Source organism: Malus domestica, chromosome 11 (genome assembly GCF_042453785.1).
Source record: "Malus domestica chromosome 11, GDT2T_hap1".
Lineage (NCBI taxonomy): Eukaryota > Viridiplantae > Streptophyta > Magnoliopsida > Rosales > Rosaceae > Malus > Malus domestica.
This window is the reverse complement of record NC_091671.1, coordinates 4,164,936-4,398,471: the sequence shown is the minus strand read 5'-3', so window position 1 is coordinate 4,398,471 and position 233,536 is coordinate 4,164,936. Positions and strand designations below refer to the sequence as shown.

Here is a 233,536-nt window from a genome sequence, read left to right as displayed (position 1 = left end):
CTACAAAATTTCCTAGATCAACAGCGTTTTTCTAATCGATGTACCCGCAAAACTCGATTTGCTTCAATGTAGTGCCCACCGCTTGCAAGCCCTTCTTCACATGTTCTTATAAATGCAGTGGATTGGTGGTTTGATTTGATAGGGGTTTGATTTGAGAGGAAAAGCGTCTTTCAACAGGATTCTTATAAGGGAAATTTTATTTAAACCCATCTAACCTATTTTTACACCCAATTTACTCTTTTCACCAATTTGATTTTTAACTAAACTATTATTATCTCTTTAAACCCAAATTTAATACCTAATATACCCCTATAAACCTAATTCAGTATGTAGATTTATTTTTACACCCATTCAATTTTTTAGTCAGATGTAAGATTGAAATCGAAGAAGAAGACTAAGAAGGAGAAGGAGCTGCTGCTCCATTTATAGGGACAAGGCTCACCTAGATCCCGAGATGTAACCCTCAAAGTTAGTAAAACTAAAGATGGCAATGGATATTTTGTAATCCAATAATTGCTTAGTGCAGAGATTTTCCAATGCAGGAAACAATGTTGGCAACTTTGAGCCAATAAATCATTAGCTTATAAAATGTTTTAGTCCTTGGGAAATCGAAAAATAAACCCCCAAAAGAATCAACAAGACTGCAGAATCAAGGTTCAAGATTTTTCTCAAAAAAAATCCCTTCACATCAGTGGCAATTCAATGGGAAAGTCCAGACTTCCTCAACTCGAAAAATCTTCCATAAAGCAAAAAATTATAAGCTCATGAAGGACTCACCACCCAACCAACATGCCTGAAAGATATACACATGCGGAACCAGAAACCTTAAAGACATCGTTCAATTTGACAAGTTCTAAACTTTAAAAAATTGAAATCGACCGAACAAAAAATTCATAAATTGAGTCATACCTTGGTTAGAGAATTCAAACTTCAAAATCACCATCCATCAATAGAAAATTTTATTTTTCTCTATGAGAGCTATTAGGGTTTTAGCATAATGAACGTATGATAAACAAAGAATGATCGTAGGGTTTAATTATAGTGTTTGGGTTTATTGATAAATTTGAGTTTTATTATTAATTTCATTTTGTACTTAATAATAATTATGCAATAGAGTAAAATAGATAATTAACATTCAAAATTTTAAGTTGAAGGTAAAAAGAGGTTGCATAGGTTGAAATAAAATTTCCCTTCTTATAAATGCAGTGGATTGGTGGTTTCCTTTTTATCGCTCTGTTTCTATCGAAATTTGGGGATGTTTGGGCGTTGCCCTTGTATTTTCTTTCTTGCTGTTTGGCTCCTGGTTCAGGATTCAGGGAGGGTTATATGGATATCACAATCTTCTGTTTGGCTCCCTTCATCTTCCCTGTTTGCAATACTAATCTGTACAGTTGGTTAAGCTGGTTTCTGATGAGGTTTTTTTTATTACAAACCTATGAAAAAAAGTCTATGAATGTCGCCAAGTGAATAGTTATTTTTTATAAGGTTGGGATTTAAAACAAAGCAAATAAAAACAAACCGATATTGACCCTTGGAGTGCGATGGTTTCTTCCTCAAATTTAGATAAAGACGTCTTTTGTGTTTGAATCAAAGAAAATTAGATACATCGTGAATAAATTAGGTTTAAATTGATTCTTAAACCCTTAGTTTATTATGAACTGCATCCCATGTTTCTATTATTTGAAGAAAAAACTAAATAAATCAACAATAAAATTGGATATAAATCAACGTGAATAACTGATGTGTGCTGGTATCAAAACATTGGTCTTCACTCTCTTTTTTTGTTTGAAAAACGGGGTTAAAAGAAAGAGTCCAAACAAACTTACTCAATAATGAATCTAGACCGGGACATCTCAAGGTAATTCTCATAAATAAAACTAATTGAACAAGAACGAAGAGTATCAAAATAAAAATTACCTAAATCTAAATCAAGATTATAGGTTGCTAAACTGTCTGCCACAAAGTTCTTCTCTCTGTAGACATGTCGAAGTTTGTATTGCCAAGATCTTGAAAGCAATTCTCGACAAGCCAAAAAACAAGGAGACCTTGCAACACCAAATAAAATGTGACTGGAGAGTCTAATTCCATTAGTAATTTATCAATTCGTATTCTCCATGCCAATGGTAAGCCTTCACTCTTTGCTTGGTGAATTTTAACGCCCAGTTGATGAAACAAAAATGGCCGATTAATATTGTCGATGGACAAATAAACTATGATTTCTTGCATTTTGTATCTGTTTGGATTCAAAGATGGAGCAGCATTTTAAAAGAGAAAATTAAACATGAGTATGATTGAGCAAACAAAAAAGAGAGAGACACTTGGGAATTTCACTGAAAATTTGTAATATTTATCAAGATTAACGTAATAGTTTAGGAAAATAAAAAATTTGACAGGGGGGCACTTGTATAGGGCTTCCACAAAAAGGAGTGATTGCGCTCCGGCTCGGCTCGGGAGAGGTTATGAAAGGGACGAATTCGTGGGTAGATAAAATGTTATCTGTGAATGCGTCGTTGATGGAAATTTTTTTCCGTAGGTTTGATTTCTTAAGTAATCTCGTCCGAATCCGATTCCCGCAACAGGGAAGTGTTCATCAACTGTGCATATGGCAATTTTCAACCTTCATCGATTCGTCTGTTTCAACCTTAGAGATAAAGGTAAAATTTGTCCAGACGAACAAAGAAACAAAATTACATTCACTGGCTATGAAGACTCGTAAAGATGTATAGCACTGCCCTATAAATAAAGCCAAATAAAGATATATTTCCGACAAAAAAGAAGGGCCACGGCCGGATTGTTTCAGTCCTCATCACCTCTACCCTCCAAGTCCCACGCCGCTGCAACGGATGAAAGGCTGCCTTCATTACACAGGAGTTTATCAGTCTCCGCAGTATCTTGTGCACGTAAAGAAGAACCAAGACCGGCCTGTGGCTCGCACATTCTGTTTGTGAGGCCACTTTCCTTCGTGCTGTTCTTTACTGGTTGTTGAGCAACGGCGTCAGCAAGTCTCAACAAGGTCAATCCTGAAACCTGCACATAATTGTGTTTGGGCTCACAATTCAGATCAATTTGTCCAGCGCATGAACTTTCTGCCACGTCAGCTTGAATTCTCTTCTCGCAGCTGCTTCCATTCTCCGATGAGTGATTCATATGCAACTCAATCTCTGTTGACATGCCATTCATTTCTGATTCGTCCTTGTGGTCATTATTATCCCTGTGGGCATTCTCCATTTCACGTTCTGATTTGCGTTTCCTCTTGTTCATCATCAGGGTTTTGAAGCGCCGTTTTACTGTCATGCATACGTTGCATGTGCATGTTGGCTTGTGCTTGCCCTTCCCGCTTGGGGGTTGAATACATACTATGCAAGTGCAACCTGGGCGATGGCGCGGATGTCTGGTTGTGGCTCCAACTGATTGTTCATCAGCGTAATCCACACTATCTCCCAGAATGGCAGCACTAGCACTAGCCAGGGCATCCAAGCCAGAAGGTTCGTGTTCCTGGGCTTCATTATGGTTCACTACGATTCTTCGCTTCTTTAAATCTGAGTGAAAAACAGAAAAACAAAAATTTATCAATGCCTAATTTGACAGATGTGGTTGGGAACGATACGTGCATGCATGTTTGATAAATGTATTATATAAAAGAGAAGGGACACAAAGGTTCAAGTTATACCTTTGCTTGGTCTTAGAAGATTATCCAATTCCTCTTGGCTCACCTCCTCTGGTGCAGAACATGAGCACCTGCGAAGATATAAAATAAACACAATCAATCTTGCCTCTCAGTGATCTCATGGAAGAAGATTAAAGATTTAAGTTGCACCTGTTTATATCCCAAGAATTTTCAAAGCACGTCCACTTTGGAGGAAGAAGAACGTCAACAGGCAACCTCCGCCACTTGGAACAATCATCACACCGAGCCCATTGTTCCTGTCTCCTGGATATAAGTTCCAGATTTCACAATGCAAGGACAAAGTTAGTCAGTTTACAGTAGAGGGCCTACTTATCAGGCGCATGCTTATGTGCCAAATAGTTTCAATCACTACATTTTAATAGTGGTTTTTTTTTATTTCAAGAAGCTTGAAGATGCTCTTTCAGGTGGCTAGGTATAAATTAAATACAGCCCTCTTTCTTGATATGATAAAAGTAACATAACACGTTATATCTCAGAAGTACTTACTCAGATTCGGCAATGAATAGAGATCTCTTCCCAAAAACTGGGGGCTCCTGGAAGAAATGAACAACATTGATCAGTCAACTCACCAAAGAACACAATGGAGTTTGTAACTTTTAACGGATTGAATCTGTCAAAGAATCTTAACACACATGACTTCATATAGCAAGAGGGACACTGACTATGACATACTTACATCATACTCTTCGAATTCATGATCTTCTATAGTGACAATGCTTGGTTTGACACTCAGGGGTGGACGAAGCAAGTCCTGTGCTTCTTCCCATGTCAGTCTCAGCTCCAGAACATCTTCACTATGCAAGAGCAACCTCTTACTTTTAGGCCCAATATTTCGGGCCCTCTTCTTGTCAGAATTCGACACAGGCTTCTGCTGCAGATCCTCACTTGTAAAGTGACTATGGTTCTCATTACTATGCAAACTTGTATCCCCATCAGCCAAATGCAAATGTCCTGATAGAGCATTTAGGTCTTTGCTTCCTGTACTCATTTGATAAATACTAGAGTGACCACTTCCTGTTACCAGATTCTCAACAACGCTAGGACAGGAAGTTTCCCCAGGAGTTCCATTGGGAAGGAAAGATGTTTGGGATTCCTAATTATTTAACATTTGTGTAGAAATGTCAGATTCCATCAGAACAAAAGAACACAAACACAGTATGAAAGTAAGAGGGTGAAGAATTTCAAGAAAAATGAAATTATGACACTTGACCTGCACATCTAAACATCTTGATGCCTTACGAAACCCAATTACAAGTCTGCCTCCGGGGTCTATCCGACTGAATGTCACTGCAACAAAAAGAATCACATCCAAATCTAGACTTCAGCTGTCTTTTTCTATGACGAAAGGAATGAGAAAGCTAATGAAATAACTGGAAAGATGAAAATATGTGGACTTTTTATCTTTCCTCTAAGCCAGAATATAGATAAGCATACCAGTATCACCAGCTTGAAGTTCCATAGACTGTATGCAAGGCGTTACTCCTTCTAAAACATACATCCTGCTATTATTATTTGGCCAAAATCTGAACTGAAACGTCCATTCATTACCCTTGACATCTTGAATCCTTATAGGAAGGCCTTCTGATTGAGAAATAGGAGGAAAGTATGCCTGCATTCACTTCCAGTTCATACAAATGTGGCAAAGGGGAAAGAACACATACACAAACATGGGGAAATGTAAGGAAAGCAAACGAAAAAAAATTAATCCCCACCTAAACTTCCCGAAACTAATAAATAACATAATCTTGAATTCATAAAATGCCTTCAAAGAAATTAACTTGTTAATTTTTACCTCAGCACATGCTTTTGGGAGAACCAGACGACCAATTCGACCTGCATCACTGGCACTCAATACCTTCTCGAACAGTGGCACAATAGTAGAATTCAAACTGAAAAACATTTAAGGAAAATACTACATTCAAATTGACAGATAATCATAGCATATATTTACTAACTAAGAAATGTTCTGCACCAAATAGAAATATAAAAGCAATTAAGGATACTCTCCAGCTAATTTCTGCAGCTCTTGGTCAGTAATCCTTGGCCAGTATCGAGGAAGTAACTGACTCTTCCCTCGCCCTTCAGCAGGTGGCCTTGCAACACGCACATTATGGATAGGAGGGGGAGGTCTCAAGGGTCTGGGAAAAATAGGCCGAATTTTTTGCCCCTGTTGGAAGGAAGAAGACATCTTGCTCTGATCTCTTCTCTCCAAAATTCCCCCAGTAAAGGGTTGAGCAAAGTTTGGAGTAGCAGATGGGCCTCCCAAAGTCATACTCAAAGACGGCTCAGAGGACGACTTATTCATATCTTTGACCTCTATCATTATTCTACCATTGTCTGGTTTGGCAAATGTTAATGATCCAAAAGATGGCCTAGTGATACTAGAAAATCCTGGGCCAACTTCCCCCCTTGGATAAGTAACTTCTTCTCGTTTGGTTTGCACAGGAGATACATTTATTTCACCTCTCTGAGATTGAGACGAAAGGTTGGATTCATTAGCTTCCATGACTTGGCACAATTGCAAAAGTTCTCCCTCATTAGCAGTATCACTTAATGCTCCATTCTGAGGAACAGTTGATTGGTGATCACCGAAATCACTTATTTTCAATCCACCAAATCCATTTAAAACATCACCATCCTGAATCTGCACATAAGAAAATAAGAATCCATGAAATTCCTATAGGTCATCTTTGTGTGTATGTGAGCTAGAGTGAGAAATGGAGACGGATACATTGTGACAGATAAAGACCAATTGCTTACGTATACATTGATTACCGATAGAGGATATCTAAAAATACTATTGGGAACCTGTGAGCACTTCACAGTATGTCAACCATAATATTTTTCCATCTACTTGAATAGGTTTGCCATTGAGCAAGTGAAAACAGACGAATCAATGTTATGAATTTACGTAAGTATGAAATAAGATACATATATGTACGTATATAATCTATGTTCTAAAGAATGAAGTTAACTATCAACCATGGAAGCAGATGGGAGAGTTTAATGCAAACAAAGGATACGGTGGAGATAAAGATAGTGACTTATAATGGGTATATAATAACCAAAAACCTAATTGTTCATACCACGTGAGGTTGAGAAGCACAGCCAATGCACCCTATACCTCCAAAATCCAGGCACTCATACAATGTCTCTGAGACTATGCATCCACAGTGGAGAGGCTGCACAAAATTGAATAATTTTCTAAAGTAAAGTCAGAGAGAGTAACGGAGTGGTGTGAAGAGAGCTTGAATACTATTTTTTTACATGACCAAACTGCAAGCTAACCTTGTGGCACAAATTGCAGTCCCTCCAACCAGTTTCCCCAGAATGGAATGTATTGCAGTAAACTGAATTCTCATACTCAACTCTGGAGTACACGCAATGCCATGACCAAGCAACGGAAATATATTTAAACCAACAGGGGAAATATGTAAGTATTTATAAGAATACAAAAAAAAAAAGAACCAACCATAATGATATGGCATGTTTACAACATAAAGTGTCAGATATTGGGAGCAAACAAACAAACTAAAAGAGGATAATTCTTTCCACGATACTAACGTCTGATATCAAGTGACTTCTGAAAGACTAATATCCAGTTCAAAAGAGAGTGAAGTCATCTGTTCCCGTTAAGCTTTCAATCCGCATAAAACGATAAAATACAATTGCAAGTAATATAAAATGCAAAATATTGGAACATTTGAAACAACAGCAACTGATAGGAAAACATAAGCACTCCTGCCTACTACATTAAGATGAATATGGCTATAGTTAGGTTCTACAAAGGTTAGCTGATATAATTTCGGCTCCAATTACTTGGGAATAAATAATTTCACAATTTTCTTATTCATACATAAATTAGCCGGACCACAAGGATAGCAAAAACTCAGCACACTATCAAAGATACTCTTTAAGGCAATAAAAAGGTAAACAATTTTCTTGTTCTTGCAATTTCTCCTTTACATCAAATAAATTAAAAGCTACTAGCTTTTTAGTATTTCTAGTAAGGATTTTAATTATAACCCGATTATATGTTGATCGTCGACAATTCCGCTCATTCCTTCATGGCCGACGATAAAAATAGAAGCAGTTCATGAACAATGCAATAAGTCCTAACCCACAATACACATAAAATCCCACGTAAAGAACCACAACCCATATTCCCATAATGCCCTCGCAACACCCTACTACCAACAACTGAACAGCTGAAAGATCAAAACTTTGCTAAGCAAAAATTAAAAAGAGGGAAAAAATTTACCCGCACTTGTAGCAGAGATGGGCAAAACCACCGGATCGCAAAGGCCAACCTGTCTTCCATTCGTGCGTATTGGCCATCCTACACGAAGGATTCATGCAAATCTTGGACTCCATCGCCCCAAATTCAAGCTCTCCAAACCCTTAAATCAAACAAAACAGAGCAATCAAACCCAAATCCCTAAAGCTCTTTCGATCAAAAGATAGAAATTTAAACAGAAACCCCAGCATTAAACACAATCATACACAACATTTGAGATTTGGGCAACTATTAAACAAAAACGTAATTAAAAAAAAATAGCAAAGAACAAACCTTGTTTTACCCAAATCGAAACCCAAATCTCGAAAACGACTAGTCATCCAAGAACAGAGCAGAAACCCACTCTGGAAACCAACCAGCCACGGCGGAGGCTGCGGCGGCGAGCTCGATACAGTGAGCTGATGAAGAAGAAACGAGTCAAAACTCAGTCAGCCGGGTTTTACCGTTCACGAACGTAATTAGTGGGGAGTGGGGTTTTTGGGGGTCTGTGTGGGTAAGACCAGGAGAGAAAACGTGCATTTAAGAGAGAGAGAGAGGGAGGGAAGAGGGAGGGAGAGAGAGAGAGAGAGAGTGCATGCAAAGCAACAGATGCACAAAATGCATGCACGACACTTGAAGACACGCCGCTTAACACAAGTCGTCTCCTTTTGTACTCCATGTATAGAAATTTGTATTTAGAGAGAGAAAGTGAGGAGAGAGAAAGGGAGGAGTGAGAGTATTCCTATTAGGACAGTGATGTGATACGATGACCCGACGGTTTCGTTATGGGCTTTTTGGTTGGAAAATGATTATCTCTTATTTTATTCTCATCTTTTTCCCTATTCTTCTTTTACATATTATTTTTTGTTTTATTATCTTTATATAAAAATTAATATAAAATATTAACGTGGTTAAATCATAATCGTTCAAATAGAAATGGATGAAAAGAGAGAGATTAAGAAAGGAAAGAATCTTCCTCCTTTTTGGTTTGGGTGAGCTCTGACCTGTCTATTGGATTTCTTGGTGTTCTTTTTTTTTTCTTTTTTTTACCAAAAAAAGGGGAAGACTATTATCTGCCTATATGTAATAGGCTTTTCAAAAAAAAATAGTCCTCGATTATGTATGTGTCCGTAATTTTGACTATTTTAGTTTAGTAATATTTTTTTTATTTATAAGCAAGATGGAAGAAAGGAAATTGGACGGCAAGTGCCCAAATTCACGCACGCCACATGAGGAACACGCTACAACCCACCATCAATGATGCAAAGTGCAACCCCACCCATGTAGGTGTGCCGCCCACGGCCAAGAAAACAGAGACCAACGGCTCTTTTGGTTAACCAAATGCTCAAATTCAAATGGACTGTTGGTTATCCACATTGGTAATTACTTAATTAGTACATGTATGAGGGCATTCTTCCATTCATTATGGTGCTATATATCTTTCAGTATCCTTTTAGATCGCATATACTTATTTTGTATAACTATGATTAATTAGACAAACCAAAAAATCCTGATGAGCTGGACTGGATTATCATCAATCTCTAAGAGTTGATCTCAAAAGATTAGAATTAACATATCAAAGAAAAACTTAAATAAAGAAGAGGATCAAATAATATTAGAATCAAAATTTTTGGAGATCAGAGGAATGTTTCCAGCTAGTACCCAATAATATCAAATCATATATGTTCATATATGATCATATATATTTGTTTGGGCCCAAAATAACAGTTTGGGCCGAGGGAGGTATCACTTTCGGCCCGGGAAGACGTACGGCGAGAAAGTCATGGGGGCGTTCAGCTCATGGGCTTCTAGGCCTAGATCGGTTAAATCAGAGTGCAAGTCGAGTCCTAATACAATAGGGACCCTCGACGAGACCAGTAAAACTAGAAGGCGAATCCGGCTCAGTTAAGGACTAGATTCGTAGTCCTAGCAGAGATAGGACTGATTGAGGTAACGTTAATCCGGAGAAGGAAACCTAGTTCGAATAGGATTAGAACTCGGGCTCGGTGTTCTGCTACTATAAATACAAGACATTCAGCAATGGAAAAAGCCCACAAAATCAATACAAAATTGCCCTGCGCAAACTCTCACAACTTGAGATCTTTTTCTTTTCCTTTTTCGCTGACACATCTTCCGTTGGCATCAACAGCACTGTGGAAGCAACCGGTGATATCTTAAGTCGGCATAGACAGCTCTGTCACCGTAGAGTCGGTCGATCTCGCAGTATCTTCCGTTGGCATCAACAGCACTGCGGCGAGAACGGTCGATTACCTATCCAAGTCTCGGTCGAGAAGGGTTTTCGAATCCTTGTTGGTCGAGGTCATCTCATTAGCCTTCTCGGCGAGGTGAGGTGTCACAGTTATTACATTCGGCACATTGCAAGCCGAATTCGGTTCGTGAACTTTGTAAGAAATAGCAGCCTTGTCTTCAGGCTCGAGAACCCAAGAGGCCGAGACGTGTTCCTTTCTCGGCCGCAATCGCAAGACGCAGAAGTCAGTAGCGCGACCCAACGCAGCATCATCAAATTTACTCCTCGGCCGAGCCTCGGCCGACGAGTTGGCACGCCCCGCAATCACCGAAGGACGTAGTTAGCTTAGAATATACTCGGCCTGCGCGCCACGTAGGCTTTGTAATTTCTAGGGTCAACATTTTGGCACGCCCAGTGGGACCCAGTGCTAAACTACGAAGTTCATGCCAATTGAAACACGATCGGTAAAAAAGAAAACAGCTATGGGAAAGTCGACAGCCGATTTACCGAGTCAGAGCATAGGACAGAGTGTGCCACAGGCGCAGAATCCCCTTAGCGTTGGTACACCTGAGTCCACGAGCGCGACTCGCCGAGAGAGAGAACTTAATCTCGGCGGTCAACTCCGTGGTTTAGAGATCCCAAACAGAAACACATGCGTTCTCAATGAAGGGATAATAGAGGAATGTGATGAGGATGGTGGTGAAGGAACAGACCCACCAACGAGGTCGTTCCTCCGAAAGCGACTGGACGAGCAGTCTCGGTCAGTCGAGCAGACGTTCAGTCGAGGCATTGACAAGCTGCAGGACGCGATACTCAGTGCCAATGATCGGCAAACCAAACTGCTCGAAATGCTGGTTAGCCAAGTTGGTGGCAGCAGGCCTTTCGATCTTCGCCAAACTTGCTTACCAGAAAACAACCCGGCACCGATTGTACCGGCCGGGCCTATTCTTGCCCCGCTCAAAACAATTAACTTGGAGAAGGGATGAGGGTCGAACAGTAGGTCAGACGGGACCGACCAAAGGGTCGAAGCAGCATCTGTTGATATGACCGAAGTTCAGCGGATGATCGACTCGGCTATGAAGAAAGGGCCGAAGTTTCCCAAGTTTATTCATCCGTACCCAGCTTACGTGGAGACGTTTGGATACCCGAAGGGCTTCAAGATCCCAGATTTTAGTCTTTTTGCTGGTGAATCGTCCCTGTCTTCGTTGGAGCACGTGGCTCGTTTCACCGCGCAATGTGGAGATGTGAATAGTGATTTCCACAAGTTACGGCTGTTCAATTTTTCATTGACCGGCTCGGCATTTGCCTGGTACATCAATCTCCCGCCTAATTCCGTCCAAAACTGGGAGGAGTTGGTCGAGAAGTTCCACGAGCAATTTTATCGGCCGGGGATGGAGATGTCAGTTTCTTCATTAGCACGGATGGCTCAAGCGTCTGATGAGTCACCAATGGATTATCTTACTAGGTTTAAATCGGCTAGGAATTGGTGCCGAGTGCCCTTACCCGAAGTCGAATTTGTCAGGCTTGCTTTGAATGGTCTTGACGTCGAATACAAAAAGAAATTCTTGGGGGCAAATTTTCGGGATATGTACGAATTGGCCCAACATGTCGAGCAGTACGATTATTTGCTCCGCGAGGAAAAGACTTCGAAGACTCCAACTCGGGGAACGATTTACAAGAACCCTACTGTCAATTATGCATCAACCGAGGATGAATGTGTTAGTGTGGATGCGGCTGAGATAGTAATAGATAAACCATACATTTGCAAGGCATTAACTCAGGTTGATTCTAGAGAAGCCAAAAGTCGCTCGGCCACTGAAGGAACATCGAAACCGTCAAAGGTTTATACTTTTGATATTACCAAGGCTGACGCAATTTTTGACCAACTGTTATCAGCAAGAATCATTAAGCTTCGGCCTGGTCATAACATTCCCAAGGCCGAGGAGCTTAAAGGAAAGGTGTATTGCAAATACCACAATTCGAGCAAACACACGACAAACAATTGCGTCGTATTTCGTGATAACGTCCAAAGCTGGATTGATAATGGCAAACTGAAGTTCCCCGAGAAGAGGATGAGTGTTGATACTGATCCGTTCCCCACGGCAACAGTAAATATGGTCGACGCGTACCTACCCAAGGACAAAGGGAAAGGCAAGGCTGAAGTGGTTGAGACACAACGCCCGCAGAATCAGAATGTTCGGCCACGGTTCATGGCCGATTCGCGTTCAAATAAACCATCTGCGGCCTTAACGGGGCCCGCTATTGTCAAATCTTTGACGGAGTATAGCGCCGATGAAGATAGTGGGACAGCGGTTCTGTGCAGGAAATGTAAAGCGAAGGTCGACAGTGAACCAGAAGAGAAACCTTCTTCGCAACCCGTGGCCGTAACTCGGCAAAAGATAGCCAATGAAGACCAACATCATGGGGTTTTTGGGAGGCTCGGTCCTAAAGTACGGATGGAAGAGACACCCCCGGTCAGGCGGCGCCTCGATTTTGATGCTTCATTTTATGACGATGATTACTATAAGCGTAATTCTAGCAGTTCAGGATCATCACGGAGTCAAAAGACCTTCAAGCCTCCTGAGCCTAGAGATCAACGTTGGTATACGTACCATTCTTCGAAGGGCGTCTATACCGCGTTGTCCAAATCTCAGAAACGCCGGCATCAACGGATGGATTGCATGGCTCGCCGACAAGCAGCCCAAGAAACTTCGGCCCCTAAGTGGCGACCGAAGGATACAGTTGCCACTAATGAAAATCGACCACCTCCACCAATTATGACAGAGTTGGCTCAGGGGAAACGGCTGGTCGATCAAGACGTCGAGACCATGTTTGAAGAAGCTGATAAGCGGATCAAACTTCTCATTCGACCAGGGGAAATGAAGGCACGTGTTGAACATTTCAGGCAAAAGGCCGAAAGCAAACTATCCCCGATAGCTATACAAGAGCCTTTGGTCAAAATTCGACGGAATTTGCACCCCCCGTTCCATGGGGAGTCTTTGGAATATATGCGAGAATTTCATAAGGAACATTCGGCCAACGATTTGTATGGTTTGCCGAAGGCATGTCAGGACACCATTGATCTTGTCTTGGCTTGTCCGGATGCTGAGCGGATCATCCAGAAGACCTCAGATCCAGGATTGAAAGCAAGGTTCCAGCACATACGAGAAGCTCGTGTCTTTGGATTTGAAGTTGACCCGTATACCGATATCGATGTCGCTGACCTTCCTTTCTCGCTAGAGGACCTTCAGTATTTACGGTATCACTTTGAAGTATTTTCGGCAGTTTCTCTCTTCGGCCTTACGACCGATGAAATCGCCCGTATTGCCCGTCTTGATGCTTATCTCGACACTAGGGATGCTCGGCTACACTACCAGGAGCAGGTTTAGGACTTGACCCCAAGCTCATTGTCAATCTCGACCTTACCTGAGGCGGTCATGCGGAGCCAACAAGTGGCCGAAGCAGCTCCGCCGGGTGACATTGTTGAAGGGACGGAAGAATCTCGTTGTCCGACTCTGACGACAACCAAGTCTGTAGTCGCTAACCAACCGAACGAGGAGGGTCTCGACCAGATGGGCCCGTCCGTCCTGGATAATATGGAAATTAGTATGGTTCATGTATTACCTGCCGATTTTCAATCAAGCACGGCTCAACCAAATTTCCTCGATGGAGATGTGGTTGTCGAGGAACCTGGCCATGTTGATTTTATATCGATTGCTGAAGGCGAGTCAACAGCAAGAGATGATAGCCTAAAGGCCGCTTTGGCCGAATTGTTCCCTCGTTTATCATCGGCCAAGCTTCACCATTTAAAGCCATTGTATGTAACGGCACACATCGAGGGATATCCGGTTTCTAAGGTTTTTGTCGATTGTGGAGCTACTGTCAATATCATGCCCCTGAACATCATGAAGGCCTTACGCCGTTCCAATGACGAACTTATTCCGTCAGGGATCACAATGAGCAGTTTTGTCGGCGACAAGTCCCACACCAAAGGTGTGCTTCCGTTAACTGTGAATATTGCCGGTCGTACCCATATGACCGCCTTTTTTGTGGTTGATTCCAAAACCGAGTATAATGCACTGCTCGGCCGAGATTGGATTCATCAAACCAGCTGTATTCCTTCCTCATTGTACCAAGTGCTTGTCTTTTGGGACGGCAAATCGGTCACTGTTCATCCGGCCGATAGCCAGCCCTTCGAAGCCAACATGATTCAAGCACGGTATTATGACGATCACGTCGGCTATATTACGTTGCAAGGCTTCAATGAAGAAGGACGGCCGACTCGGATTTCCGTTCAGAAAGCTATCGAGGTTGGCGCCGAGACTGTCCAGCAGGATTCGGCGAGACTCGGATTAGCTAACTTTCTCCCCGAAACCGATGTTTGACGCCGATCGGGAAGCACGTAGGGCCGCGGTTTCATCTACTATGGAACGACTGCTGGCCCATTGGTATACGATATCCAAACAACCAAATTCGGGTGTCAACCTCGTCGAGTTCCTTGCTGAGGGAGATAATGGGCCTGTATTATCTTTTGATAAAATTCGAGCCGCCCCGGTCGAGCTCGAAGATCATCGGCCCCTTGTTAAGGACCCTTTGGAAGAGATTAATGTTGGGACGGCCGATGACCCACGACTTTTGTTTATTAGTGCGTTACTTCCTCAACAAATGAAGGACGAGTTGCGGGCCTTGCTTACAGAATTCAAAGATTGTTTTGCTTGGAGTTATCATGAAATGCCCGGCTTAGATCGTGCTTTGGTCGAGCATGAATTACGTATTAAGCCCGGATTCAAGCCTTTCCGTCAGCCACCTCGTCGATTCTCGACCGAAGTACAACTCAGTGTTAAGGACGAATTAGTTCGGCTTTTGAAAGCCGGGTTCATTCGGACAGCTCGATATGTCGAATGGTTGGCGAATATTGTTCATGTATTAAAGAAAAGTGGTGCACTGCGCATCTGTACCGATTTTCGCAATCTGAATCTGGCAACGCCCAAAGATGAGTATACAATGCCGATTTCAGATCTGTTAATCGATGCCGCGGCGAATCATGCGATCTTATCTTTTATGGATGGACATGCCGGATATAACCAAATATTTATTGCCGAAGCCGATGTGCACAAAACTGCTTTCCGGTGCCCGGGGGCACTCGGCACTTACGAATGGGTTGTCATGCCATTCGGCCTCAAGAATGCCGGCGCCACGTACCAACGGGCGATGAACACCATCTTCCATGATTTAATTGGCACCATCGTCGAAGTTTATATCGACGATGTTGTCGTCAAATCTAAACGCCGACAGACACATCTGGACGATCTCCGACAGGCTTTTCTCCGTATGCGTCAGCACAACCTCAAGATGAATCCTGCCAAGTGTGCCTTCGGTGTATCGGCCGGGAATTTTCTTGGTTTCCTCGTACATCATCGTGGGATTGAAGTCGATGAGAACAAGGCACGCGCAATCATCACCGCCCCACCCCCAACAACGAAGAAACAATTACAGTCCTTACTCGGCCAGATCAATTTTTTACGCCGATTTATTGCTAATTCGGCAGGTAAAATGAAAGCCTCTTCCACACTTTTGAAGCTCAAGGACTCCGATAAGTTCATGTGGAATGAGGAGCATCAGGCGGCGTTCACGCAGATCAAGGTTTCCCTTACAAACCCACCTGTCCTGGTCCCTCCTCAGCGCGGTAAGCCTCTCAAGCTGTACATTTCGGCGGCCGCCGAGTCCATCGGTTGCCTCCTCGCGCAAGACAATGATGCCGGCCGGGAACAGGCTATCTTCTACCTCAGCCGTAATCTGAGTCCTCCGGAGATCAATTATTCCGCCGTTGAGAAGCTCTGTCTCGCCGTGTTCTTCGCTGCATCCAAGCTTCGGCATTACATGCTCCCGTCGGTCACCCAAGTCATTGCCCAGACCGACGTTATCCGGTACATGCTTACCCGGCCAATTGTGAAGGGCCGAATTGGGAAATGGACGATGGCGTTGTCCGAGTTTAGTTTGCAATACGTGCCGCAAAAAGCTGTGAAGGGACAGGCGTTGGCCGATTTCCTTGCCCAGCACCCTTCGCCTTACGATTTCGGGGGTGCTGATGTTGAGATTGGCATGGTGGTGACCCGCGACAACTATTGGACGATGTATTTCGATGGTTCCAGTACTTCGTCCTCGGCCGGTGCAGGCATCGTCATTCAGTCTCCTCACAACGATCGTTGGTATTTTTCGCTCAAATTGGATTTTGACTGTACCAATAATCAGGCCGAGTACGAGGCTCTGGTCATTGGTCTAGGCCTCCTTCTTGACCTACATGCCACTCGTGTCCTCGTCCTCGGGGATTCTGAACTAGTAATTAACCAAATTAATGGGTCTTTTCGCTGCATGAGTTGTACTCTGGCGCCTTACCACATGATCGCCAGCTATTTGGCCGAGTCCTTTGACGGCATTACATTCGAGCATATTTCTCGGGTTCATAATACCGACGCAGACGAGTTGGCTCAAATCGCCTCCGGTGCACAACTCCTGGGGGGCAAGCTAGGCCGGGAGATACCAATATTACAACAATTATACCCGGCCTTGGTTGATCAGCAAATCCTCCGTCGAGACAATGTGATACGCACCAGGGTCATGTCCTTGCCTTCGTTGTTGGATCGGCAGGACCAGGACTCTATAGAAATTTGCGCGGCCGAGGCAGTACCAGATGATTGGAGAAAGCCCATTATGCAGTACCTTGACAATCCTAACGGAAAACACAGTCGCAGGACACGGGCTCACGCCACGAACTATGTCACGTACCAGAGCGAGTTGTACCGAAAGGGCGAAGATGGTTTGTTATTGCTATGCCTCGGCCCTCAAGAGAGTGCTCGAGCGATCGCAGAGGTTCATGAAGGGGTATGCGGAGCTCACCAGTCTGGACGAAAAATGCGATGGCTACTCCGACGACACGGTTATTTTTGGCCGAGAATACTGAAAGATTGTATCGAGTTTGCACGAGGATGCGTGCAGTGCCAAATCCATGGGCCTATACAAAGGGTCCCGGCCGAATCGCTACATTCGGTCATTAAGCCGTGGCCGTTTAGAGGATGGGCCATGGACGTAATCGGCAAAATCACGCCGACTTCTGGAGCTGCTAAGCATGCATGGATAATAGTCGCAACTGATTACTTTACTAAGTGGGTCGAAGCAAAATCATATGCCGAATTAACGTCTAAAGAAGTTTGCGATTTCATGGAGGAACACATTGTGACCCGGTTCGGTGTGCCAGAAACGATCATAACCGACAATGGAACAATCTTCACAGCCGAAAGGTTTAAGGAATACACGGCCAATTTGAAAATTCGGCTGGAACAGTCCACACCGTATTATCCACAGGCGAATGGGCAGGCCGAGGCAAGTAATAAAGTGTTGATTGGCATCCTCGAAAAAATAATAAAAGAGAGGCATGGCATGTGGCATTTGAAGTTGAACGAGGCATTATGGGCATACCGAACGTCGTCCCGATCGGCGACTGCAACAACCCCGTACGCATTGACTTACGGACACGATGCGGTGCTACCAGTCGAGTTGAGCATAAATTCGTTGCGATTAATTGAACAAAGTAGTTTGTTTAGCGCCGAATATAATCAGTCCATGAGACAGGAACTAGAAGATTTGGAAGAAGCGCGACTTGACGCTTATAACTTACTGGTGGCACAGAAACAGATTGCCGAGCGAGCCTATAACCAAAAGGTACGACAGAAAACGTTCGGCGAGGGTGAATTGGTGTGGCAAACGGTGTTGCCCGTAGGAATAAAAGATCCAAGGTTCGGCAAGTGGTCGCCGAATTGGGAAGGGCCGTTCATTGTGCATAAGGTATACGGTAAAGGGGCGTATCATCTTAAAGACCGGACTGGAGTAGTTCACAAATTACCAATTAATGGGAAGTTCTTGAAGAAATACTATCCGGTCACATGGGAAATGCGTGAATAAAAAGTTTGTTGTAGGAAAAGTCATTCCATTAAAATTGACAGGTATTACAAAAATGAGTAGGTCTAATACATTCAAGGAGACGAGGGAAGAAGAGTGCTGAGCAGAGCTTTCAATTCCAACCACCGCACGTCGGCCATGATGATTTCGGCTTGCCGATTCTTTTTGTCTAGCCTCAGGCGCTCGACCCGTTTTTTGGCCGCCGCATACTCAGTTAGGTGATCATTCCCGCCTGACTCGAAGTCCCTCGCAAGTTCAGAAGCAATGACCGACCGGCATTTTGCTAGTTCGGCCATCTGACGGTCGAGCTCGGCTAACGCTTCTCCTTTTGCCCGTAGATCGTCAATCTTCGGACGGAGGGTGTCTTGAACGGCCGTGGCGGCTTGCAGGTCCTGTTCGGCCTTCAGAGCAGTCTGGAAGATGCCAAATGTCTCCCGAACGCGCTCCAAAGCAGACGATGCCCGAACAATGGCATCTCCGCTTAGGCGACCGTCGGCCCCAAGGTCGTTCAGACACACGCCGAGCAGATCAAGACCGTTGCGCTCAAGTACTTGCGATGAAGAGAGCGACAGGACTTCTCGCAACTGGGTTAGGGCGCTTGGATCGGCAGCCTCAGTTGGAGCGGCCGAAGGGCCGGACTCTGCAGTCGTACTGGAGAGGAGAGCTTTGAATTCAACCTCCCATGAAGCCTGCACGAATAAACAAGGTTAAGCTTAAAGGAAGTCATGACAAGAATAGCAAGAAGGTGTCGTTTTTTAACCTGCTGAGAGGAGACCTCGGCCATGTCCCCAGGGTCGTTGCTCGAACCTAAAGAACTCAATGGCCGAGCCCAGTGTCTCAGATTGCTTCTCACTTCACGAGGCCGATGGAGGTTATCTACGTTTGATGGCCACTGAGGCGGCCAGGAAATATAGATAACGCCCTTCGGCGCATAGAATTAACGGTGAAAAGAATGTACAGGCACCTGACATTTAGTTTTTCCTTGTTTAGAATTCTAAAGCAGAAAAGCAATCAGGAGGAAAATTGAAGGTACTTACAAAAGCCGAGGTAACCTCTTGTGGAGGGATGTGGAAGCCGTGGTCTTGAGGATGGATCGGCGATTCCGCCGTGGCCTCGGGTTCCTCGAGCAGGCGTTTGCCACGGTCGGCTGCCGATGGGCCGACTGGCGCAGCTGCTTCAGTGGAGGCAGGGACGTCCTGGTCTTGAGAAGGAACGAGAGGTTCGGCCGCCGGGGTCGGTTCCTCGACCGTGCGCTTGCCACGATTAGCCTAGGAGGGGCCGGGTTAAACCGCCATCTCGGATACTGGAGGAGTTCGTTGACGAGTAGGAGGACGACGCGCCAGCGGGACCTCGTCGCTCCCCTCACTCTCTTCCAGCACGAAGACCGTGGGCTTTGGATTCTTGGGAGAGGTTTCCTCGGTCGTAGGAACCGCCTGGTGTGAGACAGGTGCCTTCTCGACAGAGGGAGGTACGACTGATTCGCCGGCCACAGAAGCAGACCGCGCTGGGACCGTCTCTATGGCCGAAGCCGGCTGTTTCTTGACCCCAGAATGGCCGGCGGCGGGAGAAGGGGAAGCACTGGGAGTCGTCGTGTGGCTGGAAATAACGTGGATCTCCCGTGCACCTTTCTTCGCCAGTTGCTTGACCCGCTTGGCAGGCGGGGAAGGCTCGATAGCCGGCCCGGCCTCTTGGCGAGGCCGTTTGATCAGCCCGGCCCTACCAGCAGGTTTGTCCTTTTTGGCCACGACCGATTTTTTCCCGGCCATAGCAGCGGCAACTACCTCTGTCTTTCTCAAAGGCCGACTACCTAAAAGTATAAAGACAATTCAGTAAGGCGTACAATAGGCAAGGTTGAAGAAAAAGGGGGAATTGAACAACTACCTTGAGAGTGGGGGGCCGGGGCTTTCTTAGGTCGGTTACCGAAGAGCCTGCTTAGTACATCCTCGACCGGCGCACCGAAGAACTCTTGAGTGTAATTTTCCCACCACTCACCGAAGGTGTCAGTGCAATGGGTTTCTGGGGTGGCCGGTCGTAGGCGAAATCTTTGGCAGTACTCTTGAAACTCCTTCGCGGCAGTCCTGCACTCGTTCTCTGAAGAGCGAGGCTCGCGTCCGCGGCTCAATACTGTGCGGGAAGAGAGAAGGGGGACGGGACAGCCCTGAAGATAGCCGAGCTGACGGGCAAGGAAGTTCGGATGGTACACTTCCCACCCCGACCGTTTCCCGTCGCAGCCGAGAGGAAGGTCGCGAGCAAGCACGAACGACCCCCAGGTTCGGCGAAGAGCAGCGTCCTCCTCTGCCGCCCACGTCGAGGTAGGCAGTCTGATGGAGGGGGGGTAATCGCGACGACGACAAATCAGGAATTCGTCGCTTGAGAGATCGTCAAGGGCAAAGAGGTACCTAAATACCTCTTCGGCCTGATGAGGAGGCGTTGGTCGGGAGGCTAGCTGAGGACCAAGAGCCTCTGTTGCTGAGAAATCAGCTATAGCCGGCCGAAGGGAGGCGAAGTACACCTGCAACCAGAGCTGGAAGACCCAGAGAGGGCCATTCTGGTGGGGGTCCACCGTGTGGAGAGTCGCCTCGGCCAGGCAACGGAAGAGGTGGGCAAGAATATTAGAACTCAGCGCCAGGACGTGACCACTGGCCAGGGCTTCGGCCACTGGCATATTCTCGACCAAACATTTGTTTGATTTGGTACAACAAATGTATTTGTTGTACCAGTAGAAGAGGAAGGCTTCATGCTCTCCCTCTCGCAGGTCCTCTTCCCCTCGACCGGCGAAGTGAAGGTAGAGGGTGTTGTAGTTGAGAAAGTTCTTGTGGAGCTTCTGTATTTCATCCCTCGACGGGATGTGACCGTCACTATTCAGGGTCTCGAAGGCTCGACGGTCGAAGAGCGTCTTCAGATCGATATTCGACGGGTGCCCGGAGAGGGTCGCGTCGATAGGGATCCCGGTGGCCGAGGTCCCCAAAATGGCGGTGATGTCCAGGATGGTGGGACCAATGGGACCAAGGGGAAGGACCATTGTGTTGGTGGCTGAGCACCAGAAGCATAGAGCGGCTAGGAGCAGCTCCTTGTCAGGGACAATGTCCATCGACGAAAGGAGGATGGCGTCGTAGATACCCAGGATTTTCCATTTTTCGCCGAAGAGCCGTTCCATTCGGACAACCCAGGTCGCCCAGGTGGTGGTCGTCGAGGGCCAGGAGCCTTGGGGCTTTGCCGCCTCCCATCTCGACCATTCAAACCCTTGGAGCAAGGGTGTAAGGCAGTGTTCCTGGAGAAGACCAGTGATGGTCGGCGGGATTGTTGCCTTGAAGAGAGGACCCAGGATTTGGTGGACGGTGCTCATGTCGTTCTCGAACCGTATATTCTTGATCGAGCTCCGATCAAGGATCTTCTGATGCTGGTCGCATTCCCGGGAAAGCTTGGAGATGAAGGAGGCCATTGTAAAAGCACAGCGTAAGGAGGTTTTCTGGGTTGGGGATTTGAGGACGAAAACTTGGAATGGAGGAATGCACTTGAGAGCAAGGGTAGGGGATTTCAGGAAGTTTGAGAACGTAAAGTACAAATGAGGAAATTTCGGTATTTATAGAGTAATGGGAGGAAGAGCAATCGTTCGAAATTCAAAACAAAGGGCAAAATCGACCGGAGGAATCGTTGATCATGATGAGCATTTGGGGAATGCGGTTGAGAAGACCGACGGTTTTAGGTTTTGGGGGCGCACGATCGCGTGTGACGGCAAAGTTAATGACGAAAGACGGTTCGACGCCTGCACGATGACAGGAGGGCTCACGGACTGATGAAATGGCTCGCGGATTGAGATAGTGGTCATAATGGCGAGACGGTTCGGGCAGGCGCACGCTTCAGACGTCATTATCGGGGATTGGCCATGTTAGGGGATGCCACGTGGCGAGTGGTTTAGCAGGATCAAGATCGTGCGATCATGTTCAATAAATGCGCCTTGGAACTCGGGTATTGGGATCCTGAGTGGTAGATTCGCTTCTTCAAGGCCGAAACTCGGCCGAAGGTTTCAGGCCGAGGACCTCAAAAGCGAGGGGGCAATGTTTGGGCCCAAAATAACAGTTTGGGCCGAGGGAGGTATCACTTTCGGCCCGGGAAGACGTACGGCGAGAAAGTCATGGGGGCGTTCAGCTCATGGGCTTCTAGGCCTAGATCGGTTAAATCAGAGTGCAAGTCGAGTTCTAATACAATAGGGACCCTCGACGAGACCAGTAAAACTAGAAGGCGAATCCGGCTCAGTTAAGGACTAGATTCGTAGTCCTAGCAGAGATAGGACTGATTGAGGTAACGTTAATCCGGAGAAGGAAACCTAGTTCGAATAGGATTAGAACTCGGGCTCGGTGTTCTGCTACTATAAATACAAGACATTCAGCAATGGAAAAAGCCCACAAAATCAATACAAAATTGCCATGCGCAAACTCTCACAACTTGAGATCTTTTTCTTTTCCTTTTTCGCTGACACATCTTCCGTTGGCATCAACAGCACTGTGGAAGCAACCGGTGATATCTTAAGTCGGCATAGACAGCTCTGTCACCGTAGAGTCGGTCGATCTCGCAGTATCTTCCGTTGGCATCAACAGCACTGCGGCGAGAACGGTCGATTACCTATCCAAGTCTCGGTCGAGAAGGGTTTTTGAATCCTTGTTGGTCGAGGTCATCTCATTAGCCTTCTCGGCGAGGTGAGGTGTCACAGTTATTACATTCGGCACATTGCAAGCCGAATTCGGTTCGTGAACTTTGTAAGAAATAGCAGCCTTGTCTTCAGGCTCGAGAACCCAAGAGGCCGAGACGTGTTCCTTTCTCGGCCGCAATCGCAAGACGCAGAAGTCAGTAGCGCGACCCAACGCAGCATCATCAAATTTACTCCTCGGCCGAGCCTCGGCCGACGAGTTGGCACGCCCCGCAATCACCGAAGGACGTAGTTAGCTTAGAATATACTCGGCCTGCGCGCCACGTAGGCTTTGTAATTTCTAGGGTCAACAATATCACAAACACCTAAAAAGATGACGAGATATCTGTGACCAAATTGATTTTTTCATGATTTTATATGCCTTCTCTGGTTATATATAGATTCCGATCAGGCTCAATAGGTTTCGTGGCTTTTGCTTCTGCTGCTGCTGCTTCTTCTTCTTCTGTGCCACGGCATCAATGGGGTTGGGGTGGAAAGACGATGAAAAGCCACATGTTTTGGCTGTCGATGATAGTTTGGTGGACCGCAAAATCATTGAAAAATTGCTCACCAACTCTGCATGCAAAGGTACTGCTACTTTAAAAGTTACTTGGTCGTTGTTGTTGGGTCATGGTGGTCACTAGAAGGAGAAGAAATTACGTGGAATAGGTCTACCATTTTTCTGGTATCTCGATTCAATAATGTTATGTATAAGTTTATCTCTATTGTCATTGTATTATTAAACTGAAACGTTTAAATAGTGGTAAACCTATTTCATGTAAGTTCTTCTCCATTACGTGATTGGTTAATGAGTCATAGCTTTGTTTTTTAAGGAAAATAAGAAAAAAGAGCCTTACACAACCAAATTAGTACCACTAAATACTCTTAACTACTTAAGTTACGAGTTCGTTGCAATATAGTTTTAGTTATATAAGCTTTTTTTTCTTTCTTTTTTTGCTACAATGAAGGAACCCTAATCTATCTTAATCTTGACTCATTATTGGTATTTTAAGATCAACTAGGAACTCTATGATTTGATATTACTATATGCCATATAGTTTTTCAGAAGATTTTTTTGTTCATTAAGTTGAATGTGTAGTTGTGGGAGGTAATAATATGTGGTTCTCCTTTTGTATATGGCAGTGACTACTTCAGAAAACGCACATGGTGCATTGGAGCTGTTGGGGCTTGCTGATGGACAACAAAACTTCGGCAACATTGTAAGTGGTTTAGTTCTTGAATCGCACCATACAAAGTGATATTCTAAATTACTCTAATTTATCGAGAGAAAATTCAAGAGGGCGACCAAAGTACCGCTTGTTTTTTTTATTTGACTCTGAGATTCAATGCATGTGTCTTGCAGGTTTCGAATGTTAACATGATCATCACTGATTACTCTATGCCGGGAATGACCGGTTATGAGCTTCTGAAAAAAATTAAGGTAATTAATTATGTGACTATTTTATGCTGAAATGTATAGTGCATAATTGAAAAGCCATTTCAATGAATTTTTTTTTTAAATATACAGATGATATTTTACTTTTAAACTAAATTAAATTGGGAGTAAAATTCAAACTCGAGTGCATAAGATCTGGTAAACAGGTCATGCTTGTCGTGTTCGTGTCATACCCGTTATCTTTACGGATCATATCCAAGGAAGAAAATATCGGTAATATCGGAAATATCGGTAGTCCGAAAACACGGAAATATCGATGGAAATATCGGGATAATATCGATATCGATAAAAATTACATGGAAACCACGGAAATTGTAAGAAAAACTTGGAAATTTTTAATGAAACTTTGTAGGATGTTTATTTAGTCAATTATCTATTAGTTTATCACAAAAAATTGGAAGGAAATGCATTGCATGATGGATTTAACTGATTTAAGTTGATTATATAGCGAGCTGACAAACATTGTGAGTGTAGAAAATATGTAGTAATTAATGAAAGAAGTTTAAACACACCATAATCATTTATATATAATTAATTAGTACAATATTTGGAGGTTTTATTTAGGATATTAAAAAAAAAAAGGGAAGTTAATAAAATGATGAAGAATAATGTGCCGAATTTGACAATTTAAATTTCTTACACATAAGCATGCGTCTAGGCGTTGAAGTTCCAAATTATAGTATATCAATTAACGATTGAAAATCAATACATTAAATAAGATTAAACTTTAATTTGGATGCCGATTATGTTTTTTCAACTTGATATAAAGTAAAAGTATTGAATTTTGGAAGCTAGGAGTGTGTCAATTGAATTTTGGCTGACTTGCAAGGTATCAATCTCTTCGTCTCTTCGAGGGCTACAACTTTCCTTTTTGTTTCACTCAATTTCGTTGCGTATTGAAAAAGTTATACTCATTTGAATCTTACCCAGTTTCCGGCGACCTCAGTAGATTTCGAGGCAATTTCCGGCCAAACCACAACGAGTCAGACGTCGTGTGAGGTACCATTCTCTTCGTCTCTTCGAGGGCTACAACTTTCCTTTTTGTTTTACTCAATTTCGTTGCGTATTGAAAAAGTTATACTCATTTGAATCTTACCCAGTTTCCGACGACCTCAGCGACCTCAGTGACTTTCGAGGAATTTTCCGGCCAAACCACTACGATTCAGACATTGTGTGAGGTACCATTCTCTTCGTCTCTTCGAGGGCTACAACTTTTCTTTTTGTTTCACTCAATTTCGTTGCGTATTGAAAAAGTTATACTCATTTGAATCTTACCCAGTTTCCGACGACCTCAGCCACCTCAGTGACTTTCGAGGCATTTTCCGGCCAAACCACTACGATTCAGACATAGTGTGAGGTACCATTCTCTTCGTCTCTTCGAGGGCTACAACTTTCGTTTTTGTCTTGCTTGATTTCGTTGAGTTTTGACAAAGTTATGGCCGTTTAAAGTGGGTGTAAAATTTCGGCCGAAATTTTGATTTTTTCCCCATTGGGCGAGTCCCACATCGCCCATGCAAGGAAGTGAGCAATGAATTTTTCCTATAAAACTCACACTCCCCTGGTGAGATAACCAAAACTTGTTTGGCCTTTGGGCCATGATCAAGTTAATTATGTGTTGAGTTTTTTCAACATATTTAAGTATTTTTTTAATAAAATATCGCGATATTATCGATAATTTTGAAAATATTGCGATATTATCGATAATATCGTGATATTTTAACGAAAATAGATTGGATAGTTAAAAAATTTCGGAACCTCAAAATAACGATAATATCGGCGATATTTTGCAGATATTATCGATTTTTTCCTCCTTGATCATATCATGTCAAACCCGTTATCTATTCAAACTCGAGTGTATAAGACCTGGTAAACAGGTCATGTTTGTCGAGTTTCTAACAGATAACCCGATAACAACCCGACTTGTTAACGGGTCGAGCCGAAACCTATTATTTTTTTGTCGATTCATATTGGGTTAATGCGATGTGCAAAAAATTGTCAAAGCCTAAGCGGGAGCACATCTACCTTCTAATTATGGCTTTAACTAGAAAATTTATCTAACCCAGCCAATCTCCCTCTTTAAACAGGATTCGCCAACCGTGAAGGAGATACCAGTAGTTGTTGTATCATCTGAGGACATACCTACTCGAATCGAGAAGTAAAAATCTTCCCCTAGAAATCTCAATGTATTTATTTATTTTCTAATTTTGAGGAAATGTATAGCAGTTTACTGATCCCTCAATTTTCTTGACCTGAATAGGTGCCTTGAGGAAGGAGCCGAAGAGTTCTTTCTGAAGCCTCTCCGGCAATCGGACGTCATAAAATTGCAATGCCGTTTGAAGGAATTCGGAAACCCTAGCGATGAAGGGGAAGATGACCTCTATAAGGACATTTAATATACAAGAACAGAATCCCAAAAGGCTAACATTTATACCTATCAACACTTCAGTCCTGTTTGATTCGTCAAACACTTAGATACACAATGTAACCGTTGTTAATTTCTTTGAATCATATTACGATCCGGGGTTTTTTGCCTTCTGCTCCGTTTTGCTACTGTAAAACGTAAATCTACTAGACCGGTATGATATGCATTACACATCCGAAAATGATGTTTACAACGAAAATGTACCGTGCAGTTTGATTCAACAGAATCCTCGCGTCAAAGGGAAGTCAGCCGCGGCTGCCATGTCGCAAACATGTTATATCTTCTTTATGCCGTTGTGTGCAGCTGCCTCCTTCAGTACCTTCTGCACACAAAGAAACTGAACATAGCTCTGAAGCATCATCACCCGACAGGACGAGTCAACAAAATCACTTTGCTGTTTACTTTCTTTCTTCGTTTCCTGAGGCTCAGCCTCTTCCATTTCTGTAAAAAAACAAGCGAACGAAGCATATTAGTCTGCAACAAAATTGAGAAACAAAACGAAACAAACATTTGCTGAACCTTTGTTGGCAAGAAACTAAAGGGAAGTTCAAGACAGTTAAGAAGAAACATGTACCTCCGTTGCTTTTTAGACATGGGATAGGAATTTCGTTACCACAGTAATCCCTGTCAACAACGAAAACCTTTTAGTACAAACATAGAATAGGTTGTAAGACTCAAAGAGTTGGGGAACCAAACATATAAACTCGAGGGAGAGAAAATACTTCAATGTTTGTGTCACATACTCTTTCTTTTCTATTATGCTTCTATATTTCGCTGGAGAGTTCATAGATGACGATGTCTTCTCAGCCCGCTCAAGCAAGGTTGGTTTTACGCTTGCTGTTAGTCCCGAAGCTGCATCTTTTACTTCCTCACATTCACTGTCCTTGTTCCATCGTTGATTTTCTGTGAACAAATTGTTCAGAATACAATGTTCTTCCTCCAGCTTAGATTTTCGGCATGGCTGCGATTCAGCTTTTCCTCCCTCATCTTTGCTGACACTTTCCTGCGCTGATAAATCCAGAGATGGTGTCTCGCCATGAGAGTAAGGGAACTCTGGTTGTCTTGGTCCAAAACCAATCTTAGGGGTCATAGGAGAGTCATGAAATTCAAAGTTCCCAGAAATCAAACTGCCGGAAGGTGAACTTGCAACAGGTTCGCAGGGTTTAAAATGAGATATAGGATTGAGATGTAATTCTGGGACAGGACTTGCACTGAAAGGATCTCCAAACAAAATTTTAGAGCCTGCAGATGGGCAGTTTGTCTCTGACTTTTGATGGAAAGAACTGCAACCTGAATTATTGTCAACCGACAGATATCCTTCCTCAGGGAACCAATTGCTGTTTGGGGTAAACTTTTCCTGGAGAGGAGAGTTTGAGTGGTGGAATGGTTTGAACTTCGACGAATCTGGCATCTTCGTGCATTTTCCTGACCCATGTGCAATATCCTCTGGTTGAACAACATGCTTGCTTTTGATCCGTGTCTTTCCTGTAGAAGTTATATTCAAATGATATCCTGGGTCAGCGTATGCATTGTCGTATCTTCTCTTGCTCCAATTCCTGGTTGGCTTTGACAGTGAACTATCAATCGCATTGTCCCTCACTGACGTTAAAAAATGGAAAAGGGAGCAATTTATTATGAGTAAAGGTTATCATATTGGCAATAGCAGCAATTTATTATGAGTAAAGGTTATCATATCGCCACATATTTTCGATCAATAGATATACCTGCACTTGATGAGCAAGACTCTTCACTGTTGAAAGACACAGAAGGTTATGAAACATATGACTGTATGAGTCAGAGTAAGAGGTGGGGGAAGAAAATCAATGTGAAGCAAAAGAGTGCCGCTAATTACCTCAGCAAGCTCAAATTGTCCCTTTCATTTTCATTCATAAAGCAAGACCAATCGGGTTGCCTGGTTACACCACCAAAATCAAAATTCCTTCCTACTGCGTGGTGTCTGTCTAACATCACAAGCAGACACCCTTGAGTTTATGTCTACATTACGGATAGAAATTTAGCTCAGTCCGAAGGCGTACCTTGCTCCATTGGGAACCATAAAATCATGATACTTTTCTGATTTTTGGTGCTTGAAATATGAAGGTTCCTCTGATAAGAGAGAAGCGAGCAAAGCATCAGACAAAAATCCATAGATGAAAGCAAACAATTCCATTTCATATAAAGCTAATACATCACAGTTTTAGCACAACGTTTCCATGTAAGCTCTTTCATAACATGGTCTAAGAAATGGACAACTCACAGCTTAATCCTACCATGCAATGCCGATGGACCAATCAAAAACAATTTCAGGATGCAAAAGTTCTAGTATATAATATATAGGTAATGGCTTCTTGAACCCAAACAATTTGTATTTTTATATATGCACACAGCTACACATAGGCCAGTTAAGGGATTCTACACGCATAGTTCAATTAGGAGTTTCAGACAGAGAGCACCTAAGACGTCGAACTTGTGTGTGATGCCTGTAGCAGACCTGTACAGATGCCACAACTCTATCAAGAAGATATGATTTCTCAAAACAGGATAACTGAAGAAGTAGAAATTAATTAAGCACCTTATCGGTGAAAAGGGTCCTTCAAAAGCAAAATCTGACATCTTGTACTTTTCGTGCATCAAATTATCATCAGAAACACAGTTCATTTGACTTTGCCAGTTCTTCCATGATAAATCATGTTCCCATTCATTAAAAGTGTATTCCTCTGGGAAACAAGGCCGACCTGGTAGACAACTAATAAGTCATATCATCCTATATTTGAACCCTATCAGAAGGCCATTGGTCCAGCAGAATGAAGAGTACTAGTATAGTTAACCATCATAATGTAAATAACAGAAAGATCACAGATAACTGATTACATTTCTTTTCATGGACTCATTTACTTGCTACGGAAATGAAAACAAGCATATCTCAGAAAAAATTACTAGTATTTTTTTGTTGCGGTTACATGCTACTAGTAAAGTTCATATCATGTTGAATATAATATATGCACTGTTCTCATGACTCATTAGAAATCAAAAAATCAAAGATCATATTTCCAAAAGTAAAATTTCACCAGATTTTCATGCAAATTGAACCTAGAGATCTAGAATAAATAATTACATGGAGCAATGTTAGATAACCCATAGGGAATAGGTCAACAATGCATATCAGGCTAACGGAAATGATGCTATGTTAGATATTACATTCTCTTGCAATGTGTCAACTGTAATAAAGGGCACATTATCACTCAAGGAAGAAGTATTTACCATCCCATTTATCTTTTCTGAAATTTTCAGCATCGTCAAAGATTCTTCTGCATCCATAATAACTATCTAATCTACCACTGTGACCATCATCCTTTGATAGAGTTTGCTTTGAACTACTGAATGAATCCATTGGATCAGGAGAAAACTCTAAAGCACTGCTATATGGGGGAATATTGATATCTTGCATCATTGCATCCTGCATCAGAAGAAACTAATTTATACCCAAAGAAGAGAGCATAATCTAGCCCTTCCAAAAGAAAATTTTAAATGGGTCGTACAGGATAAAGATTCTAAACAAGGGTTCTTATATCAGAGAGATATAAAAGTGACTGCACAAATAAGTCACTTAAGAGTTAAAGTGCATGGAAAAGTTAAGATTACACGATAAGAATTCAATCAATAATGCCTCTCACCATTTCAATTTCAAAGTCATCCAGATGCTTACGACTGTTGAATGATTTTTGTCCCCTGGCAGGATTCAAGGGTGAAGAGCAATCATAGGAGAATGTTCTACAATCACAAAAATTTAAGCCATGTGCAGACAAAGTTAGAATCTTCTTTTAAATTTGGAGTCCCCACTTTTGACCAAAAATGTATAAGTTCCACTAATTACATGTCTTTTGGCATTTAAATATAACATTTCCATGAAATTGGTGAAAGCCATTCATGGAAAATAAGAAATATTTGACAAGTGTAGCATCCTAGATAGCAACAACCTTAGCTGACCGAACTACAGTTGGGATCGTTACCTTCCAGGCTGTCTTGGTGAATGGACTGGTGTTTCCATTCCCATTTTACCCAAACCTGACAAGTAAGGATGTGCAGTGAAAACACTTTATCAACATCAGGAGAAAAAAATAGCAGGCACTGTTTCTCATGGACCCAACAGCTTCATTAAGAAGGGATGGGAATTACACGATGTCAATTGTTTGACAAACAATTATTTTAGTATATTTTTTATTGTTTTTCAAGTAAAGAAGCACTACAACCTATGACACCTGCATCTTACTTCCAGAGAGTTGGGAATAACCTTATGAAGCAACTCTTCCAATTAAAATTCAAATTGAGCTTTTAGTCATAAGTATAAAGGAAAACTCAAAATTTGAGCAACACAATGGTGGACAGTAGTTCGTGTTGTATAAATGAATACGAAATAGAAGATATTACTTAAGGATCTGAATTAACAGAATTATACCTTCAACTGAAAATGCAACATGATCTTCATGTACTGGGCTTTCTTTTACGTAGTCATTCAACCCATCATCGCCAAGAAAATCAAGTACAGAACATTCTGAAACAGAAAGGAACAATTTATGAAGAAAAGCTTCAATACTCAGGGATTTATATAAAAACCAGAAATAACAAGGAAGTGGCTTTCAAGGCCCTATGGCAAGGTTCTACTGACAACCAACTTATAAACTGTTTTCGCTAGCTAAATCTGTAAGGACAGATACCAAAAGTTAGAAAGTAAGAAAGTTCAAAACTGACAAGGAAGTGGCTTTTATACTTACGCTGCTCAGTGCCTGCTCTCCAGGTGTCTGGTTTAGAATTAATTTCATTGAAGGACTTGTCATGATTATGCGGAGCACAAAGCTTAACCCTGTGATGCAAAATAATATATCAATTCTCCACTGGACAAAGATGCACTCTAGCAAAACAATCACACATGGAAGCAACTATGCACACCATTGTGATCACTATTATCAATTTACCAGCAACAAGACCACAATCTATATGTACAAAGTCAACTGACTGTTTATAGTGAAACTGAAACCACTTGAAATCAAAGTAGCTTGGATTTATTTATTCAGTTACAAGTAAAAATAAGGCTTTAAAATGAGTTTGGAGAGATATAGGTATGTATGGGTGTGATGATATTCCACAAAAAGTACACATATGCGTGCGCGCGCACACACACACACATCACTCACTTTTTCGGAGATGCAATCTCCACTTGAAGGCCTGATTCAGCTCCTGTATCATCATATAAAAATAATCCATTAAAACATAGTGTATCCATTAAAGAAGTACAGACGGAGAAAAGTTAAGATGGCAAAACAGGATGGAGGTACGGGATGGGGAAGAAAGGGCCCTAAAAGTTAAGAAAATAAAGTAGAAAGCATACTTGCTTTGTTAACTTCAACAGAGGTGAGAGGAGCAACCATCTTTGAAGGTACTTTTGGTGAATCCTTTGTGATATCACACTTCGGTCTTAAAGCCTTGACTTCAAGATCTTCCCTTCCTTATATGGTTGCAAAAGTGACAAACAGAGGGAAAGAGAGAAAATAGTTTACTTATTGAAAATAGTCACAATACCAAAGCTAAAGAGTAAAGCTCAATTAGTTTTAATTGCAGGGTCCTATCACAGACCATATAAAATCTGGGAGAAATGAAAAATGCTCCTACGGACTTCCCGAATTTTTAAGATATTAGGAACTTACGAATAGGGTAAGAAGATTTGTGTTCTTGAGCAGTTGTTGATAGGTTCAGCAAACTGAGAATATCCAAAGATCGATGTTCTTTGTGATGTTGTTCAGATATGTTTAGGCCATCTGCGTAACTCTCTAACCCAGTTGTTTGCCCCTGACGCTGTTGTTGTCGTCTTCTTTGTTCAAAGTACTGCTTTTGCCTTGACAATCCAAAGGATGGTCATAAGACTCAGAACATATCGATATGCTACATCTAACAGAATATAAACTTTAAGTCTTAAAAGTTAGAACCATATGCTCAACAGCATTATTCTTCTGGAAAAATTGCACCAAAATTTACATACAGTTCGATAGCAAAACGTTTTGTATAATAACCATTTAATTTTACATTTCAATTACTAATGTTACATCGGTGCTACAAAATCCTTATAGATGCAATATGTGAACTTTTGTTACTGATAAAAACAAGTCTTGTGTACCTCTGCTGTGTAGACTTCCTTGACTGAAGTTTCCCCGATTCAACCAAAGAGGTAACAAGCATGAAACAAATGCTAAAATGTCAGAACAAAATTTCAACCTCCCATTTTCGGAATCCAGGATATGCCGTGAAAGATTTAAAATTAGAACATGAATCCGAAATAATTTTAAATCACACTTACAGTCGTTACTTTCCGCCTCGATCCTCCCATCCATTGCAACATATTGAAAAAATCAATCTGAAAATTTCACTCCCAAGGGTTAAAATGGAACAGTAATTAGTATGTGAAGCATTATTTGAGGAAGACACACAAATGTCCCAACACATACAGAATAATGGAAATGGAAAACAAAAACCCTGAAAATTGAGCCAAACAACGATCAAAATGCACAAATTTTCTATGAAACGATCAAATTACTCAGAAATAAACATTGAATTCTTGAAATCGCAAACAGAATCTCAACTCGATCACAGACTAAGGTTGAATTCCTAAGAAGCACTTCCTAGTTAACCAAACTTAAACCCTAAGAGAGAGAGAGAGAGAGAGAGAGAGAGAGAGAGAGAGAGAGAGATGCACCGATTCACCTGAAAAACTCGGGATTGCTGGTTGCTGAGTGAGCGAGCACCGATTCGGTAATTTGGAGGTGCCGCTGCAAATTTGGAGGTTTTAATTGCTTTTTTGAAATTGAAAGAAAACGAAGGTGGTTTGGTGACGATGAATCGACGATTGTGATCGAAAGCAATCGGAGCCAACTGCAAACTTTGTTTCCGTTATTTTTGGCGCGTGTTTATCAATGAAAATATGAAATATGTACGGTCACGACGTCAAGTTGGGTTGTGGATCCAATCTCATCTGGGTTGGGCTCAGCACGAGTTGGGCCAACTTAAGCCCAACCTGATTTCTCCTTGTCTATATTCTTTCTTGGTGTTTATGTTGCTAGTTGCTACTCCCAACTTGAAACAATCATGCATATGCACTTTGCTATGGATCAATTATAACCAATTTCCTTTCTTCCTAATAAAAATTATTTTATCCACTAACGTTATCGCTCTAGCAAAAAAAATTATTGGCTCCAAAATACTTGTAGGATTTTGATATAATTTGAATATAATTAGTTACACATTCCACCAAATTTTGGAGATCAAACTAGTCCATAGAAGAATTAAGATTAACTTTGTGCTGGTTAAGAAAACCTCTATGTTGGGCAACCATATTGACGTGGGAGAATGAAATAAGCTACACAATAAGCCAACAATAATTCAGCATCAAACTCGCTAGGCCGTGAGATTAGTGATAATTCTATTTTTAATTATAAAAATTAAAAGAATGTTTTGTTATGTTTTGTTTATGCATATTACCTATTGAAAAATATAAAAAAAAACCGAATTAATTTTTTGTTTTGACAAACGACATTTATTGGGTTAAACATTTATATGTTAGGACGGAGGGGATTGATGGAGATTGAACCCGCACCAAAATACACAGACATAATTACTTTCTACCGGTACAGTAAAACACGATCCACAAAAATTTAATTATGCACTTTAAACTTCCATAAAGTTCAACTACTACCCCAATACTAAGCCCAACAAAATCGTTCCTACATTACTGAGCTTGGGCCCCAACCCCAAAATCTCCCCAGAGGCCAGAACACACCAAACCCAAGGGTAGTCCCGTTAATTAACAGAAACAACCGTGGCCCCATCGTAATTTGACACACCATCAACATCGCATAAATCCTAACAAAACAGATCCCAACCCAACCCTATAAATATGAGAACAAGAGAAGCACTCCATAACAGCGGAGCGCGGCTCCGAAAGCTTTCTCCCATATATTTTTTCCGACCCTTTTGTTTTGGTTTTTTGCATTCGAATTCTTTGGATTTTAGTTTCCATCATTCGTATCCTTTGAATTTTAATTTTTATCATTTGAATCCTTCGGTTTCAGTTGTACAATACATGAAATCGTGATTTTGTTTCGGTTTGTTGGGTGTTAATTAGGGTTTACAGATCCGTGGCTAATAGTTTATGGAATCCGTGCACAATAAGCCGATGCTCTGGAGTAAAAAGGAATGAAGGAAGCATGGTTATGTGCACGGAAATTGAATTGCGAAGGGTCCGCACGTCTGCTCTCTCTGACTCTCTGATTTGAGGGCCTGGTTACAACCTACATTTTTTCTTCCTTCGTCTTTTCTTCTCTTTTTCCTTGTTACCAATCTCGAATTTTTCTGCTTTTTTTAGCCCTTGAATCGAGTCATTGTTTAAAAAGTGCTTCTATGGAAAGCACTTGTATAAAAAATTTAGAAACAATGTCAAAAAAATTAATTAAAAACTGTACGGGGACGTGTTTTGTGAAGCAATTTTTTTTTTGTTTGTTCAAACATTATCGAAAAGTGCTTTTGATTGTACGTAGCATATATAATATCCAAAGTGTTAATTTATTTGTCGTATTTTTTGTTGAACATTGAAACATAGTAATTACTGTCACGTTAACTAATCCGTAATTAGAACAAGTAGAATTGAATTGACTAGAAATTGGATTGTTGAGGAGTTTGAATGAATTATATTTATGTTAAAATTGTTTATTAAACTTTTTTTGAAATCGGAGTTAGAATTGTACCTCTCACTAACTCAATCATGCTAAATGAATTATTTTTTAAAATTATATTTAATAAATTACATAACATGCAGTTAATGATTGAATTTTGGTATGGGATACAAAAATTCAAAACCGTGATCAAATAAATCATAATCAGTTTAGTACTTGGTCTGCACTCGGGGGGAGACGATCCTTAGGTTCTTAATCCACTGATGAACTCAAATCACTTATGTAAATATGTCAGGCATTAAGAATTTAGTGGAAAATCCCCCTAAACCATCACATGTCTACTCAATGGACAGCACCAATCATGATAAAATTAGGTTAAGTGTGTTTTAAGTCAAAGGTTGGGTTGAGCAAACCACATGGTCTATGGATTAAATTCAAGTACAGGGGAAAAGGTTGGTAGTGAAAAGAGAATCATAACGTGAAACGATGTAGAGGGGTTGGTGGCGAGAACGACCGGCTTAGTGGGCATTTCGTCTCCCGATGAAAACTTGTATCGATATGTGAGTTAGGTAAAGGGTCGGAATTGAATGACAGGTCCCTAACTTCAAACCCCCAAATTAGGAAAGGGATCATCTCCGCGAGAAATTTTTTGTGACGGGAATATAAATGGTACATCACGTATTTTAATAGAAGTGGTGGAAAATTTTATTTTTTAAGTTATTAACTTTTTAGCACACATATCCCACCATTTGTATAGTGACATGTACCATCCCCGTACCAATCACACTGAAAAATCTCTTACATCTCTTCCATCAAATCCACCTAATCAATGAATTTGGATTCTAATGCCCCAATTATATATATATATATATATATAGACACACACACATATTCTTGTGGGGCAAAGCTCATTATTCGAACATCAAGTATAATACTATCAACAAAAAACAAACTCATCAAAACTAAGATATAAATACTTAGGGCCTAATCGGATAAACAATATTCGTGGTGATAAGGTAATCGGAAGATAGCCCTCGTGGTAAAAAAATTAGGATTTAAACCCTCGTGGTAGAGTTTGTTAGCAAATTTAGTCTAAAATTAATTTTTCCGTTACTTGTCTGTTAAATACAGGGATAAAAATGTATTTTAACGTATACGCCTTCTTCTTCCTCCCTCTGCGTTTCATCTGTTTATATCTTAAAACAAGGGAGTTTTAACGAAAAGTCCACGGTACTGTTCACTTTAACGAAAAACCACATTTTTACACTAAAAAGTCAAACCTGGTATTATTCACTTTACCATTTATTTTGTCATTATTATTAAAACTTATAGTTTTCAACCCCTTTTCATTAGTTTTATTTTAAAACAACCCCTTACCCAGTGGCGGAGCCACCTTTAGACTAGGGTAGGCTCGAGCCTATCCTCAAATAATTTTTTTCCTGACAACCTCTACTAACATTAATTAATTTTATAATACCACTATCAACTTGAATTTGTAATTGTATTAGTTAGTCCAATTAACTTCAATCCAACACATACACAGCCTTCAATTTTTAACATTAGAGATTTGAAACTATAGTTATATACTAATATTAGTTGATCATATTCTCTATTTCTTGCCCATATACAATTTTTCCCTTTGCTTGCAGACTATTATTTTCGTTAATTTCACATTTCCCTCTATTATATCATCTATGAAATCAAGAAGAGAAAAATATTTCCTTTTTCCAAATTAGCACAAAAAACCTTTCAAATGCTCTCATGTCTTAATGTTTTTAGAAAAATGTTTTCTTGGTCGCTATGAGAAAATGAATGCATGGTCAGTCACCTTTGAATTTAATATCAAGAATGAAGAATACATGAATGTGCTTTTAATAATGTTTTAACTCTTGATATAGTTGCCCATTTATAATGAAGAATAAATGCATGGTTACTCACTTTTAAATTTGATACCAAGACGACCAAAAGAACAAGATAGTTTCTACATGTATTATGTCCATTTTGATCTAAAGTATGCCCCTCCTAACATGAATTTATGGCTCCGCCACTGCCCCTACCAGAAAACCACATAAAATAAACCATGATCATTAATCTCTCAGCTTCTCCACCCTCCTCTTCTTTCTTTCTCATCAAGTTATCCAATTCCAAATCACCCATCTCTGATTTTCCATCAAAACCCAAAACCTCTATCTCCTTCCATTTGCTGCTCATTTTCTTCACCAAACCTTGGTTTTCACTGCAAGGATCGATTTTTCATTGAAAATGGCAGGTGCCCACATGGGAAAAGGTTCAAGTTTAGGACTTGTGCGATTCCTGGGTTCAACTCTGGCAACTTTGAAAGTGCTCAGTCGGTTTTGGAGGCGGCTGCTGTGTTAACCCCCATAATTGTTGTCCATGAGAACGGTCACTTTGTTGCAGCTTATCTCCAAGGCATCCATGTAAGCAAATGGAATAAGATGGAGGTTTTGGGTGGTGGGTTTTGGGATTTGATGGAAAATCGGAGATGGGTGATTTGGAATTGGATACCTTGATGAGAGAAAGAATAGGAGGTTGGAGAAGTTGAGAGATTAATGATCATGGTTTATTTTCTGTGGTTTTTTTGTAGGGGTTGTTTTAAGATATAAACAGATGAAATGCAGAGGGAGGAAGAAGAAGAAGGCGTACACCTTAAAATACATTTTTATCCCTATACTTAACAGACAAGTAACGGACAAATCAATTTTGGACCAAATTTGCCAACGGACTCTCCCACAAGGGTTTAAATCCTAATTTTTTTACCACAAGAACTATCTTCCGATTACCTTATCACCACGAGGACTGTTTATCTGATTAGGCCAAATACTTATTAATAAAAAGAAATTTATTACTTGAACCTTCCATTAATTCGAAGTTCATAAATCTAAGTAAACAAAGAACAAGAACGAAAAAAGTTGATAAATTTACATTTTCACAACCCAAACATCATATTTCATAGAATCAAAATCTTACTCCCCAAGCATCAATCTACGCCCTCGGCTTCATCACAATGGTGGAGTGCTTCAGGATGTGCAGGCTGAATTGTCCACCTTTCTCCGAGGTGTCGAGCTTGGACTGTCCTGGCGGAGGCAGAAGCTCGAAGTTCTGGACTAAACGTCCAATTGTAATGCCCAGGATTGGCAGTGCCAAAATAATCCCAGGACAACTTCTCCTCCCAACACCAAACGGGAGATACCTGAAGTCGTTCCCGTTAGCCTCCACCTTCGACTCCTCCTCCAAAAACCTCTCGGGCCTAAACTCTTCTGGCTTCTTCCACAGGGCAGGGTTGTTTGCCAACCACCAAGCATTCACCAATATCTTGCTCTCCGCCGGAATATCAAACCCCCCGAGCTTGGCATCCTGGAGGTTCATGTGGGGGACAAGGAGCGGGATTGCCATGCGAAGTCGGAGAGTCTCCTTGACCACGGCTTGCAGGTAGGGAAGTTTAGGAACGTCGGGCTCTGTGATCTGAACTCCGCGGCCGAGGACTGTGTCGAGTTCATTCCTCAACTTCTTCTGGATTTCGGGGTGGTTCACTAGCTCGGCAATTCCCCACTCGATCGACCACAACGTGGTTTCAATAGCTGTTCAATACAGAAACGCAACATTAGCGGCCTAAAATTAAACAACCTTAACTGAATTTGTAAAGCTTATTGCAAAGAAATATTGTGAATATTCAAATACAATCACGTATTGTAACCTAAAATAATACCACGTCATCGTATTGTATTAGAACCATTGCGATCATGTTTGCATGTCGACGTCATGAGGTTGGTAAAAAGACGTGAATTGTATATAAAACGAAGTTATAAAAAGATACGAACAACCAATGTTTAGGCACAATCAAGTGGTTTAGCAATATTTAAATCAAAAGCAACATATTTGTTCACCAACACACCTACTGCTCAACCTAGATTTGAAGAGACTTTTCAGTGTGACAAAAATATGAGATGGTACATTACGTAGCATTCTATAAATAGTAGGATATATGTGTTAAAAAGTTAAGAACTTACAAACAAAACAAAAAATTACACCACTTATATAAAAACACGTAATATACTATCCATTTTCCATTCATAATAAAAAATTTCTCCTAGATTTGTCAATACCAACTGTTCAAGCAACAAAGACTTTTTATAATTTAATTTTCTTTTTGTGAAAGTGCTATACTTGCATGGTGATATATTATCGATGACACATACACAAGAATATACTTACACGAGGATATATTATCGATGACACATAAATATTTGACCTAAACAAGTATGCCAACTGGATCAAAATGGGGCAACCTAAGACGCCCACGTATCCAATAGAAACTTTGTGGAATATTACGTAAGCTAAAAACAATATTACGTAACATCATTGGGGCCTTTAGACCTTCCATCACATGTCAAGCACTGGCATACGTGGGAGCTAAAAAACCATATGATTATTTTTCATATTTTAGTGACTCCATCAAGAAAATAAATATTTAATTACCACAATATTAAAAAAAGATATATAGGTTGGGGATGAAAAGTTGGTTTGCAAATTAATGTACTCCCATAAATATGAATCACATAACCTTATCTAATTTGCCGGCCTCCAATTACGTAAAATAATTATTTATAGGATTTTTCATTTTTGCTCAGAGTTAAATTAATACTATGAGAAATCCAATAAAATAGGTTGACGGTGGGTGGCTAATCTTAGGATTAATTTTTATTAAATTTAAATATTATAATTCAAAATGATGAGTTATAAGTTATAACAATTCTAATGATCATTTTAATCCACGTTATATCAGTAAAAATGGATTGGAATTGAATCCCATCCGGATCCACTTTGTGGGATCCTAGAGATCCCCACATTTTAATCATTCCTCGTGTATCATACAGTCGGAAATCATTTGACATTTTTAATATAAAATTAAAAATAAATAATATTTGACGAAAACTGACTGCACAATATACGAACGATAATATCTGACGAAAACTGATCGCACGATGTATGATGAACGACTATGATGTAGAGATTCTTAGGATCCTCACAAAATAAATCTGAAGAGGATCCTTTTCCAAATAGATTTACTATGTTGTCATGTTAAGAATTAATATTATAAGGAGTGGGGTGGTCTACTCACCAGCAACGTTGATGTTCTCGACGATGTAGAGAACGTTGTCCTCGTTGATTTCTCCTTTCTGCTGCGCGTCGAGGATGTGATCGATGGCGCATTTCAACCCTTCGTTTGTTGTAGGCTTTGTGCTCGAAAGTTTCCTGCTCAAAAATACCAAGAAAAAAAAAACGAGTCAGCAATTTTCACACGCTCATTTTAATCGCCGTATCATTTCGTATTGCAATCACACAAAAGAGTATAAAAGACAAACTCGAGCGTGATGTACTATGAATAGGCAATTCATTCTCGATATATCATTTTCACCCGCTTAAGTCTTAACACATAATGACAAATGAATAAAAATTCTTTTAACTAAGCTCTCTGGAAGTCCGACAAGCCCTACATATATGTGAGACAGATATGTCAAGGTGTCAACGATAAAGATAATTTCATGTATCTAACATTCTCTTTAAAGGATTTTAACAAAAAGTTTTCGGTATTATTTATTTTAACGAAATAAAAAATCAATTTTGATACTATTTATTTTATTTTTATCGTAAAAACTTAAAATTTTCAAATATTTTTTATTAGTTTTCTTTCTTTTTATCTTTTAAAGAGAATATTTTTTTTAAGACGAATAACTAGTGGTAAATAACAGCTATTTACCCTTTTTGAGATCCAAATAGGAAAGTTGAGAATTGCATCCTAATAACGTTTACTAAAATTAAAGTAAAAAGTAAAATTAATTAAAATTAATAAATAAAATGAATTAACTTACTTCCTCTCGTCCACGAAATAGTCCTTAAACAGCTGAATCCTCTTCTCCTTCACTTCCTTGCAGATCTTCAAATACCCTCTCAAAAACGGCCTTAAGATCGGGATAAAATCGCCGTAGTTGTAATCGAAGCTCTGCGCCAATCGGCTCCTCTCCCCATTCAGCGCCTTGAGCTTCACGAACAGGGGATCCTCCTCGCTCTCGAATCGCCGGTCGAACATGATTCTGTACATGTTGTTGTACATCATCAGCTGCAGCCGCCTCCGCAGCACCATTCCGCTGGTCGCCGCCTCGGGGTGCTTTTTCACGTCCTCGACGACCGCCGCCGCCTCCGATTCCCATCCGTAGCGGTACTGCTGGACGACCTTGTTGGTGAAGAAGGGGACGGTCATGATACGCCGCATTTTCCGCCAGTGCTCGCCGTAGACGGTGAACACCATGTCCTGGCCTTCACCGGTGAAAATATCAAAGACGACGTTTCGGGTCCTCGACCCGAATTCGACTCCCTGGGTGTGGAGGACCTCCTTGGCCAGCTCCGGCGAGGAGACGACGACGAGGTTGCGCTGCCCCATGCGGAGGAGGAAGCAGTCGCCGAATTTCTTGGCCATGTCGGTGAGGTTGCGGTGGTTGAGGTCGTCACCGACCTGGAGCCAGTTTCCGAATACGGGTACGGGTATGGGACCCGGCGGGAGCTTGAATTTCTTGCCGCGGAGTTTCGAAATGGCGATGGCGACGATGACGGCGACGAAGAGACCCAGAAGGGTCTTTTCCAGGAGGAGGAGGTCCATTGCCTCTGTGGGTGTGTCAAGTGATTTAGTGGGTGGGCAGAGCAGAAATGCAGAGAGTTGTGTGGGAGAGTGAACTGACGTTTTGGGGGGCTTTGGGTTTGCGTTTTATAGAGGGACGGTTTCGCGGACGTTAGGTGGGTTGCGTGGTCATGTGTCTGTGGGGGGTGGTTGGAAGACGTAAAGGCGTGAATGCGGAGTGTAACGGCGTTAGTTTTGACGGAAATGGGGTTGGAGAGAAGTGTGCGGGCGTGCGGGGAGTAGGTAAAGGAGCGGGTAGGTGGAGGGAGTTGGGAGACGTTCAAATGTTTGTTCGGCTAGAAGTTTGATGTTCGTCCTTTTTCAACCAAATAAAAAGTTTGATGTCTTCACCTCTAAGTTTCAATTGTCGCCATTTAAATTTAACAGTTTGTGATTCATGGTCGAGACGTGAAAAGTATGCGTTAAATTGTATTTTTAAAAGACTAATCTATCTTTATGAGTGCAACATTTATAAGTGTTAATTTTGTGAAAAGTATAACGAAGTTAAGCTAGAATGACTTAATTGAGCTCTCTGGTAAACTATTGTCACTACTAGGCGGCTTGTCATCATCCCGATTAATGCCTAGGTGTTTAAAAATTAAGAAATGACGCCCCTAGACCGCCTAGACACTCGCCTAGTGCACTCAGACCCGCCTAGGTTGCGATTCACTTAGTAGAAAATAAATAACTTTCATTTTGCATTTTATTTATTCCAATAAATTGTAATAAACTTGTTAAATACTTAAATGAACACACATTATATGCTTGCTCCATATGTTTTCATTATGTTTCAATAGCTAATAATATATATGTTATTCTATTTTGTATTTTATGATGAAATTATATATATGTTAAGTATGAACATACACTTATTTATATGAAATATAATATATTTAATTAAATCTGCCTAGACCCCGCCTAACCGTTAGACTCCAACCAGCTGCCCGACTAGCACCTAGTTTCTTGTAGAACCTTGACTCTTGTGCATCCTAAATGAGTAATGGAGTTTCGTGCATTTTAATGTTTTCACCTATCATTACGTTATTGTTATGAGTACTAAGATCTTAAGACCATCTCCAACCCTGGGCTAAAAGCCAAATTACCCCCCCAAATTACCCCCCAAACACTCTCCAATCCATGCTAAAATTTTAGGCTAAATGCCAAATGCTATTTCTGGGCCAAATACCCCCCAGCTTTCCCCCCGGGCTAAATGCGAAATGTTTATCGGAATTTAAATTTTTTTAGATTAAAATGTTCATAAAATTAATTTACAATAATCTACATATTTATTTTTTAAAAAAAAAATTGATTTAAGAAAAAAATTTAGGCTAATTTCATTCTTTAATAATTCCGGGCTAAAATTTTAGGGTAGAAGGGTTGGAGCAGAAAAGATGTTTCTAGGCTAAAAGCTAAATTTTCCGGGCTAAAAAATTTGGCTTTTAGCCCAAGGGTTGGAGATGGTCTAAGGGAGGTCTCTACCAAAATTAGTCTTACCACTTTACACATATACTTAAATACTTCATTAATATCACAAATGTAGTTATTTTTCAACGCATGTCAACTGTAATGTGTCTGTGTCTGCTTGTAACGAGCTCTGTAGTTTCAAATTTTGTTTTGTAAGGAGTTTTGTGGAGCCCACGGAGCTATCTGTATGGACAAAACCACTAAGGTTTTGACACGTTAGATGGAGATGCCGAAGGATTGGTGAAATTTTCCAGAGGAATACAGTCCAGCACATTAAGTGTCACAATATAAATAGTTAAAAGTTTTTTTTTAAGTATCAAATCATTTGTATTATGACCTTTGATATATCGAATTGTGTTTCTAACACAATAAAAATTTTCTTGTTGGATTGGTTGTGATCGATTGAAAATTTGAAATGGTCCGTCTCCGTGTATGTTTCTGTTGTCTTGGTTGCTTTAGCATCGTATGGTAACGCTGCTGCGACCACCAGAATTAATTTTGATTCATTTTTCCTAAACTCTTATTTGTGATTAAATTTCCTTTTCTTTACACTCAAATATATATATATATGGAAATGTTACCCGTAGACCTGTCATTTTGAACCCGACCCGTTAATATTAGTATTTGGGTTGATGCTTAACGGGTCGGATCGTTAACGGGTGAACCCGTTAGCACCCGTTAGTTGATGATGTTTTAGTAATTTCAGTAAAGTCTTAACAACAAAAAATAAACTCTATGCAAATAATAATAATAATAATAATAATAATTGTTAACGGGTGAAACGGGTCGGGTTCGAATGACCTGTTAGCTTAACGGGTTGAGTTCGGGTGACCCGTTAACTTAACGGGTCGCATTGAACCTGACCCAAACAAACCCGACCCGTTTACAGATCTAGTTACCCCGGAAAAGATTTATAGTATTTATGGAAACATAAACAAGAAAAAATAAAAGCTTAGTGATAATATTTGGCCAAAGTTGGGAGTGGGTCGCACCTAGGGATGGGCAAATACCCATTGGTTATGGGTAACCGCAGTTATCCGCCAATTTAAATTAAACGGTTACGGTTATGAATAACCATTTAGATAAATAAACGGTTATGGGTATAACCGTTTACCCGTGAAATTTAAATGGGCGGTTATGGGTATTAACCACGGTTATAAACGGGTAACCGTTTACCCATTTATTTTATATATGTAAAACTAACACAAACCATGTTCTCGATCCAATAATACTTAGCACCCAATAAATTAGCAAGGAATTCATCGGTCATTCTCTCAATAACACTACTACATGAATGATGATTTTCATCATCAAGGAATTGGCCAAATTAATTTAAATTCCTTGCGGGTAACCGTGAAATTGACAGAAATGCTTTGACATAAATGTCTTAAACAATTTTTGTAACCCAATAATACTTAGCAAATATTATATTTACCTTCATTGGTAACAATTAAAAATATCGTCCGTAAACTATTATTTCAATTATTAGAATTGTATAAGAACTTAAAAAATTAAAATATGGAAATGTATGATGAATGTACCTATAACGGTGTTTAATTGTAAAAAAAAATATTATGACAATTTTTTTTTTAAATTTTCAAGTTGTTAAAAAACATGTAGACGGGTGAAAAAAGGGTAATGGTAAAAAAAAAGATAAACAGGTTAAAAAGGATAAATAAGTAAACGGGTATTAAACGGTTACGGTTAAATGGGTATGCGGTTATGGGTATGGTTAACCGTTTATAAACGGTTATGGGAATGGGTAACGTTTAGGCAATTACTCAACGGGTAAACGGTTATGCGGGTATGAGCATAAACGGTTATGGGTAAATTAACAGCGGTTACCCGCCCGCATAACCATTGCCCATCCCTAGTCGCACCAAAATATTGATTTTCTAAATAGTTTGAGAAGCAATTAGGTCAATTGTATGAGTTGTCCTTCGTCCAATGTTGAATTTTGCACATCCTTCTCGATAAAGTCTCAGTCCACCAAATTCTATGTTGGTTCTCACCTTTTTTTGAATCTTGGATGTATGAATGGTACACTAAAGTTAAAGATAATGACCAAAAAAATCCCAAAATCCAAGCTTCACTTTTAAGCAAGGTTCTAAAAAACGCTAGGCAGTAGTTAGGCAGTGGGCTGGGGCCTAATGCCTAAGTGGTTAGGCAGGGCCTAGGGGGACAATACGAATTTAAGTAAATTTATTATATATTGTATAAATAAGTGTTTATTTATACTTGAAAAACACATATAATTATATTAAAATGCATAAATTACAAAATAAAATGATATATAAATTATAAAGTATTAGAACATATTGAAAATATGTGGAAAAATCATATAATGAGTGTTCATCCAAGTATTCAACAAGTTTTTTACATTTTATTGAAAAATTAAAATGCAAAATGAAAGTTATCGGTTTTCTGTCTAAATCAGAGTTACAACTTAGGCTGGTTTAGACGGGCAAGGCGAGCGAGGTGGATGCCTAAGCCGGTCTAGGGGTACTTTCTTAATTTTCAAATGCTTAGAGACTAATCGGGGCGGTGACCAGCCGCCTAACGCCTAGGCAAAGCTAGGCAGAGATTTTTAGAACAATATTTTTAAGACACATAATTAGATCTTAAGCGATGGTTTGATGTAGTTTCGCTTATTGGGAATGACACTACTCTGCCCCAGTTTAAGTTCGTGGTTCTGTATTTGTGGTGGGTATATATTGGTGCTTGTGCTAGCGTCAGTGCTGTTGCTGTTTGCGGTAGCCTAGTAAGGAATTAATCTTTATGATTATTTGTGCAAAATATCACTAGATCGATGAAAACCCACGTGACAATCCTTATAATTGTTTTTGTTACTAATGAAAAATCGCCATCGCTTCTCGTAAAAAAAATACCAACATGCATTTGAAAGTTATTCCAAACAAATGATAAGCAGTTGAACAAGAAGCATGGCTAAAGTGACATTTTCCTCATTCACATTGCGGTTAACTTGATAGTTTCATAAATGGAGAGTCAAACACGTAAAAACTTATCACATACATGCTTTTTTTGCCAAATTTTAAAACGTGTGAAATTAAATTGATACATGTCCTAAACCATACATACAGGTGCAAAGCATGTTTTGCCAATAGAAATAAGAAGCATTATTACGGCAGTAAATTTTATCAAATCCATTCCAAACAAAGAAAATGCTTACATGCATTTTTCTCCACAATTCAATGCACAAAGAAAATCTGGTTTAACTTAGAAAAAAAATAATAGCATATATAGTATATTAAGTTGGTTTGCAACAATATATGGAAATTGATATTTACACTTTATATATATATATATATATATATATATATATATATATTTTTTTTTTTTTTTTAGTCAAAATAGTTATAGAGATTTGCATAACTTCTGACTTTGGTCCTTGAAATTTAAAATCGATAGAACATGTCACTGAATTTGTCCACCATTAATCATTTTGGTTATTCTGTAAAAATCTCCGTTAAATAATTGAAAAAAATGACAAAAAATACTCTCAATTTTTGTCAAATCATTTTGGTCAATTGTTTAGTAAATTGAGGGTATTTTTGTCATTTTGTTCCTTATTTAACAAAGAATTCTCACATAATGACTAAAATGATTGATAGTGAACAAACTCAGAGACCACTTTTATCGATTTCAAATATGAGGGACAATTTTTAACTAAAATGCCATTTAAAAAAATTATTATTATTAAGGGAGGGGGAATGGTTCGAAAGTATTACAATAATTTAAGAGATAGGGAGTTTCAAACCCCAAACATATGAATGAAAACCCAACATCTTATCTACTAGTATTAGACCACATGTACTTATCCACTACGATATTGGATTTCTACCCAACATCTCATCATCTTGTATTCGTCCCTCAAAAGAAAAAATTGCACGAAGAATAAACTACACTTTGATATGACACTCCAAGAAATTCATCATGCTAGTTATCTCTGAAACAACATTGGAGAAAAATTGTCCTTCGAGAAGTGCAAATAATTTTTTTTTTTCAAATATCAATAACAATTTCATGTGAATCATATGATACACCTCAATGAAATAAAAAATACAGTCATCACCGATGTGATGGCCCTTAAGAATTTGAAGGAGCAATTGATTGCTTAGACATATAGTTCATCTTTTTTTCTTTATAAAGTCGTATTGCTCACTCAAATGACGTTGGACTTTGTACATAAATCTATCTCAAATTCTCAAATATTAACTACTAGAATATGGGCACACATAAATTTTTTTTTTAATTTTTAATTAGAAATATGTTAGGATTACATGTAAGTGAGACTTTGAAAAAAAAAACAGCAAAATTTGATTGTGTGAAATTATATTTCTGCCCCATATTTCTTATTCATATTCTGTTTTAATTAGAGGGTTAAACTGATAATTTCATAGAGTTATAATTGATAATTAGTGTTTTATTAATTAGTAGAGATTATTTAAATAAAAAAAATCTCTTTCTCCACTATCTTTAGAAAACCCCAAGTCAACTTTAATAAGAGAAATGTTTATTTTTTCTCAATTGTAGGGCTCAACGGCCCATGTGCTTCTACTTCGTTCAACATGTTGTTTATCATTAGAATTAGACGACTATATGTAAGAGAGGCTTGTTAGGAGTATAAATCATAAATTGCAGATTAAAGATACTTCGCATAGACTTATAAGTAGTGTTTAAAATATTAATATCGTTGGAAATACGGATCAATATGCAAATTTATGGAAATATCGATATTGGTTGACTTTGATAGAAATGACAGAAAATTGCTCAAAAATGTGGAAATTTAAAATTAAAAATAATAATAATTAGAGAATGTCAAGTATTGGTTTAAACGAAATATAAAATTTTCTCCGATATTCAACCAATATGTCGAAAATATCAACAAAATATGTCGATATTAGCCAAAATTTACAAGTTTATCTGATATGGAGTGAACTTTAAACTTCACTTTCCGTTTCCATATCTTTTCACCGAAATATCGATTGTATTGAGGAAATTTCGAACATTTGTTGAGTCACTCCTTCATTCTCGGTTAGTTTTAAAATGAAGCCTCAACCGAAAAATATTCCGAACTTTCCCAACCAGGTCAAACGGAGCCTGCCCGTTTACATCAGCATTGCCGGAAAATCATACTCGGATGGAAGACTAGTACTAACTTATCGACACGAAATGTCTTATGGCACTCAGACACGCACAAGGCACAACCTACGACTTCAAATGGAAGTTTACGTTACAAAAACAGATAATATAATTTATTGGGGGAGAGTAAAAAAATAAATGTCAATGCATTTTCAGATCTTCTAGCATTCCTAGAATCTTTAGACGGCGTCGTATTAGGTTGCCGTTAATTTAGATTTAACGGTGCGTGGTCGTACCTTATGGTAATCATATTACCTTCCTAATTACATGCGCTGCCTACCACGCCATATCATCCAATACCTTACACGTTGTGCATGTGTATTGCTCTCTCACCTTACATCTTAGACTCGTCAACATTTCAACGTGAAATTTTTAATTGTGATGGGAATATGAGTGGTACATCACGTGTTTTTATGTAAATAGTGAGAAATTTTATTTTTTAAGATATTAACTTTTTAACACACATATCCCACCATTTAAATAATAACACGTGGTGTACTATCACGTATGCCGGTCACACTGAAAAATCTCTCTATTTCTACCTATATTTGTGATTTTACACACACACACACACACACAAGAACAACTTGTATGAGCAATAAATCATAATATTTTGGTCCTTAGTTGCATAAGCCAAGAGGACTAGTTTGGGCTAGTTTTCGGGTTGCTGTGTTTTTTTTTGTTTTTCAAAATTGCTTCTGTTGTGGTGTGAGAATAAATAGTTATGAAAACAAAAGGTAAGTGTTTGGTAAAAGATAGTGCCAAAAGTGCTTTTATCAATATGTAATTTTCATTTATTAGTATTGTTTACATGCTTCCAATGAAAGAAACGTTTTTTCTGAGAAAAAAGTGTAGAGCTGTTTCTGCTTTATATTGTTTTGGACCCATGATTGTGAATTATATCTTTTTTCATTTACCAAACACAAAATTAAGGCCTCAAGTTTGATAAAAAGCTGCTTTTAAAAATATTTAAGCAACCCCAAACCAAACCAGCTCTAATTAAACCATTAGGGTAATGTAGCATAATAATCACTTTATCATACGTTTTACGAGTAAGGTGAAAAAGGGAGACTTGCTCTTTCATAAAACAGTCTTGAGTAGGATGAGCATATGCAAGGACAAGAGATTTGTACAAAGCACTTTTCATAACGAAACTATTAAACGAAGAGGCATACTCTTAATAAAAGCGAAGTAGAATAAAACATAAACACACACACACCTTCTCGTAAAACACTTTCTAAGCGAGCAACACTTGATAAAGACATAGGCAGACACGATGAAGGCAAAATTTGTTTCAACGAAGTTCTTGTGTTTCTTTATTTCGATCCTTCTCACCAGCAAATCAAAATTTAATATGTAATTGGAATATTCTTATTGCGGCTTTAATAAGACATGCAAAGATATATTAAAAAAAAAAGCCTCATAAGAAAGTAAAAGTTATGCGACAGATTGAGTCTATAAGGACATAAATTAATAAATAATTTTAATCGTTGAAACTAAAGCAATCACTAATCAAATGAGGTTAGAAGGAAGAAGAAGATAGGTACAAATTTGTGAATTCGTGTTGAGGACAAGTTTGCAGGGCTTTCAGCTCATCTCACCTACTACAACCATTGAAAAGGATGTTCAACCAATGGCACGCACTTTCTCAAGCTACCTCCTCCCCAATGGATTTGGATCCTCTACTGAGCCCAAGATGAGGATCCTTCTGACCAAGAAATGTGGACCGTTGTATGAAAATCCAACGACTACAAATAAAAAAATTATTTTAAAATTATAATAATTATAGCTGTTGTATATTCATCAAATGACCCACATTTCTTAATCAAGAGGATTCGGGCTCAGGAGAGAGGATCCAAATCCCTCCCCAATCATTCTCTTTTTTTTTTTTTTTTCAATCATCAAAATCATCCACGTCATCTTTATGTCAGTTGCTACATCACTAGTTGTTATTATTATTATTATTTTATAAGAAATGTTAGGAAGACTCTTTTAGATGTAGGATTCTCCGTGTACTCACGGACTCAATTTCATGTTTTTGGCACAATATTTTATGAGATAATATCAGAGAGAACAATTTTTTAAACAAAATTTTTGTTTAAATCAAATGATATGGTTGTTGATGATTGAATTATTAATTAAGTATTGATTTTAACGTATTTATTTCCTATTGGTGACACATTTGTTGGTTTACAAATTTACTTTAAATTTTTTGTCTCCCTAGCATTATCTTTTTTTTATAATATTAGCATGAAAATTAACATTGATGTGTGAGGTGGCAGATAGTCCATCGAGAGTTTCGCTTTCAGATAGTCTCTTTTTCAATATTAAAAAGTTAAATAGAATAGCGACTAACATATGATGAGGTGTATGACGAACATATAACATGGTTTATGGTAATGAGCAAAAATGCACTTATTTTATTATAAAATTATTATTCTTTGTATCATTTCTCTAATAGAGATGAAACTCACATGATGAGCATAATGTTGCTTTTTTTTTTATTATCCATAGACAGTTTCACGGATTACAATCATATGTTAAATATAAAGCAATAAGAGCCCACAGAAATAAGAACGATTACAATGAGGTTGCCTCTCCCATAAAACTGTGGGAGCAGCAAAACTAATTAGGTTTGTCTCACATGGTGACATGCCATGTGAGCCGCACGGATATGCTTGTGAATACAAGTTTGGTTTCTAGCGATGGCATCTACAGTGGCTTATATGAGTTTGATTTATGTATATAGGATATAAAATAGAGAGTTTTAATGAAAAACTCGTGATACTGTTCACTCTAACGAAAAACTACATTTTTATACTAAAAAGTCAAACCTGATACTATTCACTTTACCTTTTATTTTGCCCTTATCGTTAAAACTCAAATTTTCAAATTATTTTTCATTAGTTTTCCTATTAAAATATAAGGAAAACTAATGAAAATGGCTTGAAAACTTTAAATTTTAATGATAAGGACAAAATAAAGGGTAAAGTGAATAGTATCAGGTTTGACTTTTTAGTGTAAAAATGTGGTTTTTCGCTAAAGTGAACAATACCGTGGGCTTTTCGTTAAAACTCCCTAAAATATAACACAATTTTTACACCATTGTCGGTTTGGGGGAGTTAAGTTCTATCTATTAATTGTGAGACTCATCTAATTCTACTTTTGTATTTGTTATTTCCGTTTCTCTTAATCAAACTCAATTCATAGGACCAAAAGATGTGAAATTGGAATCAAACTCTACTCCTTATCCTAATATAGTGGAAGACGTAATGTGCTTGATGTGATTCACATTTCAACCTCATAGAGACAGATGCTAATGAGCACATGAGCTATTGATGTGGCTGAGAGCTCTCACGCTACTTACTGATGGATGTGCTCATAAATAAGTTGTGCGAAAATGGGTCTTTGACCTCTAGGGTTTGCAAACCGACGATAAAATCAAATTCAATCATTCAAGTGGACTGATTGGTTGTCTGCTTGTAGGTTGGGCGATGAAAATCAGAGAGGAAAATCACTCGTTCTCTTGACCAAACAGTCTTAAAACCAAAGAGTCAAGTGAGAAAAAGGGAGACCTTGACTCCTAAAGCTTGATCCTCAAGGGCCACAAGTACAAGAAGGGGAGAAAGAAACCTAATTCCAATGTGGGTTGAGTCCGGCCCAAAATTATAAGAGGACCCAAACGAGGTTGTAATTCTGGCCCAGAAATATGGACTGAGATCTATGCCCACAAAGACCCAAAAGGGCCCACAACCCACAGGCCCATGCTAGCGAGAGAGTGAAAACATTTTCGTGGTATGATCCTTTCGATTGAGAAAGATTGGCCAAACACGCACCTCTCGTTTTTCATATACTCTCAACTCACTCCACTCACAGTCGTCGACGTCGTCGCCGTAAAATCAAACACTCTCTCCGATTTCCGAGAAAACTCTCCGCAAAACAATGTCGTACGTGCCTCCGCACCTGAGGTCGAGCTCACGAACCACCACAACCACCACCACCACCACCACCGCCAAACCCTCGTTCCGAACCCTAGACGATCAGAGCAAGCTCTCCTCCTCAAACTCTCACATCAACAACGATAAGTCGTCCGGTGGTGCTTCCTTCTCCAGCTTCTCGCACTCCAATGCCTCCTCCCGCGGGAGCTCCGGCGCTGTCTCCCAGGCCAGCAGAGCTCGCCCTGACTCCGTCGTCCCTCAATGGAAGCCCTCCGACCGCGTCCTCGGCATGAAGCCTGAAATGGTTCGACGCTCATCCAGTTATTTCCTTGCATTTTCTGAATTTTGTGCAATTTGCATTTGCTTAGGGTTCTTGCTACAGCTAATTTCACAATGTCAGTCAAATTTCTGTTTATTGACGTTATCAGTCTGTTTATATCGTCGTCATTAGCTGAAATTTACGGAATTACATGCCTGTAGATTGAAGAGGTTTGTTTGCGGCTTAATTTGGATGTTTCTGCTAGTCCCGACTCTGCTCCTGCTCCGGCACCGATTGAGTCTTTCACAGATATGGTGATTCGTCTTTGTGTTTTATCAATCAGATTTTTTACTTCTATTTTTGGATTAGCCTAGTTTGTATATCCATATGGATTAACGGACGTGTTGTTCCTCTACTCTCAGTGTTTGCACCCTAGCATCATGAAGGATATCGACAATCACGGATACACTACACCGACATCCATTCAGGCTCAAGCTATGCCGGTTGCCCTCAGTGGGAGGGACCTATTAGGTTGTGCTGAAACTGGCAGTGGAAAAACTGCTGCATTCGCCATTCCCATGATACAGGTCCGTGGTCCCGTTATTTAGTATTCTTATGTAGTCTGGACTATATGTGCATGCGAAGTAGTTTTTGGTTTAAGGCATGTTTTAATTTTCATTTTCGATGTACAGCATTGCTTGGCTCAACCTCCTGTTCAGCGCGGTGATGGACCACTAGCTCTGGTATTGGCTCCGACTAGAGAGCTTGCCCAACAAATTGAAAAAGAGGTGATCTAAGCTGCAAAAGATCACAATGAATTTATGACTATATGATTGTTAGTCTGGAATTTGTTCTTAGTACTTTTCTGTAAGTGCCAAGTTATATTGTGGTTTTACAGGTCAAAGCTTTTAGTGCATCTCTCGAGTCCTTCAGAACTGCAATTGTGGTCGGTGGAACCAACATATCTGAGCAGGTAATTGATTTGGGGGAATAACTGTACATTTTATTTCAATAATTGTTCTTGATCTTCTAGGTGTTGTGACTCTGGAAATTCGTTAGTGCTTGTCGTTATCTCTTAGTTTTGATAATGCCTAGGTGTGGGTTAGGGTTTGAATCAATGCTTCTAGTGTTATAGATTCTTATGAACATATGTTTCTCCCTGATGCCCCCCTCCACCCTCCTCCCCTCTGACCTGTGGTATGAAAAGAAAACACTTAACCTCATACCTCCCTTTAGTGCAATGTTTTTTTCAATTTTATGTCATTTTACGGAATATATATCTTATTAGTCTCCGCTAATACTTGTTTTGTTCTGTATTTCTACTGGATGGATTGACAGAGGTCTGAGCTACGAGCAGGAGTTGATGTAGTGGTTGCCACTCCTGGACGGTTTATAGATCATTTACAACAAAGGAACACTTCTCTCACTAGAATTTCTTTTGTTGTTCTAGATGAAGCTGATAGAATGCTTGACATGGGATTTGAACCGCAGATAAGAGAGGTATATTTTGTCTCAACTTTTGACATGAATGTGCCTTTTACTTTCTATTTATTTTTCCTTAAAAATGGAACAACTATCTGATTCCCTGTTTAATTCTGAAATGATATGTCACATATTTTGATGCCATTTTAGGTGATGCGGAACCTTTCTGAAAAGCATCAAACTTTGCTGTTCAGTGCAACTATGCCTGAAGAGATTGAAGAATTAGCTCAGGTAAGGTTTCCACTAGATTACCTTCTTGTACAAGTTTATATGAACATTATCATAGTTAATGTAACTAAGTAATTCTATTCATATTTTTTGTAACTAAATAAGGGAAAGGCCTTACTGTGGTTCTTTCATAGAATCAACCTTCTCATTTTACAATCTTATGTTTCTATGGCTTATTTTTCCTGTACGTTGGGTCTGAGAATCTTCTTTCTTTCCTGTGACATATAAGCCATTAGCTCTTGTTTTGGTGGTAACATCATGTATTTTCTTGCTCTGCAACAGGCAGATTGGTATACAGACCTATTTATTGCTTTGCTTACCAGATGGACATATTACTAACCAGACAATCTTGATTGTATGAATAGAAACATTATAACTTTAATGCAACGTAGTTTTATACCAAGTTTGAAATGAATTTGTAGTTTGTTATTTTCTAATATACCAAAACTAGTATTGGAATACCTTTAAGATCATTATGCTCGCTTGCTCTCTGGTTTAGTTAAGACTGTCATGCTCAATTTCAGTGAAAACTTATTCTAGCTTTTATTGTCTTCAGGAATACTTAACTAAACCAGTGCAAGTGAAGGTGGGAAAAGTGAGTAGCCCTACAGCAAACGTAACTCAGACTTTGGAGAAGGTTCCTGAGAGTGAGAAGGTTGGTTCACCCAGAATAAGCAATATTGGTTTCTCTGCATTTTTTTCATTGTGCAGTCTGTGATGTTGTCTTTCCTTTTTCTTTCTTTTTGGCGTGGGGATGAGGTTTCTAGGAATTTAGTGCTACACCTATGGTATGGAGAGTTGTTCTATGTATATTTGGCACTTCCCTGATTATTTCTGTGCGTAATGATGATCTTATCATCTTTGGCTAGCATATTTCACAGATCTTTTACTGGGAGAGTTCTTGGCCTCGTTTTAACTTGACAATTGTGCTTTGTCTGTGTAGACTGATCGGCTTTTGGCTTTGCTCGTAGAGGAGGCATCTCGGGTTGAAGGAACTGGCCATCCCTTTCCCTTAACTATTGTATTTGTTGAAAGGAAGGTAAATTATGCTTCATACGTTCTCGTTACTTGATTATGACTAACATCATTTCAAACTTATAATTAATGGTGATGGGTATAAATAATTGATGGACAAGTTCCTCTGTTGCTTGCATGTCTTCCAAATCTCTATATTGTGGACAGCAAAAGTCATATATGATATGGTTTAAAGGTCATCATCATGAATTTTGTATTGGTGAAAAGTTTGTGCAAATTCAATTTGAAGTCTTTCCTGTTCGTAGTGCAAGATGCTATGCCTTGCTTGCTAGATGGAAAAATTAATAATCTGGTGTGACTTAATGTTCTCTCATTACTAACTCTTTTTGAGGCTCTGCATTTTTAAACTTGTATGGCTCATTCATGAAATTTGACATGGAATTTGGGTGTGCATGTAGACGAGATGTGATGAAGTTGCTGAAGCTTTGGTAGCACAAGGGTTGCATGCAGTTGCTCTTCATGGTGGTCGTACTCAAACTGAAAGAGAGGCTGCTCTACGTGATTTTAGAAAAGGCACTACCAGTATTTTGGTACATGCACTGCCTTGTGCTCTATTATTTTCACATTTTCTTTATATCTGCTCATCTTTGTCTGATTCTGCTTGAATATAAGGCAGCTTTAACATTGCCAATCAGCGAGTATCTGATTGAGACCATTGTGTGTAGGTCGCGACTGATGTTGCATCTCGCGGTTTGGATGTCTCAGGAGTTGCACATGTTATCAATTTGGATCTTCCAAAGGTATAGCTGGTTGTGATGGAAGGCCCTTGGTTGATTTATATCTGGAATCCACTAACCCAACTTAGAAGCTTATCTGAAAATTGGCTATAATTTTAGGCAGCTCATATCGGAGTTTCATTTCCGCCATTGTCCTTAACTAATAGGGTGGTGACCTTTGGTTTTTGAATAATGTCAACTGGTGATCATAAGTCTTTTTGCTATCATGTGATAGCATCTCAATAGCCTGGTCTTTTCAGTTGCTATTAATTTTGTTGTGAAATAGCAAACCTGAAGCTTCAATTATGGCTACCTCAATATAGAGCATGGAAGATTATGTGCACCGGATTGGAAGAACGGGAAGAGCAGGATCAATGGGACAATCTACTTCCTTTTACACTGATCGTGATATGGTACCTTGCTCTCCACCTTCTCTTATTGCTTCTTCGCACTATCTCTTCCATTAGCAGAATATAACTCTTCATTCTCGATTATTGATGGCACACTGTAGTTCCTCGTGGCAAATATAAAGAAAGCAATATCAGATGCTGGATCTGGGAATGCTGTGGCTTTTGCAACTGGGAAGGTACTAATTCTGAGATATGCTATCAACGGACATTTCTATTGCTTTTGCATCGTACTAGTGCACAGAATTTCTTTCTCATTTCCAAATAATCTGGGTAGAAAGAAAAGAAAATTTTGTTTCGTGTGTTTATAAGCTTGACAATTTTTGCTATTGACTATCAGACTGCAAGAAGGAAAGAGAAAGAAGCAGCGGCTGCTCAAAAGCAAGCTAGGGTTGCCTTATCCAATAGCTCAACAGCGGGACCAGCATCAGTAAACATCGAGGATAAGTATCGGTTCATGTTTGCTGATTCGAACAATAAAAAAGAAGGTGCAGCAGATAGTGCTTGGGACGATTGATGAAGTCTACCTTCAGTGGGTTTTTAAATACAAGCGAAGATTCACTCTTGGGGCTTCAAGATTGACGTTGGTAAGTAGTTTGCGTGGAAGCTAAGAATAGAAGTGCCCGGACTCTCTCCCCCCTCCCTCGTTCCCTCAGTCTTCCCTCTTTGCCCATCCATACCTCGTGGCCTCGGTCAGCTGAAAACGTGCCTATGCTGCTTTACGCATGCTTGTCTTGCAACCTCGGTAAAGTGATAGAGGCGTGTTGCTTCTGACTTGAGGCTTGGACTACAAGGGTGTTGAACACGATTAGTTCCTTGTGCGTTGTTCGCGTTTCAGGTCTGTCGTTTACTTTGTTAGTGTACCCAGAATCTGTACTAAGGTTGAACGATTTGACGGATTTAGAGTCTGTAGGGTTGGCTCATAGGTTTTCCGTTGTATATCTTAAAAATGAAGTTTACTTGAGATGTTTGTATCGCAATGCAATATTTGAATGGATTATGGCTTCACTAAAGGCATATAGAATCTCACGGTTTCGGTCCCATATACGAAAAATATGGGTATAAGAATCGTTTCAGTAACACATGAAATTAGAAGAGTGCGAGTTTCTCCTTAAAATTTGTAATCAAATACCTCAAAATTAGAGATCGGATTAACTGAAGGGCTAGTTTATTCGATTTCCCTTCCTTAATTTCCCTAATTCTAAGTTCTCCAATGCCGGAAAAGTAACCTCATTGTCATTGATTAATACGTTAAGAAATGATGGTTAAATTGATAGTTAGATTGACCGAGAGGCCAATATAAAACATTTAGTAACTTGAGGGGTTCTTTTGTCAATTTAAAAAATAGTTGGATGCAACGTGTAATTAGCCTATTTTATAAATATTCTCTGCGACTTCAAACGCAGCGGCCTGTTCAAAGTCTCTTTTCTTTGCTGCGCGTCACCGTTGCTCCTCTCTTTGCGTTTGTTGTGAATTCAGATCCAAAAAATGGCAGGCGGACTCGCAGCACGTTTCTCGAAACTCTCGATTCCCCAATCCTCCGATGTAAAGGCCGCCGCCATGTGGGGCGTCGCCGCCGGCACCGGCGCTCTTTGGTTCGTCCAGGTCTGACCTCTCGCTTCCCACTTCAATTCCTCTCATCCCCAATTTATTTATTTATCAAATATAGCATATTTATTTATTCTTTTTCCCAGTAAATCCGTAGATTGAGCAACAATTTAGAAAATTTCAGAAACATTATGATTCTAATGGTTATTTATTTATTTATTTTAATTTTCAAAAAATTAACAGCCGTTTGATTGGATAAAGAAGACATTTTTCGAGAAGCCTGCTGAGACTGAAGGCCAATAAATTTCATGATGCTGCTGGATCTGGATCCGTCGTAACGCAATTTTCATCGTCGTTTTCAAGTTTCAATGAGCCAACCGATCAGAGGAGAGATTCTAATTTCCCATCTGTTTCAATAATTTGCTTGTTTTGGAATTTCCAAAGGACTTTTTTTTTAATTGAATATTCTCTTTAAGCTTTGGTTGTGGTTTTTGCTATATCTTGCATATGAGTTTCCAATTTTTGACGTCATATTATTCTACATTCTGCATATTGTTTAAGCGAGCTAGAATATAGTCAAAAATAAAAAATCAAGTGCGGTAGCGTTTTACGATTCATATAACCAACCTCGTCTAGGAGCTAAAATTTGATGGTGGTCGCTGTTGTAATCGTTTGGGACTGTTTATATACGGAGCACTTGTCGTAAACGTTTTTGCTACAAGTGCCTTTTCTTATGACATGTCGAAATTCTTACCAAAACTTCCAAGTCCTTAGTGAAAAAGCACTTGGTAATGCTCATTGAAGAACAGCTTTTAAGACCCAAAAGTTCTTTGAATTTTTTTTTTCTAGGCATAATCAAAGGTACGTTTTTAGTCATTTTAGAAATAATTTTAAACAAACATGATTAACGTCTTGTATGCATAGCTAAATAAGACGCCGAGGTTAAAACAAATTTTATCATGGTATTTGTGCTAGAAATCCTAAGGTCAAGGTTTTTTTTGGTTTTATGTTGAGTTTCGCATGTTGAGCTAGCAGAAAATCGAGAGCGACCAACGTGAGCATAAATTCTTGGTAGGGGTTGCCGGTGCCTCTCCTAAATGGGTCTGCATGCGAGTCCATAGAGTTTCACTCGTTTTGAGCGCACCACCATGTGGCAGTCGTTTCCAATACTTTCTCCTATGTGAAAGGCAGTTGGATGTGGCACTTTTTATCTAAGAATTTTTCCTGTGTAAGAGAAAAAAATGTAAGAGAACTGACATGATAACAACTTACTATATAGTCTTCCTCATGGGATTTTCCAAAAGATTTGGGTTCAAGAAGCATGTTATCCATTGATAAGAATTAATGAAGGGTTATTGTCAACAACAAGCGCCTGTAGCTCAGTGGATAGAGCGTCTGTTTCCTAAGCAGAAAGTCGAAGGTTCGACCCCTTCCTGGCGCGAATATTGTATCCTATTTTCTTTATTTTTTGTTGGGGTCAATTTGCAAAGTGTAAGCTAAAGAAATTCAACAGTTCAAATTTAATTTGATTAGTTAAGTATTAAATCTTGTTTTTGACAATATATTAAAATCTTTCGCTAATTTTTCTTGTGGATAAAACATTTGGTTGACGTATATGCTCATAAAAAGAGTCATCAACTTTACACGTAATGAAATTAATAAAATTGAGAAAGATATGGCACATATTGAAAGCCTAGGAGGCACAAAACCAAATGAAAGATCCAAAGTCCCGTCGGCCTTTTTTTTTCCCTAAATTTTAAAGAGCAAATGAATATGCAATCATGCGTCTAAAGTTTGCAAACACACTTTCAATTGTGCCAATTTCAACCCCAAAACCAAACACCAAACCAGAATTATCACACAAATTTTCTGCCCTCCACCATTTTTCAGGGAAAATTAGTGACTCAAATGGGTCCTTAAGCCGGGACCCCTCTGCATCTATATGTATACTACACTACACAAACCTCACATTCATTCAACCATGAGAGAGCATGGCCTATAGCTCATCACTCGGCTGGCCATTTCCGACCCGATACAAAAAACAGGCACTCAAAAAATTATGTACTATACAAACGATGACATCATGTTTTGTGTTTAGCTTAAGTTGCCAAAACTGGAACTCTCTTGTTCCCCATGCAAGCCTGTCTAAGCCTATGGTATTCGTTCCTGTAATGTTCAAGCGAGAAGCATAGCTGCCTTATAGCTTCTCTTTTTCCTTCTGCTCCTTCCATGATCACAATTCTTTGCCCCTGAATCTCCTCTTCGAGTTCCTTTTCTCTTTCTGTTAGCTCCTCCACCAGTTTACGCTCCCCTTCAGCCCCGTTGAGCAGTTCCTGATGTTCCGTCTGCATATGCTGCAAAGTCTTGTTTATCTCATTGATCCGATCGTCTCTTGAACTCACCTCTGCCTGTAGCGTTGTGGCTTTGGTGCTAAGCTCATATCTTTCTGTTTTCATTGCATCAAGGACCTTGTTTAAATTCTCCATTTGGTTGCTTCTCTCAAGGATGTCTGCCTTCAACTGCGCGATCTCGCCATTCAGTCTCTCCTCCATTTCTGCTTTTCCAGACTTCATCCGTCTGATTTCGTCTTCCAACAACCGAGCACGAGATTCCCAGTCTTTAATTTGCTCCTCTGAATGTGTCCGTTCTAATTGCAATCGAGATATTTCAGCCTTAACCTGTGCTTTCTCGGGGAAAATCTTCTCCTCGGCATCAGACACTGCTATTTTCAAATCCATGACTTCATTATCCCGGTCTGTTAAACTATTTTTCAACCTTGAAATTCGTTCCTGCAGCTTGGACACCTCTCGTTTCTCTGCGTTGAACTTCGTTTTCCACGAAGAAATATCCTTGTTAGCGGATACAAGCTGACCCTGCAAGCGTTGGATTTCCTCAGAGGCTTTATTACTCTCAAGTTGCTGTCTCAAACTTGCAATCTCTTTTTCTGAATGTTGAAGTCTATCTTTTGTGGCTCTAAGCTCTTTCGTCAATGCCTCAATCTTGCTACCTGGGTCTTGAAGTTCTCCCGACCCATCAACCCTTTCATGAATCTCCGGCGATTCATTTATCTCCCTGTCTCGCTCACCCTCATGTATCTTGGCCTCTTTCGGTTTTGATAATTCAAGTGCAAGCTTAAGACCATTATTATGTTGTGGAGACTCTGGTTCAAGTGCAACCTTTATACCATTATTATGCTGCGGAGACTCGTCCCTTTTGAGCTTGATGTTCAACCTGGCAATCTCTTCTTCCGACTCCCGCAATTTTTCATTTGTGGTTGTCAGCTCCTGCTCATATTCTGCAATTTTTGCAGGAAATTCATTGGAATGATCAGGTTTTGCACCCGTGAATGAACTGTCTACACTCTCTTCCTGTAGCATCCGGAGCTTCTCCTTCACTTCACGAAGCTCAATTTCCAATTCAATTATCTTTCTCGTCTGCCCATGATCAAGACCATTTGACAAGGGAGTTGAATAATTGTTGACTGAAGAATCATCAGATTCTGGCTCGGAATCGGTTAATGAAGATGATTCGTCTCCCTCTTTCTGGTAATTATCTGAGCCGTTTCCACCAGGGCCAAGGAAGAAATCAAAGCCAGCAGCACGAGGGCCAGATTTCCGACGACCTAGTCTTCCAGGTTGGAAATCAGGAGATGGCAATGCAGATGGCAGTTCTGAACCAATGTCAGAAAGGCATGAACTCTGGGATTGGAGATCTGAGGGTGCATTCTTCCGCAATTCTCCTATCACATGATCATAACGTTCAGCCAGGGACCGGTACAAGCGATAAAACTCTTCAACATGAGCAATCAATTCAGGCCTCTTTTGATAATACATTTCTGCCTTTTTTGCAAATGTATCACCATCCTCTTCAACCAGCTTCAACATCCGTTTGATGCTCCGATCCATCTCTGAGGAGAAAGATCGTTTTGTCATTTTCATGAGAGGCATTTTGGCGAAAAATCGATTATAGCAATCACCACTTTAGAACTTTGACAAAAAAAAAAATCAACTCTTTAGATACTTAAACATGCATAATTTGGAAAACCAACATCCTCCACTGGTTTGGGTAGTTGGGGTTGAATAACCCCTATACCATTAGACCAGGAGAAGTAACACTAAAATTATACAACCGTAGTCCGATTTACCCATTTTAACCTTGTCTTCATTTAGAATGTGCAACAAGAAATCTTTGATAACGTATAAGAAGAAGAAAGCATTAGCCCAAATTAGTAAAACGAATCTGACTTAACCTAGAATTCCTCGTAAATAAGTCAAAACCAAATATAATACCGATGCTCGATATATTCATCATTAGACATCTCTTTCCTATGCCTTTGTGGCATTGCATGTGACATTTTAAAAATAAATAAATAATTAAATACACATACAAAGTTACAAATAAGACCAAGAGAGGTGTTTGTTGCTCACCCTCGCGATTATCTGCAAGCCACTTAGAGTTCTTGGGACTGATGTGACTATCCCACCACCACGAATGAGACTTTCTTGATTCGAACCTCTTCATAGTCTTATTGGACTCAACCTGAAATATAAAAAACAAGATATCTTATGCCTGATCCGTGAAAGACCATCCGCTATTTAGATGCTTGACTCTACGATGCAAATATTTCATTCAACACTAAACCTTCGTAATGCTAACAATTTGTGCTCTAATCTAGGTTTTGCATATATCATATTAGTATAAAAGTCACACAATGACATTGCTAATAGTATGCTTTCCTACTACAATTTTAACATAATCATTTTTATTGGCATGTACAGTACCACTATCCCACCAACCATGTTTAAGTTGACAACACTCTTTCTATCCATAACATAATGCTGCAGCAGGGCTGATCAGTCATTCCGTCTTATGACACGATCAAATTTAACTCAAATTCATCTGGACAATGTGATCATGGCATACGCAGATGAATCGTTCAGTTCTCTAACTACAACAACATATCAGAAACTGCAGAATTAGCAAAGCTGGTGTTTGATGGAATTCTGAATTTCAGTTCTTACCAAGGAGTTGGCCATTTGCTAATGTTGTTGAAACTTCGAGTTGATACTTTCGCTACAATAACCTGTGTCCCAAGCCCACATACAGATTAGTTCACAACATCAGTATTTACATCTAATGTCAAAAAATCAAATCAGAAGTTACACACTTCACCTAAATTGACAAAGAGAGCTCTCATAATAGGATAATAGTATAGATAAAATTACCATAGATGTCATTTTTTCTTACTGAAAGATATTCTAAACCGCTCTAATCTACGGGAAGGGGAATTCGAACTTGAGTTGGTAAAGGTAGGCAAATGTCCGAAGAAAGGTAATGTTCCACAGTAAAACCAATTGGTTATACGAAAAGTAACCCAACCTCTTGTAAGCCATTGCAAGGTTTCTTTTTTTCACTAATGTAAGACTCTTTTACCTTCACATCGTCACAATGTCAACTGGCCTAACTCATGTATGCTGTCGTAGATGTCATTGACACACTTCATGAAAACAATGCCAGCAAAAGCTGGACTCCAAAGAGGGCAAAAACAAGCCGAGTTCAGTTGGGCCTACAGAACTGGAAACTGGGCCGAAACACTGTTTCATGGGCCCATAAACTGTCCTAATAAAACAAGAAAAGGAATAAAGTAAAAGAAAAGAAAATATCTGAATCCATGGGTGTTTGGTCGGAACGATGAGAAAAAAAAGAAACAAATAAAAAATCTGAATCTGAATCCGCGGGAAAGGAATGCATCTGTCGGAAACAAAGACTGTCCAGGCTCCAGCTAACTGCCCCACATCCCTCACCTTCCATTCCAACAGGGGTAAATTTGGTAGAAGGAGATTTAATAATTACTCAATTATATATTATATATAAACATCTTAATTTACCACCAAAGAAACAAGGAATTATAAATAAAAGATAAAAAATTCAGCAATTATTCTTGATTCTGAACTTGTAATCCAAATCAGAAGTGGCTGGAAATTGTATAGTTTGATTGTGAGTATGCATGTATGTATAAGAACTTCAAGAAACCGAGAAATTGTAAATTCTGATTTAAGCTAACGAGCTAATAAAACTAGCAGAATCACATAAAGCAGCCATCTTTATGACCAAAATCAAATACCCAGATGGAAAATTCATTAAAGTTCTCACCTTTGAGCTTTGTTCTTGCAGACTGAAGAGAACAGATCCCAGTGCTGGAAGGAAGAGAGAGAGAGAGAGAGAGAGAGAGAGAGAGAGAGAGGAGTGTTTGGGAAATGTGAAAATTTGGGTTTGAGGCTCCACTCCACAAAAGTTTCAAATGGGAAAGAGAGAGAACTTTTTTGTTCCCTTTTGATCTTGTTTGCTTCTTCTCCCAGCTCTCTCAAATGGAGCTGAGATTGCGAAAAGTTGCATGGAAAATGGAATGATTCAACAAAGTCAAGATCACTTTTTTTTTTTAATTTGAATATTTTGGCATTTTTGGACAAGAAAATCAAATAAACAATTATGGTGTCTCATCACTCTGTCAAATTGTCAATTGACCAAGTTCGAAGAGGCAAGGCACAAACATGTGACGTGTGACCCTTCTCAACGTCCTGCATCGCTGCTTTATATCTGCCGTCCGTTTCAAATTTTACATTTTTTTTAAGAATATTGCTATCCACACATTTTTTTTTTGGTACACATTCTTTTCAATTATAGGTGTTTGAATAAATAAGAAAGATTAAAGGATAAATTACATAGTAACCCCTCATGTTTGAGGTTTATTTGCAATCTTATACAATATCTTTAAAACATTTCACTTTCATACCTCAAGTACTATTTTATTTCAATTTCATACAACCGTTACATTTTCCATCAATGAATCTGTTAAATGCTGACGTGGCTGCTACATATATGCCATGTGGCTGCCAAATGTCTGCCACGTGGCAAATAAAATAATTTTTTAAATTTTTTTTTTAAACCTGAAAAAAAAAAAAAAAAAGAAGAAAGGGACCGAACCCAGAAGAAGAAGGAGGAAGAAGAAGAGAAGAAGAAAAAAAAAAAGTGGCAGAGAGGTTTTTTTTAAAAAAAATAAAAAATTATTTTATTTGCCACATGACAAACATTTGGCAGCCACGTGGCATATATGTGGCAGCCACGTCATCATTTAACAGATCCATGGATGGAAAATGTAACGGTTGTATGAAATTGAAATAAAATAGTACTTGAGGTATGAAAGTGAAATGTTTTAAAGATGTTGTATAAGATTGTAATAGACCTCAAACCTGAGGGGCTACTATGTAATTTACCCAAGATTAAATGATAAAATTAACAGGAAATATGTGACAAAATTAACAGGAAATATATAAAAGGTAAAAAGAAGTAATTAGATAGCACCATTCTTTTTAATTCTTTTGGTCAATAGTTTCAGTTTTTGTTTTATTTTTGTTGGTTATTATTTTCTAGTTGACATAGAATTATCAAAATTATATATGCCTCCTGTCTTTATTGAATTCTTCCACTTGACCTCACCGCCCAAAATTTTGATTTCTTCCAAATTTACATCAAGAATTAAATTTTTGGTCCAATTGATGTGGACTCATTTTCCATCCCCATCTTTACTTAAGGCATCGTGGGATTAATAATCAGCATAATAATTTAATTTTGAATTTGTTATTCGCTAGAGTCAAATTAAATATCTTTTACCTACAAAAATACATTATTTTGATTTTATTGTTAATACTCGTGTCATTTACTTGCTTCTATGATACTTTGTCATACTATTAACTATTAAAACATGATAAGTCATGTGTTATGAAATTCTTAGTCAGATGAGTGCCTTAACATGATTGAGGTATATATTACTAATTAACTTAATACACAAATGTTGAAACACGAAAAATAATCCGTTGACAGTGGCGTAGCCACATGGAGACCAAGATGGGTACGGGCCCATCCTGAAATATTTTTTAAATTATATACGCTATATGTTGGTTTTATAAAGAGCATGTAGCTCGTTAGTTGTTGGGGTTTTAATGTTCCTGCACGCCAGGGGTTTGAAACTTGCTGTTAATCTCCTTCATGTACTTTAATAAATTTTTTTTTTTGTGCAATGATATATTTTACACTAAAGCGAGGAGTAGTTCGGCTAAACCACACAATGGGGAACCTAATTTGGTTAAACCCTCTTTATAAAACAAGTTAATTTATGTTGAAAAAAAATCTCATATTGAGCTATGATTTTAAATTTTTGTTTGAAATTAATGTTAACTTTATAATTATCTCAGCACTAAATTTTTCGTACATGTTAAAGATGTACCACTTTTGTTTGATTAAAATTTTTCATGCCAATACAAAAAAGAAACCTTTAATTTTCTCTCATTAGTTATATTGCTATATCTTGTCTTATTTTTTTCATATGGATTAAGGCCCCTCCTAGTATGAGTTTCTGGCTCCGCCACTGTTTATTGGTATGTTAATTTAAGAAAATATAATTGTTAATCAAGTAGTAATCGTAATGTAGGTAAATCACCTCATGTATATTTTTCGGTCCTGTGGAAGGTCACATTTTTGTGTCATATTTGAGCACCACATGATATCACCTGATAGTAAAAAGAATTACTCGTATAGTAGTTGTATCCATCATATCATGTGGATATTCAAATAGAATATGAAATAAATCAAATAAATCAATGGTGTAAGTACAGAGTAACATATTGATGATTCAACTTCATAATCTTCATTTGAAGATCATTTTTACAAAAAAAGCATTTAAATCGGAGATCGGTTAGTCAACTGTATTAAATAAATCAATGGTTCATCATCAATATGTTACTTTGTACTTACACCATTGATATGTTCATCATCAGAATTTTCGTAATGGGACAAGATTGTTCTGCCACCTGAAAATAACGTATCTTCATCGTAGAATTTTTGTACTTGGAATAATTCAATTTCATAATCTTCATTTGAAGATCATTTTCAGGTGGCGGAACAACCTTGTCCCATTATGAGTATTATCCTATCCTTAGCATTACCATTTCTTACTCTATCCTCATCGATTACATGTAGCATGCAAAGGGGAAAAAAGGATAAGGTTAGATTGTGTCATCAGATTTTGTTTCTTTTGGAAATCAGAAAGAAAATGAGACATGATATGATCACTAACGAAACAATGGACAACAATTGTGTTAATAAACATTATCCATAAGTCAATCTCAACTCTCAAATATAGGATTTTTTTTGTTCCATAGCTACCTAGGTAACACAACCCACTTGGTCTCGTAGTTCCTGCTTAAGTTAATCACATGCAAAAATGAAACCACCCATTCATGAGTAGTTGATTTGATAAAAGTACCATCAATTAAAAAAAGGTCGTACCCAGTGCACAAGGCTCCCGCTTTACGCAGGGTCTGGGAGAGGTGAATGTCGGCTAGCCTTACCCCTATTTATGGAGAGGCTGCTCCCAAGTCTCGAACCCGAGACCTACCGCTTATGAGCGAAGGCACTTGCCATCGCACCAAGTGCGACCTCTAAAAGTACCATCAATTAAATGAGGTTTATTCAAAATGATTGTTGGTGGACAATTTCAAAGATTATTTTTATCGATTTTAAATTTTAGAAACCAAAATGAGAAGTTATATACCCATCTCAAAGACTACTTTGATTAAAAAGTCTGAAACAAATAAAAGCTCAGATATTTATACATGCACAAAGCCTTGAAACTTGAGAGAGATAAGAGGCCAGGGAAACAAAAACAAAATTTGAAGCTAATATGTCAGGGGGAAGATCAATAGTAAGGAGAGGACAAAGAGTGGAATATTACTAAACTACCCTCATCATCATCATCACGGTTCTAATCCATGGCATAAGGCATGGAGCTTGGTGCTGATACAAGATCTGGTGTCTCATGGAAGCTTCAGGCCACATACTCACATGTCTTGACCTCAAAGGTGCTGGTATTCATCAATCTGACCCTAATACCATCCTCACTTTCCAAAACTATAACCAGCCTCTCACTGACTTCTTGTCCGGGAAATGAAAAGCTGCGAATTATATGCATGAGTTTTGCTAGAGACAACTGTTACTCACTTCAGTCGGCTGTTAATGAGAGTGAGTCACACCGTCAAAAGCTGCCGAATTATATGCATGAGTTTTGCTAGAGACAACTATTACTCACTTCAGTCGGCTGTTAATGAGAGTGAGTCACACCGTCAAGCACACGCTTATCAACTACTAAAAGTTGACACGACGAAAGAGAAGCAATATAATGTTTGATAGTCTCACACGGTTAACACAATATGGCAACGTAATGTATTCATATTCTATTTCGAATCATCATATCCGTAATTTATATGGATTCATAAAAGATTTTATATCGTTTGTAAAAACGATGCATTCCTATATTCTAATATTCTTTGGCATTGAATTATGTTTTAGGACTCAACTGTAGCTTCAATGCTGATGAGGTCAGCACCTTATGGCGTTGAAAGGCGCTCGATTCGAAGGAAACGAGGACTGCTGATCGTGTTCCAGGAGTATACATCAAGAACATGGAGGACCACGTTCTAAAGCCTGAGCTGGAAGATGCCATGATCAAGAGATGGCCACCATCCCAAGTCTTTGTTCTCCATAGCGATCATATCCCCTTTTTCTCCACCCCCATTTTGCTCTTTGGTTTGTTGGTTAAAGCATCGACTTCCATCAAATGTGCTTAAAATTTTGAATTGCAAGTTTTCGCTTAATTTTTGTCACATCAGTTAAACCATTGGCCTTAATCAAATAAGGAAGTACATGAACTTTCAATTAGAATGAGACAGTTGAGATGGAAATTGACCAATTTTAATGACATGGATTGGATCGTAGTTGTAATCTTAGGGATCGATGAAAACAAAAATAAAAAAATTCAGGTTTGTTGGAGAATACAAGAATTCTGCATTTGGAAAATTGACAAAATAAAATACAATATATAATGAATGATTTCACTTCTAATTACATTGATGCCTTTTCTTATATAACTCTCACCTCAGTTGTGTTGTACGTAAAATTTGGGATATAGTATCAGTGCAAATAGTAGTGAGACAATAACTTTTCTTTCTGAAATATTAACAAAATATGTGAACACAAAGTAAAAGGAGAATATTACCCGTATCCTTCTAAAGCCCAACTATTAGACCACTTGTTATTATCATCTAGGAAATAAAGTGCCAAAATAGCTAGTTGTCTTATTTTGTCTTCTGAAATTTACACTTTGTTTTATTATCCTTGGTTAAATCAAACTAATCAATGTTGCTACATATATACTCAGCATATCCTGAAAGCGAAATGATCATATCACATCATTGTCTTGATCCTTTGGCCAAAACTTCATTTTTAGCTCCAATTCTAACACATAAATCAAGGGCTCGTTGATGTTATAAATGTTGCAGTAGTACAGAAATTCTCTTAGACTCAACGCAAATAATTATTTGGAAGAAGAAGAAGAAGAAGAAGCACGCAGTTTGCTAAGTGATGGAGATTGGTGGGAAAATTGGGTTGGTTTGGTTTTCTCTGGGGATTTTCCTTCTATTTCAAAATGCTCAGGCCTTTAGTATGTATTAATTCTCTTCTAGTTCATCGTTATTTTGCAAATGATCTGAAAAATAAAATTGTGAAAAAAGAGATATATATTTATAATTTATATTTGGATTGTAACTAAGTAGCATGCATGCAAAACGCAAACTCTGAATTATTTGTACTGATGAAATGTTTGGTTTAATTTTCAGATAAAACAGACCCTACAGACAATGTAAATCTAAGTCCATTCTATGCTTGGGAAAGTGCTTACTACTGCATGAACAGAACAGTAAGCTCACGTACACACAGACATGCATGTATTACATCTACGAAGTTTTATTAACATGCATATATACATAGACACACACATTCGAAGTTCTATTTATTGTTTATTTGATCAACAAAAATTTATGGTCAGTCATCCTTAAATGTGATAGCAATGGTAGAAATTTAAACAATTAAAGCACATCTACTTATGGTGACCGTAGTTTCCGTGTGACCAAAAGAGCATCTTGTGTTGTCTTCTTTGAAAAGACAGAGAGGAAAGTGAGAGAGGAGGGGAGGAGAGGGAAGAGGATTTGGAGGGTTGAGAATCTTATACTCTTTTCACCTAAATGAAGCAACCTAGAACAAAAAATTTGACCTGTTTGATGGGTGTTTTAATTAGGCACCTTCTCAATGTTCGGCAAAGGGGCAGCTGACATTCTCAGGAATAGTGGACGTGGCCGCAAATGAGTCCAGAGAATACTGCAGCTCAGGTTGCTCAGCACACGCCTTGGAGGTTCTTAAATGTATCTACCTCTGCAAAAGGGACTTCTGGTTTCATAACAATGCCACTGTGCATGTCCTCAACACAACCATCACTGAGGGATGTAAGAATAATAATTCAGGTATTCTTTTCTAGCTATATATCAACTTACACAAGATATATCAAGAGAGACAGAAACATTATCTTACCCGAATGTGAATTTGAACCATTAATCAAATTAATGTTGCCTTAATTAAATGTGTAGTTTCGATTCATAGTTTGACAATATAGTACTGTAAAAGAGAACATTATAATTGGGAACTGTTGAAAATGCAGCTATTTCGACAGTGGATTACAAAAGCAGTGGCATGAAGGTGTTCCAAAAGATGCACGTACCATTTGTTGCATCACTCTCAACCTTGGCCTTCATAGCGACGTCCAACATCATGTGAAGAGCTTTTCCTTGCATGCATGGACATGGAGACAGAGGCACGGCCATCTCAATAAGGATCAACAAACACTTAATTACTTCTGCAACTGTCTCAGAGACTTTTTTTGTTTCTACTTATTTCAATTCTTGTAATATAATCGCGATTAAAGATCAATAAACCCATAAAAGTTTATCTGTGTGACATTCAAATTTTATATATACTCTGTGTGACATTCAAATTTTATATATACACACACACACAGTGGCGGAGCAAGGAATCTTACCACAAGGGGTCGTAGTGTAAAAGTCCAAAAAAAAATTTAGGATGGAAAAACATGTTGAAAATGAAATCATAGTACTTTCATTCATAATTCATAATGGAAACAATATTACAAGCTATAATTGTCCACAACGAGGTTTCATATTTTGAAAACGAAGCATTATAGCTTCATTTTCAATACAAGCAAAAATATCTCTCTCAATATAAACAAGCAAGCTATCACTCAACCATTGATCTCCCATTTTGTTCCTAAGTGGACCCTTAACAATATTCATAACAAAAAAAATGCTCTCTCCACTGAAGCAGTTGCAACTGGTAAAACTAAAGACAATGTAATGAGTAGATATACATAATTGAATACTTGATGCATCCTTGTCTCCACCATTTTTTTTGCAAGATCACCAATCCCTTCCAATTGAGAGAAATCATTACTGGAACGCACATAATGAATATAAATCTCAAGTTGATCTTCAAGTGCCAAACGATCCTCATCCGAAAAGTCTTGAAGATAAAATTGAGCAAGACGAAGTAATTTTGGTTTATCAAAAGCTACAAATGAATCTTTCGGACTCAAACATGCCAAACAAATAAGCAACTCGGTATTTACCTCATTAAAGCGATCCTCTAACTCCGTAATTTGTTCATCAATGATATAAATAAAGAGCTCCACACGATAATGATGACGATTTGTCTTTATTGGAGCATTACGCCTTGACCTCCCTGGAAGTATAAATGCATCTTCCATGTTAAGAACATCAATATAATGTTTTTCACAAAAAGAAGATACTTCATCAACCAATGCATCGAACCCATTATTCCTCATCCAATGTAGCTTTTCCTTGCATGATTTCACTAAAGCCATTGCATTCACAATTTCTTGATCTTTCATTTGCAATGCTTGTGACAAATCATTTGTGAGTCCCAATATGACTTTCATCAAGAAAAGGTGAAACACAAACTCAAAAGTACGTATTTCTCTCATTAACTTATTTGCTTCACCCGCACTTTCATTGGGATTATCATCAATAACCATTTGAAGCACATGAACCACGGATGAAAACATGGAAATGATGCTAATCAAGGTACCATAGTGTGAGTTCCATCGTGTGTCACCGGCACGTTTGAGACTTGTTTCTAGATTTAAGCCTCGCCCCGTTATAAGACAATCATTTTCAAAAGCTATCACAAGCTCTTCTTGAAGTTGCCCTCTAAGTAAATCACGCCGCTTACAAGATGCTCCAACATGATTAACCACAATATTAGCCGTTGCAAAAAAAGAGGCAATCATAATATTAGCCGTTGCAAAAAAAGAGGCAAAGTCTATATTCTTCTTTGCTACGGCAACAAGAGCTAGTTGAAGTTGATGAGCAAAACAATGAACATAATATGCACAAGATTGTTCTCTCAATATCTTTGTTTTAAGGCCATTCAACTCACCTCTCATATTGCTAGCAGCATCATAACCTTGTCCTCGTAGCTTGGAAATGCTCAAACTGTTGTGAGAAAATAATGTGTCAATAACATCATTTAGTGAACTTGAAATAGTGTTGGTAACATGTTGGATACCCACAAATCTTTCAATTATATGCCCGTTGTCATCCACATAACGCAACACCCACATGAATTCACAATTTCTTTTTGAATGTAGGAGCTAGTAATTTGAGATTCCCCGGAGCATTTTCCATCACAACTTCTCTAACTTTATCATTATTATCTGCAAGGAATTGCAATAGCTCCAAGTAATTCCCCCTATTGCTTGAAGTGGCACTTTCATCATGGCCACGAAAAGGAAGACGTTGTCTCAATAAAAATTTAGTGCACTTGATTGATGCATTCAAGCATGTGCGATAAGCCTTACGAGCTTGGTCGGAGTGTTTGCTCACTGCCGTTTCAATATGTGTAGCTTGATTCATCAAATTTGTAGCAGCTTCTCTAGCTTTATTATGAACATTCCCAACCGGTCCAACATGCATCTTAAATCTTTCTCTCCCTTTCTTCCAAGTCTTAAATCCATCTCCAGTGAAAGCTTCACTACCCACTTGTGCAAAATTGGTTTTAAAGAGATAGCAATAGAGACAAAATGCCGCATCTTTAGATATACTATACTCCAACCAATCAAACTCATCAAACCATTTGGGAATGAAGCGTCGATTAAGTCCCGACATATTAGTTATTGGGAAATTATGACCTCTAGGTTGACAAGGTCCTTTTTGTAGATATGATCTTCGGACCTCATCTCTCATATTAACATCATAATCTATTATTCGAGTTCTCAATCCAAGATCCGCTTCAAGATTACCCAAAACACCATCTAACTGACTTTGTCTTGAACTTGGAGTTCTTGAACAACCAACAGTATTTGAACTATCAACATTATTCGAACTACCCGAACCCGATGATGACTTTCTCTTAAAAAAACTGTTCCATAATAATTCTACATATACAAAATATTCAAAATAAATACTCACAATATAAACAAACCATCAACATAATCAAAATAAATATGAATTGATTTCAATTAAATTAAATATCTCATCTTGCATTCTACATATACAAAATAATGAAAATAAAAACTCACAATATAAACAAACCATCAATATAATCAAAATAAATATGAATTGAATTTCAATTAAATTAAATATATTCTACATATACAAAATATTCAAAATAAATACTCACAATATAAACAAACCATCAACATACTCAAAATAAGTATGAATTGGATTTCAATTAAATTAAATATCTCATCTTGCATTCTACATATACAAAATAATGAAAATAAAAACTCACAATATAAACAAACCATCAATATAATCAAAATAAATATGAATTGAATTTCAATTAAATTAAATATATTCTACATATACAAAATATTCAAAATAAATACTCACAATATAAACAAACCACCAATATAATCAAAATAAATATGAATTAGGTTTCAATTAAATTAAATATATCATACATAGGGTTTAGAACTTACTTGAATTGTGAAATTTCACAATAACAATGAGCAAATACAAAGAGCAAAGCTGGTGGCACCACCACCACAGTGACGACGACGGCAACACAAAGGCACCTTAATGGCGGCAGCAAGGGAGGAGATGGAGTTGAGGGTTTGGGGGGGATTGAGTTTGGAACTTAGGGTTGGAGGAGGAGAAAACAAAAGAAATTTGGAGGTTTTGGAATGAATGGCTTCGGATCTGTGTGAAATAGGGCTGAAAATGACACGCTGGGCTTTTTTTTTTTGTTCAGACCTGGCCCAAAACGACGTTGTTTTGCCCAGGTTGTTTTAAAAAAAAAAACAGGCGCGCGCGCCTTTGTCTTCAACCAGCCCAGCTGAGGAGTTCTTTCAGACCCTTCGTCGAACACTTGGTGTGCAGCCAAGGGGTCACACCAGCAGCTCCAAGGGGTCTCTAAGGTTGTTTCCATGGCTTCCAAGGGGTCGTGCGACCCCATTGATCCTACTGTGGATCCGCCACTGCACACACACACATATCACTTGATGAGATACAGAAGAGGCAGAGAAGTTCAACATATTAGAAACATTTCACCAACCAGCTGCTTTTAGTTGAGTGTTACTTCATTTCGAAATTCAAAGTTTAAAGCTCCTCCTCCCAATTGATATGAAAAAAAAAAAAAAAAAAAACCAATGCAAATGAGAAGAAAGAGAACATTTTGCTTTGAAGGTATGGTATATGGACTTTTACACCCCGATATATATAAGTGACTTGTCCATCTCAAGAAAAGAAACCAATGAAGAGCTTATAAACACAGAAATTCTTATAACGAATAACTGAAAAATATTTGTATACAATAATTTGTATTGATTACTGTTTAGGTTATAATTTAAGTGGTCTATTCTTTACAAGAATATTCCTTAATTTGAATCAATCTTCAACCTAGAGATTTGATCCAATCTTGAATCGGGTTGAGGTTCCTTTCAATGACACTCAAGACTTAATTTTGAATGAAACTGGACCGCAAGTAGTGTCACGTGGTGGATGATTTACAGCTTCGGTGGTGGACAAATCATCATGTATGTTTGATGTGATTGTTGATTCTCCATAAGCTTGATAAAGAACACAAATGTGAGTATTTTAGTGTTTGTCTTGGTTAGAGAGATAAAATATTAGTTTAGAATTCTTGATTTGAATTCCGTAACTTATGTGATTGACTTTCTAATTTGATTTAATTTGAGCTAATGATTTAATTTAGCTCTTAATTAAATCATAATCATTGAATTAGGGAATTAAACCCTAATTGATATACTTCGACTATATTAGGGTAATTTGTCCCCTTTTGCTCTTAATTTGATTTGTTTTACGGAAGTTTTAAATGTTTACACGTGTCACTCTTGTTAACTCATCCAATTTTGACGAGTCACATACCATGTGTGCAATTTAGTAAGAACCTTGGCGTGTGCCACTAAGCCATAACGGGTCAAAATTTAATTTATTGGTGAACATTTATTTTATCAAAACCTTTACATGTTTACAAAGCCATAAGCAAACATAAGAGAACTAATTACATAACAAGGCATATAGAAAATTATTTATATATCTTTCCCCTTGCGATCCAATTAAAGTCTCCTTGCATGTAAGTTTCGTCCAGTTCCCTCTCAGCTCTTTCCCGTAAAAATGGATAATATTTTTTTGGGTAGTGTAGAATATAAAAATATAAGTAAATCAAATTATGAAAATCGATTATCGAGGATGCCTCAGATCGGTATTACTCTTTCATAGACGAGACAAAATCTTTGCCGATGTCGGCATAAATCTTCATAGGCCTCCTCAGCAAAAATATTTTTTTTATTTTTATTTTTTTTGAGAACCAGCAAAATCACCCACGAGAGAGTTTTAGTTCTTTAAGCTTAAAAGTATTAATTATTTGGGCTATTTTATGCTTTTCAATTTTCATAGCCTACCTAACAAATGAAAATTTTGAATCTTAGAGTTGTTTTCAGGGAAATAAGAGTTAATAAAGGTTAAATAAACTCATCACTTTAACTGATACTAAAATTTAATAGTAATAAATTTAAACTTCCATACCACAAATGTTTCTTTATTTTATTCATTTGAAAGTAGAAGCCTAAAATAGACTATATATTTCTTGCTTCAAATTATAACTTTTAGGTTTACTATTATATAACTTTATGTAGGCAACAAAACAAATTGGGAATTTGATTTCTTAATAATAATTTTAGCTTAGCCTACCCATTGAATAATTCGTGGCTCCTCCATTGAGCAAACTACATATTTAGTAGAACATGCTATGTAGAAAATACAAGTCTACTCCTAAATCATATTTAGAAAAGCCAAGTTTATCCTATTGTGTGTTTTGATTTTGTTAACTTATTATTAAAAGGAAGAAATTACAAATGAAAACTAATAAAAATGATTTTAAAACATTGAATTTTAACTAAAAATCATTTAATAACTTTATTTAATAATAAGGACAAGAGAAAGAAAAATAAATAAATTTAACGAGGAAGCCTCATATAGGTATTACTCTTTCATACACGAGACAAATCTCAGCCGATGTCGACATAAATCTTCATAGGCCTCCTCAGCAAAAATACTTTTTTTATTTTTTATTTTGAGAATCAGCAAAGTCATCGACAGAGCCAAGTATAAGGTTTCGGTGGACTGTAGCATAGTGAGAAATTCTTTAAGCTTAAAAATATTAATTATTGAGCTATTTATGATTTTTAATTGTCATACCCTACCTAAAAATGAAAATTTTGAATCTTAGAGCTGTTTTTAGGTAAAATACGAGTTAGTAAATGTTAAATAAACTCATCACTTTAAGTAATACTAAAATTTAATAGTAAGAAATTAAAATTTCCATACCACACACGATTCTTTATTTTATTCATTTGAAAGTTCTAAGGTTAAAAGCCTAAAAAACAAATTATAAATTTCTTGCTTCAAATTATGACTTTTAGGTTTACTATTATATAACTTTATGTAGGCAACAAAAAAAAAATTGAGAATTTGATTTCATAGTTATAATTTTAGCTTAGCCCACCACCAAATAATTCATGGCTCCGCCATTGAGCAAAATATATATTTAGTAGAACATTCTACGTAGAAAATACAAGCATACTCTCAAATCATATTTACAAAATCCAAGTTTATCATTTTCCCTTTTGATAGTTCAGAAGAGTGATTTACATTTTTACCCCTTTGGGATGTTTAATTTTATTAACTTATTACCATAAGGAAGAAATTATAAAGAAAAACTAATGAAAACGGCTTCAAAACTTTGAATTTTAATAAAAAAACATCTTATAACTCTATTTAATGATAAAGAGAAAAGTAAAAAAATAACCCCCTAATGAAGCGTGTGGAAAGCTACCCAACCTAGCAGAGAATGAACTTGTGCATTGCAACAACTGCAAACGTTGATCAGGCCTAGCCCAAGCCCAATGTTGGCAGGGCGACCATCAGGGGTCTAAAAAAATTTGGGACACTAAAATTATTAGGGTGGTATATTTTTATATATTTTCATAAGAGTGTAAATTTATAACATTTGGTTTAATAACAAAGAAATTTAACTAGATGTGGTGTGCTTTGTCATTTGAAAATAATGAAGAGGTCTTGGGTTCAAAACACTACATGTGCTTATTTACTTTCCAATTTTTACAATTTTTTTTTTCATAAGAGTATAAATTTATAAAATTTGGTTAAAGGATCAAGATGTTTAATTAGAAGCAATGATTTTTGTTGTTTAAAATTAACAAGATTTCCGAAGTTCGAAATGCTATATGCGTATTTATTCTTTTTAATTTTTACGAAAATTTGTTTGGTTGTTAATTTATTTTTAGTTATAGACTAGTAGCTATGTGGGTTGCTATTTTTAAATATTCGTTTGAATTCAAGTCTAATCTTCTACAAAAACTAATAAGTAGACCAAATCTTTAGAGCAAATTTGTAAATCATATGAAATGTCATCAAAAGGTTTAATTTAGTGCTCATTCATTACTTATACATATTAATTAAAGACTCAAAAGCATCATTATGTTTTGAGTCATATTGACAAGGTTAGTAAATAAGAAAAAACACATCACGATTTATACAAAAACACTTTAAAAGTTTAGATGAAAAACAAAACTCATCGTCTATCTACATGTAAGCTCGGAGTTTTTTGGTTTCCTTCTTTAGATACAAAATATATTAGTCTTTATGTATTTCTAAATTATTGAGTTTGAACTACTTTTCTAATTATAATTTTATTGATGTCTTACGTGTGAAAATAAATAATTTTCTTATATGAAGTTAGGGCATATTTTTGGGCGTCGTCCCGGACCTCAAATATCTCTGGACCAACCTTGACGTTGATCCCTTTAATTGAACACTAAACTCAAGTCGATCACTCTAATCTAATATAACAACACTGCTGAAGAATTGATCCTGAAGTTAAAAATCCTTTCAACTGAAAAATCTTGAAGATGCGCACAGCATAATCCTTCAACTGAAAAATCTTCAATTTCTCAAGGAGACCCCTTTTAGTTCTTCATAAAATGAAGGAAGACGAACATGCAGAACGATGGGATAATCGCACTAAACAATATACGGAAAATACCAGTTGCAGCAAGTTGTAGTAGTAGAGAAAGATATTTATAAAAAATTATATATAAAATCAATTGAATTAACAAAAATACATAAAAGATGAAAAACGTATGGAACATTGAAACGTTGAAACCAAAGGAGGCAGCTTAAGTTGAAGAAAGCTAAGAAAATTCAGAGATTCAGAGAAAATTTGATGAGAATCGAAGAAAATTAGAAGAAAAGGTGTCTGGAAAGTGATAAAGTGCTGAGAAAATTCAAGAAGATAAGAGAGATGAATAGTTGTTAGACTTTTGGGAGAGATACCATATTCAGTTTAAGAAATGTATTACTTGTGTTTAGTTTCAGAAATAATTAGTGTTCAATTTCATAAAGAGTGTTCAGTTTCAGAAATAGTGTAGTAGAAATAATGTGTTGATGGATGCACTAGTCCCCGCATGTCAGTTTTTATTACATTTTTCTATTTTATTTTTATTATATTCAACTTCTATCCATTTCATTAAAATTTAAGTCTTTTTTTTTATTAAAGTTTAAGTTGTTTTCATTAAACAAAGTAATATGATGACTCTAGTTAAAATAAATTTAGCGCAAACCCTTTTTAATAAAGCTCTCAAATTACAACTATTAAATAGAAAGCATAAAAATTATAACCACTTGATGGGTGCATGTTTTAATTATAAAAAATATTATTCTTACCATCCAATTGTACCATATCTTTAATAGAGATAGAATCCACATGCGTTGGTGGAGGCTACCTCAATTAGAGAGATAGTACAAATAGATAGTAAGTGTAGCATTACTCTTTAATTATTAATTAGGCACCTGCTCATTTGCTTTGGCAAAGGGCCAACTATGGAAGGAACAGTGGATACTGCAACTCAGGGTGCACAAAGACACGCCTTGGAAGTGCTTCGGTTGCATCTACCTCTGCAAATCGGACTTCTGGTTTGCTAACAAAGCCACTGCATCTCCTCAGCAACACCATCATTGATGGAAGTTACAGTAATATTTCAACAGGTATCTAGCGAAGCGATCAACATCGTCAAGATATATTGCGAGAGTGGTGAAATGTCCGTTCTCTTTTCAAACTGTGAATCCGGAAAAAACTAAGAATTACATACCATTTGTTAGGTAGGCTATGCAACTTTAATCACTTGGTGAGATACAAAAGAGGCACCCAACTTCAATAATATGGACATCCCTAGACCTGCCAGTGGATTGTGACCAAAAAAAGAAAGAAAAATGGCATGTCAATGAATTGAATTTTAATCTGCATCTGATGGAATTAATAGAATATGGACTGAGTATTCTAATTACGATATGAATTCGATAAGTTTGATTATAAATAAATTTTTATAAGAATATATTATACTTGTGCATAGCAATAAATTAAGTTTTTAATGCATTCGAAATGCACGCACGTTTTTTATTTATTTATTTATTATATATATATATATATATATAATATGAAAAGTTCAAATTAAAAAAAGGTGAATATAATAAAAATGAAGTTACCAATGATAATTAACCTTTTTTGTGTCTTGGATTATATATTAATGATCTAATCCGATGTGATTTGATGCTTATTGGATATGGATCGACAAGTCAAATCTAATGATCCTAGTACGTAATCCAATTATAACTAGATGCAAATATGGATTAAGAATAAACCGATTCGAATTTTACAGGTTACATCCCACTGACCAGCTCTTAATCAAGTCAGATCAGCAGTTTCTTGCGAACTAGATCGCTTCCTGCTTATAGTGGGATGCCGCCATCCCTCCTTCGCAAGTGATCCTTCGAGTTTAACCACCGTCCAGGTTAGAGAAATTCACGAAGCCGCCGCAGGGGCGTCCATGTACTTTCGAGTTCATGGAAAAAAAATGCCGTTTTAGTGGTAACGGGACGTTCATTTTTCTGCCGGACTTTTGTAATTTACAGAACAAATTGACCGCGACGCTCGACGGATACCGAATTGGCAGACGAACCTGACCAAAGATGAATTCATGTTTCCAGAATGGAGAACCAATTTTCCACTGTGCTCCCTAAATAAGAATGCCAAGAGCTCTTTGAGCACTCGTCTTGCAATCCTACTCCCTGTCCCGTCCCGTGCCGTCTAAATTTCGACATGGGAGTGACCGACTAAATTTCGAGAGAGATGGAGAAGAAAGAACAATGAGGGATTGGAGAAGATATATCGAAGTGATTGCTAAACAGCAAACAATTATCAGCAAAAGCTAAGTTTAGGAAGGTCACTAAGCACTAAGAAAATATATAAATATGAAACAGTGCTCGAAAATTCTCAACATCCGAATGTCACAGGAAAATTGTTAGTGTTGTAGATAGCAAACATGCAACTCGAAACTCAATAACAGCTAGTAAACGAGTCGACAACAGGCTAAATTTATGTCCCGGCGTTCCTTCGCCCAACACGAGCCATAAAACCAGCTTTAATTGGAGCAACTGATCGTCCAGAACCACACTGCAACAGAAAGAATTATCAAATAAATTATCAATTGAAAGCACGGCGATATATCTCCAGTTCAAGAATTGTAAAACTGGAACGATCAGTAGCATATCCCTATTTTATTAGGGTTGAAACTACGGGCGGATGAACTTAAACGCCATAGCTATATATTTTAAGAGTATAACGAAAACCCCCTGAAGAAGAAAAAAAATACTTCACCCGAAACCCCAAGGGTTTAGTTCCACCACCCCTTAATAAACATAACACTTTTCCGCGAGGCCTCAGAAATAATTTAGGTTACTCTATCATGACAAATAATCTGACAATGTAGGCAATTCTTAGATCATCATAGGCCTCTACAACAATATATTATGCAGCAGCATAAAAACACTGAAAACCTTCTTTATTTTCTTTTATGTTGTGGACGACCAACTTTGTATAAATTAGAATCCAGGGGGATGCCAGATTGTCGTAACCATTAACGTTAGAAAAGGCTATAGTAATATGATTGTTACCTTCTCGCATCTGAGAAAGAAGAGACGATTCTCCTTTGAAAGTATAGTGTCTGGACTTTTGCACCCGAGGCAAATGACATATTCATCTGAAAGAAAAGAAGTTGCATGAGTACAAATGAAAGAATAATTAAATGTGTGAACAAACAACCGAGCACATACAAAAAGAGACATAACAGCTAAGGATGCATGGGCGTATGCAGAACACTCTCCCATCAAACGACTCCAGATTAACAATTGTAATACAACAACAACAACAACAACAACAACAAAGCCTTTTCCCACGAAGTGGGGTCGGCTATATGAATCCTAGAACGCCATTGCGCTCGGTTTTGTGTCATGTCCTCCGTTAGATCCAAGTACTCTAAGTCTTTTCTTAGAGTCTCTTCCAAAGTTGTCCTAGGTCTTCCTCTACCCCTTCGGCCCTGAACCTCTGTCCCGTAGTCACATCTTCGAACCGGAGCGTCAGTCGGCCTTCTTTACACATGTTCAAAATCACCGGAGCCGATTTTCTCTCATATTTCCTACAATTTCGGCTACTCCTACTTTACCTCGGATATCCTCATTCCCAATCTTATCCTTTCTCGTGTGCCCACACATCCCACGAAGCATCCTCATCTCTGCTACACCCATTTTGTGTACGTGTTGATGCTTCACCACCCAACATTCTGTGCCATACAACATCGCTAGCCTTATTGCCGTCCTATAAAATTTTCCCTTGAGCTTCAGTGGCCTACGACGGTCACACAACACGCCGGATGCACTCTTTCCATCCAGCTCGTATTCTATGGTTGAGATCTCCATCTAATTCTCCGTTCTCTTGCAAGATAGATCCTAGGTAGCGAAAACGATCGCTTTTTGTGATCTTCGCTAGATTGCTCCGGTAATTAGTGTGGAAAGTATATAAATGGATAGAGATAGGAAAGCAAACACAAGATGTACGTGGTTCACCCAGATTGGCTACGTCCACGGAATAGAAGAGTTCTCATTAATTGTGAAGGGTTTACACAAGTACATAGGTTCAAGCTCTCATTTAGTGAGTACAAGTGAATGATTTAGTACAAATGACATTAGGAAATATTGTGGGAGAATGATCTCGTAATCACGAAACTTCTAAGTATCGGAGTGTGGTGTCGTCTTGACTTGCCTTATCTGTCTCATAGGTAGATGTGGCATCTTCTCTGGAAGTACTCTTCCTCCATCCAGGGGTGGTATCATTAACTGGTGGAGATGCACAAGGTAATGTATCAATTTCACTTGAAGCTTACTTGTAGTTTCAGGCTTGGTCAAGCGCGATACAAACCATGTAGTAGGAGTCCCCCAAGTCGCCGAGCTAGGGGGTCTGCTGAAAGAGGTGACAGACAAGGTAAGCAATCAGAGCTCCGACTGATTGTTCACCTTCTCCCCATCTTGCAGCAGCATGAAGGATAAAGAGAAGAAAAATGAGAAGAGATGATATGAGATACTTTTGCTTTTGAAGAAGTAACTTTCCACAGGCTTATTCTTGAACTGAGCTGGAGGGTTTTCTGGTTTCCTCCAGAGTATAAGGCCGACTGAAGAATTTGAGGGTCAAAACAAGTCCATCAAATCTAGAGTACGTTCCACCTTGCTGATATGGGATACTTTTGCTTTTGACAGAGTAATGAATGTATCGGCACGTGTGCTGTTACGCTTGTCTCCACATGCTTCCTTGTATCCTTCGCACTTGCCCTATCTGTTCCTCAAGCAGATGCGGAATCTTCCCTGGAAACATAAGATGTTGAAGATGAGTACTCGAGAGCAATGCCAGGTAAGTAATCAGGTAAGGGGTTCCAGGCAGTCAGTTCCTGGCTGGAAGCTTGATTCCAAGTGCTGACTGATTGCTCTCTTTCTCCTTGTCTTGCAGGTAAAAACAAGGCCAAAAGAAAAGACAGGGAAAAAGCATGATATGGGATACTCTTGCTTTTAACCCTGATGATATGAGATATTCTTGCTCTAGTATAGCTTGTTTGCAGAGGTATTATCGGGGGGAAAGAAAGCTGAATATTTCGAAAGGCTTCGTTGGGAGTGCCCTCTCAGATATGATGAAGGGTTGAGCATTTTTGCAGGTCTGCCTGTCCGTTGGGGATGGAGGTCGACATATATAGGAGTCTCCCTAACAACAAGTAGTAATGCTATTCCTTTACCCTGCTTGGTCATAGCACGGTAGTGGGAGCTGCCAGTTTCACATGTTTTAACTCTGTCAGAGCACTTTGAAAAAGTGGTCTGTGGTATCTGGCTCTCGAGATTCGGAGAACGATGCCTCTTCGATTTTTGAGAAAGCAATCATGCTGGGGGTATGACTCTCGAGATTCGGAGAGCAGTGTCTCTTCGATTTTTGAGGAAGTAATCATGTTGGGAGTCTGGTTCTCGAGATTCGGAGGGCGGTGCCTCTTCGATTTTGGAGCAAGCAATCTTGTTGGGAGTGTTGTCTCGAATGTGAGTAAAGGTTGGGCATGTTTGCTAGTCTACCTTGCCACGAAGCACAAAGGTTGACACACAGGGACTTTCCAATTATCCAGCAATGGTACTGTTCCTTTACCCTCTCTTCGATTTTGAGAAAGTAGTCATGTTGGGAGTTTGGCTCTCGAGATTCGGAGGACGGTGCCTCTTCGATTTTGGAGCAACCAATCTTATTGGGAGTGTTTTCTCGAATGTGAGTAAAGGTTGGGCATGTTTGCTAGTCTACCTTGCCACGAAGCACAGAGGTTGACACACAGGGACTTTCCAATTATCCAGCAGTGGTACTGTTCCTTTACAGTTGTGGGTAATAATATGGTAGCTAGACCTTCAAAATTTATGTGTCTAAACTTTTGTTAGTGCTGTTTCTTTGCTATTCTTTTACCTTTCTTGGTCAGAGCGATGTAGTGGGAGCTGCAAGCTTCACGTGCTCAACTTTGGCAGAGAACTTTGACAAAGTTATTTGTGGTACCCATGAGCTATTGTTGCGTGTGGGAAGTGGGTGATTGAACAGTAAGATTCATGTGCTTTCTACTTCACCAGAAGTCTTCGACAGAATGCCCATAATTTCTGCAAAGCTGAGTGTGCGTGTGACAGGTGCTGACAAGGCTAGAAAAGTAGGTGCCTCTTCGATTTCTGAGATCGGCCCTCGTGGTCTCTGAGCAGCCCAGCTTTTGAGAAAGCGAGCGCCTCTTCGATTGATTCGGAGAACGATGCCTCATCGATTTTTGAGAAAGCAATCATGCTGGGGGTCTGGCTCTCGAGATTCGGGGAGCAGTGTCTCTTCGATTTTTGAGAAAGTAATCATGTTGGGAGTCTGGCTCTCGAGATTCGGAGGGCGGTGCCTCTTCGATTTTGGAGCAAGCAATCTTGTTGGGAGTGTTTTCTCGAATGTGAGTAAAGGTTGGGCATGTTTGCTAGTCTACCTTGCCACGAAGCACAGAGGTTGACACACAGGGACTTTCCAATTATCCAGCAATGGTACTGTTCCTTTACCCTCTCTTCGATTTTTAAGAAAGTAGTCATGTTGGGAGTCTGGCTCTCGAGATTCAGAGGATTTTGGAGCAAGCAATCTTATTGGGAGTGTTTTCTCGAATGTGAGTAAAGGTTGGGCATGTTTGCTAGTCTACCTTGCCACGAAGCACAGAGGTTGACACACAGGGACTTTCCAATTATCCAGCAGTGGTACTGTTCCTTTACCCTTGTGGGTAATAATATGGTAGCTAGACCTTCAAAATTTATGGGTCTAAACTTTGTTAGTGCTGTTTCTTTGCTATTCTTTTACCCTTCTTGGTCAGAGCGATGTAGTGGGAGCTGCAAGCTTCACGTGCTCAACTTTGGCAGAGAACTTTGGCAAAGTTATCTGTGGTACCCATGAACTATTGTTGCGTGTGGGAAGTGGGTGATTGAACAGTAAGATTCATGTGTTTTCTACTTCCCCAGAAGTCTTTGACAGAATGCCCATAATTTCCGCAAAACTGAGTGTGCGTGTGACAGGTGTTGACAAGGCTGGAAAAGGCTGGAAAAGTAGGTGCCTCTTCGATTTCTGAGATCGGCCCTCGTGGTCTCTGGGGAGCCCAGCTTTTGAGAAAGCGAGCGCATCTTCGATTTTTGAGATCGGCCTTCGTGGTCTTTGAGCAGCCCAACTTTTGAGAAAGCAAACGCCTCTTCGATTTCTGAGATCAACCCTCGTGATCTCTAAGCAGCCCAGCTTTTGAGAAAGCAAACGCCTCTTCGATTTCTGAGCAGGCGCCTCTTCGATTTCTGAAGCTTCGTCGAGTGCAGATTTTTATAGGAGCTGGCATTAAGTTCCAAAGCACACTTGAATCTCCACCAGTAGAAGCTTCATTCTTGCACTTCTAAGATCTTGATTTGTCCGACCTCTTCTCTCTTCAACACCTTTGAAAATGTCTGGCCCCTCCGACCGTCGTTTTGACTTGAACCTTGTTGAAGAGGCAACCCCGCCTTCTCCAGACAACATATGGCGCCCATCCTTCATCTCCCCTACTGGTCCTCTTACCGTTGGGGATTCCGTGATGAAGAATGATATGACCGCTGCGGTGGTGGCCAGGAACCTTCTCACTCCCAAAGATAACAGACTACTTTCCAAACGGTCTGATGAGTTAGCTGTTAAGGATTCGCTGGCTCTCAGTGTTCAGTATGCAGGTTCTGTGTCTAATATGGCCCAACGCCTATTTGCTCGAACCCGCCAAGTTGAATCATTGGCGGCTGAAGTGATGAGTCTCAAACAGGAGATTAGAGGGCTCAAGCATGAGAATAAACAGTTGCACCGGCTCGCACATGACTATGCTACAAACATGAAGAGGAAGCTTGACCAGATGAAGGAAACTGATGGTCAGGTTTTACTTGATCATCAGAGATTTGTAGGTTTGTTCCAAAGGCATTTATTGTCTTCGTCTTCTGGGGCTGTACCGCGTAATGAAGCTCCAAATGATCAACCTCTGATGCCTCCTCCTTCTAGGGTTCTGTCCAGTACTGAGGCTCCAAATGATCCCCCTCCGGTGTCTTCTCTTTCTGGGGCTCTACCGACTGCTGAGACTTCTCCTAAGCAACCTTTGTGAAGGCTCCCTCTTGTGTGCTTATTTTGACTCATGTATATGTACATATTTGTAGCTTATCGGGGATATCAATAAATAAGCTTTCCTTCATTTCAACGTATTGTGTTAAATACACCAAAGCCTTCTTCGCTAAGTTCTTTGAATTTTCTTTTGTTAAAGCTTGTATGTTGAAGCTTTCTGAGTGGAGCATGTAGGTTGGGGTAGTGTTCCCTTAATTTCCCGAGTGAGGAAAACTTCTCGGTTGGAGACTTGGAAAATCCAAGTCACTGAGTGGGATCGGCTATATGAATCTTAGAACGCCATTGTGCTCGATCCTGTGTCATGTCCTTCGTTAGATCCAAGTACTCTAAGTCTTTTCTTAGAGTCTCTTCCAAAGTTTTCCTAGGTCTTCCTCTACCCCTTCGGCCCTGAACCTCTGTCCCATAGTCGCATCTTCTAATCGGAACGTCAGTAGGCCTTCTTTGCACATGTCCAAACCACCGTAACCGATTTTCTCTCATCTTTCCTTCAATTTCGGCTACTCCTACTTTACCCCGGATATCCTCATTCCTAATCTTATCCTTTCTCGTGTGCCCACACATCCAACGAAGCATCCTCATCTCCGCTACACCCATTTTGTGTACGTGTTGATGTTTCACCGCCCAACATTCTGTGCCATACAGCATCGCCGGCCTTATTGCCGTCCTATAAAATTTTCCCTTGAGCTTCAGTGGCATACGGCGGTCACACAACACGCCGGATGCACTCTTCCACTTCATCCATCCAGCTTGTATTCTATGGTTGAGATCTCCATCTAATTCTCCGTTCTTTTGCAAGATAGATCCTAGGTAACGAAAACGGTCGCTCTTTGGTATTTCTTGATCTCCGATCCTCACCCCTAACTCGTTTTGGCCTCCATTTGCACTGAACTTGCACTCCATATATTCTGTCTTTGATCGGCTTAGGCGAAGACCTTTAGATTCCAACACTTCTCTCCAAAGGTTAAGCTTTGCATTTACCCCTTCTTGAGTTTCATCTATCAACACTATATCGTCTGCGAAAAGCATACACCAAGGAATATCATCTTGAATATGTCGTGTTAACTCATCCATTACCAACGCAAAAAGGTAAGGACTTAAGGATGAGCCTTGATGTAATCCTACAGTTATGGGAAAGCTTTCGGTTTGTCCTTCATGAGTTCTTACGGCAGTCTTTGCTCCTTCATACATATCCTTTATAGCTTGGATATATGCTACTCGTACTCCTTTCTTCTCTAAAATCCTCCAAAGAATGTCTCTTGGGACCCTATCATACGCTTTTTCCAAATCTATAAAGACCATGTGTAAATCCTTTTTCCCATCTAAAATAAATAATCAAACCACAGAACGAGGTACTTACTGACATATCGCCGCAGTATTCCTTCGAAATTTTTTGGGGCAAATCTTCCCTTAACAACCAACCTCTGCTGTCCATCAAGTGATCCACTAGTTCCCAGTTCGGCAAGCAAGAAAGCCATGACATGATCTGGTTGCCTATGCATCCTGTAATTTCAAGATAGAAGGGTTTACTCCTTTTAACTAAACAGATGAAATCAACCATAGCTTTAGGTAATAATTTGGTAATATCTAACATTAGGCTCATCAACTAACAATGCGCAGTCCATATGTCAAACAGTAAGCACATTTGATTATGAAAACACAAAGCAGTTGTATACACATATGTTCTTTGCCACTTAATTGTTTCGGAGACCTTTCCTCGGATTAGTACATAAAAAGAAAAGCAAAGAAACAATAGAAAGAGATTAATGGACAATAACTTAAATAAGAAGAACAAAACAGATCAAAGCAAATGAGATATAAACAATGGTTTTGGTTCAGGGAACTGAAACCTACGTCTTGCATAGATCCATGAAATTCACAAAAACGGTTTTCTTTGTGCCCTCACGAAGAACTTGTGGAGGCCTCATCACTGTCCTACGCCTGTCTCCAGCCAGATCCGGGTTATTTTCGCGAAGAATGTTAAACACCCTATCAAGAAGCTGCATGCATTACATGGGTAAAATTAATAAAGCATACATGTGTAGACGTCAAGGAACCATCACTGTACTATGAGAGAGTTGTAATTTAAATGATATAATTTACACACTTCTTCATAAGTGTAATCACGATCACTCCCTTCCCAAGGATATGATGGAGTCTCTAGAACAATCCCTTCTCCTTCCTCATCCTCACCAGTGTGCTCTAAAAGGCCAAATATATAAAATCTCAATCAATTTTTTTTAAGACATAAAGGTTGCAGGCCTTTCATAAGCCTAAAAAACTTATTAGTTAAAAGTCTTACCATTCACATCTTCCACTGGGTCACCACTCTCTTCATTCAAGATACTGGTCTCAACCTATAATCACAGCACCACTAAAAATCAATACTCAGAAAAAATATTTGGATTGTAAACAATGGAAAATCTTGGTAACTTACTGGCTTCTTCTTCTTCTTTTTCAAACCAGTAAACGTACTCTCCTGCCCCTCAGAAACTGCAATGACAAAAAATACAAGTCTCAATGAATGTACTTGTAAAACAATACAGCAAAAATAAAAAATGGTTGTTCAATTGAACCACCTGTCAAGGTTTCCGTTTTCTCGGCCAACTTGTCCACAGAATCATCAGTAGTATCCTGAATAACAACCTTCTTCTTTTTCTTCTTTTTAGTAGGATCAAAGGGAGCAATCTGCACAAGAGGATGAAGATCACAATAGTTAGCTCTACCATTCAGAACCACCAACTTCTAGACAGGGAATGGCAGCAACCTTTAGAGAATGCAAAACAATGTGGATAACTTTTTCCTCTCTAAGTCTAAGATGAATCAGCACCGCTTTTTTCCATTGCATTTTTATACTAAAGGCACACTTCGTGGAGCTGCTACCACAACATAATCTTTATTACATCAATACATTTTCAGCTTCTGTTAAATTTATTGCAATAAACTCCAACCTGCTTTTCGACTATTTCTATACAAAGGAAATAGATAAGATCGGTATTGTACTACAATTAGTTGCTACCAAAGGAAATCTTTTATATAATTCTCAGGTGAACCTTTCAAAGAAAAGGGCAAAATCTAATCCAACTTTCGTATTGCGAAAAACTTATACAATATTCAATAATAAGGCATTGAAGCCGAATTTATTATCAGAATACTCAGATTAACAATTCAGCAAGTCTTGAACAAAAACCAGAACAATACCATATCTATCTCAAATTCCCACATAAACACAATGCACGACAGGTAGGGAATCGAATTATTTTATTTTGGGACAAAGGATAGCGTTAGCGGGTTAAATTGTTCAATGATAGGGGTGCACATGCATTATTGTTTTCCGCCACTACGGTAAAACACCATCTGAACTATATACGATACTGCTATTGAAAAGACAAATACTGCAAAATCAGGGCAGGCAGTGCAAATTCATTTATTATTGCAAGAATCTGAACATACATCTGCTACCACCTCGTCCTTCACCTCATTCTGATTGTCGTCCGCCATAATGTTTGCTGCAAAAAAAAAAAAAAAAAAAAAAAAAAAGCAAAACAAAATCTAATTCAATCCCGAACCCAACAATTTCAAGAGGAAAGAAAAACCTAGCAGACATCCCAAATTGAAACCCCCGCGCGGTACCAAGAGAAAAAAACGAAGAAAATTTGGGGATTTTTGAAACCCTAGAAAAAGTAAAGACGGCGGCGATTGGAGAGAGGAACTACTGACATGTGCCGGAGAGCTGGTTTCCCTCTTCCGCTGCGGGTGTGGCTGCGACTGTGAGTGTTTCCCTGTTTGGTAGGGAGTTGGAAATGGTATTTATACCTAGAAAGCTAAAGGCCCATTGAGCCTTGGGCTCTGGGTTTACTATTCTTCGGCCGCCACCCAAAAACTACTTCTTTAATCCTTCTGCATTCAAAGATTCAAAGCAATTTTGGGCTTTCTTTCTTGTGTTTACTAAATACATATGGAATCTAATGGTAGAAAATCAGGATTCAGATCTACCGAGGAATGAGTCGATCCGATTCTCATTTCTTACTTCCTCTATTTGTATTCTTTACTGCTCTCATTAATGTAAGGGCTCGTGTTTTTAAAATAACTGAAAACAAGTTTGATGAAAGTGCTTTTGAAACTAATTCTTAGCAAAAATACAAGTGAGTAATAAAAAAACATTTGAAGTGCTTCCTGCAAGAAGCACATAACTGGTGCTTCTTGTAGAAATCATTTCAAGTGCTTTTGGAGATCCAAAATAATTTCACCAAAAATATTTTCGGTTATTTTAAAAGTACATCTAAACGAGTCACTTGAGTAAATTTTTAAAAAATAAAATAAGAAGATTGTTGTGGCAATCTGGCCTCTCCATTGTCGCTTCTTGTAAGCCCAAATTGGAAGACTTCTTTGCTCAAGGTTTGGGCTGATGTCACATAGACCCACCTTTTTGTAAGCCTAGTCCAGCTCGATGGAGTCCTCTGTGTATTCGCTTGTTTAAGCTCTGTTTGTAAAGGAACGAATTAAACAACAAACATTAGGTTTGCTAGAAAAATGAGTCGAGCTTAAGTTTTGGTTTAAAGTTCGCGGGCAACTCATTTCTTTTTGTGAGTTTGGTTTAAACTGGACTAGTTCATTAAGCTAGATTCGTACGTAAAGGTTAGAGTTCTTACTGAAAATCTTCAAATTGATCGCAATCCTCTCAGGAGTGTACATCTTAAAAATAATGAGTTGAATTGAGTCAACCATTAGCTAAAGGTCGGTCCACGAATGAGCTAAGGGAAATCAAGTTCAAGCTTGAAAATATCTTCCGACCAGAACTTGATTGAGAGGTTATATCGTAAAACCAATTTCTTTCATCTCAAATCTAAGAACTTATGTTGCGTGAATGGGAAGACTAAGTTGCCCACTCACCCCACCCCCCCCCCCAAAAAAAAATCCCCAAAAGCCACCATCACCTATTGAACTTCTTCAATTATTTTCATATGAAACATCACAAGAAAGGCATTTCAAACTGTATGTTCGAGCCTAGAATCATGTCTTTTCTTTTACTTTAAGGGTCGTAAATGTTAATGAAAATTTTGCAAATGCTAGAAGTGGAGTATACACATTTAGAGCACAGGGTTCAATTTACCACCAAATTGGACCCTTTTATATACTACATGAAGCATACCAAGGTTCTTATAGATATATATATATATATATATATATATATATATATATATATGAGACTAGTTCTAAGGAAAATAAAGCACGTCTTAAATCAGTACAGTTTATATGTGTTTATGTTCCGTCATAATTCACATCATCAAGACAAACACTGGCAAGGTTATTATACGGAACCGTCAACTCATCACCAATATAATATTCTAATTGTATGTTTTTTCGATGATGGAGAAACACATAAAATGTGCTTTTTCTAACCGTAAGTGTTTATTTTCAAATTCACCTTTGTTTTTTCTCTTTCCCAATATTTTGTGTTTTTCAGAGATTCGGCTTGATTACTCCATTTTCCCCCAAATCCAGATTTAACCGCGATGTGTCAAAATTTTGTAGAACTTCTACAATCTCACATGTATAAGGTGAAATAGTGCAATCGATGACAACGTAGTGATTAGTTACCCAGTGACCCTTCTTTTACTGTTGAAGTTTGAAGGTTGAAAAATCTGAATAAATCAAAATTTTTTCCCACCAATAGATATGTTTATACGACCGAAAACTTGGTAAAAGGACGACACCAACACTGGAGCTTGCTGCGTCGATTATTTTGATGCAAAATGGACTGGGAAAGTTCTAAGAACCTTGAACATCCACCTTTCTTTCAATCGATTCGAGGTCAAAGCTGCTTGTTTCCTCCTTTGTTTTTCTGCTTTTTCCAACAGCGTTTTCACTTTCCAATTTGGCCTTTTCCTCCACCACTCGTTGGAAATTTCTCGCCGACCTTCCTTCAATTATTTTGTTTAAACGTGAACGACCTGATCAATGGTCGGTCTTTGTTTAGTCCAATAGTGTGTTAGTGGTAGGGAGAAGAGCTTTTGTTTTCACAAAAAATCAGTAGCTTGGAAAAGTCAATAGCAATTTTACGACATGCCTTCAACTTCGCCGAACCTTCCACCTCTTTTTCGTTGTCTTCGATTTCCAAGCAAAAATTATTACACATGTGGTTCGGAGTTGAAATAATCGAAATTCCATGGAATTTTGGAACCCTAGAACGGTCCAACCAGTAAACCAAGATAACCCAATAATATTGTAAGTGAATATACAGTAAAGTACTATGCAAGTACCATACATGGGGAATTCATGTAGAGAGGTTCTTGGGTACATCACTTGGATTGGGGTTTGTGTGATAGGGAGTGAGACTAAAAGTGAGTCAAAGTTAGCATGAGAAATTAGAAGAAGTGGGTTAAGGAGGGTTTTTTAAGTCTGCTTCTATACAGACACGTGATCTGTTTGACGGATCCTAAAATTTCTTTCATACATGGCAATATATAGGGCACTAGGTTACAAAATATATATGGCAATATAATGTGCGGAAAAAAAACTTAAATGTAATGACTTTAATACACTATCTTTCTATATTTTAGCAACTTATGTATTGTACGGATTTCATACTGGCTTGATAGAAATGTCGCGGTGATATGGTATGAATTTCTGAAACCCGTTACAACTAGGTTTTTGCTGAGGCATTGCTTCTTGAACAAGTCAGCTACTAACTCAGAAAACCCTAACCCTAATTAAACTACCAACTCCGGTACGTAAGAAGGTCTGCAATAGTCAACTGTAATGCATACTATTCGATTTTAATACAAATTACTCTATATATTTAAATTAGTATATTCGTAGCTCCTTCAACAATTGGAGCCATAAATTTTGAAAAATCGAAACATTTATCGGACTGAAGTACCCTACACCAGCATTACCCTCCACTCTAGGAAACATCATGCAATATATATATATATATATATATATATATATATATATATATATATATATATTATATGTCCTTGTTCTCATCTATATTTTGCAGGTGGGTCGTCACGGAAATCGGCTTAAATATCTTAAAATTTTGAATTTTGTGGCTTCTTTTATGTTTATGCATGCCACTCAAGACTCGGTCCAATACTGTCTCTTGTCACACTTTTTTGTAGACTGTACTAATGTCGAGATCTCAATTTAGGGTTTCTGATAACATTCCAAGAGTTCACTCCAAGAGTCATTTTTTTTTTCACGGGTTAATTAATGCATGGTTAACATATCCAAATACTACATAGGTAAGCTAAATTATGAAACAATACAAAGAGTTGGTTTAATCTATATACTACGCAAATTTAGAAATTTGAAGTAATCTAATAGTATTTAATAGGGATTTTAGAGTGGCGAGCAAAAATACAATATTAACCTTTGAATTTGAACTTATTGTTTTCTTCATTTTGTGTGTGAAAAGAGATTTATAGAAACATTACACAATGTGCACCCTGATATATGCAAGTTTTTTCCTTTTTTTGCATACTTAAATCTTTAGGGGCAGTGAAACGTATATGTAATAATTTTCTATAAACTAGAACCAGCGGCGGAGCCACTAAGTGACCAGAATGGTCTCTGGGCTATTCTGCCTCTTTTTCCTCTTGCTATTATAATATAGATGTTATTATTGTATATCAGTCTAACACTCTTAAAATTTCAGTGTGCTTTCAATCCAAACTCTTCTCTGTTCCAGGCCAGTCTCATTTCTCTCTCCATCCCTCTTATTACAATGCAGTCTTCACTCCTCCTCCTTATTTTGTCAACTTTTCTTTGGCGTTAGTTAACTTTTTTTTTTTTTAATTCTTGTTTACTCTTTACCTGATATTTGGGTTTTGGGTTTGTAATGTTTTTATTTCTCTCTATTGAATTTAGGGTCTTTTAAGTTTTATGCAAACTACTTCAATCTCTCATATTCTGACTTCAAATTACTTAATTATATATGTCAATAGCCTTCCCACACAAAAAATTCTTACTCCGTCACTAACCAAAACGAAGGTACTATAGCATACATAATTAGAGAGTGGTCTCGTGCGTTCCACCTCAATTGTTTGATTAGAAGAAAACATATATATATATATATATATATAATCCTGCCGACAAATCTTGATCTCCATATCTATACAACCAGATGTCTTTCTAAGCGAGCAAATGATTTTTCTACGAAAATGATTACGAGGGGTGGATCTTCAGAACAAACTCGTACTTAATGGTAAATTGGTAAATACAATACTCTATCCGATTTGAATATAATATGGATACCTTATGATTGTGGGAATATGTGAGGACAAAGTCTCATATCAGTGAGGGATCAAATAATACAAGGGTTTCTAATACTCTTCGTATTGTTAATTGATTTTATAGTGGAACCTCAATTTTCATCATAATATCAAAGCAAGTTATCTCATGTGAAGCCTAATGGCCACACGTGATCCATGTCACTTTATTTGTGTTGTTATCGCGCTAGGTTTGAAAATTCGCCACACGTGACGCAGTCTATTAAGGGTATTTATTCCACATTATAAGTAATTTAACTACTCTTCATAATTGGTTTTATGGTGGAACCTCAAATTTCTTGATAGTAACAGAGCAAGTTGGTCCAAGTGTGAAGCCCAACTAACACAAGTGCTCCACGTCCTCCAATTCATGTTGCCCACGTGTTTGCCTTGAAAATTCGTCATACGTGAGAGGTGCGTGAGAATGTGAGGACAAAGTTCCACATCGGCGGAGGAACAAATCATGCAAGAACTTATAAAAAGTTGAGCTATTCTCTATATTGCCAATTAGTTTTATGGTGAAACCTCAACTTTCTTTAATGACTTCATGGTGAAGAGCGATTAACGAAATTATGACCAACCTATATAAATAGAGGATAATAAACCGTCAATATAACTATTAAACTATAGTCGATTTAACTATTCTAACCACGCTACACCTTGACCTAGGTACAAAATTGTCCCACTGGAAAATCGGAACTTAGTATCCATGGTTATGCTGTGTATACTGTGCTGCGGTTTGGCTACATATAAAATTCATTAGAGAGACAGAAGAGTAATTAGGAACCAAATAGTGACGAATTATGACAAAGATATGCAGAAATTAACTTATAGAACTAGTACAATATTACGTCAACCATTTTTATAAATAGCATGTGGAGCGGACTTTAGTGCACATCAAAGGAAAAACCTGAACAATTAAGACCAAAATCTGTTGGCAATAAGGCAACTACATCTCATATAATGGGATTAATATTGAATTAAAAATTTTAATTAATCGCTATTAGTGGGGGGCGGCTGTGGATGGATGGGCCAGATTTGGGCTTTTGTCACTTTCGTATCCGTTTGGTCACCAACCAGTAGGACCCACCAAATTCCTGCTCATGAGACTGGTTCTCTGCTTATTGTGCCTTTTAAAGCACGCAAAAAAACCAATTTATTTGCCGCTCCGCAAACAGTCCCCAATCAAAATATCCATTACGATTCCAACCTTGTAGCCGCCGGTAGCCAGCTTTATTCATGTATTGGAATGGTACCAAGTCCATTTGACATCCCATCATGCATTAGTGTGACCCCAAGCCAATAGCCAATAGGCTATTATTTTGCCACTAGTGACTAGCCACCCATTCACTGTGGACCCTATGCCCCACACACTAGCCTACTTGGCTCTTATTTCTCTTTGTTTTAGCCGTTCTACAAGTTGGGATACGGGGAATAATTTTCACACCCTTTTTTCCTTTGGACGTGGAGAAGAAGAAAATGATTGTGCGGAAAATCACTTTCATAAAATGTTTATACATGCAATGATGCAAATCTCAAACAACAAAGAATGAATTGATTAGGGTTAATGATAATCAACTTGTTTTAACGTCTAAAGTGTTTGGTAAATGATGAGAATGCGACTTCTTTCAAAAGTTAGCAGTAGTTAACCTGTGTGGGGTCATAATTTTTCAGTGTCGGAGTAAAGAAGATTGGATAGGCATATCTCAGAAGTCCAGTCATAGGCTCAACAATTTCCGATGCAGAATTGACTAAACAGGCAAATGATGCCACTATCGTACTATTCTGGAATCAATGAGCAAAGTCTGATGACTTTGCTAAAATTGACCGTGCTTGTTCTGTAAGAAATAAGTAGGTTTCCTATAATCTTGGAGTCCTTACCATCTAAGGATTGGTGTGCTTGCAATTAATCTCGCTCTTAAGTCCTAAAATGATGCAATATCTACTTCCTAGATATCATATGGGATTATTTTGGTTTAATAAGAATTATACTATCATAAAAGATTATCTCTTCGACCAATATAAATATACTCTTTTAGAGTTCATCTCTGGTAACATAATATTTACATATTCATTCTCTTGCCCACTCTTAATATCACTTACTAACTTGATCATCAGAGAACCTTAGACTGTCACATCCCGATCTTTAGCTTACTCACAGTTGTATGTTCTTTAACAGGTAAACGGGATTAGACATCTCCACCACCCATAACGATGCGCATATTTAGTTCCAAGAACCTGAATTCGAGAATTATTACAGCCAAAATTGATACTACTCGATATTTTTGTTCTCCTATGAATTACTCACCAAACTTCTACTTTTACTCACTAAAATCCACAAAAACAAAGCAACTAGATTGCTTGAAAAGAAAATAAAAGAAAAAGCAATTAGGTTTTGTCGTTTAATTTTGATATTTCTAATATTTGATGGAGCCATCAAGAATATCCGACAAAAGCCAAACTCTAAAGAAAAAGACTACTATTTGCTATGTCTCAATTCCGAAAGCAATTGACCTGAAAATTTTGAAAAACACGTGTCCTGACTGTTGAGGCTTCCAAGTGTGCCACTAACAATAGTATTTTATTTAGATTTCGGTTCAATTGAATATTATAGGACCAATTATAGTCTTTAATTCAGTAAAGTTTTCGATATTTAATTATGAAAATTTTAGGTTCGATTCATGTATGTATAACAAAATGTTTGATTCATGTAGATGTTAATAGTAATACGTATTTATAATGGACTATCGTTGTGGTATTACACTTTTGTTGTTAGCATCAATAGACTCATTTGAAAATACTTTTAAAATTATTGAAAACGTATTATGTGAATTGATTTTGAGTTTCAAAAGTGCGTAGAAAGAAGCACCAGATATTTATTTTTTGCAAAAGGTATTTAAAGTGTTTTTTAGGATCCACTTGAACTTTTGTTAAGGATCATTTCCAAAGAAATTTCACCTAAATTTTTTTCAATCATTTCAAAAAGACTTTCAAACGAGCCCAATGTTAGAAAAACGAGTGAATGACTCGCTACAAATCACTATAACGTAATTAAAATTCAAAGCATTGTAAATATAGGTTAATATATTTCTTTTTAAAATAAGCGAAATGTAATATTTAATATAGAAAAGAATATAAACTGCTCACATGTCCCTTAATAATTTATATTCGTTGATCTTCTTCAGTTTATTCAATTCGATGACTGAAAATTAAAAAGGTGTGTAAGAAGTAAAATAGAGTATGAATATCACACTTCTATAATTTTCAACAATGAGCTTCATGTCCAAGAAATCAAAAGCACCATTTCATTTATGATTTTTAATTTTATTCCTTTCCCACTCCAATAGTCTCCAAGCTTCTATTCTCAATTGACAAATATCAATAAAAATTTATAATAATCCGTCTTTAATTACAATTAAACACAAATAATTTAAAATAAAATAAAACTACAAAAACGAGTTCTCACAAAACCGCCGTATATATTAGAGATAATCGGCTATACTCGTAGTGATTGTACATCACACTCCGGAGGACATTTTCGGTATTCCATGTACTGCTTGCGCCACTTAACAAAACTCACTTCACTTGCAAATTGCAGCACAGTCCCAAACTAAAATAATCCTGCCTACTTGTAGTTACACGTGTAGAGTACTGCTGGGTTCAACTTACGACGTCAGCTAAGAAATCGTCAACGTTAAACTCGCCGAACTCGTCGCGCACAAAGTTGTTACTCGACAACATAATATCTGGAAAGCTTAACGGCAAGTCGATATCAAACACGAAGTCGTCAACATCTCCGTATATGAAACCATCAAACGGCGTTTGCTCCTCGTAACGGAGGACCGAGGTAGGCGACGAGAGAGCCTCGCTGGACGGCGGAGATACGCACCCGCATCGCTGCGGAGGAGCTGGGACCACCACATCGGCAACGACTTTCTCTTCCGTTGTAACGGCGTTAGAAAAGTTGGTGATGGCATCTGGACCCTTGAGAAGGATGGCAGCTCTGTCGTAAACACTGGCGGCTTCCTCCGCTGTGTCGAAGGTTCCGAGCCAGACCCGTTTTTTACGAGTCGGATCTCGGATCTCCGCAGCCCATCGACCCCAAGGCCGCCGGCGTACGCCTCTGAACTTTTTCTGGCGCGATGCATCCATTGCCGGCGATTTCGACCCGGTTCGCTTTACGGGTTTCGGGTCTTTCCTGGCCCGCTTCGACTGACCCGAAGAAAACGACGACGAAGATGAAGGCGAGGAAGAGGAAGGCGAGGAGAGCTCGAGGCTGATCTGTCTGACATGTCGTTTGACTCTGCGTACGCCGCTGTCTTCGTCGTCGCTGGAGGAGTCGGTGGCGTCGGCGTCCGTGAGGATGATCCGGACGAGCTTTGGCGGGACTCGGATCGGGTTATCGGGTTCCTGGATCATGGGTTTTGTCACGGTGGTGATTTGCTCTGAAAATTTGACCGCTGAGTGTGCGGACGAGGTGGGTTGGAAGGTTGTCATGGATTTAGAGGCGGAGGAAATGAAATCGGAGATGTGGGTTTGGTCGGAAGCAGCAACATGAAGAATCGACGGCGAGAGCATGTAGAAAAGTTAGTACGACTGAGATGAAGTGAGTGAGGTTTTGAATTTGTAGAAGGTTGAGACAGAGAGACAGAGAGACAGAGAGAGAGGGTAAAAGTGAGAAGCTTTTTGGAGTGGAAGGAAGAAGAAGGAGCAAAAGAGAAGAGGGAGGAACTGCAAAGGGGAGCTGTATGGAGGCTTTTGGCAGAGAGTGAGCTACTGATAAAACCCCTTTGCAGGTTTGGGAGAGAAGGAAAACGGAGAAAAATGGGAAGGGTAAAGTGTATTTATAGTGCATGGAAGTCATGGATAGGATAGGAATAGAATACACAAATGTGGAAATGGTTTGGTTTCCAAATTTGGTATTCTCAGTATTATTTTTAAGAAAATATACAACGCCTGCATAAACTTTAGAAAATTAATTTATCCGCCACTTATTGTGTGTTTAGTCTCGTCCGATTTTACTTTTGATTAAAAGTCTGTATTCATACTTTTGAAAATACATGTTCTCCTTTGTTTTTTTTTCCACATGTTTAGGAAGGAGAATAATCTTTTTAATGTCAATAACAACTCTCAAAATAAATAGAGGTGCACAGAGAATGAATGTAAAGTGTGAATACCAATTCTATTTTGAGGAAACTAATGAAAATGGCTTGAAAACTTTGAGTTTTAACGAAAAAGACAAAATAAAGAGTAAAATAAATAATATAATGATTGATTTTTTCGTTAAAGTTTCCTTCTATTTTTCTACAAGTGATGTTGGGCAAGTGAAAAGTTGTACTCATAATTTCAAGTGCATAAATAAATACTCTTAATTAATTAAGCTACATACTATTTTCAAAACCAATAAAACTAAGTCGTAACGAAAATGTATTGCTTTCTTGTGAAATTACCCACTGTGACCCCTGTTTGTTATGTTTTATATTTAGGAAAATTAATGAAAATGACTGAAAACTTTGAGTTTTAACGATAAAGATAAAATAAAGGGTAAAGTGAATAGTACCATGTTTGACTTTTTAGTGTAAAAATATGATTTTTCGTTAAAGTGAACAGTACCACGGGCTTTTCGTTAAAACTCCCTTTATATGTCTGGTGTTTTCTTTTGTTTAATTTAATTTATATTTACTTTGACTTAGGGAATGGTTGTAAATTATATCGTGAGTGAGGGGGACTGGGGGAGTACGTATGTGAGCGGGTCATGGGCCATGGGTCATTAGTCATGGGCCATGGGTCATTAGTCATGGTCTGGAGTGTTAAGCGGGAAAACAAACCTCTCTGTTGACGCGTGTCAGTTGGCCTCTTCCTCGGTTCCTCTTACCTCTCGTTTTCATTCCACAAACAAAAACAACCCCACTACTCACGCTCACAAATTGCCTAACTTTTCCTCCAATTAGTCCTCCCTCTCTGATTTTTTCCTTCTCCAATTTAATATTGAAATTCTATAGCAAAGTAGAGTTTCCTCAGCCAACACATCTGTGTATATATAGGGTCGGTCGATGCATAACTTTTCTCTAAAAAATCCTTAACAACAAACTGTTTTTATAAGGAAAACTAATGAAAATGATTTGAAAACTTTGAGTTTTAACTATAAGGACAAAATAAAGGGTAAAGTGAATAGTATCAGAATTGACTTTTTAGTGTAAAATATGGTTTTTCGTTAACGTGAACAATATTGGGAGGTTTTCGTTAAAGTTCTCGTTTTTATATTGTGTACAAGATTCAAATCTTGGGTCTTCCCATATTAAAGGTTCAAGTTTTTTAGATAGAAATAGAGTATGCAGCGCAAAAAAAAAATCAGTTTATTCACTTAGGTACTTCGTCGAACATTTGATGAGTGATATCAAGATAATTTGTTGATCAGTGTTGTTCACGCAATCTGTCGAGATAATGCTTAGCAGGTATTACATCAAACACTTGGTTGATAGAAAAAGAACCGTGCAAAACATTCGGAAAGTTCTCAAAACACCTCGTATGTCTATTTTCTGAACTCCAGGTGGTGTCTATATACAATAATATTAGTGTAAATAGTTTACACGTACATCGTAAATGATAGTTATGCTCTAGTAATGTGTTTTCATATGAGACCTATATGTGTCTTACTAAATGAGAGGATGTACTTGTATTCTGCTTAAGATAGCACAATAAGTTTTGCTAAATGAGAGAAAGTAACTTGCATTGTGTCTGACGTACACATAACGAGAGTGATGAATACAAAGAGATATACAATTGGAGACACAATGCTAATTCACGTTTTACATGTTTGAAACCGACCACGCGGTTTCTCTAGTTAGCATGCAGCTCTTTTTCTCTGCCTTTTACTGTGTTTGGTATGGAAAGGGATCCTCTTTGGATCTCTTCCACCAAATCCACTAATCCGAGCTCTTAAAATTTGATCCAAGAGTTAAAAATATGAGTCTTCTTTAAAAGTTATAATAGCCGTTGAATCAAATTTTAAATATCCAAATTAATAGATTTGGTGGATTTGATGGAAGGGATCCGTAGAGGATCCTTTCCGTTTGGTATGTTGGTGCGTCTCCAAAAGCATGCTTCTCTTTAGACTCTTTTTTCCACCTAATCGGGAAGCTGTGGCTTTAACTTTTTACTGTCCACAGCTTCTGCAGCGTATATGAAACTGTTTAGTTTGTGTGCTAAAAATTGAGACTCAAACGGTGTCTTTTTTCTTCTTCAACGCATGGGTGATGGAATGATAGGTGCATGCCAGGCCATATACATCACGATCATCGTATACAAATATCAGCTTATGGACCCAATTTTAATTTTCTTTGACCCCATCAAACCTAATCCCTTTACTGAAAAAAAAGCCCTATTCTGGGTTAAAAATCTTCAGTACGGCAACTGGTTCTGTTTGATCTCACTTTGTTTTACACTTATAATATTTTTGTGTTTTTCTTCATCTAGCCACACACTGATATTAGTTGTAACACTTAATTACTTGTTATTGGACGGTCACACAAGTCTAATCATGTGACTCCACTATTTAAGATTCTCTTTATTTTATTGTATAGTGTCAAATTGTGATTTTACATAAAAATAAACGGCTCGTTATATACAAGAGGTCGAGCCATGAAAAGAAGACACCATTGAATTATTTTAATCAAGAGTTGGATTGAGTCAAAATAACATAGGTAGAGAGTAAATTTGTCAAAACCTATTAATAATTGTATATGTAATCCTACTTTTCTCTTCAACCTATCACACCTTGTGGCGGCATTACATACATAGAGATGGGTTCAAAATTAAATTAAATTAAATGAAAACCACTGAAAAACGTCGAAAAGTTGATAGGGTTGGTTTATGCTTCGGGAGGAAGCAAAGGCAACGATAGACCCCCAATCCATCAGCCAGCACGTGAGAAAAGTGAGCAATCATGCATGATTAGGGTTGGGACAAAGAGACTGGAGATGGAGGTTCGTTGCTTGTCAACCAAGCGATAAGTTAATCAAAGATATCTTAATTTGCCCCCTCAAAGTGCACACTTAAATTTAATGGGGAATTAAAATAGGGTTAATTTTTTCCAGCAGTTTGTGATGACGTTTCTTTTAAATCATGCATGACCTAACTCCTTGTATTATTAGTTTAAGAATCTAGGACTGTCCATGTTACCTAGGCATCGAGAATCTATAACTCGCATATTAAGGGGTGGATACACGTAACGTTGAACGAAGGTTATTGCCCTTACTCACCCTAAAGTTTAACTAGTATGGGAGCAAAATTTTTGACAAATTCTTCAGAAAGGGTCGCGAAATGGCAAGGGGCGAATTACGGGAGCTAGGATGGGGGTGTATGCTTTGGCTACCTCTTTACTCCAACCGACCTATAATTTTTTTCATGCATCCAAGATATCGTGTTTTAAATCTTTCGTTCAGCATCGGATGTATTAAAGTTAATCTAGAAAACTTTTCACCTAATAGAAGGAAATCTAGAAGATTGATATTGGAACTTGGAAAGAGAAGAACCCATGATGCCACGTGGCTTCTAGACATGAAAAATTCAAACGGAGCACATCATTCGGTGCCAAACCTTGCACCACCACAACCACAAGTGCCCATCGGTGTGACTCGTTCGCATCCAATTCACAAGTTCTGCGCTTTATAGCTACCAATGATAAAAAAAAACAAAAGAAATATGTGTACATTATTCTATATCATAGATATATACGACGTTCCCTTCATCGTAAAAGAGCTTCAGAAGCATCACAATATACGCACGTAAGGAATAGTTCTCGTTGCTCTAAACTCAGGGAAAGGGACTGGAACTTGGGAGCCAGCCAGGAAGCGGGAAACTTTATGGCCACTTGGCCTAACCCACGTCAAGTAACACATACAAATGGATTCGGCGTAACACATCGTTTCATCTTTGGAAGTGATTCTAGGAGGGATAGAAGTGACACTCTTCGGAAAGCACGAGGGGCGGTAGTTTTATGGAGAAGCGCCTCTCATGTGCTTCTTCCAAGAAGTGATTCTATCCCTCCGAGGATCACTTCCAAACGGGTTCATCAACCTGAACACAAAAATTGCTTTCATTTGGACGGTGTTAAACCAGGCACTCTAAAGCAATCGTGCTCTTAAAAAGCATTATTTCTTCAACAAACAAACCATTCACTTAAATATCATAGTAACGATACATTACACTTGTTTTTTCCTTCCATCTCGAATGCCTTCAAATGAATATTCACAAATGTGAACTTGTTCCTTGATCAACTTTAAGTCTCACAGAAAAGATAAATTTTCAATATTTCCAATGTTCACTTTAAAGGAGATGGAGTTCGTGCATTTGCAAGCCTTTTAACAAATGCCGGAACCTTTGGTTTTACCCCATCGCGTACTTCTGAGTCCAACTGCGAGCAGTGGCTTCATACTTTGCCCTGTCCGTCTTGTACATGTGTGCAATTTCGGGGACAAGCGGGTCGTCGGGGTTGGGGTCCGTCAACAGAGAGCATATGGACAGCAGCACCTGAAACACAAGTTCATTTGATACACATTATAACCCATATCACAAGAGGTTAGAACTGAATTTAGTGCCCTTATCAGATTAAAAGGAATCAACGTTAAATCCATCCCACAAAATGACAACATCTCATCCTATGTTGAGTATACCATGTTACTTGCTCTGTATTTTAACTTCATCCCGTAAAATGATGACATCTCATCCTTTTTAGGCACACCCACATGCTTGAGCCGTATCACTCATCCCATCTCAAGTGATACAACAGGACATGGAGTGAAAAGTAGGATCGCACATGATGAATACGTCTCACAGCACCAGTTGCAAGTCACATGTTGCAACAGGGCTTGGAATGAGATGTAGGTTCATTAGGATGCAGCCACAGGACATCTCCTTTTAATCTGATAAGGGGACATAAGCCACAGCTGTTGTAGTCCCACACACAAAACGAATTCTGACAAGAACAAAATAATTACACAAACCTTGGAAATGGTTAGTGCCGGGCTCCATTGTTCTTTGAGAATATCAAGACATATGCTTCCATTGCTATTAATGTTTGGGTGGAATACCTTGGTCCTAAATGCAACCTGAAATGGAACTTGAGTTGTTAGACTCTACATTCTAGACTATCAAGAGACAAATTCTGAGACAATCACAAGTAGACCAAAAGCCTTAGACTACACACGCAACTTGAGTTAGCCTCTAAAATTCTACCAGAGATAACTAAGAAGCCAAAAACATAAAATGGGCACCTGCTATAGATAACATGATTTTACAATAATGAGCTTTTGTCGTACAATTTTAAAAGTATTCTAAGATAAACACGATTCATGAAAAACTGAGGGAACAGAGAAACACCTTGCCACTTTATTGAATTCGAAAACACATCCTTGAATATCCCAAATATCAATTGTGAACAAAAAGAACATTTTAACATTAAAATCAAATAAAAAGAAGAATCACTTTAAACAAAGATACAGCTGATATACAGGATATTTTGGCTGACTGAATGTTGATGGCAGAAGAATCTAAAGCCTAAAGGAGTAATCAGTTTGTAGACAATTTCAACTTAGTATTATATAACACTCCCGCTAACAGACATAAAATCGAAATGCGATATTAGTAACCAACACTACTTCAAAATGCAATGTCTCTCTCGCACTGACACATCCCTCCCAACCCCTTCCAAAACAAAATACAGGAGAAGAAAAAAGCTTGAATATAATTGTAATGTGGCCTGGTACATCATGAATGACAACTACTTAAAAATGAACTGTGTCCAATAAATGCATCTGCAGCTTATGGCTAAAATAAAATTCCAGATATGATACACATGAAGTTCCCCTCACATAAACTGCAGAGAACATTGTAATGAATCACCTGCGTGTACGAATAGATAACTAAAGACTTTGTGCAGGTACCCATTTCACCCATTATATGACTCACGAAAGCTCATGTTTCAATAATGATACTCTATGGTGGAACATGACCACAACAACATATAGAAACATGAGGACCCGGTTTTTCTATTTGTACCTTTGGAGGCTTGAATGGATAATCTGGAGGGAAATGAATTGAAACTAGAAAAACACCACCCGTGTATGGACTATCACCAGGTCCCATAATTGTCGCTTGCCAATGGAACATGTCCTCGGCCACAGGACCTATAATCCATGAAAGAGAAACCCACAAGAAGTTAGTATGCCAAGTTCAGTAAAGCGATCAAAATATGCATATACCCAAGAAACACAAGAAGCATGAGCCAGCATACGAGACCTATACAAAACTCACTACAATGCCAGAATATCCTACCATCACCTTTTTACATCAGCTAAACCATTAAAGGAGGATGGTTTCGCTCCCAAATGGACCATCCTCAAATTTGATACATCTTTATTTCCTAATCGATAAAGCAAAGGGTTAAAATTTCAGTTTTTTTCTTTTCTGTCCAATTGATGAAAAGGGGCCAATTTTTTGCCAAAAATCGAAGAAGCTGGAAACAGTAGAAATCATCGAAAAAACCCCGCTAATCCGCTGCAATAGGAACTTCCATCTACATTTCTAAGACAATTTTATATATGGGATCTAAATTTAACAAAAAGAAACTCCCACCTCACCCAAGTTCGATTTCTCCCACCCCCAAGCTTAACTAATGACAAAAAAAAAAATTTTAACAAAAAGACAAGGGATTTGTCCAAGGAAAAGGAGCAAATACCAGCACTGCATGAGGTAGGGGGGTCCTTCTGCAAATCCTTGAGCTCCTTCAAGATGCGTTTAGATGCCATGACAACACCTACAAACACACACAATCACACAAAACACAACCTGAAAAACCCAGAAAAAAAAAACCTAATCAAAACCAGATCACGAGCCCAAACAAACCCAAATTTCCCAAAATCCAAACCCTAATTTCCCACAAAATCACAGATTAAAGCGGATACCTTTATTTCATATAAATTAAAAGCAAAAACAAAAATGTCAGAGTACTTGAGAATTGGATGAGAAGGGGAAGAATACCAGGAGATTGCGCGATTGGGATTTGACAGAAGCCGAGATTGAAAGAAGATGAGAAGGGCAAAAATTGGGGAAATATATTTTGTATTTTCACATATATAGAAAAAGATAAGAAAGAAAAAAGACTTTCCTAGAATTTTCTATGTTTATATTCCAACTTGGCGTGGGATCCATGTCCTCCTCCATATTACAACATCCTTCGTACCCTCCACTTAAAGCTAATTACAAAAGAAGATATTTTCCTCCACCTTTCTAGTGATGTTGATGCTTATCACCGTATTATTACTTTTTAATGAGTTTAAATCTTAAAATTTGTGTAATAGGTAAATATAAATTTCAAAATTTAAACTCATCTAATAATTATAAGTAGATTGACGAGCATTATCACCACTTACGAATGATGAGCAAAAATATACTCATTGCAAAATACATCCCTCACATTTTATTTTGTTTCTAATCAGGCACAACCTTTCAAAATTTTCACATTATTGCCTAAAATATTGAAGCACAAGTATATTCGAAAGTCACTCGTGTTTGACCATCTAAATCTTCTATAAGTGGATCAATAAGGCAATCATGGCACACATTAAATTAGTTTTAACTCAATTTTAGTATGATTGTATATTAGAAGTGATATTTCAAGTTTTAACTTATTTTGTGACGGATCTATGAGTAACATGGATGTGGTTGGATCGCCCTCAGAGAGTAGGCTATGCACTTGTTACATGGGGAGTTAGTGAAGCCACGAACAATTAGAAACAAAAGTAGCTCGAACTGATAACAATTTAATACTGAACAATGTACTTTGAATGAGGATCCTCTTTGTGAGGATTCTGGGAATCTTCACATTGTACGGTCATAAATTATTTCAAATACTTTTATTTTAAATTAAACATGAATATTATCTGATGAAAACTGGTCGCACGATATACGATAAACGGACACAATTTGAGGATCTCCAGGATCCTCATAAAGAGGATATCCTCCTGGATGTACTTTAACTGTTTTGCCACGGCACCCTTTGTTAGTTGCAATCTAGTCCCTTTCTGACCTGACAAACGAGTCATGTCTTGTCAAACTTGTTATCTGATAACGACCATACTCATTAACGGGTTGTGTCGTTTCGTGTTGGTTTAATAGGTTATGTTAGAAATTACATGTCCAACATGTAGAATTGGTCACTTAATACTACGGTCTAGTGACATTCATCTTCACTTGTAAGTGAGAGGTCTTAGGTTCGATTCTCGCCAAAGGCGAATTTGAAACATTATTGTGGCTCGCCCATTATGAGGTTTAGCCCACTCATTTATTTATAAAAATGAAACATCACATCGAATTTTAACGATTCGAACTGTCTATTTTTTAAGTTGCACCTCATATACCATCCTTGCAAAATATTAGCCAAATCGGAAATGTTTAACACATCTAATTGGGTTTAAATAAATGAACGAATATTTTGTTAAATAATAAATAATGAAAATTTATTTTGAGAATTAAATAAGCAAATTGTTTCGGATTGAATTGAATTTTTACAAGAATGATCTATGAATCGAGACTTACAAAATAGACGATTCGGATCGTTAAAGTTTAATATGGAATGAGCCCCACACCTAATCCCAATTTTTTGAAAAAAATGGAGATCCCTTTGCATAAAGAGCATATATATATATGTATGTATGTATGTATGTATGACGTGGAGACAATATACTCACATTATAGACATTGTATCAACAATATTAGCGTAATCTCAATACAATATAAGCATCATGTCAATATTATCAATATTGTAACAAAATTACCTCAATACAGTATTGTTAATAGTGAGTCATTCACTTGACTGTATAGGGTTGGATTCTTCTGACCTTTCAATTTTTATCGATTGGGTGTTATGTGCATCCATTTTTCAAAAACCTAATTCGACACTCGGACCTGGAACCTCATTGGCACCCCGGCAGTTAGGATGGGACTCAGGATTGAGACCCGCCCACTGCCTCACCTGAGAAACGGACGCAAAATTATTTTGGTGGCGTTGCCCGCCCTAATCTTTGTCATGGTAATTTTAAAGATCAATTTTTTTTATTGTTGAATTGTAAATCATTTTTACACACCTCTAATGTCATGCATTCATAATCTCCCTTGTCTAATATTTTGTGACTCATTCTTCGCTAACTCGGCTTCAATTTCTTGACACTGTCATAAAATCTCTCGTCCAAACATAAGCTTTCGAGGCAGGAATGAAGATGAATTATAAACTTGTTTTGGGCAGGGGGTTTCTGGGTGCAACGGTCCTTTCTCCTTTGGGAGAGGGTTGGTGCCTTGCACGCGACTGTTGACGTAGAGCTAATCTCACCTAATCCGTCTCTACAAAAAAAAAAAAAAGTACATCCAAGATTTATCCTTAGAAACAATATTATATATCACTTGTTACTTGGTTGTGTTTCAAACAACTTTTATCAACGAAAGAGAAAGAGATTCAAATTTAAGACATCTTTCAACGTAAGAAATAGATTTCACTACGCAGTGTCAACTATTGATTAGTCAACATATAATTCTTCTGCGTATTAAGGCCATAACTCATAAGGTGATGAGGAAAGAAATCAAAACAAAAGCAACATATAGACATTCATCTGCAGATTGCACCCCCTTACACGAAATGTAATACATTTGATCACGATATAAGACTAGTATTTAAAACCTTAAACACGTTTAATGATTCTACACAAGTTTCTCAACACTAATGAAAGATCCAGCACCACAAAAAGAAGGAAAAGCTTTTAAGATTAGACCTGATAGGCTAATACATAACAAAACAACCAAACCTTACATATCCAATCGACGTATGATATATGATGGCTCAAACCATTCTTCCCTCATCACTATTGGTAGCTGTTTTTCCTGCACCACTTTGAATCTCTCGTCTCGTCTAAAGTAATCCCACGATCATGTCAGAGAGTTGAGGAAAAACGCAGGATCTAAACTATTATCCGTAACATAGAGAACGCGGATGGAGATCATCGAGGATTTCATTATATGGGGATAATCTTATAATCACATTTAGCCTTGTTTCCGAAATCAATTTCCCTTTGCTTGGCATCGCAGTTTGAAATGATCGGAATGTCATTAAACTGAATTCCTCCAATGGGGAAGCTAACGCTTCCGGTCATGCCTAAATTCAGTGTCATGTCCCTATTTTTCATGTCGATCTTGAGTTGGTCTGCGTCGTCTTTGTCAATCTTGGATTTATTAACCCTAACAGTTCCATTCAAGAACTTGGTGTTCTTGTGGCCCTGAGTAAACTGAGAAAACTGGGTGCTACCTAGCGGGATGTGCGCAGACGTAACTTTGATCTTGAAGGCGCCATACTTGAGCTCAGTTTTGTCATTCTTGTTAAAGAACTCCACAAGAAAATCTACATTTCCCTTCAAGACAATGTTATTGTGGTTTTTAGTAAAGTTGAGGCTGGTGGCGTTGAATCTTCGGATGTAGATTGTTGGGAGATACGAATGGAAGATGGCCACGCAAATGAAACCAATAATGAGAGCGAGAATCACAATGGCGAAGAAGACCAAGCAGCACCATGCGCAGCAAGCGTAGCAGCCTGGACGAATACGCTTGGGGCGCTCATGGTCAAGGTCGGGAACCGGATAGGGCTGTTCGCGGACCTTGCTGGGAGCTGAGGCAGTTTCGGAAAAGGCAACATGCCGCGCACTGCTGGCCTTTGATTGGTTGCGGCCAGGAGGTGGAGGCAAGGATGAACCGTCTGCCATTGTTGGAACTCTAGCTAGCACCTCCTTGCCAGATCACGGAGGATAGCAATCGACGATAAAGGTGACGAGTTTTTTGAAGGATCTTTCATGTGTTTAGAGAAACATAGTACTTTTCTTGGCTGGAAACCGAGGACCACAATCTATGAACATAGTACTTTTCTTGGCTGGAAACCGAGGACCACAATCTATGTACGGAAAATCGGAGTTGGCATGCAAAGGAAATTGGAATCGCCAGACTTGGAGAGAAACTGACCTACAACGGAAATGCAACCCCTAAATACATATATATACCCTCCTATTTTCAAGGGCCTAGAACGTGCATCTCCGTAAGAGTAGCTTTAGACCAAGTGACCAACATTTCTAACCACATTAGCTGTCTCATAATGTGATGGTGTGTACTTTCAACGTCAATTTTATAGTGATTAAAATGTGACTATAGGAATAGGAAATAATTTCCGCATGCCAATGTTTATTTATGTCACTTGAATATCTATATGATTTATTCAATCCAAATGTCAGAAATAAACATGAATGTGCGGAAATCACTTCTCTAAAACAAAAATCAGACAAAACTATTGAATTATTGAAGATCGTCGATTAATTCATTATGTTAAAATTCAATATTACAACAAATCAAGAAAACAAAAAACCCCACCTAAACTACTTGGAAAAATTTCACAATTGGACTGATAAATTGCCACTCTACAAAGCCTTGCATGTAATTGAATAATGCTTGGGAAAACCTTACGAGGCATGTACAAAAAATGTACAGTTTCTATCATGAATTTCTCAGATCCTACTAAATGAAAACAGCAACAAGTTTGAGCGGTCAAGGAGTCTGCACAGTTGAGTCCTTTGATTTATTCTCTTCGGAAGATGGCCGGTTCTCTGAGTCTGATTGCCGGATTTCTTCAATCATTCTAACAACTTCTTCCATGCTCGGTCGCATATCCGGAACCTTTGCCACGCACGCCATTGCAATTTGCAACATTTGAACCATTTCTTCTTCAATGTTTTGGTACCTCATCAGTTCAACGTCAAATACCTCTGCGGTCCACTCCTCCCTGACCACGGACTGGACCCACCGAGGAAGATCAACCATATCATCACGCCCCGGCGACCGGAGTGGAGCTTTTCCAGTCAGCATCTCAAGGAGGACGACGCCAAAGCTATACACATCTGATTTATGAGAGTGCCTGCGGGTTTCAATCACCTCTGGAGCACGATAGCCTGCACTCCGAGCAGTGGCAGGAACATTCATGAGAGGAGTCAGGCCAACATCGGAGATGCACCCATTGAGGTCTTGGCTAAGAAGGACATTTGTGGACTTGATATTTCCATGAGTCAATTTTGGACCACCCACAGAATGGATATGAGCAATTCCCCTCGCGGTGCCAAGGGAAATCTTTACCCTCGAGTCCCAGTCTAATGCAGTTCTTCCGCTTCCTCGGTTTCCTGCCATAAGATTCAATAAAAATTGAGTGTGGTGCACAAGACAGTGGCTTCAACAAACAGCTGAATTTTCTAAAAAGTTGATCTAAATAGCCTGTCCTGAATAGATCCATTACAGACTTTCGAAACAAGAACTAAAAGTGATTGCCAATACAGAGAAGAAAAATTGAAGATAGCAAGCTCCTTTGCACACTTCAGTAAACTGAAAGCAGTTGCTGAACTCGGAAGTATGATGTATCTTTCGTATTGGATATGGGGATGGAAAGTAGAACGGTAACCTGATCTTTTATTACGCATAACAGATGAGCATGTTTTACCATCAAGCAAAAAGGAAACAGAAATAGTTGGGAAAAGTAATAGGTGACACTGGTTGAAGAATGGGGTATCACAATGCCTCCTCCAATGAGGACTAGAAAACCATTAGGCATACGGAGGTCAAACCAAAATTCAAATACTCGTGGGATTCATGCAGATGAAATGCATCCGAGTTGCAAAGCACGTAATTATAACTCTGAAATCCCAACATAACACCATCATTATCGAGTATGCTGCTCGACTACGTTGATGAAAACTCCTTAATTTAAAATGATGTTTCTCTACAAGTATTCTACAGAAACTATATACTCTTCACGGTAATTACCTGCATTTTCTCTTAGATATGCACACAAGTTCTCACTTACAAATGGTGTGTTTATTTTTATGAAAGAGATAAAAAAGAAAGAAATAGAGTAGTGACATGCATACCATGTAAAAGCGCAGATAAGCTCCCATTTGAGATACAATCATAAACTAGAAGCTTCTCGTCTTTTGAGTAATAATAAGCACGGAGTGGAACAACATTTGCGTGCTGTCCAACTCTTCCCACAATCTCCATTTTCTGTTCAAAATCCCTCTGCCCAACGACCACTTCCTTCAACCTTTTAACTACCACTGTTGTTGCCTCCTCTAAGACCGCCTTGTACGCAGTACCATAACTTCCCTTTCCTAAGACTTCAGCTGAAGCCCTCAACAAATCATCAAGATCAAAATTGTAAGAACAACCTTCAAAGAAAACCAGTTTGTTCTTCTCGGGTTCCTGCACCCCACTCCCAAACTCCTCTTTGGGCTTCTCACTCCTTCCGCCGGTAGAAGACTTCCCTTTCAATACACTAGTTCCTCTGTTGTCCTTCTTCTTTAAACAGCAGAGAACTATAATTAGGCCTAACAGCAACAGCAGAACAGACCCTCCAACTGCAATAGCAATGATGTATCCCAACTTCAGCTTTTTCTGGGAGCTTTTTTTATGAGGAGCTACTGGTGGTGGTCGATTGGAAGTAGGAGGTGGCGGAGGAAGGACGAGGGAGCAAGGCTTAAGAGGCCCTCCACATAAACGTGAATTTCCCACAAAGGATGAATAGGGGAACCTTTGAAGGGATGATGGTATAGAGCCATTAATACGGTTGTAACTTAAATTTAGACGCTTGAGCTTAGGTAGGTCGAGATCAGGTATAGGTCCGGAAAGGGTGTTGTTCTGGAGGCTCAATTCTGTGAGTTGTGTCAAATTACGCATTGTTTGTGGAATGTTGCCTGTGAAGGAATTAAATGATAAATCCAATACATTGAGTTGAGGTGAAAAGGAGGTAGGAATGTCACCAGAGAAGTTGTTACGTTGCAGGTATAAGCGCTGGAGTGCAGGAAGGGAGGTAATATCAGAAGGAAGGACACCGCGGAGAAGATTAGACCGAAGGCTAAGAATTCGGAGGGCATCTAGCCTACCAAGGGTGTTTGGTGGGACAGAGCCCACCAGTCCAACTCCAGGAAGTCGGAGGGAAGTAACCCGGGTGCCATTTGGAGTGCAAGTGATGCCAACCCAGGATGTGCAGACAGGGGTAGCAGGGTTCCAACTAAGCTTTCGACGATGGGGAACAGCATCGGCGAAGTCAAGAAGCGCTTGCCTATCGGAAGTCAGGTCAGAGAAAACCAGGGGAAGAAGAATGGCAATGCCAAAAAGGGAGGGAATAACTAAAAAGGGACAGGACTTCATGGGGAGCTGTTTCGATCAAAGTCTACGAAAGTGACAAGAGAAAAATCAAAATGCAACCTCTGGAGGGCTCACAATCTCCTGGTTCAGCAGGAAAACGAACAAATGAAGATTAGGTAGTCAATAATGCAAAGCATTTACATTAAGTAATTTGACCAAATTAAAACTTAATCCAACAGTCACAAGAAAAGTGGGTTTAGTCCAAAGCAACCACATTGACCAAATTCAACATTTTAATTATAGTAAAATGAATGAAACTGAAAAAATCATTCGTGGGTTGATTAGAAATTAAGTGGAAGAACAAGCAGTAAGGCATTCATGCAAGGAGGTAGCACAAAAGAAAGCACTTTTCACAATGGCAGGCATAGCAAGTTCAGATCTATAAGCTCTCTTTTACCTGCAGTTTGCGGCAGAGAATGCAGTGAGAGCCGAGGAGCTGCCTGAGCTGAACAGCATAGGGTAAAGCTCCTTCCTTGAAGTGAAAAGCTTCAGATCCAATCCAGGCATTACAGCCACAGGTTTCTTCTGAGATAACCACTCACTCAGCAGAAATGTGGGTGCAATAAAAGCACAAAAGTCTGAGACTTTTGAGAATTTGGTGGGATTTTAAGCAGGAAAAAGTGCTTCAAATTTTCTTACCAGACAATTGAGCAAAAGGGAAATTTCAAAGCTTGGTTTTGGAGATTGAGAAAAGGAAAATTTAGTGTTTGAATTGAAAAAGTGGAAGGGGAGAAAGGAGAAGGGAAGGGGAAAGAAGATGAAGGAATGAGTAAATTAGAGGGATAAAAGAAAAGGGAGATGAAGAGGACTGCACTGCCTTTGTGTGTGTGAGCTGTGTGCCCATCTCTCTCACTTCGTGAGTAAACTGAGAGAGACAAAGCCCAGCTCAAAGCACTACTGTTTTTTTGTTTTGGCTTAACACTAATTTATTTTTTTTGTAAAACAACAATTTAAACAACTCTAATTAAAAAAATATGTATATATTCAAACTCAACTACATAAGAGTTGAAGCACTTTTTTCTTAAATTACTTTAATCTTTGAAAAGTGATATTTAAACATGGATATAAAAGAATGGCTACAATGTCTTAAATATTTAGTTAGTTGACTTAACCTACATCTTCTTCACATGAGAAATATTAAGGAGACTTTCTAAAAAAAAAATGGGACTCTCCATAGATTTTTTGTCACCCTATATTTTTAGCACAATATTTTATAATATTAACATAATAATTAACACTAAACTGTGAGATAACATGAAATATATGAATAGTCATATTTTGAGAATCTCATTAGCGTTGCTCTAAAATAGTATCATAGTACATGGTAAAATATTGAACCGATTTGGTTTTCAATTTGAAGAATTGAGACGTTACTCGAAGTCTTCCTAGCCGTTACCTTGGTTGTTTTCTCCTACGCTCTTTTGAGAAAATTGTTAAGGTAATACACGTCAGTGTTTGTACGTCTAGAAACCTTTTCCTTCACTGTACTCATATCGACTCGGCAGGGGTAACTTTTTATGGTCAATTAGGTAGGGAAACTTGAGTAGATGCAATTGCATGCATGGGCTGGCTAACTATCATTTAATTGTACCAAAATGACTTATTGTGGCCGAAAAAGTAGCTATTGTTTCATTTCAACGAAAAATGTTTACCTATGTTTTTGAAACGTTACGTTGTGTACAAGGTCTAAAATATCGATGATATCGGAAATATCGGTAGTCCAAAAACACGGAAATATCAGGATATTATCGATATCGATAAAAATTGAATAAAAACCACGAAAATTATAAAAAAAACTTGGAAATTTTTATTGAAACTTTGCAGGATGTTCATTTAGTCAATTATCTATTAGTTTATCACAAAAAATTGAAAGGAAATGCATTGCATGATGGATTTAACTGATTTAAGTTGATTATATAGCGAGCTGGCAAACATTGTGAGTGTAGAAAATATGTAGTAATTAATGAAAGAAGTTTAAACACACCATAATCATTTATATATAATGAATTAGTACAATATTTTACACTTTATACATTGCATAGTAAGATACATGAGTGACTTAATACTGACACGTCCCGACCCTGATATTCCCCGAATACCAGAATAGACATGTGTTGGTCGACACCCGAAGGTGACGAAAGCCATTAATTGATACAAAAGCTAAGAATAAGAAATAAATAAGGGTTATGAATTTAAAATACAATGAATTAAGAAAATTTTACGAACGTGTTCAGAGCATACAACTAAACATAATCACTAAAAAGAATTAAGATAAAATTGAATGAATAAAGAAATGGGTCCTACATCGAGAGGATTCGAATATGCCAAAGCGAAGATGTTGACGTCGGGATTGTATGCCTCGATTCTAAATCCTGAAAGGGAGCGCAAAACAAGGGTGAGTGGACCAAGTTCATATATATACATAATACAAAAACAGTTATGAATATACTAACCCCCAGGTTTATATATAATGAAAATTACTAACATAATAAGTGATAGGTTTTTTTGAAACTCTAGCATGCCATAAAATATCTCGACAGGTATAACGCGAAAAAACATCATATAAATCATCGCGTGTATCATTTCGTAGATCGTCTCGTAAGCGCGGTGTGCTGCTAGTAAGATCACTGAATAAATATAACTCCCGGCCCAATGTCTGATCCGTGGTCTCTGTGCCCGTAGCCAGAAATTACCAACTCTCGGCCTAATGCCTGCTCCATGTCCCTTAGCCCATAGCTAGGGATTATTTCTCCCGGCCTAAATGCCAACACCAGATCCTCGCCCCAGGCGGCATAGTGTCCATTAGGTACGCACAAATAGTTACGTCTCTAAAAAATAATCACTTCATAGTATAAAGTCATTCATCGTCTATACTATAAAGAAGGGTTTCTAAAACATGTTCTAGCATCCTATCGTCATCCATCAGATAGTCTACCAGTTCATGGCTTTTATAGAAAATACGATATATTAAAATATAGCTCAATATAGGCCAACAATTAATTCCTCACCAAAAACACGAGACGAAAATCAACATATTCAATAAACATGCTTAACATAAAATCAAAACATAAACTCATAAGGCATGCTATTCATTTATGCAATTAACTATAAAATCATGTAATTTTAGAAATGGTCCACTCACAGTACTTAGTTGCCAAAAGCTGCGCCACCAGCAAAGACGAAAACGTCACAATAATTGCCCTTAAGCACATAAATAGCACATTTAGTCAAACTCTACTTAAACGATTGAATTTAGGAAAACGGATTCAGAACGTCGAATTACTCTAAGAAGAGTCCTGGATAAATTTCGTAAACGTTGATAGAATATTCCTAGAATATTCCGTCAGGGAATATTCGCTAACAGAATATTTCCCATAAAGGGTTTGAACCGGTTAGGGTTAAGGGTTTAGGGTAATGGGGTTAAAAGGGGTTAGGGTTTAAAGGGGTGGTTTGGGCTTAAGCCCAAATCCACACACAACACACACATACGGCGCACACACATACACACACACACACACACACACACACACATACCACACTCACGGCCCAAAGGCCACACATACGGCGCACACACATACACACACACACACACATACCACACTCACGGCCCAAAGGCCTCACAACCAAAAGGGTTGGGCTCGGCAAGGAAGGCCCAAAGGGCTTGGGTTTTGGTGGGTCGCCGGACCCAATGGGAGAGAAAGCCGGAAATCGGCCGGAAACTGCACAACCTTTAAACGGCCATAACTTTGTCAAAACTCCACAAAATCGAGTGATTCAAAAACGAAAGTTGTATCCCTTGAAGAGACGAAGAGAATGGTACTTTACACGATGTCTAACTCGCCGTGGTTTAGCCGGAAAATGACTCGAAAGCCTCGGAGGTCGCCGAAAACTGGGTAAGATTCAAATGAGTATAACTTATTCAATACTCAACGAAATTGAGTGAAACAAAAAGGAAAGTTGTAGTTCTCAGCGAGACGAAGAGATTGATTCCTGGCCAACTCGCCGTGGTTTGGCCGGAAATGACCTCGAAAGGGGCGGTCTGCGTCGGAGCTGTCCGGGTTTTTGCTGTCCTCGCAGCAACTGAGAGAGAGAGAACGAAATGATGATGATGATGATGACGCCGTTGACGTCGGAGAGGGTGGTGTGGTGATGGGTATGAGCTCATGGGAGGACGAGAAGGAGAGAGACGAGGGAGAGAGAGCTCGGGTGAGAGGAAGGGAGAGAGAATTGAGAGAGGAGAGAGGGAGACCAGAAAACACAAAAAAATAAAACAAGGTGGGCCCCACGGGCTCACCAATTAAGGCTTTAAAACAAATTTTAAATAAAAATGGGGTTGGGATGTTTCAAGTACCACATAGAGTTCCTATCAAGGTCTAAAATATCGATGATATCAGAAATATCGGTAGTCCAAAAATACGGAAATTTCGATGAAAATATCGGGATATTATCGATATTTTAGACTTTGATTGTGTATCACTTTGCGTATTATAATATAGATAAGTGATATGATTAATATTTCCAACTTCAAGTTTATATATAAATAATAATAATTGCATATGTCATAATTATAGTGACATAGTAATCCTAGGCAGTGTTCCGGTACAACAAAAAATCTCTTTATTTCAACATTCAATTTTCAAATGGAGAAAGAGACTCTCTCCTCTCTTTTTTCCCTCCCCTTCCCTCTCTTCATATTTGAACGGTCACAGTTAAGCCACATTAACATCTTATATTAATTTTTTATAGAAAGAAAAAGACAAAATAGAGAGTGTGAGAGGAGGAGAGAGAATCCTAATCCTTTTCAAATTCCCATATTCGTAGGGGACTAGGATTCTCTGCCCTCCTCTTTTCATCTCCCTTCTTCCCCTTCTCTCACATTTTCTAAATTGTCTTTCTCTTTCAATGTAAAATTAATATAAGATATTGACGTGACTTAACCGTGACCTTCCAAATAGAAAAGGATGGAAGGGGAGGAAAAAAAAAGAGGAGAGAATCCTACTCCATTGGTAGGCTAAACGAGCAGTGGCAGTAGCTCCCTCAGCTTCCTTCGGTTCCTGTGGTAAGGGTGCTTTTTGGGTCAATGAGGTTTCATGCTGCAGAGGATTGCGAGAGGGTTTTCAAAATTTTGAACCCGCAAAAACACGTACATGTGAAAAGTTATAATGTCAAGCTTCATCAATAATACCATTTCCCATTGCATATAGTCAGATCTCTGACGGAGAATGTGGATATAAATAAGCAATGGTGACTCTAAATAGGTCACAAAAATGGCTAGCTTCCTATGAATTTCACACGTAATGTATGTATCTTTATGTTTGCTCTCAAAGATTACTTAAGTGTTCAACTACGAAGTTGGTATACACGAGAGAGAAACAAAAGCAAAACCCAGGTTTCAAGAACAGGCCTCACAATTCATGCAATAGTTAAATCGAGACCAATATGTCTATTTTAAAAACTGATCATGTTTGAGTTGATTGAAAATCGAACTTGAGTGGCTGCTATTACAACACTCCCAAGTTTCCTACCCATCTAACCCATTGGGTTATGTGTTAAAGTGATGATGATGATGATATGACTTAAATTAAGACAAGAAGTGACCAATTTAATTGAAGGTTGAAGCTAATGAGACATGGGATCTCTGATGGAAGAGTTGTGGACTGAAGGGAGGGATCCAAGTTCCAACCATCCCCCTCCTTTTTAATTTTATTGCCAACCACCCTCAACCTACCATTATTACATTTTAGATCTGCTCCATCATCTGCAAGCTCATCAACACCCCATGCCAAATGCAAAAATTCCAAAAATAGATTCTTAGCTCATCACATGAAAAAAAGATAATTTACCTTCTCACTAATTAAAGGTTTTTTTTATCTAAAATGATCTCTGAGATTTGTATAACACATAACTTTGGTCTCTGAGATTGAAAATCAATATAAATGGTCTCTGAGATTGTCCACCATCCATTATTTTGGTCATTCCGTTAATAACTCCGTTAAGTGTCCTGGAGCTTTTGGCCGGAAGTTTGGGTAATTTTCAAAACTTCGTAACCTAATCGTTTTTTAACCAAATTCGACCCATAATATATCAAAATGAAGATAAGAAAGTGTAGAATAAGATTATACCATTTGAAAGCCCAATGGTCAGCAGAGATGGCCGGAAAATAGCCTGAAAGGTGGCTGGTCCGTGGGAAAACTGGAAAACTCGCTGGAAACTGAGTAAGCTTTAAACATTCATAACTTCTTCAATACTCAACGAAATCGAGTGATTCAAAAACAAAAATCATACTTCTCGACAAGATGAAAAGAATGGTATATTTCTCAAAGGCTAAATAGCCGTGGTTTGACCGGAAAATTCCTTGAAAGTGGCTGTCTTGGTCGTTGAGTTAGCCACTTTCGAGCCATTTTCCGGCCAAACCATGGCGAGTTAGCCATCAAAAATGGTATCATTCTCTTTGTATCGTCGATAAGTATGATTTTAGTTTTTGAATCACTTGATTTCATTGAGTATTGAAGAAGTTATAAACGTTCAAAGTTTATCCAGTTTCTGGCGAGTTTTCCAGCCCCCTATAGTTTTTGTTACCGAGATATTTTTTTTTCATTGTTCCCAGGGATTTTTTGGGCGATCCGCTCCCATGCTGCAAAAAGTCAAATCTGAACTAAACCTTGTTGCTCTTCTTTCTTTCCTCGCGGGCAGAAGGCACAAGATAGATTTACCAATCGTAGCCTATGCCTTCGTTACCCACAGGTCATAAGCTGGTAACCAGTGGAAGAGCAAGAACTTTCAGGTGAGCTAACTGATGATTTTAGTCCTGGTAGAGCCGTGAGGCAAGGTTTGGAACCCCACTCACGATCATGATGTCTTAGTAGCAGCACTTTTCAAAGGTTTCATAATTAAACATACATAACCATATGTACCTCGTGAGTTGGAGAAGGATTTTTATACCTTAAATGAGATGTATCATTTTCGTGCCTATAACACGTGAGAGTTGAAATAAAACGTGATGAGTGAAATACACACAAAATGTATACCCTACAAGTAAACAGTTCTGCCTAGTTTGGGTGTGAAAGAAGAATTTTCTAGATCAGTCTCCTAAAACATCGTTAACCTAGTTGCTTTGTATTTATTATGTTTGTGAAAGTTGGTTTTACATGGAATATTCAAAGGTGTATTATAACGTACTAAAAACACAATAGAATAGACAATAGCACATGAATTTTACTTTAATATTTGGTCATAAGATTAAACATTGTTTTAAAGTATCCACTTGTATTTAGTCTCTCATTCTCCCAACTTGGCAGACAACCCATTTTAATCATGATCTAGCAGCTAATCATGTACAATTAATGTCAGCCTTATGTTATATGTCTTGAAGCTTTCAACTTTGGAAAATGTTTCATCTTTATATGTTCACTTGTTACGAAAGAATATTAAGAAATTGGTATCATTCTGACTTCTAACTTCTCATGTTTGCTAATACACAAATAATAATAATAAATCCTAGGTGGGGTACATCCATCAAATTCAATTCAGGTTTGAGATCAACTATACATAAACAACAAGGTATCATCCTGATTCATGATTTCTCCTAATAAATTTGCCTTTTTAACTTAGGGAACTTTAACGAAAAGCTTCTGGTACTGTTCACTTTAACGAAAAACCACATTTTTACACTAAAAAATCAATCCTGGTACTATTCACCTTACCCTTTATTTTATCCTTATCATTAAAACTCAAAGTTTTCAAACCCTTTTCATTAGTTTTTCTTTTAACTTATGACATGTTGACTTACTATTAATGAGTACTCAAGAAATCCATACCATTTCAATTGTTGAATTTTCAAACGTTTACTAACATATAAAGAATAAAAAAATTAAGTATTAATTCAAGTTTCAAATGTTTACCTAAACAATAATGTACCATTTCAATTCATGACTTTCTCAATTCAAGTAAGTAAAGTGTTCACAATGGAGCATGGAATGTGTGAAGAGGCAGAGAGGGAGAGGAGAGAGTTGAATGCATGCAATAAAATGGACAAGCTCAGTCCCAGAAGGTTATCCTCATGCGAATTGTACAACATTATACATAAACTATAGTCTATACATAAACATACACATAATTTTATATCATTGATATAAAAAATCACGATAATAATAATAATGTACTCGACTGTTCTCCTATATATGTGGTAGGGTGACCTCATTGAAGATGTGCCAGGAACCATGAAATCTAACAAGAATGATGTATTCCTAATTGAAGTTTGTAATTACAATTTGGTCTAATTTCTTTGTAAACTCTCCACTTTGTAAGAGCTTAACACATGGAGGGGTCCCTTTAATTAAATAAAAATCAAGGCACTGTTTATGTCTGTAAGGAGGAGGAATAAATAACATTGAGTCATCATTTTCAAAAGAAAGAAAAAAGTTGTATATAATCCTTTGACTCTACATACAATCATGAATAACGATAAAAACTTGTATACAATCGAAATACTACTTCAACAGCAATATCTACAGCAGGATTACTATCGAACGCAGACTCATTTGTCTATTATCTTAGCTGAAACCCTAATCACCATCCAAAGGTATTGTAGATGGAGGACCAGCACTGAATGAAATTTCGCTCCTCCGGGAGATCTCCAATGAAGTCAAAGACTAAATCTGCATTATGGAAGTCTTCTTCAGCTGTGTACCTGAAACCGGAGTTTTAAGAGATGAAGTGAACATGTTTATCATATTTGAAGTATAATCGGTGATATCAGGAAGGTGGCATACATATATGGAAGCACTCTTCTTTCGTTCATATAGGAAAGTAAGTTACCCACTTTTGGTTATGATACACTTCATTCCATCAACTGTCTGCTGCAAGGCCTATGCCGATGTCCTCGGCCACAACACAACTGCAGAAAAATGAAAGACGTTATTTTTTATCCTAGAAAGTTGGGGTAGAGAATGCACATGTGTTTGTAGAAGTAACTTGTTTGCAGCTTGAATTTTCTGCTTAAAATAACAGAGGCTACTTCCTTCATATCCGCAATGCACAATTTATTATAAACACGATTAATTCTCAATGATAAAAATGTTAATCCTTTATAATGGCATAAGAAAGTGGCTCAAAAGAGACAGTATTACCTTCACAGCCCGAAGAATCTGTAAAATACTGTGGTGTTGAAACAATGGTAACAGGACGGGTGACCCAAAGTACCCAATAAGGACCTACACCGACATCGTTATCATCATGGCATAATGACTAATAAGTACATGGTGAATATGAAATGGAGAAAACCTTAAAATGAGGGGAAAAAAATGTGTGCTTAGATTGTTCAATGTAAAATAAAAGGAGAAAAAAACACCTTAGATACTGGAGCTGATTTTACAGACGCTCATCCCCAATAAAGCATCCAGAGTTTCTTTCATTAAAGAAAGCACCAAGTCCATATGACATCTTGCGAACCTTCCATACATGCGAGCTCGGCTACACCCATGCTTAGTAGTTTCTCCCGTTTTTACTATAATATTGTAAGTTACATCTCAAAAGGAGCATGAGAGAGTCTTTTAGGTGGCAAGTGAAGAGAGAAAGAGAGTTACAATTAGGATAGTACAATAGTTTTTCAATTTCAAATCTCAAACTCTACCTTATTCAACAGCTGGCTGCTTCTTGCACTATCCTTTCACAGCAATGCAGGGCACAAAGGACGCTAGGAAGCCCAAGCTTCTAAAGATCCACACAACACAAAAAATCAACTGAATTCAAATCTCTGTGCAAACACATAAGGATGCATTTCGATTTGGCGACGAGTATCAAACAAAGGATATTGATCCAGTATCCAAATTAAGGTTTGATGATAAGGAAACATGATTGAAGTTGAAGAATGATATTGATACATGCATGAGTTTTGATCGGACTCCAATTCTGCCTGTACAAAGATAACACACCAAAACAACTTAATAAAAATATAAACAAATTTCAACTTTGCAACTGATAGTAAAAGGCTTGGACCTGAAGATTCATTTACCTAATTTCTGCAATAGTATGGGTCCATTCTGTTCATCAAGTTCACAGAGACAAAAGTCAACTCAATCCAAATCCCTCTGCATACAATTTAAATATCTGTTCAAAAGAAACAAGTGATCATAAAAATAACAAAGATTCAGAGTGAAAGCAATTACAGCAATTTTACATAATATATGAACATGGTTTTATCAGCTAACAAGTCTTGGAATAACATTTGCTCCACTTTCCTCATTATCCAAGAATCAAATGACTAAGGGAAGTGCTACAATTTTCATCGGGATAAAAAGTCTGTAGTCCATAATTTTAATCTCATTGGAACACACCAACAATAATATCTCTCGATAATTGCATTTCAACTAACTTTCTCATAGAATCCCAAAAAGTCCCAAGATCTTAAATGTTCTGCTAGGAAAGACACAAAAATCAACAATAATATCGCTCTAAATAATTTGGGTACTCAACAGTTCATCAAGTTACTCGAGCAATATCAACTACAGACACAAAATCAATAGTATTCAAATCACTCTGCATACAATCCAGATATTACAAGTAAACCCAAAACTATCAGTCCAAAATCTTCATAAGAAAGCAATTACAGCAGTTCTATTTATTATATCAACATCGTTATCCTGAAAACAAGTCTTGAGATAATATAGAGTTATAGACAAATTTCCTCATTGTGTAGGAATCAATGAAATACGCAAACTGTAAGAGATCAAAGCAACAAATGTGGTAAATCCACCACTACCATTGTGATCAGGATAAAAAGTCATTAGCATGCAATGGTTGAAAGGATGAAACAATATCTTAAACAACAAACACCACATTTCTGGAAAAAAAAAACAATATCTTATGCATCAGTACCTGGACTCTGTTTGCACCAACTGCACTACATCGTTCCAGTTGCGTAGTTCCAATCCAAGTATTGTCTCAGACCTCAACTGATCATTTAAAAGAAAAGGGAGAAGGATAAACAAAATATGTTATACTAGTTTAAATTTGAGTGTAGTACTACTGGAGACTCGGAATAAAAGAAGAAATGTGATAAACATATAACGTCAGCTCTGTAATTTGATTTCAATAATTTAAAAACTTACTGTCGATATTTGGAATGTGAGAAATCTTAGGCCAATCTGTGCCGCTGTCCTTGGTGCATCTTTGCTCTAAAAGGGGATGGCATCCAGAAATATGGAGAGATTGTAATTTGGTGAGGCGTTGCATAGCATGGACACTTGGTAAATTCATCAGATTCTTGCAAGACGAAATCTTCAGCCATGTAAGGGATGTAAGGCTACCCAACCATTCTGGCAAAGTCTCCACTCCATCAATTGACAAGATTATCAAAGATGTTAAAAAAGTGAGGTGTTGAATATGTTGCGGCAGAGACTTGAGCTTAGGCCAACCCACCAAGATTAAGTTTGTAAGATGCATTAATGATCCAACTTGAAAATTAGGGAAGGGGAAGGAATCGAGCTCCTCCCAGAACCCACCGATTTCCAAATGATGGAGAGAATTGAGGCTGTCTAAACTTGGAAGAATCTCTAAATTAGAGATGCCATGTATTGACAGTCTCAAGAGAGAGTGGGAATTGCAGGCTGCTCACCCAACTTTCTTATCTTTACCACTTTTCAATACTCAGTTGTCGAAGGGAGGTCATGGTGCGCAAATCTGAAGTAGATTGTACACTAATGCACTCCTCCTTGTCAACTCTGCTACTTTGGGCACAAAAGGACGCTAGCTTTGGGCAACTCCATATCCACAGTTGTCCAAATTCAAATCCCTGTTTATACGATTCGAAAATTGTTGGAAATTTGAGTAGTTTGAGTAGAAATTTCTTTGTCCCACATTAGTCATTCTCAAAAGATTTTATCACTTTATAAGGCTTTGTACTTTATAGAAAATGATTGGAGTAATAGGCCTGGAGACTAAAATTGGGCTCACCCTTGGGTTGGGCTTTGGGGTGTACTAGTTAATTGGTAATTAATATATAATTAATTATTTTTTAAATTTCGAATTTAAATTAATTAATTAATTATTTTTACCAATAGACTCATCTTTTCAGATGAAGTCTGAAGTGTGAAAACGCAGAAACAAAAACACCATTTTCAGCAGATGTCTCCCAACAGATACATCCATTCCTCATACATGTTGTGAACAGGTATAATCACATTATATATACATCCATCTGCATGGCATTTTAAATACAGAAAAATCATAAATCTTCTCCTGCAATCATAAACATCCTTTCTGAGAGAACCACATTAATATTCGCCAGAAGTCAATTTTTCGGTGCTGGAATTTCTGACTTAGATCGTTGAATCCTGGTGGAACAGACGTCCGTAGAACTACAAGCACTAAGTAGGGGCGAAATTTCTGTTTTAAGGACATTGCGGTACGCAAGCCTCGATCTTCAAGTTGTTTGTTTTTTATATTCTGTTAATTCCTATTGCATTTATTATTTATTAGCATATATAAATTATCACAGATTGTTGACATACATCCAACAAAAATCTGGTCATAAATCACAAGTAACCATAAAAATATCAGTCCAAAATCTTCATAAGGATAACAATAACAAACAGAAAGTAATTGCAGTAGTTCTAAATATTATATGAACATGCTTGATGGCAATTCTTGGCATTACTCATCTAACACTACTTGGGTGCTGGCAGTGTGTGATTAAACAAGATTCAATACCATGATGGGTGATCAAGCTAGTGGTTCAGCACTCATACAGATGAACTAAAGAAAGTTAAAATATTGATTGATGTTGCCGGAATTAAGAAAGATAACATGTAAAGGAGAATGCCCAAGGACTATAAAAAGAGGTATATTATTGAGAAATGAAGGTAGAGCGAGAGAATTAATATCGTGCGCATCAGTACCTGGAGTCAGTTTATAGCTATTGAGCATCATGAAAACCGCCAAAGCATAGCAAAAGAAATATAGATGGCACTGGGAAACACACAACATATATAGTAACTTAGTAAGTCAGAAGTCAACAGTAGAATGTATTGATCAATTAGAAGTAGAAGAGAAGAGGAGGTGTGGGTTTGAAAATCTTACATGACTTAATTTCAATGCGAAAGTTTGAGCCATTTGGAGTCGTTTGTACATAAAACTGGAATACAAGTAATCTCGGAGAAGTGTGGCCTTGCACACCATGATATTTGGTTTTCCCAATACACATTTGTTGTAGTATCGCAAGGCGTTGCATAGCTTCAATCCAACTCTTGTCTCACAAGTCTCTGCCCCGAACTGATTTAAAAGAAGAGGGAGAAGCATAAACAAATTATGTTATACTAGTTTACATTTGAGTGTAGTACTAGTGGAGACACGGAATAAAATAAGAAAAATGATAAACATATAACATCAGCTTAGAAATTTGATTTCAATAATTTAAAAAACTTACTTCTGAAATATGGAATGTGAGAAATCTTAGGCCAATCTGTGCCGCTGTCCCTCCTGCATCTTTCATTTAGAAGGGGATGACAATTATAAATCCTTAGAGTTTGTAATTTGGTGAGGCGTTGCATAGCTTGGACACTTGGTAAATTCATCAGATTCTTGCAACCTTGAATCCTCAGATATGTAAGGGATGTAAGGCTACCCAACCATTCTGGCAAAGTCTCCACTCCCTCAAAGTTAACTATCCACAAATCTGTTAGAGAAGTGAGGTGTTGAATTTGTTGAGGCAGAGACTTGAGCTTAGGCCAACCATTCAACTGTAAGCTTGTGAGATGCATTAATGATCCAACTTCAAAATCAGGGAAGGAATCGAGCTCCTCCCAGAACCCACCGATTTCCAAATACCTGAGAGAATTAAGATGGTCTAAACTTGGAAGAATCTCTAAATTAGGGATTTTGACTATTATCAGATACTCAAGAGAGAGTGGGAATTGCAGGCTGCTCACCCAACTTTCTAATCTTTCACATCTTTCAATCCACATACGTCGAAGGGAGGTCATGGTGCGCAAATCTGAAGTAGATTGTAGACTAATGCACTTCTCCTCCTTCTCAACTCTACTACTTTTGACACCAAACCATGATAGCTTTGGGCATCCCAATATACTCAATTTTTGAAGAGAGGGACATTGTTGTGGAAGAGCAGGTATGCTTGATAATTCATTACAAAACCAGATTCTCAATTTCTGAAGAGAGGCGGTGAGGGACCCGCTGCCTTTCATTTCAATTGATGTCAGATTATTGCAACCCTCTATTGTCAATTCCACAAGAGAGGCCCCTAAACTCAATGAGCCAGATAATCCATTGCAATTCCGTAAAATCACTTCCACGAGAGAGGCCCCTAAACTCAACGGGCCTGATAATCCATTGCAATTCTCTATACTCAAATTCTGGAGAGAGGCCCATAAACTCAATGGTGGGACTCCTTCACATTTGTGGCATCCAAGTAATTTAATCTTTTTCAAGTTGTTTAGTAATGACCCACTCATCATCCACGGTGGAAACTTATTGCCCATGAAGTTTTCAATACTTAAGCTCTCCAACTCAAGATGTGGTCGGAGACCTTCTAGGACACCTTCCTCCTCGTTGTTGTCAGTTGTTGACCTATCTTTTGTCCAATTGAAGTGTAAATGGCGTACTTTCGTCTTTTCCTCTAACTTAGCTTTCTCTGCTTCTTCTCCGTTCTCTACGTGCTCCAAATCACAAATGATTAATTCACCTCTCAATTGATTCAAGCCAGCCAACTCTTCGATTCGACGACCAATCTCATTACCCACCGAAAAGTAACATAATGTTCGAAGGTAAGTCAGCCGCCCTATCCCCTGTGGGAATTTTGTACTCGCATAAAAATAAATATGCCTTAGGTTGATCAAGTTTAGCAGTTCTTTTGGAAACTCTTTAAGGGCACATTGTGTTCCTCTTAACGTCTGGAGGTTATAGAGCTTGCCTATAGACTTGGGGAGTGCTTTGAATCTTGTTTTGGAAATGTCAAGATACCTCAAATGTTTCAGCCTACCAATTGAATCTGGAAGTTCTTCAATATTAGCTTCACTTAAATTCAAGACACGTAAAGCTTTGAAACGTGGAAGAATGTTAGTAGTAACTTCACCATCATCAGAAAACAGTGACCGCAATTTCCCAGCACTTCTTTCTGGAAATTTTTCCAGTGTAGAAGTAGAAACCCGAGCAACATGTCGAATCTCAAGTGTATTATCTATGCCACATAAGTCTCCTGTCAAGCCTTCAGATTTGAATAGATGTTCTGCAAGATCGTGCACAAGATCATGCATCTTGCATTCACTAACTATGCCATTGTCACTCATTGTAGCATCTTGAAATAAGGAGCTCTGCAATAGAATATCAAAATATTCATTGCCTATGTCCTCCATATCTTTAATTCCATTAGGCCAAGAACGGAGTAATCCTTGAGCCATCCAAAGTTGAATCAAGTTGTCTCTTTGAATTTCAGCATCTTTCTCGAACATTGAGCAATATGCAAAACATTGCTTCAATGATGGTGATTCTAAGTTGTCAAAACTCAACCTCAGAATTGACATAATTCTATCTTCTTCTTTTGAATGGTTGTTCCATATTCTACTGTTTTTAAATGACGACCATTCTTCAATACTTTTTTTAGTGCGCAAAATACCTCCCAAAACCTGTTAATTGGATTAGAGAGTTTCTATCACATAATTATCTATATGGAGTATAGTAGTTTAACTGAAGTTGATGGAAAAGAAAAAGAAAAACAGGGAATAATTCCATTTAATTTTAAAGGTTTCCTAAGACAACATAGAAGATACTTGGGTCATAACAAAATATTTAGATAATTAAACGATCACCGAACGAATGATTTTGGTGATCGTATGATTTTTCTATAGAAATGATCTTTAAATGATTATTACGAAAATGAACGGTTCCACTCTTTGGAAAACCAATCTACGTAATTGTACTTTCATAATTCAAACTCAATTCATTCATCTTGCAAACAATGCAACTAATATTCGAAGGGATTGGATCATTTAGTTTAATACTAAATATCAATCGAATTGGAGACCTTTTAATCATTCATCATCCATGTGTATTGAACAAATTGATAATGTTGGTACCAAGTCAATTATCCATGGTATCAAATAGCTAATATCTATGATCTGAAATGAAATTTTGTAACTAAAATATAGCGTTAGTCCCTGAAATTCAATTTTCTTCATAAAATCCATCATAACTTTTTCATTTAAATAAAACTCATTGACTATGCTTCATATTAGCAAATTCCTTAATTATATATATTTGACTTCAGACATTTTGCATTTTTTGGATGCTAAAATACCTCTAATTACACTTTTTTACATATACAATTAATTATATGTGGATTGAAAGGGAGATTAATGATTTTTTTTAAAGGCATTAACGTTATAATTTATCATCTGATTAGGGTTTTTTTCCCTTCTTAAAAATGTTTTTCTTTTTGTCAATGACCACCACAATTTTGTTTTAGGGTTCAAAATTGTTTTTACGGCAAAAGTAATTTACCTATTAGCATGCTATTTTACATAGCTAAAATATAAATAGATACGTTATGATGTTTTTGGTTTGAAAGATAGACAAAATAATGTGTCTATTTTCCTTTTTCATGGAAATTAATGTACCTATCTATATGTTAGTGTACCCACTTAGAATAAAGGTGTTGTAAAAATAATTTACCTACCTCATTGTAGCTATATAATTTAAAGAAACTTCATATTATTATTTTTGATCTAGCCCATTATTGCAGTACAAATAATTTACCTATCCCTTGAAATTTAAACAAGATAAACTAATATAGCTATATATTATTATTATATAAATTAATTTACATGTATATATACTATTTATAGAAACATTATTTTTTATGCTATTTATAGAAACATTATTTTTTGGTATACGTGGAGGACACAATTTAGGGTGAGGAATAACATTTATTGAAAAAATTAGGGTGAGTAAATTAGTAATGACATCTTTGTGGCATATATTGTAAATATTTTGTAATAATAGGTCATTTATTGCATATATGTTTCAAATTAGGTTTTATTTATTTATTTTTTTAAGAGAAAAACGATATTTAATATTCATTGCAAACAAAGCAATACAAGTACGAACTGACAACAAACTGAAGTTAATGTGCATATTGAGCCTCGATAAAACCTTGCCGGGGCTTTCAATCCGGTCCAAGGAAAAAGAGTTGCAATGGTCTCTCTCTATATAACCTATTTTGTAACGATAATCTTTAAATGATAATTATAAAAATGAATAATTCCAATTATGAAATTTATACGGTCAAAATATGTTTGTCAATAGATCTTGTCATAATTTATAAGGTGATGCACCCCATGGGTGGATGTGCGTAGTGTCTTAATTTATAAATAAAAACATATAAACAAATAAAAATAAAAATGTGCTAATTCTATGTTATGGTATATAATAATACGCACCTTTGCCACTAATGGAACACCACCACAATTTTTAGCAATTTCTTTTCCAATTGTCTCGAACGTCGAAGCATTGCTATTGAACTCTGGAACACCGTTAATGGGGAAAGCTTTATCTTTCATGATAGACCAACATTCATCCACAGAAAGTTCCCCCAATTCATATTGTAGAAGTAGCTTTTTTAAGATTGATGCGACTTTGCCACTGCGAGTAGTAACAATAATTTTGGAACCCCCAGTAGAATTAAGCTTTGACAAACATTCCATTAAATTATCCCATATTTTGAGATCTTCGTTCCAAACGTCATCAAGTACAAGTAAGTACCTTTTATCTTTCAACTCTTCGTTAAGGAACTCAAGAAGAGCATTCTTGTTATCTTTCGAAGGGGCTTTTGCCGGATTGAGATGTTCTAACATATGGAGTAGAATTAAATTGACGTCGAAAGGGTTCGATACACAAATCCATATTCTCTTGTCAAAAAACTTTTGTATCGAATTCTCATTGTAAACCGACTTGGCCAAAGTTGTTTTTCCGAGGCCTCCCATTCCCACAATGGCCATAACCGCAAGATTTTCTTGGTTGCTTTTGGAGTCGGTCAAGGTTTTAACTATATTCGACACATCATCTTTCCTTCCAACAGTTATTTCATCTTTGCCAATGAGTGAGTCGGTTCGTCTGTCCCATGTAATTCCCTGACGGGTTGCATCTGTATTCCTGGAAACCAGTCCAAGAGGAGATGCTTTCCTCTCGAGATCCACCAAGGATGCATTGATCTTCTGAATTTTATGCGCCATTTGAAGACGAAATGCAAGTGGATTGGAGAGTGAAAAGAAGTTCAGAACCTTTCTCTTCATATGGTTTTGGATTTCGACTTTACGCCGATCAACTTCGTACTTGAATTCATCCAAGACATCCTCAGCATCTTCAGCTACGCCTTTGAGTTTCTTCACCCATTCCTCTATTGCCGGAGCTGTTAGAGAATGAAAACAAGTTAAATACCTTGTCATTGTAGCATGTGTGTGCGAGATTATAAGAGAATTCAAAAATATATACTACCTTGTGGTTTGTAGGCAACATCATTCAATAAAAGTTCAATGGTGGTGAATGACTCTTTAAGCTTTCGAAGTTCAGCTTTGAAACCCCATGCAAGACTGAATTCTTTCTCAGCAAGTGAAAGCACCTTTTCCAGTATTCCCTCCGCAGCAAAAGTAAGCACAGCTTCAGCTGCCATTCCTTCAATTCCCCTACTCAACTCAGCTCAGCTAATCACAATGTTTAACTTCTCTCTTCGATACAAATTACAGTTGCAATTCAAGAGCAATGGAAAATGATTTGATAGACAACAGATGCCGGTAGGTTTAACTTTTCATAACGTGAATAAGATGGTGCATCATCCAAATAATTGATGATAGATAATAATTGAAAATTGATATTATTCCTATCATAAACAAATAATTGAGGATAGATTTACTTTAGACGTGGCTCCGTTCACTGGTTCGGTTGTGCGAAAACGTTAACATCAAAAAGATGGTGCTGCATGCAGTAATTGAGGGGTAAATCCCTATCAGATAAAATTACTTTTTATTATGTAATTATCTCCTTCCGTTGCTTTGAGTGCTGGAATCTTTACGTGTCTGGTTCATTTATTCTTTTCGAATCTTATCTTTTACTAAATTTTTTTTTTGTTCTAAACAAATATTATCTACACTAAAAATGATGGAATGAGTTTAACCTTATAATAGACTATCAATAATGTGATTCAAATTCGTCTTTAACGAGAATCGAACTTAAAACATCTCACTTATAAATAGAAAAAAATATCAATATATCGTAATACTAAGTTACTACTAAATTGTTTTAAGGGAGTTTTAACGAAAAGCTCGCGGTACTATTCACTTTAACGAATCATATTTTTACACTAAAAAGTCAAACATTATATTATTCAATTTACCTTTTATTTTATTAAAACACAAAGTTTTCAAACTATTTTCTTTAATTTTCCTTTGTTTTAAAGGTCTTTTAACATCTTTTCTTGATGTATTTACAGTAGATAGTGCCCTTATCTTTTGGTCGTCGACGTAACGCTGTGCTATATTTTTTATTAAATAATCATGAACAAGGAATTGTGCTTTCAAAAGAAAATAATAGTAGTGTATGCATATAGTCAATATCAATCAACAATTCTAAATTTAAACCCTGGTACTCCATTTTTTGCGAAATTTTTTATCATGATCGGAATACAAGAAGTACATTATGTCTTTTTATAAGTGGTGGGAATTTTTATTTTTTAAGTTATTAAATTTTCAACACACATATCTCATAATTTGTATAATAACATGTAATATATCATCTCGTATACCTGTCACATTCAAAAATTTCTTCCATTTTTTAAACTTAAATTCTCATTCTTTCTTTCTCTGTTAGGACAGCTGGATCGCACAACACTTTTTTTCTTGTTCAAATCAATAATAGAGGGGTATATTCCTGTAATAAAAAGTCATTGAGGATAAACTTACTTTAGACGTGGCTCCACCTCGTTCGGTGACTAGATTGTGTTGGATAAGCATTTTTTTTCGAAATACAAGTCTGTAAGCCAGGTAACATAAGTATAGTAATATGCATCTTTTAGCATTTTTTCGTTTGTATTATGATATGATATGATATAATGTATCAATTTGTGTTCTGATATACTGAAATACTTCTCGTGTTGATTTAATTGGTCTTTTCTTTCAACAATTTCTACATCCTTGCTTGATAAATTGGCAGTTGTTAATTTTTTTTAGTACGTCGATATTTTTACATTAGGAAGAGGGGGAGTTCGGCTAAGCCACACTAGGGGTGGCATGGTTTTGTTCGATGTGGTTTTGAGTGAAATCAAAACTTAAATCGATTTTTTTTGCAGTTTGGTTCGGTACGGTTTTGAAGTCAAAATCGAAATGAAACCAAACTGTTTGGTTCAGTTCAGTGTTATTTCATACGGTTTCAGTTCGATTTTTAAGAAAGAAATGTATATTTTAAAATATATACCTATATGCGCATAAGATGGTCTCATTTTCTACACAATACATTAATTAATGAACGCATGTTAACAATGAGTACATTTGAGTGAGGATGTTTTGATAATCTATTTCCGTCTAAAATTAGGACAATAAATGCACAAATAAACCTGCAACAACCATATATGCAACAAGCAAACTTGATGCAAGCAAACATGTAGCAAATGATGAATGATGACATTCTAGTGTGGTTGAGTAGATACTAAATGTATGGAACTCTAACAAACAATCAATAAAAACATGACATCTCATACAGACATCTAATTAAATGTTTATTAGTATTGGCGGTGTAGTTTTCAAAAGCCAAAACTGAAATCAAATCATTCATTCCAATGCGGTTCGATTTCAAAACTGAAATCGTTTCAAAACCGCAAAACCAAATTGTTCGGTGCAGTCTGTTTTGGTTCGTGTTTCGGTTTCGATTTTCAGTTTCAAGTGCCCACTCTTAAGCCACACAATGAACAACTTAATTTAGTATCGAATTCGTCAGTTACGAGATTTGAACATAAGACCTCTTATTTTTAAGTGAAGAGAAATATCAACATATTATAGTATTGAATGACAATTGACAGTTTGAATTTAAAGAAAATATATATATTTGTAAAGAATAATTGCGCTGGTAATGATAAAACAGGTGAAGTTGACAGACAATTACTATTCAAAATAAATGATAACTTATCTCTTCGAAGCAAATTAGGGTTACAATTCAAGAGCAATGGAAAATGATATGATAGACAACAGATGCCGGTAGGTTTAACTTTTTATAACGTGAATAAGATGGTGCATCGTCCAAATAATTGATGATAGATAATAATTGAAAATGAAATTATTCCCGTCGGAAATAAATAATTGAGGATAGATTTACTTTAGACGTGGCTCCTCCTTGTTCATTGGTTCGGTTGTGCGAAAAATTTAACGTCAAAAAAATGGTGCTGCATGCAATAATTGAGGGGTAAATTCCTATCAGATAAAATTACTTTTTATAAAGTAATTATCTCCGTCCATTGCTCTGAGTGCTCAATTTAACACTTTTGAGTACTGGAATCTTTATGTGTCTGGTTCATTGGCTCTTTCTGAATCTTATCTTTTACTAATTTTTTTTTTATGTTCTAAACAAATATTATCTAGGCTAAAAATGATAGAGTGAGTTTAGTTTTATAATAGAGAGATTATATTCACACACCCTAAATTACTTATCTCACACCTTTTTACTTTTTTAATATTTTCTACACACTACTAACACTTGATAGAAAAATATTAAAAAATTAAAGGGATGTGAGAGAAGTAATTTGAGGTGTGTGAATATAATCTTCCTTATAATATACTATCAATAATATGGTTAAAATTACGATAATCGAATTTAAAATTCTTACTTACAAATAGAGAAAAATATCAATATAAGGTAATACTAGGTGATTACTAAATTGTTTTAAAAGTTCTTTTAACATCTTTTCTTGATGTCTTTACAGTAGGTAGTGCCCTTATCTTTTAACCGGATGTAACGATGTGTTTTATTTTTTATTAAATAATCACTAGCAGAGAGCACACATTTTGTGTGTATGAACAATTTTTTTTTATAAGTGCATATTTTTTTTAATTATTACATAATTACTGTTTTATCATTCTTATGTAAATATTGTGTATAAAAAATGAGGGTAAAATTGAAAAAATAAGTATGAAAAAGGGTAAAATAGGAATATGATTGTCATTTTATCAAAATATATAAAATAACCATTTTACCCTCCTTTTGTCAATAGTGTTTATCAAAAGCGAGGGCAAAATAAGAAAATTGGGAAAAAAAAGTTGAGGTTCTCTTAATAATAGTATAGACGAACAAGGAATGGTGCTTTCAAAAGAAAATGCATATAGTCAATATCAATCAACAATTCCAAATTTAATCCCTGGCACTCCATTTTCTATCTATACCTCCATTTTTTGAGAAATTTTTTATTGTGATCGAAATACAAAAGGTACATCACTTATTTTTATATAAGTTGTGGGAAGTTTTATTTTTTAAATTATTAATTTTTTAAAATATATATGTCATAATTTCTATAATGATACGTGATGTATCACCTCTGGTACCCGTCACACCAAAAAATTTCTTCTATTTTTCAAACTTAAATTCTCACTCTTTCTTTCTCTGTTAGGACAGCTGGATCGCACAACACTTTTTTTCTTGTTCGAATCAATAATAGAGGGGTATATTCCTGTAATAAAAAGTCAGGATAAACGTACTTTAGACGTGGCTCCACCTCGTTCGGTGACTCGACTGTGTTGGATAATTATTTTATTTGGAAATACGAGTCGGTAAGTCACGTAACATAAGTATAGTAATATGCATCTTTTAACATTTTTTCGTTTCTATTATAGCATGATATAATGTATCCATTTGTGTTTTGATATACTGAAAAACTTCTCGTGTTGATTTAATTGGCCTTTTCTTTCAACAGTTTCTACATCCTTGCTTGATAAATTGGCAGTTGTGGATTTTTTTTTAGTACATCGATATTTTTACACTATAAGGATGAGGAGCTCGGCTAAGCCACACAATGGGCAACCTAATTTGGTATCGAACTCTCCGGCTACGAGATTCGAACATAAGACATCTCACTTCCAAGTGAAGAGGAATACCACCAGACCGTATTATTGAGTGACAATTGGCAATTGTGAATTAAAAAAAAAGATATATATATATATATATATATATATATATTTGTGAAGAGTAATCGTGCTGGCAATGGTAAAACAGGTGGAGTTGACAAAGACAATTACTATTCAGAATAAATGATAACTGTCATTGGGATGCCCTTGCCTAACGGGTGAAAATTCTCTTAGTGTAGATAATATCATATGTATTCAACAAAATAAACTTACACATGCCACTGCATTATTGAATGAGACACCATGTGGGCGAGGACCCTATTCCATGTAAGTTTGTTCTCCTACAATAGAAGGCAAATTTAAAACCATACTGCAACACTTTGGCTTAAGGCTTAAAGACTTAAAATGTAATATCCTGAATTTTTTTAAATATATGAATTAGTTATTCATGTTTATGATTATGTTATGGTTATGAAATTTGAATGGGGGAAATATGAAATTATGTTCTCGAAATTTATTATTATTTACGTGGTATAATTATTCGATAAGTTGAAAAGATGAAATTGCCCCTAGTTGGCTAAACTAGATTATACGGGGGTGTATTTTATCCTTATAGTGTTGTCATATTTCTTGGCATATTTGGGTAAAGGATGGTCCTACGAGCGTGTAGGCGAAAACCATTCGCGAAACGGAGCTATAACGAAAGAGATATAAACGAACAAAAACAAGGGCAAAATGGTCATTTGACCACTTCTCTGGAAGGCTCCAACTTTGCTGGAGCAACCATCTGTGATGCCACGTGTATGGCTGTGATGAAGAGAGGAGAGAAGAAAGGACAGAAAGGAGAGAGTGAGCAAGCGAAGGGGAAATGAGGGAAATGAGGGAAGAGAGGAGGAGGGAACCGGCCGGATCCCCTTTGACCTGGTTTCTATCTGCGACCTAACCCGAATGGTAAAAGTGAAATCCGATGGCTTTTCCGTCGTTTCTCCGTCAAATCAAGGTAAGCCACCACCTAGAAATAACTCCACAACCTTCCCTCTCCCATTTACACCTAAATCCCACTTCGTTTAACCCCCCAAGTCGCGAAGAACGAAACCGTACGGTTTTGTGGGTGCAGGGTAACGATCCGCCGTTCCTGCAACCATTCCCATCAATTATCACCATCAATAGTCTACCCTCAACATCAGGAATAAAACCCATGCTTAGGTTGAGGCGTCGGAGTTCGTTTTGATGTCGAATCATAAACACACATTTAGAGGGTTTCCGACGGTTCGAGGGCAATTTCAGGTATTTCCCGGCCAAATTGGACTTCGGTCCAAGTATGAAAGTTCCTCCTCTCAGCCATAAAAAGGAATAAAATAAATTTTGAGTCAATGGCAAATTTCAAGAAATTAATTGTGGTTAATAGTAATGATTAACCAAGATCTTATTTTTGGCCTATCACCGAACTTAGCTTCCGATTAAATTTTTAGGGCATTATAAAAAATGTCTGGTTAACACATCCCCACCGTCATTGAGTAGAGAGTCATTGAGTAGAGAGAAACTTCCCTGTAACTAAGATTTCATTCTGTCGATATTCTAAGTAAATCGAGCACTACCACGTCCACGTGGACTAGTAATAAAAACATCGTAGTGCTTAACTGGGTAGGGATGCTGCCACAACATCTGTGTCGAAAATAAGAATAGCAAAAGCGCAGTTACCCTAAACAATTCTCCAACTAAAACGCACCAAATAAAACCATTCCATGGCTCGATATCATACATCATCACCGCAATAATTCAGAATGTCGTAAAAGGCATCCCTACATTGTGCTACAGTATCTCCGGATGCGGCTTGCTCGATGATTGTGACCAAATTAAACATGACACAGCATTTTTTATCTACCCGAGCAACTGAACTATTATATGAGCTTCCAGCACCAATCATTTGTAGAATTCAAAGTCAGTGTCAGGCTTCTTCACGTTGGTTTGGTAACCCTTCTCAAAGTCCTTTGGGAGTATGACATACCGGTTCTTCCTAACTGCGTGCATTCCTGCTTCTTGACATATAGCAGAAATCTGTACAAACAGAACCATTTACAACAGTTACTAATGACTCAATTTTTATATAAAAAAGACAAAAGATCTGAGACCACCACAAAGCTTCAGTATCTTTATACTCAAGACGCAGAATACTAATGGTGAAGTCAAATAAGAGAACTCATATTCAAATGGCCATTCATATTTAGGCCTTTGTTATCAATCATTACAAGGCTAAATCCAACCCCATTTGACGATGTTAGTCCCCAATGCTGCCATTACTTACAGATCCGTCCCATATAAAACATGTATATTCTTAACACCATAATTCTTCTAAACAACTATCTGTCTAACACCTTGACTGTTAAAAAGAACATGTATATTTCTATCGCCATAATTGTTCTAACCAAGAGCTTTAAGCAAATATTCTTATTATTTCAAGAAGGGGTGTGCTATCCACACACCCCTTTTTACTTCTCACACACCCTTGTTAATTTCTATCCATTAGATCTTCTTCATTTCATCCCATCCGACGGCCGAAAATTAGAAGGCTGTGTGAGAAGTAAAAAGGGGTGTGTGGATATCACACCCCTTTCAAGAATAGCACAAGCCCGACAGCATAACAGTAACAGGATTTAATGTTGGTAGAAGAATTAAAACAAGAAGCATTTTCTCTCCCAAAAGAAATTAATGTCTCACCTCAGCAGCACTAATTTTGTCTGGCCGAGAGACATAATCTTCCAAGTCTACCTCATCACTCAAGTTCATTTTAGCAGTGCAAACCTGCAAGACAAGCGGGTACGTTAACATTATATCGTTTGCAATGGCTTGCCAAAAATCCACAAGAGTAAGACAACGATTACAGGAGAAAATATAGAAGAAAACAAGAGTAAGACATCACGTTTGCAATAGAAAATATAGAAGAAAAGTTATATAGAAATCTGATGCTAAGTTTCATAACTATGGTAAGACGTAAGGTTGACATAGGAATATAGAATTAAATGGGATAATCTCATGTAGACATTGGGTGCAGGTGTGTTTTGAGGTGCCCAACTCCTGTGCAGTCCACAACTAAGATATAAAGGGAAGTAACTAGTCCACTGATATGGATGGCACAGCATGAACATCGCAGAAGCTACAAATCTTATGCTAATGAGAAAAAGGAATACCTCACAGCTTACAAACAACATTCTACGAGTAATAATTCTTTCATTGAAAAATACTTTAAACATGTTATTTTACCTGGAAAACAAGTCTTTTCTGCCTCCTATCGGGCAAAGGAAACTCAATCTTTCGATCAAGCCTTCCAGGACGCAGAAGTGCAGGATCCAAGGTGTCTGCTCGGTTAGTAGCCATAATAACCTTAACATTCACTGTCTGGTCAAACCCATCCATCTGCAAAAGATATCAAGCCCAAATCAACTTTGTGAAGAGAAAGCAGAAAAAGAATGTTTCGGGGTTGAACTTTCGTTTGTCATTTGTTCAAATATTTTCTCCAACCCCAAAACGATGCATTGAACATCCAAGTTCTGGTGGATTTTAAGTTTTAGTTCATTCGGAATACTTGTTCTTTCAAATCAAAACTTCCAGACCTACCTGATTAAGGAGCTCCATAAGGATTCGCTGAACTTCTCTGTCAGCTCCAGTTTGAGCATCAAACCTTGCAGTAGCAATAGCATCCACCTCATCAATAAAGATGATGGCAGGAGCATTCTCCTTGGCAAGACGGAAAACATCACGAACCATCCGTGGACCCTTGACAAATAAATAAATAAGTGCTCAAAATGTTTCTCATTTAGTCAATAAACATAAATCCACAGATAGTAAGGCAACACTTGACCACAATATTTGCTAATGCAAATCTCAAAAGGATATGTGGAACATAAGAAATAAGATAGCACACAAAAACTAGATAAGTGATCTTATATAAAAGCTTACCTCTCCCAAATACTTCTGAACAAATTCTGAACCAACAACTCTGATGAAGGCAGCAGTAGTATGATTAGCAACAGCCTTTGCTAACATGGTTTTACCAGTTCCAGGTGGACCATAGAGTAATACACCACGTGGGGGATCTATTCCAATCTGTTTGTATAACTCATGATGAGTAAGTGGCAGTTCTACTGCTTCCCGAATTTCTTGCTTCTGAATGTCACATCCTCCAATATCCTGATACACCATAAAAAATAAAAAGGACAAGGGATTAACATTATTATATTATGATATGCCGACATGTCTATGGAGTATTTAGCTAAGAGGAAGGAAGATGCAAACACATAGCAAATTGCTTTTATTACATGGAAACAGCTTAGATTGGTTAAGTTCGGTTCTTAGAAAAGGGAACTGAACTGAAACATAGTACCAGTCTACGACTTAATCATATTAAGTTATGAATTTCATTCAATTTTTTTTTTCAAATTTCTTTTAAACAAACGCTCTTCAATCTCTTATATTAAAATTGTACTCAGAAAAATTCCAATATCGATTCCATTACTGGATGCTTGATGGTAAATTTAAGAAAATAGTAGTAACAGGCAATGTACTCAACAATTCGACATTTTAAAACAAGAGTTAATTCTCATTTCAATCTAAAACAACATTTCAGCAATGTACCAACCAGTTCTTTCAAGTAAGGTATAAATTAGAAAAAAGATTAATGAGTTTCCTAGTTTAAACAACAATCACCGAATAATAATAGGCAGTCCATCTCTTGCTTGAAAAGAATCTATAAAGCCTAAAGCTTGACAATTTTACGCATAGACGAATGGTTAGTTTCCAATCTTAGAATCACAGAACTTGAGCAACGGGTAAACTTTTGGGCTCCACACAAATTCTCCTAACATAAAGACCCTTAAGCATAGAGAATGAACTCTCGACGCAGTCAAATGACACAGATATAGGGTTAGTTTTTCAACTCTCGACGCAGTCAGATGACACCAATATAGGGTGATGTTTTCAGAATAGCTAACTTTGTAGCCACAGTTCTCCTCAAAAGCACCTGAATATCGTTAAATTCCACAAACCCAAAACCCTATTAGTAATGTATTTACTCCAATTAAGCACTTAATGCAACAAATTCATAGAAGATAGTCAAACACATGAACCCTAAATTTCAGTCAAAACCCTAATCACATCAATCGGGCATAACTTACAGAGTACGTGACGTCGGGCTTCTCCGACTGGCTGAGGAGGGAAATACTCGAGTCGGCCTCCGGAGGCAGAACATCGACGAGGGCATTGGAGTGGCGGTGCAAGGCGACGGAAGCGGAAGGCTTTAGGAGCTCCCGATTGATGGTGCTGAGAATCCTAACGTAGTAATTGGACCCAGTGGTTGAGCCCACGATCCCGTTATTCTGATCGACCATCTCCATGAACTGCCCGATGACGAGCGGCACCGATTGGATCCTCTTGACCTCCTCCTGGGCGCGGAGGAGCTCGCGCTTCAGATTCTTCAGCTCGTCCTTGACGTACTCCTCCTGGATGTCGATGAACTCGAGCTGCCTCTGGTAGGACTTGAGGCGGCTGTAGAGATCGTCCTCATCGGAGGCCTGGCTCTGCTCGGTGTAGCGCTGGAGGTCGGATCTTATGGAGGGGATCGATGCCGGTGGCTCCGGCAAGGGCTTAGGATCCAACACCATGGCTGACCCTGCCATTGTTGCGCTCTCGGAGAGTTTAGGTTTGGTGCTTCGATTCTTCTGGTTCGCTATGAAGAGGAGAAGCGAGGAGAGAGAGAGGGGAGACGGGGGAGATGGAGTGTAGCTGATAGTGTAGAGGACGACGTCGTTTAACTGTGTTAAAGAATGCCGTTAGCTTGGGCTCTTAAACGAGCCCAAACAGGTGTTGGATTACCCTATAACCTGGCCCAAAATGGCTAAAACCGCATATGGTCATCTTATATTTTAGTGAAAGTATTTTTAAATTCGGAAAGTTTTTTATTAAAAACACTTTTAATTATTTTAAATGCATCTATACATAACCTAAGTTTTACTATTAGCATTAAGGTGGTGTTCAATTAGGCCTAAATTCACAATGGAAGACGATTAACAAGGTGGGGGTTAGTGGTGATCGCATTTTTTAGGTTCTTTAGAATCTTGGGAAGTGCCCGTGCACATCGCCATTCCTAGTTGTAGAACCTCTATCCAAAGATTCACCCTCCATGTAACACTTTGCTCGATAAGCTGCCAGATGAGCATAACAGGAGAAAACTTGATGTTAGAATTTGTTGTAATGTTAGACTTTTGTTTCATGTCTTTCATTTTGGTCGTTAAGTGATGATAAAGCGGACACGTACTTTCACTGTTTTCCTTTTCTTTTTCTTTTTTAACAAAAGAGTGGGGAGAGAAAGTTTTGAAACCATGAATACTGAGTGTTTTTACAAAGGCTCAACCACTGAGGCAATACGCTATGCCAAGTACCCTATACTCGTTGATTTAAAAACAGGGCCAATCCTGACCCAAGGCAAGCCAGCGACCGCCCCAGGCATAAAAAAATGGAGGGCACACAAAATATTCGGTAGTCATTCATAATATAATTTTATTGAAGAAGTGGCACTAGTTGCGCTAATTTTCGTTATCACTCTTGAATAAGGTGTCTTGGGTTCAAATTGTACAATCTATGTTTTTTTTTTCCCTAATTTACAATTTCCAGTTTGGTTATAAGTTTTATACAAAAAGACTTCAAGAGCTCAAATTGAGGGACTATCATCTATGAACTTCTAAACTGAATTTTTTGGGTGCCCTTCTCCCATTACAAAGTAAACTGATTTTCTCGTCTTTTTGAAGTATTGCATTAGAAATGTTCTCTAAATGTAACGTTATTAAAGGCTATTTTTTACGTTTTATAAGAACACATGAAAACGATCAAACAAATAAAATTAAAAAAAAAAAAGTTATGTTAGAGCACTTATTTGGGCGCGCGAGACTGAAAAAACATGCCCCGTTAAAAATTCATATGTTGACAATCATATTATATATTCTACATATGAACATTCGTAGCTGCACAATTGGACCAAATAGTCCAAAGTTAAGACAAATAAATCTCAACAAAACAACAAAACAACAAATTAAAAAGATTTAGGAAAAAGAAAAACAAAGAATTAACACCAACACAAAATGCAAAGACTTAATTAACTAAAAGAGCGAGTCCAAACCAATAAGGTCCCTGCTTTTTGAGAGTCAGAGAAACGTCTATCGTACGCAGTCTTATCTTGTTTTGCAAAGAAACAGTTTCCACGACTCGAACCTGTGACTTTTTGGTTATAAATGAGCTACCTTTCCATTGTGCCAAAACTCCCTCAAAAACTTGATTAATTAAGAAATAGAAAACCTTCTCCTTCTAGGCTTGGAAATATCCACACCATCATCTATGATATTCGATGTGTCCTTCGACCCTTGCTTGAAGGGATTCAACTTCCCCAATTTCTTCGACACAGAAGAGAAAAATGTGGCCTTTTTGGGCCCGCCACCTCCTTTACCAGACGACGTCGTTGCAATCCCTGCAGAACCAGTCTTCTGCAGGTCCGTAATGTACATCTTCATCTTCAACAACTCCGTTCTCAACTCCTCGTTTTCCCTCGCCAACGACACGTCGTGTTGCACCTGACTCCTCGTCGTTATTGCGTCTTGCACGTCGTTTTCGTCCACCCCGCTCCTCAGCTTTAGCTGGTCGTAATACAACGCGTGCAGTACGATTTGAACGGGGAGTCGTTTGTTTTGTGAAGCGTGGACTCTCGCTTCGTATGACAACTTCAATGCGTCCATTACGCTGCACACCTTCTCCCGCTCTATCTCATCAAGGTTCGGATGGGCCTGCATATGAGTAATTAATCACGATTAACACATAAGTTACGATTAATTAACAATAAAGTGCAATTTTATCTACATACTTTGGACGCAAAAGTTAATGTTATTAATCAACTAAATTACAAAATGTTTACTTAAAGATATATTTGAAACAAAAATTATACTCCTACCACATATTTATATCATAATCTGCATTATATTTCTAATAGAGATGGACTTACATGCATTGGCGAGTCATACCTCTATTAGAGAGATTATATAAATGATGATACAAATATGTGGTCAGTGTAGCATTACTCGATTTGAAATTGTGATAATTAAAGTAAATCAAATTCAAATTTTCAATTCAAGAAAAAATAGTCCAAGTGGTTTGATATAAGTTTTGTTAGCGAGATTGATAGATTGTCTTACGAGTTTTCTAATAGAGAACTTGAGGCTTGGAAATTGACTCGTAAATAAATATTTTAGATTCCGATTCCTGTCAATAGAAATGTATTGTGCGACTTAATCTAAAATAATGGTGCATTTGTAAAAATAATTAATCAATTCGTAATTAGTAAATTACCTACCTTCAAGTAAATATCAATAGCACGATAGAGATCATCGTCGACCTTACGCGCGCCTTTGGGGATGAGGTTGGCAATGCCATTGAACTTCGAGATACTGAGCTCATCACACGTGGCGATCTCACCAAGATACGCGTCGACAGTCTTCGCGACTCTGATCATCTCCGCCGAGCAAACCTCCCTGAAATCGCCGGCGTTGAAGACCGCGACGCTCTTCTCCTTCTCCACGAACCCGGAGATAATCCTCCTCACGCTCTCGAGATCGAACAGCCTCTCGCCGTCGTAGGTGAACGACAGTACCAGGAGGTCGTCGACGGTCACGTGCTCCAGGACCGACGAGATCCGCCTCTCGAGCTCGGTCTTGCACGCGCTCGACGCCTTGACGAAGGTCGCAGATCTGAGAAGGCAGCAGAGGAAGTTGATCGGCATTGCAGCTTTCTCAGTCGGTAAGATCGCGACGATCGATTCCAGAAGCTCCCGTTGTTGGAGTCGCAGATCGGAGTCGTCCGAAGCGGCCAATTTCGCGGCGGGTCCAGAGCGGTCTCGGACGATATCTCGGAGCCATTTCTCAGCGTAAGTTATGATAGCGCTGGAAACGGTCAATGATTTCCCGCCGCGCAGCTTCATCGCGGTGATAACTCTGCCGAAGAACTCAATGTCCAAAATCGACAATTCCTCTGTCCACCAATTCGTCGGCGATCGACTCGGAAATTTTGCTTCGATTGAGGCCTGTAATCAACAATTAATCACATAATTACGACCAAAAGAATATCGTTAGACCATAATACTGCATGATTAGAAGTTAATTACAGTTAAGTACCTTGGAAGCGGCGACATCGACGCATTTCTGTACGATTTTGAGGTCCTCCGCCATGGGAAGGAGATCTTCGCAGGACTTGAGCACGACAATGGCACCGGAGAGGCTCATGAGAGCGACTTGAGATAAGAAATCTTCAGTGCGGCCGGTGAGGTTGTTGTCGCAGTACTTTTCTGTCATTTCCAAATACTCCGCCGCGCAACGGAGGGCGGCGACGTTGTGTACTGTGATCTCGAAGTTGACGCCGTAGCAGAACTTGGCCGCCTTCTCGAACGTCTCCGGGCCTCCGGGAACGTCGGAGAGGTCGATTCTCGTTAGGTCCGGTTTTTTAGACTCCATTATCAGCTTCCTTATGCGGTTGCTTTTCGCCACAAGCATGAACTGCAAGTAGAATAATTAAGTTAATAATTTCGTGTAATTAATTTGTTAATCACGTTAGTTAAGCATGCATGCACTCGAAATTGAGACGAAATCGCGACATTAGCACAATATCAACACATGCAACGATGGGTTCAAGCTCAAAATCTCGAACACAAGCACGATATCAGCACGTAAAATATATACCATCGAACAAGCTAGAAAGGCAACTTCGAATTGTTTATTCAACGCCAAAGGTGACTTAGAACTAACTAATTATCTAATTTCAAACAAATACGACTTCAATAGAACATAAGCACGTTAATCAACAATAAAAATGACTTATAACTAACTAATTATATAATTTCAAACAAATACGACCTCAATAGAACATAAGCATGTTATCAACACCGAAAACATGTAAACTTGAACGAGATTGGGACTCGATCTAGTGAATTTAATACCTTGTGTAGAGAGAAATTGGCTTCACCAACTTGAACCACAACATCTGACGGGATATCTTGAGAGAAAATCCTACAAACACACATAAAGAAGTGCAGAAGCTTGTGTATTAGGTTTTAAACAAAGAAATTAGTCAGCATGCATGCTGTATGGATGGATATATGTCCGGCCGGCAGATGATTCGATCTGAGTGACCGGACCACCGCCGTGCCAAATCCGGTTTCCTGGCACAATGCAAGAGAGGGTTTGATAGTTGTAGTACCATTGGCCAGTGCGCTCCATGGCAAGGGAGAGCCTGTTGCTGCCATTGAGAGGGGAAGCCATGTGAGGTGGGCGGAGCTTGGAGCTACTGTGCAGAGAGAGAAGAGAGAGATTATATGGTCTCTGAATAAATGGGGTCACGATTGCGGGTTGCATAAAGAGCTTTTATTTACCATGTTTTCTTGGATACTAGCTAGAAATTATTGAATCATGCATATAAGTCTCATCAGGACGAATGTACATTGGGACCAAGGTGGTCCCAGAACTATTCGGAGTTCATAAATTATATATATGAAGGTTTTGGGAGGACTCTTTGAATATTTGGTATGAGTTTTTTTTGTGTCCATGAAGTGTTTGATGTAATGTTTGTTAGGCATATCTCGATAGATTACGTCGACAGTCTCGACAAATTCTTTTAATATCACTCATCAGATTGTTTCGGCATAAGTCGATATCATTGACATGTTCGTGACTTGATTTTTTACCGATAGCAACAAACTTACCAAGTGTTCGACGAAATGCTTCAGTGACTAAATTGAAATTTTTTTACGCGCTTTGCATTCCATTTCTGTCTAACAAACTTAAACTTTTAACAATAAAACTCCCGAGGTTCGAATCATAAATCTGCCATTGATCTTATCTTTAGTTATACAACGACTAGCTTGACAAGTATTCCATTTTAAGCTATAGTTTTCTTTTTCTACGTTGCTTGTCCTAATTCAAATAGTCACTACTTGACAGAATAGAGTGAGCATAAGCATATCACGTATTATTTGGTCATTTCCCGTGAAAAGTTGTTGGTTTTCCCTATTTCGTAGCCTTTTAATCATTTAATCTCTTTGGCTTTGGAATGGATTTTGGATTTCAATTTGCTCTTAGCTTATACATCTATATTTCGATGTGGGATATGCTTAACACACCTCTCACGTATGACGTTTTTACATGGATAAATCATATTTAGTGACGTGTCAGATCATGTGGAGCTGTAAAGTTTACCTCATAGATGATTTATTGTGATATCGCGTTGGAGTGGATATTGAAAGCAAAACCAGTTCTCAATAGGTGGAAAATGTAAAAGATTTCAAGTTATTTTGCTGGACAATAACCTTCGGTATTAGATATTTCGAACCCCTTGCGATATGCTTTAACATTGCACATTAATTGTGAGTTTGCGAAGAATGTCTCACATTAGACCGTTAAGAAACCTTGCAAACATGTATAAGAAGTTGAGTTATTCAACAATTGTTAATTGATCAATTTGGAGTAGAACTTTTAACTTTCTTTATAACTGGTTTGATTACATGTGACAACCAACGTCTTCCGTATATATATCTAAGCTAATCACACATAACATTTAAAAACCACACGTACTCTACATCATCGAGTTTAAACTGTTCATCTATGTCAGCCAGGTAAGACTCAAAGTTGCAGGTACGCTTAACATCCTCGAATGTTTAGGAATAATGTAGTGCATAAAATAAGTTACGGTGGATGGGACGTGTTACTGAATCTTGGGACCGGGCTTAATGGTCCGGTCTCACTGCATATCTCGGCCACGCAAAACACAGGTGACTAGGACTCGCGCCAGCGTCGACTTCACTAAACAACTGGCCTGCTTAGGGCCACGTCATCATACGGTCTAATTTGTACACTCCGGCGGCCCTACACGTCGGGCGGCTGACATGTTGGCTGTGAACAGGACATGAAGGATAAAGAGGTGGGCTCCCACAGGAGCTACTTTGAATCCAAATAGCCAATGATGTATGCACGCGTCGCATTTCCACCCTTTTTGAAAGATACATATGTCTACCTATATTATTTGCTGAAATTTTTGGACATTTCATCTAGCATTGGTGGACCTGAGGTTGCTTACCAAGTCATGTTGCACGTCTGTCAATGGATACCAACAATTTTCGAGCAAGTATGTGTCAATAACTTTTGAGTGAGCATGTCAATATATGTCGAATGAGTTTATCAACAGATGCTCATAGTAACGCATGCAAATGCATAATGCTAGCAGCTACCTTGTCCAGTGACCATAGTGTCAATTCTCGAACAGTTGACATGTAGCTCAACAAAACAATTGTGAGCCACGAGCGAAACAAGTTGTAAATCCAAATGCATTCAAACATTTACATGTAGCTTGTTTAAATTTACTTATTACGCGTGATTTGGGTCTAATTTACAACTACTTGCATGCACATGACATTTAAATTGAGAGCTACAGATGAGCTTCACTAGGCGAAAGCTGCCTGGGTTAATTGTGAACAAATGCATATGGAAGGGCGTTCAAATCTGAAGTAATTACTCGAAGTTGATGGCTTTTGCATGTGGGGGCAAAATCTGTCGTGGGATTTGGTAATTAGTTGCAACTTGTTGTGGGAAAGCAGAGAGGTTGGTCCCCTTCTTCGTTGGCGATGAATGTTGATGTGTAGCAAACTTGTGGACTGAAATCAAACCTACTTTTCTAGTTTTGTTTGAGAAAAATATGGCATGAGTCGTGAAGTGTATTATTTAGCCCCAGTTTGGGGTTGAGGTGATTTTAAAAAAACCTTCTATGAAAAAAAGTTGTGAGTGTTTTTGGTATTTGGTAAACTTAAAAAAAATGGCTTATTTTGGAAGATGCTGTGAGAATAAGCCGAAATCAAAGGAAAAAGCTGAAGCTGCAATTTGTAGCTTTGGAAAACTAGCTTTTTTTTCAAAGCACACAGAACTACAGTGCTTCTTTAATGAAAAGACCCACTATCAGACTGTTTTTTTTTTTTTTCAAAAGCACTTTTACAAAAAAAATTTACCAAACACTCTGCTGATTTATTTCACAGCCGCTTATTCTCACAGCAGTTTTTTTTCAAAGCACAGCAATACCAAACCAGCCCTTAGAAAGGTAGGTCCTTGGTGTTTCATGCTTGATCCTAAAGGGAGAATTAGCCAGCTTCCCAATGTTAAGCGGATAATCGTTAAAAGTTTTTAGAGAGGCGGTTTACATGTGATTTACCAAATGCGGTCTTTCTCGCATTTTTCTTCTACTAAAAGTTTTGTCTTTTTTCTTTTCTTTTTCCAGTAAAAGTGCTTATAAGTGTAAATGCTTCGTATAAAACAGTCTCAAGCATACATCCGACCGATTTAAAAGACCAGTCTTACCCAATGTGCATGAGAATTGGCCCAGTCCTTTCAAAACATTCGATTAGCCCATTGGTCCCAAGGCCCAATACATAGGGTTCTCTTCTTTCTTATTTTTGGGTCATCAAGCTTACGGCACGAGATTGGTGAATGGAATGAGTGCCAAAAATCGCAGGCCAATCATGTGAAAGCTAATTGGGCGGCCACGCATCCTCTCAAATTAATAATTTGATAACTACATGATCACATCTTGTATTTTCTTTTCCAAGAGGGGTACGGTCTATGTCCCCCCCTCTTTTGTATTTTCTTTCTCAAAAGGGGTAAGGTGCATGTCCCCCCCTTTTTTGTATTTCTTTTCTCTTGTTCTATGAGGGGTTAGGTTTATGTCTCCCCTGTCTAGGTGTATCTTCTTTTTTCTTATCAATAAATTTCCCTCATACCGCCGAGGTTCTCCAAAAAAAAAAAAAAAAAAAAAAAAAAAAAAAATGATCACATCGACTTTGAAATTTCTGTGTGATTCAAGCTAAAAAGTAAAAATAAAAAAGAAAAGTATAAGATGTTTAAAATATATATATATATATATATATATATATATATATATATATATGCTCTTTTTTCTTAAACTCTAAGAGCGGATTTAAGAAATTTGTTCACATCCGATTTGATGACATTTCACATCTGATTCGATGACATATGTCCGCTTTCAACCCTTTGCAAGCGGCTCCTTTGGTTGCTATCCCCCGCTATTGAAGGATTGGATATTTGATTGAATTATCTGGATTTAAAGAGTTTTTTTCCACTTAAAAGGTTTTCGTTGGCATATGTCCGCTTTTGAACCCTTTGCAAGTGGCTCTTTTGGTTGCTATCCCCCCGCCATTGAAGGATTGAATATTTGGGTTAACTTATCTGGATTTAAAGAGTTTTTGTCCACTTAAAAAGTTTTCGTTGTTCTTGACTGTTTCAATCTTTCTCTTTGGTCAACATTACTTTCCAAACAAGAAGTAGTGTGGAAATATTTGGTTGCCTCTTTGGCTCGTTTTGCAGCGAATAACTTGTGAAAGAGTCCAAATGTGATGAGGTAGGCAGATGTTCATATTCCTTCTTTAAAGGTGGGAGGGTTCCATTTCACTCTATCTATCTCCTTGTAATTATGCATAATTAAAAGCTTGAAGGTCCACATGCATCAATTAAAGTTTACCTAATTTAAGGAAATTGGATGATTCTTTGCAACTTTGTATCACACTGAAGAAAATTGAACCCTAATTTAGTGTCGGAGCGAAACTCTGCCGCATGTGAAGCTCGATGCTAAGAATTTTTTTTTTTATAAAAAATTCCATATAACTTTGTGGAGTTTGCCGACACTTCAATGAAGTCGCTGAAATGGTGGCAGCGGTGGTAGTGGTGGTGGCCCGGTGGGAGAGGAGAAGGGGGGGGGGGGGGGGATGGTGCTACTGCTTCATGCACACATGCCTTTGCAGCTTCGTCCATGCCTACATTTATCATAATTCAAACATATCACTTCACTTTCCTTTGCCGCTTGAGCAAATTTTAAGAATTTACTATGTATTTCTGGTGGAACAAAGCTCTGCTTCCAAGAAGGCCGATACGAAGAGTTTAAAAAAAAAATTGCATACAGCTTTGTAGATTTTACGTAAGGGGAGGAAAAGGGTACAACTGCTTTATGCATGTACATCACGATTTCGATCATGTCTACAATATATTATCATAATCCTAACATATTATTTTTCTCGCTCGTTGTTCTCGTAAGCTCCAATAAAATATATCTTTTAATTGAAGACACGTTAATGTAATTATTCAAAATCTCGATGATGTTTGGCCAGAATTTGATATTAGCACCAAATCCAACTTTGATGGTAAAATAATGCGCCTAAAGTCTAAAAACTCATTCATTACTCCAATATAATTTACCCTAAAATCCTATCTAAATTTGACTTCATGTTCCATACCCTCGCTTTCACTACTGCCGTTTGGGTATTTTTTTTCTTTAAATAATATTTTGGAAATATTGTTGCGAGTGATTGAACTGCAGACAAGCAGCAGGAATTTTTTTTTCTACTGATTAGTGAGAAGAGCATATTTTTTATTTATTTATTCATGCCAATATTTATAAGTGTTGGACTAAATAGATTAAATAGACAACACATATGTCATGCAAAAACGTGGTGGTTGACGGAATTATATGCGTTCTCACTTGCTACATATGAGTAGGTTAACATCTTATTTATTTAATATTGGTGGATCCTACCTGTATTAATGACGTGGTATAAAAAAATATTGATTATTCCTGCAATAGTTATGATGATTATTCTTGCAATATTATTAATTAAGGTGTTTTACAAATATCTCTTACTTATCAGCTAATCAAGTCAGTAAGAGCAATCCTCTATTAGTAATACAGTATAATGATATTCATTTTTATTTGTGAGCTGAAAAGTTTAAGGTTCAAATAACTTGAATTATGAGTTCCATACAATTGATTCATGATAATATTTAGTAAACGCTTTATTGAAAATTACATATCAGCTAATCAAGTTAGTAAGAGCATTTAGTAATACCGTTTAATGATTTTTTTTTAATTTTGTAATTGAAATATCTTAAGTTTAAATATCTTGAACAAATTAATTCGTGATAGATAATTAGTAAACACTTAAACTTTGATCTCTTCGTAACTCCAATTGATGTCGTTTTAGTCTCTTCTTATTCCGGTTTGAAGTTGGTAAACATGCTCAAGATACATAGTTAAGGTTTTCACCATTCAAAATTGAATTCATGTTGTGAAAAATGTGAGAAACTATATAGAGCGCCGATGCTACTTAGTACTATGATCTAGCTAATTATAAAATTAAGTCTACCATCTCTTCCTTAATGTAAATGATATCGTTTGTTAAAAAAAAATAAAAATACAGAGCCCGAAGTTAAGCCCATCAGCTCATTAGGTAGTTGGCCATTTTCTCAGACTTCAGTTTCTTGTCACCCCCACCCCACCACCACCATTAGGCTGTATACAATTTCAAACTCCCACCAACACCCAAACTCCCTTTTCATTTTTTCATTTTTGTATACAAAATATTTCACCAAATTGTTTTTTTTTTCAATAAAAAAGAGCAAAAGAAAACGATGGGCTGTGTCATCGTCATCATCAACTTCAATCATCTATTCAGCATTAGTTATGGAGACCTGGTCAGAAAAATACCAAACCAACTCCCAACTCCCAGGTGCCATTTATGTATTATTTTCATGCTATTGTTTGAATCTTCTCGCAGTTGGTAGTACATTCAAATCAAATTCAACCCAAAACCAAAAGCTTCTCTCTTTTTGCATCACTTCTTTTTAAATTTCAAGGCTATCAAAATCTCCATTTTTCTATGCTTCTGTGAGTTTCTGGCAATTGGGTTTCCTTTATTTCGTCTCCAAGCTGTCTGCCGTATGAGTTTTCACTTTACATTCTCATATGTTTTGTTTTGAAGTGGTTGGAGCTTATTGGTTTTAGTGTTAAATTGCTTGAGGACTTGAGGATTCAGTTCAGTTGTTAGGCACACTATTTCAACATATTGGGTTGCTTTCTAATTCAATTTGCAATCTTTTTTGTGCTTGGTGCTTGATATCAGGGGGACTATTCCACTTCTGCATAAAATTCTGCCATTGTGTTGTAAAGGGTAGGTTGGAATTGTAGTGATTCTTGCGGTCTCGGGATGTATCCATCAACAGTTTGGACATATGCATGGGTTTTCGGCATGTTCTTGTGCTGGTCTTCGCTACGAGCTGGAGCACAAGATCTTGGTATCACCCACCCTGCAGAAGGTGATTTTGCTTATGTTTTTGAAGCTCGGCTTTTTTATAGTTAGGGAATGCTTGAGTACAGTTATTATTATGTGAAATCGATTTAGAAGTTCTTCAGGAATTTGTAACTTCATTTGACAAATAAGTGACCTGTTTCAAGTTTACTGTCTTCTAGAGGGATTGGTGTCTATGTCCACTTCCAGCAGATTCATGCACTCCAACAATAATGTTTGCGATTTTTCGACTCATTTCTGATGTATAGCATGATTATGAAATTGCCTTGTTTTTTGATCTGGATATCCTCATACTTGGTCTTTTTAGAAAAATTTAGTTTGGCTGTGTTAATCAATAAGGATTATCATTTGTGTTGGATTGCAGTGACGGCGCTGCGGGCCATCAAGAGAAGTTTGGTTGATCCCAACAAGAATCTGAGCAACTGGAATCGAGGAGACCCATGTACGGCAAACTGGACAGGAGTGCTTTGCTACAACAAAACATTAGATGATGGCTATCATCATGTTCAAGAATTGTATGTTTTAATCTTTCTGGTTCTCATTTATACTTTGCATGATTGGTGACTAAACGGAGAATACCCTTTCACCTTTGCCTTTTCTTGTTTCATTCTTTCCTCCATTCATGGAGAGATTTCATTTTCATTTCTCTGGTTCCAAGCGGTTTCAATGAAAAAAACTCCCTGCTTGTAGGTGATTCAATTATGAACTTTGTAGAAATATCAGAATGAAATAAGAAAGTCGATCCTGTTCCTAAAATCAATCAGTAGTCATCTAGGGTTTACAGAATCAAGTAATGCTGAATGTCTTGTGTGACATGAAAAGTATATTTTGTTACCGTCAAAAACATGTTGAACTTTTAAACTTCAAGTAGACTTTGGCTATGATAACAAGTTTTCCTTCTTTAATGCAGGCAACTACTAACTATGAATCTGTTAGGAAGTTTGTCACCAGAGCTTGGCCGCTTATCTAAAATGAAAATATTGTAAGGCACCACATATTTTGAAAGAAGCTTTAAATTCTTGGACAATCTCTTCTCAGTATTCTGGAAAATTTGCTATTCTCCTTAATATGATGGTGAATGATTTTCTCTTCTGATGTATATTCCTCCATGTATTCTTCTGATAGGGATTTTATGTGGAACAACATAAGTGGAAGTATACCGAAGGAGATAGGCAACATAACAACCTTGGAACTTTTGTAAGTTAAACTGTTTTGACATTTTGGCAAAATTTGGTTAGACTGAATCACCAAGCGTACATTTTCATCACATGGTAATGCTTTATGTTGACAGTATTAGAAAGCAAGAATACATGTGTAGGTTTTATCGTTTATGAGATACTCCCAATATCTGAATCAAACAATCAAAATATACCTCAATTTATGATAACTTATCAGTGCTAAGTTTCTTAACTTTCATTATACATCAAATATTCTGCGTTTACAGGCTCCTCAACGGAAACCAATTATCAGGTTCCTTGCCTGAAGAGCTCGGTTATCTTCCAAACTTGGACAGAATACAAATCGACCAGAACCAAATATCAGGACCATTACCTAAATCGTTTGCAAATTTGAACAAGACCAAGCATTTGTAAGGGTTTTTCAAATGCTGCTTTAGTTTAAAAAGTGTAATATTATCTTGTGTTGTTTATAGTTCTGTCTTTCTTATGTTTCACATCTTTTCCGTTTTGGGCAGTCACATGAACAACAATTCGATTAGCGGGCAAATTCCACCTGAGCTTTCCAGATTACCGAGTCTTGTCCACTTGTAAGTAGTATGCTGGCAATATTCAGAATCTTCAACTTGGTTCATTAGTTTAATTTGCCCTCTTTGTTTGTGTCTGTATGGCCATCTTGAGTTGAATAAATGTATTGGACTTTTTGCAGTCTTCTTGACAACAACAACTTATCTGGGTATCTTCCGCCAGAGTTCTCAAAGTTGCCAAACTTATTAATACTGTATGTTTGCTTACTTTTGGAACATAATTTGTGCCTTAATTATGTTTTCATCCTTTCCTTTCTTGAATTTTCGTACTGTTGGGAACAATTCTCTAGACTTTCCTTTTTCTACAACATAATTTGAGGGATGCAATCCCGTATCAAGTTTCTTAGCCCTATAATCTTATTTGTTTTGCAGTCAAGTTGACAACAACAACTTTGATGGGACTACAATTCCAGATTCGTATAGCAACATGTCTAAGCTGTTGAAGTTGTAAGTGCTGCTTCTGATTCTATTTCTTTTAGTAAATTTAAAGGTAAAAGCGTGTGATCTAAGGACTAGAATCTCTATTTATTCATACATCAGGTTTAAAGCTCCAACTACGGAGGTGTAATTCCAAAAGATTTGTGATTAATCATAGCAACAATAGAGGGAATCATAGTTTTTGTTGGGAAACACATATTTCCAACCACTGTGCAGGGAACATCTCCCATTTCTATCTGATGTTATATCACATTAGGTGATGTTGCTGGTTGTTTGGAATGACAATCGAGAAGTAGCTCTTAATATTTAACACAACGAATCATGTCAAGATTGAATATCCTTGTGTTTTTGTTGTTTCTTTCAGGAGTTTGAGGAACTGCAACTTACAAGGGCCTATTCCTGATTTGAGTAGGATTCCAAACCTTGGTTATGTGTAAGTTCATTCAAGAAGTGTCACTTCATACCCCATTATTTTTAGTGATTTTCTGGCTTTTCTAAATTCTTAGAATATAATGTATGTTACGTTTCGACAGTATCTTAAGTAATTCGTTATTTATTCATACCAATTTTCAGAGACCTAAGCTCAAATCAGCTAAATGGATCCTTGCCTCTGGGTAAACTCTCTGATCAAATCACGACGATGTAAGTCGCTATTTACCTTGCAAATGATATGCCCATATGTATTATATTTAACATTTAGTAGGATTTTCTTGTTAAATGTTCTCTAAAAAGCAGTGTTAAGCTTTAGAGATCATATAATTAATTCTAAAAGGATTACATGGATTTTTAATATTCAAAGTATGAACTTTGTGTGCAGCAATTTATCTAACAACACTCTGACCGGAAGAATTCCTGGCAACTTTTCGGAACTTCCTAATCTTCAGAGATTGTGAGCCACTTCAAACTGTTCTTTTGTTATTTTGGATTATTAAGTAATATTGTTGATCAATCTTTGTTTAGCTCAAATTTGAGCTTCCGTCTATCTTACTTTGTGAACAGGAAGAGTTTGAAGTTATTTTCTTTAAGATGTTATCAAATGTTTTAGCAGTGCCAATAATAAAAACTATGTTATGAAGTAAACTGAGAAAATTTATTTCGCATGGCAGGTCTATAGCAAACAATTCATTGAGTGGCTCCATTCCAGCAGCACTTTGGCAAAACAGGAAACTCAACGCGACAGAAAAACTAATCGTGTAAGAACTGGAGTTAGAAAATGGTTACTTCTGTTGGTGAAGAGGGAGTGGCCCAGTGGTTGTGTGTGTGTGTGTGTGTGAATTTACACTTTCTAGTGTTAGGATGCCGCTGTTTATAAAATTGGTTAACAAGTGGAATGTGGCTTCTGATGTTGCAGGGAGTTGCAGAACAATGACCTTACAAGTGTAAACGGCAGTACCGCAGTTCCGCAAAATGTCACTGTCGGGTGTGCTTCTGGACTTTGTTCTATGTTAATATATCTCGAAGTGCAAGTTATATTGTTCTTATACAAATATTTAGCACTGTAATGAAATACTTCATTAATCTTTCTCTTCTGATTATTTTTGTTCAGGCTTCGGGGAAATCCGCTTTGCTCAAATTCCAGTCTTGATAACTTCTGTGGGACCGAAAGTGGTGACAAAAATGACAGTCAGATTTCGATTAACTCCACTGCCAACTGTCCGAGTCAAGCATGCCCACCCCCTTTCGAATATATTCCTGAAGCTTGTTTTTGTGGTGCTCCTCTGCTTGTTGAGTATCGGTTGAAAAGTCCCGGATTCACAGATTTTCGCCCATACAAAAGTACATTTGAGGGGTATCTTACTTCTGGTCTCGATTTAGATCTTGATCAGCTGGACATTACTTCATTTGTATGGGAAAAGGGACCTCGACTGAGAATTTCTCTGAAGCTTTTTCCTGTATATGTTGATAAGGCCAATAATTCCCATATTTTCAATACAAGCGAAGTTAAAAGAGTCATGACCAAGTTCACATCATGGAAAATTCCTGACAGTGATGTATTTGGACCCTATGAACTTCTCGGCTTCATTCTACTGGAGCCTTACAAGGATGGTTTGTCTCAAAAACCTTTTTTTTTTATATGTTTCATTTTCTACATGAATTTGTCGGAGAAGTGGGATAATTCGGAATAGTGGGGGGTTTATGTTTGCTTAGCTTGACTACTCTTATCACAGTTCAGTAGCTTGTGGAGGGTGTCCGATTTAATCAGACCTAACTACTTTCTCTTTTGTTGCCTTCCTGTTGAAATTACATTAATTCCGATGCTGTGCATTTTAAAATGATAGGATAATAGAATTGAATACATTCTGTAGTGAACGGGTTCATTTATCAAATATGCATTAGTTAATACATTCATCTGTTCATTCATGTATCTATGATGTGAAACTGTTTGCTGATTTCAATTTGTTGATCTCATGGCTCTTGTTGGTGTCACAGTGGTTGCCCTCTCTTCAAATTCCGGTCTAAGCAAGGGCGCTCTGGCTGGCATAATATTAGGGACTATTGCTGGTGCCGTCGCATTATCTGCAATTGTTTCTCTTCTTATATTCAGAAAACATTTGAAGGACCGCCATGCAATTTCAAGAAGACGTCACAGTGAGTATCTTACCATCCTAAGGCGAAAGGTTATTTGCATAAATGATAAATTCCATAGGGCTTATGAATCCTGAGAAGCCCCACACTCAATTGAATCTAGTAAGATTGGGCAGGCGCATCACGTCTTGGACTAAACAATTTCGTTTTTAACATTGTGCCTCTGTTCATACGCAGCATCCAAGAGCTCCATAAAAATTGAAGGTGTCAAGGCTTTTACTTATGGAGAAATGTCCACTGCTACAAACAAGTTTAACAGCTCTGCTCAAATTGGACAAGGAGGTTATGGAAGGGTTTATAAAGGCACCCTTGCTGATGGAACAGTTGTGGCCATAAAACGTGCACAAGAGGGATCATTACAGGGCGAGAAGGAGTTTCTAACAGAAATAGAATTATTGTCACCCTTACATCATAGGAATCTCGTGTCCTTAGTCGGGTATTGTGATGAAGAAGGGGAACAGGTACTTTTGCTTATCCTTTCTGAATGTATTTCTGCTACATTTTCTTCAGAAGATTTATTCATCCCAAACGAAAAAGGTGTAGTCATCTCCATGTTTGTCTATCAAATTCCGTCTGTAATGTGGTCGATAATAAACTGCATCAGGAAATACTTTTCATCTACATACAAATTGGAAATGAATGCCAACTACAGAAGAGCTAGGGAAACGAAATCCATGAAATCAAATTATTATATCATTTACTAATGGAAAACGAATGAAAGAAATCAAACGCAGAACGTACGAGGCGCAGACACTTAATAAGTTAACTGCTCAAGTTAAGGCTCTACTTCAAAATGCACCAAAAACTTTAAAATGCATCTTTGTATTCCAATTTTCGTTTCTGTTTTCTTACATAATTTCGCGTGAGATCGATTGCCACTTTATCTCCTCTTCTTGCTCTCTTTTGTTACGTTGGAACCAACAAATTTATTTGGAACAAGCTTGACGTGCGTTATTTTTGTGCGTGCAGATGTTGGTTTATGAGTTCATGTCCAACGGAACTCTAAGGGATCACCTTTCTGGTAAACCTAACATTCTAGTCTTTACTGTCTTTGGTTCTTACTTCATTTCTCTCTGGATTTTGGCGGAGTAATTTACTGCTCGTAAATGTTTGACTAGGAATTTACAATAGGGACTTCGATTAACATGCCATTCGACAAGCTTTAACATATAACTGTTACGTGTCTCAGCAGCTAGGTCTAAAGAACCGCTTGGTTTTGAGATGAGATTAAGAATTGCCCTGGGATCAGCCAAGGGCATCCTATACCTCCATACAGAAGCCAACCCTCCGATATTTCATCGAGATATCAAGGCCAGCAATATATTATTGGACTCTAAGTTTATTGCAAAGGTTGCTGATTTTGGACTTTCCCGACTTGCCCCAGTTCCAGATTTCGAAGGGACTGTGCCTGCTCATGTATCCACAGTAGTGAAGGGGACACCGGTAAGACTCATAAGCATTGTTCTTACCAAATTATTAATTAACAGCAATACAAATTAAAAACTCTCTTATTATTTGAATTTATTTTCAGGGTTACCTTGATCCAGAGTACTTCTTAACTCATAAGCTGACGGATAAGAGCGATGTTTATAGCCTCGGTGTTGTGTTTTTGGAGCTCTTGACAGGGATGCAGCCAATCTCACATGGCAAAAACATTGTTCGAGAGGTAACTACTCGAACCTAATTACAGACTGTTTTGGATAACTATATATATAAACCATCTTCTATGCTTTGCATGTAAGAATATAACTTCTTTGTCAAGTTAAGATCGCGTATTGTTAACGCTGTTTAATCCCTGTGACCGACTAGCTGCACCGGTTTTAGTGTTATTTACAAGTTTTCTTGCGCTTCAGGTAAACATTGCATTCCAATCCGGTATGATCTTCTCAGTAATTGATGGAAGAATGGGGTCTTATCCTTCCGAGTGTGTGGAAAAGTTCTTGAGTTTGGCTCTCAAGTGTTGCGAAGATGATACAGACGCGAGACCCTCAATGGCAGAGGTTGTTCGGGAACTCGAAAACATATGGTTTATGATGCCGGAGTCTGACAGCAAAACAACGGAATCAGTGACCGGTGGTAGTGGTGGAAAGGTAGAGACTCCACCATCCTCATCCAATGCAGTGAGGCATCCTTACGTCTCTTCAGACGTCTCCGGCAGCGACCTTGTCAGCGGAGTCGTACCTACAATTACGCCAAGATAGCAACCGTAGAGAGAACTATAGCCGCATCCTTTCTTATTGCAGTTGGTTTTGTAAGGGTTGAGAGGTAGAGGAGTACATATGAGTACATATTTTGATCCTTTTGTTTTAAAACTAGTATACTTTAGCAGTCAAAACAGTTGTTGAAGTTGAGCATGCAAAATGCGGATATGATTGTCGTTGAGTTTGCAAGGGAACGAGGGAAGAGGAGAAACAGAGAGGGAACGGCGGCGCTAGGGGAGGCAGCCGGTGAGGAGGCGGTGGTTGGCGCCCAGTTACAACGAAAAGTTATAAGAAGATTTTTTTTAGGGGAAATGATACCGATTTTATTAAGAGAACTAAGAGAGATTTCAATCTACAAAAAAGTCGGTATAAGAATACAAGGCTAACCTGGTCAATCTATGTGTCACTGTATCGGAAATTCGCCGGACTTGACAAGCACGCAAAGCACCGAACGATCTTAACTAATTTCCAATGTCGGTAGCCAAGCGAACGGCCTCTCTAGCAACCAAAAATTGAAGGGAGTTTTAACGAAACATTCCTGGTACTGTTCACTTTTAACGAAAAACTACATTTTACCTTTTTTTGGTGCTATTCACTACACATTTATTTGTTATTTTTTATTAAAACTAAATTTTTTTTGAACTTTTCGTTAGTTTTGCTAATTGAATCATATCAGGGCTCGTCGTGTGGGAAATTCTAGTGATCATAAACGTCCTACGTCTGGACATGCAAATATGTGCCTCCTAACAAAAATGCTCACGGTGTCCGGGACAAGTTGCTTCCGTTAGCAGAGGATTTGCCCCCCCTAAAGATCATGTTTTACTTGGAGGAAATTTTTTTTTGTAGGATCGTGGCCGTAAAATAGTGTTTTTGTTGATCAGATGCCTGTTTTGAAGATTTTTGTTGATTTTCTTGTTCATTCAAAGTCGACTGTACGAGTACTAATTAAATCATTAATGAGCTGAAAAGTTAATTATCATATTACAAAATTTTCAATTGACATGTTTATTTGTTTTAATTAAACGTGGAAAACTATTAGAATTTGAGATATCTTTCAACATTAGGAAGAGAATTATGTTAACGTTCAAAATTTGGAGGTCAACAAAGACAATATGATCCTTGGTGGGCTTGGGATATAGAGCTAAACTATGAACAAAGGATTTAAGTGGTTCACTTTTAAAAATGCGTTACGTCCATTGTAGTGGTCTGATATATGTTTGATGTGGATTACAAGAGATATCTACAATAATGTGATGTAGTTTTCTTCTTGTGGACTCGATTTGCTTATAAGGGGTATTCGGCCCCTTTATAGAGGTCTTAGTGAGCCCCAAAAATCAAGGACTCTTAAATCTCCCACTGTCCTATCATTTAATGGGCCTAACACTTAAGCACGACATAAAAGCTACTTCTCTACTTTCTAATCGACATTTGGAGAGGAAGTGACATTCGATCAAAGCTACTTGCATAGTTTCCTAGGTCGACATGTACTGAGCGCACCACTCGACCAAGGTGCAGTTTGGGATTGAGGTGATTAAAAAAAAAGCTGGTATGAAAAAAGCTGGGAGCTGTTTTGTGTTTGGTAAACATTCAGCTTCAGCTTTTTTTCACAGTTTTGGGTGAAAAAAAACCAAAAACAAAAAGCTGCAAAACCCAGCTTTGAAAAACCGGTTTTTTTTCATATCTGTTTTACATAAAAGTTTACCAAACACTACAATACTGCTTTTTTTTTTCAAAAGCATTTTACAAAAAAGTTTACCAAACACTCTACAGCTTTATTTCACAGCCGCTTATTTTCACGGCACAGCAGAAACAATTTTTTTTCAAAGCACATCAATATCAAACCAGCCCTAAAAGTGGTTAGAACACACTTTAGCCGAGCTGTAGACCTGAAGAACATGAGTCGGGTCCAACAAGCAACCCAAAACATTGATTTGGGCTAAATCCACCGACCAGCCGACCCAAGGTTCCCATGACGCAAGCCCGTACGCACAAGCTCCACCATCGCCTTAGGGCTTCCTGTTTCAGAGACTATATATACAAACATCGAACGCTCATTTCTTCTTCTACCAGCTCGCTCTTTCTTCCCCACCCAGAAAATCTAGGGTTTTGAAATCCATCCGCCGCTGCCGTCATGGGGAGAAGACCCGCCAGATGCTACCGCCAGATTAAGAACAAACCCTACCCGAAATCCCGCTTCTGCCGCGGTGTGCCCGACCCCAAGATCCGAATCTATGATGTCGGCATGAAGAAGAAGGGCGTCGACGAGTTCCCCTTCTGCATTCACCTCGTGTCCTGGGAGAAGGAAAACGTTTCCAGCGAGGCTCTTGAGGCGGCGCGAATCGCCTGCAACAAGTACATGACCAAGTTCGCCGGCAAGGACACGTTCCACCTGAGGGTTAGGGTTCACCCCTTCCATGTCCTCCGAATTAACAAGATGCTTTCGTGCGCCGGAGCCGATAGGCTTCAGACTGGTATGCGCGGAGCTTTCGGGAAGCCGCTCGGGACCTGCGCTAGGGTTGCTATTGGGCAGGTGCTGCTCTCTGTTCGTTGCAAGGAAAGCAACAAGAGCCACGCAGCCGAGGCCCTCCGCCGTGCCAAGTTCAAGTTTCCCGGCCGCCAAAAGATCATTGAGAGCAGGAAATGGTATGAATTATCACTTCTGGGTTTTTTTGAGCTTATAATCTTAAAAGATTTAGTTTTTGATTTGTATGTTGTAAATTCTCGTGAGTTGTGTAGAATTGAATCTTTTTCTTGTCATAAGTAGGTTACAGATAAACCATATTATGTTGTAATATTGACATTTATCATGTTTTTGTTGAATTATTATCACTTTAATCTGTTAGATTTGGATTGTGAACTCTAAAACTCAAAACCCAGAACGCAAATTTTGTTTTTGATTGTTTTGTATCATGGGTTCTGTAGAATTTGACCTTATTATGCTTCAAGTTGGTGTAGTTTGATTCATGGCATTGTAGATAATGTGTTTGGAATTCGAGTAGTTTGATATCTACTAGTGATCATGAATTCAAACTGGAATGCTTCAATGGCTTTCGGTCATTGATTTCGGGTAGTTTATGTTGATGAATTGTTTAGAATCGAACCTTATGTTGCAACTTTGTAACTTGTCAGGGGATTCACCAAGTTCAGCAGAGCTGACTATGTGAGGTTGAAGTCTGAGGGACGAATTGTACCTGATGGTGTCAATGCCAAGGTTTGTTCATTTCTTCCGATTTAGCATGTTTCGTTTTACAGTTAATTGCTGGAATTGAGTTTGGTTTTCTCCTATTTCTTTGTACGAATTAGCGATCCATTTGTTGTTTTTGCAGCTTTTGGGATGCCATGGATCTTTGGCGTTGCGTCGTCCTGGTGGAGCATTCATTGATGCTGCTGTGAACTGATTCCATGTAATCCAACTTCCGCTAGGGATTGTATTCGTGTAATCCAAACTCCGTTTTTGTTATGATTTCCGTTTACTAGATTTTGCGTTTAAGATGTTATAATTTTGGGCAAACTTCTATTGGAGTCGTATTTCATATTTTGCGTAATGTCTTTCGGTTATATTCAATGTCACAAGAATTCTGTTCTTTAAACTATTTGTCTTGAGAGATCTATATTGCATCCTTGCCTCTCTTTGATTTTGTTACGTTGATATAATTTCCATCTCTGTTAAATTCTTCACAATTTACAGAAGATGTTAGCTTTATTGCACCAATCGACTGCTCGCATCTTGCAACTATCCTCACCCTCCATTGTCAGTTGACATAAATGGACGGTTTATCATTAATATGATACAAAAATTGAACAATCCGGATTCTCACTCTTCAATGCCAGTTGACATAAATGGACGATTTATCATTAATAATTTAATATGATACAAAAATTTAACAATCCGGATTATAAATTTTTCATCGTGATTATACGTTGGGAGAATCCATGCATGGGTGTTGATCGGAATCCCAATGCTCCCCTTACAAATATAATACCAAAACACCTTAAGAAAAATATAGACAACAAATTTCAATCCTTCTCACATATTGAAGAAACAATGCAATTGAAAAGAATTTGGTGAGAAATAAAAAAATTGAAAATGGTTCAACAGTTTCAGATTCACAATGCCACTAATCGAGGAACTCCACAGGTCCTCTGGTTCGTCGGAAGTTGTAACTCCCGATTGTCAATCGAAGCTAACGAAGCAAATGCCAGTTGAGAAGAGTTGCTGAATTAAAATCACAAGGAGAAACAAGTCTGGGCCAGTGGAACGAAGGATAATCCGCTGAAGGATGAACAGTTGAGTCCGAATTCGTTGGCATCGTATATTTCTCAGCATCCTCATGAGACATTTGAGAAATTACATGATCCAACTTTAGTGCCAACAGCAAGTAGAAGCTGCATGTAATTTAAATTACTATGAGTATTAACTTTCAACCTAATTCTGTATAGTAAAACAGATAGCCTGACAGGACTGCAGCAGAAAAGCTTGCACACTATAAGTTGCAATTTTGGCAGCAGGAATACCTCTCCTCTAGCATTTTCGTTTCCTATCCGGTAGAATTTTACATCCTCAACACAACAGCATACCCTGCCACCGCTGAGGCATAGTGAGTTCCATGAACGAAAAAAGCCCTTGAAGACTCTCATGATTGATGTTGCCGGATTGAGTTTACAGCTATTGAGCATCATGAAAAACGCCACAGCATACGAAAAGATATATAGTAAGGCAGAAGTCAACAGTAGAATGTATTGATCAATTAGAAGTAGAAGAGAAGAGGAGGTGTGGGTTTGAAAATCTTACATGACTTCATTTCAATGCGAAAGTTTGAGCCATTTGGAGTCGTTTGTACATAAAACTGGAATACGAGTAATCTCGGAGAAGTGTGGCCTTGCACACCATGAAATTTGGTTTTCCCAATACACATTTGTTGTAGCTTCAATCCAAATGTTGTCTCAGAAGTCCCAAACTGATATAAAAGAAGAGGGAGAAGGATAAAAAATTATGTTATACTAGTTTAAATTTGAGTGTAGTATTAGCGGAGACGCGGAATAAAAGAAGAAACGTTAGCTCTGTAATTTGATTTCAATAATTTTAAAACTTACTATGGATTTCTGGAATGTGAGAAATCTTAGGCCAATCTGTGCCGCTGTCCCTCCTGCATCTTTCCTCTAGAAGGGGATGACATCCATAAATATTCAGAGTTTGTAATTTGGTGAGGCGTTGCATAGCTTGGACACTTGGCAAATTCATCAGATTCTTGAAATACCAAATCGTTAGCTCTGTAAGGGATGCAAGGCTACCCAACCATTCTGGCAAAGTCTCCACTCCCTCAAAAGAATTTATGTCCAAAGATGTTAGAGAAGTGAGGTGTTGGATTTGTTGAGGCAGAGACTTGAGCTTAGGCCAACCCTTTAACTTTAAGCTTGTAAGATGCATTAATGATCCAACTTCAAAATCAGGGAAGGAATCCAGCTCCTCCCAGAACCCACCGATTGTCAAATCACGGAGAGAATTGAGGCTGTCTAAACTTGGAAGAATCTCCAAATTAGGGATATCTCTTATTTCCAGATACTCAAGAGAGAGTGGGAATTGCAGGCTGCTCACCCAACTTTCTAATCTTTCACAATTTCTAATCCTCAGATCTCGAAGGGAGGTCATGGTGCGCAAGTCTGAAGTAGATTGTACACTAATGCACTCCTCCTCGTCAATTCTGCTACTTTGGGCACAAAAGGACGCTAGCTTTGGGCAACTCCATATCCACAGTTGTCCAAGACTAACGCACTCCTTCTCCTCCTCCTCAACTCTCCTACTTTTGACACCAAACCATGATAGCTTTGGGCAACCCCATATCTGCAATTCCTGAAGAGAGGGACATTGTTGTGGGAGAGCAGGTATGCTTGATAATTCACGGCAATCCAAGATTCTCAATTTCTGAAGAGAGGCGGTGAGGGACACGCTGCCCTTCATTTCAATGGATGTCAGATTATTGCAATCCGTTATAAACAATTCCAAGAGAGAGGCCCATACACTCAATGGGCCTGATAGTCCATTGCAATACTGTATGCTCACTTCCACGAGATTGGGCCATAAACTCAATGGGCCTGATAATCCATTGCAACCCCATATATTCAATTTATGGAGACAGGTGCAGTTCTTTAACCCACTCGGTAGGCGTGACAATCGTCCACAATCTTCAATCTCTAATTCCCGTAGAGATGCCATGCCCCTTGTAATTGGAATCAACTCTAGACTATCACATCTCTTAATACCCAGTTCCTCAAGGAGTGGGAGCGTATCTAGCCCATTTGGCAAATGCCTCAGCTTTTTGCAACTCCAAACACACAATCTTTCAAGAGAACCGCAAGAACCGATTACATCTTGGGTAATACAAGTCAAATCATTGCAATAACTTATATCCAAAGATGAGAGATTATTATTCTTCTTCAAAATCCCTTGAGGCAAACAAGTAAGCTCCTTAATACCTTTTATTTTGAGGGTAGTGAGAGTTGTTAATCCACTACTTATTTCTTCTATTGCCGTTCTACTATCACAAGAAGATATCTCCAACTTTTGGAGAAATGGAAAATGACTCGGAGCATTTCTCAATTTGGAACAATTTTTTACGGTCAACATCTCGAGACAAGGAAAAACCACAACTTTTTTTCTTGACGTTGTTGGTGCTTGCATCCATTCATTTAGATCACCACACATAGAAATATATAATACTTTTAGCGCTGGAAATAAGGTAATTATCTCCTTACTTGTCGTGGCTACATTGTGGACAAGATCATAACCATAGAACTCAGCTCCAACACATTTCAAGTTAGCCATTTTGCTAATATTAAGCTCTGTAAGATTGGGTAGATGACCGAGCGGTGGGACTCCTTCACATTTTTCGCATCCAAGTAACTCAATCTTCTTCAATTGGTTGGGCATTAATGACCCACTCATCATCCACGTTGGAAACTTATCGCCCATGAAGTTTTCAATACTTAAGCTTTCCAACTCAAGATGTGGTCGGAGGCCTTCTAGGACATCTTCCTCCATGTTGTTATCAGTTGTTGACCTATCTTCTGTCCAATTAAAGCTCAAATGGCGTACCTTCGTCTTATCCTCTAACTTAGCTTTCTTTGCTTCTTCTCCATTCTTTATGTGCTCCAAATTACAAACAATTAATTCACCCTTCAATTGTTTCAAGCTAGCCAACTCTTCAATTCGACGACCAATCTCATTACCCACCGAAAAGTAAGGTAATGTTCGAAGGCAAGTCAACCGTCCTATCCCTTTTGGGAATTTGATATCCTCAAAATAAATATGTCTTAGGTTGATCAAGTTTAGCAGTTCTTTTGGAAACTCTTCAAGGGCACAATTCACTGCTCTTAATGTCTGAAGGTTATAGAGCTTGCCTATAGATTTGGGGAGTGCTTTGAATTTTGTTTCGGAAATGTCAAGATACCTTAAGTGTTTCAGCCTACCGACTGAAACTGGAAATCCTTCAATATTAGCATTACTTAAATTCAAGACGCATAAAACTTTGAATCGTGGAAGAATGTTAGTAGGAACTTCACCATCAACGAAAAACAACGACCTCAATTTCCCAGCACTTCTTGCTGGAATATTTTTGAGTGTAGAAGTAGAGACCCGAGCAACATGTCGAATCTCAAGTGTATTATCTATGCCACATAAGTCTCCCATCAAGCTTTCAGATTTGGAGACAAGTTCTGCCAAATCGTGCACACGATCGTGCATCTTGCATGTAGTAATAATGCCTTGATAATCCATTGTAGCATCTTGAAACAATGAGCTCTGCAATAGAATATCAAAATATTCATTGCCTATGTCCTCCATATCTTTATTTTCGCTATGCGAAGAGTGGAGTAATCCTTGAGCCATCCAAAGTTGAATCAAGTTATCTCTTTGAATTTGAAAGTCTTTCTCGAACATTGAGCAATATGCAAAACATTGCTTCAATGATGGTAATTCTAAATTGTCAAAACTCAACTTCAAGACAGGCATAATTCCATCTTCTCCTTTCGGTAAGTTGTTCCATATTCTACTGTTTTTAAACAACGACCACTCTTCAACACTATTTTTAGTGTGCAAAATGCCTCCCAAAATCTGTTGATTGGATGAGAGAGTTTCTATCACATAATGATCTATAGTTATCGTAGTTAACTAACTAAAGTTGATGAAAAAAAAAAGAAAAAGAGGGAATAGTTCTATTTAAATTCAAAGGTCTCCAAGACAATGCAGAAAATACTTGAGTCATAACAAAATATTTCATCTAATAATGATGTTGTTGGCTTAACTAAAAAAAAAAAAAAGAGAAAACGATATGACCAAAAAAAAAAAAAAAAGAAGAAGAAAGGAAATTTCAAAGGTGTTCTAAAACAATTTTAAAAAAAATTTAATGAAAAAGACTTGAAAATTTTGAGTTTTAACGATAAAGACAAAATAAAAGGTAAAATGAATAGTACCAAAATTGATTTTTTATTGTAAAAATGTAATTTTATGTTAAAGTGAGTAGTACCGAAATTTTTTTGTTAAAGTTCTCTTTAAAAATACATGACCCATGGCTATCATCAATGCACATGAAAAAGTTGAAGTCAAATACTTTAAATTTGACTCAGCTTCTGTCCAATGCATAAAAAAAGTTTGAGCAAAATAGTCATATTTGATTTTGCACTTTACTCAACATATGACTATGCATTTAATTTCAAATGTTATATTTGAATTTTATTTAATTTGTTATATTTAAAATTTATTTAATGTGCTCTAGAAATGATATAATACTAGAGTGAATTTAACTCTAAACTCGACTTTAAAGTTTTGACTTTAATTTCTTACATTGGAGATAGCATAGCAAATACCAATTTGAGTCATAACAAAATAATTCATTCTGCAATCACTTTAAGCCGGTGAACTAATTTAATTGGTTTTAACTAGATTGGTTCCTTTTGCTGAAGTTTTTACACCTTTCGTAAGACCAATCTATGTAAATTGAATTTTCCAAATTCGAACACAAGTCAATCATTTTGCAAATAATATAACCAAAATTCAAGGGGCTTATATATGTTTGTTTGCTATCAAATATCAACCAAATTGGTGACCTTTTAGTCATCCATACATTCATGTATCGAACATGAATAAATTGACCGTATTGGTACCAAGTAATATTTTCATAATAAACTGTTCTTTTTATTTTATTTTATATACATATAGACAATTAAACGAACCTGAACGAATGAATTTTTATAGAGATGATCTTCAAATGATTATTACGAAACTGTTTTTAACGATTAACATTCTTCAATACTTTTTATTTGTGCAAGATGTCTCCCAAAATCTGTTGATTGGATTAGTGAGTTTCATAGGTGTCCTAAAACAATGTAGAAAACAGGGACTCATATAAAATAAGAAGTTTTTGCTTACTTAATTTTGAATCCCCTTGCCTAAAAACCAAAATCTAAGCCATGTGCAAAATGATATTAGCTTCCATTAATTATGGCTTTTGACGAAATTGCCAAAATACCCACTAGTTAAAACACGTTTTATTCTTGATTTGTTGGGGGTAATGAATTAATTTTTTCCACTTTCTGCCTTGTTCAAATCAATAAGTTGCTAATTTTGGTTTTCAATAAGAAAATGTTAGAGAGATCACATTTTTGTATATCATCTAATGTGTAAGTAATGTGTACATGGAAGTTTTTACTCTCTTCCAAAAACCAATCTACGCAAATTGTACGTACTCTCAAAATTCAAACTCAATTCAATCATCTTGCAAATTATATAAATGAAAATATTTGTAAAGAATATGTGCAAATATCATGTTATATATAATACGTAATAATAGGACTCACCTTTGCAACCAACGGAACACCACCACAATTTTCAGCAATCTCCCTTCCTATTTTCTGGAACTCAGGAGCTATATGAGCACTGCTACTGGGGAAAGCTCTATCTTTCATGATGGACCAACACTCATCCACAGATAGTTTTCCCAGCTCATGTCTTTGAAGTAGCTTTTCTGCGATTGATGCGACGTTGCCGTTGCGAGTAGTGACAATAATTTTGGATCCCCCAGAAGAATTGAGCTTTGACAAACAGTCCACCAAATGCTCCCATTTTCCTTTATCTTCATTCCAAACGTCATCAAGTACGAGTAAGTATCTTTTATCTTTCAACTCTACTTGCAGGTTTGTAAGAATTGCATTCTGGTTATCTTTTGAAGGGGCTTTTGCCGAGTTAAGAGATTCTAAAATCTGAAGTAGAATGATATTGACGTCAAAAGTGTCAGATACACAAATCCAAATTTTTTTTTCAAAAAACTTGTCTATCGAATCCTCATTGTAAACTGACTTGGCCAATGTTGTCTTCCCGAGGCCTCCCATTCCCACAATCGCCATAACCGCAAGATTTTCTTTATTGTATTTGGAGTCGGTCAAGGTTGTGACTATTTTTGACACATCAGCTTTCCTTCCAACGGGTATTTCATCTTTGCAAAAGAATGCGTCGGTTTGTCTGTCCCATCTAATCCCCTGAGAGGTTGCATCTTTATTCTTGGAAACTAGTCCAAGAAGAGATGCTTCACTCTTGAGATCCACCAAGGATGCATTGATCTTCTGAAATTTAGGCGCCATTTGAAGTCGAAATGCAAGTGGATTGGAGAGTGAAAAGAAGTTCAGAACCTTTTTCTTCATATGGTTTTGGATTTCGACTTTACGCCGATAACCTTCGTACTCGAGTTCATCCAAGACATCCTCAGCATCATGAGCCACGTCTTTGAGTTTCTTCACCCATGCCTCTATTGGCGGATCTATTGGAGAATGAATACAAGTTAAATGCCTTGTCAATGTAGCATGTGTGTGCGGGATTATAAGACAATTCAAAAATATATACTACCTTGTGGTTTGTCGGCAACACTATTCAACAAAAGTTCAATTTTAGTGAATGACTCTTTAAGCTTTTCGAGTTCAGCTTTGAAACCCCATGCAAATTTGAATTCTTTCCGAGCAAGTGAAAGCACATTCTTCAGTATTCCCTCCGCAGCAAAAGTAAGCACAACTTCAGCTGCCATTCCTTCAATTCCCTGCAACTCAGCTAATCACAGTGTTTAATTTCTCTCTTGGATACAAATTACAGTACAAGGGCAATGGAGGATGATATGGTAGACAACAAATGTCGGTAGGTTTAACTTTTTATAATGTGAAGGAGGTGGTGCATCCAAGAATTGGAGGATATATTCGATCCTTTGCTTAGACTAGTTTAGTTCTTTCCTTACTTGGTGCTTCCAAGTATGTTACATTTTGAATTTAATTCTTTGCTTTAGACACGTCTAGTCTCTTCCTTCCATAGTTCTTTCAAGTATCTTACGTTTTGAATTGAATTCATCCTTGTTGGTGCCTTGAGTGTACCTCCTTCTCCTTTCCCTTTCCTTGGGTGTTCCTCCTTGTCTAGATTCTTAATATACATATGAAAATATGTGCTTCCAAGTTTCCGCAATCTTCCCTTGCACGCTGTAGGGAAATACTTTTACCTTCTAACTTATGAGAACTTTCTCATTCACTTGTTCTTTCCTTCCTTAATGCTTCCGAGAATCTTACATTTTGCTAAATTGCTTTCAAGTTCTAACTCCGTTTCTTGATGTCTTCACTGTACATACTGGCCCTTATGTCTCATCGATGTCGACGTAACACTTTAGCTCTTTTTCACCAAATAATCATAAACAAGAAATCATGCGTTCATTAGAGGGTAACACTCCATATACACAGTTAATATCAATCAACAATTTTGAACCCCGATACGAGTAACTCACTTTTTTATCTACAGCCCATCTTTAAACCTTCTCATTCTTTCTAAAAGCACCCGCCGCTTCTATCCAAGTATCCGGCTGCTTCCCCATTTTTGTTATTCCTCTCCAGAAACTTGTCAACTTCTCTTCTTCTTCGTCCTCTCTGATGTGAAATTCATGTGCTTGCCTTAGGTTTACGCAACTCTATTTCTTATTGTATCAATCAAAGCCCGTTGTTAGGCCCATAAAACAAAATTGGGGATATAACATTTTCAAGCCCATTCACTTAGCCCATGGGTTCAGCCCGGTCTTCAACCCCATAAAAAAAACGACTTATATGGAATAGGTTCACTATCACCATAACGTTTCAGTATGATAATACAATATAATTTGTAAGTTTTCTTGTCATGACATTGCATTATTAAACAGAAATACCACATGGCGGTGAATCTATTATATATAAGTAGCTCCCTTGTTTTTCACAAAACCGAGTCTTTTTTTTTTTTTTTTCAAGCAACAATATTTGGGGTGAGAACCAGGGCTAAGCTAACGAGTCGGACTTAAATTGGAATTGAATTCGCCATCTACAAGAGTCCAGAGTTGAGCTTACAGCATCCCACTTAAAAGTAAAATAAACAATCGATGCATATTTCACTTTCAAGTTTAGACAGCGTCGAGTTAATAACAAATACATGTTCAGCACAACAAAGAATAACTTATATGACATAATTGTTCTACTTCTACAATCAATCACAATCGACTACAAACATGAAAGCTTTAACAAAAGAATATCTCCGTTCATCCGTATATCTTAATGTCATGGAAGAAAACCCCTGCATTGACGCTCACCAAACAGGTCCACAACGCTTCGTCCCTTACAGTCTACATACAGAATTGAATTACACCGAGAAGCATACGCTGGCAAGCAAGCTCAAGAGTCGCACGGGAGGACGAACCAATAGAAGAGGAGATAAGTGAACCATTACAGACCAGTTTTGGCACGCTTCATCCCGCTTGAAGTGAAAGGAGAGACACTACCATATGGTTGAGGGCTCTCTTCTCGCAAATTGGATTTCAGCATGGCTAGTTCTCTCAACTGTTCCCTCTTGTAGTAGTCTTGTGACTCATCCTGAAATGAAAAATGAGAATTTAATATCCATGATTTTTGTGAAAAAAATGTGATTAAAAACCAAGAAGCACTTTTATATGAATGAAGGACATATACGTATTGTCGACTGAGGGAAGGAGAAATCAGTTTCATGATTTGTTGCAATACGTATTTGAGAAAAAAAAAAGATACTTCATAGCGTAAAAGCAAGATAAAGTTATTAAATAATAACTTTGTGTGTGTGTTTGTGCGTGCAAACACCTCCAATAATATGTTTTTGTTAACCATTAAACCAACAACTTCAAATTTAAGATAGCAACGTCCTTTAACGCACTGTCAAGTTATATGGGTGGCTTACATTTGGAAAGCTATCTACTGGAATATCCAAGCGCAATATCCTCTTCACAATGTAGGAACTTGGGCTTGCAGGTGCAACTTGCCACTCCATATTCATCCCTTGTGGACCACCTAATCTCTGTTACATTATGCAACCAAAGCCAAACTATTGAAACTAGACGCATTCATTGATGCTGCTGTGAACTGATTTCATGTAATCCAAACTCCGTTTCTGTTATGATTTCCGTTTACTAGATTTTGTGTTAAGATGCTATAATTTTGGGCAAACTTCTTTTGGAGTTGTATGTCATATTTTGCGTAACGTCTTTTAGTAATATTCAATGTCACAAGAACTCTGTTCTTTAAACTATTTGTCTTGAGAGATGTATATTGCATTCTTGCCTCTCTTTGATTTTGTTACGTTGATATAATCTCCATCTCTGTTAAATTCTTCACTATTTACAGAAGATGTTAGCTTTATTGCACCAATCGACTGCTCACATCTTGCATCTATCCTCACTCTCCAATGGCAGTTGACATAAATGGACGGTTTATCATTAATATGATATAAAAATTGAACAATCCGGATTCTCACTCTCCAATGTCAGTTGACATAAATGGACGGTTTATCCTTAATAATTTAATATGATACAAAAGTTTAACAATCCGGATTATAAATTTTTCATCGTGATTATACGTTGGGAGAATCCATGCATGGGTGTTGATCGGAATCCCAATGCTCCCCTTACAAATATAATACCAAAACAACTTAAGAAAAATATAGACAACAAATTTCAATCCTTCTCACATATTGAAGAAACAATGCAATTGAAAAGAATTTGGTGAGAAATAAAAAAATTGAAAATGGTTCAACAGTTTCAGATTCACAATGCCACTAATCGAGGAACTCCACAGGTCCTCCGGTTCGTCAGAAGTTGTTACTCTCGATTGTCAATCGAAGCTAACGAAGAAAATGCCAGTTGAGAAGAGTTGCTGAATTAAAATCACAAGGAGAAACAAGTCTGGGCCAGTGGAACGAAGGATAATCCGCAGAAGGATGAACAGTTGAGTCCGAATTCGTTGGCATCGTATTTTTCTCAGCATCCTCGCGAGACATTTGGGAAATCACATGATCCAACTTAGTGCCAACAGCAAGTAGAAGCTGCAGGAAAAAATTTACTATGAGTATCAACTTTCAAACTAATTCTGTATAGTAAAACAGATAGCCTGACAGGGCTGCAGCAGAAAAGCTTGCATACTATAAGTTGCAATTTTGGCAGCAGGAATACCTCTCCTCTAGCATTTTCTTTTCCTATCCGGTAGAATTTTACATCCTCGACAGCATACCCTGCCACCGCTAAGGCATAGTGAGTTCGATGAACGAAAAAAGCCCTTGAAGATTCTCATGAGTGATATCAAAGTCCAATGAGCTTGCTGCAAAATGAACATTTCATATGGCTACTCTCATAATAATATCACTCTCGATAATTTCAGCAATAAAATAGGTACTCAACAATCATCAAGTTACTCAAGCGATATCAATTACAGACACAAAATCAACAGAATTCAAATCACTGTGCATATGATTCATAAATTACAAGTAGCCCCAAAATTCTAAGTCTAAAATCTTCATAAGAAAGTAATTACAGCAGTTCTATAATTATATTAACATCGTTAACCTAAAAACAAGTCTGGGGATATTATAAACAAATTTCCTCATTGTGCAGGCACCAATGGAATAAGCAAACTGCAGGAGATGGAAGCAACAAATGTGATAAATCTACCACTACCATTGTGATCAGGATAAAAAATCATTAGCTTGCAATGGATGAAAGTATGAACTAATAACTACAAGTAAAACAACAAACACCACATTGCTGGGAAAACAGATCTTGTGCATCAGTACCTAGACTCTGCTTGCACCTACTGCACATTTTTGAGTAAGAGCGTCCTGAAAAAACACCACAGTATGCTAACAGAATTATATATGCCATTGGAAATCACAACATATGTATATTAAGTTAACTTAATTACTAGAAGAGAAAAGGGGGTGGGAGTTTGAAAAACTTACGTTGCTTAGTTCAGTGCGAAGTAAATTGGTGAGGTGTTGCATGGCTTTGACCCAACCACTCTGGTAAAGCCTTCACTCCCTCAAATAGTCGATACATAAAGCAGTTAAAGAAGTGAAGTGTTGAATTTGATGAGGCAGAGACTTGAGCAATGGCCACTTGTTCAAACGTAACGATTCAAGTTTCAGTGATCCAGCTTGAACATCAGGATAGAAATTGAGCTCCTCCCAGAACGTGCCAATGGCCATTTTTTTTTTCAATTTCTTCCATTATTGCAGACCTTCTAGCAGATTTAAACTTGTCATAGTACAATGCTTGGAAATATCATCTAGCATAGCAACTGAAGATTCGTTTACCTAATTTCTGCAAAAATGCGGGTATTTGACATTTCATCATGTTACTTAAGGGATGTGAAATAGAGATAAAGAAATCAACCAAATTCAAATCACTGTTCATAAATCACAAGTAAGCATAAATTATATCAGCCCAAAATCTTCATAAGGATAATAACAAAGGAATTGCAGTAATTCTATATATTATATGAACATGGTTTTACATGACTACAAATCTTGGCATTACTCATCTAACACTAGTTGGGCGCGGGCAGTGTGTGATTAAACAAGATTCAATACTATGATGGATATTCAAGCTTGCGGTTCAGCACTTATACAGATGAACTAAATAAAGTAAGCATATACGGAACTGATGTTGCCGAAACTAATAAAGATAACATGTAAAACAGAATGCCCACATGGTACCACGAAAAGAGGCTTGCTAGCTTGATAAGGACTGTAACTTAAAGGTATATCATTGAGAAGGAAGGTAGATCGAGAGAATTAATATTTTGTGCATCAGTACCTGGCCTCTGCTTGCACCTACTGCACTACATCGTTCCAGTTGCGTAGTTTCAATCCAAGTATTGTCTCAGGTCTCAACTGATCATTTAAAAGAAGAGGGAGAAGGATAAACAAATTATGTTATACTAGTTTAAATTTGAGTGTAGTACTAGTGGAGACACGGAATAAAAGAACAAAGGATGTAAACATATAACGTCAGCTCTGTAATTTGATTTCAATAATTTAAAAAACTTACTTATGAAGTTTGGAATGTGAGAAATCTTAGGCCAATCTGTGCCGCTGTCCCTCCTGCATCTTTCCTCTAAAAGGGGATGACATCCAATCATATACAACAACAACAACAACAACAACAAAGCCTTTTCCCACTAAGTGGGGTCGGCTATATGAATCCTAGAACGCCATTGCGCTCGGTTTTGTGTCATGTCCTCCGTTAGATCCAAGTACTCTAAGTCTTTTCTTAGAGTCTCTTCCAAAGTTTTCCTAGGTCTTCCTCTACCCCTTCGGCCCTGAACCTCTGTCCCGTAGTCACATCTTCGAACCGGAGCGTCAGTCGGCCTTCTTTGCACATGTCCAAATCACCGGAGCTGATTTTCTCTCATCTTTCCTACAATTTTGGCTACTCCTACTTTACCTCGGATATCCTCATTCCCAATCTTATCCTTTCTCGTGTGCCCACACATCCCACGAAGCATCCTCATCTCCGCTACACCCATTTTGTGTACGTGTTGATGCTTCACCGCCCAACATTTTGTGCCAAAAACATCGCTGGCCTTATTGCCGTCCTATAAAATTTTCTCTTGAGCTTCAGTGGCCTACGACGGTCACACAACACGCCGGATGCACTCTTACACTTCATCCATCCAGCTCGTATTCTATGGTTGAGATCTCCATCTAATTCTCCGTTCTCTTGCAAGATAGATCCTAGGTAGCGAAAACGGTCGCTTTTTGTGATCTTCGCTAGATTGCTCCGGTCATTAGTGTGGATAAGTATATAAATAGATAGAGATAGGAAAGCAAACACAAGATGTACGTGGTTCACCCAGATTGGCTACGTCCACGGAATAGAAGAGTTCTCATTAATTGTGAAGGGTTTACACAAGTACATAGGTTCAAGCTCTCTTTTAGTGAGTACAAGTGAATGATTTAGTACAAATGACATTAGGAAATATTGTGGGAGAATGATCTCGTAATCACGAAACTTCTAAGTATCGGAGTGTGGTGTCGTCTTGACTTGCCTTATCTGTCTCATAGGTAGATGTGGCATCTTCTCTGGAAGTTCTCTTCCTCCATCCAGGGGTGGTATCTTTAACTGGTGGAGATGCACAAGGTAATGTATCAATTTCACTTGAAGCTTACTTGTAGTTTCAGGCTTGGTCAAGCGCGATACAAACCATGTAGTAAGAGTCCCCCAAGTCGCCGAGCTAGGGGGTCTGCTGAAAGAGGTGACAGACAAGGTAAGCAATCAGAGCTCCGACTGATTGTTCACCTTCTCCCCATCTTGCAGCAGCATGAAGGATAAAGAGAAGAAAAATGAGAAGATATGATATGAGATACTTTTGCTTTTGAAGAAGTAACTTTCCACAGGCTTATTCTTGAACTGAGCTGGAGGGTTTTCTGGTTTCCTCCAGAGTATAAGGCCGACTGAAGAATTTGAGGGTCAAAACAAGTCCATCAAATCTAGAGTACGTTCCACCCTGCTGATATGGGATACTTTTGCTTTTGACAGAGTAATGGATGTATCGGCACGTGTGCTGTTACGCTTGTCTCCACATGCTTCCTTGTATCCTTCGCACTTGCCCTATCTGTTCCTCAAGCAGATGCGGAATCTTCCCTGGAAACATAACATGTTGAAGATGAGTACTCGAGAGCAATGCCAGGTAAGTAATCAGGTAAGGGGTTCCAGGCAGTCAATTCCTGGCTGGAAGCTTGATTCCAAGTGCTGACTGATTGCTCTCTTTCTCCTTGTCTTGCAGGTAAAAACAAGGCCAAAGGAAAAGACAGGGAAAAAGCATGATATGGGATACTCTTGCTTTTAACCCTGATGATATGAGATATTCTTGCTCTAGTATAGCTTGTTTGCAGAGGTATTATCGGGGGGAAAGAAAGATGAATATTTCGAAAGGCTTCGTTGGGAGTGCCCTCTCAGATATGATGAAGGGTTGAGCACTTTTGCAGGTCTGCCTGTCCGTTGGGGATGAAGGTCGACATATATAGGAGTCTCCCTAACAACAAGTAGTAATGCTATTCCTTTACCCTGCTTGGTCATAGCACGGTAGTGGGAGCTGCCAGTTTCACATGTTTTAACTCTGTCAGAGCACTTTGAAAAAGTGGTCTGTGGTATCTGGCTCTCGAGATTCGGAAAACGATGCCTCTTCGATTTTTGAGAAAGCAATCATGCTGGGGGTCTGGCTCTCGAGATTCGGAGAGCAGTGTCTCTTCGATTTTTGAGGAAGTAATCATGTTGGGAGTCTGGCTCTTGAGATTCGGAGGGCGGTGCCTCTTCGATTTTGGAGCAAGCAATCCTGTTGGGAGTGTTGTCTCGAATGTGAGTAAAGGTTGGGCATGTTTGCTAGTCTACCTTGCCACGAAGCACAAAGGTTGACACACAGGGACTTTCCAATTATCCAGCAATGGTACTGTTCCTTTACCCTCTCTTCGCTTTTGAGAAAGTAGTCATGTTGGGAGTCTGGCTCTCGAGATTCGGAGGACGGTGCCTCTTCGATTTTGGAGCAAGCAATCTTATTGGGAGTGTTTTCTCGAATGTGAGTAAAGGTTGGGCATGTTTGCTAGTCTACCTTGCCACGAAGCACAGAGGTTGACACACAGGGACTTTCCAATTATCCAGCAGTGGTACTGTTCCTTTACCCTTATGGGTAATAATATGGTAGCTAGACTTTCAAAATTTATGTGTCTAAACTTTGTTAGTGTTGTTTCTTTGCTATTCTTTTACCTTTCTTGGTCAGAGCGATGTAGTGGGAGCTACAAGCTTCACGTGCTCAACTTTGGCAGAGAACTTTGGCAAAGTTATCTGTGGTACCCATGAGCTATTGTTGCGTGTGACAGGTGCAGACAAGGCTAGAAAAGTAGGTGCCTCTTCGATTTCTGAGATCGGCCCTCGTGGTCTCTGAGCAGCCCAGCTTTTGAGAAAGCGAGCGCCTCTTCGATTGATTCGGAGAACGATGCCTCATCGATTTTTGAGAAAGCAATCATGCTGGGGGTCTGGCTCTCGAAGATTCGGGAAGCAGTGTCTCTTCGATTTTTGAGAAAGTAGTCATGTTGGGAGTCTGGCTCTCGAGATTTGGAGGGCGGTGCCTCTTCGATTTTGGAGCAAGCAATCTTGTTGGGAGTGTTTTCTCGAATGTGAGTAAAGGTTGGGCATGTTTGCTAGTCTACCTTGCCACGAAGCACAGAGGTTGACACACATGGACTTTCCAATTATCCAGCAATGGTACTGTTCCTTTACCCTCTCTTCGATTTGTAAGAAAGTAGTCATGTTGGGAGTCTGGCTCTCGAGATTTGGAGGACGGTGCCTCTTCGATTTTGGAGCAAGCAATCTTATTGGGAGTGTTTTCTCGAATGTGAGTAAAGGTTGGGCATGTTTGCTAGTCTACCTTGCCACGAAGCACAGAGGTTGACACACAGGGACTTTCCAATTATCCAGCAGTGGTACTGTTCCTTTACCCTTGTGGGTAATAATATGGTAGCTAGACCTTCAAAAATTATGGGTCTAAACTTTGTTAGTGCTGTTTCTTTGCTATTCTTTTACCCTTCTTGGTCAGAGCGATGTAGTAGGAGCTGCAAGCTTCACGTGCTCAACTTTGGCAGAGAACTTTGGCAAAGTTATCTGTGGTACCCGTGAGCTATTGTTGCGTGTGGGAAGTGGGTGATTGAACAGTAAGATTCATGTGTTTTCTACTTCCCCAGAAGTCTTCGACAGAATGCCCATAATTTCCGCAAAGCTGAGTGTGCGTGTGACAGGTGCTGACAAGGCTGGAAAAGTAGGTGCCTCTTCGATTTCTGAGATCGGTCCTCGTGGTCTCTGGGGAGCCCAGCTTTTGAGAAAGCGAGCGCCTCTTCGATTTCTGAGATCGGCCTTCGTGGTCTTTGAGCAGCCCAACTTTTGAGAAAGCAAACGCCTCTTCGATTTCTGAGATCAACCCTCGTGATCTCTAAGCAGCCCAACTTTTGAGAAAGCAAACGCCTCTTCGATTTCTGAGCAGGCGCCTCTTCGATTTCTGAAGCTCCGTCGAGTGCAGATTTTTATAGGGGCTGGCATTAAGTTCCAAAGCACACTTGAATCTCCACCAGTAGAAGCTTCATTCTTGCACTTCTAAGATCTTGATTTGTCCGACCTCTTCCCTCTTCAACACCTTTGAAAATGTCTGGCCCCTCCGACCGTCGTTTTGACTTGAACCTTGTTGAAGAGGCAGCCCCGCCTTCTCCAGACAACATATGGCGCCCATCCTTCGTCTCCCTTACTGGTCTTCTTACCGTTGGGGATTCCGTGATGAAGAATGATATGACCGCTGCGGTGGTAGCCAGGAACCTTCTCACTCCCAAAGATAACAGACTACTTTCCAAACGGTCTGATGAGTTAGCTGTTAAGGATTCGCTGGCTCTCAGTGTTCAGTGTGCAGGTTCTGTGTCTAATATGGCCCAACGCCTATTTGCTCGAACCCGCCAAGTTGAATCATTGGCGGCTGAAGTGATGAGTCTCAAACAGGAGATTAGGGGGCTCAAGCATGAGAATAAACAGTTGCACCGGCTCGCACATGACTATGCTACAAACATGAAGAGGAAGCTTGACCAGATGAAGGAAACTGATGGTCAGGTTTTACTTGATCATCAGAGATTTGTGGGTTTGTTCCAAAGGCATTTATTGCCTTCGTCTTCTGGGGCTGTACCGCATAATGAAGCTCCGAATGATCAACCTCTGATGCCTCTTCCTTCTAGGGTTCTGTCCAGTACTGAGGCTCCAAATGATCCCCCTCCGGTGCCTTCTCTTTCTGGGGCTCTACCGACTGCTGAGACTTCTCCTAAGCAACCTTTGTGAAGGCTCCCTCTTGTGTGTTTATTTTGACTCATGCATATGTACATATTTGTAGCTTATCGGGGATATCAATAAATAAGCTTTCCTTCATTTCAACGTATTGTGTTAAATACACCAAAGCCTTTTTCGCTAAGTTCTTTGAATTTTCTTTTGTTGAAGCTTGTATGTTGAAGCTTTCTGAGTGGAGCATGTAGGTTGGGGTAGTGTTCCCTTAATTTCCCGAGTGAGGAAAACTTCTCGGTTGGAGACTTGGAAAATCCAAGTCACTGAGTGGGATCGGCTATATGAATCTTAGAACGCCATTGTGCTCGATCCTGTGTCATGTCCTTCGTTAGATCCAAATACTCTAAGTCTTTTCTTAGAGTCTCTTCCAAAATTTTCCTAGGTCTTCCTCTACCCCTTCGGCCCTGAACCTCTGTCCCACAGTCGCATCTTCTAATCGGAGCGTCAGTAGGCCTTCTTTGCACATGTCCAAACCACCGTAACCGATTTTCTCTCATCTTTCCTTCAATTTCGGCTACTCCTACTTTACCCCGGATATCCTCATTCCTAATCTTATCCTTTCTCGTGTGCCCACACATCCAACGAAGCATCCTCATCTCCGCTACACCCATTTTGTGTACGTGTTGATGTTTCACCGCCCAACATTCTGTGCCATACAGCATCGCCGACCTTATTGCCGTCCTATAAAATTTTCCCTTGAGCTTCAGTGGCATACGGCGGTCACACAACACGCCGGATGCACTCTTCCACTTCATCCATCCAGCTTGTATTCTATGGTTGAGATCTCCATCTAATTCTCCGTTCTTTTGCAAGATAGATCCTAGGTAACGAAAACGGTCGCTCTTTGGTATTTCTTGATCTCCGATCCTCACCCCTAACTCGTTTTGGCCTCCATTTGCACTGAACTTGCACTCCATATATTCTGTCTTTGATCGGCTTAGGCGAAGACCTTTAGATTCCAACACTTCTCTCCAAAGGTTAAGCTTTGCATTTACCCCTTCCTGAGTTTCATCTATCAACACTATATCGTCTGCGAAAAGCATACACCAAGGAATATCATCTTGAATATGTCCTGTTAACTCATCCATTACCAACGCAAAAAGGTAAGGACTTAAGGATGAGCCTTGATGTAATCCTACAGTTATGGGAAAGCTTTCGGTTTGTCCTTCATGAGTTCTTACGGCAGTCTTTGCTCCTTCATACATATCCTTTATAGCTTGGATATATGCTACTCGTACTCCTTTCTTCTCTAAAATCCTCCAAAGAATGTCTCTTGGGACCCTATCATACGCTTTTTCCAAATCTATAAAGACCATGTGTAAATCCTTTTTCCCATCTCTATATCTTTCCATCAATCTTCGTAAGAGATAGATTGCCTCCATGGTTGAGCGCCCTGGCATGAACCCGAATTGGTTGTCCGAAACCCGTGTCTCTTGCCTCAATCTATGCTCAATGACTCTCTCCCAGAGCTTCATTGTATGACTCATTAGCTTAATACCCCTATAGTTCATGCAATTTTGTACGTCGCCCTTATTCTTGTAGATAGGCACCAAAGTGCTCGTTCGCCACTCATTTGGCATCTTCTTCGTTTTCAAAATCCTATTGAAAAGGTCAGTGAGCCATGTTATACCTGTCTCTCCCAAAAGTTTCCACACTTCAATTGGTATATTGTCTGGGCCTATTGCTTTTTTATGCTTCATCTTCTTCAAAGCTACAACCACTTCTTCCTTCCGGATTCGACGATAAAAAGAGTAGTTTCTACACTCTTCTGAGTTACTCAACTCCCCTAAAGAAGCACTCATTTCATGTCCTTCATTGAAAAGATTATGAAAATAACCTCTCCATCTGTCTTTAACCGCGTTCTCTGTAGCAAGAACATTTCCATCCTCATCCTTGATGCACCTCACTTGGTTTAGGTCCCTTGTCTTCTTTTCCCTTGCTCTAGATAGTTTATAGATATCCAACTCTCCTTCTTTGGTATCCAATCATATACAGAATATGTAATTTGGTGAGGCGTTGCATAGCTTGGACACTTGGTAAATTCTTCAGATTCTTGCAATTACGAATAAACAGAATTGTAAGGGATGTAAGGCTACCCAACCATTCTGGCAAAGTCTCCACTCCCTCATATGACTCTATCCACAAAAATGTTAGAGAAGTGAGGTGTTGAATTTGTTGAGGCAGAGACTTGAGCTTAGGCCAACCACACAAGCCTAAGCTTGTAAGATGCATTAATGATCCAACTTCAAAATCAGGGAAGGAATCAAGCTCCTCCCAGAACCCACCGATTTCTAAATACCTGAGAGAATTAAGGTGGTCTAAACTTGGAAGAATCTCTAAATTAGGGATTTTGACTATTATCAGATACTCAAGAGAGAGTGGGAATTGCAGGCTGCTCACCCAACTTTCTAATCTTTCACAATAGGAAATCCCCAGAAATCGAAGGGAGGTCATGGTGCGCAAATCTGAAGTAGGTCGTAGACTAATGCACTTCTCCTCCTTCTCAACTCTGCTACTTTTGACACCAACCCATGATAGCTTTGGGCAATATATTATCTCCAAGTGCTGAAGAGAGGGACATTGTTGTGGAAGAGCAGGCATGCTTGATAATTCTCGGCAATTCATGATTGTCAATTTCTGAAGAGAGGCGGTGAGGGACCCGCTGCCTTTCATTTCAATTGATGTCAGATTATTGCAATCATCTATTATCACTTCCACGAGAGAGGCCCCTAAACTCAACGGGCCTGATAATCCATTGCAATTCTCTATACTCAAATTCTGGAGAGAGGCCCATAAACTCAATGGTGGGACTCCTTCACATTTGTGGCATCCAAGTAATTTAATCTTCTTCAAGTTGTTTAGTAATGACCCACTCATCATCCACGGTGGAAACTTATTGCCCATGAAGTTTTCAATACTTAAGCTCTCCAACTCAAGATGTGGTCGGAGACCTTCTAGGACACCTTCCTCCTCGTTGTTGTCAGTTGTTGACCTATCTTCTGTCCAATTGAAGCGTAAATGGCGTACTTTCGTCTTTTCCTCTAACTTAGCTTTCTCTGCTTCTTCTCCGTTCTCTACGTGCTCCAAATCACAAATGATTAATTCACCTCTCAATTGATTCAAGCCAGCCAACTCTTCGATTCGACGACCAATCTCATTACCCACTGAAAAGTAAGGTAATGTTTGAAGACAAGTCAACTGCCTTATCCCCTGTGGGAATTTTGTAATCTCACCAAAATGAATATGCCTTAGGTTGATCAAGTTTAGCAGTTCTTTTGGAAACTCTTTAAGGGCACATTCCGTTGCTCTTAACGTCTGAAGGTTATAGAGCTTGCCTATAGACTTGGGGAGTGCTTGGAGTCTTGTTTTGGAAATGTCAAGATACCTCAAATGTTTCAGCCTACCAATTGAATCTGGAAGTTCTTCAATATTAGCTTCACTTAAATTCAAGACGCGTAAAGCTTTGAAACGTGGAAGAATGTTAGTAGTAACTTCACCATCATCATAAAACAGTGACCGCAATTTCCTAGCACTTCTTTCTGGAATTTTTTCCAGTGTAGAAGTAGAAACCCGAGCAACATGTCGAATCTCAAGTGTATTATCTATGCCACATAAGTCTCCCGTCAAGCTTTCGGATTTGGACAGATGTTCTGCAAGATCGTGCACAAGATCATGCATCTTGCATTCGCTAACTATGCCATTGCCACTCATTGTAGCATCTTGAAATAAGGAGCTCTGCAATAGAATATCAAAATATTCATTGCCTATGTCCTCCATATCTTTACTTCCACCGGGCGAAGAACGGAGTAATCCTTGAGCCATCCAAAGTTGAATCAAGTTGTCTCTTTGAATTTCAGCATCTTTCTTCAACATTGAGCAATATGCAAAACATTGCTTCAATGATGGTGATTCTAAGTTGTCAAAACTCAACCTCAGCATTGACATAATTCTATTTTCTTCTTTTGAATGGTTGTTCCATATTCTACTGTTTTTAAATGACGACCATTCTTCAATACTTTTTTTAGTGCGCAAAATACCTCCCAAAACCTGTTGGATTGGAGAGTTTCTATCACATAATGGTCTATAAAGTACATTAGTTTGACTGAAGTTGATGAAAAATTAAAAGAAAAAGAGGGAATAGTTTTATTTAATTTTAAAGGTTTCCTAAGACAACTTAGAAGATACTTGAGTCATAACAAAATATTTTATCCACCAATAATGCAGTTGGCTTAAGAAAAAATAAAGAGAAAAAGATACGAAAAATTAAGAGAGAAAAGAAATAGTTTCTAGGTGTCCTCAAACGATTTAGAAAATACATGACCTTAGGCTATCTTCAATGCACATAAAAGTTAAAGTCAAACACTTCAAATAAGACTTAACTTCTGTCTAATACATTCAAAGAGTCAAGTGCAAAGTCATTTACGAAGGAAGAGGATCCGTTCCGGATCTTAGTGTCCGAAACCAATCAGAGCTGCACAAATTGAACCCAATGGTTTCTATTAATTCATTTTTCTGGCTCACCACACACAATCGACGACCTTGATTTGACTTGCACACCAATCAACGACCAAGATTACTTGATGAAGAAGCTCCGGACACTAAGGTCCGGAGCGGATTCTCTTCCATTTACGACAATATTTGATTTCAAACATTATATTTAACTTTGATTTGATGCGCATTGGTGATGATATAATATTAGAGTCAAATTTAACTCCAAAATTGACTTTAAAATCTTAATTTTTAGCTATAAGATTGGAGACTGCCTAATAAATACTAAATTGACTCATAACAGAATAATTTATCCAATAACAGTGCAACTGCTTTAAGCCGCTTAATTAATTTAATTGATTTTAACTAGATTGGTTCTTATTGCTGAAGTTTTTAAACCTTATGGAAGATCAACCTAATTATAAATTGAATTTTCCAAATTCGAACACAATTCATTCATTTTGCAAATAATATAATCAAAATTCAAAGGGCTTAGATATGTTTGTTTGCTACCAAATATCAATCAAATTAGAGATTTTTTACTCATTCATATTTACGTATATTGAACACGAACACGAACAATGAACAATGTTGGTACCAAGTAACACAATTATAATAAACCGTTCATTTGTTTGATACATATAGAAAATGAAATGATCTCTAAATGAATGAATTTTTATAGAGATGATCTTAAATTGATTATTACGAAAATGAATGATTCTATATTCTACTGCTTTAAACGACAACCATTCTTTAAGATTTTTTTAGTGTGCAAAATGCCTCCCAAAGCCTGTTGATTAGATTAGTGAACTTCACAGGTGTGCCAAAACTATGTAGAAAGTAGAGACTCATAAGAAGTTTTTGCTTACTTAATTCTGAATCCCCTTGCCTAAAAGGACAAAATCTAAGCCATGTGCAAAATGATATTAGCCTCCAATATTTTTGGTGTTTGTCGAAGGGAAGGGATTGGATCAGTTTGTTTGCTACTAAATATCAATCAAGACCTCTTAGCCATATGTATTGAACAAATTAACTATGTTGGTACCAAGTAAATATTCATGATATTAACTATTTATGATTTAAAATGAAATTTTGTAATAATGATCTTTAAATGATGTTTACGAAAATGAATAGTCTGATTACGAAATTTGTACAGTCAAAATGCGTTTGTCACAAGGCCTTGTCCTAGTGGAATCCTGGTCTCCAAAGGTTCTCATTTTGAGGATTTGTGAGGACTAAATGCATATTAATTACAAAATTATATCGGCTTATATTCATATGCTTAAAATGTTTGACAACTCAATACATAAAAACAAGAAGAAAAAAAAGAAGAAGAGTTTTTTAGTGTTTTATGGATTTTAAGTTAGTTTTGCTTTACTAAATTGTCAAACATTTTAAGCTGCATTTGGTCCTCATAGATCCTCAAAATGAGGACCTTAGGTGAGTAGAATTGTGTCCTAGTGGATGTATTGTTCTAATTCATAAATAAAAAAACATGTAAAAATTTTAAATAAAAAGGGTGCAAATTCCATGTTATGGTACATATAATATTACGCACCTTTGCCACCAATGGAACGCCACCACAATTTTTAGCAATATCCCTTCCAATTTTTTGGAACTCAGGAGCTATATGAGCGCTGTTATTGGGGAAAACTCTATCTTTCATGATAGACCAACATTCATCTACAGAAAGTTTTCCCAATTCATGCCTTGGAAGTAGCTTTTCTGAAATTGATGCGACTTTGCCACTGCGAGTAGTGACAATAATTTTGGATCCTCGAAAAGAATTAAGCTTTGACAAACCTTCCATCAAATTCTCCCATTTTTCGGAATCTTCGTTCCAAACATCATCAAGTACGAGCAAGTATCTTTTATTTTTCAACTCTTCAATAAGGAACATAAGCAGAGCATTCTGGTTATCTTTCGAAGGGGCTTTTGCCGGGTTAAGTTGTTCTAACATCTGAAGTAGAACTAAATTGACATCAAAAGTGTTCGACACACAGACCCATATTCTCTTTTCAAAAAACTTCTGTATCGAATCCTGATTGTAAACTGACTTGGCCAATGTTGTCTTCCCGAGGCCTCCCATTCCCACGATGGCCAATACCGCAAGATTTTCTTGATCGTATTTGGAGTCAGTCAAGGTTGTAACTATTTTTGACACGACATCTTCCCTTCCAACAGTTATTTCATCTCTGCCAAAGAATGCGTTGGTTTGTCTGTCCCGCGTATTTTCTCGAGGGGTTGCATCTTTATCCTTGGAAACTAGTCCAAGAAGAGATGCTTCACTCTTGAGATCCACCAAGGATGCATTGATCTTCTGAAATTTAGGCGCCATTTGAAGACGAAATGCAAGTGGATTGGAGAGTGAAAAGAAGTTCAGAACCTTTTTCTTCATATGGTTTTGAATTTCGACCTTACGCCGATCAACTTCGTACCCGAATTCATCCAAGACATCCTCAGCATCATGAGCTACGTCTGTGAGTTTCTTCACCCAGTCCTCTATTGACTTGGGCCGATCTGTTAAGAGAAAGGAAAAAAAAAAAAAAAAAAAGGTATTTGAGATTGGTAATTAAATACTTTGTAATTGTAGCATGTGTGTGTAAGATTACAAGAGAATTCAGAAATATATACTACCTTGTGGTTGGTCAGCAACATCAACCAAGAAACCTTCAATGTTGGTTAATGACTTTTGAAGCTTTCTGAGTTCAGCTTTGAAACCCCAAGCAAGGCTGAGTTCTTGAGCAGCAAGTGACGCCACCTTCGACAGTATTCCCTCAACAGAAAAAGTAAACACAGTTTCTACAATCTTCCCTTCCATGCCGATCGAGTGAATGTTCTCTCAGTTTTTGCTCGAGTAGATAGAAGGAAATAAAATGCTGATGGTCGGCTGCAATACACCAGATGTGGGTTTAAGTACTTTGACAATATTTCTTCCTTACACAACTGTTTGATCCAACTTTCTCTTAATAATTGATGATGTATTCGATTCTTTGCTTGTAGACACGTCTGGTTCCTTCCTTCTGTGGTGCTTCCAAGTATCTTTCGTTTCGAATTTAATCCGTTCTTGTTGATCCTTTGCTTTAGCCTTGTATAGTTTCTTCCTTCCCTGGTGCTTCCAAGTATCTTGAATTTAGTTCCTCCTCGTTGATCCTTTGCTTTAGACATATCTAGTTCCTTCCTTCCGTGGTGCTTCCAAGTACCTTGAATCTAATTCCTCTTTGTTGATGCCTTGAGTGTACATCCTCCTTGGGTGTACCTCCTTTTCTAGATTCTTAATATACATATGAAAATATATATGTGCTTCCAAGTTTATGCAGTCTTCCCTTGTACGCTGATAAGTTGGTCAATCATCGTGTTTCTGAATTCTCTCTATAACAAAAGAATATCTCCGTTCATCCGTATATCTTAATGTAATGGAAGAAAACCACTGCATTGGTCCTCATCAAACAGGTCCACAACGCGTCGTCCCTTACAGTTTGCATACAGAATTGAATCACACCGAGAAGCATACGCTGGCAAGCAAGCTCAAGAGTCGCACGGGAGAACGAACCAATAGAAGAGGAGTTAAGTGAACCATTACAGACCAGTTTTGGCACGCTTCATCCCGCTTGAAGTGAAAGGAGAGACACCACCATACGGTTGAGGGCTCTCTTCTCGTAAATTGGATTTCAGCATAGCTAGTTCTCTCAACTGTTCCCTCTTGTAGTGGTCTTGTGACTCATCCTGAAATGAAAAATGAGAATTTAATATCCATGATTTTTGTGAAAAAAATGTGATTAAAAACCGAGAGTTATAGCTCACAGTTTGTGTGAAAAAATGCGATAAAAGACCAAGAAGCACTTTTATATGAATGAAGGACATCTACGTATTGTCCATTGAGGGAAGGAGAAATCAGTTTCATGATTCGTTGCAATACTTATTTGAGAAAAAAGATACTTCATAGCGTAAAAGCAAAATAAAGTATTTGTATTGGAAAGCCGAAGGGACGAGTCAAAAACGATACCATAGGTTTGAGAAGTTCTTCTATGATTTATTTTGCCTGTCTCAACCGCATATCAACAATATTAGCAGGCAATTCAGCCTCAATTATAATGTGCAGTGGATTATTCAGATGTTCATAACCTGGTCTTCCCCTCAACGATTCCTCCTTGAGAATAACAAGGCAAGAAACACGTGTCAAAATACGTAAACAAAATACATATCATAAAATGGAAACACAAAAATAAAAAAAGAACTTGATTTAAATTTCTGTTTTTAATAAATGACAAAACTGGGGATAATTCTACCTTGTCAATATCTCCTATTGAACATTTTCCTCTTATGTACACACGACAGCCTGTAGAAGCTTCCACCCGCTTTAGTGAATTGCCTCTAGGACCCAGAAGCCGGCCAACAAAATTGAGCTATAAAATACAAGTTTCAGTACCACAAACAAAAGGGGTGAATATAGATAAGGTACTTAAATAAGAACTTGTTTTCTCAATCGATCATTAAATCATGTGCGGCTGAGAATTCTGAGATGCTTTGAGAAACATGTCTTATTTTAAGAACCTTATTAAATAATAACTGTGTGTGTGTGCGCGCGCTTGTACGTGCAAACACCTCCAATAATATGTTTTTGTTAACCATTCAACCAACGACTTCGAATTTAAGATAGCAACGTCCCTTAACGTACCGTCAAGTTATATGGGTGGCTTACATTTAGAAAGCTATCTACTGGAATATCCAAGCGCAATATCCTCTTCACAATGTAGGAACTTGGGCTTGATGGTCCACTCCATATTCATCCCTTGTGGACCACCTAATCTCTGTAACATTATGCAACCAAAGCCAAACTATTGAAACAAGACGCAAAAAAAGATGAACAGACGTAATGTTGCGGTACTGATAAAAAGATAAAACTGTGAAAAAGAGGGAATATGAGAACCTATAGCGCATTCCATATAAAATAAATGTGACAACAGATTATTATACATGCAATCAACGTAGTGGTAATCCCAGCTTGTCAATCAACATAAAATGGCATGGGAGTAAATAAAATCAATTAAACTTTAACCGGATTATAAAGCTGAAACTTCCACTATTTACCATATAATACTGGACATAATCAGTGGCGGATCCAGGATTTTAAATTCGGGGGGTCCCAATAATAAAGGTAAAAAAATTTATAGATAAAAATAACATTGAAAAGTTAAATATAATACACTTTATTCAAAAATTAGATGGTGCTATTGGCTTTGGCTTGAAAAATCTTTCCATATTTCTCATTTCTAAACTACACATTTAACCAAAAACACAAAATATATACCAATCAACCAATAAACAAAAAATCCATCTAAATTGCAATGATAAAATGAGTATACAAACATAAAACATATCAACAACCATATCAATAATAGACTAAAAATCTCCACCAATATCTAATATAATTTAATTGAGATTAGATTAGAATACCAAAAAACATACTTGAACTTTGAACTAAATAGTGGTGGCTTGGAGAATTGAAACAAGTGGAGGTATGATATTGGAGTAATGTAATTATAATATGAAATTGGGTGGGATTAGGAATCGGGTGGGATTAGAAATTGGGTTTTGGGTGAATATAAGAAAGATGGGGATTAGGGGAAAAGCAGAGGAGTGGGGAAAGGAAACGGGAGGGACTCTCGGGAAGGATGCGGCCCATGTGGGGCTTTAAAAGAATATGGAACATCATGGACAAACAGCAGAGTTTGTCTCATTGATTTTTTTATTAAATTAAAACAATTGGCCAAAACTATGCCGTTTTGGACCAATTGTTAAAAGGCCCTGTTTTCTTTCTTCTTCCCCTCCCAGCTGTCTTCTTCTCCATTAGAACCTGCAACTCCAACCCGTAGCACAGACCTCGTGTCGAGTACGAGGGGTCCTCCGGAAAATTTCTAGCAGCAATTTAGGATCACCGAGGGGTCATGGGACCTCCCAGGTCCCTCTGTAGATCCGCCACTGGTCGCAAGCAAAGAGGCAATTCTTCTTCACGTCCTTTGCATGCCGCCCATGCAACGGAAACCACGTCAAGTCTTCAAGGGCCATCCATGCCGCAACCAACATATCCTTCTGCATCCACCAGTACCAATCCGTTGAGTGCACTCTCTGCGGATCAAATTCAACAATTGACTCATGCTCTCTCCTTGCTTTCTTCTGGTAATGGGAACGCTTATGCAAATGCCGCAGGTCCGAATTCTCTTTCTGTTACTTCCATTAATTCTGTGTTTACTAAGCCATGGATCTTGGACAGTGGAGCTACAGACCATATCGTTTATGATTCCACCTTATTTACTACCACCAAACCTCCATCTATACCCGTTGTTAATTTGCCCACTGGTTCTTCAATCCCAATCACTTGTACTGGCACAGTACCATTTAATTCTGATATCACTTTAGCCGATGTCTTGTGTGTTCCGTCTTTTAATCTCAATCTCATGTCCGCTAGCAAAGTCACTAACTCTCTCAATTGTTGTGCCATTTTGTTTCCCACCTTTTGTGTTTTGCAGGACTTGGCTTCAGGGAAGATGATTGGTTCGGGTAAGATGCGTGATGGTCTTTACTACATGTCACCTATACACCGAACACCTGCCTCTCATCAAGTTTCCCATCCTTCCTATTTATGGCACCAACGACTTGGGCATCCATCCCCTTCTCGTCTCAAATTAGCTTCGTCTTTATTACTTTCTCATGCTATTTCCATTGACTATACTTGTAGTGTCTGTCCTTTGGCCAAACAAACACGACTTCCGTTTTCTTTAAGTTCAATATCGACTCATGCACCATTTGTTTTATTACATTGTGACATATGGGGTCCTTACAAAATTCCCACTCACTCTGGGGCTCGTTTCTTTCTTACAATTGTGGACGATTTTAGTCGATGCACTTGGGTGTTTTTCATGTCTCACAAATCTGAGACCCAACATCTTTTAAAGTCCTTTCTCACCTTTGCTCACACTCAATTCCATGCCACAGTTAAAACCATCAGAGTAGACAATGGGTCTGAATTCTTATCTATGAAGGATTATTTTCAATCTAATGGGACCGAACTTCAACGCACTTGCGTTTACACACCCCAACAAAATGGGGTTGTTGAACGCAAACATCGCCATATTCTTACAGTGGCCCGTGCTTTACGCATTCAATCCAACATCCCCCTCATATTTTGGGGTGATTGCGTACTCACTGCCGTCTACCTCATCAATCGTTTACCTTCTCCGTTACTTTCCCACAAATCACCCTTTGAACTATTATACAAACGTCCACCATCCCTTGAGCATCTACGCGTGTTTGGTTGTCTCAGTTATGCTACCGTTGTACACCCTACCCACAAATTTGAACCTAGAGCACACCGGTGTGTTTTCGTTGGCTATCCCACAGGTCACAAAAGGTATAAACTTTACAACTTGGACACTAAAAAATTTTTGATCAGCCGTGATGTAATATTTCATGAGACTTCATTCCCATTTTCTAATCTTTCCCCTCCTGATTCTCATACCACTGCCCTTAACCCTATCCCTCAGGACCCCACCTTTTTTTCTCCCATTTCCCATTTCCCTCCACCGCTTCATGCACCTACCACCTTTGATCAACCTCCTCCCTTAACCACACCTGGCGATGACTCCTCCCTCGCCGACACTCCCACTCCCCATATCTCACATGGTCCCTCCTCCACCGACATCCCTCCCCAACCCGTGACCACCTCTCCTCCATTACTACACGTACCCCCTCCTCCTGCCCCCTCTCATGCCTCCCCTCCCGACCTTGATATTCCCATCTCTTCCCCACCCCTTCTCCCTTCTCTCCGCCATTCCACTCGTCCTAAACAGCCACCGACATGGACTAAAGACTACCACATGTCTCACCAAGTCAATCATTCTTCTCTGGCACTACGTCCTGCAACAGGTACCCGTTATCCCATTTCTCATTTTCTTTCCAACTCTCGTTTCTCTTCTGCCCATTGCTCTTTTTTAGCTAACATTACAGGTCCATCTGAGCCCACCACATATGCTGAAGCTATCCTTGATCCACACTGGCAACAAGCTATGCATACCGAATTAGATGCGTTACAACGTAATCAAACTTGGGACTTGGTTCCCCTTCCTGCTGGTCATAAGCCTATCGGCTCCAAATGGGTTTTCAAAAAGAAGTACAAGTCTGACGGTTCTCTTGATCGTTACAAGGCTCGTGTTGTTGCAAAAGGATACACACAGGTTGAGGGCGTTGATTACCAGGAAACTTTTTCACCCACTGCCAAACTTACTACTCTGCGTTGTCTCATTACCGTTGCTGCTGCCCGTACTTGGTTCATTCACCAGTTAGATGTTCAAAATGCCTTTCTTCATGGCACTCTTCATGAAGAGGTCTACATGGAACCCCCTCCAGGTCTTTGCCGACAGGGGGAGAATCTTGTATGTCGGCTCAAAAAGTCCCTTTACGGACTCAAACAGGCATCTCGAACTTGGTTCACCACCTTCTCAGACGCTATTCAAAACGCCGGATATCATCAATCAAAAGCGGATTATTCCTTGTTCACCAAGGTTCGAGGTACTTCAATCACTGTTGTTCTTATTTATGTTGATGACATACTTATCACAGGAAATAATATCCAAGAGATGGAACAACTCAAAGCCTTTCTTCTCAAACGCTTCCGCATCAAAGACCTTGGCGATCTAAAGTATTTTCTGGGTATTGAGTTCGCATGCTCGGAAAAGGGAATTTTTATGTCACAGCGAAAATATGCACTCGACATTCTTCAAGACTCAGGGTTACTTGGTGTACGACCAGATCCTTTTCCAATGGAACAAAACTTAGCACTTACACCACAGATGGAGCATTGTTAAATGATCCAACTAAATACAGAAGGTTAGTTGGGAGATTGATATATCTCACTGTTACTAGACCGGACATCGTTTATCCCGTTCGTACTTTGAGCCAATTTATGCACGAGCCACGAAAACCGCATTGGGATGCAGCTATGCGAATCCTTAGATATATCAAAGGCACTCCAGGTCAAGGTCTACTATTTTCAGCCAACAATAATCTAGACTTGAAAGCTTTTTGTGATTCTGATTAGGGAAGATGTCGTGCCACGAGAAGATCAGTTACGGGATATTGTATTTTTCTTGGCAATTCACTTATTTCTTGGAAGTCTAAGAAGCAAGATAATGTGTCCAGGTCATCAGCTGAGGCAGAATACCGTGCTATGGCAAATACTTGCCTAGAAATAACTTGGCTGCGATACATATTACAAGATTTACGAGTTCTCCAGAAAACTCCCGCTTCATTATTTTGTGATAATCAGGCAGCTTTGTACATCGCAGCAAATCCTGTTTTTCACGAACGTACCAAGCATATTGAGATAGATTGCCATATTGTTCGAGAAAAATTACAAGCTGGTATAATTCGTCCTATGTATGTGCCTACATTCCTTCAGTTAGCTGATATTTTTACGAAGGCTTTAGGGAAGGATCAATTTGTGAAGCTGCGAGACAAGTTGGGCGTTCGTAATCTTCACTCTCCAACTTGAGGGGGAGTATTAAGAATATATTATAATTAATGTATAATATTGTATTTGTCTAATCTAGGAAAGGCTATTCCATGAATTGTGGATCTCTTGTCTAACCTAGGAAAGGCTATTCCATGAATTATGGATCACACTTTATAGGATTAGAATCAGTTTTTGTCTTTTTCGTTTTGTCTTTGTATATATGGGCTCCTTACCCTCTGTTCTAAATATACAAAATATTCAGCCATATCATTCCTATCAATCCCAGGAACTACCTAGCTCTTTCTTATTTAAAAGGAGGAGAGAATCCTCCTCCGTTGCTTTAGGGAGTACATAATTGCAACACTTACATCATGAGGCCGTCCGTTCCAGCCACCAAGGCCTGACCCCCTATATTTTGGCATTATGTCTGAGCCAATAGGGCTAGGGCTCCACGTTGCAGCGTGTCAAAGTCACTAAACCCTTGGTTGGGCATCATTCCAGAGACGCGAATTATCTCTATCAATACAGAAAAGAACCAAAGTTAGAAATTTCCTTCCTCAACATATATCACAATGAAAACAAGAATATAGAGCGTGGAATCTGCCTCCTGATATTACGAATAGAAAACTCATGAATTGGAGTGATTAGTGATTACATGAAAAAGAATATATCACATATACAAACATACAAGTCAACTCCAATATTGTAGGGGAAAAATGAAGTTCCATTTTACCCCAAAGAACTAAATCTTCATGCCCTTCTTAGATGCAGAAAATTCGACATTCTACTCTCACTATCAACAAGTTCTGATATTTTTCCTCAAGCATTTCATAGTTCATCAATTACCCAATTCTGAAATCCAGAAATGAACAGCAGGTATAGCTTTTTCATGGCATAATCTCAACTGGGTTCACGGGAAAAAAATAGCTGAAAGATTCTGGTCTTCGGCAAAAACAACATCCAGAAAAAGCAATTACCCAATACACACATGCAGAAAGAACAGCATACATAGCTTTTTCATTGCACAATCTGAATTGGGTTCACAGGACAAAGTTCAAAAACATAAGAAACAATTCCAAATCCGAATCACAACACAGAAAATAAGAACTTAATCCGATAGTAAAAAGATGGTTAAAAGGGTAGAAACCTTGATTCAAGAGGCAGCCGCATATGGGAACGACCTGCGTGAAAGGCCTGAGCTTTCGGTGCTCCGTCAGCAGCTCTGTCCACTAATTTTTCAGACTGACATTATTTCATACCAGTTACGGAGGTTTGCACAACAAACATGCAAATCTAGCAGCAAACTCATTTAGGCTTTTGTATTTAAATTAAATCAGGCAGGGGACAGCAAGAAAAATAATCAATAAACTACCGTGCTATATATAAAAACTAAAATGGAAGAGCGGATGTGCAAAATAAGGGTGTTCCATTAGGAAGTACATAATTGCCAACACTTACATCATGAGGCCATTCGCCGAGGTCTGACCCTCTATAATTTGGCATTATGTCTGAACAATTAGGGCTAGGGCTTCCACGTTGCAGTTCGTCAAAGTCACTAAACCCTTGATTGGGCATCATTCCAGAAGGCGAGTTATCTCTATCAATACAGAAGAGTACCAAAGTTAGCAATTTCCTTCCTCAACGTATAACACAATGAAAACAAGAATGTACAGTATGGAATCAGTTTCCTGACAGAGTTCAACTCGTCGATATTATGAACAGAAAACTCAAGAGTTGGAGTCATTGTGATTGCATGAAATGAAAGAACACATAACATAAACGAACATTCAAGTCAACTCCAATATTTTGGGGGGAAGAGAAGTTCCATTTTACCCCAAAGAATTAAATCTTCATGTCCTTCCTAGATGCAGAAAATTCGATATTCTACTCTCCCTATCAACAAGTTCTAATCTTTTTCCACAAGCATTTCATAGTTCATCAATTACCCAATTCTGAAATACGTACAGAAATGACAGCAGGTTGAGGCTTTTCATGGCACAATCTCAATTGGGTTCAAGGGAAAAAGCTGAAAGATTCCGGTTTTCGTCACAAACAACATCTAGAGAAAGGAGAGACGTTACTTTTATCCTAGAAAATTCGGATAGAGTGCACATGTTTGTAGGAGTAAGTAACTTCTTGTTTGCAGCTTAAATAGTCGGCTTAAAATAATACAGACTACTTCCTCCATATCTGAAATGCACAGCTTATTATAAACACGATTAATTCTCGGAGATATAAATGTGAATCTTTCATAATGGCATAAGAAAGGGGCTCAAAGGAGACAACGTTATCTTCACGGCCCGAGGAACTCTCTATAAAATACTAAGGTGTTGAGACAATGGTGAGTAAACACCATCTGGAAGAGTGACCTAAAGTACCCAATATGGACCTACACCGACATTGTTATCATCATGGCATTCCATGTAAAAGAATTTACTATTTTACAAGAAACAGAGCAAACTTTGTTCTGCAACACAAATGACTCTTACCACATCGTTGTCATCATGTCATAATGACTAATAAGTTCATGGTGAATACAAAATGGAAAAAAACCTGAAAATGGGAAAAAATGAGTACTTAGATTGTTCAAAGTAAAAGATAAGGAGAAAAGCACACCTTATATACTGGAGCCGATTCTACAGACTCTCATCCCCAATAAAGCATCCAGAATTTCTTAATTTTCTTTCTTTCATTAAAGACAGTACTAAGCTCATAGGACATTGTGCGAACCTTCCATACGTGCAAGCTGGGCTACGTCCATGTTTAGTAGTTTCTCCAGTTTTAACTGTGATATAAATGCCATTGAAAAACACAACATATATAGTAAGTCAGAAGTCAACAACACAATGCATTTAGAAGAGAAGGGGAGGTGTGGATTTGAAAAGCTTACATGGATTAATTTCAATGCTTAAGTTTGAGCTGTTTGTACATAAAACTGGAATACAAGTAATCTCGGAGAGCTATGGACTTGCACACCATGATATATGATACATATAAAGCAGTTAAAGAAGCAAAGTGTTGTTGAATTTGATGTGGCAGAGACTTGAGCTTTGGCCATCATTTCAAATGTAACGATTCAAGTTTCAATGATCCAACTTGAACATCAAGATAGAAATTGAGCTCCTCCCAAGAACCTGCCAATGGCAATTTTTTTTCAATTTCTTCCATTATTACAGACCTTTAAGTATATTTCTTAAATTTGCCAAATTATAGATCCCTAACTTATAGAGAGATGCTAGGTTGTCTAAATTTGGAAGAGTCTAAATCAGGGAAGTCGCACTTATTGTAGACTCCTCAAGAGAAATGGGCATTTGTAGCCCAGTATTCATCACCTATTGGGAATAGGATGGAAGCATCCTGAAAAACGCCACAGCATGCCAAAAGAAATATAAATGCCACTGGGAAGCACACACAACATATGTAGTAAGTCAGAAGTCAACAGTACAATGTATTGATTAATTAGAAGAGAAGAGGAGGTGTGGGTCTGAAAAGCTTACATGACTTAATTTCAATGCCAAAGTTCATGCCATTTGGAGTCGTTTGTACATAAAACTGGAATACAAGAAATATCGGAGACCTGTGTAGCCATTCCCCTGAATATCCAACTGTACATACTTTGGTTTTTCCGCAACGCTTTTGTTGTAGTTTCGCAAGGCCTTGCGTAGCTTCAATCCATGTATTATCTCAATATACTGATTTAAAAGAAAAGGGAGAAGTATAAACAACATTTGTTATACTAGTTTGAATTTTTGTGTAGTACGAATAGAGATGAATAAAAGAACAAAAGAGATAAACATATAACATGAACTCTGTAATTTGATTTCAGTAATTTAAAAACTTACTTGTGATATCTGGAATGTGAGAAATCATAGGCCAATATGTGCCGCTGTCCCTGGTGCATCTTTGCTTTAAAAGGGGATGACATCCAGAAATATACAGAGTTTGTAATTTGGTGAGGCGTTGCATAGCTTCGACACTAGGTAAATTCAGCAGATTCTTGCAATTTTGAATCAACAGATACGTAAGGGATGTAAAGTTAGCCAACCATTCTGGCAAAGTGTCCACTCCGTCAAATTGATGTAACCCCAAATATGTTAGAGAAGTGAGGTGTTGAATTTGTTGAGGCAGAGACTTGAGCTTAGGCCAACCCCACAACTCTAACCTTGTAAGATGCGTTAATGATCCAACTTGAAAATTAGGGAAGGAATCGAGCTCCTCCGATAAGGGACCGATATGTAATTGGTTCAAGCGGGGGAGCGACTGTAGCCCCGTCGGCAGATATTTTATGTTTGGCAAACTTATAATCGTCAAATCACGGAGAGAATTGAGGTTATCTAAACTTGGAAGAATCTCTGAATTAGGGAGACCGCCTATTGACAACGTCTCAAGAGAGAGTGGGAATCGCATCCTGCTCACCCAACTTTCCAATCTTTCACAGCTTTGAATCCTCAGCAGTCGAAGGGATGTCATTGTGCGTAAATCTGAAATGCACCACTCCTTCTCCTCTTCAGCACTGCTACTTTCGACACCAAACAATGCTAGCTTTGGGCACCCACTTATATTCACTTCCTGAAGAGAAGGACATTGATGTGGAAGAGCTGCAAGGATATGTAAGCTTGATAATTCATCGCAGCTACCGATTGTCAATCTCTGAAGAGAGGTAAGGGACACTTTGCCGCCTTTAATTTCAATTGATGTCAGATTTTTCCAATTCTCTATACTCAATTCCACGAGAGAGGCCCATACACTCAATCGGCCTGACAAACCGTTGCAGTTCGTTATAATCAATTTCTGGAGCGAGGTGCAGCACTGAAGCCCACCCAATGCGGCTGATAATCCATTGCAACTTACAATCTGTAATTCCCGTAGAGAGGTGCAGTAGTCTAACCCACTCGGTAGGCACAATCTTTCACAACGATAAATCTCTAGTTTGCGTAGAGATGTCATGCCCTGCGTAATTGGAATCAACTCTAGACTAGGACATCCGTATATAGACAGTTCCTCAAGGAGAGGGAGTGTCTCTAGCCCATCTGGCAATTGCCTTAGCTTCCCACAATTATTAATTACCAATCTCTCAAGACAACCACACAATCCAAATACATCTCCAGAAATACAAGTTAAATCATCACACCCACATATCTCCAAAGAGGAGAGATTCTTATTCTTCTTCAAAATCCCTTGCGGCAAACAAGTAAGCTCATTAATACTTGTTATTTGGAAGGAAGTGAGAGTTGTTAATCCGCTGCTTATTTCTTCTATTGGCATTCTGCAACAACTAGAAATCATCACCAACTTTTGGAGAGATGGAAAATGACTCGGAACTTTTCTCAATTCGAAACATATTCGGATATCCAACTCTTCAAGGCAAGGAAAAACCACTACTTCTTTTGTTGACATTGTCGGTGCTTCCATCCATTCAATTAGATCACTGCACTCATAAATATGCAATACTTTGAGCGCTGGAAATAAGGTAACTCTCTCCTTACTTGTTGTAGCTACAATATTGTGGACAAGATCATAACCGTAGAACTCAACTCCGATGCATTTCAAGCTAGCCATTCTGCTAATTTTAAGCTCCGTAAGATTGGGTAGATGACCGAGCGGTGGGACTCCTCCACATTTTTCGCATCCAAGTAATTGAATCTTGTTCAAGTTGTTAAGTAGTAATGACCTACTCATCATCCACGAAGGAAACTTATCGCCCATGAAATTTTCAATACTTAGGCTCTTCAACTCAAGATGTGGTCGAAGGCCTTCTAGAACATTCCTCTCCTCATTGTTGTTGGTTGTTGACCTATCATCTAGGACATCATCATCCTCTTCACTATTGTCAGTTGTTGACCTACCTTCCGTCCATCTGAATGTCAAATGGTGTACTTTCGTCTTATCCACTAACATGGCTTTCTTTGCTTCTTCTCCATTCTTTACATGCTCCAGATTACAAATAATTAATTCACCTTTCAATTGTTTCAAGCCAGCCAACTCTTCAATTCGACGACCAGTCTCATTACCCACTGAAAAGTAAGGTAATGTCTGAAGGCAAGTCAACCGCCTTAACTCCTGTGGGAATTTCACACTCTTATCAAAATAAATATGCCTCAAGTTGATCAAGTTTTGCAGTTCTTTTGGAAACTCTTTAAGGGCACAATTTGTTGCTTTTAACGTCTGTAGGTTATAGAGCTTGCCTATAGAGCTGGGGAGTGCTTTGAATCTTGTTTCAGAAATGTCAAGATACCTCAAGTGTTTCAGCCTACCAATTGAATCTGGAAATTCTTCAATACTAGCATTACTTAAATTTAAGACGCGTAAAGCTTTGAACCGTGGAAGAATGTTACTAGGAACTTCACCATCGTCAGAAAACAGTGACCGCAATTTCACAGCACTTCTTTGTGGAATTTTTTCCAATGTAGAAGTAGAAACTCGAGCAACATGTTGAATCTCAAGTGTATTATCTCTACCACATAAGTCTTCCATCAAGCTTTCAGATTTGGATACAAGTTCTGCAAGATCGTGCACAAGATCATGCATCTTGCATTTGCTAACAATGCCATTGTCACTCATTGTAGCGTCTTGAAATAAGGAGCTCTGCAATAGAATATCAAAATATTCATTGCCTATGTCCTCCATATCTTTGCTTTCGCTAGACGAAGGGTGGAGTAATCCTTGAGCCATCCAAAGTTGAATTAAGTTATCTCTTCGAATTTCAAAATCTTTCTTGAACATTGAGCAATATGCAAAACATTGCTTCAATGATGGTGATTCTAAATTGTCAAAACTCAACCTCAAGACTGACATAATTCTATCTTCTCTTTTTGATAGGTTTTTCCATATTCTACTGTCTTTAAATGACAACCATTCATCAACACGTCTTTTAGTGGCCAAAATGCCTCCCAAAACCTGTTAGTTGGATTAGAGAGTTTCTATCACATAATGATCTGGAGAGCATAGTAGTTTGATTGGAGTTGATGAAAAAGAAAAAGAAAAAGAAAAAGAGGGAAGAGTTCTATTTAATTTTAAAGGCTTCCTAAGACAATGTAGAAAATACTTGAGTCATAACAAAACATTTCATCCAACAATAATGCAGTTGGCTTAAGCAAAAATAAAGAGAAAAGGATATGACAAAAAAGAACAGAAAAGAAAAAGTTTCTAGTTAGTTTCAAACTTCCAAGGTGTCCTAAAACAATTTAAAAAAAAAAAACATGATCCAAGGCTATCTTGCACATAAAAAGTTAAAGTCAAATACTTCAAATTTGACTCAACTTCTGTCCCATGCATCAAAACAGTTATGAGTCATGACCCTAGAGTCAAGTGCAAAGTCAAATTTGATTTGCATCTCACTTAAATAATTATATATGCATTTGACTTCAAAGTCTTTTACTCTTATTTGATGTGCATTGGAAATAATATAACACAAGAGTCAATTTAACTCCAAAGTTCACTTTAAAGTTTTAACTTTTAACTATTAGGGCACATTTACTAATTCGTAATCAAATTAAGAAGAATTGAATTGAGAAGGAATTATCTGGAATAAGAGTATGAATGACATTGATCATATAAACTGTTTACTAATTCACATGAATCAGAATGAAAATTGATGTGATTACTAAAATACCCCTAGTTTAACTAATCTATTTTATATGCGAATTATTTTTAGTTAACTTTTATTCTTTGATTTATTTTATTTTTTAGTAGAGAGAACAATTTTATTTTATTTTGTAGTAAAACTTTTATTCTTTCATTTTCCAATTTTTTTTGGGGACCCTCTCTCTCCCTCTCTTCCCCATCTTTCTCCCGGCCTACGTACCTCTTTCTAAAATTTCCCCATGATAATCTTTGAATGATGATTATGAAAATGAATGGTTCTGATTGTGAAACTTGTATGGTCAAAATAAATTAGTCACAAGGCCTTGTCCTAATTCATAAGGTGGTGCACCTCATGGGGCAGGGGCGGAGCCACATGGATGCCAGGTAAGGCCTAGGCCTATCTTGCAATTTTATAATATATATTTATTGTATGCCAAGGTTTAGCAATAAAGAATTTTTAGTGCATTGGTCAGTGCAGTTTCACAGTCCACCATTTGTTTTTTTAAATAAACCTTATAACTAGCCTTTTGTTTCACCATATAATTTTTTTTTCTTCCTTTTTTAGTCTCTTCGTATAAGATAAGTTCTATACGAGTTAAAGTAAAATTCAATTAATTCTGTTGAAATTAATATCTCATGGTAATAGTTTTAAGTTATGACCTTCCATTTTTGTTCGAGATCTTACTTTTTTTATTAAAGCTTGTAAAAAAAAATTTGTTCTTATGATATAATCATCAATACTTTTTGTAAAAAATTTGAAGTCCCATCGCTCTTGTTTCATAAATTTTCCATGCCAATAAAAAAAAATAAACCTTAAAATTTTCTCCAATTAATTATTTGCTATATTTGGTCTCATTTCTTTTATATGTCTTAAAGGCCCCTCCTGAGAAGTGTTTCTGGCTCCGCCACTGTCATGGGGTGGATGCAAGTATTGTCCTAATTTATAAATTAAAACATATAAAAATAAAAATAAAAATAAGAAGGTGCAAATGCCATGTTATGATAATTGATACATAATAATAGTACACACCTTTGCCACCAATGGAACACCACCACAATTTTCAGCAATCTCCCTTCCAATTGTCTGGAACTCTGGAGCTATTTGAGCACTGTTATTGGAGAAGGCTTTATCTTTCATGATGGACCAACACTCATCCACGGAAAGTATTCTCAATTGATGTCGTGGAAGTAGCTTTTCTGAGGTTGATGCGACTATGCTACTGCGAGTAGTGACAACAATTTTGGATCCTTTAGTAGAATAAAGCTTTGACAAACAATCCATCAAATTCTCCCATTTTTCTGAGTCTTCGTTCCAAACGTCATCAAGTACGAGTAAGTATCTTTTATCTTTCAACTCTTCAGAAAGAAACATAAGCAGAGCATTCTGGTTATCTTTTGAAGGGGCTTTTGCCGGGTTGAGCTGTTCTAAAATCCGAAGTAGAACTAGATTGACATCAAAAGTGTTTGATACACAGACCCATATTCTCTTTTGAAAAAACTTGTGTACCGAATCCTCATTGTAAACTGACTTGGCCAAAGTTGTCTTTCCGAGGCCTGCCATTCCCACGATGGCCATAACCGCAAGATTTTCTTGATTGTATTTGGAGTCGGTCAACGTTGTAACTATTTTTGACACATCATCTTTCCTTCCAACAGTTACTTCATCTCTGCCAATGAATGCGTTGGTTTGTCTTTCCCCTCTATTTCCTCGAGGGGTTGCATCTTTACTCTTGGAAACTAGTCCAAGAACAGATGCATTACTCTTGAGATCCACCAAGGATGCATTGATCTTCTGAATTTTATGCGCCATTTTAAGACGAAATGCAAGTGGATTGGAGAGTGAAAAGAAGTTCAGAACCTTTTTCCTCATATGGTTTTGGATTTCGACTTTACGCCGATCAACTTCATACTGGAATTCATCCAAGACATCCTCAGCCTCATGAGCTACGTCTTTGAGTTCCTTCACCCATTTCTCTATTGACTCAGGCCGATCTGTTAGAGAATGAAAAGAAGTTAAATACCTTGTAATTGTAGCATGTGGGTGTGAGGTTATAAAAAAAATGGAAAAATTAGAATTCATACCTAGTCACCAATGTTCATAGATTGAAACCTTATTTGTTTTCAGTTTTTTATCAAAGTTCCTTGACTTTGTACACCTCAGCATTTTACTATTAAAATACTTCCATGACATCTTTTTTTTTTTTTTACAACAAATTTTAATTTATAATTTCCCTCATATTATCAGGTTTGTAATTGAAAATGCTAAAATTCTCTCACTCAAATTTATGCTTATATTGCAAAATCATAACAAATGACCATTGAATATGTATCTTCAAATTTAAATTTCAAACTTATTTTTTCTCCATGACCATCATATTGCAAAATCGTAACAAATGACCATTATATTGCTCTGAATGCAATTTTAATTTCATTGGGTACATTCTCTTCTCTTGTTCCTTAATCCATGTACCCAACTTTTATTCTATACTACCATTATAACTTTTTTTTCTAAATTTTTTGTACCCATACATGTATAACTTTTTCCTATAGGATTTATATAGTATGTACCCTTAAGTAATTTGGTCTTATGGTTTGCTTCCATTTTTCTATCCTTCAATCATTTTTTACATTAAGAATTTATATGGGTACATTGTTTTTTCTTCCTGTTGTTGCATATGGGTTTTAATGTTGAAATTGTATATGGATACATTCTTGTGAATTACTATAATTGTACATGGGTACATTCTTATGGGAACATTTATCTTTTATCATGACATTCAATAAAAAAAACAATTATTTTCTAGGAGTGGAGTTTGTTGTTTAATCCCATAAACGTTAAAGTTCAAATATTATGGGATTTTATATCCCATAAATGTGGTAGTTTATTTTATTTAATTGCTTTAAATATTCGGACAAAATAAATTGCTTTAAAGGATGTCTATAGTACAATATTTAATTTAAAATATAAAATAGTTGACATAGAAATTAATTAATGCTAATATGCTGATGTGTGCAAAGTCAAAGGACTTTGACAAAAAAACTAAAAACTAATAGGCTTTCAATAAATGTACACTAGTAATTAAGAACCGCATCCAAAGTATCTCTAACACTATGTTTGGATGACGAAATTTAAGATTACTAAGGAATTTCAAAATGACGGAAATTGAAATGACAAGATTTTATTTTCTAGAATTTGTAAATTTTCTTGTTTGGTTAACCTAAAAGAACAATGGAATTGAATACGGAATTTGTTATTTTTAAACTCTCAATCATAAAAATTGGGAAATGACACCTATTTACATGGAATTTGAGGTCCCAAATTCCAAGTTTTTTTTCCATGTGGAAATTCTAGATTCCTATGTTTATGAATCCAAACAAGGGAATTGGTGCATGTTAATTTATAAATTCTGACATTTACCAAAATTCCAAGTTTATTCGTCCTAAGAAGAATTCATAAATACTAGCCTTCATGCAAGCGCTCACGAGTGTGCAGAAAGCATTTTTCTGAATCACGGCGTGCTACGTGTGACTTACACGTTTTAAATGTATTTAGCATAAATTCACAAAAGGAAGGTCAAATGTTTAAAGTAAATGAATAATCTCAGATCATGCTAAAAGAAAGCCCTCATAAACCAATTAAAGCAACTGAATTCACATAATAAAATCAGTCTATATAGAATTACATTAAGAATAGAGAAAATAATATTTAATAAACAATTGATTGAATCACATTATTGCTAGCTCATTATGAGGCTAAGCCCACCCTCTCCCCCTTAGTGTAGATAATATCGTTTGTTAAAAGAAAAAAATCATTTGACAACTAATTTAATCACATTATTATTCATGAAAGACCTTTTTTTATAACCAGCATTACAAGCATCTTAAGATGTTTTGAACGTTTTTAAAAATAGAGAAATTGAATCATATTATTGCTAATCTATTGTGAGGCACTAATTAAAAAAAACCCAAAAAATATTAATTATTAAAAAAATACTGTTAAAATGATGAAAATGCCCATTTTCTTATTTGATGCATTATTTTGGGATGCCTTAGAAGTTTTGTCTTGGGGGCATTTTTGTCTAAATATTTTTTTTGAAGTTTGGTGACACCAAAATACTATTCACCTTTTCTATTCTCAAAAAAAAAAGCACAAAAAATTAATTATTAAAAAAATACTGTTAAAATGACAAACATGCCCCTGCCTTAATTGATGCATCATTTTTTAATGTCTTTGAAGTTTTTTGTCTTAGAGGCATTTTTTTCCAAATATATTTGTTGAAACTTGGTGACACCAAATCACTATTCACTTTTCCATTGCCTTTATATATTATAGATATACTACCTCGTGGTTGGTCGGCAACATCAACCAAGAAACGTTCAATGTCGGTTAATGACTTTCGAAGCCTTCCGAGTTCAGCTTTGAAACCCCATGCATGACTGAATTCTTCCCTAGCAAGTGAAAGCACCTTGTTCAGTATTCCCTCCGCAACAAAAGTAAGCACAGCTTCAGCTGCCATTCCTTCAATTCCCTGCAACTAAGCTCTCAGCTAATCACAGTGTTTAATTTCTCTCTTGGATACGATACAAGTGCAATGGAGGATGTTATGTAGGCAACATATATTGGTAGGTTTAACTTTTATAACGTGGACAAGGGTAGTGCATCCAATAATTAAAGGATATATTCGATCCTTACACGCTGATCTGTCAATTAATGTACATTTGAAAATATGTGCTTCCAAGTTTCTGCAATCTTCCCTGCACGCTGATCAGTCAGCAATCACCGTGTTTCTAAATTCTCTCTCCAGTAGGGCAATATTTTTGCCTTACGAAAAGTTTCTCATGTATAATTGCAAAAATGTCATTCTTACTACATATTTGGAGTATTATTTGTACTATTTCTCTAATAGAAGTGAGACATAAATGCGTTGACGGACCCTACTTTTATTAGAGAAATGATACAAAAAATGATACAAATAGATAATAAATATAGTATTGTTCATATAATTGAGTATATATTCTTTTTTACTTTAGATATGTGCTTACTTTCTGATTCATTTGTTCTCTAAGATGCTTTTAGGAATCTTACCCTTCCTTTAGACCTACTTCAACCCTTAGAGTAAAACTCAAATTTTAGGTTTTAAATTTACCCCAACTTGCTCCAACCTTTGGGGCAAATATGAGTTAAAACTCAAAACTCATTTCTAAGCCAAATTTAGCCCAAAATTCCATCTTGGGTTAGTGAGACAGGTCCACCATATATGTATATTTTTTTAGTTTTATATTTAAAAATTCATTGAATTCAACGGTAAATATTTAATTTGATGAAATCCAACGGTAAAAAAAAATCTAACGGCTAAAGTAATTAAAAAAAATTCTTTTATGTGTTTCATATTCTTTCATAGTGTTTCAAGAGTTTCATGGTGTCAGTTAGTGATTTTTCAATATTTATCAGAATCTAAATATTTTTAAGTTAAAAAAATGTTCATAAAATTAAATTTGAATAGTCTACATAATTTTTTCTTTTAAAAAAGTTACTTTAAGAAAAAAAATAGAAGCCTAAATTCATTCTTTAATGATTTGGAGCTAAAATTATAACCCAAAATGGTTGGAGTAAAAAAATTATTTCTGAATTAAAACCTAAATTTTTTAGACTAAAAAATTTTAGATTTTAACCCAAAAATTAAAGATGATCTTATAATCTCATATATATTTGAGGATGTATTCTTCTTTGTTTTAGACATGCGTCCCCTATACGAGTAACTCACTTTTCTATCCACACCTTATCTTTAAGCTTAAATTCTCATTCTTGCTTTCTCCATTAGGACAGTTGGATCGCAAAATAGAGCGTAGATTCCTTTCAGAATAAGTAATGGAGAATAGATTTACTTTAGTCGTGGCTCTTCTTCGTTCACTGGTTCAATTAATTGTGTTGAAAAAGAGATATTTCCAAAACACGAGCCAATAAATCACTTGACATATATAAAGCAATATATATTTTTCAGTGCTTTTTTATTTATATTATGATTCGTGATATACCGTTTTGTATTTTAAATACATTGAAAAATCTCTCGTGTTAAATTTAGTTGGTTCTAAATTTAACCCCTATACGAGCAAATCGCTTTTCTATCTACACCCCATATTTAAACTTAAATTCTCATTCTTTCTAAGAGCACCTGCGGTTTCTATCCAAATGTCTTCTACTCTATATATATGTGTGTGTGTGTCTTTCTTTGTCTATTAGGACGGTTCGAATTGTTTTCAGAAACATACATCCAGAACCCGAACTTCATGTGCAGAATTGATTCAACCATGTCAAATTCAAACCCCTTTCACCAGTTTAAAATGCATTCATTTATCTAACGAAGATTCAATACACTGATAGAAGAGAGTTTAGGATTAGGGTTTAGGCTAGATTTGATTTTGTGGAGGAATTTTTATAAATCAAATCGAAGCAGTGTTGGTGGCAGTAAAAATACATTAGAAGGTTGAAGGATAAACCCTAGATTGAAAAGAAGATGACTTTCAAATTTTTTTTTTTAACACTTTGGATGTAGTCTCTAGTTTTCAATGTTCTTTAGTTAAAATCTTATTGGTTTTCAACTTTTGATCAAAATCCCTTATTTATGTACACTTTTGCATTAATGTATGACTTTTTTTATACAAAAAATTATAATTGCAGTTGTTGATGCACAAAATCAGTGAGGACTTTGGTACAACATAAAGTGTCAGGTTTTGTGACCTTTGCTTGGTTGCTTCGGTCACTAGTGAGGATAAGTATGTAAATGAATAGAGACAGAGAAGCAAACACAAGATATACGTGGTTCGCCCAAATTGGCTACGTCCACGAAGTAGGGGAGTTCTCATTAATTGTGAAGGGTTTACACAAATACATAGGTTCAAGCTCTCCTTTTGTGAGTTCTAGTGAATAGTTTATTACAAAATGACATTAGAGATTATTGTGGGAGAATGATCCCTATTTATAGAAGAGAGTTTCTAGTTTTGTTCTGACATTGACACGTGTTGTGTTGTGATTGGCTTCTGATGTTGACACGTGTCGCGCTGTGATTGGCTTCTGATGTCGACACGTGTCGCATTGTGATTGGCCTACTGGTTGAAGGGAAGCTCTTCTGGGTCCTTGACGATATAACGTTGACCGATGCTCAGTAGTTTCAGGATTGGTCAAGAATGGTACAAACAGTGCTCCCCTAAGTTCCCGAGTGAGGGAAGCTCCTCGGTTGGGGACTTGCAAGATCCAAGCCATTGAGTAATCACGAAACTTCTAAGTACCGAAGTGTGGTATCATTTTCACGTGCCTTATCTGTCTCATATGTAGATGTGGCATATTCTCTGGAAGTCTTTTTCCTCCATCCAAGGGTGGTATCTTTAACCGATGAAGATGCACAAGGTAATGTATCAATTTCACTTGAAGCTTACTTGTAGTTTCAGGCTTGGTCAAGTGCGATACAAACCCTATAGTAGGAGTCCCCCAAGTCGTCGAGCTAGGAGATTTGTCGAATGAGGTAACAGACAAGGTAAGCAATCAGACTTACAAGCAAGCAACCTGGATCAAAGGTTCGACTTCGGCTTCCTGTTGATTGTTCTCCTTCTCCTTGTGTCGTAAATAACACCAAGGATAAGAAGAAGCAAATGGAGAAGAGATGATATGAAATACTTTTGCTTTTGAAGAAGTAACTTTCCACAGGCTTATTCTTGAACTAGGCCGGATTTGATTCAGGGTGGTAGACACTTGATCTTGAATCGGGCTTGTGATATCTTCAAGGACCGTTGGTGGCTTGATCTTTAAGGATTTGATTCAAGAGTGGTGAATCGGCACGTGCAGTTCACGACGCCTTAGTGAGTCGACTCAAGAATTTGAGGGTCAAAATAAGTCCATCAAATCTAGAGTATGATCAACCCTGATGATATGGGATACTCTTGCTGTTGACAGAATAATGAATGTGGTATGGAAAGGTGTCGTGTTGTAGTGATCTGTTTCAGCTCATCGTTGAACCTTCTGCTTCAATCTTTTGCATGGCAGAAGTGGTGTGCAACCTTTGCATTTAAATGGTCATTCAGAACATTCCTTCATAGTGACTCATCTACGCTTGACAGCTTCAGTGTAAAGAGCCACTATCTGATCAACTGTCATGAGGTATTTACCGGAGGAATTCATGACCTTGACAGCAATTGAGGATGAGTACTCGAGAGCAATGCTAAGTAAGCAACCAGGCAAAGGTCCCAGACAGTCAGTTCCAGATTGGAGGTTTGATTTCAGGTTTCGACCGACTGCTCTCTTTCTCCTTGTCCTGCAAGTGTGGACAAGGACAGGGAGAAAGCATGATATGGGATACTCTTGCTTTCGACCCTGATGATATGAGATACTCTTGTTCTTGGTGTGGCTTATTTGCTGAGGTATTATCGGGGGGAAATAAAGCTAAGTATTTCGAGAGGTTATGTTGAGGGTGTCTTCTCAAATGTGAGAAAGGGTTGAGCATTTTTGCAGGTTTGCCTGTCCGTGAAGGAGGGAGGTCGACATATATAGGGATTTCCTAATAGCAAGTAGTAATGCTATTCCCTTACCCTTCTTGGTCACAACAATATAGTAGGAGCTGCCAGTTTCACGTGTTTTAACTTTGTCAGAGCACTTTGAAAAAGTGGTATGTGGTATCTGGAAAGCTGATGTTGCGTGTGAAGATTACAGACAAACTTTTTCTAAGGAAATCTGGCTCTCGAAGTTCTGAGAGTTGTGCCTCTTCGGTTTTCGAACAAGCAATCCCGTCGGGGATCTGACTCTCGAGATTCGGAAAGCGGTGCCGCTTCGGTTTTTAAGAAAGTAATCCTGTTGGGAGTCTTTTCTCGAATGTGAGTAAAGGTTGGACGTTCTTGCCAGTCTGTCTTGCCACGGAACACGGAGGTCGACACACATAGGGACTTTCCAGTTGTCAAGCAATGGTGCTGTTCTTTTACCCTTGTGGGTAATAGTAGGGTAGCTGGAACTTCGAAATTCTTGTGCCTAAACTTTGTCAGAGATCTTTGGCAAAGTTATATATGGTACCCGAGGAGTTGATGTTGCGTGTAGAGAGTGGATGATTGAACAGTAAGATTCACGTCCTTTCTACTTCACCAGAAATCTTCAACAGAATGCCCGTAATTTCAGCAAAGCTGAGTGTGCATGTGATGCTGACAAAGCTGAAAAAACTGGTGCCTCTTCGATTTCTGAGATCGGCCCTCGTGGTCTCTGAGCAGCCCAACTTTTGAGAAAGCAAACGCCTCTTCGATTTCTAGGCAGGCGCCTCTTCGATTTCTGAAGCTCCGTCGAGTGCAGATTTTTATAGAGGTTGACATTAAGTTCCAAAACACACTTGAATCTCCACCAGTAGAAGCTTCATTCTTGCACTTCTAAGATCTTAATTTGTCCAACCTCTTCTCTCTTCAACACCTTTGAAAATGTCTGGCCCATCCGAACGTCGTTTTGATTTGAACCTTGTTGAAAAGGCAACCACGCCTTCTCCAAACAACATATGGTGCCCATCCTTCTTATCCCCTACTGGTCTTCTTACCGTTGTGGATTTCGTGATAAAGAATGATATGACTGCTGCGGTGGTGGCCAGGAACCTTCTCACTCCCAAAGATAACAGACTACTTTCCAAACGGTCTGATGAGTTGGCTGTTAAGGATTCTCTGGCTCTGAGTGTTCAGTGTGCAGGTTCTATGTCTAATATGGCCCAACGCCTATTTTCTCGAACCCGCCAAGTTGAATCATTGGCGGCTGAAGTGATAAGTCTCAAACAAGAGATTAGATGGCTCAAGCATGAGAATAAACAGTTGCACAGACTCGCGCATGACTATGCTACAAACATGAAGAGGAAGCTTGACCAGATGCAGGAATCTGATGGTCAGGCTTTACTTGATCATCAAAGGTTTGTGGGTTTGTTCCAAAGGCATTTATTGCCTTCGTCTTCTGGGGCTGTACCGCATAATGAAGCTCCAAATGATCAACCTCCAATGCCTCCTCCTTCTGGGGTTTTGTCCAGTACTGAGGCTCCAGATAACCACCCTCTGGTGCTTTCTCCTTTTGGGGCTCTACCGACTGCTGAGACTTCCCCTAAGCAACCTTTGTGAAGGCTCCCTCTTGTTTGTTTATTTTGACTCATGTATATGTACATATTTGTAGCTTATCGAAAATATTAATAAATAAGATTTGCTTCATTTCAACGTATTGTGTTAAGTACACCAAAGCCTTCTTCAGAAAGTTCTCTAAATTTTTTCTTTTGTTGAAGCTTTGTGAGTGAAGCATGTAGTTTGAGGTAGTGTTCCCTTAATTTCCCGAGTGAGGAAAACTTCTCGGTTGGAGACTTGAAAAATCCAAGTCACTGAGTGGTTGTGAGACTTCCGAGTATAGCATATGGTGGGAGTCCCCCAAGTCTTCAGACGAGGAGAGTTACCGAATGAGGTGTCTTGCTTGCTACTAATTTGTCAAAGTAACGAAGCCTTGTTTTGATGTCACACCTTCATTTATGCCTTATCCAAAAATATTTCAAGCTGGTTTTAGCTTTGCGAGGGCCCAAAATTTTTGTGTAGTCCAAAACTGCTCATTTGTTTTCAGCCAAGGAAGTGAAGGAGGGAGTTAACGTAGAGGGAGCGATAGCTCTTCAATATAACACCATTCTCTGTAGCTCAAATCACAAGGTTGTCTTCATGAAAATTGTTTCTTAGCTTGTGAACTACAACATATCCAAATTTGAGATCCATCGGAGTAGTACAACTCCAGATATTCAGGTATGATGAGTGACTGTTCATCATTTTTCTGTTAACCCGTCAGACTTATTGTGAGCTTTGAAACTTCATGTTCTCTTGTTCAGATCAACATACTTTCTTCATCGAAGTTGTTCCTCACCTTGTGAACTACAACATATCCAAATTTGAGATCCGTCGGAGTAGTACAACTCCAGATATTCAGGTATGATGAGTGACTGTTCATCATTTTTCTGTTAACCCGTCAGACTTATTGTGAGCTTCGAAACTTCATTTTCTCTTGTTCAGATCAACATACTTTCTTCATCAAAGTTGTTTCTCATCATCTCTTCCATAACATATCAAAAATTCAGAACAAACTAACGGTTGAATACTTCCAGATCTTCGAAACACCGCAGCAGCTTTGAAGCTTGCAGAAATCTGATTGTCATGTTTGGAGCTTCAATACTCTAACTTCCGTCGCTCAAATAGAAACATTTCCTTCGTGAAAGTTGTTCATCTGCTCAAGAACTATAAGATGTCCAAAATTCAGCTCCACTGAGGAAGAGCAGGAGTTGCAGAAATTTGATAGATCGAAAGAGGCGGAAGAGGGAGAGGGAGAAAAAGGCTGCTTGGGTTGGATTTTATATAATTGTATGTCTGTTTATGATAGGGATATTGCGGATGTAAAACAAAAAAATGTTTGTGCTTACTCATGTGTTGTTGTACAAGTTCAAGAGAATCTTGTTTTTGTGAACAAAATTTGTTTATTTGCCACAAGGTTTTGTGTTTGGAAAATAGTTTAATAGGTAAGGTTTATTGACTATAGATTTTTGTTTGGGTATATAGCGTGACTAGTTAAAGCTATTTTTAGGACACAAAACTTGAATTAGCTTTGCACTATCTTGATGAAGAGTGTGTGAAGCTTTTATATGTTTTGGTGTTGAAATTTTGTATTGTAGGTGAAGCTTTGGGGTTGAAGCTTGATAGGTGAAGCTTTGGTGTTGAAGGGTTGAAGCTTTATAGGTGAAGCTTTGGTGTTGAAGGGTTGAAGCTTTATAGGTGAAGCTTTTGGTGTTAAAGCTTTATAGGTGAAGCTTTGGGGTTGAAGCTTTATAGGTGAAGCTTTTGTTGGTACCATAAATTGATTTTGCTTCACACTATCTTGATGAAGATAGTGCGAAGCTTTTGAGATTGATATTTGTCCTCCATTGATGAAGCTTTTGTTAGCACCATAAATTGATTTTGTTTCACACTATCTTGATGAAGATAGTGCGAAGCTTTTGAGATTGATATTTGTCCTCCATTGATGAAGTTTTTGTTGGCAACATAAATTGATTTTGCTTCACACTATCTTGATGAAGATAGTGCGAAGCTTTTGAGATTGATATTTGTCCTCCATTGATGAAGCTTTTGTTGGCACCATAAATTGATTTTGCTTCACACTATCTTGATGAAGTTAGTGCGAAGCTTTTGAGATTGATAGTTGTCCTCCATTGATGAAGCTTTTGTTGGCACCATAAATTGATTTTGCTTCACACTATCTTGATGAAGATAATGCGAAGCTTTTGAGATTGATAGTTGTCCTCTATTGATGAAGCTTTTGTTGGTACCATAAATTGATTGTGCTTCGCACTATCTTGATGAAGATAGTGCGAAGTTTTTGAGATTGGTAGTTGAATCCCATTGATGAAGTTGCTGTGTTCCCCCTTCCCTTTTTTTTTCGGATTTTTTTTTTTTTGAAGGGGGGAATTGAAATATTTGAAATTTGGAACTCCCTAGTGTTAGAAGTTTGAAGATTTTTCATGTGAGGCTTTCTCATGGTTTGAATTTGAATTTTGAATGTCAATAGCCATGTTGAACTATATATGAGAAGAGTAAGTTTCCATTCTTTACCTTACCTTCATTTGCTCATCTTGTAGTGATTTTTTAAGACAAAGTGCTCTTTACTTGAGAGGGATTCTGGCATTGCTTTGTTGTACCATCTTCAGGTTAGTAGTCTTCTCCACTAGATCGGATGTTTTCATTCTTGTTGAATTGTTTGAGTGTTCATGTATTTTGTTAAGAACATAATGAACTAGTTGAGTTTTTCTTCATGCCCTATGAGATTCCTTATGTTTTGATCCTTCATGTAGTGATAGAGTTTGTTTCTGTTTGTTGTAGATGTCGGAGTCTGGAAGTCTTAGTGATGAGGGCTCCCCTAGCTCTAGCTCTAGGTTTGAGCCTGCCATGTCAGGGTCTTCATGGCCTTTGTTAGAGTCTGGTATGAAAAAAACGTTGGATGATCCTCACAATTGTCAAACCTTAGTCAATATTGGTTATTCCTCCATGCTAATGGGTGAGGGGGTTGTTTGTGACGCCATACCCATATTTCGCTCTGTGTTCACAGCGGACCATTTAGAAAATAACTTGTTAGATAGCAAAAAGTATCTTGAGGCCCTAAGGCGATCATGTAGTATCCCCCGTAGTGTAGGAATAAGTTTGGTGCGTTGTGAAGAATTACCTTCTGAGCCGCCCAAGGGTCACCCAGACATTAGTGACCTTGGGGGTAAATTTACCTTTGCATCCGTGGTTGCAACGGATGCTGTCTTTTATTGGTTATGCACCTGGACAACTCAACCCTGGTTTCTGGGATACCTTGATCGGGTTTTATATTATTTGGATGAAGTGTGGATTAGATAAGCATTCCTTCCATCAGTGGCGCGACTGTTATAAGATGCGCCCGGTGAAAGCATGTACTGGTTATGCCGAATGTGCATGTCAGAGCGAGAGAGAGCGTGTTATCTCTGATAAGAGAAAGGCGTACTGCACATGGAAGAAATGTTGGTGCTTTCTTTATAATGATTGGAAGCATGCTAAGGGTGTCACGCCTGAGCGACGTGTTCCTACTCACTTCCAGACTGTAGGTTGTAATGTATCCATTTTCTCATTATTTGCTATTGTTGTGATTTTCTCTTGCTTCTAAGATTTTTCTTCATGCAGTGACACGAGGCACCATCAAACTCTCCGGACATGAGCTAGCTGATGTAGAGAAAGTGCTGAGGGTGCCCAAAGAAGATAGACACTTGGGTAAGCTACGACCCTTGTTTCGAAAGTACGGTTTCCAGCCCTTAGTTTCCGAGTGCCAGAGACGAGCGAGTAAGTTGTATCCTTCACTTGATCCTTGTTCTTCCCTTTTTTTTTTTTTTTTTTTTGTTATAGATATATAATGTGGTATTCTTTACTTTGATTTTCCTTGTTCAGTGGAGAAGGTGGGTAAGAAAGTGGAGACTAGCACCAAGAAAATGAGAGTGCCCATGTTAGTTCATTCAGAAGACATCCTGTTTCACAAGGAAGCTCGCAAGCACCGAGTGAGACCAATCATTAAAACTAAGTCTTGAGAAGAAGTTCTCAAGGTGGCTACCTCGAAGAAAGCTGAAGCTGAGGTCATTGGATGTGCTGCTGCCATAGTTGTCGGGGAAGATAGGCGATTGCTGCCTCCTCTTCCTACTATTAATCCCATCTTTCCTCCAGTTAGGGAGCACATTGGGCAGAAAGGTGATCCTAGTTCTAGCAGCGAGGGTAAAGATAAGGAAGAGGTTGGCAGTGTCCCTTGGAAGGATTTGAAGGTTGCCATGCGGCCAAAGGACTTTGGGTATATCAACAATTGCCTGGCAGGGCATCGATTCACTTTTGATGAGCTCGGAGAGCCCTTAGCTAAAGATGAATCGGATTGCGACCGGATGTTGAAGCTGTCTTCATATGTGAGTATTACTTTGTCATTTCCTTGTTTTCTCCTCTTTATTAGCATTATTTTAGTAACGATGATCGTCTTGTCATGCAGGTCATGGCTGAGTATCATGACAGACTGCGAGAGGCTGAGCGGTGCAAGGTGAAATTGAAAGAGAATAAGCAGCTTGTGAATGATGCCAGGAAGACGAGCAAAGCTTTGGCTGAGGCCATCTAAGTCAAGGATCAACATTTTGAGAGTTTGAAGAGGCGGAATGGTGAGAACTTGAGACTTAAGGTACAGTTGGAGGCGACTAAGAAACAGTTGGAGACAACTATGCTCGAGGTTTCCAAGGTTAAAGGGGAGTTGGATAGTGCCTTGGTTGAGGTTTCTGAGTTGAAGAGTAGTATCCCGACTGAGAATGAAGCTGCTGTGAAGGAGTTCTTGGGTTCCCAGGCCTTTCTCCATGTCCTTAGACCTTGCTGTATCCGGGAAGTTCACTTTGAAAAAAAAGAAGTGGATGGCCGTCCTTGATCGTTATGATGATGGAAGCGTTCTTCGAAAATACCGTGAAGAAATAGATGAGCATCATCGAAAAGGTGAAATTTTCGACCTTGCAGTTTATTCTAGCAGTGCAAATGAGTCTGGCGATGAGGCTAGTGCTGATGAGCAAAGTCATCCGGGTGATGATGAGTTTGGAGATGCAGAAAATGGCGGTAGGACTCAGAGTGATATGATCAAGGGTTCAACCTCAGATAAGGATGACTAGAAGTGTTTTCACTTTCTGCATGTACTCTACCTGCACTAGTTTGTTGTTTGTATGGCATGTGCCATGTTATAAGCCTGAGAGTTTTTTTTGTTTTGCATGTTTATGAGTGTTTGCATTATCAAGCAAGTGTTTGTATTATCAAGCTTCAAGTGTTTGCCCTATCATTGATGAATGTTTGGCTATGTTTGCATAGATCCTTTGTATAGTCTTGTTGACACATACTTAGATTTTATTTTGTATTGGAAACATTTGCGTTGAAGCTTCAACACTTGAGTGTTTCATTGCTCAGAATGTAAAAGAGTTTAGGGCCGAGTTGGCTAAATCACCTCTTTATTGAATTCATACCAAATGGTCTTTGTTACATAGGATGCCGAACGGCTGTAGCTTAACACTTGTACAATGTGAGTTTATTTATAATAGTACTTCAAGTGGTCAGCATTCCATGGATGGCCAAGGGTCTTACCGTCGGAGCTTTTGAGCTTGTAGGAGCCATGGCGGGTGATGCCGACGACCTCGAACAGTCCGTCCCAGTTAGGACTGAGTGTTCCTTCACTCGGGACTCTATCACAGAGTAATCTTTTCTTCAGTAGCCAGTCTCCCACTTTGAAAGAGTGAGGTTTGACCCCTGAGTCATAGTAGTTGGAGATGCGCTGCTTGTAGGCGACATTCCTCAGGTGAGCCTGATTTCTGTGTTCCTCGACTAGATCCAGGTTGAGGGTGAGTTGTTTGTCGTTCTCACTCTGCATGTAGTTCTGGATTCGGTATGTTGCTTGCTCAAGCTTAACCGGGACAACTGCTTCTGTACCAAAAGCAAGTGAGAATTGAGTTTCTCCTGTGGAAGTTCGATATGAAGTGCGGTATGACCAAAGAACTTGGGGTACGAATTCTGGCCAACAACCTTTAGCTTTGTCCAAGCTAGTTTTCAGAGTGCACTTGATTATTTTGTTAACGGCCTCGACTTGTCCATTAGACTGGGGATGGGCTGGAGAGGCAAAACATAAGTTGATGTTGAACTTAGAGCAGAACATCCTGAACTTCTTGTTGTCGAACTGCCGCCCATTGTCCGTGACTATCGCATTGGGAATGCCAAATCTGCAGAGGATGTTCTTCCATACAAAGTCTTCTATTTTTGCCTCAGTAATGGTTGCCAAGGGTTCTACTTCAGCCCACTTTGTGAAGTAGTCAACTGCAACGATTGCATAGCGGACCTTGCCTTTCCCTACAGGCATTGGGCCGATCAAATCAAGTCCCCATTGGGCGAAGGGCCAAGGGCTGATCATAGGAGTGAGCGACTCGGGAGGGGAGTGAGGGATAGTTGCGTAACGTTGACACTTATCACATGAGCGAGATATTCTGATGGCATCTTGGTGGAGTGTTGGCCAATAGTATCCTTGGCGAAAAGTCTTGTGTGCTAGGGATCGAGACCCAGCATGATCTCCACAGACTCTTTCATATATTTCCTGAAGGACAATTTCTGCCTCCGCAGGTGTAAGGCATCTTAGGTATGGCAGGGTAAAACCGCGCTTGTAGAGTTGGTCATTAATGATCAGGTAACGGGCAAACTTGTATCGAATCTGCTTAGCTTGGACTTTGTCATTTGGGAGGGTGCCATGAGCGAGGAATTTATAAATTGGGGTGATCCAACTATCTCCTTGTTGTAAATTGCACACTTCTGCGACCATGGTGCTTGGTGCTGCCAATAATTTAACATGAATTTTTCTCCCAATCTTGTCTTCCACTGCCGAGGTGAGGCGAGCCAAAGCGTCTGCATGACTGTTTGTCGCTCGAGGAACCTGGGTGATCTGGTAGTGGAAGTGCTTGAGCAAAAGTCGTGTTTGCGCAAAATATGCTGCCATGGAGCTATCCTTAGCATCAAAGTTGTTCGTGACTTGGTTGACCACTAATTGGGAGTCACTGAAGATATCAATTTGTTTAACCCCAAGGTGCTTGGCCAAACGTAAGCCTGCTAGAAGGGCTTCGTATTCGGCCTCGTTGTTCGATGCCTTGAATTTGAAACGAATAGCGTATTCTATCGCCACTTTGTCGGGGGTAATGAGGATTAATCCTGCTCCGCAACCCTGTTGGTTGGATGAGCCATTAACATACAGATTCCATGCTGGGGTTGTTGATTCTATCTTCTGAGCTTCCGATGGTAATGAAGCTACTGCTTCAAGTGTAGAAGCAATGTCAACATGATATGTAAAGTTGGCGATGAAATCTGCTACTGCTTGACCCTTTTCGGCTGGTTTTGGTTGGTAGGAAATGTCAAACTCACCCAATGCTATCGCCCATTTGATCATTCGCCCAGACGTGTCAGGGCTTTGGAGTATCTGTCGAAGAGGGTGATTGGTAAGCACGATGATGACGTGTGCTTGGAAATAAGGGTGAAGTTTTCGAGCAGACATGACCAATGCTAGAGCTAATTTCTCAATGTTGGAGTATCGTGTCTCCGCATCTTGTAGGGCCTTGCTAGCGTAGTAGACGGGCCGTTCGACACCACTGTCCTTTCGAATAAGAACAGAACTGACTGCTGAGGCCGAAACCGATAGATAGATAATGAGAGTCACCAACTTCTGGTTTGGAGAGCAGATGGGCTTTACTCATGTACTCTTTGAGGTTCCTGAATGCCATGGCACATTCCTCCGTCCATGTAATGTACTTCTTATTTCCCTTGAGTGCTTTGAAGAAAGGAGCACATCTGTATGTGGCCTTAGAGATGAATCTGGTTAAGGCTGCCACATTGCCAGTAAGGCTTTGGATGTCTTTTGAAGTTACTGGCTCTTTCATGTCGAGGATTGCTTTGATCTTTTCGGGGTTAGCTTCAATGCCTCGTTGGCTAATCATGAAGCCTAAGAATTTTCCAAAGCCCACGCCGAAGGCACATTTGTTGGGGTTCAACCTCATTCGATACCTCTTCATAATGGTGAAGGTTACATATAGGTTGGTGATATGCTGGTCGGCATGTTTGCTCTTGACTAACATATCGTCAACATAAACTTCCATGCTCTTCCCGATTTGTTCAGTAAACATTGAATTAGCTAGCCTCTGATAAGTTGCACCTGCATTCTTTAGACCGAAGGGCATAACTTTGTAGCAATATAGTCATCTGTCAGTAGTGAAGGCTATGTGTTCTTGGTCTGAGGGGTTCATGAGGATTTGGTTGTATCCTGAATAAGCGTCCATGAAGCTCAAGAGCTCACACCCTACCGTAGAGTCTATAAGTCTATCAATGAGAGGAAGAGGGAAACTATCCTTCGGGCATCCTTTGTTTAGGTCGGTGTAGTCGACACACATTCTCCACAAGACCTTTTGAAGCAAAAGACTTTCCTTGGTCGGATTTTTCTTAACAAGGACAACATTTGCTACCTATGTTAGGTAATTGACTTCACGGACGAAGCCTATGTCCTTGAGTTTTTCAACTTCTGCTTTCATCGCCTCGTATCGTTCAACATCATAAGATCTTCGCTTCTGTTTTACTGGTTTGGTCTTGGGATCAATACTCAAGCGGTGACAGATGATATCGGGAGAGATGCCCGGTATATCTTTATATGACCAAGCGAAGACCTCGGCGTTCTCTTGCAAAAAGGAGATCAACGACAACCGAAGGGGTGGTGACAAAGTGGTGCCAATCTTCACCATGCGATCTAGATGGTCTTTGGAGATAGAGACATTCTCTAACTCTTCAGCGGGTTGTGCTTGCTGGGTGAAGGAGTCATCTCGAGGGTCGTCGGGTTGACTGTTGCCATCATGAAGATCCATGTTGGCTTCATCTGGACTGGTCTTTACTACTTGGTTATGTATAAATAGGGTCTCATTGGGGACATGCAGGTGTTGTTGCTTAACTGAAGTGTTGTAACATGATCGAGCACTAAGTTGATCTCCCCTGATGTATCCATTGCCGAAAGGGGTTGGAAACTTCATCAACAACATATGTGTGGATACCATGGCCTTAAGATCATTGATGCATGTGCACCCAAAGATGACATTGTATTCCGTCGGGCAATTGACTACTAGGAAGTTAGTGGTAATAGTAGTTGTGTAGGGGCCTGTACCAATGGTGAGGGGTAAATGTATACTCCCTAAAGGTTGTACGATATCGCCAGAGAAGCTTATCAGAGGAGAAATCGAGCGATCGAGCAAGTGTTCAGCTACATTAAGTGCCTTGAAAGCTTCAGCAAACATGATATTGACTGAAGCACCTGTGTCTATCAGGATTCGTTTCACATCAAAATTTGCTATGTGAGCCTCCACGATCAGCGGGTCGTTGTGAGGGTAGATGATACCTCTTTCTTCCTCGGGGTAGAAACATATTGAATCCCAGTTAGGCTTTTGATACTTGCCTCCCCTGATGTCTTCCACGTGAAACACTTGATGGCCAGGTCTCAAAGTTCGTTCACTATTTTTCATGGTCCTATTGGAAGATTCAGACATGGGTGTGCCACCGCTTATGGAATATATCACATTCACCTGGCGTTGGTTACGGTTATCCCTTGGAGGGTGAAGGAGAAACTGATCAATTTTTTCCTTCACGGGCCAAAGCTTCAATATGATCACGGAGGATGATGCATTTCTCGCCATCATGGCCATTATACTCGTGGTAGCAACAAAACATGCATGTGTTCTTCGTGGACTTGTAATCTGGCTGTCTTGGCTTTGGTTTTGGTATCAAATGAGCTATACTGGGGTAGATGGCCGCGCATGTAGCGTTCAAAGGTGTGTATGTCTCATACCTCGGGGTAGGGCCTGTCTTGACACGTGATTGGCCCACTGCATTGACTGCCTGGGGACGGGCGTTATTGTGACGATATCCTGAGTTATCGCGATAGTGCCCCTTATTCTTTTTATTAAAATGAGATTGGTGAGGATGGAAATCTTTCCTTTTGCCCTGGGATTGATATGTCTGCTGACTTAGCGAAGTATTAAATGAGGCAGGGGGTGTGCTGCTACCATTTGGAAGGTTGAGGTCTTCTCATTCTGTTGGATCTGGCCTCCACTCCCTACTTGTTGATAAGGGGTGACTGTAGGGGGTTTCCCTTGATATGTCCTTGCCTTGGCGGAGGCATGGTTGTAAGCTTGTGCCATCACCTCAGAGTAAGTCTTCCAAGTGTTGGCATTGATCATGTACTTGAAGAAACAGTCACGTAAGCCTGCCATGAAGGCCTTGAGGGCGGTTTTGTCATCTTCCTCAGCGCAGCGAAAATACTCATGGTTGAAGCGACCAGCCTACTTTCGTAATGACTTGTCCGGCTTCTGGCGAATAGTGTACAAGTCATCTGCAAAATGCAAGCGATCGGTCTGGAAGATGTGTTGAGAGACAAACAGCTTCCTCAACTCTTCAAATAAGTCTACTGTCTCAGGTGAAAGACGACAATACCAGTTTAAAGCTCCGCCAGAGAGAGTGGAGAGGAAGAGAAGGCACCGTTCTTCGTCGGTGTGTCTCCAGTATACCATGGTAGACTCAAAGAGGTTAAGGTGTTCAATCGGGTCTTCCCTTCCAGTATAGAGTTGTAAGTCAAGCTTCTGCTTTGTCTTTGCTTGGAGGGGGGTGTTGAGGATCCTTCTTGTGAGGGGGCCAGGCCTGGGTTGGTTCCAGTCAGGTATCTCGGCTTGACGTTCAGCCTTCAACTTGTTTACTTCTTCCAGGAGCTGTAGGACAAAGGGGTCTTGAGTGGAGTCGTGCCCCACTGAAGTTTTCTTCCGTAAGTCCTCATCGCCTCTTGTAAGTAAGAAAGTTTGATCAAGATAGCGTGATTTTTCCTTGGACTCGCCACACTGACTCCTAGAGTAAGTATGTCGGAATATTTCCGAGTCCCCTGTACCTTCATGTTCTTCTGGGACTTGTTGCCCATTCCCTAGATTGGCTGCTGGCCTGGGTCGTGGAAGAGGACCGAGTCTTTCAGAAACTCTTGGGTCATTGATCTTCGAGCTTATGTGGATGAGATTCTCTCGACGTTGCTTTAGGAAATCTCGACAATCGCGATAGACGGCTTTTGATCCTTCCACTCCCTCTGTGAAGAGGTGCTTTCCTCTACTTCTTCTGCTTCGGGTTGAAGCAGCTGGGTTGAGAGAAGTCTCTTGTTGATTATCACATTGATGTGTAGCTCGATCCCTATCAGGGATGTCCGTGTTGGATATCGGTGACCCTCCGTGTTGGGGGGCATTCAGATGATTGTTGACCTCAACAGGGGCGACGAGCTTGTGTGTTTGAGCATGCCTAGCCTTGTGAAGCATCTCGAAAAGCTTTTCATATTGTTCCTGGAGGACCTCATTCTTCATCGCTATCTTGTTGTTCTGAACCTCTAGCTCATCGACTTTAGCTTGAAGAGTAACTCTATTTTCTTCCTGCTTTCGTTGCTTCATACTAGGTCCAAGGGGGGTGTCATTCTATGTGCTATGGCTTCTTTCGCTCCCCATGTCGGAGAGAGATGCTTGGCAAAAAAAAAGTGTACAAGCGGTGGAAACCAGCTTGACAAAGCTGAAGATAGTGGGAATAAGTGTCGTTCCCACAGACGGCGCCAAATGTTGATGCACAAAATCAGTGAGGACTTTGGTACAACAAAAAGTGTCAGCTTTTGTGACCTTCGCTTGGTTGCTTCGGTCACTAGTGAGGATAAGTATGTAAATGAATAGAGATAGATAAGCAAACACAAGATATACGTGGTTCACCCAGATTGGCTACGTCCACGGAGTAGGGGAGTTCTCATTAATTGTGAAGGGTTTACACAAATACATAGGTTCAAGCTCTCCTTTTGTGAGTTCTAGTGAATAGTTTATTACAAAATGACATTAGAGATTATTGTGGGAGAATGATCCTTATTTATAGAAGAGAGTTTCTAGTTTTGTTCTGACATTGACACGTGTCGTGTTGTGATTGGCTTCTATGTTGACACTTGTTGCGCTGTGATTGGCTTCTGATGTCGACACGTGTCGCATTGTGATTGGCCTCCTGGTTGAAGGGAAGCTCTTCTGAGTCATTGACGGTATAACGTTGACCGGTGCTCAGTAGTTTCGGGATTAGTCAAGTATGGTACAAACAGCAATTATTTATATTTATGAAAAAAATATTATAACATGTGATTTAAAATATTAAAGATAGTTAAGCTTTTAAAAATCACATCATCATAATCTTCACCATCATCAATATCAGCCTTCAAACCCAGGCCATAACTGTAACATCCCACATCGTCCAGGAGAGTGGATCATGTAAGCCTTATATGTATATTCACATCTCTACCTAGCACGAGGCTTTTTGGGAGCTCACTGGCTTCGGGTTCCGTAAGAACTCCGAAGTTAAGCGAGAATAGGCTAGAGCATTCCCAAGATGGGTGACTCACTGAGAAGTTGCACGTGAGTTCTCAGAAACAAAATCGTGAGGGTGTGGTAGGGGCCCAAAGAGGACAATATCCTGCTATGGTGGAGTCAGGCCCGGGATATGATGGCTGCCCGGGCCGGGATGTGACAATTTGGTATCAGAGCCAATCCCTGACCGGAAGTGTGCCGATGAGGACATCGGGCCCCTAAGGGGGTGGATTGTAACATCTCACATTGCACATAGGAGTGGATCTTGTAAGCCTTATATGTATATTCTCATCTCTACCTAGCACGATGTCTTTTGGGAGCTCACTGGCTTCGGGTTCCGTAGGAACTCTGAAGTTAAGCGAGAATAAGCCAGAGCATTCATAGGATAGGTGACCCACTAGGAAGTTGCACGTGAGTTCCCAGAAACAAAATCGTGAGGGTGTGGTAGGGACTTAAAGCGGACAGTATCATGCTATGGTGGAGTCGGGCCCGGGATGTGATGGCTGCCTGGGCCGGGATGTGACAATTTGGTATCAGAGCCAATCCCTGACCGGAAGTGTGCCGATGAGGACGTCGGGCCCCTAAGGGGGTGGATTGTAACATCTCACATCGCCCATAGGTGTAGATCATGTAAGCCTTATATGTATATTCTCATCTCTACCTAGCACGATGCCTTTTGGGAGCTCACTGGCTTCGGGTTCCATAGGAACTCCGAAGTTGAGCGAGAATGGGCCAGAGCATTCACATGATGGGTGATCCACTAGGAAGTTGCTCGTGAGTTCCCATAAACAAAACCGTGAGGGTGTGGTAGGGGCCCAAAGCGGACAATATCGTGTTACGGTGGAGTTGGGCCCGGGATGTGGTCGCTGCCCGGGCTCGTAATAAATTAACTAGTAGGCTAGAAAGAAGGCTTGTCAAAAACTTAAAAACCAATACATGTTATAAATAGGCAAAAGTTGGAGAGATAATCCTTGCTAGGGACAGGAGCGAAACGGGCTCAAAGTATCACATTGTTTAGTTTCGTAACTATAACACAAAAGGATTGCATGTAAAGAGAGGAAATGAGAGATACTGATATTATTTCTTTCATTTCTTTTCTTTGTTGTGTATTGTGATCACACACGGAGTGCTCTTTATATAGAGCCACATCTGTGAAGGTTTACAAAGTGAAATCATTGCCTTTTGGAAAAGTTCATACAACAATAATAATACAACTATTTCCAAGTCTTTCTTACTATTAGCTAAAGCATGTGGGAATCTTACTATTAGCATGGGGGCATACATTCCCACAATTTACAACACTCCCCATTAGATGCCCACATATCAACATCATATATTCTTTTTTACTTCAGATATGTGCTTACTTTCTGATTCATTTGTTCTCTAAGATGCTTTTAGGAATCTTACCCTTCCTTTAGACCTACTTCAACCCTTAGAGTAAAACTCAAATTTTAGGTTTTAAATTTACCCCAACTTGCTCCAACCTTTGGGGAAAATATGAGTTAAAACTCAAAACTCATTTCTAGGCCAAATTTAGTCCAAAATTTCATATTGGGTTAGTGAGGCAAGTCCACCATATATGTATATTTTTTTTAGTTTTATATTTATAAATTCAACGGTAAATATCTAATTTGATGAAATCCAACGGTAAAAAAAAAATTCTAACGGTCCAAATTTAAATCCAACAGCTAAAGTAATTAAAAAAAATTCTTTTATGTGTTTCATATTCTTTCATAATGTTTCACGAGTTTCATGGTGTCTGTTAGTGATTTTTCAGTATTTGGCAGAATCTAAATATTTTTAAGTTAAAATGTTCATAAAATTAAATTTGAACAGTATACATAATTTTTTCTTTTAAAAAAGTTCCTTTAAGAGAGAAAAAAAAAACCTAAATTCATTCTTTAATGATTTGGAGCTAAAATTTTAACCCAAAATGGTTAGAGTAAAAAAATTATTTCTAAGTTAAAACCTAAATTTTTTAGACTAAAAAATTTTAGATTTTAACTCAAAAATTAAAAATGATCTTATAATCTCATATATATTTGAGGATATATTCTTCTTTGTTTTAGACATGTGTCCCCTATACGTGTAACTCACTTTTCTATCCACACCTTATCTTTAAGCATAAATTCTCATTCTTTCTTTCTCCATTAGGATAGTTGTATCGCAAAATAAAGCGTAGATTCCTTTCATAATAAGTAATGGAGAATAGATTTACTTTAGTCGTGGCTCTTCTTCGTTCACTGGTTCAATTGTGTTGAAAAAGAGATACTTTCGAAACACGAGCCGATAAATCACTTGACATAAATAAAGCAATATATATTTTGGCGTAATCGGATAAATGGTCTATGTGGTCATAAGGTATTCAGATGATAGCCCTTGTGTTAAAAAAATTCGGATTTAAACCCCTGTGGTCATAGTCTGTTAGGATTTAAACCCATGTGGTCTAAGTCTGTTAGGATTTATGCCCTTCTGTTAAATAATGCTGATGTACCTGCCACATATATGCCACGTGGCTGCCAAATGTCTGCCACGTGGCAAAAATAATAATTTTTTTTTTTTTAAAAACCTGAATTTTTACAAAAAAAAAAACCCAGATCTGCAAGAAGAAGAAGAAGAAGGAAGAGGGAGAGGGAGGAGGGTCGCGCGGGGAGAGGGCTCCGGCGAGGGGGGGAGCTGGTCTCCGGCGGGAAGAAGAAGAAGAAGAAGAAGAAGAAAGAGGAAGAGGGAGAGGGAGGAGGGTCGCGCGGGGAGACCGGCGAGGGGGGAGCTCGTCTCCGACGGGAAGAAGAAGAAGAAGGAAGAAGGAGAGGGAGGAGGGTCGCGCGGGTAGAGGGCTCCGGCGGGGGGGGGGGGGAGCTGGTCTCCGGCGGGAAGAAGAAGAAGAAGGAGAAGAAGTCCAGCCGGAGGGGGGGGAACGGGCGGAGGGTAGGGGGAGCTTGTTCTTCTTCTGCAGATCTGGGTTTTTTTTTTCTTTTTTTTTGTAAAAATTCAGGTTTAAAAAAAATTATTATTTTTGCCACGTGGCAGACATTTGGCAGCCACGTCAGCATTATTTAACAGAATGGCATAAATCCTAACAGACTTAGACCACAGGGGTTTAAATCCGAATTTTTTTACCACATGGGCTATCATCCGAATACCTTATGACCACGGGGACCATTTATCCGATTAGGCCTATATATTTTTCAGTGTTTTTTTATTGGTATTATAATACGTGATATACCGTTTTATATTTTAAATACATTAAAAAATCTCTCGTGTTGAATTTAATTGGTTCTAAATTTAACCCCTATATGAGCAACTCGCTTTTCTATCTACACCCCATATTTAAACTTAAATTCTCATTCTTTCTAAGAGCACCTGCCGTTTCTATCCAAATGTCTTCTACTCTATATATATGTGTGTGTGTGTCTTTCTTTCTCTATTAGGACGGTTCGAATTGTTTTCAGAAACATACATCCAGAACCCGAACTTCATGTGCAGAATTGATTCAACCATGTCAAATTCAAACCCCTTTCACCCGTTTAAAATGCATTCATTTATCTAACGAAGATTCAATACACTGATAGAAGAGAGTTTAGGATTAGGGTTTAGGCTAGATTTGATTTTGTGGAGGAATTTTTATAAATCAAATCGAAGCAGTGTTGGTGGCGGTAAAAATACATTTGAAGGTTGAAGGATAAACCCTAGATTGAAAAGAAGATGACTTTCAATTTTTTTTTTTTTTTAACACTTTGGATGCAGTCTCTAGTTTTCTATGTTCTTTAGTTGAAATCTTATTGGTTTTCAACTTTTGATCAAAATCCCTTATTTATGTACACTTTTGTATTAATGTATGATATTTTTTTATACAAAAATTTATAATTGCAGTTATCTATATCTATGAAAAAAATATTATAACATGTGATTTAAAATATTAAAGATAGTTAAGCTCTTAAAAATCACATCATCATAATCTTCACCATCATCAATATCAGCCTTCAAACCCAGGTCATAACTGTAACATCCCACATCGTCCAGGGGAGTGGATCATGTAAGCCTTATATGTATATTCACATCTTTACCTAGCACGAGGCCTTTTGGGAGCTCACTGGCTTCGGATTCCGTAGGAACTCCAAAGTTAAGCGAGAATGGGCCAAAACATTCCCAGGATGGGTGATCCACTGGGAAGTTGCTCGTGAGTTCTCAGAAACAAAATCGTGAGGGTGTGCCCAAAGCAGACAATATCGTGCTATGGTGGAGTCAGGCCTGGGATGTGGTGGCTGCCCGGGCCGGGATTTGACAATAACCTTGAGGTATCATGCTCGCAATAAATTAAACAGTAGGCTAGAAAGAAGGTCGGTCAAAAACTTAAAAACCAATACATGTTATAAATAGGCAAAAGTTGGAGAGATAATCCTTGGTAGGGACAGGAGCGAAACGGGTTCAAAGTATCACATTGTTTAGTTTCGTAACTATAACACAAAAAGATTGCAGGTAAAGAGAGGAAATGAGAGATACTGATATTATTTCTTTCATTTCTTTTCTTTGTTGTGTATTGTGATCACACACGGAGTGCTCTTTATATAGAGCCACATCTGTGAAGGTTTACAAAGTGAAATCATTGCCTTTTGATAAAATTCATACAACAATAATAATACAACTATTTCCAAGTCTATCTTACTATTAGCTAAAGCATGTGGGAATCTTACTATTAGCATGGGGCATACATTCCCACAATTTACAACACTTCCCACTGGATGCCCACATATCAATATCAGTTGCCTCGTTAAAACCTTGCTCGTAAAAACCCAATGGGAAAAAACTGTTGCGAAGGAAAAAGAGTACAACTTTGCTTGGATTGTTGATATAGTGTTAAGTATGCTTATGTTGCCTCGTTAAAACCTTGATAGGAAAAACCAGTGGGAAAAATCCTAGTCGAAGGAAAAATAGTACAACATGCATGTATCATGGGTGCTCCTCTGAAATGTATCTCCTCCTGTTTCTGTATTCTTCAAATTTAATTGATTGGTAAGCAGACGTAATTCGATACCTTACACTAGCTTCTGAAATGTGCACTTTGGTAAAGATTTGGTGAATATATCTGCCAAATTTTTATATGGGTGGCTTACATTTGGAAAGCTATCTACTGGAATATCCAAGCGCAATATCCTCTTCACAATGTAGGAACTTGGGCTTGATGGTGCAACTTGCCACTCCATATTCATCCCTTGTGGACCACCTAATCTCTGTTACATTATGCAACCAAAGCCAACTACTGAAACTAGATGCAAAAAAGATGAACAGACGTAATGTCGCAGTACTAATAAAAAGATAAAACTGAGAAAAAGAGGGAAGATGGGAACCTGTAGCACATTCCATATAAAATAAATGTGACAAAAGAGTATTATAATACAGTCAACTCAAGCAACATAAAATGGCAAGAGAGTAAATAAAATCAATTAAACTTTAACCGTATTATAAAGCTGAAGCTTCCACTATTTACCATATAATAATGGATTTAGTGGTATATGAAGCCGGAAGGGGATCATCTATAGATCTCTTCCATCAAATCCATCAAGTTTATCAATCTAAGCTCTTGAAATTTGATCTAACGGTTAAAGTTATTTTAAATTTTAAAGGGGTCTCTGTTTTTAACCTTTTGATTAAATTTCAAGAGCCCAGATTGATTGACTTAATGGATTTGGTGGAAGGGATCCGAAGAGGATCCCTTTCCTATGAAGCTAGTGCATTTACAGATGGAAAGGGATCTTCGGATCCCTTCCACCTGAGCCAACTTAGCACAAAATCCGAACTCTTGAAATTTGATCCAACGGCTAAAGTTATTATAATTTTTAATAGGACCTCCTGTTTCTAACCGTTTGATCAAATTTCAATGGTCCGGATTTTATGCTCAGTTGGCTCAGGTGGAAGGGATCCGGATCCCTTACAGATTTACTGACATTCCTGCCTTAACCACACTTTTACTATATCCTGGATCAAAATGAATTCACAATTGAGAAAGCCGCCTAATGCAAACACATGAATTTGGAAAAAGTCAGTAGATAACGGACCCGGGAAGAAACAATGCCGTAGGCTGATACATAAGAATGTTTTGGCGGTCCTCAAGTCCACAAAAAGAGTAAGCGACACTGTGTCTCAACCTGTGGATAGAAGACCACCGTAATTAACTTCCGTATCCCCCATACTGCATTGCACATTCTAATCCCACTTCAGGCAAGATCCAAGTCTTCCGAGTGGAATACTACTAGCTATATCTCTCAGGACCTGATTATGCTTTCTTCTTGCTGAATGCCACACTACTATTTACGAGTTTTATAACTAGTATTTCAGACTGACATTCTTTTCATACCAGTTTTTGTTGATCAGATGCATATGTTTTGAAGATT

General features: G+C 38.4%; 24 protein-coding genes, 2 long non-coding RNA genes, 3 other non-coding genes and 1 pseudogene across 57 annotated transcripts; 11 read left to right on the top strand and 19 right to left on the bottom strand.

Moving 5' to 3' along the window:
* Positions 1 to 2,510: 2,510 nt before the first annotated feature.
* On the bottom strand, positions 2,511 to 8,751 carry LOC103447264 (B3 domain-containing transcription repressor VAL1-like). Its single transcript, XM_008386440.4, has 13 exons — positions 8,259 to 8,751; positions 7,950 to 8,088; positions 6,977 to 7,058; positions 6,775 to 6,870; positions 5,692 to 6,332; positions 5,481 to 5,577; positions 5,123 to 5,297; positions 4,899 to 4,975; positions 4,365 to 4,781; positions 4,175 to 4,221; positions 3,818 to 3,931; positions 3,671 to 3,738; positions 2,511 to 3,539 (listed from the first exon to the last, which is right to left on the bottom strand). Exons 2-13 carry the CDS (start codon positions 8,060 to 8,062, stop codon positions 2,797 to 2,799), a joined length of 2,670 nt encoding a protein of 889 aa, XP_008384662.2. The 5' UTR covers positions 8,063 to 8,088; positions 8,259 to 8,751; the 3' UTR covers positions 2,511 to 2,796.
* Positions 8,752 to 23,272: 14,521 nt separating this feature from the next.
* LOC103412894 (two-component response regulator ARR17-like) lies at positions 23,273 to 26,824 on the top strand. The gene is made up of 5 exons (XM_029088117.2): positions 23,273 to 23,443; positions 23,999 to 24,075; positions 24,219 to 24,296; positions 26,396 to 26,466; positions 26,569 to 26,824. The coding sequence occupies exons 1-5, from the start codon at positions 23,335 to 23,337 to the stop codon at positions 26,702 to 26,704; spliced, it is 471 nt and encodes a 156-aa protein (XP_028943950.1). The 5' UTR covers positions 23,273 to 23,334; the 3' UTR covers positions 26,705 to 26,824.
* Positions 26,720 to 33,659, bottom strand: LOC103447577 (uncharacterized). Its single transcript, XM_029088116.2, has 19 exons — positions 33,487 to 33,659; positions 33,083 to 33,139; positions 32,903 to 32,925; positions 32,436 to 32,623; positions 32,120 to 32,236; positions 31,926 to 31,968; positions 31,506 to 31,594; positions 31,190 to 31,285; positions 30,744 to 30,798; positions 30,408 to 30,504; positions 29,995 to 30,190; positions 29,306 to 29,468; positions 29,187 to 29,224; positions 28,770 to 28,839; positions 28,586 to 28,645; positions 28,458 to 28,483; positions 27,477 to 28,332; positions 27,308 to 27,357; positions 26,720 to 27,174 (listed from the first exon to the last, which is right to left on the bottom strand). The coding sequence occupies exons 2-19, from the start codon at positions 33,122 to 33,124 to the stop codon at positions 27,008 to 27,010; spliced, it is 2,376 nt and encodes a 791-aa protein (XP_028943949.1). The 5' UTR covers positions 33,125 to 33,139; positions 33,487 to 33,659; the 3' UTR covers positions 26,720 to 27,007.
* Positions 33,660 to 34,972: 1,313 nt separating this feature from the next.
* On the top strand, positions 34,973 to 35,077 carry LOC114819893 (small nucleolar RNA snoR100). The gene has a single exon (XR_003767191.1). It is a non-coding gene; the product is annotated as a small nucleolar RNA snoR100 (small nucleolar RNA).
* Positions 35,078 to 38,316: 3,239 nt separating this feature from the next.
* On the bottom strand, positions 38,317 to 42,420 carry LOC103447265 (trans-cinnamate 4-monooxygenase). Its single transcript, NM_001294106.1, is given in 3 exon segments — positions 38,317 to 39,049; positions 40,591 to 40,724; positions 41,342 to 42,420. Coding segments are annotated over 3 exon segments (1,515 nt in total). The 5' UTR covers positions 42,127 to 42,420; the 3' UTR covers positions 38,317 to 38,453.
* Positions 42,421 to 52,569: 10,149 nt separating this feature from the next.
* LOC103422642 (DEAD-box ATP-dependent RNA helicase 20-like) lies at positions 52,570 to 57,845 on the top strand. Its single transcript, XM_008360698.4, has 14 exons — positions 52,570 to 53,013; positions 53,190 to 53,282; positions 53,391 to 53,555; positions 53,661 to 53,756; positions 53,867 to 53,941; positions 54,307 to 54,468; positions 54,601 to 54,681; positions 55,235 to 55,333; positions 55,622 to 55,717; positions 56,112 to 56,243; positions 56,379 to 56,453; positions 56,753 to 56,842; positions 56,941 to 57,015; positions 57,177 to 57,845. The coding sequence occupies exons 1-14, from the start codon at positions 52,714 to 52,716 to the stop codon at positions 57,351 to 57,353; spliced, it is 1,716 nt and encodes a 571-aa protein (XP_008358920.2). The 5' UTR covers positions 52,570 to 52,713; the 3' UTR covers positions 57,354 to 57,845.
* An 83-nt stretch (positions 57,846 to 57,928) lies between these two features.
* LOC139189178 (uncharacterized) lies at positions 57,929 to 58,881 on the top strand. The gene is made up of 2 exons (XR_011572823.1): positions 57,929 to 58,441; positions 58,628 to 58,881. It is a non-coding gene; the product is annotated as an uncharacterized lncRNA (long non-coding RNA).
* Positions 58,882 to 59,752: 871 nt separating this feature from the next.
* Positions 59,753 to 59,825, top strand: TRNAR-CCU (transfer RNA arginine (anticodon CCU)). The gene has a single exon. It is a non-coding gene; the product is annotated as a tRNA-Arg (tRNA).
* A 352-nt stretch (positions 59,826 to 60,177) lies between these two features.
* On the bottom strand, positions 60,178 to 64,951 carry LOC103422640 (protein NETWORKED 4A). Of its 2 annotated transcripts, none has more exons than XM_008386437.4 (4): positions 64,538 to 64,951; positions 63,406 to 63,467; positions 62,812 to 62,923; positions 60,178 to 62,291 (listed from the first exon to the last, which is right to left on the bottom strand). In XM_008386437.4, the coding sequence occupies exons 2-4, from the start codon at positions 63,418 to 63,420 to the stop codon at positions 60,484 to 60,486; spliced, it is 1,935 nt and encodes a 644-aa protein (XP_008384659.2). In that variant the 5' UTR covers positions 63,421 to 63,467; positions 64,538 to 64,951; the 3' UTR covers positions 60,178 to 60,483. The 2 variants fall into 2 exon arrangements, with proteins under 2 accessions (XP_008384659.2, XP_028943947.1); XM_029088114.2 differs by having other exon boundaries at positions 62,772 to 62,923; positions 64,538 to 64,947.
* A 4,783-nt stretch (positions 64,952 to 69,734) lies between these two features.
* Positions 69,735 to 71,328, top strand: LOC114819840 (uncharacterized). The gene is made up of 4 exons (XM_029089494.2): positions 69,735 to 69,938; positions 70,114 to 70,193; positions 70,572 to 70,794; positions 70,989 to 71,328. Exons 1-4 carry the CDS (start codon positions 69,860 to 69,862, stop codon positions 71,102 to 71,104), a joined length of 498 nt encoding a protein of 165 aa, XP_028945327.1. The 5' UTR covers positions 69,735 to 69,859; the 3' UTR covers positions 71,105 to 71,328.
* Positions 71,329 to 71,494: 166 nt separating this feature from the next.
* Positions 71,495 to 80,210, bottom strand: LOC139189177 (uncharacterized). Of its 3 annotated transcripts, XM_070807584.1 has the most exons (4): positions 80,052 to 80,210; positions 79,753 to 79,951; positions 74,343 to 74,840; positions 71,495 to 73,796 (listed from the first exon to the last, which is right to left on the bottom strand). In XM_070807584.1, the coding sequence occupies exon 4, from the start codon at positions 72,981 to 72,983 to the stop codon at positions 71,634 to 71,636; it is 1,350 nt and encodes a 449-aa protein (XP_070663685.1). In that variant the 5' UTR covers positions 72,984 to 73,796; positions 74,343 to 74,840; positions 79,753 to 79,951; positions 80,052 to 80,210; the 3' UTR covers positions 71,495 to 71,633. The 3 variants fall into 3 exon arrangements, with proteins under 3 accessions (XP_070663685.1, XP_070663686.1, XP_070663684.1); XM_070807585.1 differs by lacking the exons at positions 79,753 to 79,951; positions 80,052 to 80,210 and adding an exon at positions 75,262 to 75,488; XM_070807583.1 differs by lacking the exons at positions 79,753 to 79,951; positions 80,052 to 80,210 and adding an exon at positions 74,918 to 75,046.
* Positions 80,211 to 81,172: 962 nt separating this feature from the next.
* LOC103422639 (eukaryotic translation initiation factor 2 subunit beta) lies at positions 81,173 to 91,010 on the bottom strand. Its single transcript, XM_008360695.4, has 10 exons — positions 90,704 to 91,010; positions 90,437 to 90,492; positions 89,563 to 89,671; positions 89,421 to 89,476; positions 89,286 to 89,340; positions 89,091 to 89,185; positions 88,838 to 88,983; positions 88,344 to 88,486; positions 81,913 to 81,998; positions 81,173 to 81,412 (listed from the first exon to the last, which is right to left on the bottom strand). Exons 2-10 carry the CDS (start codon positions 90,482 to 90,484, stop codon positions 81,335 to 81,337), a joined length of 816 nt encoding a protein of 271 aa, XP_008358917.1. The 5' UTR covers positions 90,485 to 90,492; positions 90,704 to 91,010; the 3' UTR covers positions 81,173 to 81,334.
* On the bottom strand, positions 81,672 to 81,755 carry LOC114819884 (small nucleolar RNA SNORD34). The gene has a single exon (XR_003767182.1). It is a non-coding gene; the product is annotated as a small nucleolar RNA SNORD34 (small nucleolar RNA).
* Positions 91,011 to 98,627: 7,617 nt separating the features above from the next.
* LOC114819451 (pathogenesis-related genes transcriptional activator PTI6-like) lies at positions 98,628 to 100,160 on the bottom strand. Its single transcript, XM_029088112.2, has one exon. The coding sequence runs from the start codon at positions 99,835 to 99,837 to the stop codon at positions 98,920 to 98,922; it is 918 nt and encodes a 305-aa protein (XP_028943945.1). The 5' UTR covers positions 99,838 to 100,160; the 3' UTR covers positions 98,628 to 98,919.
* Positions 100,161 to 104,411: 4,251 nt separating this feature from the next.
* Positions 104,412 to 107,577, bottom strand: LOC114819164 (ubiquitin-conjugating enzyme E2 28-like). Of its 5 annotated transcripts, none has more exons than XM_029088107.2 (5): positions 107,299 to 107,577; positions 106,997 to 107,074; positions 106,318 to 106,445; positions 105,264 to 105,368; positions 104,412 to 104,790 (listed from the first exon to the last, which is right to left on the bottom strand). In XM_029088107.2, exons 2-5 carry the CDS (start codon positions 107,064 to 107,066, stop codon positions 104,647 to 104,649), a joined length of 447 nt encoding a protein of 148 aa, XP_028943940.1. In that variant the 5' UTR covers positions 107,067 to 107,074; positions 107,299 to 107,577; the 3' UTR covers positions 104,412 to 104,646. The 5 variants fall into 5 exon arrangements, with proteins under 5 accessions (XP_028943940.1, XP_028943941.1, XP_070663682.1 ...); XM_029088108.2 differs by having other exon boundaries at positions 106,997 to 107,106; positions 107,299 to 107,545; XM_070807581.1 differs by having other exon boundaries at positions 106,997 to 107,106; positions 107,223 to 107,427.
* A 2,744-nt stretch (positions 107,578 to 110,321) lies between these two features.
* Positions 110,322 to 111,062, bottom strand: LOC103447575 (NDR1/HIN1-like protein 2). The gene has a single exon (XM_008386772.2). The coding sequence runs from the start codon at positions 111,060 to 111,062 to the stop codon at positions 110,322 to 110,324; it is 741 nt and encodes a 246-aa protein (XP_008384994.2).
* A 580-nt stretch (positions 111,063 to 111,642) lies between these two features.
* Positions 111,643 to 115,594, bottom strand: LOC103447260 (probable inactive receptor kinase At5g58300). Of its 2 annotated transcripts, none has more exons than XM_029088105.2 (3): positions 114,932 to 115,594; positions 113,259 to 114,612; positions 111,643 to 112,517 (listed from the first exon to the last, which is right to left on the bottom strand). In XM_029088105.2, the coding sequence occupies exons 2-3, from the start codon at positions 114,535 to 114,537 to the stop codon at positions 111,892 to 111,894; spliced, it is 1,905 nt and encodes a 634-aa protein (XP_028943938.1). In that variant the 5' UTR covers positions 114,538 to 114,612; positions 114,932 to 115,594; the 3' UTR covers positions 111,643 to 111,891. The 2 variants fall into 2 exon arrangements, with proteins under 2 accessions (XP_028943938.1, XP_008384658.2); XM_008386436.4 differs by having other exon boundaries at positions 113,259 to 114,615; positions 114,932 to 115,432.
* A 7,295-nt stretch (positions 115,595 to 122,889) lies between these two features.
* LOC103412765 (putative disease resistance protein RGA4) lies at positions 122,890 to 133,534 on the bottom strand. 15 transcript variants are annotated; one of them, XM_070807575.1, is made up of 14 exons: positions 133,036 to 133,534; positions 131,982 to 132,949; positions 128,460 to 130,169; positions 127,958 to 128,358; positions 127,612 to 127,803; positions 127,431 to 127,500; positions 125,643 to 126,325; positions 125,410 to 125,486; positions 124,547 to 124,641; positions 124,166 to 124,447; positions 123,884 to 124,039; positions 123,663 to 123,746; positions 123,356 to 123,430; positions 122,890 to 123,223 (listed from the first exon to the last, which is right to left on the bottom strand). In XM_070807575.1, the coding sequence occupies exons 1-4, from the start codon at positions 133,208 to 133,210 to the stop codon at positions 128,311 to 128,313; spliced, it is 2,901 nt and encodes a 966-aa protein (XP_070663676.1). In that variant the 5' UTR covers positions 133,211 to 133,534; the 3' UTR covers positions 122,890 to 123,223; positions 123,356 to 123,430; positions 123,663 to 123,746; positions 123,884 to 124,039; positions 124,166 to 124,447; positions 124,547 to 124,641; positions 125,410 to 125,486; positions 125,643 to 126,325; positions 127,431 to 127,500; positions 127,612 to 127,803; positions 127,958 to 128,310. The 15 variants fall into 15 exon arrangements, with proteins under 15 accessions (XP_070663676.1, XP_070663672.1, XP_070663674.1 ...); XM_070807571.1 differs by having other exon boundaries at positions 127,958 to 130,169; positions 131,982 to 132,183; positions 132,304 to 132,949; positions 133,036 to 133,424; XM_070807573.1 differs by having other exon boundaries at positions 123,306 to 123,430; positions 124,547 to 124,622; positions 127,958 to 130,169; ... (1 more) ...; positions 132,304 to 132,949; positions 133,036 to 133,424.
* Positions 133,535 to 139,255: 5,721 nt separating this feature from the next.
* LOC103447255 (26S proteasome regulatory subunit 6B homolog) lies at positions 139,256 to 143,448 on the bottom strand. Its single transcript, XM_008386428.4, has 6 exons — positions 142,811 to 143,448; positions 141,597 to 141,827; positions 141,255 to 141,413; positions 140,901 to 141,053; positions 140,358 to 140,441; positions 139,256 to 139,697 (listed from the first exon to the last, which is right to left on the bottom strand). The coding sequence occupies exons 1-6, from the start codon at positions 143,309 to 143,311 to the stop codon at positions 139,563 to 139,565; spliced, it is 1,263 nt and encodes a 420-aa protein (XP_008384650.1). The 5' UTR covers positions 143,312 to 143,448; the 3' UTR covers positions 139,256 to 139,562.
* A 1,319-nt stretch (positions 143,449 to 144,767) lies between these two features.
* LOC103429865 (root phototropism protein 2-like) lies at positions 144,768 to 147,985 on the bottom strand. The gene is given in 5 exon segments (NM_001328906.1): positions 144,768 to 145,465; positions 146,029 to 146,754; positions 146,846 to 147,223; positions 147,664 to 147,733; positions 147,924 to 147,985. Coding segments are annotated over 5 exon segments (1,734 nt in total). The 3' UTR covers positions 144,768 to 144,967.
* Positions 147,986 to 154,122: 6,137 nt separating this feature from the next.
* Positions 154,123 to 161,989, top strand: LOC103429861 (probable LRR receptor-like serine/threonine-protein kinase At1g06840). Of its 7 annotated transcripts, none has more exons than XM_070807578.1 (21): positions 154,123 to 154,278; positions 154,672 to 154,864; positions 155,222 to 155,372; positions 155,768 to 155,839; positions 155,983 to 156,054; positions 156,302 to 156,445; positions 156,551 to 156,622; positions 156,742 to 156,813; positions 156,992 to 157,066; positions 157,422 to 157,490; positions 157,631 to 157,699; positions 157,875 to 157,946; positions 158,164 to 158,250; positions 158,409 to 158,477; positions 158,604 to 159,103; positions 159,488 to 159,646; positions 159,821 to 160,104; positions 160,613 to 160,664; positions 160,836 to 161,086; positions 161,175 to 161,309; positions 161,497 to 161,989. In XM_070807578.1, the coding sequence occupies exons 2-21, from the start codon at positions 154,756 to 154,758 to the stop codon at positions 161,842 to 161,844; spliced, it is 2,862 nt and encodes a 953-aa protein (XP_070663679.1). In that variant the 5' UTR covers positions 154,123 to 154,278; positions 154,672 to 154,755; the 3' UTR covers positions 161,845 to 161,989. The 7 variants fall into 7 exon arrangements, with proteins under 7 accessions (XP_070663679.1, XP_008366209.2, XP_070663680.1 ...); XM_008367987.4 differs by having other exon boundaries at positions 160,833 to 161,086; XM_070807579.1 differs by having other exon boundaries at positions 154,211 to 154,436.
* A 256-nt stretch (positions 161,990 to 162,245) lies between these two features.
* On the top strand, positions 162,246 to 162,677 carry LOC139189176 (uncharacterized). Its single transcript, XR_011572822.1, has 2 exons — positions 162,246 to 162,385; positions 162,521 to 162,677. It is a non-coding gene; the product is annotated as an uncharacterized lncRNA (long non-coding RNA).
* Positions 162,678 to 163,887: 1,210 nt separating this feature from the next.
* LOC103429862 (large ribosomal subunit protein uL16) lies at positions 163,888 to 175,383 on the top strand. The gene is made up of 4 exons (XM_070807580.1): positions 163,888 to 164,487; positions 164,974 to 165,055; positions 165,171 to 165,244; positions 175,282 to 175,383. Exons 1-3 carry the CDS (start codon positions 163,976 to 163,978, stop codon positions 165,240 to 165,242), a joined length of 666 nt encoding a protein of 221 aa, XP_070663681.1. The 5' UTR covers positions 163,888 to 163,975; the 3' UTR covers positions 165,243 to 165,244; positions 175,282 to 175,383.
* LOC103429863 (putative disease resistance protein RGA3) lies at positions 165,676 to 173,006 on the bottom strand. Its single transcript, XM_029088087.2, has 6 exons — positions 172,739 to 173,006; positions 171,697 to 172,652; positions 166,939 to 169,954; positions 166,637 to 166,802; positions 166,360 to 166,510; positions 165,676 to 166,230 (listed from the first exon to the last, which is right to left on the bottom strand). Exons 1-4 carry the CDS (start codon positions 172,911 to 172,913, stop codon positions 166,789 to 166,791), a joined length of 4,161 nt encoding a protein of 1,386 aa, XP_028943920.1. The 5' UTR covers positions 172,914 to 173,006; the 3' UTR covers positions 165,676 to 166,230; positions 166,360 to 166,510; positions 166,637 to 166,788.
* On the bottom strand, positions 174,248 to 200,169 carry LOC103422636 (KH domain-containing protein At3g08620-like; annotated as a pseudogene).
* LOC114819589 (putative disease resistance protein RGA3) lies at positions 184,769 to 190,466 on the bottom strand. The gene is made up of 3 exons (XM_070807577.1): positions 190,176 to 190,466; positions 189,097 to 190,058; positions 184,769 to 187,097 (listed from the first exon to the last, which is right to left on the bottom strand). Exons 1-3 carry the CDS (start codon positions 190,357 to 190,359, stop codon positions 185,001 to 185,003), a joined length of 3,243 nt encoding a protein of 1,080 aa, XP_070663678.1. The 5' UTR covers positions 190,360 to 190,466; the 3' UTR covers positions 184,769 to 185,000.
* A 702-nt stretch (positions 200,170 to 200,871) lies between the features above and the next one.
* LOC139189262 (putative disease resistance protein RGA3) lies at positions 200,872 to 203,610 on the bottom strand. The gene has a single exon (XM_070807852.1). The coding sequence runs from the start codon at positions 203,608 to 203,610 to the stop codon at positions 200,872 to 200,874; it is 2,739 nt and encodes a 912-aa protein (XP_070663953.1).
* A 1,999-nt stretch (positions 203,611 to 205,609) lies between these two features.
* LOC114819450 (putative disease resistance protein RGA3) lies at positions 205,610 to 209,232 on the bottom strand. The gene is made up of 2 exons (XM_029088086.2): positions 208,976 to 209,232; positions 205,610 to 206,625 (listed from the first exon to the last, which is right to left on the bottom strand). The coding sequence occupies exons 1-2, from the start codon at positions 209,148 to 209,150 to the stop codon at positions 205,631 to 205,633; spliced, it is 1,170 nt and encodes a 389-aa protein (XP_028943919.1). The 5' UTR covers positions 209,151 to 209,232; the 3' UTR covers positions 205,610 to 205,630.
* Positions 209,233 to 217,530: 8,298 nt separating this feature from the next.
* On the top strand, positions 217,531 to 219,526 carry LOC139189260 (uncharacterized). The gene is made up of 5 exons (XM_070807851.1): positions 217,531 to 217,630; positions 218,350 to 218,505; positions 218,611 to 218,717; positions 218,763 to 219,110; positions 219,191 to 219,526. Exons 1-5 carry the CDS (start codon positions 217,531 to 217,533, stop codon positions 219,311 to 219,313), a joined length of 834 nt encoding a protein of 277 aa, XP_070663952.1. The 3' UTR covers positions 219,314 to 219,526.
* Positions 219,527 to 229,485: 9,959 nt separating this feature from the next.
* LOC139189259 (UPF0329 protein ECU02_0060-like) lies at positions 229,486 to 230,145 on the top strand. Its single transcript, XM_070807850.1, has 3 exons — positions 229,486 to 229,505; positions 229,742 to 230,072; positions 230,140 to 230,145. Exons 1-3 carry the CDS (start codon positions 229,486 to 229,488, stop codon positions 230,143 to 230,145), a joined length of 357 nt encoding a protein of 118 aa, XP_070663951.1.
* Positions 230,146 to 233,536: the final 3,391 nt, after the last annotated feature.

Bases quoted from the DNA above. Each gene is read 5' to 3' on its own strand.
- LOC103422642 (XM_008360698.4), top strand. From the start codon at position 52,714: ATGTCGTACGTGCCTCCGCACCTGAGGTCGAGCTCACGAACCACCACA. The intron at 53,942-54,306 runs GTAATTGATTTG...ATGGATTGACAG, and splicing joins GAACCAACATATCTGAGCAG to AGGTCTGAGCTACGAGCAGG. The intron at 54,469-54,600 runs GTATATTTTGTC...ATGCCATTTTAG, and splicing joins TTGAACCGCAGATAAGAGAG to GTGATGCGGAACCTTTCTGA.
- LOC103429861 (XM_008367987.4), top strand. From the start codon at position 154,756: ATGTATCCATCAACAGTTTGGACATATGCATGGGTTTTCGGCATGTTC. The intron at 157,700-157,874 runs GTAAGTCGCTAT...CTTTGTGTGCAG, and splicing joins TCTGATCAAATCACGACGAT to CAATTTATCTAACAACACTC. The intron at 161,310-161,496 runs GTAACTACTCGA...CTTGCGCTTCAG, and splicing joins GCAAAAACATTGTTCGAGAG to GTAAACATTGCATTCCAATC.
- LOC103447260 (XM_029088105.2), bottom strand. From the start codon at position 114,537: ATGAAGTCCTGTCCCTTTTTAGTTATTCCCTCCCTTTTTGGCATTGCC. The intron at 112,518-113,258 runs GTATGCATGTCA...ATCTTATGGCAG, and splicing joins CTTATCTGCGCTTTTACATG to GAAACCGAGGAAGCGGAAGA.
- LOC114819840 (XM_029089494.2), top strand. From the start codon at position 69,860: ATGGAGATTGGTGGGAAAATTGGGTTGGTTTGGTTTTCTCTGGGGATT. The intron at 69,939-70,113 runs GTATGTATTAAT...TTTAATTTTCAG, and splicing joins TCAAAATGCTCAGGCCTTTA to ATAAAACAGACCCTACAGAC. The intron at 70,795-70,988 runs GTATTCTTTTCT...TTGAAAATGCAG, and splicing joins ATGTAAGAATAATAATTCAG to CTATTTCGACAGTGGATTAC.
- LOC103429863 (XM_029088087.2), bottom strand. From the start codon at position 172,913: ATGGCAGCTGAAGTTGTGCTTACTTTTGCTGCGGAGGGAATACTGAAG. The intron at 172,653-172,738 runs GTAGTATATATT...ATTCTCCAATAG, and splicing joins TGTTGCCGACAAACCACAAG to ATCCGCCAATAGAGGCATGG. The intron at 169,955-171,696 runs GTGAGTCCTATT...TCCAATCAACAG, and splicing joins GTGTTCCGTTGGTTGCAAAG to ATTTTGGGAGGCATTTTGCA.
- LOC103412765 (XM_029088093.2), bottom strand. From the start codon at position 133,210: ATGGCAGCTGAAGCTGTGCTTACTTTTGCTGCGGAGGGAATACTGGAA. The intron at 130,170-131,981 runs GTGCGTATTATT...TCCAATTAACAG, and splicing joins GTGTTCCATTAGTGGCAAAG to GTTTTGGGAGGTATTTTGCG. The intron at 127,804-127,957 runs GTAAGTTTTTTA...CTTTTAAATCAG, and splicing joins TCACATTCCATATTTCAGAA to TTCGGGGCAGAGACTTGTGA.
- LOC139189260 (XM_070807851.1), top strand. From the start codon at position 217,531: ATGTCGGAGTCTGGAAGTCTTAGTGATGAGGGCTCCCCTAGCTCTAGC. The intron at 218,506-218,610 runs GTAAGTTGTATC...TTCCTTGTTCAG, and splicing joins CGAGTGCCAGAGACGAGCGA to TGGAGAAGGTGGGTAAGAAA. The intron at 219,111-219,190 runs GTGAGTATTACT...CTTGTCATGCAG, and splicing joins TGTTGAAGCTGTCTTCATAT to GTCATGGCTGAGTATCATGA.
- LOC103447264 (XM_008386440.4), bottom strand. From the start codon at position 8,062: ATGGAGTCCAAGATTTGCATGAATCCTTCGTGTAGGATGGCCAATACG. The intron at 5,578-5,691 runs GTATCCTTAATT...AATGTTTTTCAG, and splicing joins CTGCAGAAATTAGCTGGAGA to TTTGAATTCTACTATTGTGC. The intron at 4,976-5,122 runs GTATGCTTATCT...TTTTTGTTGCAG, and splicing joins ACTTCAAGCTGGTGATACTG to TGACATTCAGTCGGATAGAC.
- LOC103412894 (XM_029088117.2), top strand. From the start codon at position 23,335: ATGGGGTTGGGGTGGAAAGACGATGAAAAGCCACATGTTTTGGCTGTC. The intron at 23,444-23,998 runs GTACTGCTACTT...TGTATATGGCAG, and splicing joins CACCAACTCTGCATGCAAAG to TGACTACTTCAGAAAACGCA. The intron at 24,076-24,218 runs GTAAGTGGTTTA...TGTGTCTTGCAG, and splicing joins AACAAAACTTCGGCAACATT to GTTTCGAATGTTAACATGAT.
- LOC139189259 (XM_070807850.1), top strand. From the start codon at position 229,486: ATGGTCTATGTGGTCATAAG. The intron at 229,506-229,741 runs GTATTCAGATGA...AAAAAAACCCAG, and splicing joins ATGGTCTATGTGGTCATAAG to ATCTGCAAGAAGAAGAAGAA.
- LOC139189177 (XM_070807584.1), bottom strand. From the start codon at position 72,983: ATGTGGGTGTTGCGTTATGTGGATGACAACGGGCATATAATTGAAAGA.
- LOC103422639 (XM_008360695.4), bottom strand. From the start codon at position 90,484: ATGGCGGACGACAATCAGAATGAGGTGAAGGACGAGGTGGTAGCAGAT. The intron at 89,672-90,436 runs GTATGTTCAGAT...CCTCTTGTGCAG, and splicing joins AGGACGAGGTGGTAGCAGAT to ATTGCTCCCTTTGATCCTAC. The intron at 88,984-89,090 runs GTGTGTAAATTA...TAATGCATGCAG, and splicing joins GTGATTACACTTATGAAGAA to CTTCTTGATAGGGTGTTTAA.
- LOC103422640 (XM_008386437.4), bottom strand. The intron at 62,292-62,811 runs GTGAGCAACAAA...CTTTCTCCTCAG, and splicing joins GCTTGCAGATAATCGCGAGG to AGATGGATCGGAGCATCAAA.
- LOC103447255 (XM_008386428.4), bottom strand. From the start codon at position 143,311: ATGGCAGGGTCAGCCATGGTGTTGGATCCTAAGCCCTTGCCGGAGCCA. The intron at 141,414-141,596 runs GTAAGCTTTTAT...TTATTTGTCAAG, and splicing joins TTCAGAAGTATTTGGGAGAG to GGTCCACGGATGGTTCGTGA. The intron at 141,054-141,254 runs GTAGGTCTGGAA...TATCTTTTGCAG, and splicing joins TTATGGAGCTCCTTAATCAG to ATGGATGGGTTTGACCAGAC.
- LOC103429862 (XM_070807580.1), top strand. From the start codon at position 163,976: ATGGGGAGAAGACCCGCCAGATGCTACCGCCAGATTAAGAACAAACCC. The intron at 164,488-164,973 runs GTATGAATTATC...GTAACTTGTCAG, and splicing joins ATCATTGAGAGCAGGAAATG to GGGATTCACCAAGTTCAGCA. The intron at 165,056-165,170 runs GTTTGTTCATTT...TTGTTTTTGCAG, and splicing joins CTGATGGTGTCAATGCCAAG to CTTTTGGGATGCCATGGATC.
- LOC103447575 (XM_008386772.2), bottom strand. From the start codon at position 111,062: ATGGCAGACGGTTCATCCTTGCCTCCACCTCCTGGCCGCAACCAATCA.
- LOC114819451 (XM_029088112.2), bottom strand. From the start codon at position 99,837: ATGCTCTCGCCGTCGATTCTTCATGTTGCTGCTTCCGACCAAACCCAC.
- LOC114819589 (XM_070807577.1), bottom strand. From the start codon at position 190,359: ATGGAAGGGAAGATTGTAGAAACTGTGTTTACTTTTTCTGTTGAGGGA. The intron at 190,059-190,175 runs GTAGTATATATT...TTCTCTTAACAG, and splicing joins TGTTGCTGACCAACCACAAG to ATCGGCCCAAGTCAATAGAG. The intron at 187,098-189,096 runs GTGCGTAATATT...CCAATCCAACAG, and splicing joins GCGTTCCATTGGTGGCAAAG to GTTTTGGGAGGTATTTTGCG.
- LOC114819164 (XM_029088107.2), bottom strand. From the start codon at position 107,066: ATGGCATCTAAACGCATCTTGAAGGAGCTCAAGGATTTGCAGAAGGAC. The intron at 106,446-106,996 runs GTATTTGCTCCT...CATGGATTATAG, and splicing joins CCCTACCTCATGCAGTGCTG to GTCCTGTGGCCGAGGACATG. The intron at 105,369-106,317 runs GTACAAATAGAA...GTTCCATTTCAG, and splicing joins ATCCATTCAAGCCTCCAAAG to GTTGCATTTAGGACCAAGGT.
- LOC103447577 (XM_029088116.2), bottom strand. From the start codon at position 33,124: ATGTTGCAATGGATGGGAGGATCGAGGCGGAAAGTAACGACT. The intron at 29,225-29,305 runs GTGCTTAATTAA...GCATCTGTACAG, and splicing joins GGACCCTTTTCACCGATAAG to GTCTGCTACAGGCATCACAC. The intron at 28,646-28,769 runs GTACGCCTTCGG...TGGTGTAACCAG, and splicing joins ATGGTTCCCAATGGAGCAAG to GCAACCCGATTGGTCTTGCT.
- LOC114819450 (XM_029088086.2), bottom strand. From the start codon at position 209,150: ATGGCAGCTGAAGCTGTGCTTACTTTTGTTGCGGAGGGAATACTGAAC. The intron at 206,626-208,975 runs GTAGTATATCTA...ATTCTCTAACAG, and splicing joins TGTTGCCGACCAACCACGAG to ATCGGCCTGAGTCAATAGAG.
- LOC139189262 (XM_070807852.1), bottom strand. From the start codon at position 203,610: ATGAGTGACAATGGCATTGTTAGCAAATGCAAGATGCATGATCTTGTG.